This window comes from Oryx dammah, unplaced genomic scaffold, assembly GCF_014754425.2.
Source record: "Oryx dammah isolate SB20612 unplaced genomic scaffold, SCBI_Odam_1.1 HiC_scaffold_1, whole genome shotgun sequence".
NCBI lineage: Eukaryota > Metazoa > Chordata > Mammalia > Artiodactyla > Bovidae > Oryx > Oryx dammah.
In genome coordinates this window covers 101,469,318-101,752,236 of record NW_024070185.1, presented here as the reverse complement: position 1 = coordinate 101,752,236, position 282,919 = coordinate 101,469,318, and the positions used below count along the sequence as shown (strand labels likewise).

Below are 282,919 nucleotides of genomic sequence, written 5' to 3'. Positions count from 1 at the left end.
GAGAAAATTGTGGATGTTGCTGCTGGCATTGAAAACCAATGCTGATGACTGATGACGCTGATGACTATAGAAATTTGGAGGGCAATCCTGAGCTAGGATTCCCTCTTTATGTGCAAGAAAACTAAGCGACAAAAGTTTAATGGATTTTTGTCCCCTGTTCTTAGTAACAGTGGAAAATGTGCTCCTACATGTAATTTGGAAAGTAATTTCCTGAGAAAAATTTAAATAAGCCTCTAATAATAAGCTGGTATAACCCAAACTCCTCTCAAACCTGACCTACAGTTTTACTTTTTTTTCTGCCTTCATAGGAGGTAATAGATCTTCTGAGGTTTTGCTATAGATTTATTCCCAAGAAGCAGGGCTGAAATAGTGTGAAATAAAACCCAAAACAATGAGTTTTGAAACCAGGCCACTATTTGAAAGCTTTTTTTTTTCCTCTCCTAAAATAACAGAAAAATACCTTAATAAAATGAATGTGTTCTTTTAATTGATTAAAAAAAAAGCTTATTGGGGGATTTGCTTGAGTTCATGTGGCATGAAAGTAGCAAAGCCAGAGTGTCTACCCAAGTCTGATGGTCTTTGAAACCTTTAACCATAGGGTTATGCCGCCTGCTGGGTTATAGGGATCATTCAGGTTTTTAAGCCAGGAGGAATAAACAGTAACCCGGTGCCAGGTCTGGGGCCAGTTTAGAAGTTAATGCACGGAGGAGAATGCCAGCCCAGGACCCCAGGAGTGAGCAGGTGGGGATGCAGGTTAGGGAACCGATGGAGGGGGAGGAAGGTGAAACTTCCTAGAGAGAGAGAGAGAGAGAGAGAGAGAGAGAGAGAGAGAGTGTGTGTGTGTGTGTGTGTGTGTGTTAGTTGCTCAGTCATGTCCGTCTCTTTGCAATCCCATTAACTGTAGCTTGCCAAGATTCTTGGTCCATGAAATTCTCCAGGCAAGAATACTGGAGTGGGTTGCCATCGGGGATCTTCCCATCCCAGGGATCAAACCCGGGTCTCCGGTATTGGGGGGACAAAGGCAGAGCTGATGATGAGGGTGGATTTTCAGAGCTGTATGCTGCAGGGAGGAACAGCAGGATGGGGGCTTTGAGCATGCCGGATTTGAAGCCTGACAGCAGCCCAATAGCAGATAGCGTTAGAACCTTGGAGCCTGACTTGTGTTTCCACCCTGCTGTCCTCTTCACTAGCCTCTGTAACCACAAACTATTTCCTTAACCTGTCTGAGTCTCTGCTTTTCTCTGGTCAGATGCAGAGCAAATGATCCCTACTTGGCAGAATGCGGAGGATATTAAATAGGGAAAGCTATGTAAAGGGACAAACAAGGTACTTGGCATGCAATCAGCGTCTGGTCAGAAGTGGCTTGAAATTTGGGGCTTCAGGCTGGTGTCATGTGTTGGCCCCGCCCTGAGCTGCAGCAGAAATGGTCCTGGAGCTAGGATTGGGGGGGACTGGTATCTGACGCTTCATTCATTGGATTAATTTTTATTGAATTCCCACTGTGTGCTGGGCCTTGGAGACCAGGTGTGGAGAAGCTGGCGGGAAAACCCACTCATCGCACAAGGTGGAGCCCGCTGAGCAGCATGTGAGCAGGAGAGGTCTGTCTGTCTTGGCTCCGTGTCCCAGCCCAGAGCCTGGCACACAGACAGTATGCAGGAAGTGTTGGATGGGGTCGTGGAGGTGAAGGGCCTTCTCTGAACACATCAACACTGGAGCAGAGGGGAGACAGAAAGACTGAATTTATAACCACTTTCTATTCTGGAAACTCCCCGGTTGCAGGTAAGGGGTTAAAGAAAAGACAGGAAATTGGGGACCAGGGTTTTGATTCTTAGGCTCATCACCATTATCTTTTCTTCTCTTTTTTTTTTTTTCTCCAAATTAGTGTTTGGCTCACCTTTTCCAAGTTCTGCTTTTAAAAATGCTGGAAAACACCCCTAGGGGTGACCATGTGCCATCAGCAGACTGGGATGCAGGGAAGAAGAAAGAGGGGCCAGAAATAATTGGTGTTATAGGGCTGCCCTTCAAGACCACGGTGGGCTGTGACCCTGGGTAGCCCTCTCCGATCACCCATCAATTAATGTAAAAAAAGTACCAAACCCTCTGAGTTTGAAAGTGCCCCAGCTGACCCTGCAACAGCTTCCTGGACAACCCCTTCTGGTCTTGTCACATAGTTATGTTTATTGGAAGGCTAGTTTTTTCTTCTTCTATTTTTTCATCCTTTCATTAAAAAATATGTTCTTCCATTACCAAATAAAATCACCTTCTTGTCCTAAAAATCCAAGCAATATATTATTCCTTTATCAGTAGGCTAGTTTTCTCATTTACTGATTTCTCTTAAGTAAATTAAAATGATGTTTACACTAAGGCAATGTAAGAATGCACGCTTAAGGTAACAAACTTAATGGTGTAGAAGTATAAAAGGAAAATTATGGGAACAGTACCTTCACATCTCATCTTCCCCCCAATTCCACCTGCATCCAGGCCTCTGAAATGGCTTTTGTTTTCTAGATAAGGAGACCCTCGGGAACTCCACCCCTCAAAGCCCTTGTTCGGTTGAGGGAGGTGGCCCTTTCTAGTGACAGGGTCATGGGCTGAGGATCCAGATTGGATGGTTGGTTCTGCCATTGATTTGCTGTATGACCCTCAGGCATTCACATAACCTCTTTGAGTCTCTTGCTGTGTGACCCTCAAGCACCCACATAGCCTGTCTGAGCCTTGGTGACCTCCTTCCTAGGCTACCCAGGAGGAAAATTGTGATCTGGACTCTGAAACCCCTGGCATGAGTCAGTGTCCTGCAGACAGCCCAGGTGACTGTGTTGTGTTGTGGGCTTGGCAGGTTGGGGACCAGATTCTGGAGGTGAATGGGCGGAGCTTTCTCAACATCCTACACGATGAGGCGGTCAGGCTGCTCAAGTCATCCCACCATCTCATCCTGACCGTGAAGGACGTCGGGAGGCTGCCCCACGCCCGCACCACCGTGGACGAGACCAAGTGGATTGCCAGTTCCCGGATCGGGGACGCTGCCGCCAACTGTGCGGGGTGTGGCCATGCTGCGCTCTCACTCTGAGCCCCAGGACCCCAGGGCCGTCCCTGAAAGCCAGTAACAGCCCCTTGTACCCCTGCACCATGCGCTGTGCCCGATCTGTGAGGACTGCCCCGGTTCCCTGAGCCTGAAGTCCCACCCCAGGGTCCCTCCTGTTTGTGGGGCCTGACCGTGGGCGCATCCCCTTTGCTCTTCTGGCCTCAGTTTTCCTTGGAAAGCTGGACCGCAGCAGCCAGTTCTCTCGCTCTTTACTTGCCGTTTAGCAAATCTCATATCGTCCTTTTTGGCCCTTACTTGCTTTGTCTGAAAAGTGGGAATCCTAACTGCAGTCCCCATTCCAGATGCGTGGATGGGGATCCCATGAGTGACTTGCGTGAAAGGGTCTTGGGAGTCATAACGTGGGAGACAGTTGCCAGGTGGCTGCAGAGCTGCTGGTAATGTAAAGTGTCACCTTTGGATTTCCATTTGAAATCTCAGACTGACTGGTGGCCCCAAGCCGAACACACCCAGGGCATCTCTTTCTCCCTTTCTTCATCCCCTCCTTCCTCTCTTCCTTTCACCTTCCCAGTACAGTAATTTTTAAAAATTAGTTACCAACATTTAAAAAGACATCGGGTTTCCCATGGGTGGGGGTGGGGTGGACACCTGGATTTCTGGCTGCTTCTTGAAAATCAGGGATTCTGGAAGCCTGAGAGCACATTATTTTCCATGGAAACAGCCTGGAAGGGAGCTGCACCTGCAAGCTGTTTCTTAACATCTCCAGGTGCCCCGTCCTCACCCTCCCTGGGCTGGCCTGACCCCGAGACCACGTGGCACTTACTATTTAGTCTCTCCTCTGTGTGTCACCTGACTTGGCCCTATAGGGCGTGAAACAACTCAGCAGACCACCTTGCCTGGTTTTAGAAGTGCCATCCACGTGGTTGGTCAGGAGTTCAGAAACTGCCCATCTGTCCAGGGCCTGATACTCCCTTGAGAGGCCCCAGTGAGCGCAGCCCATGGTTCTCCCAGTTTCATTCCTCTCGCTGCAAAGCAGCCATCCCCTGGCCCGTGCCTGTTTGAACTGCTCAGACGCGTGCTTGTCTTTCTTCACAGGTTTCCCGGGGATCTCACAGCAGAAGGGACCAGCAAGGTAGGCTGCTCTCTGTCTGCGGGTATCTTTGGCTTCTTCACTGGTGCCGAGTGGGGAGCTCTGGGCCCAGCAGGGTGGGCAGCCTGCCGACTGCCTGTGTAGCCTCCTTCCCACACGTGTGGGAAGATTCCAGGCCACCATGTTCCAGGCAGCACCCTGGACCCCGGAGTTAGCGGCACGAACAGCACAAATCACGTCCCCTCCCCGGTGGGGGTTGCGCCCAGTGAAGGAGAGGCACATCAAAGCAAAGCAAGCCTGTATGCGCATCTCATCATCAAAGGTGTTCAGTGCCTTCCAAGAGAGGTGCCGGGCCTTAGGAGAGAGAACGGCAGATGTTTAGGTGTGGGGAGGGCAGAGGGAGAGGGCGAAGGCTCTCCAAGTGGCAACACAGTGTCTGGGCTGTAAGCTGAACATGAAGTGGAGGTTGGTGAGATCAGAGTCTGGGCAGGAGCCGGAGGGGAGGATGCAGTCAGAGGGCACAGCACATGCCAGGGCCCGGGGGCAGCGTCATGCACGACTTGTTGGTGGGATCATCAGATCCCATAGGACTTAGTGGGCCGGGGAAGAGGTTTGGCTGCTAAGCCGAAATGATGGGGTGCCACTGAAAGTCTTCACCAGGGGGGCAACATGAGATCTATGTTTTCATGAGGTCACCTCAGCAGCTCTGTATAGGCGACAGGGAGAGGCAGAGGGGACGAGCAGGGAGACCGGGTGGCCTCTTAGACATGGCTGATGGTGGTGGAGGCCATGCTGGGAGGCGTGGTGTGCGTGCAGGTCTGAGCCACATTTCAGAAATCACATTACTATTATCCCCAGTGTACCCAGAGAGACAGCAACCTAAACAGTAAAATGGGAACCATAATAATACTGCCTGACCCTGAATGGTCATGGGGCTCTGATGAGACAACACGTGTAAAAGTGCCACGTGAGCCAGAAAAGCACTTTGCAGCTACACGCAACCGAGACCCAGTGCCCTGAGAATGTCCGGGAACACCTGCGGCTTTACCCGTGGGCGGAGACCTCAGAGGGGCCCACCCCACCCGTCTGTAGGGTGGTAGCTGGCTCGGCTTCCAGAGCAGACCCGCTCCCCCGGGGCCTCTGCCTTGCTGTCTTTCAGCTGGGGTTTTACAAAGGGCCAGCCGGCTCCCAGGTGACCCTGAGCAGCCTGGGGAACCAGACACGGGTGCTGCTGGAGGAGCAGGCGCGGCACCTGCTGACCGAGCAGGAGCGTGCCACCATGGCCTACTACCTGGAGGAGTACCGCGGCGGCAGCGTGTCAGTGGAGGCCCTAGTCATGGCCCTGTTCGAGCTGCTCAACACCCACGCCAAGGTGACCTGCGCCTCCTCGGGCAAGGCGGGGCTGGAGGGGCCTGGCTTCAGCTCCCCAGCGGTTCTACATCCTTCCCTGCCTCCCTCTGAACCCCACTCTTTTACTGAGAACCCACAGAGAGTCAGACCCAGCCTGAAGCCTGGGCAGAGACTGGTGACCAAGACAGATCCCACCCCCAGCCCCCACCCCCGAACCCCTCAGACTCTCAAGAGAACAGTCCACATGCCTTGTGTTTGGGGTCCCACTGTAGCAGCTTTTTATGCTGGGTGTGGATTTAGAATCGTCTGGATTGCTCTTAAAAAGCAATGCCCAGGCCACACCCCAGGCTGGATAACTCCGCATGTTTCACAAGCCCCCAAGTAACCAAACCATGCTACCCTCTTTGAGAACACTGCTCTAGTGGAGAAGCCTGTTTGAGATTCAAAAGCTGCACCAAGGAGAAGTGATTAAATCCACTGGGAGTGGTTACCTTTGGGAAGACTTAACAGAGGGAAGTCAGTTTGAAAAGAAGGAAGGGGAAGGGACAGGCAAGGGCTTTCCTGTTCAGGGACTTGGAGCTGGACATGAAGGGTGAGATGTTAGGGAAGAAGAAGTGAGCAAGGAGCAGGGGTTGATGACGCTGGGCCCGGCATCTAGGGGTTTGGAATTTGTCCTAGGACAGTGGTGAGCCACGGAGGGTTAAGGAGGGGTGGGCAGTGGCCAAGTTTGCACGAAGGTTGTTTGGGGTAGCAGGGGTTTCCCAGGTGGTGCTAGTGGTAAAGAACCCACCTGCCCATGCAGGAGACCCAAGAGATGTGGGTTCGATCCCTGGGTTGAGAAGATCCCCTGGAGGAGGGCAGGGCAACCCACTCCAGTGTTCACGCCTGGAGAATCCCATGGACAGAGGAGCCTGGTGGGCCACAGTCCATTGAGTCGGACACGACTAAAGCGACTTAACATGCACACCTGCATTTGGGGTGGCAGAGGGCTGTCGTGCCTGCTGGTGGAGCTCCCTGCTGAGTGCCCGGCTTGTCCTGGCCTCCAGTTCTCGCTCCTCTCTGAGGTGAGAGGCACCATCTCCCCCCAAGACCTGGACCGCTTCGACCATCTGGTGCTGAGATGGGAGATTGAGTCCATGAAGGCGCGGCAGCCCCCGGGTCCTGCAGCTGGGGACACCTACTCCACGGTCTCCTACAGTGACACGGGCTCGTCCACAGGCAGCCACGGCACCTCCACCACCGTCAGCTCGGCCAGGGTGAGCAGCCCCTGCCCCATGCCTCACCTTACAGCCAGCAAGGGAGCTAAGGCCCATCTGGGTTCGAATCCAGCCCTGAGAGTCTCTGCTGGGACAGGACTCCTGGCCAGCTCTGGGCCTTCCCTTTCAGAGCCTCCGTGCCTTCACCTGTGAAAACCTCCTGATTGCTGGGTGCCTCCTGTGTGCCAGGCATGGGCTCTCAGACACAGTGGAACAAGGTGGATTGACCCTGCCTCAGGGGCTCACAGGCTGTGAGATGGGATGCAGGCGGGTGGGCTGGGGAAGAAAGGTGGAAAATGCAGGTAATGAGATAAATGGGCATCCTTGGTAGCTCAGACGGTAAAGAATCTCCCTTCAATGTGTAAAACCCAGGTTCAATCCCCTGGAGAAGGGAATAGCAACCCACTCCAATATTCTTGCCTGGAGAATTCCATGGACAGAGTAGCCTGCTGGGCTGTAGTCCACGGGGTCAAAAAGAGTCGGACATGACTGAGCAACTAACATTTTTCTTAACGAGACAAACAGAACCAGTAGTGAGAGGATCCCATGAGACATCACGCTGGTGGTCTCATTCACGGTAATGGTCGTGGTGACCGGGATCTTCCCTGAGACACCCACTCCTGACTCTCTCGGGCCCCGGAACCCAACCTGACTTTCTCCCAGACTCGCCAGCCCCCAGAAAGGCATCTGGGCCACCTCAGGGTGTGGCTGTGCCCCCAGGATGCTCAGAGGCAGATGAACCCTGGGAGGCCTTGGGGAGGAAAGGGCAGGGGAAGTGCCTTATTATCCATTGCAGGACCCGGCCAGTTACCGAGACGGGTGCCGTGGGAAAAGTCGGAGCTGGAGGTCAGGAGAGCCGGCTCGGCTCTGTCCTCTGCTTCCCTGCCAATCGGTCATTCAGCACCTCTCTCCTGTGGAAGGGGAAGAGGAAGTCTAGCTCTCTAACCACTGTTACTTCCGACACTGAACTGGGAGCTCTCACGGGTGGAATCTCTATTAGACAGTGTTGGTTGTCCTGTCGGAGGAGGAGGAGGAGGTCGGAGGATGGTGATGATGTCCACCTGCAGATACAGGTGGTCAGTGGGCACAGGTGCGCTCACAGCCACCAGGAGACAGCCCCGCAGCATGCCCGCTTTGTGGGCTTCAGCTCCCAATGTAGCTTTTTTTTTTCCCTTAAAGCTCTGGGGATCTGAGCTTCTGGGGAAACTTCTATTCCTCTACCTCCTGTCCCTACCATCCGGAGTCACCTTCATCCCCCGAGTCCTCATCCTTCCTGGGGTGGCTAGGAAGCTGCTGCCCATTCCTCCAGGCTCTGGACATGGCTGCAGACCATTTCTGGGGCAGGGAGGAGGCTGTCCCACACCTGGGGCTGAGTGTTTGGCTCTGATGTGGCACACAGGCACACACGGGTGACGAGCTGGCTTCAGGCTGCGGAGCCCTGGCCCGAGGGTTCATTTCTCTCTGCGTCCAGCTCCACTGAGATTGGCTTAAGTATGTCCATGTGGGGCTTCAGGAGCCACAAATCACTGCTCTAAAACTTAGGGGGTTGCATACTGTAATTCTGGGATGATCCCTTTAGAAGCAAGGATGAGAGATCCAGTGGGTGGGATGAGTTGTGTTCTAGCCTGGGAGGTATGGGGCTTAGGTTTAAGCCCAGCTTCTGTGGGCCTTGGTTTCCCTGTGGTAGAATGACCTGAGGTCCTTGGTGACTCTGGCCACAGCAGCCCGAGGCCCCAAGGGCAGGCCAGGGTGCAGGATTTGGAGGTGTATCCCCAGGAAGGGCTCAGGGAAGGGGTTCCAGCCCCAGCTCAGTGCCTCGGTCTCTCCTGTACCTGGAAGGCATCGTCCCTGACCTTCTGAGGCCCCGCTGTGGCAGTTGACCCTGCCTTGTCAAAGACACCTTCCCTCCAGATTGGAACACCCTGGGAAAGGCATAGCTCTTAAAAGCTACAGGATGATTTTGAGCAGGAAGTTTGTAGGACAGATGGAAAGGGTCTCCCAGCTTCTGAAATGTGAGTAACTATGAGTCTGAGTAAACTCCGGGAGTTGGTGATGGACAGGGAGGCCTGGCGTGCTGCAGTCCATGGGGTCACGAAGAGTCAGACACAGTTGAGCGGCTGAACTGAACTGATGAGTCTGAGACCTCCTGGAGAGCACAGGTGTGTCAGATCAGGACTGACCAAGGTCAGGACGAGCTCTGGGAGGTGGGTGCTAAGAGAGCCATGTGCAGGCAGGAGAGGCGGTGTGGAAAGGCACCGCCCTCCGCAGCGCCTGGCTCTCCCTCCTTGCTCTGCGGCAGCAGTGCTCCTTTCCCCAGCTTGTTGGGAGAGTAAAGGACAAGCAACCTCCCAGACATGCTGCCCACACTCGGAGGGCAGAGGAAGCGTCTGTTCTTCCCTGCTTCCCAGCCTGGCTGGGGTAACCACCCTGTATCCAGGGCCTTGCAGACACTTGAGGTCTTCTGGAAAGCACAGGGGTGAGGTTCTGCCATTCCCCTTCCAAACGTCATCCCGCGCTGGGCATCTTCCACACGCACAGCCCTGGGCTCCTGTTCACAGGCACTGAGGTTCTCTGCCAACATGGAGCCTGGGCTTCCCTGGAATCCGGGTCTTCTCTGATGGAGGCTTCCTAACAAGATACTCCTTCAGGTTCTGCCTTTCAGCCATAGATGTGACCTTGGACAAGCCACTTCCCTTTGCTTAGCCTCAGTTTTCCCGTCTGCCCAGTGGGAATAATGATCCTAGCTTCACCTGCTAGAGACTCCCAGGGTTGCCTCCAGGGGGCATGGCCATCTCCTGACGGCCCTTCTCAAGGACAGTGTTCTTTCTTGGTTTCCTTCTAGGAAGCAGTTAGAATGAAGCCATGCTGACTGTCCCTGTGGGGTCTTCCTCATCCCTCCTTTATTCCTGCCCAAAGCAGTCCACGTGAAGAGAAAAGGAGTTTGGGGAATTCGCTTGTTTTGCCGCGCGTGTGTGTGTGTGTGTGTGTGTGTGTGAGAGAGAGAGAGTGTGAGTGTGTGTGTGCGTGTGTGTGTGAGTGGGAAGGGGGTTTGCTGTGCCCGCTCCATCCCTTATGTTTATTTGATGTATTTTTCTTTTTGCCTTTTGCCCACCCTTCCTCCCCAGGAGCGGCTGCTGTGGCTTATAGACCTGATGGAGGTACCGTCCTTCTTGCCGAGTGGGGTTCTGGGAATCCTTTAGCTGGGGTGGAGGCAGGAGGCTGTGGCCCTTCCCTCACTCCTTTGTACCAACACCCAGCCCAGCGGGGAGACCAGGTTCTTCTTGGTGTTCTCTGTCTCTCCAATTTGCCTGTCCATCAGGGCTTTCAGGCTCTGCAGTGGTTCAGATCCCAGCTCTGCCAGTTCCTTGCTGTGTGACCTCAGGAAATGATTTCACTTCCCTGAGCTCAGTTTTATAAACGAGGATGACAGCTCTGTGCTCTGGAGCTGTCAAGAGACCTCTCGGCCTTTGCCTGTGCCACACAGTCTGTCTGTCTGGAATGTTCTTCCCACTTCATATGGCATGGCTGTCTCTTGTGTGTGCTTCAGCCCTTAGCTCGCATGCCTCTTCTTCCAAGCAGACTTTCCTGATCCTCTCAAGGGGGGTGACTTTGAGTCTCTGGATCCTTCAGCCGCCGGGGCTTCCTGCTGTTATGGCTCCTGTGTCATTATATTTTAATATTTACCAGCCTGGTCAGTTACCCACCTTGACCATGGGCTGCTTGAGGGCGCAACTGTGTCTGAAGTCACCACTGACTCCCTAGTGCTCTGCATAGAGCCTGGTCCACATTAATAATTTGGGCCTTTCTTAATAATAATAGTAGCTGGCATATGTCAGGAGTCTCCATAGCACGGTGATAATGCTTTCCAAGTATATCTTCTTTGATCCTCTTGGTAACTAGATGTGGCAAGTACTGCCATGATTTCCATTTTACAGAGAAGAAGACTGAGGCTCAAGGAGAAGTGACTTGCTCAAGGTTGCTCAGCTAGCGAACGGTAGAGTGTGGATTCCAACCCGGGCCTGCTTACCTCTGAGCTGGTGCTATTAACACTGCACTCTGGTTGGGATTCTTCCCTGAAGGAGCTCAACCGGATCCTTGTTAAGCATCATCTGCCTATCAATCTATCGATCCATCTCTGTTTCTACTCTCTTCCTCCTTATCTCCCTTTTGTTCTGTTAGCAAATTTCGATTGAGTGATTGCTCCAGGGACTGTACAGTTGCAGTGCTGGGAATACAGTGGTGAGCAACAAAGAAATCCTTTCCACTGTGGGATTTAGAGTGGAGCAGGAGTGACAGACTAAACCAGATAAAGAACTGAAATGCGCAGTATGCTAAGTGGTGAAAAGTGCTGAGGAGAGAATATGAAACAGGAAAGGTACGTGGTCAGGAAGGGACACCTGAGTAGGACCTGAAAGAGGTAAGGAAGATGGTCCTGCCCACAGCTGGGGGAAGAGCACTTCTAGTAGAGGGAACAGCAAGTGCAAAGGCTTTGAGGTGGTACCCGGAGTGTCTGAGCAAAGTCCACGAAGCCAAACACTGGAGCAGTAAGTGAGGGGAAGGGCAGTGGCAGATTAGTGCTGCGGACTTGGAGTTTGTGTCTGAGTGTGATGGGAGCTGTTGGCAAGTTGGAACAGGGGCCGACATGGTCTGACTGGTCTGCCTTAGTTGTACCTGGCTGCCGCTGCTGGTTGAGAGTGGACAAGTGTGGGTTTGAACCAAAAACAGGTTCATTCCCAGGCAGGTGCTGGGGAGCTTGTGCAGCCCGAGCTGCTAAGAGATGTGATAACAGGCTCTACAGGGGCCAGCTCTTCCTGCTGCCTGGTCAACCGTGGCCTCAGTGTCTCTTGGGAACCCCCTCCCTCCAAACACACACAGCAGGTCTCAGGCTAGATGCCCCACGCTGCCTGCATGTGAAGCCACAGGACAGACACCTCCTCCTGGAAGCCCCTCTGTGTGGGAATGCAGGGCACCAGACCCATCCTGGAGGTAGGAGCCCACACCCTTCCTCTGCCCTGTCCCCACCATGCAGTGGCGCCCTCAGGAAAGCCCCTCACCCACCACCAGCCTGTCTTCCCATCTGTACAACCCAGGTAGGCTCCCAAAGCTCCTCCAACCCTGAGAGTCCTCTCTGTTGAGAGAGTCTAGAAAATATTCCAGGGGAGGCACTACAAGGAATGGATGCCCTGTGTTCCCACTGCTTTCCTGTTTTTGAACAAGGGTTGCATCATTCCTCCTAAGGAACCTCTTCCTAAGGGGTCAAAATGACATTCACTTATTCCCTGCTACGTGCCCAGCAGTAGCCCACAAAACCACCATGTATGAGTGAGCTTTTGCTGCAGAGATGCTGAGTAACAACCCCCACGATCCAGATGGACATCAACTCAAAACATTTCTTGCTCATGTACAAAAATTATTTTGCCTGGGAAACACACGCATTTTTCATGTCTCTGTTAAAATGCCCGCCCCATTGCTTTAACCTCTTGCTGAGTGTTTTCTTCGGCACACAAGGAGAGCTGGTGGGGTCCACCGGCAGGGACCTCAGCTTTCTCCTGTCTGTGTCCCCAGTGCCAGCCCAGGGCCTGGGATAGGGTGGAGGCCAAGGAAATGTGAAGCAGGAACTGGAATGAAACCTCATTCCCTGGTCACTCAGGATCACCGTCTCCCTTTCCAGCCTCCTAAACAGTTACTCCTCTGTCATAGGAAACTGTCCTCTGCTCTGGCGCTCAGACGGCAGGGTGGCAGGCTGCTGGCTCTTGTGACCCAGATGCCCCAGACGGATGCCCCAGTTGGAGCCAGTTCCCATTTAGCCCAGAGTCCCTGGGTCGTGCTGCACGGGTTATCCATCCCAGGTTCAACACAGCTCATTCTGCAGCCGTTTCCCTCAAACCAGACATAATCGATCAGAGGAAATCAGATGCAGCCTCCCGCTTCAACAAATTGTGTTTAGTTTCCATTTGTCTAATAGATAGTCAGCCCTGGGAGTTTTCTGCCGCCTCCAGACAGTATCATCACCCTGCCATAAAGATGTCGGCCAGGAGAGCTTTGTAAAAGAAGAAAGGGCTGCCTGACATTTCTTGAATTCCTCATCTGGTGCAAGGAGGCCTGAGGCAGGGGGGCTCAGATGAACAGGCTCTGGAATCTCACACACCAGGGTTGGCTCTCCCAACTGGTAGCCACGTCACCTTGGGCAGGTGACTTAAGCTTTTGAAGCCTCAGCTCCTCCATCTGTACAATTGGCTGATAAGATCAGCCATCTGTGGGTTGCTGTGGAGATCAAATGAGATCCAGGGTGTGGAATACTCAGAAGTTGGTTCTGTTGATAGTCTAAAGGCCAGCAGGGACTTCCCTGGTGGTCCAGGGGCTAAGACGCCAGGTTTCCAATGCAGCAGACCTGGGTTTGACTCCTGGTCCAGGAACTAGATCCCACATTGCTGCAACTAAGAGTCTGCATGCTGCAAGTCAAGATCCCACATGCCTCAACTAAGACCCAGCTCAGCAAAAGGAAGGAAGGAAGGAAGGAAGGAAATTAGGGCTGGCAAAGGGCACTGCAGAGGACTGCAAAGGAAAAGGGGTTGAGAGGCCAAGGCCAACCTTGTGCCCACCAGGTAGGTGTCACTGAGGTCGGGGCGCAGGGGAACTTGCCCTGCTGAGGGCCTTAACCAGAGCCTTCCTCCTCCTGGATTTGCCCTCCAAGCCCCTCATGTGTCCAGAAAGGGGATCCCCATCTTGTCAAAGGATGCTTGGGCTGGGGTCACTGCCTCTAAATGCCATTGCTGTTTCCCCTGCAATAAGGCGAGAAGGGGGTGCAGGCGTGGCTGTCAGCACTTGGTAGTGCCAGCTTCTTCCCCTTGGGCTCCATGCCTTCCTGCTCAGCCGGGGCCAGAGGAGGATGGAGAAGCTCCAGCCTGTTTTGGATGTCTCCTGCTGCAGAGACCCCTGACTGTTAAAGCACCCCTTCCCAGAAAGAGGGAGCAAGTGATGCGAGGTTGACATCCCACCTAGTGCAATCGGCCTCTGGTCCAACCTGGTTAGGTTAGGTCCTCTGCTAGGCAGACCCCTCCCTAGTGGGGGAGCAGGAAGGAGCCCATCTATGGAGCCCAGTCACTCTGTTGCTCCTTATTTATACGATATCAACTTTAAAAATATTCACAGCCTAGAAGTTGAAAGTTGTGTTTTATTTGGTGGAGAGAACTGAGGACCTAACATCTCAGAAAACTCAAGAGACTGCTCCGAAGAGGCAAGGGCCAGAGGAGCCAGGATATATAGGAGTTTTTGCGACAAAAGTCAGGTAGTCAGACGCTCAAGAGATTACTGTTCGTTAAAGAAAACCAGGTATCTCAAGGTATTTGATGCTTTTCTGTATATGGGAAGATGCAAAAGTCTGGGCTCACTGAAACCATTCCTTGGCTATGCACCTCAGCTCTCTGGGGCCAGTATCCCGTATTTTCTCACCCTGAGTTCCCTCGGGGCCCACAGCTCTAACGTGGTGGCTTGGTGGCCGCTGCATCCTTTGTTTCCTGCTACGGCAGCAATGTTTTCATTCACACAGACATGCTGTCTTAGCCCCTCTCCAAGGAAGCTGCCCCGTGCATAGACGGAGACACAGTGAAGCTGGAATTAGTCTCTTCCCTTGAGTAGAACATCCCATTCCCTTCTCAGAGGCCTCAGCAATGCCCCTTACCTCCCCAGAACTGTAGATTCACCAGAGGATGTTAGTAACCCCTGGGTGGGTGCAGCTTTGCCTGGGCCGGCATGTGAAACAAGGACCCTTCCTCCAAGCCGGTGCATTGAGGGGCGTCCTCCCCTCTGTGTGGGGACTGGGGGTGCTGGGAACTGCTTCCAGAAAACAAAACCAAGTCCACGGAGGTCAGAGCCTGCTGGAACATGGCCAGCCCCTGCTCCCCTCGGAGCCTGCATTTTTCCAGCTGCCACCTAGGAGAGCTAGACTAAACACTGCTTTAGGACTGGTGGAGAGGGGTTCACCTTTTCTGTGCCATGGACCCCTCTGGCAGGCTGGCAAAGCCCTGGGGACCTTTCTCAGAGTAACAGTTTTAAATGTTTAAAAAGAAAACAATGTAGAATGACAAAGGAAACATCATAAAATGCTGTTTTCAAAGATGGGAAGAAATATTGAAAGATGTGGTTTTTTCTTAGCATGCCCCGTAACAAGGTCTGATGGCACGTCGGTAACAGCTGCAATTATGAGGCCGTGATGAGCATAAATGGGACTTTGCGGTATCTGCAGTGTGATACGAAAGAGCTGTGACAGTGTCCCAGGCGCTGCTGATTCCACAAGGCTGTGTTGCCTCCAATTATAGTGGAAGGAGATGCTACATTTCAGTTAGAGGTTAATGAAAATAAAGGATCCAGGGTTTTCCCCCAGGCAAGTTCAGACTCCTTCTGAAGCCCTGCTTTCCAATGCCTGTCCTGAGGGCTTTTCTGGGCCTGACCTGGAGATTCTGCTTCATGCCCTCTGTCCGCTGAATGACATCCTTTTCTTAAGAGCGTTGGGAGGGAGATGCAAAGGGGTAGAAGGAAGCCTGGGCTGTGCTGGGACGAGGGACACCCTCGTCTCGGGAGGACTTTGTGCACTGGCTTCCCTGGGCCCTTTCTGCTTCTGTGCTTCGGTGGCCGAACATGGTGGCAGCAGTGGGCCAGCTGCTCAAAGACCCCGTGCTGGTTCCCATGGCCTCAGCCTGGTCGGTGAGCGCGGGCTTCCAGCCCTGTGTGAGTGCGGGGATCGTTCCTCTCCCTGCCATGTCTTCTGCCCTTCCCTCCAGCATCCAGGCTTCCACCCAAGCCGGTGCTCAGAGAGGCTGGGGGCTGCTCGATCGATGGGTCTCCACCAGCACAGCCAGCGCCCGGGGCCCGCCCCTTGATCCTTTTGGATCCCCAGACCTGTCCCCTTCACTCTGGGCAGCCCCTTCCTCTGCCCCCCAAGAATGCCAGGACTCTCTGGCTCCGCCGGCTGCGGCCACCCCTGCCCCCACTGCCCACACCGTGGCTGGGCTGACAAGCTTCTCTTCTCCAGTTCCGCAGGGCCACCGCCTCTGGCTTTTCCTCCTCTTCTTTCCTTTGGCCTCCTCTTCTTGGTCTTTTCTCCCCGGTCTCCTCCCTTCTTTATCCTCTCTGATGCTCCCTCCCCTTCTGTAGTTTGTCTCTCTCCAATGGCCCTCTTCTGCTCAGCAGCACCCCGCTGCGACCTTCCAGAAGCCTCTGGGACTCCCTGCCTCAGTTTTCCAGAGACAGAGAGAGGAGGGCACTCCCAGCCTTGGGCCTCTGGTGCATTTGACAGGGGTGGGGGGCAGAGGTGTTGGGGAGCCTGTTGTCCAGACTTCAGAGTAAAGAAGCCAGAAGAACAAAGAGCTGAAAATAGCACCTTTATGTAAGAGCCCTCCCCTTGTAATGAGAGGGCTGGGTAGCGGAGCCCAGGAAAGGGGCTGAGTCGGGAGGGGAGAGAGAAGGGAGGGGAGGGCAGGGAGCAGAGAGCCTCCTTCTGCTGGGGGTGGTACCTGGGCCACCCAAGGCCTTTTGGGCCTCCGTTTCCAGAACCATGAGTCCATCTGGCAGAGGCCAGCTCGGGTGGTGGCCCCTCGTGATTTCATTTCATTTTTGCCCCACAGTGCCCCCAAACCAGACCCTGGAATATTTAGAACCCTGACTGGGCCAACTCAGACAAAAAAATAAAAATAACGAGTTCTCTCTGAAAGGGAGGAGATTTCCTGAACCGCCACAGATTTGAGGAGGAAGGGGATGAGAGAGCCACCGCCGCAGGTCCTGAGGGCATCCCGGCTCTTGTGGGACGTTCTCTGGATGACAGACTCAGACCTTGAATACGGTTCAGCTTTCTGCTCTGTCCTTGCTGTGTGACCTTGGGCAAGTGGCCTTCCGTCTCTGGGCCTCAGTCACCTCAGCTGTAGAACTGATGAAAAAGGGTCTCACCGGGCAGGATTAACTGAGCTGCCAGATCTAAACCCTCAGCTCATCTCTGGCCTCCGTGGGTGCAGAAGGAGCCCCCCACCCCCACCCCCACCCACTGAGCAGCTGGGGCTGAGAGGGGGATGGGAAGAAGGCCAAGATGCTCTGGCCGGCTCCTTCGTGAGCTCTGACCTTGATCCTCTTCTCGAAGCCTGTCCCGGAAGCGTTTCTGCTGACACATCCCCCGGGTTCTTAGCCTGCTGTCTGCAGCTATTTCAGATGCACAAGGAACATGGCTCGGGGACTCGGGGCTCCTGAGCGTCTGGATTCGGCAGATGGAGTCTGGCAGGGCTAGGCTCCAACCCGTCTGCCGTTTGCTCCACTTCAGGCCTTCCTCCCAGGGCTGGACGCCTGTCCACACTCCACCCTCACCCTCCCGCCCGTCCATCCCTGCCTTCCATCTTGGCTCCAGGATGCCACTAATAACAGGGAGCGGCTGAGGTCAGGGGCCAGTGATGGCCATGTTCTCTCTTGTTTCAGAGAGGGTCCTCCTCCTGGAGTCCCTTGGTTCCTACAGCATCTAATTCTGGGGTCCCGCTAAGGTTGCATGGGCTTTGGGGTCACCCTGATGTGGGTTAGAAACCTAATCTGCTGTAGAATAGTCCTGTTGCCTTGGACAAATCACTGCTCTCTCTGAGCTTAAGTGTAAAAATTGTGAGCCGGGACAATCAGAATGCCTACCTTACAGGGTCATAAGGAGGATCAGTGAGACCATGTAAATAAAACGCCCAGCAGGGGTCTAGCATGCAGCAAGGCCTGCCACAGTTTGGAGTTCTCCCATGCCCTTTCTAAGAGAAAGTCACACCCGCCCTGTAGTGCTGGGCGAAGACGTGCTTGTGTTATCAGACTCTGGGTCCTTTCCTTGCTCCCTCCCTTTGGCCCTATCACAACGCCAGCTTCCATCAGTGATTCCGAACAAGAGTTTGTGTGCAGCTCCTGTGTGCATGGCCCTCTGGTGGGTGTTGGGAACACGGGGACCTGCTCATTTTTTATCCCCATGAGCTTTCCTCATAAATCAAGGCTGCCTGTTAAATGCTTGTTGATCAACTAAATGAATGTTCAAAGCTCCTGATACCAGAACAGGACAGAATCCCATATCTTTGGTCCAACCATGGACTGTCATCTAAGCCCCCAGCGTGTCTGCAGGCTGAGTTTTGGGGGCAGGCGGCAGTAGCTAGCTACATTTCAGGTGATGGAGGCCCCTCTCGTCCTTGCTAAAGACACCTCCCAGGTCTCTGACCTCCTCGGGGCCTCCTGCTGAGGCCAAGGCAATGGCTGCCCAGTCTTGGGAAGTCATTGCATGTAACTTGCCTTGCCATTCACCTTCACTCTAGATGGCTTGTTTGACCAGGTGGACTGATTCCTGGGAGCACTGGACACATTACGGTTTGGGGGGAGGGGGTGTATCGGAGGACCACTGCTTACTTCCATCGAAGTGTTCACCTAGGCCAAGGCATGTGCAGCCATTCGGTTCCTGGGGCAGATTTATAAGATCCCAGGGTTCTAGGGTGACAGTCACTTCCCTTCAGATAGTGTGCCAGGCTCTGTTTGAGCACTTTTCAAGTGTTAATACATCAACTCCGTGAGGGAGGGACTGCTGTTTCCCCGCCTTACAGATGAGGACACTGAGGCACAGAGCAGTCCAGTGGGTTGTCCACCGTCACTCAGCTGTGAGTGGCAGAGCTGGGAGTGATCTCAGAGAAGCCAGAACTGGTGCCTCTGATCAAAGTGGGAAGGAGCAGCTCTCCCCTCCTCAAGGGTGCCCCCCTGTCCTTGTATCACCGAGGCCATCAAGAACATCTTCCTGTGAAGTGGTATGTGAGAGATCAGAGTGGGGTGGGCAGGAGATGTCAGGATGTTTGCACAAGCTCAGCTTTGCTGGTAAAAGGCAGTTGACCTGGACTGACACTGCCCCAGAGGCGTCACAAGACCAGATGAGGCGTCCTGGGTGAGGAAGGCTCATGCTTGGGAGGACAGAGCGTCTTGTTGGCCGGTGGATTCCCATGGTGCCTGCCCAGAATACTCAAGGCTTCAGGAGGCTTCTTTGAGACGAGGATCAGTATGGAGTGACCTGGCAGCCTCTGCTCTGGGGGTATGGAGTCAGGGGGCTCCTCCCATCCCCCCACACCTTCACTCTCGTTATACCTTCACTTTCATTCAAACCATCATCGCTGCTCTCCATGACCTACTGTAGCAGCTTGGCTCAATTCTATGTCTACTCAGCCTCCCCCCCATAACAGCCAGAGTTATTGATTAATTCATTCACCCATCAATTCATTCATGGATTAATTAATTTGCTCAGTAAATATTTATCAAACAATCACTATCCTGAATACTGAGGATACAGTAGGGACCAGGTGGTCACAAGTCCTGCCTCTGAGGAGTTAACCTAGTAGGAAGACATACAATGAGCAAATCAATAGTACCCCATCGGGTGGTGCTAAATCTTACACTGAAAAATGAAGCAGGTTCAAGGGTTAGACAGAGTTGTGGGGGTAGAGGGGTTGCTGTTTGAAACAGGGCTGGTCAAAGAAAGCCTCACCAAGGTCTAAAGTGAGGGAGTGAACCAGGAGTGCTATGCAGGCAGAGCGGTGGGTGCAAAGGCCCTGAGGCAGGAACCATCCCATCCTGCTGCAAGAGTAGCAAGAAAGGGCCCAGAATTCATTGCACCCAGTGAATGCAGTTTGGAATTTCCTCCACTTAAGATGGAAAGAGCCTGGAGGGTTATGAGCTGGCATGAGACATCATCTGACTTGTGTTTCAAGATTACATCCTGGCTGCTGGGTAAGAACAGTGTAATCAGTGCAAAGGAGAAAAATAAAGCAGGGCAGGGGTGAAGGCTGTGATTTTAGGTGGGACAGGGAGGCCTGGCATGCTGCGATTCATGGGGTCGCAAAGAGTCGGACATGACTGAGCGACTGAACTGAACTGTCAGAGTAGATCTTTTTGTGGAGGTGATATCTGAGTAAGGTCTTGAAGGAGGTGAACAAACAGAGCTCGCTTTGTGGATAGTTCTGGGGAAGAATGTTCCAGACAGACGGAAGAGCCAGCATAAAAACCCTGACATGCCTGCACAGCTCTAGTGTGACTCGGAAGGAAGTGAGCAAAGGAGATCTTCAAAGGCAGACCTGACTACATCTCCATGGCAACCCACTGTCCTCAGGCTTAGGTCTAAGCAGCTCTTGACTGCTGCAGAACCCCTGAAGATTCTCAAGCATCCTCTGTCCTCCCAGCTTTATGCACATCCTTCCCTCTGAAACACCCACCATTCTTTCCTTTGCCCAGCGTTAACCTGTGCTCCTTCCTCCAGGAAGACTTCCTGGATGACTCTTCCTCAGCTGCATTATATAACTGTGTTTCCTCACCCTGTGCAGCCTTCTCCTGGCTTATTTGTGTCGACCCTGCTGTCTCTAGGGCTTCTCAGGTGGGGCAATGGTAAAGAATCTGCCTGCCAGTGCAGGAGATACAAGAGACTCAAGTGTGATCCCTGAATTGGGAAGATCCTCTGGAGTAGGACACAGCAACCCTCTCCAGTATTCTTGCCTGGAAAATCCTATGGACAGAGGAAACTGGCGAGTTACAATCCCTGGGGTCACAAAGAGTCGTGCGCGACTGAGCAGCTGAGCACACACACCATCTCTAAGCTACTGAAGGCAGGGGAGGTGTCTCACTTCCTCTAAGTCCCCAGGCCCTCAGTCAGGAGCACTGAGACTACTCTATTAATCCCTAAACTTGAGACTTGAGCTGGGTGATGGTCAGGGAAGTTTGTTGCCATCCTGGGTCCTGTGGTATGGAGAGAAGTGACTGCAGAGCCCTCAGGAGCCCCCTCAGGAGTTTAAAGAAGAGCTCTGCTCAACTGCCTGGTGTGGGGTGTCTAGCCATGGCCTTACGGCAGCTCAGTGTCACTTGAGGAAGCATTAGGCATCTGGTAAGTTAGGCAAAGAAGGAATAAATGAGCATCTTTGCAAAATAAGCGCCACTGAATCCATAACGCTTCCCCCCTCCCCCAGGATACACCATTAAAACCCTTAAAATTAAGACAGAGAGAGAACTTCCCTGGTGGTCCAGTGGTTAAGAATCCGTCTTCCAGTGTAGGGGACACAGGTTCAATCCCTGTTCGGGGAACTAAAATGTCACATGCCTGCCAGGGAGCAACTAAAGCCCGCCAGCCACAACTAGAAGGAAGCCTGGGCACAACAATGAAAGATCCCGCATGCGACAACTAAGACCCAATGCAGCCAAAATAAATGAGTAACTGATTAATTAAAAAGAGTTAGATACCTTCCCCATCCACCCCGCACTTGCTGTTTTCACACCTCCCTGGGGTTCTGTCAGGAATCGTGGAGAGAGAACCCTCGGGTTGAGGAGTTGAGCCTGTTGAGCGTGGGCCGAGCTTCAGGGATTGCCACTCAAGGCCAAAGCCACCCCGCAACGTTTCTACGTAGTTCCGGGGAGGCCTGGAAAGTCTCCAAGAAATTGAACTCCTTGAAATTGATTTCAAAGTGAAAGGCAGGAAAATCATCATTCGTTTTACCATATAAGTTCCCATGGAGTGGGGCTTGTCAGGAAACACGGAAGCCCCATGAAGGTGTTTTAGGGCCTGCAGAGTTCTGTGTCCTAGAGAGCAAAGTGGTTTTACCCTCTCAGTGTGTATTTGCTCACGGGGCTTGCTTCTCTCTTCTAGAACACTTTGGACCTGGAGGAGACCGGGGAGGCTGTCCAGGGCAATGTGAACACCCTCTCAGACGTTTCCCTGGTGAGACCTCGCTCTGGGAAGACCCTTTCACTGTATTTTCCCCCTCCTGGGTCTGCCTGAGGCCCCTGGGGGCTGGCTCCCTGGTGAGACCACAGGGAGGGGACTGAGGCCCTCAGCGAAGAGCTCTCAGCGAGTTCCAGGGCAGGGCTGTCAGGCTGTTTGACTGTTTGCTGAGTTGGTGTTACTTTTGATACGTTATCTGAATGTTATCATAGCAAGGACTGAAGCATGAAGTGTGTGACGAGAGCTCTCCTCAAGGAGGCCCTGTGACTGCGCTGGGAAAGGGGATGAAACTTGACCTCACGCCCATGCGCACTCAACAGCAGTCTGGAGAGTCTGCTTTGTGATCTGACTCACGTGGCTTTCGAATGGCCTGGGCTCTGAAGCCAGACTGCAGGTCCAAATCCCACCCTGTGCCGCTGACTGTGTGACTTTGGGCAACTTTCTCAACTTCTCTGTGCCTCAGCTTCCCCATCTGTAAAATGGGGTGTAATAATAGTGTGTACCACCCCTAAGCCCGCAACAAGGGGCAAATCAGTTTTTCTAAGTAAAACATTAGGAACATAGCCATGCCAGTGCTGGATGCTGGCACAGGGAGGGGCACAGTGACGACAGAGTCTGCCTCTCACCAAGCACCTGCTGGATCTCAGGCCCCTTGCTAGGGCAGCACATGCGCTACTGCTCACCTCCGCACGACTCTGCTGAGCAGGTCGTTTCCTCCATGGCCCTGAGGTGCACTCAGAGAAGTGCTGTGCCCTGCCCAGGGCCACACAGCAGCCTGGCCCACCTCTGTCCACCTTCTACCCATCCTCTCCCATCAGTCCTGTCACATCTCCAGGCTCCAGGAGCCACGATAATCCCCTAAAGAGAAAAGCCAAAGAGAGGCCTCTTCCGTTTTCATCTTTGCATCCCACCCGAATTAAGTCCCGTTCCCTGTGACAAGCCCTGGCCGATGCCAAGAACTTCAGTTCCCGAAGGTAACGATGCCATCCTCAGAGACAAGATCCCGACGCTTATCAGCTGCTCAGATGCTGGGAGAAGTTTTCCACTCGGGTGTTGCATTATGCAGAGCAGCGAGGCCAGGAGCTGACAGAGCCAGGACAGAATTGCAGCTGGGCCCGGCGCGCCGGGGCACTCGGGTCTCCCCTCTAGCGGCTGCAATGGGCTCTGACTCCCTTTATCCCTGCTGGGTCTTGTGGCAGGACGACGTCAAGTCCACCTCCAAGGGGCTGCTTAGCTACAAGCCGCCGCCTCCCCCGCCCCCTCTGACCCAAGGCCACGACCACCTCCTCATCCAGCCGAGGAAGCACGGCAGAGAGGACCTCCAGCCGCCTTCCTCCGCGTCTTCCCACTCGGGCATCGTTTTCTCGGCTCCACGGAACAGCAGCCCGCCCGCGGGTACCGCTCCTGTGCCGGAGGCCCCCACAGCACAGGACTCGCCCTCCTCCCCCATCTACGCCTCCATCTCCCCGGCCAACCCCGGCTCCAAGAGGCCGCTGGACACCCACCTGGCCCTGGTCAACCAGCACCCCATCGGCCCCTTCCCACGGGTCCAGTCACCCCCGCACCTGAAAAGCCCCCCCACAGAGGCCACGTTGGCTGGCGGTGGCCTTTCCCCACCCTCCCCCTCCGGCTGCCCAGACCAGGCGGGCACGAACCAGCATTTTGTCCTGGTGGAGGTGCACCGCCCGGACAGCGAGCCGGACGTGAATGAAGTGAGGGCACTACCCCAGACACGCAGTGAGTACCGCAGGCTCCGGTGGGCTGGGCTCGGGGCCGCTGCGTCACCTTAGGGGTGCCCCACTGGGGGATTGATCTGCTCATTGACACAGCTCAGGTGGGGCCAGGTGCTCTCCCAGTGGGAGGCCTTCGAACCCAGTCCTCCCCCATTAAAGGTCAGGGGAGCTGGGGAACAGGGCCCCGAGCCCGCCCGGAGGGGCTTTGGAGGCAGAGGCTGGAATGTGAGTTCCAGCTCTGCTGTCACTGGCTGTCGACTGTGGGCGGGCTGCTGGGCCGTCCCATGGGGGCTGGAACAGTTCTGTAACTGTTGCTTCTGCCAGCTGACTGTGAGGGTGGGATTTCTCCTCTAGGACCCCCAGACGTGGTCCCCCTGTACCCACCTACCGGTCTCCCCAAGAAGACGGAGCCTGTTCAGAGCAGGAGTGGCTTTGTGATCTCTGTCCCCTAGAGCTGGTGCCGAGGGACAGATGGACATTGAAATTGTCACCTCTGGACCCCTGGAGGTCTCCTGGCTCGGGGCTGCAGGATCAGAGTGCAGGGTCCACCTTCCAGACACCTGGGAGGCCAGCCCCCCGGGCTGTAGCCCTGGGGTTTTCAGAGGATGTCCAACTGGGGAGGTGGTGGGAAGGGAGAGCTGGTTTCCACCCTGTAAGCCTGAGCCCACCACAAGGCCTGCATCCCCTCCCTCCCGGTCGTGAGTTGTGTCCGTTTTGTTGGATTCTGCTGCCATCTCGTGGCTAAGGTGACACGTAGGACCGCCGTGGCCAAGGAGGGTGGGTGGCCAGCCAGGTCAGGGGACATTTGCTGAGCGCCTGTGGTATGCAAGTAAGGGATGGACTAGGATGCGGCAGGCGGGGTGCCTGCATTCAGTAGCTCATTGAGGGAAGGCTGCTAAGGCAGGAGGCGGTGGGGGAAACCCGAGCTGTCATGTCAAATGGATGGCCCTGGAGCTGGCACTGAGCCGCACACACGATGATAGAGCTGACAGGTGTGCAGCACTCTCCGTGAGCCAAGGACACCATTCTTGGGAACATGCCTGCGTTAGTAACTCACCCAGTTCTCTCAACAGCTCTGTGAGGCTGGTACTGTTATCACCCCCATTTTACAGACGAAAGAGACGGAGACGCAGTGATTGTGGACCCAGGCAGGCTAGCATAAGCCTGTTCACCCCATATGTCCTGTCTGTTCGTGTTTATGATAATCCATGGGATAGGCATCATTGCCCCTGGGTTGGAACCAGAACATTGGGGTTCAGAGAGGCTGTGTAACTCACCCAGGATTGCACAGCTGGTCAGAGGGGATTCAGACCCCACCTGCCAGACCCCAGAGTGTCTCAAACTCAGGGGCCAAGCCATTACATACCTAGTGGAATGGATTGGGTTTAACTATTGCACCAGAGGGCATGTGCCCACCCCTTAGCTCAGGCCAGGTGGGGTCAGCAAGGGCACAGACCAGGCATGGCAGACCTGCCTTTTTTTTTTTTTCCAGACCTTCCTTTTTTCCCCCAAGAAGCTTAGAATTCCATTTTTATGTGAAATCTCCTAATTTGAATGTGTTGGTCCATCATTAAATACTGACAACACTAAGAGTTAAAACAAACAAACAAAAACCCATATCTGTGGGCTGGATTTGCCTCCTGACTTTTTTTTTTTTTTAACCATTTTGCCAGAGGCTGTCAAGGCAGACATCCTGGAAGCGGCAGCCTTGGGGTCAGACCCCATTGGAAGGGCAGGTCTCAATAGGTGGAGGGTGGCAGGGAGTCTCTGCCCAGGGAATCCCCCGCCCAGCCTTCTGGCTTGCCCCTCAGCTCCTCCAGGAAGCCCCTACTGACCCCAGCTCTACACACCCCTCTCCTCCTGTCCCCACCCCAGCCGCCTCCACGCTCTCCCAGCTCTCAGATAGCGGGCAGACCCTGAGCGAGGACAGTGGCGTGGACGCCGGGGAGGCCGAGGCCAGCGCCCCCGGCCGAGGCAGACAGACGGCGCCCGCCAGGATCAGGAGTGGCAAGGAGATGCCTCGGAACGAGAGACCCGCCGAGGGGGCCACGAAACCTGTAAGTGAGACGGCGGGTGTGCAGAAGGCAGGCGGGGGGAAGTCTGGTTGGGGGTGAACAACAGGAAGTCCCGACCAGGGTTCAGCTTGGCAAGTGACCGCAAGGGAGGTGCTGAGCACCCCCGTCACTGGGCGGATGTGGGTGTCCGGAGAGACCTCTGTGTTCAGAGTCTGAAGGCCGCCGCTCTGCCACTGATGCAGACAGGCCAGGTGCTGATGGTTGTTCTCACGGATCGTTACGCTTCCTTCCAGCGTAGGGTGGAGGTGAGGCAATCAGGCCAGATTCAAGTCCTGAGGCCACCTCTAGCAGCCTTGGGGCAGCTGCTTACCTTCCCGAGCCTCAGAATTAGACAGCTGGGTATACCAAGCGCTGTGCTCAGTGCTAGCACACAGCACACTCCCAGCAAAGGGCTGGAGTCTGCGTCCTGCTGACCTAGGGGCCTGTCATGGCCAGGCCAGCCCCCAGGCCAGGCCCACCCCACAAGAAGGCCTGCCACTACTTTCCTTCCTCATACCTGCAGCCCGGGCTCTTGGAGCCCACGTCCACCCTCATCCGCGTGAAGAAAAGTGCAGCCACCCTGGGCATTGCCATCGAGGGTGGTGCCAACACCCGCCAGCCCCTGCCTAGGATCGTCACAATTCAGGTACGTCCCCAGGGACCTGCTTGACCATCTCTCCCTACCCCCGAGCGTCCCTCTCTCAGCCTCCCTAGGGGTTTGCCATGCCCAGAGGCAACCCAGCACCCACAGGCAGCCCCAGGCTCATAGCACTTGGCTCTCGCTGAGCCTGTTTTCCTCATAAGGGCTGTGGACACACAGACTGTGGCTCCTTGGTTGGCAGTGGGGGGCAGTCCAGGCCAGCCCTGGAGTGTCCCAGGTTACATGCCCTGTGTCTCACTCCTGCAGCGAGGCGGCTCAGCCCACAACTGCGGGCAGCTCAAGGTGGGGCACGTGATCCTGGAAGTGAATGGGGTGACCCTTCGGGGCAAGGAGCACCGGGAGGCCGCGCGCATCATCGCGGAGGCCTTCAAGACCAAGGAGCGCGACTACATCGACTTTCTGGTCACCGAGTTCAACGTGCTGCTCTAAGGGCCGAGGCCGGAGGGCCTCCCATCGCTGCCCAGCCCCCGGCCCTCCTCCCTCCTCCCTCCTGGCACTATTGAGCTCCTTCGGGGGCTGGAGCTGCATGGCCAGGGTAGCAGGAAGACATCCCTCCCCCCATTCCATACTGGCCCTTTGGACCAGAACCGGGAGAAGAGAGCTGGGCGAGGCAAACAGAAGGTCAAGTCAGGGTCTAATGCAATGCCTGGTATACAGTAGGCGCTCAATACAAGCGTGAAACCTCAGGAAGGGGAGAAAGAAAAGGGAAGGGCGGAGCACCTGTGTCTTCACCTGAAGCCTCCCAGGGCCTGTAACTCTGGGTTGAGTGCTCCCTGGCCAGCTAGGATGTGGCCTATCCCCCGATGCCGGAGTCTTTGTCTAGAATGAAGTCACAGAAGAATTCGTGGACACGGCCCCCAACTCAGGGGGCCTCTTGCGGGACCTTCAGTGCCACAAATAAGCATCGAGCACCCCCATTCACACCCCTGTTCCTCCTAGCTCCTCATCCTCCATGGTATTTATTATTTATTTCCATCCCACACCCCTGGGGATCGCAAGACCCCAGCTTCCCACTGCACCCCCAGCCTATCCCAGAGGCCTTGCAGGTGACCAGTGATGTCAGTGTATTTATATACAGAGCTTATGACTTTAATTTTTCAATAAAGAGATCTGAACAAGTTTAGGATCCAGCGTGCTATGTGGCCTGCCTGTGTGGCTGGGCTTGATGTGAAGAGAGGGTTGGGTGGGACAGATGGAGGCACCCAGGACATCATATCTTCCCTGGCCTCCCATGGCTCAACCTGGATCACACAAAGCGTGTTGCAAGGGCACTGGAGCCACACTCACGTCTTGGAACACCTTCCTTGAAGGTTATAGATAACATCTTTAGATCAAAATGCACAGGTATATATAGGTTTTAATAATGCTGTACCCCTGAAACTTATATAAGAATATTTAAAATACGCAGGTATGTTATGAGACAGAATGCACAATGTGCATGAATGTTTCAAAACACAGAGAGGGGGCTTCCCTGGTGGTTCAGTGGTAAAGAATCTGCCCGCCAGTGCAGGAAGCAAGGGTTCGATCCCTGGTCTAGGAAGTTGACACATGACTCAGAGCAACTGAGCCTGTGAGCCACAACTATTGAGGCTGAGCTCTAGAGCCCAGGAGCCACAACTACGGAGCCCTTGCAGTCTATAGCCCGTGCTCCACAATAAGAGAAACCACCACAGTGAGAAGCCTGCGCACGGCTGGAAGTGTAGCCACCGCTGGCCGAAACTAGAGAAAAGCCTGCGCAGGGATGAAGACCCGGTGGGACCAAAACTAAATAAGTAAATAAAATTATAAACGCGCGCGCGCACAGAGGTGGCCTATCTTAGGGCGGATCCCAGAAACTGGCTCTGAGACGAGGATGTGTGTGCAGGTGATTCATTGAAGCAGTGTGCAGGGAGGCTGGTAAAGCAGCGGGTGAATCAGAAGCGAAGGTGAGGAACGCAAGCAGGATGTGATTTCAGGCGGAGTCCTAGGAGGACAGCTGCAGCCTGATCCCACGGGGGACACTGGAGTGTAAGTTCCACTTAGAGTTGTCTCCGCTCAGGGCAAGCGGACAGGGCCTTCAAGTTGTCACTCTTTAGACAAGGTCTGGGGACAGGGAAGAGGCAGTGACTTCACAGTCGCTTCCTACCTGTGCACGCGAGGCTGGTGCAGGAGCCAAGGGCAGTGGGTATTAGAAGCAAAAACACATGAAGAGGGCAGAGAGGAGAGGGCCCCACTACCAGCCCCAGTGCCCACTTCCTCCATCCCCAGGCTTTCTCTGCAGAAAGAAGAGTTTGAAAAGTCCCGCTTTGTCCAGCCATGTCCAAGGATCTTCTAGAAATGGGTTGGGAGCTGTTGATTCTACAGACTTTTACTGGATCTTGCTCTTAGCTGCTTGTGTCCCCTCCCCAGCTTAAGGAGTCCAGAGGCCAGAGCCCTGGCTTCCACTTGACCTCTGAAGCAGCCAGTATCCCCCAAAACCCCAGCCCTTCCCATGGGACTCTGTATGCCCCTCTCCAATCCTGGTACCCCTGCAAGGAATAACCCTCGCCTGGCTGCAGGAGGGCTTTGTCAGGCCCCAGATCTCCTGGCATCAAATTCCACATCCTGTGTGGTCACAAGCAGGTGATTTCACCTTTCTGAAGCCAAGTTCCCAGTCTATGGGTGTGGTAGGTTGAGTAACGGCTCCCAGAGGTACCCGGATTCCTGTTATGTGTGAATGTTACTTTCTGTGGCAAAGAGAGATGTGCTTATTTAGGGCATTTAAATGGAGAGGTTATCCTCGATCATCTAGGTGGGCCCCATGTAATCGCAAGGGTCCGTGTAAGAGGGAGGCAGAGGGAGATTTGACATAGGAGAGGAAAAGGTGTTGTGTGATGAAGCAGAGGTTGTAGTGATGCAGTTCAAAGATGGAGGAGAGGACCATGAGCCCAGGAACACAGGTGGCCATTTAGAAACCGAAAAAAAGGCAAGGAAATGGATTCTCCCTGAGAGCCTCCCCAAGAAATCTGCCCTGCCGACACTCTGACTTTAGCAAGATGAGAATGATTTTGGACTTTTGACCTCTCTTTGGAAGAACAAGTTAGTGTCATTTTAGTTGTTTTTTTTTTTTTTTTTTTTTTTTGGGCCAAGCAGCATTGCATTCAGAATCTCACTTCACTGATCAAACCCACACCCCTTGCAGTGGAAGCATGGAATCTCAACCACTGGATCTCCAGGGAAGACCTAGTGTTGTCTTAAACCATGAACTGGTGCTAATTTGTTACAACAGCCACAGGAAATAAATACAACGGGGATACTGCTACTCACTTCTGATGGAGGCTGGGATGTAGTGTGTGGGCTCAGAGTACCAGGCTCAGAGTCTGCCCCAGGGAGAAGACTGCAGTCAGAATGATGGTGAAGAAGGAGCCCTCTGACCTTATAAAGCACATCTTTTCTAGACCCAAGTCCTTGTGGATCTGTTCTGAATCCAGAGGTTTTTGTCTGTTACCTACTTGCGGTATGAATTTCAGGCCAGTCAGTCCTGGGTGTTCATTGGAAGGACTGATGCTAAAGCTGAAACTCCAGTACTTTGGCCACCTCATGCAAAGAGTTGACTCATTGGAAAAGACTCTGATGCTGGGAGGGATCGGGGACAGGAGGAGAAGGGGACAACAGAGGATGAGATGCCTGGATGGCATCACCAACTCGATGTACATGAGTTTGAATAAACTCCGGGAGTTGGTGATGGACAGGGAGGCCTGGCGTGCTGTGATTCATGGGGTCGCAAAGAGTTGGAAATGACTGAGTGACTGAACTGAACTGAACTGATTGGCCTGCTCTACAAACTCCAGGACAGGTTGTGACTTCTTGTGTCTTGAACTAGGCATCTCCCCACTCAGTCCAACCCCAGGGGTCTGGGAACTCCTGGCAACTGCTGCCTGCAGTCCCAAATTTGTTCTCTGAAAAAGAACAAGAAAGAGTTTCTGGAACTGTTGGTTCTGAAATTCCTGGGTCTGACTCTGGGACTGTAGGCCATTGGCTGTGAGGGTTCCCCTCCCAGTGGAATTTTAAGCTTAAAAACATACCTTTGTAAGTGGGCTTAGAAAGGCCAAGTCACTTGCTCAAATTTGCATAGCTAGTGAGTGGTAGAGGAAAAATTTGGACCCACGGCTACCTGAGGTTCACCATGTGAAGCTCCAAGATAATACGAGATGTCCTGTTGCCTTTGAAGGGACCCGAAACAGTGGGCTAAGGCAGCTTGGGTATTGGCAGAGTGAGGGGCCAGAGGTCCATCTGGCTGCATATATGTCTATGGGCCTAAAGTCTTTACTCATAGTGTCAGAGCTGAGGGAAGTGGGTAGGTACAGCTAGACAACTTCAGGATCTGCTGCTAGATGAAGGAGAAGGCAGCAAGAGGGCAAGTTTCTGGTCTGAAACTGGGCCTGCCCAAGCAAGTGCCAAGCTGGCCTTCAAACTACTTGGAGCCCTCTCTGCTTGGGAGAAAGCAGGATGAGGGCTGGAGTAGCCCTCTGTGAGGATCCTAAGGACAGAGGACAAGGCACACCTCAGGCAGTCCAGAGCTCAGAGCCTGACATTTGCACTCAGATTCTATTTCCACCACTTCCTGGCTGTGTGAGCTTGGGCAAATCACTTAACTTCTCTGAGCCTCATATTTCTTCTTTTTTTTTTTTCCATCACCATATTTGTTAATTTTTTAAATTGAATGTTGTGTTAGTTTCAGGTATACAGCAAAGTGCTTCAGTTATGTAAATACACACACACACACACACACACACCATACATATATATATATCCTTTTTCAGATTCTTTCCACTATAGGTTATTACAAGATTTTGAATATAGTTTAGCAGGTCCTTGTTGTTTATCTATTTTATATACGGTAGTGTGAATCTGTTGTGCTTTCCAGGTTCCACCTGCCAATGCAGGAGACATAAGAGACACAGGTTGGATCCCTGGGTTGGGAAGATCGCCTGGAGGAGGGTACAGCAACCCACTCCAGTATTCTTGCCTAGAAAATGCCATGGATAGAGGAACCTGGCAGGCTATAGTCCATGGGGTCTCAAAGAGTCGGACACAACTGAAGCGATTCAGCACTCACGCAGTGTGTATCTGTTAACCCCAAACTCCTAATTTATCCCTCTCCTGCTTTCCCCTTTGGTAACCTTTGTTTTCAGTGTCCATGAATCTATTTCTATTTTGTAAATAAGTTCTTTCTTTTATATTACACATATAATTGGTATTGCAATTTTCTCATCTTTAAATTGGGAGTATTTAAAGTCTAAAATAGCTCACAGTTTAAATATTTTAAACTGTGAGCTATTGTAAGTCAATAAGTCAAGTCGCTCAGTCGTGTCCAATTCTTTGGGACCCCATGGACTGTAGCCCACCAGGCTCCTCCATCCATGGAATTTTCTAGGCAAGAATACTGGAGTGGGTTGCTATTTCCTTCTCCAGGAAACTTCCCAACCTAGGGATCGAACCCGGGTCTCCCGCATTGTGGGCAGATGCTTTACCGTCTGAACCACCAGGTAATAACTTGTGAGCTATTGTAAGGAGTAGCTAGAATGTCTGTTCCTGGGACAGAGTAAACCTTCAGTGCATAGAAGCTGTTACTACGATTACCATTAGATATGTGTGTAGGGGGTCACCGAACCTGGGCGACTGGGAGGAGCTTTCCACCAAAAGGAAAGAGAACTGTGCTGTAACACAGCTGGATACCAGACCTTAGGCAGATCACTTCCTGTCTCGGGGCCTATTACACGCCCTTGCCCCTGTGAAATGTGATTGGTCGAGGGGCCCTTTAAAAATTATTGTCACTGATTTATTTCTTATAGGCCTGGTGCGATGTTTATTCATTTACTCCCTCAGCAACTCTGTGAGGTGAAAATTAAGAATCCCGTTTACCTGAAGTTCAGTGGCAGCGAGCGGCGGAACTGGGGCGAGAACCTAGGCCAGTTTGACACCTTACACTGTCATCCTTCCCGGTGCACTCTCACTGAACAATGGATTATTTCTGTCTCGTTCTCACTGCAGGACCTTAGGCAAGTTCCCATCTCTGCCCAGGCCTGCGTTTGCCTGCTTGTCTAAAAGATGGTTTCAAGTAGAATACACTTGAGGGGTAGTGATAATACCTACTTACTTTATAGGCAAGGATCAGACACTGAAGTGTTTACAACCGTGCCTGACACATAAGGGCTCTAGAAAAGTTTATTATCGTTACTGTCGTGTTTATTTTTCGCTTCCGCCATCAGAGTTTATGGATACTTCCTCACTGTGGTTCTGTGAAACCCTTCACAAACGTCTTAACTCCAGACGCCTCAGTCTCCCATCTGCGGCTGGGCGGGTTTCAGAAGAACACGCAATCTCCCAGATTTGAGATTTTCAGTCCTGGAGCCTGGAGCCTACGTCCGAACCTCTTGGGGCGGGACATAGACTGCCACCTCCCAGCAATTGGTGGAACATCCAGAGACTCCGCCTCCCGGGGCCGTGACCAGGTCGTCATAGGCCGGTCTCGAGATTATGCAAAACATCGCCGCTCCGCCCCGCGCCCGGATTGGAGGCCTTTGTTTGCCGCTCAACTCCAGGAAACCACCCGCGCGCCGCGGCAGCCGGCAGGTGAGACCCGGGGAGGGGCTCGCGGTGGGTCTAGGGCGGGTCCTGGACCCTTGCCGGGTCTCAGTTTCTCCATCCGGGGAATGGGGAGGAACAGTGGACAGCGTCGGTGGGCTTCGATCTACAGGGACCGCGCAGCTTTCGGCCTCTCCCACGTGGAAACCCCTGGGCTCGGGAAGGAGACCGATCGCCGCTCCGGGAATGGGAGGGAGCTCTGGATGGGCTATGGGGTTCGAGTCCAAACTCCGCCGGCCTCGGTTCCACCCTCTGACCTCAGTTTTCACCTCCGCGCCGTGGGGGTGTTGGCTTTTTCTCTCCCTCTCTCTTCAACTGAGGCTGGTCACAGGGAGGGGAGGGGTCCCGAGGGAATCTGGGGGTGGACCTTGGCTGGGATTATGGCTGTGTTTGGGTTGGAGGTGTGGCCCGTGTAGTTGTGGTTACCCGGGAGGTGGGACTTCTCTGTCTGTCCTGGGATTTGTGTGATATTCGTTCACCCGGCAACAACCTGCGCAGCCTGACAACCTCGAGCCGCGCGCCCTCCCCGGACAACTAACGCAAGTTTCTTTTCCTCTTTTTGGCAGCGGTAGGGAGGTAGAGCAAGGCCCAGCATGAGGGTGGACCACTGTGACAGTGGTGGGATCTGGAGCGGACTGCAGGCATAAGGCCAGCCTCTCTTGTTACGAAGGTGGGGACACTGAGGCCCAAAGAGGAGCTGAGACTTGCCCAAGGGCGCGCAGCGGGGCGGACGCAGAGCTAGCTTCTCCCCTGTGTGATGGGTCTGGCACAAGCAGAGCCGGAGCCTTCTTACTGCGCCACCTTGGACAAGACTCTTTCCTGCTCCTTTCCCTGGCTTTCTTGAAAGAAATGACATTTTGGCACGGATCATTACCTACATTTGGAAAATGTCTGCTTCAAAGTTAAGAAAGTTGGAAAGGAACATCGCTGATAATAAGACTGGGCTATTTTGGAGCTGAGAAAAGAAGCTGAGATAGGTTGCAGTGATAAGAGACATTGTTCCTGTCCTCTAGAAGACAAGGAGAAGAAATGACTGAAAGTGAAGCATGAAGGACTGGGGTTAGACACACAGAGGGACTTCCAAAGAGACATTTCCAGGCACCTCCTTTGGAGTTGGTGGATTTTATTTTTTTTGGCTGTTGGTTTTGTTTTGTCAAGAAACAGAATTGCTACCTATCCATTTGAGGGGCCCTAAGTCTGGCTTACTTACCAATACGGGATGAACCCTGTGGTCTTTGGAGGATTATTTATTCTCAGGGGTGATCTCTGTTCTTCAGAAAGAGGGAGAAGATGCCCATGTGAGGCCTTTAGGCAAAGGCCCAAAGTCGAGAGGTTTGCATTTGAAACATGTGATTTGAGTTGTTTCTTGCAAGGGGGTTTCATCAGCTCCCATCAGTCCACAGAGTCCACCAGAAGTGCCAGGGTTTCCAGAGAGACTGGGAATGGTCCCGGCAATGTGGCTGGCATGCTGAGAGGGTATTTTGGAAAGTGGTGCACACCAAAGACATTTCAGTGTACCCCCATGAAGTAGGAAAGAAAGAGGGTTTTTTTGTTTTTTTTTTTTTCAGCATCCGGCTGAGTCACCAGCTGAATTCTAGGCCTTTTTGTGTTTCCTCAGTCTGGGAGGGAGGTGGGACAGATCTAAAGACTGGGAGTTAGAAGACCTTGGATCGAATCCTCAGCCTGGCTTCAGTTCTGAGTGCCTTAGTTTCCCCCTCTGCAAAATGGGAATGGTGATGACATTTTAAGGCTCAAGTGAGGTGGCATCATAGAAAGTTTTGTTCAGGCTACATTCTAAATTTGGCAATGGGGACACTGAGGTCCACAGAAAGGAAGGCATAACAACAATAAGACCGTTACTAATACAGAATGCTATCTTCCAGCTGCTGTGCCAGTGGTTTTACTGCATCAAGTAAAGTCTGGGAAGGCAGGAGTTTTTTGCATCTTGCTCCCAGTCACCCTCTCCATGCCTGGTACAGAGCTCTACCGCATGGTAGGTACCCTGTATACTGTTGTTGATCAACTAGTGTTCACATTCTTACCATAAGATGAGTGCCATTGTTTTACATTTTACAAATGAGGAGTTCCAGATTCAGACAGGTTAAGTCACTCACCTGAGCTCACACAGCTCTTCTTTGGGGTTAGTCTGCTGTTATTTTGGGATGTTGCAGGGGTGTGTCATCTGGTGAGAGCTGATGGTATGTATCTCTTCCCAGTGCTGTGTTCAGTGATATTGTGTTGGTAGCATGAGATTGACCATAGTAAGGGCATTTATGGACTTCCCTGGTGGCTCAGAGGTTAAAGCGTCTGCCTCCAATGTGATGGACGTGACTCTGAGTAAACTCTGGGAGTTGGTGATGGACAGGGAGGCCTGGCGTGCTGCGATTCACGGGGTCGCAAAGAGTCGGATACGACTGAGCGACTGAACTGAACTGAACTGAAGGGCATTTATACTATGGAAATTAGTAAAGGCCACAGTTCAGGGCTTTTTCTTTTCCTTTCTTTCTTTCTTTCCTCCTTTCTTTCTTGACTGAGCCATGGGGCATGTAGGATCTCAGTTCCCTGACCAGGAATCAAACTCAGGCCCCCTGAGGTGGCAGCATGGAGTCCTGGTCACTGGACTGCCAGGGAATTCCCAGCACCCCCCACCCCTCCTGCCCCGCTGTTTTTAAATAAGAGAGCTGCATGTGAAGCGTATTGGGTAATGAAAGACTGGCCTTTGCATGACAGCCAAAGTTGGCCAAGGCCTGCTCCCCACTGCTCTTCCCCTGAAGTGTAGAATTTTGGAATGTAACTTTTATGAGATGAGGCTGCTAGTCTGTGATGTGAATGGTGCGATGCAACAGCCCTCTGACTTGGGGACAGGTTGTTACAAGCCTGAATTCCAAGCCAAAATGTCTAGCCTTTAACCTGAAAAGTGACAGCGGCCACCAATGGCCTTTAAGCAGGGAAAGGCTTGGTCAGAATGATGCTCTAAGAAGATTTATCCAGCAGCATGTGCTGAAGAGATTGGAGGGTGAGCTGGGGGCAGGGCATCTGGGAAGAAGCTCTGGTTGATCAGGGGAGCCAGGAGAAAGCTAACAGGGTCCCTGGTTTTCTTTTTTTTTAATTATATTTGTTTATTTTTACTTGATTGATGATTATTTTACAATATTGGTTTGATTTCTGCTATACACAACATGAATTAGCCATAGGTATACATATGTCCCCTCCTTCCTGAACCTTCCTCCCACCTCCCACCCTTTCCCGCCCCTCTAGGTTGTTACAGTTTGAGTTTCCTGAGTCATACGGGCAGATTTCCATTAGCTATTTATTTTACATATTATGTGCTTCCATGCTACTCTCTCCATTCATCTCACCCTTTTAACAGGGCCCCTGGTTTTCTGAGCGCATGTGCTAAGCCTGGCAAACACTATCCTGTAACTCCACTTCCCAAGCCATGCTTCCTTATAAGAAAGGCCCTGAGGACAGTGTTACCCTCCATCTGTAGATGAGGCTGTAGAATATATGTTTGGAAACATATCTAGGGTCAGAACGACCAGATTTGGACCAGGCCTCTCAGCCCCCACACTCTCACATTTTTAATATCTTGGTCCCTCCTCTATTCCAGCCTGCAGTCCCATCTCAGTCTGATCTTCTTTGCCGAGTGTCGGCCAAACTCCAGCTAGACCGTAGGGAGAGACTGCCCGCCCCCAGAGGTGATCCTGGACCACCTCCCTACATCCTCACCAGCATTCCTCACATCCTTCACTCCAAGCTGAGCCTCTTGTGGGCATCCAAAGCCAGACTTGGATGCCTAGCTGTGAATCTTCTTAGAGTCTTGGGACCACAGCCAAGGACCAAGGACCAAGGAGGGACCTCAGGGGTCAGGAGGCTACTTTCAGCCCCTCTGCCCTCAAATCAGGGATTCATTTGGAGGGTAACACTTTACTTGTGGGTGCAGATCCAACTCTGCTCCTATTGTGCTATGTGACTTTGGGCAAATTGTATAACCTCTCTGGGTCTTTCCTTGTCTGTCACGTTATGCCTGATTATGAAGTTCCAATGAGACGACACATGCCGTGTCTCGAGAGGTTTAGACTAAGGCTGAGGCTGGGATTGCTTCCTTTCCTTTTTGTGATCTTCACATAATCCTACATGTTGCATAATGGCTATGTATTATTTATTCATGAGTAAGCCATGTGAAAAAGCACAAGGTCAGAGTCTAAAAAGAGGAAGAGAGGAGGTGTGGGATGGGGGTACCGAAGAATGTCAGAGCTGTGAAGGCCCTGGAAGAGCCCAGCCTTCCCAGCTTTCACAGGCAGGGAAACTGAGCAGGGTCAGGACCAAGGTCACATCAGAATGAAGACCTGCACAGCTGTGCAGCAGGGGCTTGTGTTTGTTTTGCTTTGTTTTTTTTACCAAATAGTGAAAGTTCATTTTACTCTTACTTTTAAAATAGCTGTTATTTTTAGAAAATACACATAAGGAGAAAGAGTAAATTTGCCTTAAGTTTTCTACCTAGTAATAGTTATTGTACACATTTTGGAGGAATTCTCTTTTTCTTTTCCTGTTTCCCTCCTTCCCTCCACTTCCTCCATATTTTACTGTGTTTTTCTTTAATGGACTCAAATTAGATATTTATTATTTTCTAATTGGCTTGTTCACTTAACATATGACAGTTTTTTGCATTACATTATATTCTTCTATAATATGACTGTTCCTCACTGCATAATAGCCCTTTGAGTGGAAATGCCATCATTTATCTTTTTTTTTTTCATCATTTATCTTTTTAATGATCCCTTGTTATTGGACATCGAGGTTGTTTCCCAGCTTTCAACCTACTGTAAGATTCAGCTGCAAAGTGATTAAGATCGTAGTGTCTGGTTTCAGACAACTTGATTCAAACCCAGCTTTCCTCTCCTGGGACATGGGAATAATAATTCCTGCCTCCTTGGATTGGTATGAGGATTAAATAATGAGTTTCTAATCCATGGAAGGGCCTTTATGTAATAGGTGCACAATAAAATTTTCCTGTTAGCAATGTGTTCCCAGCACATGCACATTTTTTTGTTGTTGAACTCTTTCCATGGAAGATAAATTTGAGTGTGTGTGTGTGAGCATGAGTGTGTTTTCCTCAATATGAGCACGCTCTCCTACATAACCTGTGTTTTCGTTGGCTGAGGAAGACCTTTCTTCTCCTCCTTAATGATTCAGGGTGAGGACACAGTTTCTAGCTGGGTCAGTGATCCCCAGACCAGGTTTGGGGGCCACAAGGAGAAGAATCCCTGGGAGGTAGCAGCATTTCTCTCCACTTTGTCAGAAGGGCTGGCTGCTGCCTTTTGTGAAAAGGACTCAGAGCTTGATCTGTGGCTAATATTAGGAGAGCCAGGCAAGTTAAACTTGGTCCTGCAGGGAGCAGGCCATAAAGCCATTTCATAGATATGTCCAAAGTCATTTATTCATGAGCTCTGTGCCACCTAGGCATTGGCCATGGCTTTAGGTTATGTAGTCTCATTGACCTGTAAAGCCCCATTTTATAGATAAGGAATCTGGAGTTCAGAGAAGTTAAGTGACTTGTCTAAGGCCACACAACTTCCAAGAGAGACCCTGGAGGCCTCTGATTATTCACAAAACCCATGTGCCCTGAACCCCTGCTCCTCACAGCCTCCCATCAGCTTAGTGTTTCTGCCTGTGTGGGCAAGTGGAATCAAAGAGCCCAGGAGATTTCATGATAGAAGGCCACTCTGATAACCTCAGAGAGAATCCCATTAAGCCTCAAAGATCCAGAGCCATGAGAGGGAAAAGCTTTTGTCCAGCATCACTCAGGCTGAAACTCGGTCTCCGCTTCCCAAGCCATGCTTCCATCAGTTCTGGGTCCACTCCTGAAAGTCTCTCCTGCTTCCTCACCCCTGTGGATTTTAACGATAGAAGCAAATTCAGCAACCTGGGCAGGAAGGAGTGGGTGACCTCAGGGTGGGTTTTCATTTCTTCCCCAGGGAAGGAGAGAGCTCAAGGAGGGACTGAGGATGAAATAACAGACACAGTTTCCTTCAGGATGGCTGAGAAGCCTGCAGGTTCCAGGTACCCCATGGGCCTCGGGACATCATGTAAAGGAGAGACTGTCCAGGGCTCATCACATCAGCCAGCAACGCCCGTCTGGATCCTCGGCCATGTCCTGCGCTGTGTCCTGGGAGGCATCGGAAGGCTTGAAGAAAGAGAGTCACTTTCCAGCCTGATTATCGTGTCAGGCATTTAGGTGGGGCTTAAGAATGATTGTGGAGGCGGGGAGTAGGGAGTGTGGGTGAGAAATAGCCATCAGGACGTTACAGCGTTGTGACCCAGGGGCTGAGGGAACAAATGGCCAGGCCTCGCTGAGCTCCTGGGTTGAGAACTGGCTCATGCAGACACAGCCCTCCAGGCGTGCTTCTGATGAAGGTGTTCAAGCCCTGGCTGCTGCTGCTGCTACGTCGCTGGCAGTAGGGGCCAAAGGTTTGTGTTTGCTCCTTTGCTTCAGACCCATCTCTGGGCCTCTGTTTTCCTGATGCATATGATGAAATCATATCCTTGTCCTGCCCATTTCCCAAGGTGTTTCTCAAGCATCTAATGCAAAGAAGGATGAGAAAGCACTTTAGAAAACCGAAAGGCTTTGTGAGGAACCAGAGCCTCCTTATAAAGTCAGAACATTCGATGGTTATAAGCTCCCCTCCTGATTTTCTGGTGCCTGGATTATTAACGATCTCCACACTATATACAGTGTGAGCACCAAGCATGGTTAAGACTTGGGTCTTTGCGTGTCTGAATCTCCAGCGGCACTCACCAGCTTTGTGACTGTGGGCAAGTTGTTGTAGCTCTTGGGGCCTCTGTTCACCTGTAAACTGGGGATGTCACGTCAGCCTCACTGGGTGGCTGTGAGGGCCACAAACAAAGCTGGGACGACAGGCTAGATTCAGAAGATCAGCCGGCAGGCGTCTGCCGCGCTTCTCCTGCGGGTCAGGGTCTGTGCTGGGCGCTTGGATGCAGTGGTGCGCTTCACAGAGCTCCTAGCTGTCAGGCAGACCGCGCTCAGTCACGCCCGACTCTTCGCGACTCTATGGACTGTAGCCTGCCAGGCTCCTCTGTCCGTGGGATTTTCCAGGAAAGAATACTGGAATGGGCTGCCACTTCCTCCTCCAGAGGCTCTTCCTGACCCGGCGTCTCTTATGTCTCCTGCATTGGCAGGCAGATTCTTTACCACCATAGCCACCTGGGAAACAGACCCAACGTCTAATTCCAATTGGCAAGTCTGCAAAAAGGGCACGTGGTTCTGGGATCTGCAGGGTGACTGCAAGTCACCAGGGAGAAGAAGTGAGGTTGAGTGAAGAGGGGGAGCACTGTACGTTTGTCCCAGGGACACCAAGGAGCCCCCTGTGTTCTCCAAGCATGCTGAGGACAGAGAGGCTGGAGTGCAGCCTAGCTGTGGAGTTTCATCTTCTTTCTAAGAATAGTGGGCAGCTTAGCACAATGTTTTAAGCAGAGAAGGGCTGTGTTTGGACATGTCCGTTTTGCGAAGAGCTCTTGGTACAGTGTTCGGAAGGGCCTGGAGAGATCCTTGGGCTTTCCGGGAGATGCTGTTGCAAGAGGCCATGTAGGGATGCAGAGACGGAATGGATTCCAGTGAGATTTAGGAAATAAAATCACTAGGAGTTGATGATGGATTGGTTATGGGGTGTAAGGGAGAAGGAAGTATCCAGCATGATGGTCAGTTCTGGCCTGCGCACTTGAGTCAAAGATGGGGGCCAAGCTGCGAACAGAAGGGTGGTTTCCAAAAGTGAGTGTTCGTTGCCGTTCCCTTCTCCTGGGGATCTTCTTGACCCAGGGATCAAACCCAGGTCTCCCATATTGCAGGCAGATTCTCTACCATCTGAGTCACCAAGGAAGCCCAGGGCAGGTGCCAGGGTAACCATATAATGAATGAGCTCGGTTTGGTTAAGTAGGATTCGGCCTGTAGTTGGAGATGATGTACTGGCAGAGGGCACCACTCAAGCAAAGGCAGGGAGAAGGGCTGGTAAGCCCGGGGTGTCAAGGAGATGGAACAGGGCACACGGGGGCTGTCTCCTTGGGGTTCGGCACCTGCTTCTAAGTTAGAGGTGGGGGGTTATTCAGGGGCCACAGGGCGTGCCTGGAAGCAGCAGCCACCTGGCGTTTTGATGGCAGTGCTGCCTGAATTAATGGCCAGGGAGGGAGAGTGAGTGAGTGACAGGGTGTCAGGGGAGCCCGCCCCTCACACAATGGCCCACATGGTCACCAGAACTGTCAGGGAGGAGCCTTATTAGGATTTGGCTCTGTTCCACCTTTGGCTGAGGCTGCGGGAAGACCCCGCCCCCCAGATGTGAGAAAAAGGCAGGGGAGGGGATGGGGTGATTACTGGGATGAGGGCACCCGGTTCTAGCTTTGCCGGATACAAACTGACCTTGGGAGAATTCATTCATTCCTTCTCGCGTGCTTGTTCCAAGCCCCGGGGCTCTGCACTTTGCAAATGTTACCTCACTGTATCTTGGCAGCAGTCCTGCAGAACGGCTATTCTTCTTATCCCTGTTTTATAAATGAAGAAACTGAGGCTTGGACAGGTGAAGGCTCAAAGGTCACAGAGTTCTCAAGAAAGAGGTGGGACTGGGACTTGAAGCCAGGTCCGTACTGTCTGTAGAATGCATTTTTCTGTCCTACCTGGGTAGTTTCCAAACCTGGCTGCTCACCAGCACTAATCGGAGGGCTTTTTGGACAATACAGAGGCCACAGTGTCTTTTTCTTTCTGTTTCCTGAATCAGAATCCCTGGATCCTGGGCAGGGCCAGGGCTGGGAGCCACAGACTGCAGGGGACAGACACTGAGGCCACCCCTCTCCCCCGTGGCTCACTCTGCTCTGCACACACACTTGCTGTTCCTAGGGAAAGCCCCGCTGGTTCCCACCTTGCCCTCTGCACTCGCCCTTCCAGAATACTCTACCTTCAGCCCTTCTTGTGGCTTACTCCTGCCCAGCTTTTCCTTCTGGTCCCCTGTTTGAATGTCACCTTCTCACAAAGACCCTCCTGGCCATCCCCAAACTCTTTGCCCTAAGACATGACCCTCTGACCCACAGATTGGCTACCAGGACCACACATTCCAGTCACCTGGGACACTTTAAAATCACTGATGCGCAGAGACTGATGCTGTTACTCTGGGTGAACCTAGGCATCAGTGTTACTGAAAGCAGCCTGGGATATGGATCTTCATCTCATGTCACCCTCTCTGTCTCTCTCCTTGTTTGTTTACTGTCTGTGCCTCATGGAGCCAGGGCTTGGCCTGTCTTGTGCCCTGCCAGTGAAATTCAGTTTGATCAGCAATCAGCCAGTTCTCTACCTCCATAATGCCTGGAAAATACCCCTCTTAATTACAGGCCCAGCTTGGGATGAGGACGGTAGGTGGGATGGCAGGAATCATTGCAGCCTCCCTGAGGTGTTGGATCACATATTGGCAGACAGGCCAGAGTATCCTAGCTGGATCCCAACCTGATCTCTGATTCTGATCTCAGTGAACTTGGGCAAACGCTCGTGCCTGGGGTGTCCTTATCGGCACATGATGAGTTCATCCCACAGGCTGCAAAGGACTGGAAGGGCGCCAAGCAAGCATCTGGCTCCCATTCCCATCCAATCCCAGCCTAGGCTCCCATTGTACAGATGGGCACTGTGCCCTAGTGAGAGGGCTTCGAGCAAGGTCATGATCTGGAGAGTAGGGGCTGTGGAGAAAGCTCTTAGAGGGTTGAGGCTGCTGGAGGCCTCCCTTCAGGCTCAGCGTGCTGTGTGACCTTGGCCAACTCTCTGACCTTCTCTGGGCTTTTTTCTCCCCAGTGTGTACTCTGGTGGAGATGGTCCCAAGCTCTGACATTGGAAGTTTCTTCAAGTCCTTTCCTGAGCAGTGCCAACCCGAAGAGGGCCTGCAAGGGGTTAAGCTCCCTCTGTTCCCTCTTACTCTGCGCACAGACAAACCCCCTCCTTCTGAGAAACACTTGTAGGAAATCAGGCTGGGCGCTTCCTGCCGAGGCAAGGCGGCCTCAGCCACAGCAGGGGCGGGGAGAGGTGGGGAGCGATGCTTGTCTGTGAGCAGCGGCTGGGGCTGGCAGAGCGGCCTGGAGGCGGGCCAGGGTGCCGTGGAGACAGGGGGCTCCCCAGGTTTGGAACAAAGACCTCACATGCAGGTCCCCTGAGCCTGGGCCAGCAGGATGGTGGTGGAGCCTGAGAGAGGTGAGGGAGCGGAGGAGGGCGGGGGGGTCAGAGGAGCCGCCTTCCCCTGGATGGGCCAGTCACAGGCTTTCTGGGACAGTCCAGGCATCTGGACCAGCCCAGCCAGGAAGTGGCAGCTGTGGCAGCCGTACTGCTTCTCTGCGGCTTTCGGGAGCCCAGCCCCCAGGGGCAGGGGTGGATTTGGGGGGCATTTCCTCAAGCCTCGGAACCCTGGATCCCAGCCTGAGCTCTGGTTCTGATCTTGGTGAACTGGGGCAAGTGCTGGTCCCTCTCTGTGCTTGGGGAGTTCTTTCTTGTCTGCACATGGCGAGTTCGTCCCACGGGCTGCTAAGAGGCTTCAGACATGATGCACAGGTGGGGAGCAGCCAAGAGGCAGTGGAGGGGTGGGGTCCCCTCCAAAGAGTGGCCCTTCTGCTGCACAAGGACAAGGAGAGAAGCCAGGGAGGGAGGGGCCCCCGGACCCAGCCCAGCCCTTCAGACTGGTGGAGCCAGAGTCCTCAGCAGCGAGGGGCATCCCTCCTCTTTCTCCTCGCCCTCTACTGCCGCCGGCGGGCAGGGGGCACATGCAGCTTGGAGAGGGGCTGGGGAACTCAGGGAACTAGTTTCTACACAGCTGGCAGGACCGCCCCTTGATAACAGCAGGTCTGTGCCCTGCCAGCTAGCCACGGAGGGCAGCTGAGTACGGGGCTGTGAGCTCTAAAGCCCTGCCTTTTCAGAGAGGCCCAGCCACTTGGTAAAGGGCGGAGGGGGCTCCTTCCCGTTCCTCTCACTGCCCCACCGAGTCTGACAGACTTGGTTTCAGAGTCCCAAGCCCTGGGTTTCGATCGCTGGCCACACTTCCGGGCTGCAAGGTCTTGTGAAAGCTGGCCACCTCCCTCCGGCTCAGTTTCTACATCTGGGAGATGTCAGGGACTGGGTTGGGGTGGTGGGGGGCTTTGGAGGGCAGGGTTGGTGGGGGATCAGAGGTGGGCTGTGCGGCTGAAGTTAACAGAGGGGAACCTGGGGATGGAGCCGTGAAGGGAAGGGTCTTCAGTTTTGGACTGAGGGGACAGAGAAGCCCCATGGGGTGGCTGAGGCCTTCAGGAAGTGGATAGACACCACAAGGGGCTCACAGACTCTCAGGAGAACCAGGCAAGAGGTGGCGTGGCGGTACGGAATGGTAGGAAAGGAAAGTGAAGTCGCTCAGTCATGCCCGACTTTGCAACCCCATGGACTCTAGCCTAGCAGGCTCCTCCATCCACGGGATTTTCCAGGCAAGAGTACTGGAGTGGGTTGCCATTGCCTTCTCCGGGGGATCTTCCCAACCCAGGGATCGAACCCGGGTCTCCCGCGTTGTAGACAGACGCTTTACCGTCTGAGCGGCAGAGAGGAGGCGCACCAAAGACGCCGGGAGTGGTTGGCGCTGCCTCCTGGGGCTAGCTCCCCCAAGGCTGGCAGGGCCCCCCAAAGACAGCCCAGCTCCTGAGGAGACTCGGTGCTCCTGGGGCTCTCTCGATCTCAGCCTCCCAACCCCACCGCCCCTCGGAAGCCGCCGTGTGCCCTCAGAAGGCCGACTAGAACCAGCCTGCCTTTGGCCCTCAGTCAGGGGCCCCTGCCGTAGCCCTCGGTCAACTTCTGTTCACCCTTTCAGACCTCTGTACCTCTGCCTGCACCGTTCCCTCTGCCTGTAACGCCCTTCCTCATTCTTCTTCCTCCAAATCTTTTGTCTCTCAGGCCCAGCTTCAGGCTTCCTGCAACAATAGCCCTTCTGTGCCCCTCATCTGAAATTTTGGAACACTTTTACTCACGTCTGTATTCCTCGGGTATGGTGTAGCGCTTGGCACTCAGTAGATCACAGGGTTGGGTTTTTTTGTTTTTTTTTTTGACTTTTGATGTGGACCATTTTTTAAAGTCTATTGAATTTGTTACAATATTGCTTCTGTTTTATATTCTGGTTTTTTGGCCTCGAGCCACATGGGATCTTAACTCCCCAATCAGGGTTCCAACCCGCACCCTAGAAGGTGAAATAAATCCCAGCCACTGGACAGCCAGGGAAGTCCCAGGGTTTGTTTTTTTTTTTTTTTTCCAAGTTAATTTGCACCCACTGGGCACTCAATATATATTAATATATTTGTTACTCTGAAGTAGGATCTCAGGGAGGAGGAGGGGGTTGAGAGTTGTGAGTCTGTGGTCTTCAGAAGCCAACAAGTCAACCAGGAAACTCAAAGTTCTCCTATCACAGCCCCTGCCTCTCAGACCACCCTCATAGGGTGCCGCCTCCTGTGGTTGAAAGGCAGTTGGCATTTTCTCCATCTTGGTGAGAAAACCGAAGCCCAGCTGTTCAAGGTGGAGCAGCTGCACCAAGCCCAGAAGCTTGTCTCTGGACCCCTGCCTGCTTCTCTTTCTCGGTTGCCTAGTGAACGACTGTCCTGGCCCAGTGTGAAGTCCGCATGTGATTACCACTCGTGTGTGTTTGTTGACTGACTGGCTGACCGACTGGTCCTGGAGCCTGTGGCTTGCGCAAAAGGCAGGGGTGTTGCTCACGAAAGGCTCACAGGTTTGGGGGCCTGGGGAACATATGCAAAAGTCCAGCCAGTGACCGCAGCTGCCTCTGACAGGCGGTTACCCCTGGTCACAGTGAGATTTCTGCCATGACTGAGTCATCCCAGGAGACAGGATGTTCCTCTTTGTGCACTCAGGGCCCCTGTGATTGGGCGGGCTGCTCTGTGGCACGGCTAGAAAAAAGCCCTTTAAAGCATCAGAAAACCCCACGTGCCTCCCCCACCCCCCTTCTTGGCAGAAGTTTCAAAAAGAGAAAAGCAACGGCTTTTCGCACCTCCTACACCTGCCGTAGCAGCAGGGTCCGGAAGGCCTGCTGCTGCTGCTGCTGCTGCTGCTGCTGCTGCTGCGTCGCTTCAGTCGTGTCCCACTCTGTGTGACCCCGTAGATGGCAGCCCACCAGGCTCCTCTGTCCCTGGGATTCTCCAGGCAAGAATACTAGTCAAGGGCAAAGAATGGGCCTTGCCTGAAGAGCTGTTTAAAATGCAGATTCCTGGGCCCTGTCCCAGGCCCTGGAATCCAGCTCTCTTTGGGTCAACCTAAGGCTCTGCATTCTTAGAGGATTTTTTTTTTCCCCTTGAGTTTTTATTACTATTAGGCAAAACAAGTGAATTGTTCTTTTCTTTCTGTCTTTTATTTTTAATTGGAGTATGATGGCTCCACATTGTTATGTTAGTTTCTGCTGTACAGCAAAGTGAATCTGCCTCTTGTATGAGCGCTCAGTTCAGTTCAGTTAGTTATCAGGAATTTCCAAGAGGGTTACCGGTCCCCCCAAGAGAGTATAAGGAGCAAGGATTAGAACTTCCTTTTCAAATATTTGTTTTCTATTGGATCTTTAAAAAATTCAGTTATATATATATATATTTTTTTAATGTGTTCGTGTGAGAAGTCATGTGGATAATGTTATAAGAAATACATATGTATTAGATATATGAGCAAATATATTTTTAGTGGTGAGTGTGTGATTTTTTTTTAAAAATTGGCCCCTCACTGGGCCAAAGTCGACTGTTACAAATTCTTTAAAAAAAAAAAACCTTTAATTGGAGGATAACTGCTTTACAATGCTGTGTTGGCTTCTGCCACACAACAACGTGAATCGGCCGTAAGCAGACACAGGTCCCGTCCTTCCTGAACCTCCCTCTGCCGCCCAGCTCCGTCCTACCCCTCAAGGTTGTCCTGGAGCGCCAGGCTGAGCTCCCTGTGCTACACAGCAGCTTCCCACCGGTGGCCTCGTTTTTCTACAGCAATACACATGTGTCAGCGCTGCTTTCTCAGTCCAGCCACCCTCTCCTTCCCCTACTGTGTCCACAAGTGACAGTTGCAATCTTGCTGTCACTAACCAGCCCGGTGGTCTCAGCCACGTCACTATTCCATGCTGAGGTCTAGTTTTCTCATTTGAAAACTAGGTTTCTTTTGACCTCCTTACCTGTTTGGGGTGAGAACAGATTGAGAACAGGCAGTAAAGCATCTTGTCTGGGCTGGCACAGAGAGGGTCCAGCCTGTGTGCTGGGGATCATGCAGAGGCTTACAGGGTGATCTGGGGGACACTCGAGGAGGAGGGAAGACAGTTGGGCCAGGGGAAGAGGGTGAGGACCCTGAGACCAGAGAGGGAACAGTGGTATTCCCCGTTCCTACGCCAGCCCTTGGGTAGGCGGCAGCCTTTCTTGAGCTGTGCTGATCCCTGGGGGACTCTGTCTAGAAATTGTTGTTTGCTGGCTTTTCTCAAAGGTAAAAACCAAGGCTCTGACCAGGACCCGATCGCTCACGAGGTTGCAGGGACAAACACAGCTACATTTGTCCTGAGAGGCCTGGAGTTATTCTCATCGTCCCTAGGGTATGGAGGGAAGAGCCAGGACCCGAACTGCAAGGTGACGTCTCCTGACAGCCTTGTCCTGACCTGTGCCTGGCTTCAGGCAAGGCCCCTTCATGCTCTGGGCCTCAGTTTCCCGATCTGCAGAGTGGGTCCTTTGCAGGAGTTCTTTGGGTGGAACCATGCCACTGCTCTGCCAGCTCTGTGTTTCCAGGACTCAGAGGGACTGTTTCGGGGGCGGGTGTTGGCCATAGCAGGAGGGGAGAGGTGATGGGCGGGAAGAAGAGAAGAGGGAAAAGAAGAGAGGAGAGAAGGCAGGCGGTGAGGAGCCCTTCTCCAGCCATCCTTCCCTTGCCACGGCTCCCTCAGTAGCCAGGCTCTCCTTTCTGGTTCATTCTCCCCAAGCAACAGGAGTGAAACTTGTAACCACATCTCTGGGTGCTCTCCCAAGTCAGGGATCTGCTGCAAATTCCTGAACAGGACCCAAGAGGCCCCCCGGGTCTGGTCATCACGTCTCATGCCCACACTGTCTGTTCTCAGAGCCCCAGCCCCTGCCCGCAAATAGCACAGCCATCAGGAAGCCATGTCCATGTGTCTGCTCCTGCCTCCAGGCCTTTGTACTTGATGGTCCTCTGCCTGGAGTGCTCTTTTTTTTTTTTTTTTCCCCAACTGAGGTGAAATTCACAACATGAATCTAACCACTTTCCAGTGAACAATTCAGCAGCATTTAGTATATTTATAAAGTTGTGCAACGACTGCTATCTAGTTCCAAAGCATTTTCATCACCCCAAAAAGACACCTATGTCTGCTCAGCAGTCACTCCCCTCTGCCCTCGGCCCCAGCTAAGAGCACTAGTCTCCTTTCTCTGTGGATTCACCTATTGTGGATATTCCCTATAGACAGAATCATACAGCCTGTGGCCTTTTGTGTTGGGCTTCTTTCACTTAGCATCCTGTTTTGGAGGTTCACCCCTGTAGCATGTGTGAGCACTTCATTCCTTTTTGTGGCTGGACGATATGCCTCTGTGTGGATGGACCACAACTCGTCCATGGATGGACGTCTGGGTTCTTTCTACCTTTTGGCAACTGCAAGCAGTGCTGCTAGGAAAGTGTGTGTACATGTATTCATTTGAGTACCTGTTTTCAATTATCTAGGGTACCAGAATGCTATTTTCACCATTCCCTCACTCCCAGTCTTGATTCTTACCCGAGGGGGCTCAGGAAGTTTCCCAGAGGACACACTCTCTACATGGTACCTATATCTTGACCTCCCGGGCCAGCTCTGGGCTTCTGGGATCCCTCCCTGGGCTTCCCCGTCACTCTCACTTGGATTTGTAATTGCTGGGTGTTTGTCTGCTACCTCTGGTCCCTCAGTTCTCACATGAGCAAGGCCTGTGCCCCAGCGCCCACGTGGGGACCCTGGCACACGGTCACAGCACACAGGGAACCCTGCCGTTTGCTGACCTCTGGGCTCCTTATCCTGTATCTCATGTCATTTTACAAAACTCTTTAGGAAAGGAAGAATTATTACCCCAGTTTTACCCATGAAGGAATCCAAGGTGGAATAATCGGGCCAAGGTCATGTAACTTCAAAGGGCTGGAGCCAGGACTGAACCAGGGCTTCTGATTGCAAAGTTCCTGCTGCTGATTCCTGCTCCTGAAGACAGGAGTGGGCTTGAGGACTCATGGTCTCCCTTTGATTGTGTCCCCAACAGGCCACAAGCAGGATGGCTGGTGCTGAGACGGGCCAGTGGGGACTCTGGTGCCCATAGGGGCAGCTCCACCTCCTGAAGATGAAGGGGCCCAGGTGAAACTCAGGCCAGGCCCAATGGCCAGCTCTGGAACAGAGGTCCACTGGGTCGAGCCGGGCCTGGGGAAGGGGCCCCAGCGGCGGCGCTGGGCCTGGGCTGAAAAGGGAAAGGATGCTGATGAGAGTGGCACACGCAGCTCAGAAAAGGAGGGATCCTTCCCCATCGCGAGCAGCCCCGAGCTCCTGGAGGACTTCCGCCGGGCCCAGCTGCACCTGCAGCCACTGAAGTGGGGCCCAGACTCACAGCCTGCTGGGTGCCAGGTTCCTGAATCTGGAGAGTCTGCAGAAGCGGGTGAGGCTGACTCCCTTACAATGCCACAGTGGTACCCCGAACATCCCCCCTTCTAGTGGGAGAGAGGTGGGAAGTGAGTGTGGAGTTTCAGAAATGTTTTAAATTAAAATCTATGAAGTCTATGCTTAATTTTTTTTAACTTTTAATTTTATACTGAACTACAGCTGATTAAAAATATTGTGATGTCTTCAGGTAGACAGCAAAGAGACTTAGTCATTCATATACATGTATACTTTGGCCCCCAGACTTCCCTCCTGTCCAGCCACCACATAACATTGAGCAGAGTTTCCTGTGCTATATAGTAAGACATTGTTGATTATCCACTTTATGAAGCCTATAATTTAAAATTTTTTAAAGATTTAAATTATATAAACAATATTGTCCATTGCAGAAAAATCAGAAAATACAAACCAAAATAGAAAAAGACTGAAAATTACTCATTATCCAGATAGCTGCTCTTTTTCATATGTGTGAAAAAATATATATATGTGATAGGAATATAGAACATTCTACAAGCTGAATTGTAGCTTGCTTTTTTGTAACTTAATAGACATGAGCACTTTCCCAGCTTATCAAATATTCTTCCACAAATCATTTCTAATGTCTGCTTAGGAATTCCATGGTGTGGGTATTCTGTCATTTGCTGAGCCAATCCTTTTACTGCTGAGCATTGGGTAATTTCTAGTTTTTTGCTATTACATATAATGCAGAGATATGGCATTAGACTATCTTTGCACACCTGATTTGATAATAACCTTGATAATTTTAATTGCCTGGTTCAAGGGTTATGCCCATTTCTACAATTTTTTAAAATCCCAGTTAGCAACAAGAATGTTGGCTTCCCTTGTTTTCTAAACTAACCGTTCTCTTTGCATCAAAAACAACTGAGACTAAATTCCTAGCTTGGCTCAGCAAGTCCTTTCTCCTCTCTGAAGCTTGATTTTCCCCATCTGTGAAATGGGAGTAATAATACCATTGAGCTTGATTACGTTGTGCCTACTGCGTTTGAATATGAATGAAACACCCCCATCTTAGGATTCTGCAATCAGGCAGACCCTCATGGATGTCAGAGAAGCCATCAGGCCAATAGCAGATGGTGCAGTGACCCCAGGTTCCTCAGGCCAGGTCTGTGTAAAGTGGGGTTTGCCCACAGCTACCCACTCGGGAGCCATTTCTGAGCTCTCCTCATGGAATGGCAAATGGGATCTCTCCCTGAGGTCACACGGTTGCCCCCTGCTGTGATGTACCAACTGCTGCCACATCCTGTGTCCTTTCTCTGTCCCAGGCGCAGGGCTGGGCAGGCTGCAAACCGGGCCTCCTTGTTTACTTACCGCCCTCTGCCAGTAGGAGAAACTAGCCTCCAGATAAAGATCGCCACAGCGGTCAACTTCTTATTCATGACACCCTGTGAGGGATCAGAAAAGCCAGGAATGAACCCACAGCTCCCTGGTTCCAAAGTCTGACCTCTTCATTCTACCGCACGTTCCCCATCAGCAGAGATTAACTTGCCTTCATAGCTGGGACCTTGCTTCTAAGTCCAGAACTGCTCTGAGCCACTGCATGAGCAAGTTACTTAACTTGCTGTAAACAAGAGAGGCTTGCTAAAGGGGATTTTAAGGAGTGGAAAGATATAGAAGTGCCAAGGCTAGAGGAAAGAGCAGGGGGGGCAAAGAGTGACATGAGGATTATGGCAAAGGTGCATCTGCCAGAGCAGAGAGTCTGTGCTTGGTGGTACCCAGACTGTATCTCCTGAAACTCTGGATCTGTGCCAGAGGCTGACATGGGGTCTAGGATAGAGTGAGTAAGTGCTCAATAAGCATTGACTTCATGGATGATGGATAGATGGATGGGTTGATGGATGTATGTATGGATGGGTGGGTGGATAGGCAGATAGGTGGATAAATAGATGGATGAGTGGATGATTGGGTGAGTGGTTGATGGGTGAGTGGGTAGTGGATATGTGAATGGATGGATGGATAGGTAGATGAGTGGGTAAATGGATGGGTAATGAATGGATAGGTAGGTGAGTGGATGATGGATGGGTGAGTGTGTGGGTAGGTGGATGGATGGATCATTGGAAGGATAGATGGTTGGATCAATGGATGCTGCTACTGCTAAGTCGCTTCAGTTGTGTCTGACTCTGTGCGACCCCATAGACGGCAGCCCACTAGGCTACCCCATCCCTGGGATTCTCCAGGCAAGAACACTGGAGTGGGTTGCCATTTCCTTTTCCAGATCAATGGACGAGTGGGTGACAAATGGATGAGTCGGAGGGTGGGTGAGTAGGATGGATGAGTGAATATTTCTTGAGCACCTACTGTATAATAATTCCAACAACTCTCCATTTTGGGGGAATTTTACATGCATTATTGTCTTTTATCCCTCCCTTCCTTCTTTCTTCTTTCTATTCTGTCAACCAATATTGAGCAGTTCCTCTGCAAATACAATAGTAAATAAAAGCAGAGGGTATCTTCGTCCTCATGGAGCTTACAGTATAGTGAGGGAAGAAAATATTAATGAAACAATCATATAAATAAATAGAAAGCTGCCACTATAATAAGTATTTCAAAATAGAGGTGTTCAGTCATGTGAAAGCCTATAAAAGGGAGATTTTGACCTAAGTTAGGAAGGTTAGAGAAGACTGCCTTGCTGAGGTCAAGGTTGAGCTGATGAGTGAAGGACAAATAGGAGTTAACTAGGCAAACAGAGGGTGAGAGGACCCTACCAGAGGGGTCAGCATGTGTAGAGGCCCTGTGGCAGGAGAGGGTGTGACATGGCTAGACCAGGGAAGACCAGGGGACCGTGGAAAGAGCTGGAACAGGAGAGCTGTTGGGGGATGGAGACAGGGACCTTCAGCTCATGTTAAAGGCTCAGCTCTGTCCTGGGAACAACAGGAAGATACTGGTGAATTTTCAGATGGAGGATGAGATGATTAAGTGGCTGCTACAGTGGTCCAGGCAAGAGAGGATGTCGGGCAAAGCTGGTGGTTCTAGACTTTAGGGCAGTAGGTGAGTTTGAGAGCACCCTAGGAGGTAACCAGGACAGGAGCAGGTGACAGGTTGGATTGTGGGGTTTAGGGGAAGGGAAATAGCAAAGACACCCTGCAGGTTTCTGCCTTGTGCAGTTGGATGGGGTGATGTTTCCATTTGCTGAGACAGGAAACACTAGAGGGACAACCAGATTTAAGGACTGAGGTTGGAGGACCTTTGAGACCACCAGAGGAGGTAGTAGGTAAGTATTTGGCCATATGGGGGAATTTACTGGGCTTCTTGCCATCTCCTCATATTAAGAGAATGAAAGCCCAGGGATTGAGATGACCTAGGTAATGGGACTCGGTGAGCCCAGGTCTAGTGTATATGAAGCCATGATGTGTCTTTCCAGAGTCTGAAGAAGAGGATGAGGACAGCCCAGAAAGTTCCAGCTTGCCTCTCAGCTGGCTCCCCGAGCAGGATCCTCAACCGGACATGACCAAAGAGGATCCAAGTGAGGTTCTGCAAGGCTCTGAGGTCCAGGAAGCTGGAGAGAGCTCCCCGAGGTTGGGGTATGAGACCTATCTCAGCTCAGGGGGCCGTGGGAGCACCAGCCCCACCGCTCTGGACTGGGGTCAGCCCGCAGGCTGCGTGGCTTCTAGCAAACAAGCCAGTGGAGACAAACTTCCAGAACATTCTGAGGTCAACCCAACTGTTGACTTCAGCTCGCCCAGGTCCTGGAGCAGTGGGACTGTGAATCTCAACCACCCCAGTGGCAACCTGGATTCTACCTGGGAAGGAGAGACTGATGTCCCCCAGCCCACTGCCCTGGCAGAAACTTCACCCCAGAGTCCCAGCCACCACCTCCTCAACCCAAATGACAGAACTGGAGGAAGTGTTGCTCTGGCAACGCCCACGGAATTCCAGGGATCCTCAGCACCACCCGCCCAGAGCCTCCCGTGTCCTGCAGATAGATGGAGGAGAGAAACCAGCAGCCTCTCCTGCCCTCAGCCTGGGGACCAGTCCTGGAAGCAGACACGGATATCACCTAAGTCACTCCCTTCCCGATTCACAGGCTCCATCAGCCCTCCCAACCCCTCCCCTCGGCCAGCTCGGCAGGACAGGCCACCCCCCGGGCCGGGAGCCACTCTGGCTGGCCACTCATCTTCTGATCCCTCCAAGTATGGCCGGGGGCGGCTGAACTACCCGCTCCCTGATTTCTCCAAGGTGGGACCCCGGGTGAAGTTCCCCAAAGATGAGAGCTACCGCCCCCCCAAGGCCAGGAGCCACAGCAGGCTGCCCGAGGGCCCTGCCAAGCCACTGATCTTCAAATCTCCTGCCGAGATTGTCCAGGAGGTGCTGCTGAGCAGTGGAGACGTCTCTCCTGGAAAGAACCCACCTCCTACCCACCCCATCACCAGGGTGCCCCAAGAATTTCAGACTCCCGAGCAAGCCACCAAGCTTGTCCATCAGCTCCAGGTAAGCCTGACTCACTTCCACCCCAAGGCACCTGCTGGTGGGGGTTGGAGGCTGGATACAATGGGGGGTTCTGGGGGATCTGGGGGGCCCATCCAGAAGCCCCTTGCTTGTGATGGGAGTGTTGCACCCCCAGCGATGAAGATACTCCCAAGCCTGTTGTTCAAAAAAAAAGCAGTTTTTGCACTCATGCTATAAGGATAGGCTGTGTTTGTTTTCAAGTCCTGCTAAGAAAAATTCAAAACATACAAGAGATAAAATAGCAGTGATGAACCCCCATAGCCCGATCACACAGCCATATCTACCTTTTTCATCAATGGCCTCACCTCTTCTTCCTCACCCGCCACTGCTGGGGTATTTTGAAGCAAATTTCAGGCATCAGATCATTTAACCCTCAAATATTTTAGTGTGTATGTCTAACAATAAGGAATCTCTCCTAAAGATAATCATCGGCCTACCTAAAACCTAATGCCCGTTCCTTAATATTAACCAATGTCCAATCAGTATTCAGATCTCCTGCTTTGTCTTATAAATGGCTTGTTTATTTCAGTTTGTTTGAATCAGCATCCAAACACGGCTCAGATAGGTATTGGGTGTTGTGCCTTCAAGTCTCTCACCATCACTTTCTGCCTTTTTGCCTTTTTTTTTTTTTTTTTTTTTTTTACCGTGGATGGACCATTTTTAAAGTCTTTATTGGGTTTTTTTTTTTTTTTTTGGCCGAGAGGTATGTGGGATCTTAACTTCCTAGCCAGTGATCAAACCCAAATCCCCTGCATTTGAAGACAAAAAGTCTTAACCACTGGGCTGCCAGGGAAGTCCCTTCTTTGCATTTTCTGCCAAATCTCTTTCTTCTGTGTAATTTATCTGTTAAAGGAACCAGTTCTGCCCTGTGGAGTCTCCCACATTCTGGGGTTTTATGACACACCCTCTGATATCTTTTCATATGTCTCCTTGTCCTCTCTTTGTCCTGTGTTTTGCCCAGTTAGAACTAGAGGTGTTTCCAAGGTTGTAGTCATTTGCTTATTTCCCCCCGATCGTAGTTCCATGTGGGTAGGGATTTTTGGCAAGAGCCCATCATAGGTGGTGCCTTCAGGAGGCGTAAACTGCCTGCTGGTCTCATTCGTGATGTTAATGACTATTGATGGTCATTACCTTGATCCAGGCTTTCACTGAGGCTGACAGAGTGGTAGTACCCTACTTTTTTTTTTTTCTTTTATTGCTGGAAATCTTCTATAAAATAAAACTTTCCTTCATCAACTATTTGGTTACCAAGGGCTCATTCACATGGGAAAGACAGGAGAAATGCTGGATTCTGTCCTTCTAATGACCAGTTTTCAGAACAATGCGTCGGTTCCCTGGCCTCCTTCGGTGACCAGTGACATTTGTTTTTGCTTTTCCTCTGTAATGACTAGTTTTAAGAAGCACTTCAGTTTTGTTTACAGCAAGTTGTAACTCTGAGTAAATGCAGCTGTGATTTTCAAGTCTTCTATTTTCCTACCAGTGGACCCTTAGATGGTTCATTCAATCAGCCATTCAAAAATATTTACTAAGCACGTATTACTTAACTCCTGGGAGTAGAGCCATGGGGAAGACACACACAGGCAGAAAGTTCAGATAGGCAAGTAGCTGAGATTCTCTGTGACCAGGTTATGCTTCACAGTGAGCCAGTCCTGAGGCCATCACCCCTGTCAGGGCTATAGACAGGTTGGTGGATGAGTGGTCCTGCAGCCTCTGACCCTCCAGAATTTGGCCATGGGGTCTGTATTGCTTGGGTCTGCTGAACTGCCACTACTGAGCCCTTTCCCTCCGAGGCACCCAGAGGCCCCCTTTGGGAAGTGGGTTCCCAGGGTGGGGGGAATCTCACAGTCAGAGGCCTGGTGCATGACCTCATTGCCCCGCTCCCTGCAGGAGGACTACCACAAGCTCCTCACCAAGTACGCCGAGGCCGAGAACACCATCGACCAGCTGCGCCTCGGGGCCAAGGTACTGGGCCGGGTAGGGTGGAGGGGTGGAGGGGTGCAGGGGTGCAGGGGTGCAGGGGTGGGCCCAGCCCCCCAAGATGACGCTTTTCCCTAGCCACTGCCTCCTGCCTCCAGAGACCCTGGGGCTAGGGAACGCGGTCCTTCCTTGTTATACCCTAGGGTCACTCTGTGACCCTGGGGCAGCAACCGGCCCTCTCCAGGCTGTTGATGAGCTCTGAGTCCTTGAATCCTAGAATCTGGGGTGCCCAGGAATTTCACCAGAAGCTCTCCTTCTAGATAAACTCTGGAGTAAGACCAGCTGGGTGCGACTCCTCTCTCCATTACTGACTAGCTCTGTGACCTTAAGGAAGTTACTTGGACTCTCTGAGCCCAAAGGCAGTAGTGCAGAATTTCTGCTCAAACACTGGGGCTGATACTCCCCTTTGCCTTTCTCCTCCCCTGTCTTCTCACCCACAGCCTCTCCCCTCATTCTGAATGTCTAGTGCAGGAGAGGGGAGTGTGGGGGGGGAAATCTGCCCCCCACATCCTGCCCAGTCCTCACTTGTCTAGGGGAGGCTGTGAATGCTGCACTCGGGACCTTCCCCTTTTCTGGGGTGAGGCAGGAAGTGGGGCTTGTCGCAGTCCCTCCTGGCTTCCTGCTTCTGCCTACGGGCCTCTTGCCTCATCAAGCAGCAGTGGAGGAGGGGTGGGAGCTGGGGTGCAGAGATGCAGACCCTCCCTCTCACTTGCCTCCTCTCTCAGGGCCCCCACCCAGGCTGCCCCCACCCTGCTCCGAGACCCTCTCCCTGCCAGGGAGCTGCTTTCCACCATCTAGCAACTCTTCTTTCATGACGTGTTGCCAAGGCCGCCACGTTGAGAAAGTGGAGGGGCCCTGTTCCAGGAGCAAGACTTCCCCGTGTCCCCATATCCTCCTGACACAGGCAGATCCTTTCTATCCTGGCCTCCTTGGGCACAACTGTAAAAGGGGGTTAAACACACTTGCTCCTCGGAAGGAAAGCTACGACCAACCTAGACAGCATATTCAATAGCAGAGATATCATTTTGCCCACAAAGGTCCATATAGTCTAAGCTATGGTTTTTCCAGTAGTCATATGTGGATCTGAGAGTTGGACTATAAAGAAAGCTGAGTGCTGAAGAATTGATGCTTTTGAACTGTCGTGTTGGAAAAGACACTTGAGAGTCCCTTGGACTGCTCGGAGATCAAACTGGTCAATCCTAAAGGAAATCAACCCTGAATATTCATTGGAAGGACTGATGCTGAAGCTAAAGTTCCAATATTTTGGCCACCTGAGGCAAAGAGCCAGCTCATTAGAAAAGACCCTGATGCTGAGAAAGATTGAAGGCAAAAGGAGAAGGGGGCAACAGAGGATGAAATGGTTAGATAGCATCACTGACTCAATGGACATGAATTTGAGCAAACTTCGGAAGATAGAGGACAGGGGAGCCTGGAGTGCTGCAGTCCATGGGGTTGTAAAGAGTTGGACACAACTTAGGAACTGAACAACAGCAGGCTTCCTGGGAGCCGCTGGGCTGACCCCTCCCAACCCCCATGTCTTAAGGCTTCTTTCAGCTCTCTGAGTCAGATTCAGGGGCAGAAGAGAGAGCTGGAGGACTGTTGACGGGGCTTGATGAGACATCCCTTCTGAGGAAACCACACTGTCATAGGCTCCTGGAAGGTCCAAGGAGAAAGGATCTGGTCATCAGGTCCCCTGTCTCACAGACTGGAGAATCAGGACCCCAAAAGGGCAGAGGTTGCCAAAGGTCAAGGTCAAGAACAGAGGCTGGGAATATCTTCTCCCTCCCTCTTTTCCTACCTTCCTCCTTTACTCTTTAAAGGGAATGAGTCTGGGTTTTGGAAGTACTTATCTAAGAATTAGAGAATATTAATAGTATTAAAATGAAGGTGTTCATTGGGTGCCCTTTGTGTGCCAGGCACAGAGCAGGCATGAGCAGGGGGACTCAATGGGATCACAGCCACGTGTATCTCCTGGACATTTCCTCCGACCCAGTAGGGACTCACCATGTGGGGACGCCAGCCTGGCTGGTATCCCAGACCCAAGTGTGTGAAAAGGGAAGGTAGAAGAGGCCACGAGTGGTGCAGCATCAGCTCACCTGCTTTTGCTTTCTAGAAAAAGTGATTCTTTGGCTTGAGAATTCTCCTCAAGAGAAAGGTGAGTACAGGTCAGCTCGACTCTCCTGGAAGCGGAACAATCCTCTTCCCTGCCTTGGGGAACAGTACAGGCAGGACTCACGTCCCACCATGCTGAGAAAGATGTGGAGCCTGAGTGGGGAGGGGCCTCACTAGGTCTGCAGAGCTTGGGGAGCTGAGTTTCCAGCCGGGCCTCTCACTGTGTCCAGAGCTCTGTCCAGGCTCGGGAAACCCCAGGATGGCTTCCTGCTCAGAGCCTTCGCCAAGGAGGCCAGCTCTCAGAGAAAAAAGTGTTACTGCCCCTGCAGGCTGAGCTGCTGCTAAGCTGCAGGCTGAGCTGCTGAGAGTCCCTTGGACTGCAAGGAGATCCAACCAGTCCATCCTAAAGAAAATCAGTCCTGAATATTCATTGGAAGAACTGATGCTGAAGCTGAAACTCCAATACTTTGGCCACCTGATGCAAAGAACTGACTCATTTGAAAAGACCCTGATGCTGGGAAAGATTGAAGGCAAGAGGAGAAGGGGACGACAGAGGACGAGATGGTTGAATGGCATCACCAACTCAACGGATATGAGTTTGGGTAAACTCTGGAAGCTGGCGATGGACAGGGAGGCTTGGTGTGCTGCAGTCCATGGGGTTGCAAAGAATCAGACACGACTGAGTGACTGAACTGAACTGAACTGAACTGAGGCTGAGCTGGCTGGAATGACCTTCCCAGCAGCCAGCTGAGCCAATCACTCTGCTCAGAGCCCCCAGGGGGAGGTCTGGCCCCCAGGCCAGGGATGTGACCCTGGAGACCCAGGCCAGGCACAGCAGTAGAGGAGCAGCGACCGATGGGGATCAGGGGAAGGAGACTGGCATTTGCTGAGCAGTAAAAAGCTGCCAGGCCCCAGGCTAAGCATACTGCCAGGGTCAACTCATTTGATCCTCTTCACAAGAGGAAACTGAGGCTCGGCCAGTTGGAGTGCTTTGTGCAACCTTTCCACAGCTGGCAAGAGATTAAAAGTGGGGGATTAAACTCTGCCTGATTCCAGAGTAGGCACTGTTTTTCGCCATGCCTGGGTGAGCTCCACTCAGGCCCTGGCAAGGTATGTGGCAGAGGCATAGGGACAAGGCAGAATGAGGATGTTGCAGTGTAATAACAATAGCAATAAGCGATGCTTACTGACCACTGTCCTAAGTCATCTACCACTGAGGAAACTGAGGCTCAGAGGTTAAGGGATTCACCCAAGATCACTCACCAAGCAGGTGCCAAAGCTGGGGTTTGAGCCCAGTGTTCTGGCTGCAAAGCCCACTGCAAGTCGACTGTCTTTTTAGGCTTCCGAGTTTATGTATTTATTTTTTAGGTTTAACACAGCCAAACTAGATGGTCCTGGTTTCTGCTGCTGAGGTGGCTGACCAGGGAGTCCCAGGGCCCGGCCTGGGGGCACCGCTGGATCTGGTCTCGGGTGGAGGCAGGGACATAGGGCTGATCAGGAGTCACTGCCCGGGGACCAGCTTAAGGTCAGAATTTATAGGCGTGCCCTGGCTCAGCCAGTAAAGAATCCACCTGCAGTGCGGGAGACCTGGGTGCTATCTCTGGGTTGGGAAGATCCCCTGGAGAAGGAAAAGGCTACCCACTCCAATATTCTGGCCTGGAGAATCCCATGGACTGTATAGTCCGTGGGGTCGCAAAGGGTCGGACACGGACACGACTGAGCTTCACTCCACTTCACTTCCTGCATTTGCTGCCCTGTGGCTACCTCCCTCCAGCTGCCGTCCCCCATCTCAGCTGTAGGAGGGTCTGGAGGGGTTGAGACCGGAAGTTACCCCGGAGAGAATCAGGGGGCATGACACAGAAGCGTCTTTCCCAAAGTGTGTGTCCTGCAAGCCAGGTGGGGATGCAAGGATGGGGGAGGGGCTGGGGAAGAGGGAGCGGTGGAGCGGGGAGAGGGGCTGGGGAGGTTTGTGTGTTCTGAGGGATTGAGGAAATGTTCCCTATTCTCCCCACTCCCCGCCCCTTTCATAAAGCCCATTAGCATTGTAAAGGCGGTGTGAAACCCAGCTGTGCTGAGAATAGTTGGTTATTTAACCCGCTGCTTCCCACCCTTGCTGGTCCCCCCTTCTCTGCTTAACACCCTTGAGGGACCCAGTCTAGCCTCAGGGAGCACCATGGGATGCCTGGGTTTAAACAGGGGCGGGGTGGCCTGGGTTAGGTCCTGCCCATGTCATGAGACAGGTTGGGAGGGGCAGGCCTGAAGCAGCTCAGTGATTGCCCACACTCACCCCCAGCTCCCCGCTTCCCTGGGCCTCCACACAGGCTGCTGGTCCCTCTGTGGATACAGAGGTGCTGAGAACTGCTTGTTCCTGTTGCTCCCCCAGGTTGGGTCTTTGTGGGGCAGCCAGGCCTGAGGCTAGGGGATGGACAGGGTAGGGCAAGGGGGAGCATGCACCAGGGCCAGGCCTTCCCCAGATTTGGGTCACCTTGGGAGGAGAGGGGTGCTGGGAGACAAGTCCCCCCAGGCGGGCCTGAGCAGATGGCCAAGGGGATTATTAAAATCCAGCTTTGTTCTCATCAGAGGCTGGGCCTGAAAGAGGAGGGAGGCAGCAGGGGCCAAGCCATGGCTGGGCCATTGTCTCTCACTTTGGAGGAGATTTCTCTGCCACGGCCAGGACGTGAAGAGCAGCTTAAGCAGGGAGAGGCTGCCTGTCTGTAGGTCTGGGAGCCCACCCTGAACTGTCCACTCCTGACCTTAGGGGAGTGGAGGGTAGTAAGATCAGGGGCCTGATGTCGAGGACCGGGAGGGTACTGAGGCACCACAGGAAAGGAGCTTTTTTAGGGACCTGCCTCCATGAGGGCCACATAAATAACCATGGCAACGATGACGGTGGTGGTGGTGGTGATGATGGTGATGGTAACAGTTATGCCACTGATGATGACAGATAGGAGGGTGATGGCTGCTGTTCATGGAGCACTCTGGGTACAGCAGCTCTGGCTCAAAGCAGACAGGTTAGTCCAGTTAGCTGTTCTAGGACTCGAAGCCGGTAGTAGAGCCTCGACGTGAACCCAGGCACTACAGAGCTCATCCACTAAGCCAGGGACCAGCGGACTTCCTGTTTAGAGAGCCAGATAGTGATTATTTTCAGCTCTGTGGGCCGTACATTCTCTGTGGTAACGATTCATTTCTGCCATTGTAGCATGAAAGCAACCACAGGCAATACATAAGCAAGCACGTGTGGCTGTGCTCACTAAAACCATGTTCGTTAAAACAAACCATAGCCTGCCAGGCTCTGCTTTAAACCACTATATGGCACTCAGGTCTTTAACCTCAGATGGTCTTCCGTGGCCATCTGCCTGACTCTCTACCTCTCTCCCGCATGCTGGACTGTTACCGTATGAAATCCATCCTCAGATGATGGAGATCTGCTACAACTGAGCAACAATTCCTTCACTTGTTGCTTTATGCATTCATTGAAACAGCTAAAAATCAATGTAATGGTAATTCTTAGAAATGTTTTTATTAATAAAAATAATAATGATCATATCATTGTAAAATGATTATACTTTACATCTGTTAAATGCTATATTGATTATAATATGATTAGATTAGATTATAAATCATAACAAAATTAATAAGAGTATTAATATGGAAAACCATAGACTCTGGAGTCAAAGCAGGGTTATAATCCCAGCCCAAGGATTTTTCAGTTGGAGATTTTGAGTAAGTAACTCAGCCTCTCTGAGTCTCAGTTCCCCCTTCTGTAAAATAGGCCTGTGGTCCCTCCCTCTTAGGACTGCCATAAAGACAGAAGGAAAGGATGCATAAGCCCTTGGCCTAGTGTTTGGCCCCCACCCATAGGTTCCGCTGAAAGGCAGTAGTTATTATCCATTTTTATTTATTTATATCTATTTATTTACACCTGTTGTCCATCTTTATTGAGCACCTGAGTGATGGCATGAATGAAGGGGATGCCTTCTGGGTGGTTTGCCCCACCCCTGACTGGGCTCTGCCATGCCTCCTCTCCCCGACAGGTGAACCTGTACTCGGACCCGCCCCGGCCCAGCCACAGCATCCACGCGGGGACGATGCCCCAGGGGACCAAGGTCTTGTCCTTCACCATCCCCCAGCCCCACTCTGTGAAGTGGTATGTGGGCCCCGCCGAGGGCCCGCAGGCTTCTGAGGCTTCAGGTGAGTCTGGGAGATGTGTCTGGAGGCTCCTCTGTGGTGACTGCTCCGGGGACACTTGGTCCACCCCAGGGTGGCCCCAGCTTCAGGCTGGGGAAGAGAGGGAGGGAGGTGAGGCCCTTCTCTGGGCCCTGTGACTTGAAGAGGTCAGATGGAGTTGTGGAAGTGTCTGCTTTGAGCCAGAGCTGCATGGGTGAAGCCCTAGCTCTCTCTACTTAGCTGCTGGATGGTCTTGGACAATTTGTATGACAAAGCGTGTCATCACAGTAGAGCCCACATCAGGCTAGACCCTGCGCCAAGCCTTGCCGTGCACGGCCTCAGTTAATCACATCAGCCTGCTGAGGGCCCCACTGGTGCTACCGCACTGACAGTTCAGGCGACCAAGGCTTGGCGAGGTGACGACAGGAGGAAGGTCACACTGCTCCAGAGGAGGGTCGGGAATTGAACCTCCATCCTTCTGAGTTGAAGCCCACACTATTGACTGGGAACCCAGAGGTCTGGCTTGGCCTCCAGCTGTGTGATCCAGGGCAAATTTGCACCTTGTCCTTGCCTATAAATGGGGACAACACTGCCCAGGTCACTTCCTGGGGCCAGCAGAAAGGCGGGGAGACCGTGAGAAGGCTGAGCTGTTACTGGAGGATGCAGGTGGTGGCTTTGAAGTTGAGCACCAGTCTCTCAGCCCCAGGAAGGACTGTTCTTGGCCCCAACATGTAGTGACTGTGTATTCCAGGGTCACCATCAGCTGGAGGAGACCTGAGCCCCTCCTCACCCCCCAGCATGCCCACCCTAGGGTGGCTTCAGGAGGACGCAGGGGGCATTGCCCAGGACCAGCCCTCAGCGGAGCGGGCCCGGGAGCTGGCTTCTCAGGCCAGCCGGTTCCTGACTAAGGTGAGTGGAACCCCAGCTTTGCCCACAGGAGACAGACTTCCCTCGGAGAAAGCTGAGCCTCTACCCGCTTGGGGGAGGGGCTGTCTGTGTGCCAGGCACACTCATCACTCCCCTGCAGGAGTTAACTTGGGACTTTCCTGCTGGTTTTAGAGGCCACAAAGCTCCAGCCTCCTCCTTGTCACCCAGTGCTAGGTTTAACTCCCTTTTTGGCTCTGCGTCTCATCAAACTCTGTCTAACTGCTTGGAAGTATCTCCTGGTTCACTCCTGGGGGAGACTTTCAGCTTTTTCAGGATTCTGGAAGGGTTATGGAACCTTTACTTTCCCTTTTCCTCTTTGGATCACCCCACTTCTCTAGTTCTTTTCATTATGGAATCAAGTCTCAGTTACTTCTCAAGAGGCCTTTTCATTTTCATCGAAATAACTATGAATTTGTTATTGTTTATAACTATACGCTTGGCCTTTTTCCAAAAGTACTTCAAAGCGGCTTAGAAAATACCCACATTATAACCACATTCTGAAAACAGAACCGAGGAAACAGGGGTAAAGGGGAAGTATGTGTAGGAAAAAAAATAAAATGAACTTAGGGAGAAGTGAATAAACAAAGATCCTGAGCACTTTATCAACTTCACGTTTGGCTTTGAACTTCCTAGTAGTCAATGCAAAAAGGGAAACGCAATAGTTGTATCACCATGTCCATAAAACAAATTCTTTCAAAGAAACACTACCATTCTCTTTTCTTTCTTTCTTGGTAACGACTTTACTGAAATATAATTCACATGACATGCAGTTCAGTCATTTAAAGTTAATGCTTCCTGGCTTTCAGTATTTCATAGTTGTGCTGCCATCAACACAATCGATTCTAGAACATCTTCATCATCCACTAAGGAACTCCATATCCATTAAGCAGTCACTTCCTATTCCCCTTCCCCTAGCCCCAGCCAGCTGCTCATCTGCCTTCTGTCTCTTTGTATGCATGCTCAGTCGCTTCAGTCGTGTCTGACTCTTTTCTAGCTTGCCAGGCTCTTCTCTCCATGGGATTCTTCAGGCAAGAACACTGGAGTGGGTTGCCATGCCCTTCTCCAGGGGATCGTCTCCTCTCAGGAATCAAACTCTTGTCTCCAGCATCCCCTGCATTGACAGACAGGTTCTTTACCAGGAACACCATCTGGGCTTCCCTTCTGTCTCTTTGAGTTTACCTGTTTTGGACATTTCATATAAGTGAATTTGTCCTTTTGTGTCTGGCTTCTTTCACTTAGCAGTCTTTTCAAGGCTCACCCATGTTGTAGCAACATGAACTTTATTCGTCTTTATCGCTGCCATTCTGGGTCCTGTAACTGGAGAGACATTTCTCCTTGTCCTGTGTACTGTAAAGCATCTCAATACTTTTTTTACATTTGATTACATGTCAAAATAATATTTTAGGTTTATAAAATATCTTATTAAAATTAATTCACCTATGTCTTTTCACATTTTTAGTATGGTTACTGGAACATTTTAAATTACATATGTAGCTTGCACTATGCTTCAGTTTTATATGTTATATAAGTTATATAATGTAATTATATTAGGAAAAGTTGTATATTTTGGCACTGATCTAGAGCTCTCCTAGAAATCTACAAATTGTCTTTGCCTTTTTTCGCTTAATTAAATTTTTTGTAACTGTAATAGATACTCATGGTAAAGACCATCACACAGGGCAAAGAATACATTCAGTGAAATTTTCTTTCCTACTCTTGCCCTTCTGCTTTGTACCAAATGTTTAATGAATGCACATGTGTTTATAGAAATGGTCACATAAGTATATACACTATGTTGTACCTGGATTTTTTTTAATATCCCAAATTTGTATATTTCTAATAAATTCACTTTGTTCAAAGTTCAGAGAATACATATAATAGAAAACCTTCCTCCTCTCCCTGTACCCTGACACCATCCAGTTCTCTTCCCCAGAAGCAGTTAATATTTTAGTTTCTTTCATCCTTCTAGAGGTAGTTTATAATATATAAGCAATTGTACTTGCATTTTTCCTTTTTTATTCTCTCTATATTTTATAGCAGATGGTAGCATACCATACACACTGTCCTGTACCTTGATCTGATGCTGAAAGTAGTTCATGGCGGCGTTTATGCATGAGAACACACACACGCACGTGCTGCCTCCTCTGGACGGCTGCATACTATTCCACGGATAGGCATCTGGATTGTTTCCTGCCGCCTCACCCCCACCAGGATGCAGCTAATATCCTGCCTCACAGTTTTCATGCACATGAGTGAAATAAAATCAAATCCTGGAAGCTCCGCTTAGATTTTCCCCAAGGCTGCCATGGCCAGAGCCGGTGCTGGAGCCTGTTTCTGGCACCTGCCTCTCTGTGCTTGTCAGAAAACCCACGTCCCGAGGCGGGACCCAGCTCCCTATGCCAAAATGTGACTGTGGCTAAGTGTGGGAGTTGGCAGAACTCACCTGAGCCTGGATTAATGGAGCGTGTTTCTTTCCCCTCCAATGCCCAGGTGGAGTCCTTTATAGAGCTGATGCACACAGGACGGCTGACACCCCGGGACCAACTCAAGGTACTGTCCACTTCCGAGGATGCCGCGGAGCTGCTAGATGACTGCTCTGTGTCCCAAAGCACAGCCTCCAAAGCCGTGTTTGCTGCAAGACAGACCGGGGAATCCCAGACACCGTGTCTCCCTTTTGAACAGACAGCCCCTGCTCAGCTTTCCATGACAATGGTCGCTGGAGCACAATAGTCACCACTTATTATGCAGCGGTGGTGGCGCGCCAGGCTCTGTGGCAAGCCCTTGATGTACGTTAATTCATTTTATCATCATAAAAACCTGACGAAGCAGTTACAGTCATCACCCCACATAACGGGAATGAACTGAAACCCAGAGAGGTGACTTAAAGACCACACAGCCAGTAGGCGGTACAGCCCAGACGGAGATCTGTCTAATTCCCAAGTCCAGGATCGTAACCACTGCCCTGCCCAGCTCCCCAATGATTATCCTAGCTGTCGACAACCAGGAAAAGCCATTTTCTTTTTAAATTTTATTATAAAAGTGATTGCTCAAGCTTGAAAACTGGGGATGGGGAGGCGAAGAGACCCCCTAATCTAACCATTATTGGCTTATTTCCTTCTGGACTCCAGTATTTCTAGGTAACTATGGTCACTCATGGAGAAGGCAATGGCACCCCACTCCAGTACTCTTGCCTGGAAAACCCCATGGAAACAGGTGCCTGGTAGGCTGCAGTCCATGGGGTCGCTAAGAGTCGGACAAGACTGAGCAACTTCACTTTCACTTTTCACTTTCCTGCATTGGAGAAGGAAATGGCAACCCACTCCAGTGTTCTTGCCTGGAGAATCCCAGGGACGGGAGAGCCTAGTGGGCTGCCGTCTCTGGAGTCGCACAGAGTTGGACACAACTGAAGCGACTTAGCAGCAGCAGCAACATGATCACTCATAAAATTTAGATTTCTGCTGCATCAGACAGGGTCCCAGGAAGGAGCAGTTGAAGCTCTCAAAGCTGTGGGTGTAGGGATCAGTGAAGGAGCTGTTAGCAGGGTTAGCAGGGATGTGGGCGGCAGCCTCAGGGGGCCCGACAAGGGACAGGGAAGCCCAGGGACTCACACCTGCCTGAAGCTGCTCTCTCCCAGGTCTCTCCCCTCCCACCCTCTGACCTCTAATAGATGCCTCCCCTAGAAAGACCCCAGGGGAAGCCAGCAGGTTGGGAGCCCAGCTGATGCTCAAGGCATAGAGCAGGGTAAGGAGAGGAGCTGAGGGGGAGGCCTGGAAGGGGCAGATGCAACATCCTTGGTTTCACAGTTTTCACTGTTATGATGTTAGCAGTTACTGTGTTGTTATATGGGCTTCCCAGGTGGCACTAGTGGTAAAGAACCCACCTGGCCATGCAGGAGACGTAAGAGATGTGGGTCCATCCCTGGGTGGAGAAGATCCCCTGGAGGAGGGCAGAGCAGCCAGTCCCACGGACAGAGGAGACTGGCCTGTTACAGTCCACAGGGTTGCGAAGAGCTGGACACGGCTGGAGTGACTCCACAGGCATGCATGTTGCTATACAGACATTGTGCACATGCTCCCGTTACAAGATCTGTTACATGGATGGTATTATCCCATTGAGTAGATAGTCAAGGACCTTGAAAATCAAAATTATTCTTTTTCTTCCCCCCTCTTCTAATTCCTCCATATCTAGGGAAGTTGAGAGCTGTTGGAAGATCAAGCTAGATTGGGGATGAGCATTAGCATAGAATGACCGAGATGAGGATGATAAGAAGTCAGGGATAATGGTCCTACCTCCCATGGTTCTAGCCAAGACTTAACTAGCATCACGTTTACTGTGGGAGCCTCGTGCAATGGTTGGGACTATGAGCTCTGGAGCTCGAGGGCCTGGGTTCAAATTCTAACTCTACAACTTGCTCACTCACTGTGTGACCTTCACCAACTTAAGTAACCTCTCTGTGCCTCAGTTTCCTCCCATTTAGATAAAGATGATAAATTACCCCTCTCGTTAGGGTTATGCTGAAGATTAAATGAATAATGCAGCGTCCTTTAGACAAAGCCTCAGTGCTCCGTAAATGTCAGTTATCGTTATCAATAGTATGACGGTGATGATAATACATCTGTTGGGTGTATTATCCAACAGGATGTGTTGGATTCAGGAGAAGAGTGACTAATATTCCCAAGCCCACAGTTTTGAGAATCAAGTATGAGGAACTAAGGCCTCTCAAGAGGTAGGTCTTTATGGCGATACAGCGATAGTATATTCGACACTGTGACCATCACAGAACATCAGAGTTCTTACAGGTCTGTCCAGGGAAGACTGGCACTCTCTGGGACTCATGCCAAAGCTCTAAGCCATGCCTCTGTCCTACCAGTCTAAGGGCAGGGAGATCAACCAGGGCAAACAGGTTCCAGAGGCTACCAACCCCAGCCTTCCAGACACTCGGGAGCCCAGAGGTCTCCGCAGTCCAGGGTGAGTCCCACAGCATCCCACGCACCCACGAGCAGCTCATCCACTGTGTCTGCAAGGACGGAGCCCACAGGCCCTGGGCACTTGAGTCTTACTGGCCTGTCTCGTTTCAGGTCTTCCAGCAGCTAAAGGCTGCCCACGCGGCCCTGGAGGAGGACTACCTGAAGGCCTGCAGGGAGCGGCACCTGTCCCAGCAGCTTGCCGGCTCCAAGGGGACACCCAGGAGATTTGATCCTGACAGGTACTTGCTGGGGAAGGAGGCCTGGGAGGACAGATGGGCCAGGCCCCAGATCCCCACCCGGAGGGGCACGCTTCATCCTTAATTCACACACTTGGGGAGCGGGGAGAAATCCCATCCCAATTAGCAGCGTGTCCAGATGGGGGATACTCGAAGGCTGAGATCTGTGTACTTTTAGACTTCCTGCCATGAGAAGTGCCCTTGGAGATAAGAGTGGAATCCCCTCACTGGAGAATGGGGAAACTGAGGCCAGAGGGGAAGGGATTTACTCAAGGTCTTACACCCAGCTGGTGGCAGAAGGGAACTTGGGCTGAGCCTCCTTACTCCCAGTGGAGTCTACTTTTATCTTGTTTATTTATAATCTGAATGATGAGGTCAGATGGGCCCTCCATGGGCATTTCTGGGGTCTCTGCTCTAAAACACAGCCTTCGAGACCCGCTAACATTTCCTTGTTCCAGGGAGCTGGAGGCAGAGATATTCCAGCTGGGAATTCGCCTGGATGAGCTGAAGGACCTCATGGACCACAAGGAGCAGGAGCCTGGGCAAGTCGGGTCAGACTTGGCTTTGGACGGCCCCCCAGCCACGCCCTCCCCCCACCAGCCAACAGACCCGCCCTCTCCTTTGGAACAAACCCACACATCGGCCATCCAGGCCCTCGGCCCTGAGGTACCTCTTTACCCAACTGTAGTAGACTGTTCCTTCGTTCACTGGTTTCTCCATTAGTAGCTTAATGACATCTGAGAAGTTTGTACCATATGCCGACACTCAAGACACATGGTGGGAATTCAGTAGAAAACAACCAAAATAACAGGTGACCTCTACCCTCGTGGGCTCCCCCTGGTGGCTCAGATGGAAATGAGTCTGCCTGCAACTCAGGAGACCAGGGTTCAGTCCCTGGCTTGGGAGGATCCCCTGGAGCAAGGAACGGCTGCCCACCCCAGTATTCTTGCCTAGAGAATTCCACGGACAGAGGAGCCTGGCAGGCTACAGTCCATGGGATAGCAAAGAGTCAGACACAAAGAGTCGGACTGAGCAACTAACACTTTCACCCTCATGGAATTTTCTGTAGAGTTAAACTTGTTACGTTAATTTTGATTGGTGCTCTGAAGGAGAATTATGGAGTTCTACACCAAGTAGATAACAAGCTAACATATCTGAGTTCATTAAGGAGCCAGAAAAACTTTCCTTGAGGAAGTCAGGTTTAAATGAAATCTGAAAAGGAGTAGGAATTACTAGGTGCAGAAGAGAAAAAAAAAATCTGGCAGAAAAAACAGTCTATGCAAAGGCCCTGTGGTTAGAGTATAGACAGTGAGGGATCCATTGTCTAAGAAATATGGCTGGAGAGGCAGGTAGGGGCTCTAGGAATTAGGTATGTGGTCACATCAGGGGGCTGGTTTTAAACTCTGCTGTTTATTCAGCAGGCGATGATATAAGAGGATTTGCAGGTTGGGCTTCCCTGGTGGCTCAAATGGTAAAGAATCTGCCTGCAACGCAGGAGACTGTCTGCTCTGCGGGAGATACAAGTTTGATCCCTGGGTCAGTAAGATCGTCTGGAGAAGGGAATGGCTACCCATTCCAGTATTCTTGCCTGGAGAACCCCATGCACAGAGAAGCCTGGCAGGCTACAGTCCATGGGATCACAGAGTTGGACACAACTGAGAGACTAACGCTTTCACCTTCAGAGCTGGGGAGGTGGTGGGGCAGATGCAGAGACATGCATGGACTTGAGAGAGGTTTAGAAGGTGCACTGGACTGGAGTTGGAGTGATGGTGAGAGGAAAGGAGCGAATGATTACCTCCAGGCTTCTAGCTTGTAGACCCAGGAGGATCTGGAGACTGTTCACAGAGATGGCTATACTAGACAAGAACCACACACGGAAGGGACTTTGTAGAATTGTCTCTAGCCCACGTCACAGCCCTATGGCAGGTGGCCATCTCTAGGGCATTATCCTGGGGGACTCCCCTGCTCCCACAGTGAAGGGGTTTTGAGTGGCTGCGTGTTCACACTGGAATGAAAATCTGGGTTCAAATCCTGGTACTGCCCCTTGCTGCTGTATGGCTTTAGGCAAATCGTTTAAGCCTTGAGCACCTGTCTGTAAAATGGGCTGTAATAGCCTGTATACTGGTGGGATTGTTGCCAAGTGATATGTGTACAGTGCCTGGCACACAGCGCACTCATGGCAGCTGGTTTCGGAGCTCAGTGACCCAGTCCCTACTTTCGCACACAGGAAAAGAGTAACAGGCCAGTGAATCTAACCTCTTTCTTGCTCTTCAGCACCCAGAGTGAGCCTGGCGTAAGGTAGGTCCTTAAAGAGTGGTCTTAGGTATCTGCTGAATCTCTGCCCCTCCTCCTTTCTGGCCCCAGCCGGACGCCACCAGCATTGGCCCCCACCTATTGCACATGAACTCGGATCTGAGCGCTCCCACCAATGAGGCAGAGGACGGGCCACTGGGCCTCCCGGCTCCGCTCAGGCACAAGGAGCTGCGGGTGGAGCAGGATTTCCACGGCCTCCTGGAGCGGTGAGTGCCCACCAGGCCCGAGGCATCTGGCCCTGTGGTGGGATCTTGCTGGCCTTGTGGGTTGAAGTCACACTCCTCTGTGTTTTTCTGCAGGTACCTCAGTGTGAAGTCCCTTCCAGAAGCCCTGAGGATGGAGGAGGAGGAGGAGGAGGGCCAGGGCTGCAGCCTGGGCTTTGACAGGCCAGCTCCAGCTCCAGGAAAAGCAGTGGCCCTGAGACTTCCCACCAGGCAGCCCCCGGCACAGGCTGAGAGAAGTCATGGGGTTCCCCTCGAGTAGGTCACTGAGCTTTCCCTGCTGGTCCCACACCAGCTCAGAAACCACAGGGGTAGTAACTGTCCTAGGAGCTAAACAGCCCTTTACAGTTTAGAAACGGCTTTCCTGACCTGTAGCTCAGTGTCTCTACAAACCATGAAATGTATACCATAGATAGCACTTGAAATGATTTAGGGAGGTGTGGGATGAGATCTCTGGCAGGAAAGATGCAGCATTAAATAACATCAGTCTTATTCTCAGTCTCAGAGATTCCATGTACAACAAGGAGAAAGTCTCAGGGCTATAAAGTCTTCAGGGCCTCTCTTGATCTTCCTTTAAAAAGAGAGAAAGAGAAAGAAAGCCAGCAGGCCTCAGGCCAAGAACCTTTACTAGGCAACAGGATTTATCTAGACTATGATAATACTGTTTTCATGTTCCTTGTATTTATTTGCAAAGTTCACTTCAGTCTGTAACACAAAATACTGGTCTTCTGTTTGCAATAGTGACGTGGTCTTTTTGAGTAGATGGAAGTTGATGGAAATGGCTGGAATAGGAAAGAGGGAAGGCAAATTCCAGAAGCCTGGGAAAGGGGACTCTGGCACCTCTATTTCTGCACAGTTTCTGCCCCAGTGTAAGGGGTGGGTTTTGTCAGCATCCTCATTTTACAGTTGAGATAAGTGTGGTTCAGAGAGGGGCGGTACCTTGCCCAGGGTCACACAGCAAGAGGGCGGCAGCACATGGTGAGGATGCAGGGGTGCCTGACTCCAGAGCGTGTGTCCTGGATTGCACGGCTCCCAGGACAGAGCTGCCCAGCCCATGCCAGGGCTCAGGGGCACCATGCCTCTCCTTCCCTGCCAGGGAGACCGTGGAGCAGATGGTGTCTGTGAAACCAGCAGATGTCTGTGCATCCGTGACCAGAGACAGGCACCTGCAGGGTTTGGGCAAAGCGGAGGAGGCCCCTCCCGGCCCCAGCAGGCCCCCCCATCCTCAGGGCCCCAAGTCTGCAACGTCCCACCAGAGCAGTCTGGCCAGCCTCGAGGGAAGTGGCATCTCTGAGCGCCTCCCACCAAAGTCTCTGCACCAGGCCGGCGGGCCCCCGCTGGAGGTACGCATGGGTGTAGGGCCTCTCCCTGCATCTCCTGGAGCCTCCTGCCTCCAGGCCTTTGCTCAGAATGCCTACTGCTCCCACCTCTGCCGTGGCTCCCTGCACCTCCACCCCTCTACCTGGACCTCCTCTTTCTCCCCTGAGACCTGTAGCTCAGTGCCTGTATCTTTCTGAGCCTGCTTAGCACAGCTGAAGGTGGGGGTGGTGTCTTTGACTCCGAGTAGTTTGTGCCATGAGAATGGCACTTTTTAAACTACGACAGGAGTCACAAATCACTGTGGAAATATGACTTATGAGATGGGTCCTCCCCTAAAAAAACACATATGGGGATTTCCCAGGGGTTAAGACTTCGCCCTCCAATGCAGGGGGCGCAAGTTCGATCCCTGCTAGGGGAGCTAAGATCCTACATGCTTTGTAGTAAAAAAAATAAATAAATAATAAAAGAGAAGCAATATTGTAACAAATTAAATAAAGACCATATGGTCCACATCCAAAAATTAAAATAAAATAAACACATATATTTGCATGTGTACACACACACACACACACACACACACACACACCCCTATAGTCCTAATGAGCCCATGGTAAGGAATATACACTCGACCATGAACTCATTGAGGGCAGACACCCGTGTCTCTCTGTTGGTGTCCTTTGCCCCTGCATTAGATAGATGTAGTGTGTTGGAGGTGTATGTGGTTGATCAGTTTGTTTTTCCTAATTCATGCTGCTGCTGCTAAGTTGCTTCAGTCGTGTCCCGACTCTGTGCGACCCCATAGACGGCAGCCCACCAGGCTTCCCCGTTCCTGGGATTCTCCAGGCAAGAACACTGGAGTGGGTTGCCATTTCCTTCTCCAATGCATGAAAGTGAAAAGTGAAAGTGAAGTTGCTCAGTTGTGTCTGACTCTTAGCAACCCCATGGACTGCAGCCTATCAGGCTCCTCCATCCATGGGATTTTCCAGGCAAGAGTACTGGAGTGGGGTGCCATTGCCTTCTTCGATCCCAATTCATGGAACCCGGGCATTTCTGCAATCAGGTAGAACACGGCATTCCAGGCCCACCCTGGAAGACGTGTGGATTCAAGAATCCCATTCTCACAGTGGGACTGCTTTCTCCTTCTCCCCTTTCTATTTCTCCATTCAGGAAGTCTGTCACAGTCTCCCACCCAAGGGCCCTGGCTCCCACCCCTCAGGGACACGGGGCGTGCTCAGGGTCCTCTCGGGGCATGGAGTCCCTGCTGTTGGCCCGGGGCTCATGCCAGGCCCTGAGCACCTCAGGACCCCACACGCCCAGGGCCTGGCTGTTGGGAGCTGGGCCAGCCTCCCTGTCTGTGAGCCTCTGGAATGTGAGGCCCAGGCCAGCACGGGGGAAGGGTTTCCCAGTGTTCTCCGGGCACATTCCTTAGATTTAAAGGAACACTGTCTCTTTCAGGAGCCCTGGATGGCATCCCCGGAAACAGACAGTGGCTTCGTGGGCTCAGAAACCAGCAGAGTGTCGCCCCTCACTCAGACCCCAGAGCACCGGCTCTCCCAGATCAGGTAATGGGGCCCCCGTCACTTGGGGTTGGCTAAGAAACAAAGTGCCTGTGAGCTCAGAACAGGGTCTGGGCATTCTCAGAGCCCCACACTTCATCCCCACCAAGGATGGGTTATTGCCTTCATGCTATGGATGGAGGGAAAGTGACTTGCCCAGGGTCACTCCGCCACGTATTGACAGACTGGGAATTTATTGAACAAATGGGTGATGAAACGGTGAATGAATAAGATGTGCCGGGAGGGTGTTGTGACAGCCGCCAGGTTGAGTGACAGCCTCCAAAGCCAGAGGAAGGTCCCTGGGGCTACCCAGGGCTGCGTGGGAAGGGAAGATTACAAACGTCATTGCTGTGTATATTATCTAAAAACTAAGTTGAGCTTTATGACTTTGTGTATATGAGTAGGCAAGTGTACAGCTCTGCAGTCTATAAAGAAAATGTGTGGATAATGGAGATGCATCCTCAGAAGTACTATACTGCCAGGGCTGCCAAGTCCCAAAGGGCAGGATGGTTTAATACGTGGAGGGGCTCGGAGGTTGTGGCCTCATTCTGTGTGACCTCAACGTGTCTCTCTCTCCATGGGCCCCCAGCACCCCAGGGACGTTAGTCCAGTCCTTCACTCTGCCTGTACCCCGAGATGCAGCCCCCCACCACCAGACCAGGGATCTTCCCATCCCCAGAAGAAACTCTGAGCCCAGCAGACCCAGAAGCCGAGCCCAGAGGCCCCCATCTGGCCAGGACAGTCCTCTCCAGCAGAGGGCGCCCAGCTTCTGCCTGGAGCCGGCACTGGCCTCTGAGATGGGTGAGTGGATGTATCTGGGTTGGCCAGAACCTGGGGGTGGCTGGATCGCATGGGGTAAAAAAGATCAAACCAATAAGAAAATCTGCATTACCCTTTAGGATGCAAAATATCATACAGGTTCATTATAGGAAAATTTGAAAAGGGAACAAAAAACAATAATTAGCTAAAAACCGTCATTGATGACATTTTAGTCTAGAACCTTTGAGCTGTTTTCTATGCCATTGTGTGTGTGTTTATTGAAGTGGGATATTATACATGAATGTTTTATAATCTTTTTTTTCTATAAAACGCTGTGTTATGAACACTTTCTGTGTCTATAAAGTCTGATTTCTTTGTTTACTTTTTTTAAAAATGCATGTGACCTTTTTATTGAAATGAAACAAGTATACAGGAAGGAACAGAAACTGATGAATTTTCCCAAGGTGACCACAGACAGAAAAACTCCACATGATCAGAACCCCAGCCCCCTCCAAGCCCCTCCTGACGCTCCCACCCTTCTCAAAGGTAACCACTGTTCTCAGATTAGCTTTGCTTCTTTTTGAGGTTCCCATTTAATTTTTTAAAATTAAACTTTAGTTAAAAGTTTAATTAAGTCACGTGCAGTTGTAAGAAATAATAATCAAAAAAAAAAAAAAAGAAATAATAATCAGATCCTTCCCCTAGTTTTCCCCAACAATATCTTGCAAAACCATAGAGCAATGTCACAACCAGACTCTAACATGGACTTGGTCAAGACACAGAACATTTCCGCCATCTCAGGGTCCCTCCTGTTGTCCTTTTATAAACACATCCAACCCCACCTTAACTCCTGGTAACCTCTAATCTCTTCTCCATCTCTGTAATTTTGTCATTTCAGAATGTCACAGAAATGGAATCGTATAATATATAACCTTTCAGGATCGGCTTACTTTTCACTCAGCATGCTTTTCTGGAGATTCACATAGATTATTCCATAAATCAATAGTCTATTCCTTTTTATATTGCTGAGTAGTCTTCCCAGGGCACACTGTTTTTAATGCACATGCTGGATGAGTGGTTTGTAACTCTGGTCACCCACCCCCGTTGAGAGCCTGAAGTTTTGAATGCTCCGAGAAACATGTGAGCAGGCAAAGCTGTGACTAATTTCAGAGGGAGGTGGAGGCTCCGAGGCTGGTCGTAGGGCAGCCTGGAGATGCGCAGAGTCAGGGTCTATGTGGAGGAGAAGGGAGCTCTTTGCAGGAGGAGAGCCTTGGAGACTCGGATCTGCTGCAAAAGTGGTGGATGGTAGGGGGAATCTAGTCATAAGGGCCCCCGCAGCTTTGCACCCCAAGCTCCCAGCAAAAAACCACATCTTCTTCCTGTTTTGAGGGTCACTGGCCTCCACAGGAGCTTCATCTGTGACCTCAGCCGGGCCCCATCTCTTCACGCCCACCATGCTTCCACCCACACAAGTTCATACTTCAAGGGTCCTCTCTGTGTAAACTCACTTTGGTCTCCTTCTGCCTCCCTAGAGGTCCCTGGCTCAGAGTTTAAGGGGCGGAAGCGGATTCCTGAACCGATCCTCCCTAGCACGACAATCAGCCCACCTCCCTCCCCTGCCCCTGTGGCTGCCACTCCACCCCGTGGACCCGCAGAGATCACCTCCACCTTCTTCCTCACCAGGACGGGGCGCGAGTAAGTTGGTTGCTTGGGCACTGAGGATTCAAGTGCATCAGAGAGACGGGAGGGTGATGCCCGAGGGAGGCAGGGGCTCTCTGGGGTCTCATCCAGTGGTGGCTGTTCTGGGACCCAGGCATCCTGCCTCCCAGTTGATCCTGTGGGTCCTCCTTGGTGTAGATGCCGAGGACACTTCTCTAGCCCGTAGGAAATGATCTAGAATTTCACCTTGCTGCTGCTAGGACCCCTCTCCCTGCCTCCCCGCATTTCCCTTCCAAAATGGGCCTACACTTCCCGGGGTGTGTTTTCTGCAGTTTATGTGTTTATTATATGAACCAAAAAGAGAATGTTTTTTCAATTTTTTCTTTTTAATCCAAGTGCAGTTTTTCTACTAAGAAAGATTTTTCCTTGCTTCGCTAGACAGGACAGGGAAAGGGGGCTAGTCCTCTTCCTGCTGTCCTGAGTGGCTTTGGCCCAGGCGTCAGTCACAGGCCTTTGTCGGGTTGGGGGGTTGGTTTCCAGGCCTGCGCTTAGCAAGTGCACTCCTGCCACCCCCTGTGACATCAGCAGAGGAACGAGAGGCTTGTTGTTGTTATTGTTCCGTCACTAAGTCATGTCCAAATCTTTGTGACCCCAAGGACTGCAGCCCGCCAGGCTTCCCTGTCCTCCACAGTCTCCCAGAGTTTGCTCAAACTCACGTCCACTGAGTCAGTGAGAGGCTTATTTACCTACAGTATGCCAGCCCCTGGGAATACAGTAGTGGCCAAGACAGGCCTTGACCTCGTGAAGCTCACCATCCTGTAAGATGGATCAAGAAACAAGGGCGCACCCCCAGTGTGATAAGTGCAGTGACAGCACAGGCCCGAGGGACCGTGGGAGCACAGAGAAGGGGCATGTGGCCCAGTCAGAGGCTTCAGGGAGGGCTTCCTGGAGGAAGTGGTATCTCAACCGAGACCAGAAGGCAGAGAGCTGAAAGAGTATCCCAGCAGAGGGAAGAGCATGTGCAAAGGCCTAGAGGTGCCTAATGTTTATTGTAGCCAGATCCTCAAGTATAAGGTGGGCCATTAAACAATAAAAGCAGAGAGGAAGACGGGGAGACCTGGGGGAGAGCTTAGAGAACCTTTGACACAGCTGGTGAGAAGTTTGGATGATGTCTTTGCTCAGAGGAGGTGCTCATTGAATATTTATGAATGTGGAAAGTCTCATCTAAGGATAATGAGGGAGGCTTTAAGTAAGGAAGCTGCAGGGTTGGATTTACTCTGTAGCAAGAATTCTCTGGCCACCGTGATGGTGGGTGTGGAGGCCAGGGACTGCTGAGAAGGCTACCACACCCCGGAGAGAGGTGTTGGGGCCGTCACTGAGGGCAGAGAGTGTATTTGAAAGGGGGTAATTAGGCGTTGGGCCAACAGGATTTGGGAGTTGGTTAACTTTCAGGGTGCTCGGGGGAAAAGGAGGGTTTAGAATGACTCAGATTTCTGGCTTGTCAACCAGTTGGAGACCAATGCAGAGATGGGGAACTTACAGGAGGGAGTGAAACTGCAAGGAAAGATGACTTTTAGGTGATAGCTGGCACTCAGTCACTGAAAGATTAGGTCAGGAAGGCCGAGATTGTGATGGAAACAAGCTGGAGAGGACAAGTGACACCCAAGGGCATGGTCCAAATTCCAGGCCCTCGCTCAGTGGCCTCTGACCTGGACAGGGAGCCAGAGCCGCCCTGGTCTTGCACCATTGCAGGACCACGGTCCTGCCTTTCAAGGGTTAACGGGTGGCCAGAGTTCTCACTCTCCTGCAGCCGCCACCCTCATGGTTTGCCTTGGAAACCCCAACAAGCGTTTCCCTGGGAATTGCCAAGGGAACCTACTGCCCTTGGACGCCCAGAGTGCAAGGGCATAGGCAGAGAGACATCTCCACTCCCTCTGGGCACACCCATCTGAGAGCCGATGTCTGCTGCAGGTGGCCCCGGGAGCCACTCCACCCTGAGTCCAGGGACCACCAGGCAAGAACTAACCCTGAGGGGAGCCCTCACCCCGGGAGCTGGTCCAAACAGTAGCCAGAGAACCTGTATCAGCGTGGAGGAACGCCATGCCCAACCTGGACTCTAAAGCCCCAGATGCAGGGGGTTTGTGTGCAGAGGTGTCTGGGTGGGATTGGCTGCCTCAATGCCAGTGATGCCCTCAGAACAAGACCCTAGAGATTCAGGGACCGATCAAGGAGAAACACAAATAAGATTTACTCCTGAGATGCTGGGGGCTCATGAGTTTCCTTACCAATCACAGGTTGGGCTGTGTTTGGGGGCTTCCCTGAGATGACAGTCTGCTCACATCCAGTTGGTGATGGGTAACACCATATGTCTCCTTGTCCCCTCTCCACACACACATCTTTCCTCTGCTCCCTCTTGGAGTCTGGAGGCCAGATCAGTGACAGTCCCTGAGCATCTATGAGGTGTGAGGCTCTAAGGCGTTGTGAGATGGGGAGGTCTGCTTGGCCGCCAGGCACTCACCATCTGCGTCGGGAGACAGACAGACAAGCATTTTCTGCCTGGAGCAGAATGCTGGGCTTGAGCAATTTAGGAAAGGTTTAGGGGAACCCTGTAGGGGATGAGCTAAGCAAGGGCGGGAAGGAAGCAGGCCTGGAGAGAAAGTCAGGGTCTCTAGAGACAGACGTAGAGGAAGGTGAGGGCAGTTCAGGGCCTGAGGCAGATCCAAACTGAAAGTTTTGTTTTGCTCAGGCCGCACTGTGTGGCCTGTGGGATCTTAGGTCCCTGCCCTGGGGCTGAACCTCTGCCCCCTGCATTGGGAGTGTGGAATCTTAACCACTGGATTGCCAGGGAAGTCCCAGAATTGAAATTTTAAAGTGCAGCTTTAGCCAATGCCCTCTTTACTCCTCAGAGGATGAGATGGTTGGATGGCATCACTGACTCAATGGATAGGAGTTTGAGCAAGCTCCGAGATGGTAAAGGACAGGGAAGCCTGGCGTGCTGCAGTCCAACGGGTTGCAAAGAGCCGGACACAACTGAGTGACTCTCTCTACTCTGCATCCTCATCTCAATCTTGAAAATTTGTCACTGGCATTTCAGAATAGCTACTCAGAGGCCCTGCATGCTAGGTTAGATAAACCTCAAAGAAAGTTTCAGCTTTGCTCACCAAATGTGCAGGGACGTGAACTCAGAGAGGTGTTTAGATATGCAGAGAGGAAAGCGGACACTCAAGGGAGTTCAAGATCCACTGACAGCAGAGTTAGACTGTGTTTGCTGGAAAGGGACAGAGACCCGGCGCCCAGGGAGCGGCTGCTGCCTGTTCACTGTGCACCTGTCCTTTGTTCCCGTCTCCACCCCCACCCCAGCCAGGCCATCCGGGACCTGCAGGATGAGGTCTCCCGGCTCCGTCTGAGGCTGGAGGACAGCCTCCACCAGCACCCCCAGCGCTGCCCCACGCGCTCAGCGTCCGGCTGCGCCCACCCCACCCGGGCCCGGGAGCGGTCAGGAGATTCCTCAGCTGCTTGGAGCTCCCATTACGGCAGGTAGGTCACCCCCACGTTCCTGCTCCTGTGCCTTGGTGGGAGCTGCAGAAGGCAGAGTTAGCTGGTCTCTGGCTGTCCCCTGATGTGGACTTGGGCACAGTCATCCCCCTCTCTCACTTACTCATTCATTCACGCTTAGATTTTTTTTTTACCATGTCATATTTGATGCATAAAATAGACTGAACACATGTTTTACTAATAAAGCATGATACAGTGAATGTCCCCGAACTCATACCCAAGTGAAGAGCTAGAACGTTTGCAGGACACTCACCCTCTCACCCACTCACTCCGCAGTTGTTCACCTATGATGACTTATAAAATCATCTCTAACTTCTGAGTGTTCCTAGGTTAAGGTTTTCAAAGGACACTCTCTCATCACTTCTTTCAACTACACTTTGAAGTAATTGCACCTATATCCCCATTTGACAGATGAGGAAGCTGAGGGTCAGAGAGGCTCAGAGCCATCTTCTGTGGGTCTGACTCCAGAGTCTTTGCTTTTGACTTTCATGTTCTCCTCTTTCCTTATGTTATAAGCATTTCTCTGGGTTGGCCTTCTCACTGATCATCTTTAAAGGCTGCATAAAACCGCATCCAGTGACATCATCGCTCTCTCTTTTGCTAGCAAATCCACGGAGAGGTCGTCTGGTGAGCCCGGGGGTGCAGAGCAAGCTGTTCCCACGGGAAGACGGCGAGCCAGGTCCTCCTCGGTGCCTCGGGAGGCGCCTCGACTGTCCCTGAGTAAGTGACCACCTGCTAGGACTGATTTTTGGAGTCCACAGTCTGGGCATGTTGGCTCAGGAGTCAGGGGCCACAGCAGCCGCCCTGGAGGAAACCCAGAGAAGGTTTCGGGGCGTCTTTGTCAGGCAGTCATAGTGGTCCGAAATGCCACGCGCTTCTGGTGGCAGCCACGGCGTGCCACGCACTGGCTCTGTGCTGCCGTTTCTCCAAGGGCTTGGAGCGTATGTGTCATCTTGCTTCGTCTTCACTGCCGGGTGGGTCGAATCATCCACCTTCTGCAGATCAGGGCGCCAAGGCCCGAAAGCACAGGGGACTTGCCTGGAGGAGCAAGGCTCTAAAGTCAGCAGCCCCATCACGCCCTCCCAGCTGTGTGGCCTTGCCAGCCTGTGCGCCTGCCCTGCGCAGCTCAGGGGCCAGCTAACAGCGCAGGGATCACAGTGTCCACTCCTGGGGCTGCTGCAGGGGTGCGTGACAGGGAGCATGCCAAGTCCAGGGGTCCAGGTGTGTCGGCTGTGATTACTAAGGGGCTGGGGGAAGGGGGGGCTGTAGGCTTAAAATCCCAGAGCCTGGACTCGTGATCTGCCCAATCCCTTAGCTACGTGTCCCCCATCCCCTCCCCCTCTGATGGCCCTCTTTCCACCCCAGGTTCCGAATCTGAGCCAGCCTCCCCCAGGTTGTTCTCTGAGAGGGGCAGGACCACGGAGAACAGTCCGCAGATCGCTCGGGATGGAACAAAAGGAGAGAGCACCACCGGACGACCCGACAGGGTCACCTTCCGAGGCCAATACACAGGTGAGCCAGGAGGGGGCGCTGGAGGTGCGCAGTCCCCAGGTGGTCGCTTCCATTTAGCCAGTGGGCCACTGAAATCTTGTCATTTTCTATGAGTTCTGTGATAGAAAAACATCAGGGAGCATTGTCTCTGTGAATCTGGGTGTGTTTGTCCATTGATTCACTCAGCAAACAGTTTCTGAGACCTCCGCTTTGTCGGGGCCTGTGCTGGGTTCGGAGAAAGTCCACTCAGCTGGTCGGTCATGAAGCGGGTTAGGAAGAGCTTGCTGCTTGCAGGCCCTGGACAGAATCCCTTCCTCCTGGCCTTCCATTAAGGTTGTGATTCCCCAGGGTGCACCCAGCAGATAGCTTGTGGTGACACATAGTAGGATTCAAAGTGCATTACATTAGATATAACCTAGCTTCCCAGGTGGCTCAGTGGTCAAGAATCTGCCTGCCAATTCAGGAGACATGGGAGATGTGGGTTTGATCCCTGGGTTGGGAAGATCCCCTGGAGTTCAGTTCAGTCACTCAGTCGTGTCCGACTCTGTGACCCCATGGACTGCAGCACACCAGGCTTCCCTGTCCATCACCAACTTCCAGAGCTTACTCAAACTCATGTCCATGGAGTCTGTGATGCCATCCAACCATCTCATCCTCTGTTGTCCCCTTCTCCTGCCTTCAATCTTTCCCAGCATCAGGATCTTTTCAAATGAGTCAGTTCTTCACATCAGACGGCCAAAGTGTTGGAGTTTCAGCTTCAGCATCAGTCCTTCCAATGAATATTCAGGACTGATTTCCTTTAGGATGGACTGGTTGGATCTCCTTGCTGTCCAAGGGACTCTCAAGAGTCTTCCAACACAACAGTTCAAAAGCATCAATTCTTCAGCGCTTAGCTTTCTTTATAAACTCTTACATCCATACATGACCAGTGGAAAAACCACAGCTTTGACTAAATGGATCTTTTTTAGCAAAGTAATGTCTCTGCTTTTTAATATGCTGTCTAAGTTGGTCATAACTTTCCTTCCAAGGAGCAAGCATCTTTTAATTTCATATCTGCAGTGATTTTGGAGCCCCCCCAAAATAGTCTGTCACTGTTTCCCCATCTATTTGCCATGAAGTGATGGGACCTATTCCCCTGGAGTAGGAAATAGCAATCCATTCCAGTGTTCTTGCCTGAAAAATCCTATGGACAGAGGAGGCTGAGGGGCTACAGTCCCTAGGGTCACAAAGAGTCGGACATGACAGAGCATGCCCACAGGTCAAATATTAAATACGGATACGGTTCCTACTTTCATGAATCTGAGCACAGCAGAGAAGAGAGTAACAAATAAGCAATTATAGTAAGCATGCAAATTACAGTAAGCAAATTACAGACTTGGCTCTCACCCATATATCACTGGGAAGGAGGGCAGTTAACCTCAGATCCAGAAGGCTAAGCAGTGCACACAAGGCAGGAAATGAGATACACATCTCCCAACGGAGCAAACAGACACTGAGGCTTAGAAGTGAAAACAACAGCGTGTCCAGGCGCCCCAGTGCAACACACACGGAGTACAAAGTGGAGACCCTGCATGGCAGAGGACAGAGAAAAAAACAATCAATCAGGCATCATCCCAAAGGTCTTAGTGAGACTCAGGGATGGATAAGGCAGGGAACAGTGGAGCTGAGTGCAGACCCAAGAATCTGTTCCAGTTTTTGATAACCTTAAGGACCTGACATGTGCTGAGTGCCGGGCAGAATACACGGAGTCAGCCTCACTCAGTCCTCCCAACAAGCCTGTGAAACCCACAGTATGACTCTCCCCATTTCCCAGCCACTTGGAGCACAGAGAAAACACCACTGACTCCGTGCCCAGGCCATTCTAATCCTAGCCAGCAAGTTGGGGTCTGGGGAGAACCATCATGCTCTGTCATTGCTTATCCTGTCTTTCTGCCTGCTTTCCAGTCCTGACTGAGCCTGGGTTTGTTGATTTTTTTCCATATGTCAAGAACTAGGCAGTTGGTTCCAATAGGATCTGCAGTGAAACAGGAGTCTGGAAAGAGCTTACAATAAACGGACAGATAAATGTGTTTTATCTATATGTGTACACATACATGCACACTTATGTATCTACATATTTATGCACACGTTGTGTGCACATGAGAAGAAGACTGAGAGGGAGACTAGTAAACCATCTGGAGGGAGAGGAGAGAGATTTGTATTCTAAATCATCTCCAGTTCTGCATCCATGCATAGCTGATACTGTTCTGCTTTCTTCCCCAGGCCAGGAGTACTATGTTCTGACCCCCAAGACTGTCCCAAGAAGCAGTGTCCCGGTCTCCTGTCCCCACTGCCGACCCCCTAGGACAGAGGATCCAGGTAGGGGGTGGCACCTGGAGAAGCGGCCAGGGCCGTAAGGCTGCAGCTTCTTGCCCTTGGCTGGGAGGCAGGGGTGCAGTTGGGCCGGACATAGACTGCCCTGAGCCCAGTGGTGGGTCAAGGTGCAGATGGGAGCAGGACTTTTCTGGACTTCTCAGCTTTCCCAGAGTGCCCTGCCCCCACACCTATCTCTCCAGGTGCTTTGCCTAAAGCCACTCTCCTTCACCTTGACGTGGAGAAACCATGAACATGATTCCAGAAGTTCCTGATACGGGGAGGGGTGTGAGCAGCAGGCAGGCTGGCAGCGATGATTATCTTGTCTCCCCTCTGTCTACCTTCTGCCCTCCCCACCCTCTCCCCCAAACCCAAGAGGGGAAGAGCAGTGGCCTGAGAGCATGGACACCAGGTTCTAGTCCCGGTTCTGCCCCTGACATGCTGTGTGACATCAGACAAGTTCCTTAACTTCTCTGAGCCTTGGGCTCCACATCTATAATGAAAGGTCTGGAGATGGTCTCTGAGGCTCTTTCAAGCAATGATGATGATAATTATAGCACTGTCATTTATTAAGCCCTTACTTAGCAACAAGATAAGGCTTTTACAAGCATTATCCTCACAACCCTATGAAGTAGGTTTTGTCCATTTTACTACCATTCCCCTGAGTGCAGAAACTGAGGCTCAGAGAGGACAAGTGACTTGCCGAAGCACACACAGCTCACAAGTGGTGGAGCCAGCTAGTTCAGTGGCTTGTTGGATTCAATCAGTTAATAAATGAAGATGCTGAGCAGAGGGCCTGGTTCATGAGATGCCTCTCACTGTCATGCTTGCCAACAACATTGTTGTTTAAACCCAGGTCTTTGTGACTCTAAAGCCCTGGCTCTTCACCACTATATTTCTGTGCCTTTGCTAGAGTCCCAGCAGGCCTACTCACTCATTCATTCTTCAGCATCTTCTTATACTGGGCTCTGGGCCTTGCCCCTGACAAACTCAGCTAAGCAGACAGAACTGAAGAGTCAGAATGGGGATGGGAGAGCACAGGTGGGGCTGGAGAGCCCATAACTCAGCCCAGGGGGTGGGAGGGCTTCCCAGAGGGAGTGATGCTGAGCTGAGGCCTGAGGAGAGATAGGTGGACCCTGGAATTCCCCCAGACGTGGTGCTGAGGATTTGCACTGGAAGACAGCCAGAGTGCCCACACTCCTGCTCACTTAGACTTCCACTGACCCGCCTGGTGCCCGGGGGGCCTTTGTGGCCCAGTCCCTCCTAGAGAATGGGCCTGTGTCACTGTGGAGAATGGCCATAGATACAGGGGCTGCAGACAGGAGAGCCAGGCTTGAGATCAGACAGAGGACCGCTGCTTCCTAGCTCTGAGACAGCAAATTATTCAACCTATTGGAGCCTCAGTTTCTCCATCTGTAAAATGGGAAAGTGATAATAATAGCTAGTCCAGTGGCTCGTTGGATTCGATCAGTTAGTGCATGAAGACCCTGAGCAGAGGGCCTGGCTCATGAGATGCCTCTCACTGTCATGGTAACCATCAGTATTGTCGCCCAATGGAGGCAGCTTGTCTCCTCTGCAGTGGTCCCTGAGAGGAGCTCAGTGCTGCAGGAGGCCTGTGGGGGGGCCTGGTGACTCAGACATCACCCTCTCCTGACCTCCCTGCCTCCTCTTCCAGGTGATGCTGTCACCAGGGACCCCCTGGGACCGTCTCGCAGTGAGACCTTGCGATGTCCCATGTGTAGTCAAGTTGGGTCCCCCTCTGAGGGGGATGGCCCAGACTCAGCCACCTCTGGTAGGATTGATGCTCCATCTCTTCCCCACCTGCTCCCCTGGATTTGGGTTTGGGGCCCTGGGAGGGGGTTTACCCAGGGTGGCAGCTCGCCCAATCTGGGGTGGAGCAAACTGCATGAGAGCTGGCTTCCCAAAGCGGGGCACTCCCTGCGTGGCCGGCCCCCTGTCTAGCTCCAGCGGGGTTGGCGGGGCTGGGGAGCCCTCTGTTCTCTGCCAGATCTTCTCGGGTTGTGAGACTGTGTCTCTGCTGTCCCTCCCTGACAGCTCCAGAAAAGGCCGCCACCAGAAGAAATGCACCTTCAACGTCCAGCCCCAAGCAGAGGAGCAAGCGAGCAGGGTCGCCGCCCCGGCCGCCTCCTGGACTGTGGTATCTGGCTGCCGCGCCCTCGGCACCAGCCCCTCCTGCCTTTGCCTACATCTCCTCGGTTCCCGTCCTGCCTTATCCATTAGCCACTGTGTAAGAACCTTCCCTTCCAGCCCTCCTTGCCTGTTTGAATCGCTTAATAGCATCCAGCCCTGAGCTGGGTAGCTGAGAACTCAGCACTGAGTACTCCTGGGTTTCTCCCCAACACTTGTATAGTCACTCAACAAACCTTGAATGCTCCCTGGGTACCAGGGAGACTGCTTGACCCTGGGGATCCAACAGTGAAGGAGCCTGGCAGAGGGCCTTGCCCTCATGGGGACTTAGAACTGTAATCATCTCCCATTTCCTTGTGGGTCTTCTTAGCAAGCAACTAATGCCCTCACTTAAAAAAAAAATAGACTTTATTTTTAGAACAGTTTTAGATTTATAGAGAAAAGGAACAGATAAGATGGAGAGTTCCCATATACACCGCAAACGCCGTTTCCTCTAATACTAACATCTTACCTTGATATGGTAGCCTTCCCAGGTAGCCCAGTGGTAAAGAATCTGCTGCCAGTGCAAGATATGCAAGACACTTGGGTCAATGCCCGGGTCAGAAACATCCCCTGGAGAAGGAAATGGCAACCCTCTCCGGTATTCTTGCCTGGAAAATTCCATGGACAGAGGAGCCTGGTGGGCTACAGTCCATGGGGTTGCAAAGAGTCGGATACAACTTGGCAACTAACACACACACACCTTGATACAGTCCATGTGCAGTTCAGTTCAGTCGCTCAGTCGTGTCCGACTCTCTGCTACCCCATGAATCGCAGCACGCCAAGCCTCCCTGTCCATCACCGACTCCTGGAGTTCACTCAGACTCACATCCATCGAGTCAGTGATGCCCTCCAACCATCTCATCCTCTGTTGTCCCCTTCTCCTCCTGCCCCCAATCCCTCCCAGCATCAGAGTCTTTTCCAGTGAGTCAACTCTTCGCATGAGGTGGCCAAAGTACTGGAGTTTCAGCTTTAGCATCATTCCTTCCAAAGAAATCCCAGGGCTGATCTCCTTCAGAATGGACTGGTTGGATCTCCTTGCAGTCAAGGGACTCTTAAGAGTCTTCTCCAACACCACAGTTCAAACACATCAATTCTTTGGCACTCAGCTTTCTTCACAGTCCAACTCTCACATCCATACATGACCACTGGAAAAACCATAGCCTTGACTAGACAGACCTTTGTTAGCAAAGTAATGTCTCTGCTTTTCAATATTCTATCTAGGTTGGTCATAACTTTCCTTCCAGGGAGTAAGTGTCTTTTAATTTCATGGCTGCAGTCACCATATGCAGTTGGTGAACCATTATTAATACATGGTTATTAAATATAATCCACAGTTTATTTAGGCTTCTTTAGTTTTTTCCTGAAGTCGTTTTTCTGTTCCAGGATCCCCCGCCCCAAGGTACCACATACATTTAGTTGTCACATCTCCCAGACTCCTCCTGGCTGAGACAGTTTCTCAGACTTTCCTTGTTCCCAGTGGTCTTGACAGTTCAGAGGCACACCATTCTGGTCCATGGTAGGATGAGCAATTCCTGTTTGCATGTTACATTTGGATGTAACATCAGTTAAGACAAAAGACACAGGAGTCGAGGTGAAAAAGGCTTAGGTTTTAGAATCAGAGCTGCCCTGGAATCCTGTCTGCCATTTATTATTGCTGTGGCCTTGGTAAAGCTACTTCCTCTCTGAGCCTCAGTTTCCCTCTCTGTTAAACGGGATCAGAGTCTCAGTCACATACAGTTTGTATGAGGATTAGATGAGGCAGGTGGCAAGAGATGTTTGTGGGGTTTGTAGTGCATGTTGGCACATGCTCTTTGCTGAATAAATGGCAGCTGTGTCATCGCCGTGGATACTGCTACTGTTCAATGTTGTTGCCAGTAAGAAGAACAATGAGGGAAGGTGCTTTCAACAAGACAGGATTGTGCAGAGGATAAAAGCCCCGACCCTGGAATTAGGAGGTTTGTCGTCTTCTGCAGACTGTTGTCAGCTAGTTCTATACCAGTTTCCTTCACTGTAAAATAAGTGGGTCAGGGCGGCCAGTAACCATAGTGCTGCTAATACTCCTGAAATTGGGACTGATGACGCTACATTTCTCCACCGGCCAGTCAAGCAGGACTGAATATGCTCGGTGGTTGCAGCCGGGAAAGCCTTAGAAAGCTGAGTGGGCCTGTGCTGCCACCTGCTGGCCAGCCACCTTATAGCCTCTGAACCAGAGGCTTTCTAGTCCGGCTTTCTAGTTTCTAGCAAATTTTTCAGTTTAGTGGGGTTTTCTGGTTATTGTTTGTTATGTTCTGTAGCATCTGCCCTATGGGGAATTCGGGGTAACTTTCAGGTCAGTCTGGTCATCAAATTATCAGAAGGCAGGGGTGTGTGGGAATCCTGTAGTTACACCAGCTCGTCTGTCCCTAAAGGAGAGACCTGGGGTTCAAGAAGCTCATTCATTCATTCAGTTCAGATGATATGTATCAAGATCTACCGGGAGCTAATTAGCTGTGGGTTTAAATCGAGTACTGCCCCAGCCCCCTGATTCTGGGAGAATCCTCAGTAGCTGTTATTTATAGGGCACCAGACATAACAGAGCTTTTTACCTGAGTTTTCCTATTGGCTCTACCCTGGGAGGTAGCTAAGTGTGGCTTTTTCTGGGGGAAATGGAGCCCTTGAAAGTGAAGTAGCTTGTTCATGGTTATGCGGGTGGCCAAGAGGAATGACCAGGATTTGGGGCAGCCTTCTGCATCCCTTAGCTTCTCTGAGCGTCACTTCACTCATCTGTAAAATAAGCATAAAAGTACCTACGAAATAAATGAGATAGTGCTAGTAAAGCACTTATCTCAGAGCCTGGCCTGTGGGTACCAAGGATGAAGATTCCAGCCCAGGGCTAGGCACTGTGTTTAACTGTTTGAGCAACAGTCAAACTGCCTTCCAAACTAGCGGCACCGTTTCACGTTCCCACCAGCAGTGTATGAGGGCTCCAGTCTCTCACATCCTCTCACAAAACTCACTGCTATCTGTCTTTGTTTTTAGCCAACCCAGTGGGTGGGGAGTGTGTGAAGTAGCATCTCATAGTTTTGATTTGCATTTCCCTGATGGCTAATGATACTGAGCATCTTTTCACGTGCTTGTTGGCCATCTGTTTATCTTGTTTGGAGAGACATCTGTTCAGATCCTAGCATAGCCCTTTTGTCACACTGTGCAATAATGCAAATTAGAAAGCGAAGGATCAGGAGTAAGACTGGAGTTTCCCGCATGCCAAGCAACACACCAGCGAATGTCTCCAGCCAAGTCTTCCTAAACCCATTCCTGCTCCATGTAGGCTCCATCTTTCACTTTGTCCCCCTCTACACACTGTATTCCACGTCACAGGTGCCAGCGTTTCTTGCCCAGCACTAGTTTCCTTGAACCCTAAACTTGGGCATCTTTGGATGAATGCAGGAGTCACTTCTTGGGGAAATCTGTGCTTCATCTCACAGCTCCTCTGCCCATTTCCCCCAGGACTTTTAAACAACACCCCACGTTCCCACAGGACTGGGCTGGGAAGGATGCACTTCCACCTCCTGCTCTGGGTGAGAGGAGCCAGACCATCACACTCCTGCAGAATCCTAAGTATTATTGTCACGCTTCTCTGTCACTCCACACCCGACAAATAGGACTCCACGCATTACCTCTCTGGTGAAGGAGGCTTGCTCCAGAACCTGCGGTGGTCCTGGTCTCCCCGAGACCAGGCTTCCAGACTAGAAGCTCCCTGAAGGCAGCAGGCAGGGTTGTTCATTCACCGTGGTAACCGCAGGCCGCAGCACTTAGTACTTAGTATAAGGTCAGTACGTGTTTGTTCAATGAATGGGTAGGTGGCACTGGCCGCTTTCGAGCACTGTTCTGACTTCATCCCTCCAACACATCCCTTGGCAGGGGATATTTTTCCCATTTTGGAGGTGAAGAAGCCGAGACTCAGAATGTAGGGGCCAAGGACCAAGCCGGGCCTGAGGCGCCCCAAGGCGTCCCCGCGGTCAGGGAACTCACCCATCTCTCCCCGCAGGTACTACGCGCCACCAGCACCTACCTCAGCCCCCCAAGTCCGAGCAGCCGCCGAGTGGCCCCCAGCAGCCTGCTCCCGGCCGGCCCGGGGACCCCGGCACTCCATCCAGCTGGACCTGAAGGACCTGGAGGAGCTCAACAAGGCCCTGAGCCGGGCGGTCGAGGCTGCCGAGAGCGTCCGCTCCACCACCCAGCACCTGAGCCGCTCGCTGTCGGCCGAGCTGCGCCAGGCCCGCGGCCTGCGGGGCTCGTGCCTCTTCTGACTGCTCGAGGCTCAGGCACGGTCGCCCCGCCCCGGGCCAGAGGGCGCTGAGCCACTCCCAGAGGCCCCGCAGACCCTCTCAAAGAAGGCTCCCTCGGCCCCGGGCCCTGCCTTTCAGCCTCCGTGCTTCCAGAACGGAAGGAGTGGCAGTGGGTGACTCAGAGAAGTCACTTCCTAGCCCTGACGAGGTTGAGGCTGGGACTGAGGGCACCCTCTGCCCAGACGCCATCTCTGGGAGGCCCCTGGCCTGCACGCGTCCATCTCCAGCTAATAATATGTATTTTATGTATGATGGACAGGTTTTTTTTTGTTGTTGTTTTTCTCTTTAACTGAGGCATTTTTCTGGCCTTGAATCCTTCTTAGGCGGCCAGATAAGAGGGGATGGAGCCAGGGTCTCTGGTGAAAATTTGTCCCCCACCTGTGACCAGTCACTCCAGAGTAGGCATCTCTGAGAAGGATGTGGCCAGGGACCTTCCTCCTGGTGACTGGTGGTAAGTCCATGGGGTACTTTGAGGCCATTGGAATATCTTCGAAGCACCCAGCCAGCCTCCCCGTGGTCAAGAGGCCTTTCCCATGGGCTTGCTGCAATGGAGACACCCCACAGGGGGCCCCGGAAAGCTGTCTACCACGGTCCCCCCTCAGTACCTCATGCCAAGACCCCTGGCTCTCCCCTGTGGAAATGGGACCCCTGTGGAACTGGGCCAATGGCCAGCTTCCTGCCAGCTCCTGGTGTGTGCCCCTGAGGCCAGGCCATCTGCTCTCTGACCCTGTAGCAGCTCAGACCTCAGCTTTTCTGGAATGTGTGTGCATCACTGATATTTGTATATTTGGGGCATTAAAAAAAATCTATTTTCGTTATGAGAGCAAATAAAGAGTGACTATTGACCTTTCAAACTGTTTTATTTGCATTTTTTGGCCATGCCGCATGGCACATGAGATTTTAGTTCCCTGACCGGGGACTGAACCCACACTCCCTGTAGTGGCAGCGCGGGGTCCTAACACTGGCTCACCGTGGAAGTCCCTAGATAGTAATCTTAAGAAGTGGAGGCCAGAGAACAACCCAAACACTCCCAAACCCACTCACATCTGTGGTGTATGTCATCCTTGTGGTTTCTAAGGTCACGTTAGGGGGCAAAAGACTCGGCGCTGGGTGGAGCCCTCCCCCGGAGGACAGGTTGGGCGCACATTTCCAGACTCGACCTGCCTGCCTCTTGGCGCCATCTGTTTCTCCAACTTTACCCGCTCAGAACCATGAAGCTTTCTGCTGGAGGGGGCTGCGAGGAGAGGCCGTCTGGCCAAGCCTCTCTTGGGAGACATTGTGAGCAAATTGGTGTCTGAGTGAGCACGAGCCTGGGCTCTCTTTCCAGTGCTCCTTTTGACACCAAACAACAGCTGCTATTGACTGAACGTCTCCTAGATGCCAATCCTTGAGCTAAGTGTGCCCTCATTTTATTGATGAGGAGACTGAGGTTCCATCTAGCGGAACTTGTGATGGTCTGACTCCAAAGTCCATGTTCTTTGTAACTGTTTCATTCTCCCTAAACCTCCATGACATTTTCTCCCCGACTCCTGCTTCCTCTTCCCTTGGCCTTTTCTCCAGTCTTCCCCACCTCTCATCTCACTTGCTTCTCTAGAACCCATTTTGATTTCATTTTTCAGCTGATCCTTCTCAGGAGAGTTGACAATGGCATCTTGCTGAGATGAAGGATTTCTTATAGGTTCTGAGCCTCCAGGCCCACACTCTCGTGGGACGTGGATGGGAAGGCAGACCCCAAGGTAGGGACCCAGGGCAGAGTCTCCAGCCTCAGTGCCCCAGGCACAGCATGGCTGCAGCGTTGGACAAAGGATGCTTGAGTCTTGGGGGTGTGGCTCTTTGGAGGATGCAGGTATGTGAGCCTCAGGACTGGATTTCAGGAGCGAGGGTTATGGTCCCCTCACTCCAGATGGCTTAGGACCTGTGTACACAGAATACTTGAATTATTAAGTCCAACTTCTCTGCCACCTGCATCATGCTGCTTCTCTCACACGCCCATATATTGCAGAGCCCTTGGGTCTGGAAGGAGAACGGCCTTCTTTTTTTTTTTTTTTTTAATGCTTCTCTGTTTATTTATTTGGTTGCGCCGGGGCCTTAGTTGCTACACGTGAGATCTTTGTTGCTGCACGTGGGATCAGTTTCCTGACCAGGGATTGAGCCCAGGCCCCCTGCATTGGGAGCATGGAGTCTTGCCGCTGGACCACCAGGGAAGTTCCAGACACCAGCCTTCCCTGCTCAACTCCTGGCTTCAGACCCTCAGTGCTCTTTACACCTCGAAGTGGGTCTGCCTTGGACATGTCTCCACGGCGAGAGCTGCAATCACATATGTAAGTTGTCTGGGTTTGAGAGACCCTCCTTACCCCTGGGTGTCCTTTCTTCCTCCTGGGTGACAGGCGGGCACTGTGGGGACACCTCAAGGAGACACACAGCCCTTCTGGCATGGCCCCGAGTCCTCGGAGCCTCCTCTATCCGGCTCCTGCCCTGGCCCAGGCACCTGCCTCTTCCAGGATGCTCACGGAAGACTCCAAGCTGGTCTCCCTGCCTCCTGCCTTGCCCCTCCCAACTCACCTCCCCAGATGGCCAGGGTGACATCTATTAATAAAGTAAGGACCCTGGTGCTTGGCACCACACTCCTGAGTCTTCACCACCTTCTGTCTACCTGACCTCCTGCTCACAGTCCTCTGCCTCAATATTCCTTAAACAGATCTTTAGCTTCAGTGGGAACAGCAGGTGCTATCAAGCGCTAATCTTTCTAGAGTGGTTCAGGTGCTCCTTCCAGGCAGCCTTCCCAGACTTCCCCACTAGAAGTAAACTTCCCTGTGCTGGGCTCCCAAGGCGCTCAGTGCATATAGCTGTGCATTCTGGCACATGTGCTGGGGACTATAGCAAGGGCTCTTCCAACCAGGGATTGACTCAGGGCAGTTGATCAGCCAGGGCTGACCTCAGTTGACTCAGGCGGGCACATGAGTGAATGAATGAACGCGCAAAGGACAACCTGACTACCCCAAAACAAACTTTACTCATGCAGCCGAGGGAACTGAGTCACACAGGGCGAGCAGGGGCTGTGGGTGGGCCCTCGTAGCCCCCACAATCCTGGCCCGGTACTAGGACGCTTCCGTCTCCTTCTTGCTTTCCTCCTCGTGCTGCTTCTCCAGCGGCCCACACGCATCCTAGTGGGAGAAGACAGCGCTTGGCCAGGGGAGGGTGGCCTGGGCTGGGCAGAAGGCAGGCCCGACTGAGCTCAGGAGACCAACGGGCCAGGCCTGGCAGCGGGCACGGAGCGGGGGTGAGGGGAGGGGTCAGCCAGAAAGAGACTCTGGGTCTTCGGAGGGGAATGAGCTCTGGACTGTGGCACCAGCCCACGCAGGGCTCCAGCTGGGTGACCTTGGGTAGGTTATTTCCTCTCCCCACATCTCAGTTTATTCACCACTGAAACAGGGGCTCAAATCCTCAACAACTGGCATGTCTGAGCCCTCATGTCCTGTCTGCCCTTCTGTTGATCTCCTGGATGCCTCGCCCCGTTTTGAAGATGATGAGAGGGAGGTTCAGGGTGGCCTGGGGCCTGTCACCCCAGCCAGCAGATGGGGGAGGTAGGCTGCTGGCCGCAAGACCAAATCCAGTGCCTGTATTCATAAGCTCTTTTCTGAGGTTCCCAAAAATGGGGGGTGGTGATTTGTGCTACTGGTGGTCATGGGAAATGACCTTCAGTGGCAGGCAGATGGAGGTGTTTTCATTTTAATAATCGTGAAAGTATTTCACGTATATCAAAAAAGGGTAGCCAGCTCATCAGCTCTGTGACTTCAGATATTGCACTGGACAAGACCAAGTAAAGCCTTTCATTTAACACAGATTTAAAGGAAAGCATTAAGAGGATACAGAAAATTCTCAGTTAGAGCAAAAATCAGGGCAGCGGTCCTAGACTTGCGGTTGGGGTGACTCCAAAACCATAAGACCTATTGCCCATCAAGCAGGCATTAGAGGCCTGGGGTGTGGCAGGCAGCGGCTGTAAATGGTCATCCCCTGAATGTGTCTCTTTTCCGTTTGCTGCAACTTGGCTCTGCTCTTCCCCTCCTGTTAGGTTTTCCAGTCCCCCCCGCCCAATGTACTCCAGGCATCCTCTCTGATTTCCCAGTGACCTTTCCCTCCTGGACACTCATCCATCCCCCGGGGGTCCTGCAGAGAAGCCGGTGCTTGATCAGGATGTCCTGTCTCGCTGTGCAGCCTTGACTGACAGCTTCCCTCTCTAGGCCTTTGAGGCTGCCCAAGGTGGGACCACCCTCAGGGTGAGCGCTACCCCTCTCCTTGCACTCACCTTCTTCTCGTCGGTGTATATGATTTCTGATTCCTGGATGCCTATGCACTTGATGACATCTAGGAACTCTTTCTCCTGCTCCTGGGTCACCTCCGGCTTGTCAGCTGCAAGAGGGAGCAAGGGGCCAGGTGGGGATGCGGGAGGCCTGAGTGGGAGGCCAGGGAGGGCTGGGGCTCTGGGGATCTAGCCTGGGGAGTGGTGGTCCTGGGGTGAGGCTTGGGTGGAGTGGGGGTTTGGGACATCTACCATAGAAGGACACCCCCACGTTCTTTGTGCCATTCCAGGAGGCAGCAAGCATGAAGGTCCTGAAGTGCTTGCTGAGCAGCAGGTTAGCAAAGTGTTCTCTGTCTGTCTCTGAAAAAGAGAAGACTCTGGTGAGACCATGGGAAACCACAATGGTTCCCATCTCATGGGCTAGGAACAGGGATGTGCCCAAGGCCACACAGCCAGTCCATGAAGGCCAGGGGTTCCCTGGGGCCGCTGGTCCCTCTCTCCTGCTGTGTGACAGGCTCCGCACCGAGTGCCCTCCATGTGTACAATCTCAGGAGCCTCACGTGGACCGTGGTTGTCAAGGCCTTTATCTCCCCATTTTACAGATGAGGAAACCAGACTCAGACAGGAGCCTCGGGGCTGCAAAGTGACATCTGTTCAATTCCCCCGGCTCCTACTGGGCGCCCTCTTTGCAGTGTTAATGGGATGTGGGTGAAGCCACTGCCTGCCCCATACAGGCTCCCACCTTTAGCTCGCAGAAGATATGAAGTAATTACCTGAGATATATGACGGAGCCAGCCTGGGGTTTAAATCCTAGTTCTAATTATAAGCTGTGTGACCTCAGGGAAACTCCTTGACATTTCTGTTTCTCTGTTTCCCCATCTGATCACTATGATGTCCTCCTAGGGCTGTTAGTGAGTATGAAGGGGATTAAATGCGAAACATTTTGAACAGTGCCTGGCACACAGCAAGAACTTGAAAATGCTGGCAGTTATTACTGATTATTTGCTGTGTGCAGGTGCTAGGACCACAGAGATATAAAAAGTCCTCCAGGCTCCCTCCTTGAGGCTGGACAACCCACCATCTCCCCTCTCCACACAGCAGCCCTCCACCTGAAGGCTGGCTCTCACCAAATTTAGACAAGGTCCCATTCTGACGATAGACGTTTATGTAGCTGCAGTTGTAGACACACTTGTCCGCACTACAGCAGGATAGAAGCAGGGAGAAAAACAGTAAGACGGTCAAAGAGAAGTGCTCGACCACCCATTGCAGTCAACAAGTCAAATGACAATTAGAGTCAGTGTCCCCTCCCCTTCCCCCCACAATTCCATCGATGGGAAGGCTGAGGCTGAGGCCAGGAGGAAAGCTGGACTCGCTCAAGGATTTTCTGCAGCTGGGAGGGAAAGCCAGAAGCCGGGGCTGGCGGTGTGGGCTCTCACAGGGTCTGGTAGTCTCTGATGATCAGCTTGTCCTCCGCGTGCCTGGGCTCAAAGTAAAAGAAGGCTGCCTGGATTGCTCTAGCCGACTCATTGTACTCGGGGTTTCGGAAAGCGGAGCTGATATAAAACCACTTGCCAGAGAGCTGGGGAGAAGCCAGGAATTGGTGATGGAGCCAAATCCTTGATAGTCAGCAGGGATGAGACTTAGCAGATCTCTGCCCCGTTTTTGCAAACAAGGAAACTGGGGCCCCGGATGAGGAGCGATCATACAAGAGCTCACTCAGGGAACCAGGTATCTCCTCAAATGCCCCCCACCCCCTGGGCAGTCCCTCCCCACCTAGGACAGAGCTGTTCCCTGCTGAGGAACCTTGCAAGGAGACGTCTGAGTTTAGAGGCAGAGAAATGTCTCTGGAGGCTGGTCAGAATTTCAGCCCAGGCTCCAGGAGAGAAAACGGGGGTATCAGGAGGGCAAAGGAAAGCCCAGGGAGGGAAGCAGCTGCCCACGGTGTGCAGGGAGTCGGGCACTTACCCAGTCCATGGTGGCGTTGGTAATGGGCGCTGCTGTCGTCAGGTTGGTGCACTCGGGGCTCTGGGCATCCAGCAGGGGAAGGAGGCTCAGGACAGCGAGGGCCCAAAGCAGTGCCATGCTGAGACCAGGAGACACCTGCAGCCAAGCAAACTGGTGGCTGGAAGACGTCAGTGACTTTTAAAGGAGCTGTGGGCGGGTCCCTAGGACCCAGCTGTGACACAGTTCAGCAAACTCTTGTGAAATGTCTTGCATAAATCCTTCCATCCTTCCTGCAAAGCCAGCTGTAGGTAAAGCTTGCAAGCCTGGGTCTAATTTGGATCCCTAACCTGGAGGAGTTAATGTGTTTAGATAATGATTGAGGGGCCTGTAAACAAAGTCTCCTGTTTCCATTCAATTCCTGTTCTATTAAGCGCCAAGACTCAAAGGCCAGTCAGTCAGTTCAGTCACTCAGTCATGTCTGACTCTGTGACCCTATGGACTGCAGCACGCCAGGCCTCCCTGTCCATCACCAACTCCCGGAGTTTACTCAAACTCATGTGCATTGAGTCGGTGATGCCATCCAACCATCTTATCCTCTGTCGTCCCCTTTTTCTGCCTTCAATCTTTCCCAGCATCAGGGTCTTTTCAAATGAGTCTTCGCATCTGGTGACCAAAGTATTGGAGTTTCAGCTTCAGCATCAGTCTCTCCAATGAATATTCAGGACTGATCTCCTTTCGCATGGACTGGTTGGAGCTCCTTGCAGTCCAAGGGACTCTCAAGAGTCTTCTCCAGCACCACGGTTCAAAAACATCAATTCTTCGGCACGCAACTTTCTTTATAGTCCAACTCTCTTAAAGGACCCAGCTGTAAATCAAGTGCTGAAGGCAACTTACAGAGTTCCCAGGAGAGTGTGGTGTATATGGGAATGAGTGGGGGAGGGATTTAGGGGTAGGAGGTGTGGACAAACCTGGGATCAATCCCAAGTGAGTGTGGGGACAACTGTGAAACAACAAAGACCCAGAGAGGCCCCAACTCAATCCTGGAGGCAGGGACATTTCCAAAAGTAAGGGACCTCTAAGTTGAATATCTATTTCCAGTACTGAGTGAGTAAGTGAAAGTTGCTCAGTCGTACCCGACTTTTTTCAACTCCGTGGACTATACAGTCCATGGAATTCTCCAGGCCAGAATACTGGAGTTGGGTAACCATTCCCTCCTCCTGGGGATCTTCCCAACCCCCGGATCGAACCCACGTCTCCTACACTGCAGGCAGATTCTTTACCATCTGAGCCATCAGGGAAGCAAATGTATTGGGTTGGCCAAAAAGTTCACTCGAGTCTTTCCATAAGATGTTACAAGAGATGAATGAATATTTTGGCCTATCCGATACTACTTAAACCGCCTCTCAGCATCTAAAACAGGAAATGGTCCCTGTGTTTTCTCCACCCCCTGCTGGGTGAGCAGGGAGCTTGCCTTTCTTTTTACCCATATGTTCCCAGTCCTGGAACAGTGCCCAGCAAGGAGCAGACACTCAGTATAAACCATGGAATAAATAATTCCACTGTTCATTTGCATTTCTGTGTGATGAAGTCAAATCTTTATTTGTATAAATAGATTCCAAAAATATTATTATGATAGGCTTACAATTTTGTATTCTTATTCATTTCATACATTTGAATAATTATTCCTGTGTCAGTGTAGTCAGCAGTTGTAATTTGAATGGATGAATAACCTTTCATTCACTTTCTGGATTCGAACTTCCCTAAACATGTCCTCTCTTTATACCTAGAGCATTTTATTTATTTATTTTTCCCAGCTTTACTGAGATGCAATTGCCTATAATGTTTTAGATTGTAATTTTTCCTCTAAGATATGTCAGAGACCATCCGAATTTCTTTCAAGAGAAAAACAGCATATGTCTTTAAAAATACAAGACTTTAGTGATATTTAAAAGCTTCCCCCAATAAATAAAAATAAATAACCCCAAGACAAACAACTCAGGTATCTGTCAAAAGGAAAATGGAAAAACAAACTTATTTTTATACAATGGAATAATACTTAGCAACAAAAACAGAATGAACTACAGATATATACAACAACGTAAATGAATTTCAAAAACATGCTGAACGAAAGAAACCAGACTCAGGCTTCCCTGATGGTCCAGTGGTTGGGAGTCCACCTGCCAATTCAGGGAACATAGGTTCAGTCCCTGGTCCAGGAAGATCCCACATGCAGTGGGACAAGTGAGCTCGCGTGCCGCAACTACCGAGCTCACGCTCTAGAGTTTGCGCTCTGCAACAGTGAGAAGCCCATGCACCACAGGGAAGAGTAGCCCCTGCTCACTGCAACTAGAGAAAGCCCGTGAATAGCAACGAAGACCCAGTGCAGCCCCCCCCCCAAAAAAAGAAAGGAGCTAGACTGAACAGCTCAGAGACTCGACTTCTCGGGTGGTCCAGTTGCTAAGACTCCATGCTCCTGACGAGGGGCCCGGGTTCCATCCCTGGTCAGGGAACTAGATCCTACATGCCTCAATTACGAGCTCACAGGCCACACAAAATCCCACATGCTGTAATTAAGATCCCAGCTGCTGCAACTAACACTCGGTGCAGTCAAATAAATAAACATAAAAAAAACCCAGCACACAGACTGTGTGAGTCCACTTATATGAAGTTCTAGAACAGTCAAAACTAATTATAATGGTAGAAATCATATCAGTGGTTGCCTTGGCAATTTACCCAAGGATGTGAGAGAACTTTTTGAAGTAGATGACCATGTTCTATATTTTCATTCTGGTGGTGGTTACACACATGTTGATATGTACATTTGTGAAACTCTTTGAGCTGGAAATTGAAAACGTGTGAATTTTATCGTATGCTGTGCAAGCTAAGTCGCTTCAGTCGTGTCCGATTCTTTGCGACCCCATGGACATAGCCCACCGCGTTCCTCTGTCTATGCGATTCTCCAGGCAAGAATGCTGGAGTGGGTTGCCATGCCCTCCTCCAGGGGATCTTCCTCACTCAGGGATCGAACCCGCGTCTCCAGTGACTCCTGCATTGCAGGGGGTTTCTTTTACCACAGAGCCACTGCGGAAGCCCTTATTGTATGCCTAGTATACCTCAATTAAGTTGATTTAAATTAAAAAAAAAAAAGTCCCCCCAAAAAGAGAGAAAGCAAAACCACGACAAATCAAAAAGCACTAACAGCCTTTAATGCTGCGCCGATACGGCAGTGCAGAAACGAGTCTCTCCCCCGACGCCCTTGTCGGAACTAGAGTTTCCCTTCTTTCTCTATTTTATCAGCTCCGTTAGTGTCTTGACCTTGCACTGCTCTAACTGGATTCTTGCAAACACGATTAGAGCGCTTCAGGAGGGAACAGCACAGGTAAGGGAGAGGCTGATGCAAGAAGGATCGAGACAGTCTGTGTGACTGGAGCCTGTGATGGGGTCAGAGGCATGGAGGCTGATGCTGGGAGTGGCGCTCTTGGTGGGAACCCAAGCTGCAGAGCATGGAAACCAGGCCAAGGAGTTTGCAGTGTCCTCTGAGGGCACTGGGGAGAAACGGAAAGATTTTAAGTGAGGTGTGTGCAGAGGGGTAATATCAGATTTGCCCTTTAGAGAGAGCCCACCGTCTGCAGTGAGAACAGGGGACGACGGGGAGGACAAGCACAGGAGAATGGACTTGGCATAGCAGCTGGGCAGTTGCAGTGGTCCAGGTGAGAGATGACGGAAGTGGGCAGTTTCAAGACACTATGTAAGGACATGCTGAACGCCATGTGGGCACACTGCTACCATCAGACGGGGCTAGTGAGGTTCTCACCTGGAGCCCAGATCTTTCCAGGTCCCCACATATCACACACACATGGACACACACACGCAAGTTCACGCAACAACACACAAGCACCTCTGTCACTTGGGGTCTGCCGCCTGGTACTGGCGCAGGGTGACCCATAACCCTAAGTGCCTTTTGTCACAGCCAACCATGTTCAGAGCCCAGGGGAACAAGTCTTCCCATCTTGTACTCTCTCCTTGAAACACCACGTGCTCGTCCCAAACATCCTGAGGTTTTGAAGGTGATGCTACTGCTGACGCGGGAGATAGCAGTAGGATTAGGACGGTCTGTGTGGCTGGAGCATGTGATGGGTTCAGAGTGATGGAGGCTGCTGATGCACTTCCGAGTCCAGGGAAGATCTGAGTCGACTTAGAGGTAGTGAAACCTAGCAGGACCCTGCAAGGCCCTCCCAGGGAGAATAAAACCCACTCCATTTCTTGTTGATAGAAAGAAAAAAGGGGGGTGTGGTAGGAAGGCTTATGTCTCCTAGACCTTCTCTGAGTTCCAAAGAGCAGGCTCAAGCAGTTAATGATTAGGACAACAAGGACACAGGACTCCTAGTCCTCCGGAAGGGATGTAGATAACAATTTGATGTTTTTATCTTTGAGTTGCTTTGCAGAAACTAAGACCTGTACCCAGGTGGAGGATGGGGACGACATCCTGACCATGAGCACGCAGACACCAGACTAGTTGGAAGCAGAAAGCTGATGATGGAGATTTCTGAAACAACCGCCTGTTACCTCCCCACCAACCAATCAGAAGAAGAGTCACAAGCTGATCATGCATCCTACACCTCTCTCCTTTTCACCTTTCCTGCCTCTAAAAACCCTGTGCCCCGGCCAGCTAACCAGATGGACTTGAGACAGGTCTAAGTCTCCATTTTCCGTGTTGGCACCTCCTCGATTAGCTTTCTCTGCTCCAGACTCTGATGTCTCCATTTGACCTCCCTGTGTGTGGGGTGTATGAGCTTGGATCTGACTACAGAAAAAGACAGATTAATTAACTTTCTCATTCTTCCCTCTCTACATAAAGGCCATACTTTCTTACCACATTAGCCCTTGCCTCCCAATAATAATGAGAAATCCTTTTTTTTTTTTGCAACCTGTGGCTGGGGAGGCCCTCCTAAATTAGAACTAGGCAATATTTGCAACAGTTGCATGTAGTAGCCAAGAAATATTTTGTAATGTGAAATCATTCATGTTCCTCTTAAATTCATGTATAGGTAGATGTAACACAGGACTGATGCTAAAGCTGAAACTCCAGTACTTTGGCCACCTCATGTGAAGTGTTAACTCACTGGAAAAGACTCTGATGCTGGGAGGGATTGGGGGCAGGAGGAAAAGGGGATGACAGAGGATGAGATGGCTGGATGGCATCACCGACTCAATGGATGTGAGTTTGAGTGAACTCCGGGAGTTGGTGATGGACAGGGAGGCCTGGTGTGCTGCGGTTCATGGGGTCGCAAAGAGTCGGACATGACTGAGCGACTGATCTGATCTGAACACATGTTAGGCATGGATCTGATTCTTGGCATCAGCAGCTCGAGGTTGAATGCTAGCATGGTGAATGATTTATAGCTTTATAAACTTTTGAACAAACCTTAATCCATTGATTAAATTTCCCAAATGTTAATTTTAAAGAGTCAGCTTTATTTGAAAGCTTTTGATGTATAATGTTTAGTTATTTAGAACAGTGGTCTGTGGGCCTTCATTTGTTCGTGCACAGAAATGCTAGGGTCGCTCCCTGTGTGGGCGAAGGGTGAACAGGGAGGGACAGTAAACAGCAGGACGCGGTCTTTCTTTTGCCCAGAGCAATTCAGCTCTAGCCTAACCTGCATGCCTCCTGAAGCAGAACCATAGACAGTGAGTGTGATATACAGTAAGTGCCCTGCATACGAACCTGCAAGTTGTGAACGTGTGTTCCATCAGCATCAGGCGTGAAATTGCAGCTTGCCCTCCATCTCCTAAGATTCTTCAGCTCTGCCATCTCCCACCTCTTCTCACCCCTCCAGTCAGTAACTCTTGGCTGTTCACTCGACGCCAGCCCCTGTATGCCAGCTGCTGTACTGTATTACTGTACTTTTCAAGATACTGTGCTGTAAGATTAAAAACGTTTCCTTTATTTTTTGTGTTTGTTTTTTTATGTATTATTTGTGTGAAAAGTAATGTAAACCTACTACAGTACAGTACTATACAGCCAATTGTGTTAGCTGAGTACCTAGGCTCACTTTGTTGGACTTACGAATATACCAGAGTTACAAAGGCACACTCTGAACAGACCTCATTTGTATGTAGGGGACTGACTGTAATAAGAAACATATGCTTGATCTCTACCTCCATTTCTGGTAACACAGGTCATAACAACTCCTGGGATGTCCAAAGTGATACTTGTCTTTTTGTAGACTAATGAGATGTCCCTGGGCTGGGGGCTCCTGGATACCCTCAGAATGGGGACCGACTTTGTGATTAGAGGGTTGAAAATTTCAGCTCCACCCCCTCATCTCTGGGAAGGGAACTGGGTGCTAGAGATGGACTTGGTCACTAATGACGAACAATGATTTAATCAGCCATGCCCAGGTAAGGGTGCTTTCAGTGAAGTCGGAGTTGGGACACGTGGAGGTGCTGGGTAGGTGGCCAATCCAAAGAAGGCATGGAAGTCCTGTGCTCTTTCCCACATATCTTGCCCTGGGCATCACTGCTATCTGACTATTCCTGAATTGTATCCTTTTCTACTAAACTGGTAATCTGGTAAGTAAATGATCTTCTGAATTCTGTGAGCTGTTCTAATAAATGTTCAAACCCCAAGAAGGGGTTATGGGAGTCTGTGATTTAGAGCTGGTGAGTTGGACGCACAGGGGACAACCTGGACTTGTGATTGCCATTGCAATGGGGACAGTCTTGTGGGCCTGAGCCCTTAACCTGCAGGATTTGATGCTCAGCCTGATTAGTGTTGAAACCAAGTCCCCCTAAATCCAAGTGTCCTTACTGAGTTTATGATGAATCTATCTATCCAAACTTTTATTTCCTTTCTTGTTCAACCCCTGTTTCCCTCACAATAGAGGGGTATCAAAGAAAAGGGGAGATTGAAACTGAGCAGGACCCTGCAAGTTCTTTGCACCTTTCTAAGCCTTTCCTTGAGTTCCAAAGAGCAGGCTTAAGCAGTCAATAAGTAGGACAATATAGACACAGGACTCCTAGTCCCTCCGGAAGGGATTTAAATAGCAATCTGATGGTTATCTTTGAGTTGTTCTGCAGAAACTAAGACCTGTACCCTGGTGGAGGGTGGGGACGACATGCTGACCACAAGCATGTAGACCCTAGACTAGTTGAAACCAGAAGTTGATGAGCAAGATTTCTGAAATATCCCCCTGTTAGCCCACCACCACCAAGTCAGAAGAAGGTCCACGAACTGATCTCGCATCCTAGGACCCTCTCCCCTAACACTTTCTTTTAAAACCCTTGCTGAACGGCGTTGGGAAGTTCTAGTCTTTTGAGCGTGAGTTGCCCGTTCCTCCCGCTTGGTGCCTGCAATAAATGCTGGACTTTGCTTCACCACAACCCAGCGTCAGTAGACTGGCTTTGCTGTGTATATGGCAAGTAGACCCAAGTTTGGTTCCATAACAGTATCAGAATGGAACTGAATTGTAGGATACCCAGTTGGTGTCTTGGGCTTCCCAAGTGTACAGTGGTAAAGAACCCACCTGCCAGTGCAGGAAACTCAGGGGACACGGGTTCAATCCCTGGGTCAGGAAGATCTCCTGGAGAAGGACATGGCCACCCACTCCAGTATCCTTGCCTGGAGAATCCCATGGACAGAGGAGTCTGGTGGGCTACAGCCCATGGGGTTGCCAAGAGTCGGACACGACTGAGTGACTAAGTATGCACAGTTGGTGTCTGGAAAGTCAGAGAATTGCTTGGTGTGGGAGAAAGTCCACACACTTTGTGGCCAGAAGTATGTGAACAGAGGAGAGAAAAATGAAAGTTTCCCTTCCAGGGAGTAAGTGGAGTGCATCCCCTGGGAAGGGGTGAGTGGTCCTCACCCTTCTCACCCCGAGGCTGCCCCTTGTGGCAGGCGGGGGTGTGTCTCACTCTCCTCCCAAGAGGCCATCCAAGTAGTTTCTCCAAGCACACCCAGCACTCACCCTCACACAGTACAATTTTCTCCACCTTTTTATTAATACATTTCAAGGATGGTTTGGAATCTCCATGAACTGAGGTCTTCAGCAGCCCTCCTCAGCCTGCCCTTCCATCTGTCCCTGGCACAATGTCAAGAGAAGTTTGGCAGGAAAGAGAGAGCAAAGCAATCAGAGCAGGGTAGGGTGCTGGTAAAGGAGTTGTCCTGGTTTTGTTGTTCAATTGCTAAGTCATGTCTGTCTGACTCTTTGTGACCCCATGGACTGTAGCCTACCAGGCTTTCCCAGCCCTCATTATCTCCCGGCGTTTGCCCAAGTTCATGTCCACTGAATCAGTGATGTCATACAGCCATCTCATCCTCTGTCGCCCACTTCTCCTTCTGTCTTCAATGTTTCCCAGCTTCAGGGTCTTTTCCAGTGAGTTAGTTGTTTGCATCAGGTGGCCAAACTACTGGAGCTTCAGCTTCAGCATCAGTCCTTCCAAAGAGTATTCGGGGTTGATCCTTTAAGATTGACTGGTTTCATCTTGCTGTCCAAGGGATTCTCAAGAATCTTCTCCAGCACACAGTTTGAAAGCATCATTTCTTTGGCGCTCAGCCTTCTTTACTGTCCAGCTCTCACATTCATACCTGACTACTGAGAAGACCACAGCCTTGACCTTTGTTGGCAAAGTGATGTCTTTGCTTTTAACACACTGTCTAGGTTTGTCATAGCTTTCCTGAGAAGAAGCAACCATCTTCTAATTTCATGGCAGCAGTCACCAACCACAGTGATTTCAGAGCCCAGGAAGAGGAAATCTGTCACTGCTTCCAAATTTTCCCCTTCTATTTGCCATGAAGTTATGGGACCAGATGTCCTAGTTTTACCACTTGCTTACTGCCTGACCTTAGGCAAGTTATCTAACTTCTCTTATCTCAATTTCCCTAGCTGTAAAGTGGGAATAATAGTAATAAATTCTACTCATTGGATTGTTATGTGCATTCAATCTGTTCACATTTAGATGAACTAAATATTAGATGAAACAAACTTGCTTCTAAGGGTTCTCCTATTATAGTGATCATCACCATCTGTTTAATGAGAAGTGGGGTGGTGAGGAAGGAAAGACAGACTCCTGCATTATATAAATATTTCAGCTGATAGCAAGTTACATGCCCCTTCTCAAGATACCAACATGCAAAAATATGTCTCTATCAGATTCACAAAATAGCTTCTCACCCCGCATTAGATACATGAGAAAAACGAGTGACCTGGGTCAGGAAGATGCCCTGGAGAAGAAACTGGCAATTCACGTCAGTATTCTTGCCTGGAAAATCCCATGGACAGAGGAGCCTGGAGGCTACAGTCCATGGGGTCGCAAAGAGCCGAACACAACTTAGTGACTAACATACACACAGAGGGTTAAGATGACATGGTGAAAAGGTGAGGTTTCAATAACCAGGGAAAGGCACCACTCTGAAATGATTCACTTCCTAAGAAAACCACCTTATATGTATTTCTGGCCATTTTATACAAGCCACGGCTGAGCTCTGTGTCTGACAGCGAATACATGATCTTCTGCACAAGCCACCACAAGAATACACCAGCAAAGCAAACAGTCTGAATTAAGAACTTTGTATCTGGACTAACGAAATACCCCCAAAATATTTGCCTAAGTCCAGATCCTGTTTTGTTATCTTGTGCAACTTATGTAACCTCTTTGGACTTTAGTTCCCTCATTGGAAGAGCCAGGGCAATAACGCGTGTCTCTGAGACAGTGCGTGAGGTGAACACGGGTCACGTTCCACATGGCTCCTGGTTCACAGAAAGTGTGCAAGAAAGTGTAACCACTGTTATTTTGAAAGGTGTTATTAGGGGTTGAACCATATGAAAATTGTGGACTTTGGAGATAAAAAAAAAAGTTGAATATCATTTCATTTCACCTGGTTTATCCAACTATTGTATTAATAGAACAATCAGCTGGTCTGTGGTTTGCAAGTAGGGAAAGACATGTCACCCCCTGTTTGCTGGGGAAAAACGGAGGCCCAGAGAGAATGACTTGCCCAGGGCCACGTGACAGTCAGGAAGCTGAGACTGCAATCCACCTGCCAGCCTCCCCCACTTCTCTCCCATCCCTCTCTCACCCAGCACCAGGCTGCTGGTCATTGTGAGATATGGCAGTCCTTGATTCGCTGGGGACAGAGTGAACGCAGGCCTGGGCTTTCCCCTGGGGCTGTCCTCCTTAGCTGTGTCAGGAAGAGCTGTCTTCTGTCCCTGACACTTTCTACCTGCCCTTGCTGGGAACAAGCTGGCCCTGTTTCACTGGCTTCCCCAGTCAGGTCACAGAGGCCTCCTGGGAGAGAGCCTGTGCCGAGGGTGCTGAGCAGCGTAGCTTTAGCATAACTCCTCTTTTCCCTCTGGCCCTTCTTCCTGCCTCTCTCACCTTTTGAGTCTTCACGGCTGATGACTCTCTGGAACACAGACTAGGTTGCACCCCTCTGACCTGTCCTCTCAGTTCGGTCAGTTGCCCCTGGACAGCTCCGCTTGAGTGCCCCATCACAGCACAGACTCCATCTGGACAACGCAAACCCTGCTCTCCTGTACAAACCTGCGGCTTGTCCTATTCCCAACCCAATACCCCAGGCTTCCCCTGACCCTCTGGTACCACTTTGAATTACTTGCATGCAAGCGTGCTAAGTCGCTTCAGTCGTGTCTGACTCTCTGCGACCCTATGGACTGTAGCCCTCCAGACTCCTCTGTTCATGGGATTCTCCAGGCAAGAATACTGGAGTGGGTTGCCAAGCACTCCTCCAGGGGATCTTCCCGACCCTGGGATCGAACCTGTGTCTTTTATGTCTTCTGCATGGGCAAGCAGGTTCTTTACCACTAGTGCCACCTGGGACCCCTTGCTACTGCCCGGATACGCAGTGCTTCTTTACTTCCAGGCCTCAACTGTTCCCTCTCCTCCCAATGCCTTTCCCTGTCTGGCTAACCTCTATTCATTCTCTCTGAGCCTTAGCCTGTGATGATTCATTTTATGTCAATTTAACTGAATCATGGGGTACCTCTTTGTCAAACAGGAGAGTGTATCTAGGATGTGAAGATCTCCAAGCCCTTCCAGACCACAAATCCTGGGCTCCGTGGATGGAAGTCTTAGAGTTACCGCAGGACAGTGACTCCAGGGGCTCACAGTCTGGGATAGATGCCAGGATGGGGAGGGTAGGGAAGACCCAGCTGTGGACTGATGACCTAGAACCTTACAGCTAGTCTTTAAAACATAAAATCCTGGATATGAGCTCAACTTCTCGTGATTTGTTCTGTCTTGTAAATGAGAAGGGCAGAAATGTTCTGATTTCTCCAACATCCCAGGAAAGGAGGAACAAGCTAAAGAAGAAAGTACTCTGAACTGAGTCAGGAGACACGGGTTTCAGCTCTGGCAGGTATAAGTATGTCCCAAATACTGAATGGGACGTGTGTGTGTGTGCATGTGCGTCTGTGTGCTCAGTCACTTAGTCGTGTCTGACTCTTTGGGACCCCATGGACTGTAACCCGTTAGGCTCCTCTGTTTATGGAATTTTCCAGGCAAGAGTACTGGAACAGGTTGCCATTTCCAACTCCAAGGGACCTTCCTGAGCCAGGGATTGAACTCTCATCTCTTGTGCCTCCTGCATTGACAGGAGGATTCTTCACCACTAGAACCACCTGGGAAGTCCTGACTGGGACATACTTATGCTAAAAACATACTTACTGTTTATCTGGAATTCAAATTTATCTGTGTGTCCTGTATATTTATTCACTGACTTTGGCTAACTCTATCTGCCAGGTTCTTACTCGCTTCTTCCAAAGCAGGTGCTGCGAGGGCTTCTCTCAAGAATCTCACAGGTAAGAATGTTCACATTGAAGCACTACTAGCAATCACCAAAAGGTGGAAACAACCCACAGGTTATCAACGGATGAATGAATAAACAGAATTTGGTCTATCCACACAAGGAAATACTCTGCAGCTGTGAAAAAGAATGAAGTCTCGATCCATGCTGTAAGGATGAAACTTGAAAACATTATGTTGCATGAAAGCATTCATTCACAAAAGGTCAGATACCACTAAGATTCCATTTACACAAAATATCCATAGAGGTTTTCCAGGGGCATGCTTCAACAGTACGTGAGTCGTGAACTTCCAGATGTTCAAGCTGGATTTAGAAAAGGCAGAGGAACCAGAGAGCAAATTGCCAACATCCGCTGGATCATCAAAAAAGCAAGAGAGTTCCAGAAAAGCATCTACTTCTGCTTTATTGACTATGCCAAAGCCTTTGACTGTGTGGATCACAATAAACTATGGAAAATTCTGAAAGAGATGGGAATACCAGACCACCTGACCTGCCTCTTGAGAAATCTGTATGCAGGTCAAGATGCAACAGTTAGAACTGGATATGGAACAACAGATTGGTTCCAAATTAGGAAAGGAGTACAGCAAAGCTGTATATTGTCATCCTGCTTGTTTAACTTATATGCAGAGTACATCATGAGAAATGCTGGGCTGGATGAAGCACAGGATGGAATCAAGACTGCCAGGAGAAATATCAGTAACCTCAGACATGCAGATGACACCACCCTTAGGGCAGAAAGCAACAAAGAACTAAAAAGCCTCTTGATGAAAGTGAAAGAGGAGAGTAAAAAAGTTGGCTTAAAACTCAACATTTAGAAAACTAAGATCATAGCATCCGGTCCCATCACTTCATGGAAAATGGATGGGGAAACAGTGGAAATAGTGAGAGACTTTATTCTGGGGGGCTCCAAAATCACTGCAGATGGTGACTGCAGCCATGAAATTAAAAAACGCTTGCTCCTTGGAAGAAAAGCTATGACCAACCTAGACAGCATATTTTTTTCCAGTAGTCATGTATGGAGGTAAGAGTTGGACTATAAAGAAAGCTGAGCGCCAAAGAATTGATGTTTTTGAACTGCAGTGTTGGAGAAGACTCTTGAGAGTCCCTTGGACTGCAAGGAGATTCAATCTGTCCATACTAAAGGAAATCAGTCCTGAATATTCATTGGAAAGACTGATGCTAAAACTGAAACTCCAATACTTTGGCCACCTGGTGCGAAGAACTGACTCATTTGCAAAGACCCTGATGCTGGGAAACATTGAAGGCAGGAGAAGAAGGGGATGACAGAGGATGAGATGGTTGGATGGCATCACTGACTCAACGGACTTGAGTTTGGGTAAACTCCGGGAGTTGGTGATGGACAGGGAGGTCTGGCATGCTGTAGTCCATGGGGTCGCAAAGAGTCAGACACGACTGTGCGACTGAACTGAACTTTCTTCATTCTGTTCTTGAGTTCCTTCTGCTGTTTCCTTGAGGTCTTTTTCTTCTCATACAGGCCATGTCTCTCAATGCTTTGTTTGGACTCGTTCTTCTTCACATAATCCAAGGAATCGTAAATCATGCCAAAGCCAAGAGAGACTCAAGAGCCTTCTCCAACACCATCATCTGGCCACCACCAAAATGGGTTCTGAATTCAAACACAAAGATGACATCTGGTGTGGTCTTGTATGTTTTGGCCAGTTTCCCACATTTTCTGGTTTAGGTACTGTTGTCTTTTCAGGGTGAAGCATGTTGATGACCATGCCTTTCCCCTGAAGCAGCCAGTTGCTCATGAACTTCCTGGTTCGGATAGTTACAGTGTTGTTCATGACGGCGGCTGAACCTCAAGCCCCTTTCTGCTCTTCTAAGGCACCAGGGTTGTGGTACTGTTACAGCAGCCCGAAGACACCAGTGGGACCCTGCAGGACCCGACTCCCTCATTTTTAGGCCCTCTCACTCTAAGGCACCATATCTCTCCCTGTCCCCTCTCCTTTTGGAGAAGCTGCATAAACAGGGCACCCCACCACCCCTCCACACCTCCTCCAACCCTCAGCCATGCCAGAAACTTCCCTCCAGTCTCTTCAAGAAGCACACAGCCACAGGAGCGTCATTCCATTGCCTCAGTTTTAAATATTTATTTAAAATCCAGAAGGGAGAAACAGAACCCACTTGGGTTTTAACACATTGACATGTGGACAGAGACGTGAACGAGGACAGCAGAGAAACCCAAGGACAAGACAGACGCCGGGACAGAGCCCAGGTGAAGACTGGCGGCCTGGAAACCGAGCGCTGAGATGAGGCCCGAGCTGCTACAAAAACGCACTTCCGGGAGCAAGGGGGCGGTGGGCGGGGCAGGGAGACAGGAAGTGGGGGTAGGGGAGGGTGGGCCAGAGTGAGGTATTAAATAAGGAAAATCAAATCCAATTCCCAAAGAGACACAACTTTAGAAAGAAAAAAAGAGAGAGACACACAAACAGACTTTCACATAAAATTTCCCCTTCTATAAAAATAATTCCATAGTTAAAATGACCTCAAAAATCCAACCTGGATGCTGACTGGTTCACTGATACAGGACAATTCAGATTACCCTGGTGAGCCCTGCCATGCTGAACTCTGAGATTCCCACAACAAGCCTTTCTCCTGCGCCCACATTTACACTTGGAGTTAGCAACACTGGGTTTCTACAGAACTGAATGACAGTGAAAAAGCAAGAGTGATGACTGTTATCTTGGAAGGATAAACTCAGAATGGAAGACCTTAGGAGATGGTCTGTGCCTTCATGAGATAGGTCCATATTTACATTCCACCTCCAAGGCCAGTCCTGACCCGGCGCCATTCTCCTCACTGGTTTCTGCAAGGTCAAAACTCAAGGTCAGGACTCCCAAGTCTAGATCACGCCATCCAAGATAAGCTAACTTCCCTCCAAGACCAAGAAAGGCCAAAATAAGATCCTTCATGCTCAGGCCTCCCCCTGCCTTCAGAGGACAAGCATTTTAAAGTCCATAAGTTAAAAGGTAAATCTTTCCTACTTCTGTTTCTGGTTGTTTTTTGTTTTTTTTTGCTTTGCTTTTTTTTTTTTTTTTTTTAAACTTTTACCTTCTTTCCCCACCTCCTTAACAGATTACCTGATGAGCACAAGGGTGACACTAGGAAAATTTTAAAAATTCCCCGAACTTTGTCATCTGGAGGAGAGAGAAAAACGTGGATGATACCCCACATCTAAATGTTTCTTCAAAGTCTGTGGCAAAATGGTAGCACCTTCAGAATCTTAAATAGAGTTGTTTTGTTTTTTCCTTAAAAAAATCACATACACCTCAAGACAATTGTGAGCACCAGCGATTTCACAGTGGGAGGTAGCAGATGTGGACACCCCCAGCCCCAAGGACCTCACCTCTCCCTCTCTGCCTCCATCGCTTCCCACCCCCCGGCTGCTCTCTCCCCTTCTCACCTCTTTCTCAGATGAAAAAAAAAAAAAAAAAAAGTAACGCACCTTCTTTGTGTTTGTTTAAATAATATATATATACTTCTTTCTTTCCTTTTCTCCTTTTTTCATGTCTCCTCTCTAATATTGCACATCAAAGCTCCCTGGCAGGGACCAGCTGACAAGATGCCCCCTTCTCTCAAGCTGGCTGGAAGGTGGGGCTCTTTGGGCAGGAAGCTGGGCAGGGAAGGGGTTGGCCGCAGAGCTGGGAGACAGGCCGTGGGGCTCAGGCGGGTTGCAGGCCCAGCTTGCTCTGGCCGGCTCTTTGGTTGGTGCTTGGGGCTGAGTGGGGATCAGCTGTTCCCAAGGACACCTCGTGTGTCCTGCTACCCTTCAGCCTCTTCCACTGGGCAGACAACAGCTGGGGTCTGCTCAAGGATCCTTCGGCAGGTGAGCTGCCTTTCCTGGGCCCACCTACCCCTAGGTACCCTCCTTTTGCCTCTTTCTCCTCTTCCCTCCTCCTCGAGGCCTAGAGGAGCCAGGAGGTCAGAGGTCAGAGGAAGCACGCAGGTCCAACTTCGAGGCGGTACTGCTTCCCTGATGAGGCAGGAGGGAGGTTGTCCACGCCGACAATGGGCAGCTGCTGGGGGTCCTGGGTCCGGAAGGTAAAGAGCGTCTGATGCCAGCGGCCATCCTGGATCTGAGGGTGGAGGGAAAGGGGTACACACACATCCACCATGGTCCTCATTATGTATCACGTGCCTTTCCCCATCATCTTTCTTCTTCTTTTTAAAATATTTATTTATTTTTTTTGGCTGCACTGGGTTTTTTTTTTTTTTTTTTTGCTGTGCGAGGGCTTTCTCTAGTTGCAATGAGCAGGGGCTCCTCTCTAGTTACACTGCACAGGCTTCTCATTGCCACGGCTTCTCCTGTTGCAGAGCATAGGCTCTAGGGTGCCCAGGCCTCAGTACTTGTGGTACACGGGCTCAGTTGCTCTGAGACATGTGGGACCTTCCCAGACCAGGAATCGAACCTGTGTCCCCTGCATTGGCAGGTGGATTCTTAACCATTGGACCACCAGGAACGTTCTCCCTTTCATCATCTTTCTTCACAATTTTTAATGTCCACATGGCATTTCACTGACACAATGACCTGTTTGTATCCATTTAGATTGCTTCCACTATTTTGATTCCTATACATAAAGCTGTCATGAATATCACTGTAGCTAAACTTGTGCATATTGTGACCTTAGAACAAATTCCAGAAGTATCAATAGATTTGCTGGATCAAAGCACAGGTACATTTGTCAGGCTCTGGATATATATTGGAGATATATATGTAGCTGCTGCCCTGAAAACCTCTACCAATTTATTTTTAATTTTTCCAAATAGCTTTGTGTGAGAGTGTTGGGTTTCCCCGCATCCTCAGTAACACTGCACATTACTGGTTTTGTTTAATATTGTGAGACTGGTTTTTTGGATGACTTTCTGTCTCCCTCTTCAATTACAACCCAGCCTGTTTTAAGCCTTGGAAAATAAGCAGGTTAAGAGGGGGGGCAGGGGGCAGAGAGAAGAGTAGAAATATATCCTTCTATAAGTAGCCTTGCAAATAAGTACCAATCTACCAGCCCAGACCTTCCCTTGAAAGTTTCCCAGGGAGGAAAGAGGATGAAAGCAATTTTATAAAACTGCTATAAAAAATTATTACACAAAGATAAAAAATATATGCACACATATATATAGTATAGTATAGTATAAAATTATACTAATATATATTATGGTATAGTATAAATTATAGTGTAGTATATGTTATACTAATATAGTATAGTATAAAATTGTTATATATAAGAACATGTTTTTACATTTGTCTGTGCATGAGGGGCCTATGAAGGGCCCCAAGAGTTACCTTGCAGCCATCCACGGACACTTCTGGACTGAACTGACCCCCGGCCTCAAAGATCTGCCCGTTCCAGGCCCGGAAGCGCACAGCCTGCTTAGCTGGGGTCTGCCTGGTGCCCTCCTGCCACACGGTCATGTTAAGGCAGTGGATGGTGATCTGCTGTGTCACCTCAGAGCTTAGCAGGTGCAGAAAATTCATCTGGACCCGGCTGATGGCAAACTCCACCTGTGGAGGAGACACAGCGGTCAGGCAGGGTTGGACTTGGCTGCCCACCGTTCTCCGAATTCCTCACTTTCCTCTGGAAGGTCCAGGCACAAGCCCTTTCCTGGGAAGCAATTCCCAGCCACGGTCCCAGAGGTGTTGCTCACTCGAAAGACAGAAATACTGAGGTGGGTGTGAGTTAGTCCCACAGCCAAGGAGTAAGGAAGGGAAAGAACCAGGTCTGCCTGACTCCAGCCAGAGCCGCGAGGGTCCTGATGTACTGTCTCCGAGGCTGAGCTGGGATACAGAGGCTCAGAGAGGGAGAGGATCTTGCCCAGGATCGAGAGGCTCTTAGAGGGCAAAGGAAATGAGAAGTGGCTTCACCACATTTCTAAGTCACAAGCTCCAGGTAGGGTGGGGTGGGTGCTGCTGGAAAAGACAGGCCTGACAGCAAACGAAAGGGCAGGATTTGGGGCTTAAATGAACTGTAAGTCCTGACAGTTGGGTTTTCTTTTTTTTGTGATGCGAGTGTCTGACTTAAGCTTTGATTGCTAAGACATCCACTTCAAAGAGGTATCCACTTCAAAGGCAGACTACTTCCTATAAATACCCTGCCAGTCACAGGACTAGATAAAGAGCCAGGCCACCTCCAGTACTGAGGCCCCTTTGTTTTTGAGCTCTGGATTGATTTCAATAACCGACCACTTGGGCTACTTCTTTCTTCTCTCTCCATGCTTTAAATTCTGGCCCTTATATTTTAAATTCACCAATGAAGACTGAGCTTACGAAACCTTAGTGCAACCCCACCCCAATAAAAGCAGAACCCCAGGCCCATGCACCATCTCTCTCTCTCTACCCATGACCCCAGTGTGTGGCTCTAGGTAGGCAGTGTAAATTCCAGGTCCTGTAAGTAATAAACCTTTACTTTTTTCAAAGTTTCCTGATAGTTATTGCTGAAGGTCATCTTGAAATCATAATAAGAACCATGAAGCCTGGTCCGACCATGACATGGTTATTGATAGACTGAGAGGTACATAACAATTGGCGTAGTAGGCAGGACTGCACAATCTCCCTTGCTGTCCATGGCGAGGAGGCCCTTGACCTGCAGCTTGCTTACTAACCACCTAATTCAGCTGGGTGTTAGCATCTGGGAAAGGACTCTGTCTCACTGCGGTGTGCTTTCACACATTGCTGTGATTGTTGTTGCTTAGTCACCAATCTGTGTCCGACTCTTCTGCAACCCCATGGACTATATATAGCCCACCAGGCTCCTCTGGCCATGGGATTTTCCAGGGAAGAATACTGGAATGGATTGCCATTTCCTTCTTCAGTGGCTCTTTCCGACCCAGGACTTGAACCCGCAGCTCCGGCTGCATCTTCCGATTGCAGGCAGACTCTTTACTGCCAAGCCACTGGGGAAGATCCAACCCCAAAGGTCACGCCTGCCTTGATAACCCAACAGTCTTCCCAGAGCAGTGTGATCAAGGCCATAGGCTCTTACTAGCCACTGAGACCACTGATTATAAAGGCCTTGTTGTTTACTTGCTCAGTGGTGTCTGACTCTTTGCGACCCCATGGACTGAAGCACACTAGGCTTTCCTGTCCTTCACCATCTCCTGAAGCCTGCTCAAACACATGTCCACTGAGTCAGTGATGCCATCCAACCATTTCATCCTCTGTCATCCCCTTCTACTCCTGCCTTCAATCTTTTCCAGAATCAGGGTCTTTTCTAATGAGTCAGCTCTTCGCATCAAATAGTCAAAGTATTAGAGCTTCAGCTTCAGCATCAGTCCTTCCAATAAATATTCAGGGTTGATTTCCTTTAGGACTGACTGGTTTGATCTCGCAGTCCAAGGCACTCTCAAGAGTCTTCTCCAGCACCACAAGACAAAAGCATCAATTCTTCAACACTCAGCTTTCTTTATGGTCCATTAAGGCTTTAATTGACAATTAATGTGTATAAAGGTCCTCTGGGTGGGTTAGATCCCTGGCTTAGAAAGATCGCCTGGAGAAGGAAATGGAAACCCACCCCTGTATTCTTGCCTGGGAAATCCCATGGACAGAGGAACCTGGCAGGCTACAGTCCACGGGGTGGAAAAAGAGTCGGACACAAGTTAGCAACTAAACAACAACAAAAGGTCCTCCATGCCTCGAGGGCAGAGTTGAGGACAGTGAATTGGATCACAAGGCTATGTCACTGCCCAAGGAGAGGTTCCGGGATAAAGGCATGAGAGAAATATTTCTGTACATGGGAAGGATAGGAGACCTCCACCTACGATCGTGGAGTTGGTGGTTGTGCCAGAAAAGTGAAACAGCCTTGCAGCTGGAAGCCCGTGGACCACCAGACGGAAGACGCAACAGAGATCTGCGGTCTCCACGGTCCAAGCTTCACTCATCGCTGTCATCCTTCATCCCTGACCCAATGGGGTATTGTGGCTCCTATCCCTGGTGCGATGTTACTAAAAGAATTAATGGACAAATATAAATGTCCTAAACATCTGATGTCAGCATCTCCTAAGAACCCTGAGGGGGTTTCTTGATAAATGCAAAACCCCATGGAAACATCCTGGGGGGCACACCAACATGTCAAGTCTCTGATATCACACTCCAGGGGCCTGAGGGCTTTTCCCAAAGACCCTGCACACATCATGTGAGTGGACGCAGACCTCAATCCCGAAGAGGTCTCTTGGAACACCCTGGGAAGGAAAGTGGCCAGCTGTGAAGACGGTTCACAGTGGTGCCATCCAAACTTTTCCTGTAACCCACTTTGGATTAAGATAATAGGAGAAAATCAAGAAGTAGAAACTGAGATGAAAAACTATACCTTAAATGAAATTCAAATTTTTCTTAAATATTTTATGCAGCAGGAAGGAAAGAAAGGAGCTAATTGGCTATTTGAGAAGGTTGATTTGTTTGTTATAGGCCCTCAATTGTTGTTATTCAAGGCTGCCAAAATGTATCAACTGGCCAATATCTCTAAAGACCCTAAAATCCATACTTTTTCTTAAAGATCCATCTGGGCTATACCCTCATTTCCTCCAAGATTTTCAGCTCCCTGGGCTTTCCCTTGAACAAGGCAGAACTAACAAACACATCCTATAATGCATCCCTTAAGGGAAAAGCTGAAAAGGGTTATCTAGCCATTTTGGATAAGAAAGAGGGAGCTGGGAAGACAAAAGGACCCTAGATACTCCCCCAGGGCCCCTTCTCTCCTGGATGTTTATTCTTGGCATGGTTGCATCCTGCCATCACAGTGATCACTGCTAAGGCTCACAGTGAATGTAAAACACTAAGATGAGGCCCATCTCCTGCTGCACAAAATTGGCCTGATCTAGTGGGTTTACCATTTCCACAGCTGTGGTTATCCAGATGACCCCCTCTTCATTTTCAACTCCAAAGAGGCCCCATTTGACCCAGGGAATTATTTTAATAAAGCACTACCCTAATTACAGGGCAGTACTACAACATTTTACTGGAACTGCAAAAACCATACAAAAGGGACTAAAACTCCTAGAAGAAAATTTACATTCTTTCTCTGTCCCTTGAAGATCAAATCTTTGAAATGGAAACACCCCAGGAGGTAACTGAAACTCTGCCTACAATTGCCTGAGGATGAAGAAAAAAAAAAAAAAAACAACAAAGAAAGAGACCTTTAAAAATACAAACTGCTATAAAAGCTCTCTTACTCAAAATCTAGTGCTCAGCCTCCTTAAGATTACTTGTCAGGAACAAATACAGATCTTAAGTCATCTCCACAAATATTGGTAGAAAGCATTAGGTGCTGAAGCACGTAACTTTAACTTGTTCTGTCTGCCAGACACAATTTGGAGCTAAATGTTATTTATAAAAAAGTGAGTTTTATATAGTACCCGATTCATGGCTAAAGTTTTGGAAAGGAAGCTATAGGGTCTCAGGGTCTGTGTGTTTTTGTAATCTCTGGATGAATATGTGATTTTTTTTCTGTCTCTGAATGGTATAGCCAAAGTTAATGTGTGAAAGAGCTCTGTTTAAGTGGCTTAAAAATAAGCCCTTATGAATTAGTTACTCCAAACATTGAGAAATACAGAAACTAATCCAAATGTTTTTCAAGTTCATGTGATCTGAGATAACCTTTGGTAAATAAAAGCTAGCCTAAATTTGTTTTAATTAAAATAGGTATGTCTTCAGAGTTAACAGCATTAAATATACTGTAGATAGACAACTTTTCCAGTGTTCACTAGCCAAATAAATCCATGTTATTTTTATTACAAAAAAAATTAGCTTGGGATGATGGCTGACTTTGTCTACTGTCTAATGAAGATTTTATAGATAGTTTAATCATATTGTTAGAAGAGAGAAAAAGAATTTTTTTGTGTGGTCAAGTTGGCTAAAATTGGATTGTTATTATAAGAGGCTTTTAAAAAAATAAACTAATATCAGTAATGTTCTTATGTAATTTTCTTTCATTTGCTAAAAGGATACATTTTCTTGGAGTATTGATCTGCTCCTGTTAAAAGTATGAAAAGTTATTCTTTACTTTTTAAGTAATCTGGTTAGATAGCAAAGATTTTGTGTTTTATCAGAATAATCTCCTGAGCTTCATGTTGTCTTAATTGGATCTTTAATTACCTAGAAAACAGTCTTCTCAATAACAAAACAGCTAACTTTTACTCACAACTATGGTGACTGCAGCCATGAAATTAAAAGATGCTTACTCCTTGGAAGAAAAGTTAGATAGCATATTCAAAAGCATATTCAAAAGCAGAGACATTACTTTGCTGACTAAGGTCCATCTAGTCAAGGCTATGGTTTTTCCTGTGGTCATGTATGGATGTGAGAGTTGGACTGTGAAGAAGGCTGAGCACCGAAGAATTGATGCTTTTGAACTGTGGTGTTGGAGAAGACTCTTGAGGGTCCTTTGGACTGCAAGGAGATCCAACCAGTCCATTCTGAAGATCAGCCCTGGGATTTCTTTGGAAGGAATGATGCTGAAGCTGAAACTCCAGTACTTTGGCCACCTCATGTGAAGAGTTGACTCATTGGAAAAGACTCTGATGCTGGGAGGGATTGGGGGCAGGAGGAGAAGGGGACGACAGAGGATGAGATGGCTGGATGGGATCACTGACTCGATGGACGTGAGTCTGAGTGAACTCCGGGAGTTGGTGATGGACAGGGAGGCCTGGCGTGCCGTGATTCATGGGGTCACAAAGAGTCGGACACGACTGAGCAACTGAACTGAACTGAACTGATGGAACCTTCTGTATTTGCTTTTAAAATCCTTTGTCACTTCAGCTAAGTAGATAATTAAGCATTTTTAAAAATACTGATCTGTGGTTCTTTATAATCAAGTGTTGAAAATCTTTGATATTTTTGACAAACTTCTCCAAGTCAAATTCTAAATGAAGTCTTTTTGATCTGGAAGTAACTTTGGGGTTTTCCAGAGGATCCTTGGAACATCTCAAAATATCCTTCTCTTTCCTAATAAAAAGAAAGACACTAAACTAAGTAGGCTTATTGGATATGTTAAATCACATGGGAAATATTGTCAAGTAGGAAATAATGCTACGTCTTCTTTATGGATATCCTCAAATGGATATATTTTGTTAATACAATATTCAAGAAATCATATGAAATTCCTGAGATTCTGATATATAATGTTATCCATCATAACTCCAGTTATCTTAAAATGTTGTGTGTCACAGAAATAACAAAATTTTCCTTGTCAACTTCATCATAGTGAACTCTCATCAGATCTTCAACCGTGGGCATAAAAAATGTCATTTCTTTTGTTATTTATACTTATTGCTTTACTCTGATGTCTTTGCGAAAGTGCTCCATCTTCAGATGCATGGACAGGAGTCTGATAAGTACAGATTTGTGATAACTTTTCAATCATACCACTGAAATGGGCAAGGATTTACAGAACTCTAAGGAAAAACTGGGTTTATGAAATTGCTAACAAAAGATCAAGATCAGTGATCAACTGCATAGGACTGAAGGAACTGATGAGGGTGATTATAATTTTTTATGACTTTTGTTTGGCAGTTATTAATCTTTGTTTCCACGTTTAAGGAAAATTGTTCTCTAGAGCTAACAGTGACTTACAGCAATTTGAGGAAGTACACCTTTGTGAACAAAGATGAAATAATTGCTGTTTCTCCCTACCTGATCTTTCTAGAATTCGCTTTATGAGTATTCTTATTCTCATGGCAGTATAGTTACTGGCATAAGCTCAGTAAGACTCTGTTCTTGTAACAGAACATGATTGGAAATACTGGTTATCAATGAGGCTTTGACTGGATTGTCACATTTGAGATATATATAGATAGATAGATAGATAGACTCTGATATGACCAGATCGCTTAAGGAACTAAGGCTGACTTCATGGAGCCAATAAAGACCCTTGGAAAAATTGGTCTGTTACCTTGACTACAGGGTTCCCAGCAGTCTTATCAGGTGAGTAAGGAAGGCTCGGAGAAGGCAATGGCACCCCACTCCAGTACTCTTGCCTGGAAAATCCCATGGGCAGAGGAGCCTGGTAGGCTGCAGTCCATGGGGTCGTGAAGAGTCAGACACGACTGAGTGACTTCACTTTCACTTTTCACTTTCATGCATTGGAGAAGGAAATGGCAACCCACTCCAGTGTTCTTGCCTGGAGAATCCCAGGGACGGGGAGCCTGGTAGGCTGCCATCTATGGGGTCGCACAGAGTCGGACACGACTGAAGTGACTTAGCAGCAGCAGCAGCAGCAAAGAAGGCTACTTCCTGGCAGGTACAGGAATCAGAAGATATTTTGGGCACTTTTTGAGAAGAGAGAAATTTACCCAAATTTACAGGTGTTCTAGGCAAAGTCTGATGGTTAGATCTTGGTTTCTTGCCCTGAAGAAGCTTCTAAAATTCAATCTGAGACACCGTATGAGCAGCAGAGAGCTCATGTTTTCAATCACTTTTCTAGCTGCACTTGTGTAAATAACCACATTTGTTGAAACTAGACTTAATTTGCAAACAAATTAGTCTTTCTATGGCTCTCTTGAATAGAAATGGGGATGACTGTACAGAGAAAAATTCTTTCAATAGAAACTATGACACACGGTTGTGGACATTGGATTCTACTTCTGTTAATCCTCTGAGACCTTGTTTTCTACCTGTAAATTGAACAGGATACTGAATTCTTCTTGGCTCCTCCAATATCTAGCTACAACTCTCCAAACTAATGTTTCCAGTTTTTCTCCCACCCTTCTGATTTGATTTTCTATTGAAAATGAAGATTGCACTCTTCCCAAAGCCATGCAAGCTACACTGGGCTAACACGATATAACCTGCAGAGAGCTCATCACAACTGTTCTTGTATGGACAATCTTCATGCCCGTTGCCATGTGGGCCACTCAGAAAGATCACCAGGCACATTCAAACTGCAACCCAAGGAAACCTATCAGACTGCCTCTGTCTGCCCTCACTCCATCTGAAGATGTTTGGAACCCAACATCTAGAAATCTTCTTGACTAGCACCTTTAGAACTCAAAAACTGGGATTATAATCTTCTCCAATCATTGACTTTTCTTTTTTTTTGTTTTGGCCACATCATGCCTCTTGTGGGATCTTAGTGTCTCAACCAGGGATTGAACCCAGGATCATGGCATTGAAAACGCCAGGTCCTAACCACTGGACTGCCAGGGAGTTCTTGACTTTTTTTTGTTTCCATACAGATAACTCTTATTAAATACCCGATTACCTATACTGTACCTTGTTTGGGTATCACTACCTCCTGAAATGAAATACTACTCTTTTACTGAACTGACCTATTCTCAGGACCAAGAGACTGGTTAGATGAGATATGAAACAATCTCCCTACTCAGGACGGATTCAGACTGACCTACTTACACACGATGCCCAAGATGTATAAATGGTTCACAATATTACACAAATCTTGGAACAGATTCTGGGGCCCCTCAGATCACTGACTTAATTTCATTATGGGATCCTTCAAGTTTGGGACAATGGCTCCCGACTGAATTTCAGACTATTGCCTCTATAATAATTACAGGATTTTCTACTGTGATCCTGTTCAGATGTGTATTTTCTGGGTTTCAAGTGCCTTACCCCTGACTTTTAACATATGAGCTACCCAGGAGGCTAATGTCCTCACCATTGACTCTGATGCCTCACGTCACAGAGCATCACAGGGCAGATGGTAGTATAAGCCCTGACAGTTGTGTTGTCTCCTTTTTTGGGTGATGCAAGTGCCTGAGTTAAGCTCTGATCGCTGAGGCATACACTTCAAAGGTTATCTCCAATAAACACATTGCCAGCCCCACAGACTAACCCTGGAAGGGCTGGGCCACCTCCCAACATTGCAGCTCCTTTGCGTTAGAGCTCTGGTTGATTTCAACAACTATTTGGACCACTTAGTTTTTCTCTTCTCCTGCTTTAAATTCCCACCCTTAGGTTTTAAATTCACCAGCACAGAGTGAGCCTGTGACATCCTAGCCGCCTCCTCCTCCAATACAAGGAGATGCACTGTCCCTTTCTCTCTCTACCAGAGACCTCACTGTGTGGCCCCAGGTATGCTGTAATTTCCAGGTCCTGTAAGTAATAACCTTTCTACATTTTTTTTTCCTGTTTCCAGGTGGTTATTGCTGGAGGGCATTTGGCGACCTTAATAAAAATCAGAGAGGCTGGTCCAGCCACAGCACTGGTTATCATTAGGCTGAGACCAGCCTAGGACAGTGGTTCATTGTTCCTGATGGGGATAGCGACTCAGATGGGCACTTGCATTGCCAACCCAGTGCCAGCCTCACCCATCTGCTAGGTGGGTTTGCCACAAAGCCGCTGACCCTCCGTGTCAGAGGGGAAAGGGCCTGTTGGACTGTGAGCTCTGCTTGTGGAGGCTGCCACATTTCCTGTTAAACCCAGCACCTGGCTCAGTGCCTGGCCCATGGTGGGGACCCAGCCAAGACTTAGTTACCCAGCTGGCTGGGTTACGGATGTTCAGACTCTGGGTCTGCCATGGTCAGGACAAGGTACTTTCCAGAGCCCCCCAGGGGAAGCTCCGGAGTCCCACCTTTCCTGCAGCCAGAGAAGCCCTTTTCTCTGCAGCATGAATTGTTTTGGAGGTCCTCCACTGTCATATGGAGGACTTGCTGCAACTACACACCCACCGTCTAGCGAGGGGCTCCCTAGCCAGGGGCGTGGTTCTGTCCCACCCGCTGCTGCACACTGTGGTTTGTTGGAGTTGCCCTGGGCCACCTAAAATTCTCAGCCCAGAGACCATCGCAGGTACGTGGGCACCAAACATGAGCTACATATTTGCATATACAACCCTGGGAACACGTGCGCCAGGGGACCATCTCACTGACTTGTTTTGTGCTTATGGTCATAGTTGTCCAAGCCAAGCCAGCTTGGCTAACTGCTGCGTCTTAGACGTTAAGCAGAAAGTTCTATCTGAACCATCAGCATCACCCAACACAAAAGGATTTGGAAACCAAAGGCAGGATGAGGAACTGGGGTTCAGAAAGAGGAGATAACTTTCCTGAGGTCATGTAGCAAGATAGTTAAGGCTCAGTCACAAGCCTGGATGGACTGTGCTCCAGGGCAGGGGGCAAGGCGTGTAGAGAGGGCAAGCCAGTGAGCGCTGGGGAGCAGATGGGTACCTTGGAGGCCGTGATGGGCTTGACACACGTCTGTCCACCACGTGTGAAGTTGCAGGAGACTTCGATGGTGTCAGACGAGCAGCCAAGGTTCGGGTCCACCCAGTAGGTACCTGCAGGCAACATGGCAGGGGGGCAGTGTATGTATGTGGGGAGGAACCCCAGGCTTGGTTCTATAGGTGAATCTGACACCTGGTCACCCACTGAGTCCCAGCTGGACATGAAGTCAAGGAGGTGGAGCAGAAAAGGGATTCTGTGAGCCGTAGTGATGAAAGGAAACTCTCTGGCCAGAGCTCAGAGCTGGCAGAGTCTCCAGAAGGGCCACATGGGAAGTAACCCCCTGCTGCCACTGATAAGTATCATCTTCCAGAAAGGACGACAGGTTGAGAGAGGCTGAGCCACTTGCCCGAGGGATTTAGGGATTGTTTAATTGAAAGGTTTTGCTGCCAAGGCTCTGATCCTCCCAGAACTTGGTGGGAGTCACGGCTCCTATCCCATCAACCAGGCAGCTCTGCTGGCACCTGGCTTCTCCTTTTGGGTTTCCAAGGAGCCAAAGGCCCCAGAGCTGAGAGAGGAGGACAGCCTTCTCATGCAGCAGAGAGAAGGGTGGCTCACCCAGCTCACAGAGCAGGTCAGGGGCAAGACGAACATTCGAACTCATGTCTGTCTGCCTCTAAAACTGTGGTCCTCCCAGGCACCACACAGCTCACAGAGAGAGAGGAGAGTTGGATGAGGTGCGGAGGACAGAAACTGGGAATCCTGGCTCTCCAGGGGAGCTATGATGGGGGCCCTCCTGGCCCTGGGGCCTTTTTCTGCCAAAGCTCTTGGCCCATGCAGTGAAATGGTCATTCCCAGCTTGTGGATCTGGCTTGTGGGTTCAACTCTGGAAGGGTGGGACTCGTCCTCTGTGTTTCCCACCATATCCCCATGCCCCAGGAGGCTCAATGCCTGGCACACTGTGGGGCTCTGTGACTGCTGAGTGAATAAATGACTGCCTCCCCAAGGACAGACATTCGGCCCAGTTGAGCGGAGAACTTAATGTCTAATTGCTCTGTCTTAGAGCTGTTAGGCTGCAGTCCATGGAGTCGCTAAGAGTCGGACACGACTGAGCAACTTCACTTTCACTTTTCACTTTCCAGCATTGGAGAAGGAAATAGCAACCCACTCCAGTGTTCTTGCCTGGAGAATCCCAGGGACAGGGGAGCCTGGTGGGCTGCCGTCTATGGGGTCGCACAGTCGTACACGACTGAAGCGACTTAGCAGCAGCAGCAACAGAGCTATTAACCATCTCTTTCAGCTCCTCCTGGAATTAACCATCTCTTTCAGCTCATCCCTGCCCCGCCCTGTCCCACACCTGGGGCCGGGAAGCCCTCTCTTGAGACAGACCCCACTGGCCCTCATACCATCCACCATCTTCTGCTCACAGTCCATGAGGTCCCGGCAGACCCGGGCGGGGTTCTCTTTGGTACCCAGGGGCGTCTTAATGCTCTGGATGAGGTTGCTGAGGTAGTGTAAGGTTTTAAAGATCTCCCCTCCCTGGTCCAGCACCAGCCGGTCCGGATGGCTGTAACCCTGTTGTGAGAAAAGAGGGTGCCCGTCAGGCCCTTGAGGTCCTTGTCCGGCTGGAGCTCTGAGCCTCCAGTGCCCCAGGTTCTTGCCACTGAGGAGACATCTGAGCTCCCTGCAGGGGCTATGCTTGGGTCTCCCTCCACTTAACAAATAAAGAAACTGGGGGCCAGCAGTGGCCAGTGGCAGATCTACCCAGAGGGCCTGGGGGCTTGAGAGATGTGGACAGTCAGCCTGGCTTCTGCTGCAGAACAGGAGGGTCCTGTGAGCAAGGAGTCAAGGAAGGGGTCCCAAATCCCTCAGGAAGGAGTTGGTGAAGGACTTACTTTCCACTGACTACCCCGTCCCCCACTCCCCAGAATGGAAGGAAAATAACAAGCTTTTCCACCTGCCCTTCCCCTGGCTTGTGAGCTTGGAGAGAGCGCTCAGGGCACAAATGGAAAAGTCTGATGATCTGAGCTGGGAGGTAGTGAGTTCCCCATTGTGGGGGGAAAGCAACTCAGCAAAGGACACTCTTGACAGGGCTTAACCAGAGGACACCCAGAGCCCTGTTCAGCCTGGTATCCTGTTGCTGAGGTGACCACTGGCCAGGGTCTTAGCAGAGCCCGTGGACAAGTTTTGCCCGTGGACAAGTTTCCTGCCTCTGGTGGATTCTGGGACTGAATCAAGAAGCTGCTTCTGACATCTCTACCTGACTCAGGAGGAGAGCAAAAGGGCTCGGCCCTGCTCTGGGTCACTTGCTGGCTGTGAATTGCCCAGTGTGGGTCACGTGGAGGCCACTGACCACATGTGGGTCATCATTTCTGCACCCCTCGATGGAAGGGACCCCACGTGGAGAGGGCCCTGGGTGGTACCTCTGCTCTCAGTGCCCCACTTGTGTCCATCCACGTCTGGAAAGCTGCCCCAAGGTCATCTTGTTGCTGTGCAGAGAGAAGACAGGGTGTGCCTCCTGGCGCCCACCGAGCAGGAGCCCCAGGGTCTGAGCAAGGGCCCTCCCACCCCACCTTCCCCAATGGGATCCAGGTCAATTGCATGTCTTCTGGGGAACTCTGTTCTTCCTCCCCTTGCAAACAGATGCTTCCACTGATTTCCTCCAGGCACTTCCATAGCGCTCGGTCGCCCCCAAGATTGAGTCCAAACTCCTGGAAGTGGCCTGCGTGCTGTGTTCTCCAGCCCTGCCTCTCCTGTGTCCCCCACGGGTGCTCCGTGCACCAGACATACTATTGCATTTCTCAGTTCCTAAGTGCCATGCTCTGTTTAGCCACCGCGCCTTTGCTCGCGCTGCTCCCATTTGCCTGTTCCCTTCCTCCATCATTCCATCTACTATTCCAGTGGTTCTCAGCCAGGAGTGATGCTGCCCCCTACAGGGCATCTGGCAATATCGCGAGACTTCAGGGGCTATCCAACTGGAGCAGGCAGCGCTACCGGGATGCAGTGGGTGGAAGCCAGGCTGTGGCTAAACATCCTCTGATGCACAGGACAATCACTCACAGCAAAGAATCGTCTGGTTCCAAATGTCCACAGCTCTGTGGGTGAGAAACCCTGCCCTGCACGTATCCTACAGATACCACCCTACAATGGACTCTCCTGATGCCCCCAGGCTGGGTGTGGACCCCACTTTCTACATTCCCACAGCCCCGGGGTCTCCCCTTTGGTTTGCACTGTGTCTCACTTCCACTTGCACCTCCAATCCTGGCACTGGGCTTCCCAAAAGCATAGCTGCATGAATATAGAGGGGGGAGGATCTGACAGTGAGTAAAGCCCCAGGGGTTGGGGTCTGGAGCTGGGACTCTGGCAGTCCTTCTCAAGTTCAGATCCCAAGCCTTGCAACTCACTAACTGTACAATCTGGGCAAGTTGCTTAAACTCGGTTCTCTCATCCTGATAATAAAACTCAGAACTGTTGAGAGGAATAAATGATTTCAAGGTAAAGAATCCGCCTACAATGCAGGAAGACACAGGAGACTTGGGTTTGATCCCTGGATCGGGAAGATCCCCTGGAGAAGGAAATGGTGACCCACTCCAGTATTCTCACCTGGAGAATCCCATGGACAGAGAAGGCTGGCAAGCTACAGTCCATGGGGTTGCAAAGAGTCATAAGACTTAGTACTAAACAGCAAAATACATGAAAAGCACTTTCTTTTTTTTTTGGCCTCCCCACACAGCCTGAGGGATCCTAATTCCCTGATTAGGGCTCAGGGACTGAGCCCGAGCCCTCAACAGTGAAAGCCTCGGGTCCTAACCACCAGACCACAGGGAATTCCAGAAAAGTGCTACGAATGCTATATGGCATATAACAAGCACTGAATCTATTAGTTGTTATTCAAAAAATAAAAATCCTCTCGTTTTCCTTTTTTTTTTTTTTAAGAAGGAAAAGTCTTTTCCTAGATCTCTTAATTTCCTCCTAGCTTGCCTTCTTCCTGAAGAAGGATGTAGAGGAAGAGGCCAGGGCTGTCATTCTAGTTTCATGGATGAGACAGAGGGATGGACGGCGAGGACAGAGAGCAGGGATTCAAGCTGCTCGTGGCCAGGGGCTCCTTCTCTGTGCAGTCCTTCCCCTTGGCCATTCCCTGAGACGTGGTTGGGGCCTGCTTCTAACAGTCAACTGGGACCATGGTCAAACGTGGACAGACTGCCAGAGGGCTTGTGAGCGGGGGATGGGTTTTCATTCAAGCCAGGGAGGAACACCGGGGCCCAACCTGCAACCTTGCCTGACCCTGTTTGGACTCAGAATCTGACCTGGACGGACTCTGTCATGTGCTGATGCATAGTAAGAAATCTATACTTGGGTCTTCAACCCAGTTCCTGGCATAGAGCTCCGAAAACCCTTGGAATTTTCTGACATACAGTATCTTTTGCTGTGTTCATGAGATGACTTTCGGAAAGCTCCTAAGTAACCCAAGGGAGGGGGCTGGTGGTCTCTGGAACCAACCATGTGATCAGAGGGTTGCAACTTTCAGTTTCCAGTCCCACAGCCTCCAAGGAGAGGAGAGGGGCTGGAGGTTGAGTCAATTGCCATCGCCGATGACTTAATCGTGTCTGTGTAACGAAGCCCCCCTAAAATCCTAAAAGGACTGGGTTCGGAGGGCTCCCCGGCTGGTGAACAGGGGGAGATGCGGAGAGGACATGGAAGCTCACGGCCCGTCCCCACGCCTTGCTTGATGATGCACAGCCGCCATCTGGCTGCCCCTCTGTGCGTGCGCTCAGCCGCATCCGACTCTGGTCTATGGAAGGCAGCCCACCAGGCTCCTCTGTCCATGGGATTCTCCAGGCAGAACACTGGGGTGGGCTGCCATTTCCTCCTCCAGGGCATTTTCCAAACCCAGGGAACAAACCCACATCTCTTGTGTCTCCTGCACTGCAGGTGGATTCTTTAACCGCTGAGCCACCAGGGAAGTCCAAAATGACACGTGTGAGTTACAGCCTTTTATAATAAGCCACTAATCTGGTACATAGAATGTGTCTCTGAGTTCTGTGAGCTGCCCTAGCAAATTAGCAGATGCCAAGGAGGGCCTGGTGGGAGCTTTTGGTGTATAGCTAGTTGGTCAGAAGCACAAATGACACCTGGATTTGCCAGTGGCATCAGAAGAGAGGCAGGGAAGGGGGGTGAGGGATGGAGGTGTGGGATCCTGGGTGGGGAGCCAGCAGCAATCTTGTAGGACTGAGCTGTCAACCCGTGGAATCTGATGCTGCTCCAAGTAGTGTCAGGACTGAATTAAATTCTAGGACACCTAGCTGGTGTCACCCAAATTGCTCACTGGTGTGGGACAGCTCCCTTTCCAAAACTCAGGGGTTGGAATCAGTACCAGAAGCTTAAAGATCTGTCAGTGGAATGGCACAGAGTGGACCAACAGGACTCCAGGACCAGCGGAGGGAGGTCTTCCTGGATCCACTGTCCGGGGTACATTCTGGCTAATACCTGGTTTTCCTGCCCCTAGGTGCAGGGTTCAGGGTTCAGTATGGAGTGATGAAGGATGGGGCGTGGGCAGCCCTGGGCCAGGGAGGGGATCTGTTGTCATCCCTCCCCCACCACACCCCAGGCCTTACTCCAAGTAAACCAAAGAGAAAGTTCTCCAACTTACAAAGTGGATAGGGCTCCCTGGAGGACCCTGCAAAAGAAGAGGCTGGGTCTGTGTCTGATGGGGACTGCGTGCTGCAGTCTCGGGGGCTGTCGGGAGCTGGGAGGGGGTCTCAGGGTACGCGAGAACCCACCACCCTGGTCTCTGCCTAGCACCACCCGGGCTGAGCTGTACTATCCCGGAGGCCTGGCCTGTGAAGTCAGGGCCAGTCCTATGAAAGCCGCCAACACAGCCTGGGGTCCCACCAGCTGCCCTACAGTTCAAGGGGAGCACATACTACCTACCGGTGGGCCGGGCTGCCCTCTGGGACCGGGAGGACCCTGGAGGAAGAGGAGAACAGTGAGGCCCCACTCAAAGTCCTCTCATCCCCCAACCCAGCCCAGGCCTCCTCCTGAGACTCAGGTGCTGTGGCCACCTGCGTAAAGACCGAGGTCCCAGGACATGACTGGTCACGGGCAGGAAAGCCCAGAGTGCCCGCCCCCCTGACTCCACCATCCCCCCAGCCCCCACACCCCAGCCCACTCACCCTCGGACCTTGCAATCCCTGGAGGGGGACAGAAGTGGGGAGACAGAGTTAGAGGAGCAGGCTGAGCTGCGCCGCCACCCCTGCCCCCCGCCCACCACACTGCGCACCAGCCCGTCTACTCACCAAGTCCCCGCGGCTGCCTTTGTCGCCCTTTGGACCCTGCAAGAAAACATGGCCCAGTGAGAGGGGGCTCAGGGGAGGAGCCCCATCGCCCAGATGGGGAAACTGAGGCTCAGACTGGCTCTAGGTCACACAGACAGTCTTGCCCCAGCAGTCTTTCTGGCTAGCCTCCTGCACATACCTGGCGTCCCAAAGGTCCCAGGATTCCTAGGGGCCCGATGATACCTTCCTTTCCCTAAAGGGGAGAGAAAGGCTTGTGTGTCCTTGTCCCAGTGCCTGGGGAACAGAGTCACTGGGACAGGAGGGTAGGGGGCAGCCTGAAGGCCCCCAGGAGATGGAAGGGAGACCTCCCCAGGTGGGGCCAGGCTGCGCGTCTGCTGAGTCCAAGCGATGTGCATAGTGGTTGGCCATTGGTGGGGGACAGGAGCAGATGAAAGCGGGAAAGACGGTTCCCAACTGGCAGGAACATCATAAGCAAAAGTGTGGAAGCAGGGTAGGGGGTGGGAGGGAGGTTCGAGAGGGCGGGGACGTATGTATGCTTATGGCCGATTCACGTCGTACGCAGAAATGAACACAACATTGTAAAGCAATTATCCTCCAATTAAAAAATAAATGTTAAGAAAAGGTGTAGAAACAGGTGGGGAGACAGTGGGCAGAGAAGGCTCAAGACTGAAGGAACATGAAGGATGACGTCACCCAGCTGATGGCTGGCTGGCCCCGGGTGACTGACCGTGCTGGGACAGACCGGGGAGGACTCACCACCGAGCCAGGAGGCCCCCGAGGGCCCTGGATGCCTTTGAAACCGATGTCTCCTGGGGGGCCCTGCGGGAGGCAGAGAAGGGCTGCTGTGCCTGGGCGGCCACTGGATGAGGGCTCCAGCAGCTCCACCACCCCTGGGGTCTGCCCAACCTTTGCCCTCCCAGTCAAGAGATGCCCTCCCAGTCAAGAGATGCCTTCCCTGAGAGGCTCCAGAAAGAGGAACAAATGTCCACAACTAGCAAGCAGCAGGCAGCGTGCTGGCTCGGCGCTAAATGGTGTAGGTCTAATCTTCATTGTAACAACTCTTTGCTGCTACTGTGCCCATTTCATAGATAAGAAAACTGAGGCCTGGAGAGACCAAGTAACTTGCTCAGGCATAGAGCAGATAAACTGCGGAGCTGGGCTTAGAACCAAGGTCTGCTGGAACATGAGGCTGGGAGACAAGGGTGTTCATGCTAGATTCTGGCCGTGTTCCTGCCCCCACTGCAAATGCCCAAGAAATATTTGTTGAATGAATAAGTGAACAAGCAGGTGGATGGACAGGACCCCAAGAGGAATAGAGAACGGTACCTTGGGTCCGAAGAGGCCAGCCGCTCCTGGGAATCCCATCTCGCCAGAATCACCCTATGGGGAGAACAGGATGAGACAGGGCAAGTGAGGCCAAGACAAGGTGCCTGGCCAGTCTGGCAGGACCCCCAGGCCTGCCTCCTTGAAGGGATATCAGCCACCCCACCTAGAGGCGATCAAACAAGTGTGAATGGCTCACAAACATGACGCCCGACAGCAGTGGCGAGAAATGGCAATACAGTGTTGAACAGAAGTGGTGTGAACAGGTATCTGACTTATTTCTGCTCTTTGGGAGAAATAATTTAATCATTCACTAGGAACTAGAATATTAACTATAGATTTTTCATGACTGTCCTTTATCAAGTTGAGGAAGTTTTTTTCTATACCATGTTTGTTGAGAATTTTTATCAGAAATGGTGTTGGATTCTATCAGTTGCTTTTCTTGCATCTACTGAAATGATTAATTGGATCTTCTCTTTTAGTCTGGGGAAGATTGTGGGCAGGAGGAGAAGGGGACAAGAGAGGATGAGATGGTTGGATAGCATCACCGACTCAATGGACATGAGTTTGAGCAAACTCTGAGAGATGGTGATGGACAGGGAAGCCTGGTGTGCTGCAGTCCATGGGGTCGCAAAGAGTTAGACAGGACTGAGTGACTGAACAACAAATTTTAGCTTGTTAATATGGTGAATTATATTGATTTATTTTCAAATGTTATACTATCCTTGCATTCCTGATCGTTCTTTCCTGATTCACTTGATCTTCTTTTTAAAAAAAATACATTTCTCTATTTGACTGTGTTGGTTCTTACCTGCAGCATGTGGGGTTTCATTTTATTTTTAGTTGCAGCATGTAGGATCTGTAGCTGTGGCATGTGAACTCTCGGTGGTGCATATGGAATCTAGTTCTCTGACCAGGGATCGAACCCTGGCCCCCTGCATTGGGAGCATGGTGTCTTAGCCACTGGACTACCAGGGAAGTTTCAAATCTCACTTGATCTTGACATACTATTCTTGTAATGTATTCTTTGACTGATTTTTCTAACACAGTATTGAGAACTTTTGTATCTATACTTCTGAGGTATATTGGTCTGTAGTTTTCTTTTCTTGTAATCTTTGTCTAGCATAGACATCAGGGTAATGCTGACCTCATGGCATGTGTTTGGAAGTATCCCTCCCCTTCAATTTTATGGAAGAGTGTATGCAGAATTGGTATTTTTCTTCCATACACAAAGACTACAATTTACCAGTGAAGTCATCTGAACTTTTGTGGGAAGTTTTCGAACTGTAGATGTAATTTCTCAAATAGATACAAGGCTGTGTGTGTGCTAAGTCGCTTCAGTCGTGTCTGACTCTTTGTGACCCTATGGACTGAAGCCCTCCAGGATCCTCTGTCCACAGGATTCTCTAGGCAACAATACTTGAGTGGGTTGTCATGCCCTCCTCCAGGGGATCTTCCCGACCCAGGGGTTAAACCCATGTTTCTTACAGTCTCTTTGCACGGGCAGGTGGGTTCTTTACCACTAGCGCCACCTGGGAAATCCAGATTCAAGGTTACTTCAGGCTACTTAAGGTTCTGGTTGGGATGGCCTCTCCTCATTCTTAAGGGACCACTCATATCTCATTTCTCAGCTTTTTTCCATCCCCTCATCCCTGACTCAGGGGAGGCAGAGTGGTATCTCATGCCCATGGAGAGTGTTGCTCTGTGCTTTTTGCAGTGCAGGAAGGTGGCTGGTGGGTCTGTGTGCGTGTGTGTGCCTGTGTGTGCACATGTGTGTTCCCTGGGGCTCACTCACCGGCTGGCCTTTGGATCCAGGCTCCCCCTGGTTCCCAGGAAGCCCCATGCCGCCTTCTGTCCCTCGCTTGCCAGGGGGTCCCATCTGCCCAGGTAACCCACTTTCACCCTTAAAGAAACATACCAAGATGACCAGTCAAAGGGAGAAAACGGCTCTAGGAGATGGGGAGGGCAACTGGAGAAGCAGAACAGCGATTCCACCGGGTCAGTTAACATCTCTGGTTGCTGCGGCAACAGGTGTAGGCCTGGGGATGGGGGAGGCTGCTCAAACTTCAGCCTCCTTAAGATGAAAGTCTTTTCTTGTTCTGGCATTCAAGAGCCCGCTTCCTGACAACTCTCTCACACACCTCTCTTCATTGTTTCTTCCCAACAGGCCAGACAGTCCCTACCTCCACTCACGCCTGCCTAGTCACCTCCCCTTCTTGCCTCATTTAAATCTTCCACAGGCCAAGGCCACCTCTCCCCTCTGCCCTCTTTAAAGAGGGTTCCAACCTTTCTCCAGCTAAACTTTGTGCTCAGAGAGCGTGAGAGCCCTTCCTCATTCGTTCATCTCTATCTTCCCTTCAGTGTCTAACCCTAGGCTAAGACAGCTTCATGACTGCCTCCCCACCAATCCAGGAAACTCGCTAAAAAGATGCCTTGGAGGGTCCCAGCAGTTAGCAACAGTCATTGCTCCGCAAAGGCCCACAAGAGGGCGCCCACGGACAACTCAACAAACAGTTGACACCCTCAAAGGCCTGGTAGGGGGCAGTATTATAGCTCCCGGGATTAACTATCCTTTAAGCCCGGAGAAGGAAATGGCACCCCACTCCAGTACTCTTGCCTGGAAAATCCCATGGACGGAGGAGCCTGGTGGGCTGCAGTCCATGGGGTTGCTAAGAGTCAGGCACGACTGAGCGACTTCACTTTCACTTTTCACTTTCATGCACTGGAGAAGGAAATGGCAACCCACTCCAGTGTTCTTGCCTGGAGAATCCCAGGGACAGTGGAGCCTGGTGGGCTGCCATCTATGGGGTCGCACAGAGTCGGACACGACTGAAGCGACTTAGCAGCAGCAGCAGCAGCAAGCCAGGTTCAAGCTTGGGGAGGGACCCCTGAGGAAGTAGACTCCCTTTTTCACACGGTCCCTGGGACAAGGGTGCCCATGTCAGCACCGCAGTCAGGGTCACTGTGGTCAGTACCAAGGCAGAAAGGGTGGAGGGCGGATAAGAGTATTAACCAAGTGTCTGACCTTGAATCCTGGGGGCCCCTGTGCTCCAGGCAAGCCAGCCACACCTGGATCTCCTCTCTTTCCAGCAGGGCCCATGGGCCCAGGGTCCCCGTCATCTCCTTGCTCCCCCTGTGAAGAAAGAGGGCAAAGGAGGACTTTTCATGTTTCAGGAAATAGGCAGCCAAGGAGGCAGGGTGACTTCAAAATCTACCAGCATGGGAGAAGCCTGGTGGGGGTGGAGGGCAGACTCGGGGATGGAGGCCGTGTGTGAGAATGGCTGGACCAGTGGGACAAGAGGACTTGAGGATTCGTGGGTGGGAAGATGAAGGATCTTAAAAACCAGAAGCTCTCTGCCCTGGACAGGGGTTGTCCCTTTGGGTGCTGGCATGGAGGAGAGACAGTGAGACAGGCCATCATCCAGGTTCCACAGAATGAAGCCACTGGCCATGCAGGAAACTTCCAGATATGCTGGTTCTGCCCATCCAAGTTCCCAAACCTGCTCCTCCTGGCCCATGGCCTGTGGCACCCCACATCCCACCACATGCACACCTCATCTCGAATGGAGACACCCTCTGTTAACTCCCAGTCCAGCTTACCTGCTGTCCTGCTTGACCATCGCGGCCAGGAAACCCATCTGGTCCAGCAACACCCTCGGGGCCCTGTCTCCCCACCACGCCCCGAGGCCCTGGGAGCCCCTGCAGGCCCTGGGAGTAAACAAGAAGCCTGTGAGGGCCTTGGGGAGGGCAGGCGGTAGGGTGGGTGAGCGAAAAGCTGCGAGGCACTCACCTGGATCCCCCTCCGTCCTGGCGCCCCAGCCTTGCCCTGCTTTCCCTTTGGTCCCTGAAAAATCAAGGGGCACAAGATGGACGCTTCCAGAGGAGGAGGCGCAGAACCCGAGGGGCTCCGGAAGGGAGATCCCCCTGTGGCTCGGCCCTGCCCCTCTACCTTGGCATCTGCATCTGCCAATGGGCCCCGGCACCCTCACCCGGAAGCCCAGGGTCAAGGCCAGCCTTGGGACCTGCCAGGTATGGTCCCTGACCCTGCTCTGGGCCCTGGCCCCTCATCGGGAACCCTGTGGCAGAGGCTCCAGGCATTGGCAACACCCTGGTGGGAGCTGAGCCCCATGGCTGGCAGGTCCGTGTGATCCTCAGGCCAGTGTGGGTATCCCGGAAGGGTGAGGAGTGTGTGTGCGAGCAGAAGGAAGGAGTGTGTGTGTGCACCCCTGGGAGGAAGTTGAGGGCATTGAGACAGCCCTGGCCCAGCCTCAGTGGAGGCCGATCCAGGAGGCCTTGGTGAAGGCAGAAAATTGCCTCTCCACTGCCTCCGAATTCCTCCGTGAGTGTCACGCCCTGTCTTCCTCCACACGCTCTCACTTCACTTCTCCCAGTTTCCTTTCTGCAGTGCATTCTGGTGGAAAGGGAGGCCGGCTTTGGATCCTGACTGCCCGGGGTTCAAATCCTGCTGGCTGACTGAACAGGTGGTCCCCCTCCCAGAGGCGCTATGATTGGGACTGGTCATCTCCTGTCCCTCAGGCCCGCTGACGGAATCCTGGCCGGACGGCACCCTGCAGTGCCCCGTGGTCCCCTCTCCTTCTCATCGTACCCCAGTGCTGCCTCCCATGTGCTATGTGCTTAGGCCGGTCTTTCCCTTCCCAGGGTCTACCTTCCCCGTGAGCATCCGGGCCTCTTACCTCTTCCCCTTTCGATCCTTTGGGGCCCGGCCGTCCCCGGGGTCCCGGATGCCCCTGCAAACCAAGGTGAGATGACGCAAGGCAGCCCCAGGATTCTCTCCCGGGGAGGGTGGCCAGTCTCCGCCTGGAGGGGGAGGGGTGGGGAGGGGTTTGGGGGTGCAGGCTCTGGGGGTGCCCCCAGGGTCAGGGCAGGAGAAACCAGAATGGGCTGTCCCAGGCCCTCCCGCAGGGCGGGTCTCTTTAAGCTTTAAAGAGACCAGATCTTTAATTCCCCCACTGTTCCTCCACCAGCCCCTGTCTCAGGGCAGGAGGGGGATGGGACAGGAAGCACCACTCACGGGCTGGCCCTGCTGGCCTGGATTTCCACGGAGGCCTTGTACACCCTCCTGTCCCTGGAAGTCAAGCAGAGACAGGTGAAGGGGCTCATCTTGGAGGGAGTGGGGGCCAGGGCAACTTCTAGCCTGGAGGACCCCAAGGAAGCCCTTGTTCTTCCTAGCTATGGGTTACTGTCCCCCTAAGTCTCAGCTTATTCATCTGCAAAATGGGCGGTGGTGCAGTTGGGAAAGAATCCACCAGCCGGTGTGGGAGATAGAAGATGCTTGGGTTCGATCCCTGGGTGGGGAAGATCCCCTGGAGGAGGAGATGGCAACCCACTCCAGTGTTCTCGCCTGGAGAATTCCATGGATAGAGGAGCCTGGAGGGCTACAGTCCGTGGGGATTACAAAGAGTAGGACGCAACTGAGCATGAATAAAAGAAAGGATGAAGAGCCTGGGGGGGGAGGGGGTGGGGGTGGGGGATGGGGCTGGGTGCTCGTTCAGTGGGTTGTCATTGCTTCTGCTGGGACAGATGGATACTGAGGGTCTTGGAGGGGAAGTCTCCCTCCCCCGCCCATCCTCTCCCTCCCTCAGGAAAGATCTCGGACCCTTCCCCTTTTAGTATGAATTGAGCCCTGAGCCCTTGGGGATGGTGGATGAGCCCTTGGGGATGGTGGATGAGCCCTTGGGGATGCTTAAAACCTGGGCACTAGTGGTGGAAGGATGGGCCCATTTCCTGGTGAAGGCTGTTCTAATTCCAGGTTGCATGAAACAGAGGCCAAGGAATGCCTCTTACAATGCTTGCGATGCTTGTAGGAGCTCTGAATACTTACAGGGTATCCAGGGTCCCCTGGTTCGCCACGGTCTCCTCGATCACCCACGGGGCCCTAAATGAAAAGGACAGCAATAGAAGACTGCAGGGGGTGCCAGACCTGGGCCTCCTGGGCCACGCCCTCGGCGGAGCTCGCAGCAGCCTCCCCCCTGCTCCCCACACAGTTGGGGCTTGGGGCTCCACCCTGGCAGTGGTCCAGAGGATGGATGGTGGGGGCCCTTACCCGATCTCCAGGTGGTCCAGGGGGCCCCTCAGCCTTGCCATCCTCGCCCTGCTCCCCCTGTGGAGGCGAAACCAGCATTAAGACAAACTCCCTGCTCCTGGGGAATTCCAGACACTCCACATTGAAGCCAAAAGGGCCTTCATCAGATATGAAGAACTCAGTCTACTTAGGGTTACAGACAGAAAGACTGAGGCCAAGAGAGAAGGGAAGACATGGGGTCCAAGGCAGACCCAGGCATGGAAGCAGGAATTTGGAACACAGGACACTGCTCTTTACCCTCCCCTAGGCTGGACTTCCCTGCGGGCTTCCCTGGTGGTTCAGACGGTAAAGAATCCACCTGCAATGCAGGGAACCCAGGTTCGATCCCTGGCTTGGGAAAATCCCCTGGAAAAGAGAATGGCTACCCACTCCAGTATTCTTGCCTGGAGAATTCCATGGACAGAGGAGACTGGCGGGCTACGGTCCATGCAGTTGCAAAGAGTCAGACACGACTAAGTGACTGTCAGTTTTATTTTCAGGCTGGATACCCTGAGGCCGACACTCTCAGGCTGTCAGCCAAGGTAGACTTGGTTACACCCAGCTTTGTAGGGGACCAGCTGCCCAGGCCTTCAACAGGGCCCTTCCGGTCTCAGAGCTTGTTCTCAGCTGCGAAATGGGGGGTAGTGGGGCAGTGAAGGGGACAATGTTGGTACCCCCGGAAGGGGGTGGGGCTTCCATGAAGTGAGGCAGAAGTCCCTGCACAGCGCTCAGCAGGGAGTGACAACAACTCCAACAGCTGGCAAGCGTGAGCACCGACCGCCACAGCTGCACACAGACACTCAATGAATCCTCCCAGCGTTGTGTGTGTGCCAAATCCCTTTAGTTGTGTAGAACACTTTGAACACTATAAGCTGCAGCCCAACAGCCTCCTCTGTCTGTGGGATTCTCCAGGTAAGAATACGGGAGTGGGTTGCCATGCCTTCCTCCAGGGATCTTCCCAACTCAGGGATCAAATCCACGTTTCTTATGTCTCCTGCATTGGCAGGTGGGTGCTTTACCATTAGGGCCACCTGGGAAGGCTGAATTCTGCCAACAGCCTCACAAAATAGGTGATATTATTCTCCCAGTATCTTGAGAGTCCCTTGGACTGCAAGGAGATCCAAACAGTCCATTCTGAAGGAGATCAACCCTGGGATTTCTTTGGAAGGACTGATGCTAAAGCTGAAACTCCAGTACTTCGGCCACCTCATGCAAAGAGTTGACTCATTGGAAAAGACTCTGATGCTGGGAGGGATTGGGGGCAGGAGGAGAAGGGGACAACAGAGGATGAGATGGCTGGATGGGATCGCTGACTCAATGGACGTGAGTCTGAGTGAACTCCGGGAGATGGTGATGGACAGGGAGGCCTGGCGTGCTGCGATTCATGGGGTCGCAGAGTCGGACACGACTGATCGACTGAACTGAACTGAACTGATTCTCCCAGTTTACAGATGAGGACACTGAGGCACAAAGAAGTGGTGTGAGCTGCTTAGCCATTCAGCCCTCAATGGAAGAGCCCCTTTCTCCGACCCTTGCTGGGAGAAGGTGGGCGGAGAACCTGCTTTAGGATGAACCTCCAACTCTTGATGGGAGCCCCAGGGAAGGCCCTGAGCCTCCCTAGGAGGCACTTGGCAGTCACCCACTTGCGGGTCTCGCTCATAAGACAGTTTCTCATCTGCAAAATGAGATTGTCATGTCTCATAGCGCTGCTCTGATGAGCCAGGAAGCAGAGGTATGGTAACCTCTCAGCACACAGAGGAGAGGCTCTGCAGAAATTGCTGCTGTTGATAATGATAACAGCTGGAAGGATGGGTGGCATGGAGGTGGTCAGAGAGCCTGGGGGAGGAGCACAGTTTAGAGCTGAGGTCCTTGGGCCATGGCAGGTCACCCCGGGCCCTGGTCCACCCGCAGGATGGGTGGCTGGAAGCCACGTGCCAGCTACAAGGAAGGTGTAGGCAGAGCCTGAGGGCTCAGCATGATCTAGCCCCAGACAGCTAGTGTCATTTCCCATGGGGGAACATGCTGGGCAGGCGGCTCAAGCCACGGTACCTCCAAGCCCCCTGGCTGCTGGCAGGGACTGAGGGGAGGTCTGAGAGGCAGGAGAGAGGGGACAGTCCCAGGGGCTGGAGCCTGTCCCAGGCTGGCGGCCGTACGCCTTGGCCTGGGGCCCCTGTGGCTCCTGTGGGCAGAGACGAAAGGCAGGAGAGTAGGCCTGAGGGCTAGAACCAGCTGTAGCCAGTAAGCGGGGCTGGTGGCTGGCCCAAGAAGCAGGGATTCCCTCTCCTCCCTGACCACTCTCTATGGCTCCTTGTCCCAAGGCTCCGTCTTCCTGTGAAGAGAGAGAGCTGGACTGGGGGGCTTTACCTAGTGTTTACCTAGTGGGTTCTGTGTGCCAGGCACCTCGTGAGGCATGTTTCATAGAATCCATATAACACGCCTATGCTGCTGTGACCATTGCTCCCATTTTACAGAGGAAGAAACTGAGACCCAGGGAAGGAAGGGTCTTAGCCAAGGTCACACAAGAATCAAAGCAATGATTGGGCCCAAAACTAGCTATACAGATATCCCCCTCTCCTACCCGCCACACATTGTAGCTGAAGTTTGGGGATGCATTTTTCGCACCCCAAGACGAAGCCTCCTATCCCCCTTTCTCCTTGTTCCCAGAGTCTTATCCCATCTCCCAGTCCCTCGGGCCGCTGCCTTTGAAGACAGACACACGCCCCAGAGGGAAGCCCCAAGCTGAACAACATATTGGTGCGTCCAAGTGTCTTATTTCCGACTGGAAAAGCAAGGCCTGGCATCAGACAGTCTGAATCCTGGTCTTGCCATACTCAACACTGATCCTAAGCTAGCCCTGGAGTCTCACGGAGACTCTGTTTCTCCACCTGTCGAGTGGGACCCGGACACCTCCGTGCCAGCGTCACGGCGATGAGTGTGAAGAAATCCTGGAGTGGGAGGTCTGCTCCGGGGGTCTCCCCCAGGACCCTGCTCTTCCCCCCTCCCCAGTGCCATCCTGCTGTGACTAGTGACTATTCATTCATGTGCTGGTGGCGGTGTTCAGCCACTCACTTGTGTCCAACCCTTTGTGACCCCCTGGACTGCAGCACGCCAGGCTTCCCTGCCCTTCACCATCTCCTGGAGCTTGCGCAAACTCATGTCCACCGAGTCAGTGATGCCATCCAACCACCTCATCTTCTGTCATCCCTTTCTCCTCCTGTCTTCAATCTTTCCTAGCATCAGGTTTTTTTTTTTTTTTCCCAATGAGTCAGCTAGCTCTTTAGGGTATCATTACACAGCCCCCAGCTCAGAGATGAAAACATACTAAATATTAAATCATTATAATAACAATTATAAATCCATAAACACCTGTTGTTAGCAGATGAATGACTGAACTCAAAATAATACCGTATAAGTCACAAAGTGCATCTGGCTGACATATATGTGATGTCCTGCTTAGCTTCATGTGCCCAAGGTACCCACCCACTTCTCAGATGAGGCAGCCAAGGCTTGGGGAATGCTGGGGCCCCTCCCAAGGCCCCAGCAGACTCAGGGCAGATTTGGGTTAGGCTCTAGCTCTCGCAGGCACAGGGACTGCCTCAGGGACTGTGGACTGCCCAGAGTGAAGGCATCCTCTTGTTTCAGGCTTCGTGTTAACCCTTTCTGCACCAGCCCTGGTAGACCGTGAGGGCCGAGGAGGGACTCGGGGTCCTGTGTGAGGCTTGTGTGGCTTCCTGTGGGATGTGTCAGAGCCTGCGGCCCACTCCGATTGCAGAGCTGTTCTCCAAGCAGGAGGAAGGGGCCAGCTGGATGGCAAGCTAGGCCAGAGTGATTCACTCAACAGCGGGATGTAGTTAGTGGGGAGCTGACTCGGCAAAAGAAAGGAGGCTTGGGGAGCCGGCAACAAGGAGACCATGGTGGGTGGTGGGGTGGGGTGGGGGGCGCCTGATAGGAGCCTGTTCCTGCTGAGCCATCAGGGGAAGAGGGAAGAAAGGAAGGAAGGGACTCCGCTACTGGAGGACCCAGAGACTTGGGTCCTGGGCCAGCTTGGTGCTGCCTCGGAATGTGACCCTCAGACCTGTGGGATCCACATCCCCACCTACACAGTGGGGAGGGGTGCGGCCATCAGCGAGGTTCCTTCTACCACTTCCTGTCTTCTGTTGAATCTGGAGCCAAGGGGTGGGGCCTGGACACCCCTTCCCTCTGCCTGGGCGGTTCCTGGCCTTGAAATGCTGGTGCTTCTCACTCTCCATCCCAAGCCCTCCCCCAGCTCTTGCCAGGTGGTCTCCCCCTTCACACAAATGACCGATGGCATCCTTACGTCACTGACGTCCACTTCCCCTGCTCAGCCAGAAGCCCCAGAAAGGCAGCAACTGTGTCCATTTTTGTTCCGGTGCCAGGCACCGAGATGACACCCAAGATACCTGTGCTAAATGTAGGTCTAATGAGTCCTGCCTGAAGGCCACAGCCAGGGTGATGCTGGCCTCTGGGCTGGACAGGGTGTGAACAGGGGTGAGCCTGCCATGAACCCACGCTACCCCAGCCTCAGTGGCCCCAGGACTTGCTCCCAGCGGCCCCAGATATGAGAAAGCAGTTGCCACCCAGGACCAGACACCCACCTTTTCACCCTTTGGTCCAGGAGGTCCGAGGGGTCCCATGATGCCTTTGTGTCCCTGCAAGAGGTAAGATGGCAGGAGGTGAGAGCACGGGGGAGGGAGAAGTCGGGAGGAGCAGAGGATGAAGGACAAGAACTCAAAGATGGAGACACTTTGGGCTAAGCGATCAGGTCCTGGCTCTGTCCCAACTCGCTGTGTGACTCTGAGTAGGCTCAGTGCCTCTCTGAGCAATGGCTACCTGGACATGCCATGTTGGCCCCAGACACTCCTCTGAGGGGTGTTTGCTTGAGTGGCTGAAGCCTGTGGAGCAGACCTCGGTGCAGATCTCAGCAGAGCCCCTAGGTGTGTCCTCCTGGGCAGAGGCAGGAGGCAAATGCTTGCCTCAGCAGGCTTTCCCAGGCCAGGGTGAGGCCTGAAGGTGCAGACCCCCACCTTGGGCTCCCAGCACCCACTCTCCAGCTCCCCTCTCCTTTGCCCTCTGCCTCTCCTCCTCTCCTTGCTGCTTCTCTTTCAGACACTGGATCCCACCATCAAGCTTCAGAAGCTGTTGGGCCTTGCAAACACATTCTTTTGGCTCCCCGAGCCTCAGTTTCCCTTTCTGAGCAAGCCACATGCCTCTCTGAGGCCTCAACTCCCAGATGTCTAACATGTGTTTGGCTTGGCCGCCTCTAAAGGGTGGGGGGGGTTGCCAAATTAGGATGCAAAAATGGGCTCTGACCCACCACTGCCATAGAGAGCAGTTGCAAAGTTCAGACACGAGGTGTGTGTGGCACCCACCACAGGAAAGAAGGACTGAGCGAGGCCAGGGATTCAGGGGGGGTCTCTGTCTGTTCACCCCAGCCCTGTCTGGCCCACTGGTGGTGTGTGGACCCAGGTGTTCCTGGAGGCGAGGGAGACCATGAATCTGTGTGGCCCTCAGCTGGGAGGAGGTGGGGGCAGAGGCCAAGGCAACCTGAGTCCAGGCCTGCAGGGCAGAGTTCCAGAAAGTGGGGAGGTGAGAGCTCCTTACGTCGTAACCAGCCAGTCCCGGCTCTCCTTGGGCCCCCATCCGTCCTGGAGCACCCTGTGAGGGGAGAAGACCCCCGTTGGTACCCAGTGTGACTGTCACAGCAGGAACGCAGACACTGTCTCTCCCACAGGCTCCTGCCCAGTTCAGCCCAGCAGCCTGGCACGTCCACTCTGCTCAGAACCCGGTCCGGAGACCGAGGTGGAAAGCAAGTGGCGCTCCGGAGCACTCCTCCTCCCCCAGCCCTTCCCTCTTCCAGCTCCAGTGGTTTAGAGAGCCAGTTGCTAAATTTTCCCCAATTTTGTGAGCCAATTATTAAACAAAAACATGATGAAAAGTTAAATTATATGAACTTACAGATAAATCAATTATATTAAAAACACAGATGATAAATATCCCAAACTCATCCCTTCCTAATTATTTTACTACATTTTGTTGTTATCTATGCTCATGAGGATATTTCTGTTGATTGAATCTGTGTGGCAGAAACACTGTTATCCCTGGGTAGCCAGTATTGGCAGGGGAACAGTTCCAGGACCCCCCGTGGATGTGAAACCCTGGGGATACAGACCGACTCTACCAGCTAATGGAGCTTTCTCACACATCGCCTCCAAGTCTGCATTTGGTGACATCATGCTGGTAGCTGGAAATCGGCTACCGTGGGAGCATTTACACCACGGAATCTTGCAAATGCCATGAACCAGCACAGCTGTTTATCAGCACACATCGGCAGCTCAGAGATGCTGCGTCAGCCTTGTCTGCCCCCTTCCCTCGCTTCCTCTTGGGGTCTTCCTCCTGCTGCAGCGATCAAACCCTTAAGGGGCCCTTCCTTCAGGGCAGGCCAGCGATGGGCTGGACCACCCTCAGGGCCACCTGGGAATCTGCAGTAGCTTCATCCTACCCACCCCACCATGAATCTGTTTCCAATGGGAAAAGTCCCTGTGTAATAAAAATACCCCCAAGGGTCTGGTCCCGTCCCTACACCCTGACAGCTGGACTTGATATTCAGGGGTTATAAAGGGCTTTCAGAAGATCCAGACTCCCTTCAAATGGCAAGAAATTCTGTGCTGTATGTACTTCACAGGGGGAGGGGCGCGAGCTTCTGTAGGTCCCCAAAGGGATCCACGATTCCAAAGATCTGTCTGGAGGGCAGACACAAAGTGGGGCGGGCAATGCTTCCCTCCCTGCCCTCGGCTCCGTGACCCTCAGCCCAGCCACCCAGAGAGTGCTCACCGTTGGTCCCAGGCTGCCCCGGGACCCTTTAGGGCCTGGGGTGCCAGGGGGTCCGGGGTCTCCAGGGACGCCCATCTCACCCAGCTGTCCTTGGTAGCCCTTGGCACCCTGCAGTGGAGGAGAGACAGGGCATCACCAGGTATCCACAGAGGGGAGGGGAGGGCGGGAGCTAGGGGCGGGGCATGGCTGATTCAGGTGGGAGGAGGAGGGGCCCTACCTTGGCTCCCATCCGGCCCTTCTCGCCTTGCTTCCCTGGTTTTCCTTCAGGACCCTGAAAGGAAAAGAGGGGAAGAGAGAAAAAGATGAGCAGTGAGAGAAAACTGAGGCAGATCCACAGATTTGCAGAGCACTCACTCTCGAGGCAGACTGCCTGGGCTCAAACTGATTCTGCACTCCATGCCCGTATGACCGTGAGCGTTGGCACACTTCCTGCGACCTGCATCTTTGCCAAGTAGGGGCAGAGGTGGTACTGGCCTCGCAGAGCTGACAGCCCTGGGCCTGACAATCTCAAGGCCCTTTGCTCCTCCAGTAATTAAATACAGCAGGGCCTCAGTCATGGGCCAGGTACTGTATCTGAACCCTGTATCATGTTTTGTGCAATTCTGGCCACAGGGCTGGGAGAAAGGGATTGTTTATCCCACGTTAGAGCTAAAGAAACAGTCTCGGGGAGACGGAGACCCCGCGGACACAGATCACCCAGCTAGGTAGAGTGAAATGCGGATTCTTCCTTTCTGGGACACCCCTTTTCCTAAGCCGGTCCTGTCTGGGCAATTGTGAGTCATGATTACAGGAGCTGGTGGCATCTGCCAGTGGGCTGAGGTGACTGCAATGGCTGATTCCTCAGCAGGAGGAGTGAGTCAGGGACAAAGAATGCAGTCCAGGGCCAGGGAGACGGGAGTCCCCCCGGACAGGGCAGCCTGCTGGCCCCCTGTTCCGACAGGCCCAGCTCCAGCTGGGAGCACCCCAGTGGTGTGGGAAACCCTGAGTAAGGGCGAGAGCATCCAGTGGGCTGAGACTGCGGGGTCAGAATGAAGACATTTGCTGGGCCCCCATCCATATAGATATATTTCTGGAAAGGCCCTGATGGCTCATAAAATTCTATTTTTAAATCCTCCACTGTTTCCAGGCCACAGAGTGGGAGATTTCTGTTCTGTGGCCTCAATGCCAAAGACACTCAAATACAGGCCTCTCATCACCTCTGCCACCCAACACACACACAGCCTGGCCCGGCAAACGTCCTTCCAGTCCCAGCGTATGAGAGCTGGCAGTGACCGCAAAATATGGACAGAAACACTGCAACACCACCACCGACACGATCCCCAGAGCCACGTCACACCCCTGCCTCGGCCACCAGCATCACCAACGCATCAGTCCCAGCACCTCATCAGCCCTGCCATCCTCAGCACCACCATCATTATCACGACCACAGCTGCCATTATCAACCGCCCGTCACCATGACCATGACCCCCATCCTCTTCACTAACATCAATACCATCCCCTCCACCATCACACACTAACACCATCGTCACCACTATCACCAGCATCACCATCGTCACCACCCCCATAACCACCACCACACTAACACCATCCTCATCACTGCATCACCACCACCATCAGCACCATCAGCATCAGCACCATCACCACCATCCCCATCGTCATCACCATCGCCATGACCACCATCATCCTCACTATTGCCATCACCACTATCTTCATCACTATCATCACCATCCCCACCATCATGACATCATCACCCCGACCAGCTTCAGTCACGTCCGCCTCCATACTCATAGAGACAATTTGCTACATTTCTAGTTCATTTTATAAAGTGCTTTCCTATCCAAAGTTTCATCAGTTCTTTAGATGAAAAATCCACAGCTCAGAGAGAGGCAGTTTGATGCGCCTAAAGTCACAGTGATAGTGGGTGCTCGAGCCAGAACTCCACCTTTGCGCTCCGGGTCGGGGCTATTTCTGCCACATGTTTCTGCCCTTTCCACAGTCACGATGCTCAAAAGTTCACTAAGAAAGAGCTCCTGGAACACTGGAACTCAAAAATGATTTCAGCACACGTTCTTCCAAAGCCTTCATTGTACCAGAGGGGTGACCCAGAGAGGGCAAGAACAAGTGAAAGGTCACGCAGCAAGTTGCTGATGGAGAACTGGACCAATGCCTGTCCTGCTAATTTCAGTGTGGCTGAATGTGGGGGTTGAGCAGGATGAGGTCAGCAGGGTCCAGGTTGTATAGGGCACAGCAGACAGACCAAGGAGAGTGACGTTATTCCTGGGGGCACTAGGACGGTATGGGAGGGACACAGTCAGGCTTGTGCTCTGCAAAGTGCCCCAGTGAAGGAGGGACAGAAGCACAGGACCCTTTGGTGGCTGCTGTCCAATGGCCTCCCACCCAGGGAGTGTATTCTTCTGACCCAGGAGCCACAAATGCTGGCACACAACTGTGCACACTCACCCGGACACCGGTGATGCCAGGGAGGCCGGGGGGCCCGTCCTCGCCCTTCAGTCCCTCTTGGCCCTTCTCGCCACGTTCACCGTCAGGCCCGGGGTCACCCCTGTCCCCCTGGGGTGGAAAGACATGAGGAAGGAAGACAGAGAGAGAATAAATTAGTCACCAAGTCCATCAGAGGCGCCAAACCTCAGGGCTCCGTTGGGATGTCCAGAGCTGACCAGACCCTGGATTCCCCTGATGGCTCAGCCAAAAGGGTCAGCCTGGCACAGACAGCACGCAGTACATGACATCGTCCAGTGGCCCTGCCTAGGCCAAGAAGCGGGCCAATCAGAGGAAAGAGAGGACCTCGACCACGCCCACCCCCTGGAGTTTACAGGAGAGGGACAGGCTGGAAGGATGAGACGCTTTCTCTCCAGCCCTGTAGACACATTGGGAGAACAAGAGCCTTAAAAAGCTTAAGGAAATTTTTATAAAGGAAAAAATTCAGCCGATTCAGCCTCTCGGAACAAACTCTTTCCATGTTTCTGAGTTGCGTTTTCAACCCTTGTTTACACAAAACCATTTACAATAAGTAAAAAGTAATAGTTTCAGTGGCTACATACCAGGTTCAGAGCGCTAAAACAACTGTTCCAAAGCAATGAAATTAGTTAGTAAATTTAGCTTTAAAGGCTTAATCCAATTGGACTGCATGTTTCCATCTATTGTATTTTTTAATGTCTTATTCCATTTACTGAGAGTAGGCGCTCCCTTTGCTGTCTGCTCCGCACAGCTCTCCTTCTCACTGGCTGCAGTACATTTCCTCTGTCGGGTGGGTGGCAGTGAATGCTTACACAGCACTTGTCATTTCAGGCCGTGTTCTAGCAGGCTGGGCTGTGCCAGGATGGGGCTGTTGCCCTCGGCCCCTGTGAGCAGAGCAGGTGCAAGGGCTGCAGTACAGGCAGATGCAGGGAGGAGCAGGGCAGCAGGGGCCTGTGGCTGGTCTGCAGGTGGCTGAGCTGCGACTGGAGAGAGAAGTCCCCCGGAATGGGTATGAAGCCACGGTGGGGAGGAAGGGGTGGGCGGAGGAGCAGGATTGGAGAGGCAGAGAGCATCTGTGCCAGTTTTGTCTTCTGGCGCCACACTTTACGAGGGACACTGATAGACTGGTGTGGGTCCAGCAGAAAGAGCAGGGTGCACCAGGGCAAGCAGCCGGAGCCTGGGAACCAGAACGCAGAGAGCAGTCTGCAGGCTGGCTGCTCCAGGGCCCCGGGCTCTGGGTGTAGGCAGCTGGGTCCCAGGATGGCTGGGGCAGCTTCTAGCTCTGGTCCGAGAGGATGCCCCGATGAGTGGGGGTAGGGAGCGATCCAAAGATGACACAGCTGAGGGAGGCAAGAGCCAAGCTGGGGTGTGGGCCAGTGCGGAACAGATCTGGGCACCAGGAGAGGGTCGAGCAGCTGGGTCTCTGAGGTCCCTTCCCACTGAGATGCTCAGGTTCCTAGCCCAGCCTGGCATGGAGACAAGGCTGGCCCGGACGATCCTCCTGTGGATGCTCTTGGCTCCAGGATTCCCCTTCTGGCCTGTTATCCTGGCCACCTGCTCTCCTCTCCCTTGGAGGCGGGCAGCCTGTTCCAGGGGCTGGGCTGGCTTTCTGCGAGGGGCTCTAGCCTGGGCCCTGTAGGCGAACTGGCTCCAAGACCTACCCAGACCCCCAGAGCCTGGGTTCCCACGCACCCAGGGGTGGATCCCACGCAGAAAGGGTTCCAGGGGTAAAGAACTAGGGTCCCAGCATCCAGGACATCTGTCAGTGCTCAGAAGAACCTTTACAAGTTGCCCAGCTCAACCCTAGATATTTACAGATGGGGAAACTGAGGCCTAGAGAGAGGTAGAGACTTCCTAATGCCACACGTGAGCTCACGGCAGAGCACAGATAAGACCCTGGGTTCTGGTTCTTCTCACTCCAAGGTTCTCTGCTCAGGAGACAATACCTCCTCCCCTGCTACTGGATTCAGATCTCAACAGCTGTTGACTTGGGCAAGTTTCCTCATTTGCAAAACAAGCACCAAAGGGTTACTGTGGGCAGTGAAGGAGATAATCCATGTAAATAACTTAGCATAGCATCTAGTGCTCAAGTGCTGGATAAATGTAAGCTATTAGCAGGAATCCCTGTCATGGTTGCCACCATCAGCTGGTCATCAGCAAACTCAAAAGAGATAATCAGCATAAACGATAAAGTGCTGTGCATGTCTGAGAGGCTGTTTTCACCATGAAGGTGATGCTTGGACAAACGCCGTAAAAGAAACAGATTCTCTCCTGGATTCATGCAAGGCTCAGGAAGACACTGTACATGTGTGCTAAGTTGCTTCGGTTGTGTCTGACTCTTTGCAACCCCATGGACTGTAGCCGGTCAGGCTCCTCTGTCCATGGGATTCTCCAAGCAAGAATACTGGAGTGTGTAGCCATTCCCTTCTCCAGGGGATCTTCTCGACCCAGAAACTGAACAAGGGTCTCCTGCATTGCAGGCAGACTCTTTCCCACCTGAACCACCAGGGAAGCCCAGACACCACACATCTGCACAGCTGCTCCAGCCCAGGCAGAACTGGCTTTGGAGGCAGTGGAAGAGGAAGCAGTAGGGCCCCGGAGCCATCACAGGTGAGCAGGAATGACTCGGAGGTGCCCAAGCCTGGAAGATCCCTCCCACCCCACCTCAGCAAAGATTCCAAGGAGATGGAAGGCAGCCACCCAGAGGTGAAGGATGCCCCCACACACCATTCCTTGCTTTCCTCATCTGTCACATGTAGGCGGTAATGAATCCAGCTTGGAGGGTTGCTGGGAGAATTAAATGGGTTAATTCACCTAAAGCTCTGAAGGCAGGTGACGCAAGCGTATTGAGTGTACAAAGCATTTTAGCTAGAATGTTCATCAGCATCATCATGATTCATGCAAGCATTTGTCAAAGAGTGTGGGGAGGTCATCAGTTGCTCTGGGTCTCTGGAGCCAGACCCTAGGATGGAGCAGGGCTGGTGGTGAGAGAAGGCAGACGGATGGCAGACAGGGGGCGCTCTCAACCTTGTGAGCAAAAGGCAGGCAGATGGGGAGCCAGCCAGGGGCCTGTCACCTAGGCATCCTGGGGTCAGGGCAATGCAGGCCCAGAGAAGGGGGTGCTTATCTGAGGTCATAGGAGAATCAGCGGTGACCGAGGAAATCCTGGGATGTGACACTTGGAAGCCTGGGCTGGGACAGGTCAGCCCTGGGAAAACCCACCTAACAACAGTTCAGGGCTAGGTCAGGGGTGGGGGCTGCAAAGTCAGAGAGCGATGCCCACCTGCCCTGGGGTTTGGGGGAGCCCTAGCACCTTTTTAAGGCCCCAGCATCTGTGGCTGACAGATGAATCTCAGCAGCAGGGCTGAGATGGGCCCACATGCTTTGGTGCCAACGAGCCGGGGGTTTGAATTTTGGATTTTCACTCACAGCCATAGACTCTGGGTGCATACACCTCAGCCTGAGCCCCAGTCTCTTCACCTTAGAATGGGGGCATGGTGCAGAGAGGTAGCCGAGTCTCAGGTCTTGCATGTGCCAGTTACTAGCGTGTGTCCTTGGATAAGTTGCTTAACCTGAGTCTCAGTTTCCTCATCCAAAGACAGGAGTTACCCCACAGCACTGATCTAAGTGATACATACAAAGGGCTTAGTGTAGTCCCTGATAGTCTGTGACTAGCCCTCTGGAAATAGTGGCCATGAGTCATGGGTGGTGATTACGCTTCTGATCTTTTAAGATGTCTGGAAGATAACAGATATCTCAGCTGCTGGCCTGGTACCACCTTGAGCCAAGAGAAGCTGCAGTTTTGAGGAGAAAGACGGCAGTGAGGAGTAGAAGGTGGGGTTAGTCCCCAGTCCGTGAGCAGGGTAGGGAGCGGGCGCTGGGCAGGGCTCACCCCTACACAGCCTGCGCTCCCTAGAAGCTGGAGGACTGATCTCGGAGTTTATGAGAACACAGTGTTTCTGGGGGAATACCTGGGTGTTGGATGGGAGAGGGCAGTGGGGCCAGAGGCAGAAGGCAGTTCCAGAATATTCCCTCTCCCCGAGACTGTGCACCAGAAGGACACTTACCTTCAGCCCGTCAGGCCCTGCAGGACCACTGTCACCCTCGAGGCCTGGCTCTCCCTGGAAAGGGTGGTGGGAAAGATGAGGAGACATTACTGGGGAGGGGGTTCCAGGGTGATTTTATTTCCTCCCCCGCACTAGAGCAAGACCCCATCCCCTGATCTCCTCTAGTAGTGCCCTAGAATGCCTGGCACAACAAGTAAGCAGTGGAGCAGACCCCAAGCCACAACCTGTTCTGTGTGCAGGGTGAGGGTGGGGGTGGGGCTACCCAGGATAGAAAGTACTGGTTCTGTGTCCAGGTGGGCTGGTTGGACTGGGGAGGTAGTGAAGCCTACTGGTTGAACAGGCTTTGATGTCAGACCTTGATGCCCCCAGTGGGCTTCCCATTCATGGTGGTCTGGCCATAAGCAACCTCCTTAGCCCCCATGGGTGTCTGTTTCCTCATCTGAAAATGGGCTGATACACTTCCTTTAAGGGTCCCTATGAGAGCCAGTATAAGTATCCCACAGATGGTAGCTGTTAGATATATTCTTCTGGGAATTTGGAGTGAGCCCTCAGAAAACACCTTAGTGGAATCCCATTTTTCAGATGAGGAAAGTGAGGCCATTTCTCAGACTTTCTTGCCAGAAAAGTTTGGGAATGATCCCAAGCCCCTGAATCCCCATCTGACCTTCAGCCAGGTTCCCTGCTTGCCTTTCTAGCTCCAGAGGTGCTTCTGGATGTCTCAGGTCTCTAACAGGCTGTGACACTAAGCTTGTGTCTCCCTCTGCTTGTTCACAGCTGTCAGCATCTAAGCTGAAAGGGGCCTCGGAGTCATCAAATACAGGGATGGCACAGACAGGACGGGGGATAGATTCCATCCTTGTTGTGTCCATGGCAGGCATCACCAGTCAACCTACTAGCCATTCCTGTTGTGTCCATGGCAGACATCACTAATCGATCTACTAGAATGAGACTTCATGAGGACAGGGCCTTCTGTTACTCACTGCTGTGAAGTGCCTGGCACACAGTGGGCATCAAGTGAGTGCACGTCATGCTCTTTCCTAGTGAGCCCAGGTGGAGCCTCAGGATCCTCCTTAACACGGCACTCTAGAAACTATACTGCTCAATTTTCATTTACAGACAAGACTGCCATCTGAAGGCTTCAAGCTCCACACTCATCCTCTAGTGCCCTGAGGCCTTCTCCCCTCATTTTACATCTTAGCTCAGTTTGTGGAGCCTCTTAACTTTAGGCAGGGAGTAATAGGAGGCATTGGAAAAAGGGACAAATGAGAAACTGGATTGGGTGCTTGGTGCCTACATTAACCAAGCCCTCCACACTAACTCTCCCTCACTCCTGGGCCCCACCTTCCCCATCCGTAAGGTGCTAGAGGATGCTTGCTCTCTATCCTTCACAGCACCCCAGAGGCCACATTTAGGCAAGGACCTTATAATTCAAGCTCAAGACATAGACAGGTGGGTGCAGAGATGTCTCAAAGCTTCTCAAAGGAAGCCAAGCTCTGTGGGTTTATTTTGGTAAAAAGGAAAGATAACCTTCCATGTAACTTTCCATGGAACAGGGTGATAACAGGTGTTTGTCAATAAAAACACTTGGAGGTCAAATAAGTTTGGAGATTCTGGATCCCCACAAAAAGAACCCTTAATTTCTTGGTTGCAGGCCTTCTCAGAGCCTTGAAAATGCCCCCACTAACCTGTAAGAGGGAACACCGAGCATGCAAAATCTCAAACATTTTGACCACTGAATGTTTTTCTCTGCAGAGCACCTCTGCATTGCAGAAATGCTGGCCTGCCAAGAGGCAGGCTGGATGAGGCTGCAGAAATTCGTGGTCTGTTTGTACAGCTGAGGAAACTGAGGCTCAGGGAAGCTGAGTAAAGGCCCTCCCTCCACCAAATACCAGGAGGGATGGGGAGGGGGACTTTCCAGGGAGAATCAATTTGCTTTGACTTACCCGCTGCCCAATGAGGCCCTGCTCCCCAGGGATGCCCAGAGGCCCAAGGTCACCCTAGGAGAAGCCAAAAACAAGTCCATGGGTAGGAGGATAGGACCAGCCCCAGCTCTCACCCCACCTTCTTGTTCTCATCACTTCTGATGTGGGGGAAGCACGGGTGGGGCCAAGGAAGTTCTTTCTTCTCCAGGACTAGAGAGAAATTGTGAAATGCCAACCAGAGCCCCTGTCCCCAGTAAGCCCTGGGCATGTTCAGGACCACCACTACCACACAATCACGGCTTAGCTCACACGTACACAGCCCTGTTTCAGTGCTTTTTTATTTCACACAGCTAATTGTCAGAACAGCCCTTCCAGGGAAGGGGTCTGCTTTTACAAATGAGGAGACAGCGACTACTGGTTAAGTAACCAGCCCGAGCTCATGAAGCTACTAAGTGACAGCTTTAGGATCCAAACCCAAGCAGTTAGTTTGGCTCCAGGGAGTATCAGATGCAGAGATGGCAACTCTGAGGCTGATCACCTTTACCCACCCCGAGAGCCCTGGAGAGAAACCCAAGTGAGGAAGAGGCCCTAAATGAACCAGAGCAAATGTCCCTTGTGCATGCATGTGAGCTGAGTCACTCCGTCGTATCTGCCTCTTTACAATCCCATGGACTACAGCCTGCCAGGATCCTCTGTCCGCGGGATTCTCCAGGCAGGAATACTGGAGTGGGTTGCCATTTCCTCCTCCAGGGGATTTTCCCAACCCAGGGATCAAACCCGCGTCTCCTGTGTCTACTGGCAGGCGGATTCTTCACCAGTGACTCACCTGGGAAGCCCTAAATGTCCCCCACCTCCTCCAAAAGACCCTCAGGAGGGTCTTTCTCATCTGGAGGTTTCCAAGCTACACTCTCTCCCTGCTGGTGTCTGCGGGCACAAGGAGGAGGCGGAGCTCTGAGTCCCCAGCCCGGCCCCAACCAGAACCGTCCCATTTCTATCTGTTTTATACATGGGGTAGTTTCTTGCATTATTCCAGCAAAAGATTCTGAAACTAAGTCAAGACTGAAGGTTCCAGGCCTCCTAGTCCTGCACAGGGAGCAGGTACTCTTCCAACAGCAGAGCGGCGACGGGGTCTCCCCAGAGCTCAGGGATCAATCGGCTCCTGTTTCCCCGCAGGTAATGAGGGGCACTGGTGTTGAAATGCAGATGCTATCGCGGGAGGCCAGGAGGCCCGGCCGCCCGGCATGGGGCAGGTGCCAGAGAAAACACTGCCAGACAGGGGGTGGGGCAGCGATGGGGGGCTCAAGGCCGGCTGGGCCAACTGCTGTGGCCATGGCCAGGCCCTACTCCCCAGCCAGGAGCACAGAGAACCCATTATCCTGGGCCCAAGAAAGGCTCGTTTCTCTTCCACGGAGAGGACGTGGCCGCCAGCTGGGAGTTGGTTTCAGCAAGTTATTTTTCTCTTCTTTCATCCCCCTCTTACCTTCATGCCAGCTTCCCCAGGAAGGCCCGGTTCTCCCACTGCACCTGGTGGTCCCTGCAAAAAAAAAAAAAAATGCCATCGGTCCATCCTAGAGCAAGGGCTGGTCCCTGGTTTCCCTGGTTGCCAAGGGAGGAGATAACTGAGGCAGGCTCAGAGAGGGCAAGGTACATGTCCGAGGTCACACACCCTGAGAGACCCAGAGCTGGGAGCAGGCTGCAGCCTTTGGGTGCTTAGAACTGGGACTAGGCAAGGGGGAGGGGATGGTGGTTGGGCCCAGACTGCGGAGCCTTGGGGCTACCCAGAGGCTGCTGGAGACTTCGCCCTCCCCACGAGTGTGGTTGACCACAGTAGGAGCCCTTGGCAAGCGTGGAGAGGAAAATTTCATGATTCACATAACAACAGGGGAGGGAGCCAACAGATGCTACATTCAGGGCTGAGGGATTCCAGCCCTTCCTTCTCTCTGCAGCCAGGCCAGGATGACAAGGGTGGGAGAGATCCCCGAGTTATCATCATTAGCATGGCCACAGCCCCTGCATAAAACCTAGGGCTCAGTTTTCTCCCCTGGAGAAGGCAGGGGTCCCTGAGACCCCTTTCAAGCTCCTTGCTGCAAGGCCTTAGGAGGATTGGTTCAGTAGTCAAACCTCCGTGTCAGGGCGAAGTCCCAGCAGGGTCAGGATGGGGGGTATTGCTGCTCTCCAGGGTGCCGATAAAGAGGCACTGCCAACCCCCCATGAGGGTCCTGGCATGCCTGCGTCCCACCCGCTGCCCCTGGGCTGGGGAGCCCAACCCCACCCCCTCTGGCATCACAGTGGATCTACCCTCTCTGCCAGGCCACCTCCCCACCAGTGCCTGCAGGATACAGGACAGGGAGCCCCGAGAAGAAGGGCCAGGAAGGGCTGCTTCCTCCCCAGCAAGACCACGGGGCGAACAAGGGCCTCCGGCACTCACCTTGGGTCCCATCTCTCCAGGAGGGCCCATTGGCCCCTGGGGTCCCTGAGGGCCCTGGAAGATAGACAGACACACAGACAGTCGGGAGAAGCCAGCCTGGGCCCTCTTTGGGGTCTGGGGCTTGGTAGTGCAGTCTGGAGGGACAGGTGAGGGAGAGGATCATGGAGCCCGGGACTCTGCGGGTCTCACCCCCACCCCTGCTTCACTGAGGACCCTGGTCCCGAGCTCCCTCCTCACCTGCATCCAGCATCACCCCCAGCCTGTCCACCAGCACCCTCTCCTAGGCATCGCCAAAGGGCGGCCTCTCCTGCTCAGAAGCCTCCAGGCTGGCTCCCGAGCCTCACTCACTCTGTGCCCTTGGCCTGGAATGCCGTTTCGCCCACCCATTGTTCCAAAGGGCATCTGCCCGAGCTTCTAGATGTGGGCTGCTCGATCTCCAGTCCTCCCCCGTCCCCCGGATCCTTCCGCCCAAGCCCCAAGACGGTGCTCTCTTCATCACCATGAGTACCGCCACAGCCTCTTCACGGGGCTCCTCAACACAGGGTATACCTCCCCTTCCAGGGAGATCTGCTAAAAGGTCTCCTGTTTCTGTCCCCTCAACAGCTTCCTGTTGCCTCTGGGACAAAGAACTTAACTCCATCCGTGGCTCTGGGTGACTGGCCCCTGTGACCTCGGCCCACCTTCCCCAAGGTCCAGCTCTGGCCACACCAGCCATGCTGGACTCTGCAGGGCCCCAACAGCATGTCGGTTTATCCGCATCCTGCCCTCTCTCCTTCACAGGCCTGAAGGATGCTGTGCCCTCCACTTTGCACTGTGCTAAGCACTCTCTATACACTTCCTTATTTCATCCTCGCCACAGGATGACAAGCGAGGAACCATTATTCCCATCTTACCTGCAAGAAAACTGAGGCTGGAAGGCAAGGGAGGTAGACCCAATCTAGAGCCCTGAACTTCCCCAGCCAGTGTTCTCTCCCTGACCCGAGGCCTATCCATGGGGGTGGTAGAGCCCCGCACCGCCCCTCTCTAACCCGTCTCATGGTCTCATCACAGGACAACACCACCCCCCACCACCTGGCAGGTGAGGACGCAGCTGAGACCAGCCTGCCAGGGGCAAAGATGCAAAGAGCGAGGGAATGGGCACTTACCGGTTCTCCTGGGAGGCCCTTGGCACCTGGGGGACCGGAAGGACCTGGGAGGCCCTGCAGGGACAAAGTAAGCTGACCTCAGTCCCTCCCTGGCCTTCTCCGCCCTGCCTGGCCCCTAGGTCTCAGTCAAGCTGCCGTATTGAATGAGGGTCCTGCCACGTGACACATGGGAGCCTGAGTCCCAGAGGGGAACAGACAGGCTGGGGGGTCTTCAGGGCGGGAGTGGGCAGCTAGAACCTTCGGGATTTCCACAGCAGGATGAGAAAGGTGGCTAACGGGGCTATTTCCTCCCCGCCAAGTCCCACAGAGAGACTTTCACAAACCGGCGGTGCTACTTACAGGAAAGCCTCGTGTGCCCACGTGCCCTCGCTCGCCAGCCACGCCCTGGAAGCACACGTGGGCTGTTAGAAGCACGTATCACAGAACAGGGAGCGGGGAGAGGGGCTAGCAGCTTCGGCCTCACATACCTGCTGCCCGGGCTGGCCCAGTCTGCCCTGTGGTCCTGGAGGGCCCTGCAGGAAGCCAAGCATGAGGGGGGGCAGTGGGTGCTGGGGAGGACTCTTCCCTGAGAAGGGACTCTTGCTTCCATGGGAAATAGAAGGAGCCCCGGGGGGTCACCACATACACCCGCCTCCCCAGCATGCAGGTGGGCAAACTCGGGGGAGTGGATGGCCAGTGGCCAGGAGCTGTGTGTCGAGAACAACGGACCCCTGCGTCCCGATGGGGGCGGAAGCCGTCTCAGCAATCAGGGATCCTGGAAGGGCTTGGGGAGTCAGGGACCAGGCCTGATTCCGCCCCCCTCTCTCATTCTTGTCTCCTCTGTCTCTCTCACTCACGTGCTCTCTGTCTCTCTCAGTCCGATGGCTCATTCTCCCTTCCCTGCCCCCACGCTGGAGGCATGCCATCCCCAGGAAGGGTGGCCAGATGAGCTCTCAGGAGCATGCCCTGCAGCCTCTCAGGGACACCCTGCTGTCCCCAAGGGGCCTGTTACAGAGGAGGCGGCGAGCCTGGATTCCTGACCCAGCATCTTGGGTCAGGAGATGAGAGGAAGAGGGTGGGGGTCAGTACCTTCAGGCCCTTGGACCCCTGCTCCCCAGCTGGTCCGTCCGGTCCTCGGGGTCCCTGGAATAGGAAAAAGGGGCTTGCACAGTGGACAGCAGGGGTCTCCCTTGGGCTGGGAACCAGGAGGGCGGGGCTGCCCGGAGCCTTGAGTTCTTCCCTGCACAAGTGGGGGTTCCCTCCTCCTCCCTGCCTCCCACACACTCCCCACCCGCAGGTGGGTCAGCCAGAGCAATGTGCCTGCTAACACGGCTCTGCAGAGGGCTTGGCGTAGGTGGACGTAGTCAGAGGCCCTACCATTCTGGAGTGGGCCTGGTGGTAAATTTAAATCCTGTTTAAAGAAACCTTGGAGGGGGAGGAGTGGGGGGTGGGGGCAGGGTGGAATCAGCCAGCCAACCCATTTCACAGATTCAGAAACTGAGGGCAGAGCCAAGAGACATGTGGCCACGTCCCGGTGGCCAGGTCTTCAGACCCCGTCCCCTGCTCTTCCCAGAGCACACGTGGGGTTGAAGCAGCTTGTGGACCACAGTCCTCGGGGGAACCTGACAAAGGACACCCTGGGGAGGGTCTCCACATGGTCGGACGTGTGGAGCTGCCCCCTCTCCAGCCAGATGAGCAGCTACTCTAGCCCAGCTCATATGAGGAGGGGCAGGCACAGGGCAGCTGTGGCTGGAGCCTTGGGGTCAAATCTGACCCTTGAGATAGGATGTCTGGTCTTTTGAGAACTGGGAGGCCCCTGGTGGCAGACAGACTCTCTCCTTTCCCCTCACTGCACAGATGGGAACACTGAGGCCCTGCAAGGGAGGGAATTTGTTCACGGTCCCTTAGCATATAAGCAGCTGATATTGCCTGCAGGGTTCTATGGGCCTCCCTTAGGAACACAGATGAGGGTGCCCTGGGGTCCCCCATGGAGAACAGTGTAGTGTTCGTCCTATAGGGGCCAGAAAGGGTGTGTTGGGGGTTGGGAAGACGAGGAGGAGGAGGCTGTGAAGGAGACTGGCCCACCCTAGTCTGGGGGTATGGAGACCAGCCACAAAAGGGGCCAGGGAGGCATCTCAGGGGAGGGGGTATGAGGGATGAGAAAACTGAGAAATCATTTAAATACTGGACAGGGGTATTTTGAATGAATAATGGAACCAGAAAAAGTTATCATTCCTTTTATCAGCTACTTGGGGCTCCCCATGTTTCAACTCCACGTCGCAGCCTTAAATAGTGCTCACAGATGGAATCAACCTGGGCCAGGAGACCACGTGGCTGGGAGTCTTTGCTCCTGGTGCCTCAGGCCTCCGCCCAGAACCACCAGGGGTCCAGCACCAGGCACAGTGCTGCTTAGGAAATGCTGTGTCTAGGGGAAAGTGACAGCTCCTGACTGAGCCTCAGTTGTGCCATCTCTGAAATGGGAATAAGAAATCGCTCCCTCAAGGCAGGAAGTAATACACACAGGCAGCTCAGCACCTGGCATATAGTTAAGTTCTCAGAAGATCTGATTTTGCCAAAGGGGGCTGCAGGCTCCCCAAGGGCAGGGGCGCAGAGCAATGGCTGGCCTGGGCAGTCTGGATTCAGGCCCCTCCTTAGTATAGGCAGCTTATATCAGGCTGAGAATGTTCATGGGTTCAAGACGAGGTTGGATTAGAGGGTGTGAGTGAAAGTTCTGGTGTTGCTGCTGGCTTGCTGTGTGACCCCAGGGAAGCCCCTTTCTTTCTCTGCACCTCAGTCTCAGGTGGATATTGTCAGACCACCTGTTGGACTCAACACCCCTGATTCATAGACAGGACCCGGTAGAGATGGAGATAGATGGAGATGCAGGGCATCCCAGGTCCTGAGACTTGGGACAGAGGCTGAGCTGATGGCAGGCCTCTGGGTCCTCCAGAGATGAGCCCCGACCTCTGTTTCTACCTGAGCATAAACCTTCCTGGAAAGGGACAGCTCTAGGAACAGAGCAGAGGCCCAGAGGTATTGATAGCTTGGCCTGAATCACACAGCACCCTCTTTACTCTGGAAATCAAAGTCTGTCTGTGAGAAAAGTTATGAGATCTATAATAATAATAATAGCATCAACAGCAGCAGCAATCATAGTTAAAGCTATTTTCCTCATTTGACATATACGGAAATAGCCTGTGGCGGCCCTGATAGTAGGTGGAGGAAACAGCATGTGACTCTAAGTCAGCTACATGCCCATTTTTTCCCACCACTACCCGTCTCTATTTATCAGTGGGGGAGTGAGTTCTCCATCACAGGGGGTATGCAAGTCAGGGCCAGGGCATGGTGTCCCAGGAGACAATATCTAAAATCCCTCTTACCTGGGAGGCACTGCTATCCTCTGGGAGCACCTGGGGTTGGCTGGGGGAAATAGGACCAAGCTTTCTTGTCTGGGGAGAGGGGCCCCAGCCACCCGCCTCCCCAGTTCCCCTGTGCAGGGAGAGGCGAACCTAACCCTGCTCGGCCTCTCTGCAGCTCATCCTATGTCCTGCGGGTGCCCCAAACCTGCCCCTTCCTTCCCCAGGGCAGCACTGAACACGGGAGGCGGGTCCAGGTTTCAGAGCCACAGATCGGTTCCTGTGTAGCCACTCCCCAGGAACAGGTTCGCAGTCACAGCTGGGGCTGCCTCCCAGCCAGGCTAGGCTTCTAGCTTGGCGGGTCGGAGCCCCAGGGGACAGAAAATCCGGCCAATCACAGTTCTTGTGAATAAGGGATGAAAAGGGAGTGAACATGTGCCCAGCACTCGCTACGCACCGCTGCCCCTCCAGGTGCTTACCATGGGCAGTGTTGGCAGAGGAAGTATATCCCCACAGCCATCCAAAGAGGTCGGTTCTGCCGCTGACCCCTTTTACGGAGGAAAAGCTGGGGTTTCAGGGAGGGTAAGTCAGCTGCCCAAGGTCAGAGGGGAGGAGGAGCCGGGATTCAAAGCCAGATCTGTTGAGTTCTCAACCCCGCTCACACGAGCAGAGCTCAGTGCAGGCTCTTGGGTCGCAGAACCCTCATGACTCTGTCAAAGTGGTTTTGGAGAGAGATAGCAGAGTCTCCCAAGTAAGAGGACTTTTAGACATTGTCTTCTGCAATATCCTGCCCCAGGCTCTCACCTGATACTCCCTGAGACAGGGAGTTCATCCCCACACTGATAAACAGTGACCGGTTAGCAGTGGGAAAAAATTGGGCATTTGGCTGACTTGAGTTCAAATTCTGACTCCTTACAACTTCCACCTAATGTCAGCCACTGAGCCTTACAGAGAAACTGGCGTGAGGGACTTCCCTGGTAGTCCAGTGGCTAAGACCCCGAGGTGCCAATGCAGGGGGCCAGGGTTTGATTCCTGGTTGGAGAACTAGATCCTACATGCCACAGCTAAAGATAATGCATGCCTCAAAAAAAGATCTGCATCTGGCAAAGAATGCTACACTAAGACCCGGTGCAGCCAGATAAACGGGGGGTGGGGGAAGAAGCTGGCGTGAGGTCCCCGAGCTGGTCACTGGAAAGCCTGAGATGTGCCCCTATGTGACCCATGGACCCAGACCCTGATCAGCAGCTCTACCAAGAAGAGCTGAGGGTCTGAGGCCCCATCCTGGCCATGAACTTGACCTCTTAGTGCTCATTCTTCTGCAGGCAGGGGGGTAGGGGAGTCAAGGGGTAGGGGAGACAGGCAGTGGGTAGCGGGGCCCATCCTGCACGCGGGCAGAGAATAGGCAGGGCTTTGCAGGTGTCCAAGCTCATTCCCCAGAGTGCATTTGGGAAAACTGAGGCCCAGAGGGCAGCAAGGGCTTGCCAGGGTCACAGGGCAAGCCAGGAGCTACACAGGGAGCTGACCCAGATTCGAGCTCTTTAACTGGCTCAGCGGGCATGTCTCCAGTCCCCGCCCGCCCTCAGGGACCACATTATCTATGAAGTGGCCAAACGTGGCCTGTCAGGCAGGGGACCCAGGGCATGTGGTCCCACAGGTTTTGCATTTCCACCAAGCCCAGCCAGGGGAGGGGGCTTGTGCTCCTGAAGTTCCCCTTCCAGCCCTGGAGATTCTGTGGTCGGGAACCTGGGTTTTCTCAAGGAGGAGATACCTTCTTCAAGCCACCACTGGGAAAGTTGGTCAGACGGCTGTGGGGAGCTCTGTGAGTTGACAGGGGCCTGAGCCTGTGCATCCGGCAGGTTGTGTGGGGCAGGGCAGCTCCCCCTCCCGCTAACCTGGCATCCTGGGGCAGGAGAGGATGTGCAGAGGGCCAAGGTGGAACCCGGCTGCCAACGGGCCTCAGCCACTGGCAGAGACCAGGACATGGCACAGGGAGAGGCCCTGTCGGGTCCAAGGAATGCCTCTAAATCTCACCTCTCGCAGGCCGACTGCTCAGACCATCTGGTTCAGGGGAAATTGTTCAACTACTTGAAATTCAGCCAGGAAGAGAAGAGCCGTCTCAGATTCCCTGAATAAGCCTGAATACAGGCCGGGCCGCCTGCTCTGCCCGTGCCATCCTGTTTCCTTTCACAAAGCTGCTTTCCTGGCACCTGAACATCCACTGGGGGGAGGAAACCACCCCATCAGCCCTCCCTGCCTCCAAAAGAGTCAGATTCCCTGGGTTCAAAACACAGTCCTGCCACTTTCTAGCTGTGCCACCTAAGGCAAGTCACTCAACCTCTCTGAGCCTTACTTTCCTTTTCTGTACGATGAGAATTAAGACTGGCACCTATTCTTAATTATAGGGTCGTGTTGATGATTAACTGGGTCAAGGCATGTGATAGATAGTGTTCAGCACAGAGTAAGTATTAGTGATCACCTCTGGCTACCATGTTCAGGCCAGCCCTGTGTAAAACCTTCTGTGGCTCCCCACTACCCTTGAAGCATTGCCCATAGGTCTAGCTGTGGTGTTTGAGGCCCACTTGGTTCGATACCTTCTAATTCTTGGTTTCATTCCTCTCCCTGGCTCCTCTATTGAATGGGGATTCCTAAACATGCCACTCCAGCTCACCCTAGGGCTTCCTTTCTTTCTGGAACCTGGCATCCGTTCAAGCATCTGCCTCTGCTTGAAGTGTTCCCAGGTGAGATGCCTCCTCCAGGCTCCCAGGCTGCTATCAATGTGTTAATGACCCTTTACTGTCTGTTTGGCCTTGATGGAGCCACAAAGCCAAGCAGGGGTCCTGCGGGTGCTATTCTCATGATATCTACAGAACCTCTAACAATGGCTGGCCCCTAGGAGGTACCTAATTGCAGGCAAATGAATGCACGAACAAATACAAGAACAGACAAAGCATTGGTGCCACAGAGCCCCGATGTGCCTACTGGATGGCAAGGCCTGGTACTCAGAAATGGGCTGCGAAAGATGAGTGGGGTTCCCACACTGAGAGTGCACAGTGAGAGTCACACCCAGCAGGAGCCCGGAACCCTGGCTGGTACTCTGAAAGTCACAGATCTCAGGTCTGGAGTTGTGGGGCTGGGGGTGGGGGGTGGCGGGAAGGATCAGGAGGGATCTCTCCAAGCAGGTGGCCCCTGCCAGCGTCTGCCCCAGGGGGCTGGCCCCCCACTTACCCGGCGTCCCTTTGCTCCCCTCATGCCCGGTGGGCCTCGAGATCCTGGAGGACCCTGTGGGAGGAGAAAGAATCTGGAGAAGCCCCCTTTTCGGAAGCAAGTACAACACGGAAGAATCTGCCTGCAATGCAGGAGACTTGGGTTCAATCCCTGGGTCGGGAAGATTCCCCTGGAGAAGGGAATGGCAACCTACTCTAGTGTTCTTGCCTGGAGAATCCCATGAACAGAGGAGCCTGGTGGGCTACAGTCCATGGGGTCACAAAGAGTTGGACACAACTGAGAAATTAACACTGGGGGATAACACGGAAGGCCAGGCTTGCAACCTCAGACAGGCACTGCTTGGGAGCGGCCCCTCCTGAGCCCAGCAATTCCAGAAAGAAACACTAAGCACTTAGCCCAGTGGGAAGGAAGGTCTGTAGTGCCCATTGCCACCCCCGCCCCCACCCAGAGAATCAGTCAAGGAGCTGCCACCTTGAGCAGGAGTCAGTGCCTGGGAATCCAGTAGCTGGGAGAAGGCATCCTGGATGGATGAGCCACTTCCTTCTTTATCTCAAAATCAACAACCAGAAGCTAGGAAGACATTCTTGACCAAAGCCTCCTCCAACACCCACTTCACTCTTTCTCTCTCCATCAGTCAGAAGAATATGGGGGTCCCAAGTCCTGTTTCCTACCCTGACCTGGAATACTACCTGAAAGCATCCAGAAGCCTCTGAAGAGGGCAGAAAGAGCCAGAGGGCAAGGGGCAGAGACAGACCAGGGCCCTGTGGTGAGGAAGGGTGAAGGGGAAGCAGGCATGGAGCGGGGAGGGGCGGAGGGGAGAGGCTGAGCAGAGGAGAGGGGGGTGGGGGAGGCATAAAGGAGGGAGCAGGGTCTGGCCCAGGGAGGAGGCCCAGGTTATCTCGTCTTGATGAAGGGATGACAAGAAGAGACAGGGAGGGAGGAAAAGAAAACACAGAGCTGGCCTTGTTCCTGGAATTCCCAGCACCTGGCCCAGAGCAGGCCGATGACAAGGATTTCAGGAAGGATTGGAGAAGACAGGATAGGAAGGGAGGGATGGAAGGTGAAAAGAGGAAGTAGGCTACCTCACTGCCTGGTTCCTCCCCGCCCCCAGCCCCTCTGAGGTTCCAGGCCCAGCTACACACGTCAGGCTGTCAGGCTGCCTCTTCACCCCACGCAGGCCAAGGACCCCTCCAACAGCTGCAAGAGCCTCCCAGCTCAAGCGGCGATTCTTAGACTGGGCGTGCTCCCTTTCCAAGAAGAGGTGGCCTCATCCCCCACGCTGAATACCAGGGAGAGGCCCAGCTCAGTTTGGGGCCTCAGGAAAAACTCTTCTTTCTGCTCTCTTTTCCAGGCCTTGAGAGGTGCAGACCCAACTGCTAAAGAGCCAAGGTGAGGGGCTGGATGCCAGCCTGACCCCTTGTCAGCAGAGCAAGCAGGGTGTGGACCCAGGCTTGGCCCCATAAAAAGAGAGATCAGACTTCCGGATGATGAAGAACATGAAGACTGGGTGAGAACCACGGACCATTTTATAGAGGGATCCCAGACTGCAGAAGGCATGCAATTGCGTCACTGGGAAATTTCAGGAGCCAAGTCTTAACTCAGAGGCAGTAGGGTGCTTAAAAGAGCAGACTGTTCCACCAGACTAGGTTCAAATCCTGACTCTGCCACTTACTAATTTTGTGACCTTTTGCAAGTGGTTTACACACTCTGGGCCTCAGTTTCATCATCTATAAAATGGGTATAAGAGAGTTTTTGCCTCCTGTAGTTGCTAGGAAGATGAAATGACTCGGAGGTCCTCAGTAAAAGGTTGCTGTCAGCTCTCTCAAAGGGGGAAGAGGTCAGAAACTGAGGGACCCAGGGCCTGACTACTCCCCCTCCAAATAATGGAGGTAGTAACCCTGGCTGACCTCAGTGGACTGTAGAACATGGATGTTACAGAGATTGGAAAAGAAAAATGCCAATCAGCTATGAACAGTATTATCAGAAATGTCAGTTTCATAGTAATAATCCGACTAATAATAGTAGAAAGTATCATATCTAACAAACAGGGATAGTGACTACTGTTGTTCCCACTCATTAAGCACTTGCTATATGCAGGTAGTTGGCGAAACATTACGTCATGCGCAGTGACATTTATGTCTCACAACAGTCTCATCATGAAGGTGGTATTATGCCGACTCACAGATGCGGAAACTGAGGCTCAGAGATGCTATCGATGTTGCCAACAATCACACAGCTAACAAAGAGGGAGCCGGGATTTGACTTAAAGTGTCTAATTCTAAAGCTTTCTGGACTCCCATGCCATCATACTTCCCCAGGGGCACTGGGGGCAGCTGGGTGTCCAGAGACCCAAGTGTCCAGCCCCACACTGTAACAGAGGAAGATCAGTGGCAACCTTGGTATCTGAAGGCAGCAACTCACTGTCTGACCTCATTAAGTCAGAACCAACCCACTGAACAGATGGAAGCACTGAAGAAATGGGATGGGGAGGGGCCAGAGAGCCATGGAGGCGGGGAATGCAGAGGAGGCCTACTGCTTCCTTCTATGCACTGGCCTGAAGGCCCTGCTGTTTTCTCATCTCCTTCTGGCCTTCCTTTTTGTCCCATCAATTCTTTTCAGACTTTCCTCCTCCCACTGGACAGATGCACAGACTGAGGCTCAGGGAGGTCCAGACCCAGGGACACAGCTGGGATTTGATGATAGAGCCCCAGCATCCTTGTTCTCTGACTTCTGCCTTGCCCTGAGCACCTCCCACACTCCCGAACTCCAAGCACACCATCTCCAGGACCATCTGCTGGGCCCTGGTCCTTGGGTCCTCTGAGCACTGGGAAGGAAGGTGGGCCAGCAGCCTTTCGGCTGGTTGGGCTAGGACCCTCAGATGGATGCCTCAGTCTGCTAACCAGTCTCTCCAGCCCCAGGCCAGATGTAACTTTTTTCTTCCTTCTCACAAACAGGGGGAAACCATGCCATCAAGAGCCCAGAGCGCTGGCTTTTGATCCTAGTCTGCACTATGAGCTTTCCCCCTCATCAAAAGGATTGTGGAGACTTTCCTGGTGGTCCAGTGGCTGCCAGTGCAGGGGGCCTAGGTTCAATCCCTGGTCAGGACACTGGATCCCACATGCCGCAACCAAGAGTGTGCATGTTGCAACTAAAGATCCCACAGGCTACAACTAAGACTTGGCAGGGCCAAATTAAAAAAAAAAAAAAAAAGCTATAGAGGACTGGCAGGGCCGCCTGCTGCCCAGAACCTCAATCTCTGGATGACGCTGAGTACCAGGCTTTCTGCCCCTGGGCTAGCGCTCTGTATTCCTCCTCAGCACCCAGCACTGCCTCTGCCACCCCTCCCTGCCTTGGAATCCTCAACAACATCCCTGATACTTCAGTCCTCACGAGAAGCCCAGAACCCCTGCATCCTTGGACCCTCCGCCCATCTGTCCCAGCATTTCCCATCTTCTCCCTTGCTCTCTCCAAAGCAATGGTCACTTATCTACCGCCTTCTCTTTCCCCACGCCAGAAGACGAGCTCCTAAAGGGCAAGGACAGCTTTCTGCCCTGTTGATGGCACCCCCTGGAATGGACGTGTGACATGGTATTTCCTGAGTGAATGAAGAGAGCAACAGCAGTGCTTATGGCCCTGACATTCCCTGCAATGACTGTCCCTACGTAATGGACATCAGCTGCCTGGTTTCATCTCACCTGTGTGCTCGCTCTATCATGACCAAGATTATTTTCTCTGTTTTTTTCAGATAAGCACAGTTCAGGCACACAAAAGTGCCACGATCTGCTCTGGCAATGTAGTGGGAAGCTGGGATCTGACCCAGGTCTGCCTGGCGTTGAGACCTAGACTCCACCGTGACCCAACAGTGAAGTCTGAGCTCAGCGAACACGAAGGCTTTGCTTACCAGAGGTCCAGGCTCTCCTGGGTTTCCCACCACACCTGGGGTTCCAGGATGGCCCTACCAAGAAAGAGATGAACAAGGAGGAATCAGTTCTGGAAGGTTCCTCTTCCATCTGTAGTCCTGCCTCGGCCAGCTCCGACCCAGCCCAGGGCTACGCGGGCAGCAGCCAGGACCCCGAGAGGAAGGATCTGGTCATTGTGAAGGCCTGGGGTTCCCAGAGGCAGGCAGACGACAGCAGAGCTGTCACCGTGGCTGGGACAGGAGAGGGCAAGGGGATGCAGACTGCTCCTTACCATCGACCCCTTGGGTCCGGGCGCGCCTGGGGGTCCCATCATGCCCCGGTCACCCTGTGATGGAGACAGCAATGCAGGGAGGTCACGGCTGTGGGCGGCTCTGTGGGGACAGGCGCAGAGTGCCCTCCGGGGACTAGAGAGGGACAAAGACTTGTCCAGGATCTATGACCACACCACCCAGAGTCACCAGAAGCCAAGACGCCCAGCAAGGTGTGGCCACGGGCACTTAACGTGGTTCGAATCCCAGCTCTGCCACTTCCCATCTGGGTGACCTTGAGCAAGTCACCTCCCCCACTGGAGCCTTGGTTATCTGGTCTGTAAAACACACCTGCTGGCATTCATAAGGCAACTTAAAGAACTGGGATGCTTTTTTAAAAGGTAAATCTGCCTCCCCCTTACAGCCGTGAGCAGCGCAGACCACAGGGATAACTCTCACAGACATCTGGCTGCACTTGCGGGTACTGGCCGGAGGGCAGGGTAGTGCTGGGACAAGTGACAGTGGTTCTTTGAGGGTCTGGAAGGCCAACGAAAGACAGGAGGAAAGGCCAGGGAGAGAGGTCTGAAATCCCCAGGGCAACTGGCCCCTTCACCTTTTTAACATTTCGAAACACAAGCTCTATTTGCTTAGATATTCCCTCCAATGTGACTTACCTTTTCTCCCATGATTCCTGGCTCCCCGACCAGACCAATGAATCCCAGAAGTCCCTAGAAGAAACATGTACAAAAGCAAGAGAAAGAAGGAAGCAACATGAATTCAGGGATGCGCTGAGTTTCAAAGACAACTGGCCCAAATCTCTCTTGCACTGGAACTGTCTCCTCGTGTCTCCTGCCCCGTGCCCGGTGATCCAGCTGGCGTGGGGCTGCCACCAAGGAGAGAGCTGTCTCTGTGGGCACCGTCCTGACTTCCTTCACTCCACCAGATGGTTCTGACTTCAGAGCCAAGCTGTGGGGCCGCTGCCAGCATCCCTGGGAGCACCACGCATTCTTTCCTCACCAGAAGCTGGGAGGCAGCCACGTTTGGGGAGGGAATGGGATGGAAGAGTCGGCGAGGGAGCAGGGGCAAGGTCCTTAAGCGGTGCTGGGAAGAGTGGTGCTTGTGAGAAATCTGTCCCCATCTTTCGGGGTTCTGGGGTTGTTTCAAATAGAGAAACAAGCCTGCTGGCTGGAATAGAAACACCCTAACAGTCTCTGCCAAAAGACCTGATTGAAATCTGGGAAGTGGAGGCCCTTTTACTGTCTTGTGAAAGGCTTCCTCTCATTTCTGAAAGGGCACACACACACTGTAGTTCCTGTTGCTCTTTTTAACTTCACTGGGTGATAACTGGCCCCTGTGTTCCAAGGCTCTTCTAGGTGGCTGTAGGCTTCGCTCGCTGCCCTGAGCAGGCAACTCGCTCATGCTCAGCAAAGATGAAGGGCTTAGTTAGAGGAGGGAGTCAGACAATTGTCAGTCTAGACCCCACTCTCTTCAGGAAAATTCTAGCAGATGGAGGTCTAGTGTAGTACAAGGGTTGCAAAAGTTGTTTTCGAAGATCCCAGGTTTACAGCCAAGAGTTTCTGGGAGAATTAGGGAAATCCAAGGGATGAGTGGATTGGTCCCATAAAATCTGCTCCCTGTCCCCAAACCATATCCAGGAAAAAATGAGACCTTAAAACCTGATCAGAAGCAGATCGGAAGTTGTTCACTAGGGCAGTGAAGCTGGCCAGGCAACTAGAGGGAAGAAAAGGCACCAGATTCCTAAGGGTCAGCTCTGCGGGGCTGAGAGACAGTCTTAAAGTGTCAGCTCAGACCAGGACTGTGTGTGTCCTGCAGCTGCAGCCTAGAATGCAATGCTGGTCTGTGTGGCCCCGAAGCCCATGCACCTGTCAGTCCAACGCATGTGGCCATGAGCAGGGCACAGGTCTCACTGGTGCTTCAACCCCATCACCATCTGGCGGGGGGCCTGGTTCCCTGGGTTCAGAGGCCCTTCAGGGTTGAAGTATGAGATGAGAGGAATGAGGTTCAAGGTATGAGATCACAGCTAATAAGTCAGAGAAAATGACCAAGTATTTGTCTTTTGCAACAACGTACTTTAAAAATTAAATTTATATTAAAAAAATTAGATCATGTTCAAGGTGATAGGGGGTCCCCTAGTGACTCAGACAGTAAAGAATCCACCTGCAATGCAGGAAACATGGGTTAGATCCCTGGGTCAAGATGATGCCCTGGAGAAGGGAATGGCAACCCACTCAGTATTCTTGCCTGGAAAATTCCATGGACAGAGGAGACTGGTGGGCTACAATCCATGGGGCCGCAAAGAGTTGGACACGACTGAGCAACCACCACTTTAACCTACTTTCAAGGTGAAAGCAATAGTAATAACAACAGCTGTCACTGAGGGCCGAGCCCTGTAACTGACACTTTATCTATGTCATCACCATTCAGCCTTTAGGTTTGTGGACCCTGGGGAAAGTGCAGAGCCTCTAAACCTCGTGTGCAGAGTGAGGGAACTTACAAGAAATGGTTTACCCTTCCTCCCGGGGTTGTTCTGAGTATTGGTGATAATGCATGGCACATGTAGGCACTCTATAAATGGTACTTCCCTCCCATCCTATTCTAATTTATTTTAAAAGGCCACGGGGTTAAGACAGAGGCCTGAGCTCCCCACAAGGGAGCAGTCAGACGTTTAGAGGACACTGAGTAAAGGGAATAAAAACTGCTCTGTTGAAAAGCCCCGGCTTGACTGGCCCAGAGAAACAGAAATTTCATAGGTACTTTAAATTTATGAGTTGTTGGGTCCTGAAAGGCAGGCAGGTCATAAACTTCAAATAAAAAGCCCCCCACCCTCCCGCCAAAATCTCAATGAATAAGGGCCCCATTCCCTGCCCCCACCCCAGAACACCCCCCCCTCCCCACCAGGAGCACTGTTCCAGAACATCCTGGCACCTTCTCCCATGGATGGAGCTGAGGCTGGTCCAGGGAAGCCTGCCCCTGAGGCCCAGGGCTTCCACCTGGCGGGGCTGGTGGAGCAGCAGCCCTGACAGCTGTGGGCACAGCTGGCTCCTCTTGGCTGGCATGGGGCAGGGGGCGGTATTGTCACCTACAGCAGACACTGCATGGGTGAGATCCGAGTCCCCTGGGCTGGGGAGCAAGCTGGCCTGTCCTCACACAGTCTACAGATAAAGGCCTGTTGTTGACTATGGGAGTTTTTCTCCCTCCCTCCCTGCTCTCATGACCTTCTGCTGGGTGCTGGGGGATGCAACTGGGAACCAGATAGTCATCGATGCTCTGCTGGACTAGACTTCTCAGGCTTAGGTGTCGAGATGCCTGGCTTCACCCTGGACAGAGCTTCTTAGAGGCAAGGCCCATGATTTGTAAATATCTGTGCACCCAGCACCTAGGACAGGGCCCAGCAGGCTGGCTGCACTCTGTTAAAGAAACTGCAAGGACTCAGAAGGTCAAGCGTTTTTAGTGTCTTCAGGGCAGGTCATGGGAATCCAGCAGGCCTGAGTGTCAACCTGGGCTCTGACAGTGACGGCACTCCCTGGGAGATCACGGTCTAAGTACTTCACTTTTCAGAGCCTTGGCTTCCTCACTTGCAAAATGGGGATAGTAGTACATACTGTCATAGGATTGCTAGGGAACTGCTGGGGATGGTATGGAAAGCGTTTGGCACACAGCCTGGTCCCTAACAGGTGCCTGATAAATGTAGCAGATAAGGAGGTCTTTCTACTCTTACCAGGGATCCTCTGATTCTGCCATGAATGGGAAAGGCCTGCTTCTTCCCACACGGGGAAGGGGTTGAGGGAACAGCAGGCTCAGCTCCAGGCCTGCCTCACAACTCAGAAAGGTCTCTGTCTTCCCTGCTCAGCTGACTGGGCAGCTGGCTGAGGTCTCTACTGAACAAGTGTGCCTGCGGTCGCCCCAGGCCAGGTTCCCACTCCTCCTGCCCATTACTTTGCTTACTTGGTCATCTAAGTTAAACCTCTGCGTGTGTGCGTGTGCGTGTGTGTCCTTGCTTAGTCACTCAGTCATGTCTGACTCTTTGTGACCCTTTGGACTGTAGCCCTCCAGGCTCGTCTGTCCATGGGATTCTCCAAGAATACTGGAGTGGGTTGCCATTTCCTCCTCCAGGGGATCTTTAACACCCAGGGACTGAACCCTCTTCTCCTGTTATCTCCTGTATGGCCGGTGGATTCTTTACCCACTGAGCCATTCCCCTCCCTAAATCCCAGACTTGTTAGTGTGGTTGAGGAGGATCCAGGGGTTCTCAATCTGGGGTCCCTGTAAGGCTCCATGGATGCATTTCAGGGGTCCATGAACTTGAGCAGGAAAAACTACAACTGTCATTTTCGCCAGCCTCTAGTTGAAGCTGAGCACTTCCCTCAAACATGAGCTTAAGGCATGCAGGGAACATATCCACAGCACCGGTAACGGTCACAGATCTTTACACGTCACGTTACAGTCATTGCTGCAGAGAGCTCCAAATGTATCAGTGAGGCCGGTCACCACTTCAAAATTGAGGTCATTATCGGACCTGCCATTAGATCTCATTATTCAAGGCAAGAATAAAGAAGCATATGTTTGAGGAAAGTGAAAGTGAAGTCGCTCAGTCGTGTCCGACTCTTTGCGATCCCATGGACTGTAGTCTACTAGGCTTCTCTGTCCATGGGATTTTCCAGGCAAGAGTACTGGAGTAGATTGCCATTTCCTTCTCCAGGGGATCTTCCTGGCCCAGGGATCGAACCCAGGTCTCCTGCATTGCAGGCAGACGCTTTTACCCTCTGAGCCACGGGGGAAGGGAGATCACAATTTAACATACACATTTGTATTTCAATATAATTCATTTCGTTTGTAGTCTTTTGTTTTGTATTTTGTGCATTTAAAGAAGTTCTCTATTCTGAGATGGTTAGATAGCATCACCGACTCAATGGACATGAATCTGATCAAACCACGGTAGACAGTGAAGGACAGGGGAGCCTGGCGTGCTGCAGTCCAGAGTCGAACACAACTTAGTGACTGAACAACAAATTCTGAGAAGGGGTCTATGATCTTCTCCAGCCTGCCAAAGGGGTCTAAGGAACAAAATAAAAGGTTAGGACTCCAGGATAGAGGGATTTCAAAGGAGGCTTTGTGCTCTGCCATCCTAGGATTCCAAGTATCTATTTCCCAAGGGCCCTACCATGAGCATAACTATGAAATTAAATTTGCTGAACGTATTGCCTTTTTTTTCCAATCAGGAAATACATCCAGGCCACGGCAGCCCTTCCAAACTCCTGGGCTTCCCGCAGAATGCACTCGAATGACACTGGAAAGGTTTCAAAAATCCAGTCCTCCCCTGCTTTAATTCCTTTCTTCCCCCCAACAGATGTTGCAGGCCTGGTGAGGAAGCTCCTCGTGTGCGTGACTCTCAGCAGAGTCAAATTCTCAGCAGAGACAAATTCTTCTGGGTCCCCAGCATCATTCCCCTTCCAGCCTGAGGCAGCCCCTGGCTGGGTTCAGAGGATGGGGTCCTTCTTTAAAGGAGTGGATGAGACTGCTACCTTCTGGCCTGAACTACGAGCCCAGAGCTTATGCTTTCAGGAGGCGCCGGGCTGCAGAGGAGGGACTAAGGCCGGTCATCCACTCATCAGCCTCCAGTGCCAAGGGCCCTGGACCTCAACACTGAAGGTTATGTTTCTCCAACTTCCTTTTCAGTGATCATGTGCAACCTCCTCTCTGCTTCAGACCCTGGCCTGACTTCCAGCATAGCCAGAGCCACTGATGTGAGTTTTGTTTTCTTTATAATTTAGGGATGCCTGGACCGAGAGCCCTGGCACGCGACTCTGCTTCTCTGCTCTTCCGGCCCTCCCGTTATATGGAGCACGGGTGGTGACTGTGAAAGGGCTCTTCCACTTTGCACGTTCTGGGAACAAAGTCACGTAACGTCTTTTGGGCGAATGCCCCCAGAACATCTGCAGAGTCAGGCTGTGGGGAAGAACCGTGGGGACTGAGATTCATGGCTTTCTCATGCAGTGACCTCACCTCCCTGAGAGCCAGAGTTTGTCCATGTCAGTGAAGTGGGGAGATGAGCCGTTTAGGGTTAGATAACCCTAACCTGACCACTCCAGCTGGGGTTGGGGATGAATGAGCTCCATGTATGTGCTTCCCACAGCTAAGCCCTCAGTAAAGGGAGCCAGTAGGGTCTGAGATGGCGGTGACTCACCTGCTCGCCCACAGGCCCCGGCCGTCCAGCATCGCCTGGCTCGCCCTGCAGAGAAACAGAGGAGGGTCACTCGGGAATAGGTGGCAGGAGTCCAGGCCTGCCAGGAGACACCCAGGTTGACCGGCCTTAGTCCCCTCTGGTGGGGATGAACCAAGAAACTCAACTGCAGTCTGGCCTTGGAAACTCCAAACAAATGGTAGGGACAAGGGACGTTGGGACAAAACCTCCTCTGGCCCCAGGGATGACCCCAGTCATCATTCCCTTGGAGTGGCCCTGGGCAGGTTACCTGGCATGGGGTCTATATCTCATCTGGGACCCCCATCAACCCACGGCATTCAGCGGGAGATGCAAACTGAAGCTCACAGAGGTGAAGTGACCTGCTGAGGTCACACAGCGAGCTGGAAGTAGGGCTAGAGCTGGAACTTGGGTCTGACTGATGGAGATCCCGTGCTGCACCAGGGTGAGCCGGGAGCTGGGGAATCAGGGCCCTGGATTCTCAGAGCTCTGCCACCAGCTCACAAGTGACACAGAACGGTCTCGTCTCTGCTCTGGGCTCAGCGTCCCCACTCATAAATAAGGAAAACCGGACTCATTTGCCTGCGAGCTCTCACGTGCACTGTGACCCCCTGGACTGTAGCCCACCAGGCTCCTCTGTCCATGGGACTCTCCAGGCAAGAATACTGAAGTGGGGTGCCATTTCCTCCTCCAGGGGATCTTCCCAAGAATCAAACCCTCGTCTCTTACGACTCCTGCACTGACAGGCGGGTTCTTTCCCACTAGCGCCACCTGGGAAGTCCCCAAGCCCTCACACTGGTGGCCTTTCGAGACCTCGCCTGTCAGCTTCACCCCATGCTGGGGTGACTCCCACTCCTGCAGCCACGGCCGCCCTGGCAAGCAGAGCCGTGGGATAAATCTGCCCGGGGCCTCGTCACCGCTCCCACCACAGAAACCCAGCTGGTATCCGAGAGAGAAAGGCCCAGGCCTCAGAGGGCAGGACGTGGGCTCGGACCGGCCAGGAGTTGGGCTCACAAATGGATGGGGTTCACAGTGATCCCGGCTCAAACCTCAGGCTTGAGACCCCCAGAGGAGCCAGACAGACACAGACTCAGGGGCCATTTCTCCTGAGAGGAGGGTACTGGACGGCCTGGCCCCTCTAGTTCCACCCTAACCCTCTGTGTGTTTGCCCAGCTGTCAACTCGGCCCAGCGATCCCTGCCCAGGATGGCCAGGGAAATCCAGCCTTCAAAGGGAGTCCCTGCAAAGGCATTAAGCTGCCCATGTGTTGAGGAACATAATCTCCTACGGGGGCCAGTTCTTTTTCATTTTGATAACTTCCAAAAAACTGTTAATAAGTGAAATGCATATTTATGGGAGATGATGGGGAAAATACAGAAGCCCAGAGAGGGAAATGGAAATCTCTGATAATCCCACTACCCAGAGCTGACCCCCGTCCACATTCCAGCCTTTGCTCTGAGCCTTCGGGAACGCGGCTCGGCCAGCCCTGGCCACGGGCTCCCGCTGCGCTGTTCCACCGTGTGACCTGCTTCCCACGCGGCCACCATCACCCTGCACCACGCGGGCAACCTCCCACCTTGTCAGTCCTCCCAGCACGCCATCTTCGGTGGCTGCGCTGTGCCCCATGACTTGAACACTGGCCCCCTGATGGACACTGAGATTCTGTCCACGTTTTCCTGTCACCCATACACACTTTGTGATAAATGGAGACCATCTCCTCCGCTTTGCACAACAGGTCAGGGACTCAGGGGTCATCCTCGAGCCTCATCGGTTGGCTCCCCGTCTCTCTTCTCCTCCCCAGGTGTCCCCTTCTCCCCCTTCCCGCCACATCACTTCCAGGTCCCCTCACCTTCAAGCCATCCGGGCCAGGTCTTCCAGGAAACCCCTTCCTGCCAGGCTGACCCTGTAACAGGGAGAAGTGAGTGAGAGAAGCCAGGAGGGGTGGGGACACAGAGCCCCGAGGTCACCAGGCTGCCAGCTTCCTTGGGGAGTCAGGGAGAGTGGTCAGCTGTGTGACCTTGGGAAGCCTCCCCTCCCAGGCTGGCTTGTTTATTAACGGGAATGATGAAAACTGCTTTCAAGGAGTGAGGAAAAGGAAGGGACTGGAACAGAAGATAAAGGACACAGGGGCATGGAGAGTTTATGCCAGGAGTTCTCAAACTGTTGTGCCGGGGTCCTCTGGGGGACCCTGAGACCCTTTCACAGGAAATTCACAGGGTCAAAACTATTTTCATAAGAATATTAAGATGTCATCTGCCCATGTCACTCATTTTCATGAATGCAAGTGGAGTTTTCCAGAGACTACATGGCACGTGGTTTTATCCACAGATGGAACGCAGAGGCAGACTGGAGAATCCAGCTGACTCCTATTAGGCCAGACACTAAAGAGATTTGCAAAAAATGGTAAAACAATGCCACTCTTTTCATTAGATGATTTTTGTTTTGGAAAAAAATAGCTTTGGGAGGAGGGGTAAAACTATTATTTTTGTTAACATGAAAAGAGTTGGTTGTTAATCTTGAATGAATTGTTAAAAGCATTTAAAATTTCTTGGTTTTACGTACTCATGTCAATAGATGTAACCCATGTAAAGAAAAGCATTCAAGGTCCTCAATCATTTCCAAGGATGTCAAAAGGTCCCAAGACCAAAAATATCTACAAACTGCCAATTTATGCGATTGAGACTGCAGGTGGCTAGGCATACACCTTCTTTCTGGAAGACCACTTGAAGCAGTAGAGAGAAGTCAGATTCAGATTCCAAGGAGGGTATCCTGGCTTCCTGGCTGTGAGATTCTGGGATAAGCTTTTTACCTTTTTTTTATTTTATGGCTGTGACAGGTCTTAGTTGTGGCGTGCGGGCTTAGGTGCCCCTTGGCATCTTGGATTTCAGTTCCCTGACCAGGGATGGAACCCGTATCCCCTCCATAAGAAGGAGGATTCTTAACCACCGGATCACCAGGGAAGTTGCCTGGGCTATGCTCTTTGAGCCTGACGGCCTTGAATGATACTAAGAAAGGCAGTGCCTCTCTCAAGGGAGAATCAAATGAATGAAAATGGACGCAATGCACCTGCACACAGTAGGTGCACAGCAGCTTCTTGCTTCTTGTCTCTCTCCTCTGGGGTCTGTCCTCACCCCCACCTTGGCAGGCCCAGGGCTCTCATAGATGACTTCTCTCCAGAGCACCACTCAGATAATGCCCGCCTGCACACAGCTGGCTCAGTACCAACAAATCCCACACCCCCAGGCCAGCAACACTCACCTCCAAGCCAGGGACCCCTGGTGGCCCCATGGGTCCCTCATCTCCCTAGGGTCAGGAGACACGAGAGAGGAGAAAAAGGAGAAAGTTAATTCAGTGGGAGTCTTGGAGAACTTGACCTGTCAGGAGGGCAAGAGGTGGGCACAGGAGAGCCCTCCCTGGCTGAGAAATGGTACACCTGGGCCCCCTGCCTGGCCCCACCCAGGGCAGAGGCCTAGAGGCCAGACCACACGTGGGCTTCTGGGTGAATGGGGCTCCCCCGTCACGTGAATGTGGTCAGTCTGGGTTGGCAGTAGTGTTGGACAGGAAAGCCAAACCCTATCATATGCTGTTTGAGCAGAGCCCCAGACTGCAGCTCAAAGATACGGGCTCTGTTCCAAGCTCTGCCGTTTACTCGGTGGCAGACATTAGCCACACCATGCCTCAGTTTCCCCATCTGTAAAATGGTGCGGGACAGAGAGTATCATCTTAAACACTGATAAGTACCACTATGCTTGACCCTCCAAATTGTATGTCATTATTTTATAGTTAGGTTAATCATGTTCCCATGAGTTAAAGTTACTTGCTCAGTCGTGTCCAACTCTTGGCGAGCCCATGGACTATAGCTCGCCAGGCTCCTCTCTCCATGGGATTTCCCCAGCAAGAAAACTTGAATGGGTTGCCATTTCCTTCTCCAGGGGATCTTCCCAACCCAGGGATCGAACCCAAGTCTCCTGCATTGCAGGCAGACTCATAACTGTCTGAGCTACCAGGGAAGCCCCATTGCAAATGGGGACTTGCAAATGTAATTATCTTTTATTTTTTGTCTGGCTGTTGATTGTGAGAACTGATAAACATCTTTACTATTGTGATTATGTTTAAACAAACAAACAAAAAACCCACTGAGGAGTAACCTGCGTTCCTGGAGGACAGCCATGATCTCTCTTTTTTTTTTTTTTTGCCATGATCTCTTATTCTTTTTTGACACCACGACCCCCAGCATCACTCAGGATGGGTGTGCCCAGGGTCTAGTGGGTGTGTGGTTTGGGAAGGCAGGGAGGAGGGCCTGAGAGAGGGTAACAAATGGAGGCGTGAATGAATGGCCGAGTAGAGAGATGAACCAACGGAGATGTGAGCAAGTGGTGAGCATATTGAGAGTCTGCTTCAGTGATAATGTTGTAATGTGAGCGACAACGGGAGCACAGGCTGGTGCCATCTTTCCCTCCCACCCTCCTGCCCACTTCCCACCCATGGAGATGCCTCAGGCCCTCCCGCAGGCTCAGGGAGCTTCCAGACTAGCCCCTCTGGCATGCCAGGCCTAACCAAGAGGCCCCCTCCAGAGCCCACTGCCCCCCGCCCCAGCTTCCAGGAAAGCAGCCCCACGTGGCAGCTCACAGAGCCAGTGCTGGGACCCCGCCAGACCCAGAACCAGCCCGAGAAGGGATCCATGTCAGCCAGATGCCTGCCTGTGGTCGCGGTGAGTCGGGGCCTCCTGCACCCTCCCCCAGGGCTGCGTCATGGGAGCTCTGGGGCCTGAGCCAAGGTGTGCAGGGGAGGGCCTTGCACATGGGAAAAACCTGGGGCCAGCCCATGGGGTGGCCAACAGCCCTCCAGCTGGTGCTCCAACAGGCCCGAGGAAATCATCAATCCCCTTCACCATGGAAGAATCAGTAAGCAAATCTTCAGTCTGTCACTTACTAGCTGCATAAGTCATGTCATTCTCCCAGGAGGCCCCAGGCAGCCCCCAGGAGCCCAGAAGTTAAACAGCACGGGGTCCATGCCAGGAGCTTCGGGCTCAGTGGACTTGGGTTCGAATCCTGATGCTGCCTGCCACTAACCACAGGGAGCTGACATAGTCTACCCCCTTGAGAGTCAGGACCTCCCCTGAGCTGAGATGCCCTCCCTCCTATAGCAGCACCCGCAATAAACTGTGCTACTGTGAGAAGAAGCAGTGACGGTGGCTCTTAGAGAGGAAACCCCAGGGCAATGGCGTGGCCATGACGGGAGTGACCTGCCAGCCGGGCCAGGACAGATGAGAACCCTGGAAGGGTCACAGGGCAGAGCTAAAAGGATGAGCTGGAGGGCAAGCCTGAGGTGGCCCTGGGCTCTGTGTCTCCTGACCGAGGGCCCCTGAAACTTGGCTAAGGTCTCTAGGACCCAGGGGAGAGCAAGCTAGGGGCTGGGGTGGGGGGCGGGGATGGGTAGGAGGCAGGGTCAGATGGTCTCACCTCGGGCCCCAGCTGCCCACGGGGTCCTGGCAGGCCTCGAGCTCCAGGCTTACCCTGATGAGAGGGAACAGAGAGCGGGCTCAGAGGCGGCACCTCTGTCTCCACCACAGGCTGGCGAAACTCCCGCTGGCTTGGAATCAGGCCTGTGGTTTGCATAGAGCGGTCAGCCTCATCAGCTGGAGCTCTCCTGGGCAGGGACTCACCTTCACACCTTCTGGGCCATTGTCCCCGGGGGGGCCAATGTCTCCAGGGAATCCCTGAAAGGAAGCAGAGAGCTGGGGTCACCCAGAGGGACTACGTAGGGAAATGTGAAAACCATTGGTTTTGGAGGGGGACCGACCTGGGTCTCCATCTCATCCTGCAGGGGAGATGACCCTGGGCAGTTCAGTTATCATGGTTCTAAAACAAAGAATCAGCCCCTACACTTCAGAGAGGTGCTGAGAAAATGAGGCAGGACAGTGCAGGGAGAGCCTGGCATAGGAACTAGCACATGCAAGGCCATCTAATCCAGACCTTCCCAAGTCTTAGGCCTGGGGCAGCCAGGGCTTCACAGCTAGCCGTCTTCTGCTCCGAGGAGTGCCATCCTTTATTGCGGGGATCCTGTATATTCTGGGTTTGCTGTGACTTTGAAAGGCTAGAAAAGCACAGATCTATACGTATGAGCAACTATCGGAAGTAGAAATCCCCACTGTAACCTTGGACTCTGCCCCACACCACCATTAAAAGTTCACTGTTCCCAGGCCATTCCGACGGATGACTGCAGTGGAAGCTTCTTTGGGACATGGAGCAGAATCTCTTTCCTTCCCCAGCAGAAAGGACCAGACTTCTCTGTCCCTTCAACTGCCCCTAGTCAGGGGCCCCGGGGCCCTCAGTCTGGCTGCCTCCAACCACTTAGCTTCCATTGTTGGTGATCATTAGGATATCCGTGAACTGACCAGCAGAGTCGGTGTAAGAACACCCCCTCCCTTGTTTCAGGTATAATATCTCTGTTAATTCAGCCTAGAACCCCATTTGCTTTCAGGGCAGACCCACTACTCCCTCAGTTGCCTGCCAACCAGAAACCAAAGCCTTTGAATATGAGTCCCTAAAGCCAGGATGCTTCCCGACTTCACCTTAGTAAGTGGCTTTATTTTCTTCCTCTTTTGAGGTTTTGGTAACTCTCGTTAGATTCCAGCTCCACCATCCTCTCACCCTTCTCACTAGCGAAGGCAAGTCTGGTCTTCAATTTGGAGTTAACACAGGAAGCCAAAGACCCATGTCTCTTTCTTCAAATCGAGAGGCTCAAAGTCCCATTCTGCCACCAACTCACTGTGTGACCCCAGGCAGGTTTCTAAGCCTGTCTGGGCCCTGGCTTCTGCATCTCCAAAATGCTAACTATAAAAATCACCAAACAAGGCTGTTCTGAGGCTTGAAGAGAATAAGGTGAGTGCACCGCTGAATTTGGTATTTGGCATCTGGTAAGCACTCAATAAAAAATCTACAAGCCAAAGGGTTTTGGGTCCTGGGAAAACAAAGCTGCTTGGGGTGGGCCTGTCTCCAGGGAGAATTTGAAGGAGGCCAGGACGCTGATCAAATTCTGGTGTCACACAGATCAGACCCACTAATGAATGAAAGCGCTGATTCACTCCAGGGCTGGGGAATAGAAGCTGCACCCACGGTCTCAGAAAGGTGACAAAGACCCCGGAACGTGCTGACAGGCTCATCGGCTTCTGTCTTCAGCTAAGCAGAACCATCTTCTGGATGCTGAGTCCGCCAGTTCAAACAGAACCCAAAGATGGGGGAGGCAGACCCCAGAGCTGTCCAGGGACCCAAGAGGGAGCCAAAGGGCAAAATGAAGAACTTCTTTGCTACAAGTAGCAGGGCGACCCTGAGGAGGCCACCCCCACCCTGCTCAGTCACTCAGCCCCCTCCTCTGCAAAGGGTGGTTGTGACAGTGTCTCCCTCGCTGGCCGTGATGGCCGTTCAGCCATCTCCCATCCCGAAGATACAACGCAGCCTCCTGGCACGAGGCAGGGCTTAATAAAATGAGGGAGCCGGCTTTCCACCCGCACTGGCCAGACTGCTGGGAAACCCGGCCTCTCAGAGAAGTCTTTTTCCATAGTGACCAGGGGAAGGAATCAGGGCCATGGAAGAGAGGCCAAGTCCATTTGTCTAAAGATAGGACTGTGTCAAGGCCAAAGTCAACAGAGTGGAAAGCAGAACTTGTGGCTTTTAGGAAACACTCCTTCACCCATCCGGGCAATACCAGGAGTGATCTTTGGAAGGATGGACCAGACTTCTGTCTCCGAGACCTCAGGGATGTGCAAGACGCCAGGCCAGGGAGGTGTGACATAGGGGTGGGGTGGGGACTAGGGCTGACCTAGACCCCCTAAGATAGACGGCAGTCCCCAGCACTGCTCACCCTGTTCTCCAGAGCTGGTCCCTGTACTGGGGGCGAGGCATGGGGCGGGGGAGCGGGAAGAGGAGTTCAATCAGCTGCCCAGCTGCCTCGCTTTTTTGTACAGAAATGCCAGTGATGGACATTTAACATACCTGTGCTCATTATCACGTGTCAGAAACTCTCGGGTTCTACTGATTCAGCTGTAGTTACCATGTTAATTGCTTAATCTATCTGTCGTGACATCTCCATTCAAACACCAGAATCTTACTCTTGTTTCTTGCTCCCTGTACCTGTGAGCTCTGAGCCTTGCACCTCTCCAGGATGGCTATATGTAGCTGGAAAAGTTCCAGGGCTCAGAGTGGTAGAGAATGCGGGGAGCTCCCGTGAAGGGTCCAGGCAGCATAGCTTAGAGGGTTTTCCGGATGCTTCTTTCTGGGAACTGTAAAGGCAGCCATGGAGCTGGGGAGGGAGTCTGAAGCCAGCTGCTGCCCCACTGCCTTTGCAAGCCCCCAGTGAAGCCAGGAAACCAAGGAAGAAAAGGAAAGATTGATGCTCTAGGAATTTCTAATCCCATCTTTCAATTGCTATGTGACTTCAGGCAAGTCTCTCCCTGTCTCTGAGCTTTGGTTTCCCAAGGACGACACGCAGTAACAGTCAGACACAGAGAAATAGGGCATTAAATACCTCAGGTCCCGGGGGCCCAGGAAACCCAATGGATCCTTTGTCTCCAACTTTGCCCTGTGGAAGAGAAGAGATTGTAGGGGAGGCAGGGGTAAACGAGGGTCCACCTTTCCTGGATCCCTTGTATTAGGCCCCAGCCTGAGGATGGTTGGAAAATTCAGGAGAATACGAGTGAAATCTGCCCAGACAACTACAAGGAGTTACTGTTCAAGCCCCAACTCCTACTCTTCCTGGGCACCGGTTCCTGGGCAAGTCACTTCACCTTTGAACTTTACTTTCCCCATCTGTGAAATGGGAACAACAATTCTCTAACTCCTGGGGTTGTGGACAGTCTTTTGCACAGGAAGGATCTGATGCATATGCGATGGCGTGCTAAGTTGCTTCAGTCACATCCAACTTTTTGCGACCCTATGGACTGTAGCCCACCAGGCTCCTCTGTCCATGGGATTATCCAGGCAAGAATACTGGAGTGGGTTGCCATACCCTCCTCCAGGGGATCTTCTCGACCCAGGGATCGAACCCATGTCTCTTTAAATCTCCTGCACTGGCAGGCGGGTTCTTTACCACTAGCATCAATGGGAACATTCAATACATAAATGACATCCACTGCTATTGTTGATAACATTACTATTATTTACAAGACACTGGGAGCCCTGATTCTCACCAGAGCTCTGCCAATGCCTGATGCCTGGGTATGCTGCTGCCCTTCTGGGCCTCAGTGTCCTCATCTGTAAAAGGGGCAGATCTCCATTTCTACTCTGCTTTACGCGCCTCCCAGTGCTGCTGTGGGGGGAAATGAGGTCCTGGATGTGAAGGCATCTCTGGCCACATTCCATGACCATTTGGACACCATGAGCCTGAGGCTCTAGAAGCAGAAGGTACTCACCACAGGCCCTGGCTTCCCCCGTGCGCCGGGGAACCCTGGCAGGCCCTGGCTCCCCTGAAAAAGATGCAGCGCGAGCTGGGGTTAGCGACGCCCAGAAATGGCCAGATGGACAGCTGCTTGGTCACCCCGCTGGCCCAAGGCCTGGACAACACCCGCTTTTAGGGGGAGGATGAGCCCTCTGCTTGCAAGCTCCAGCTTGGCAGCCCTGTAGGCTGGGACCCGGGGACGCAAGGGTGAAACGGCAGCTCCTGTCCTCACAAGGTCATCCGGGACCCCGGGACCCCAGGGCCACTGAGCAGGCACTGCTGCTGCGCCTGTGATGCCTGGGCAAGTCTGGAGACTGGGGTCCAGCTGCAGAGGCAGCCAGGCCTGCGTGGCTCGCAACCCGGAGACATCGAGGCTGGGTCAGGACAGGCCAGCCAGGAGGGAGGGGAGAGGAAGAGGGAGAGCTGGCCAACATCTGGGCCTCGTTGACTGGCTGGGAGAACTCCAGATGTGGCCACATGGTGCCGGACACAGGCGAAGAGGAGCCGGCCTGGCAGGCAGCCTGGGATCCTCCGTCATCCTGGCCAGCCACTCACTCAGACGTATCTTTTTAAGTGTTCACCGTCCTGCGCAGGACCCTGACCTGAGCCCCTCCGGGCCAGCCGAGGGCCCTATTCTGGGGAACCTGCTGTCTGGCCATGGGCGGAGCACCAGTCCCCACGAGCCAGGGAAGAGATGTGCTGCTGCAGGTGAGAGGCACTCAGAGAGGGGCACAGCAATTTCCTGAGCAGGTAGAGAACACGGCATCCACGCAGAGCTCTGGGGTGGGGCTGGGCCGTGTCCAGATGGGGCAGAGGGTGTGCCCAGCGAGGTGGCTGCATGTGCCCACTTGGTGCAGTTAGGAGGTCAGTGGGGCTGGGGCTCAGGGCTGGAAGGGTGAGGGGCAGGAATGTCAGAGGGGCTTGCACGCTGGCGGCCCAAGTGCAGGGGCCAGGAGCTGGGACTCCACTCTGGGGCAGTGAGGAGCCGTGGATGAGCATGGAGCAGAGCTGGGCCCTCGGCACACTTTTGTGCCGGTGAGGAAGACAGGCTGGGAGGGACGTGGCTGGTTCTGGGAATACATCAGGAGGCCGCTGTGAAGTCCAGAGAAGAGACAACAACAAGAGGGTGGGTGGAAGATGGAGGAGACAGGATGGTGGGAAAGGATGCCACCTTCCAGGTGGGTCCCGGCCCATGTCGGCCCCTGGGAAAGAAGCCAGCACCACAGAAGAGCAGGGCGGGGGCGGGCAGGAGGTGCATGTGCAGGGGTTACCTTGTCTCCTTGGAATCCGGCATCTCCGGACACACCTGGAACCCCTTGTTCACCCTAAATACACACCAGCAGAGAAGGTTACGATGGAAACCATGGCGAGTTCCGGAAGCCTCCCCCCCACATCCAGACCCAGTGGCAAGGTACAGCTCTGCCGAGGCCGTTCCCTATGTGGATCCACCCAGCAGCAGCCTAGTGAGAGAAAAGGGCAGCCCCCAGCCCCAGAGGCGCCTGGGTGGGGAAGATGGGCCCCCTCGGGGGACAGAGCCAGCTTAGCTGCAGGTCTGCCTGGGGTTGCTCAGGTGGCTGAACACTCCACTAACAGAAGCGAAGCTGCCGCATGTTGCCTGGCCTTGGCGGGAGATCAGACACTCGTGGGTCAAAGGAACCGTGTCTCGATCCTTCAACCTCTTCATCATCAACTGACGTCACACGGAAGAGCGTGCAGCTTGGACAGCGTCCCCGTGCCGCCGTGGGTTCAGAGCGCTTGCACTTGTTGCTTGATATTTTTCACTGTCAGGTTGCGAGTTCTCACATCTTCCTTCTGTGGGAGTTTCTATGCCAGCAATCGGCTTCAGTCTACGTCTAATTAACTGCTTTGAATCAGCTATAGCATGAGAAACCAGAGAGCTTAGCTCATTAAGACTACGTGTCAACAGCAAGTAAACTGGTCTCGAGTTAAGTCTGGGTGTTTCCCTTTTAAGATGACACATTGCATGGACTTGGTCACACTGATTCTGGCTGTCAGAGGTCTCTTCTGCCCCCTCCCTGTACTCAACCACATCCTGGTAAATGAGCTGTCACAGAACCAGATTGGGAGGTTTCTCCTTGGAGCTGGAACCGTCTCACACAGCCCTCATCCTTTCCAGCTTTCCATGTTGGTACATTGGCCCCAGGACTCAGAAAACATTCACAGCCCTGGCAGCAGTTGGATGGATGGGGAGAAAAACCCAAGAAGAATGGAGAATCTTAGAGAACTCATGTCGTGCAGCTAAGGCCATGATCCAACAGAACTTCCTCGGGAGAACAAAAGCCAGAATTTTTTTTTTATAAGAAAAAAAAGTGCGTGTTTTTTTTTTTTTTTTAACTTACTTTGGTTTTTCAAATTTGGAAAATCTTATACAATATCCCAGAGTTTTAGGAACTTAGGAACTTTTTTTTTTTTAATATCCAAAGAAGGAGTAAGATGGTTTTTTAAAAAATGGTTCAAAGGCCCCTAAAAAATCAGGACAAGGGATCTGGAGAAAGCTGAGCCTGGAGCAGAAGCCTGGGTTCCAGAATGTACCTCCATGGGAGGAGAGGGAGCCAGGTGGTGGCAAACGGGACTGAGGCCAGGCTGGTTCATGACAATCTGGGATTCTAGGCAGGATGACCATGGAACATGAAGGGGTGGCTCTGTCATCCCAGGGTGGGGCCAGAAGGTGGTGTGGAGTGAGGAGGGGCTGATAAGAACACTGCTCCCCCCAATATTATGACCCTATTCTAGCCAAAGAAGCAGAAAAGAGATTTCTTTTTCTTTTCTTTTTTTTTTTTTAACTCTAAAGACTTATTTGATTTTGCTGAGATCTGTGAGCAGGAAAATAATTTCCGGCTTTTACATCTCTTGATGTCCCAGGCAGCACCAGTCAGCAAGCCAGCCGAATTCTATGTAACACGTTTATTTCCATGTTCCTGAAGAAACAGTGAGCTGGAGGCCAGCTCTGCAAAGGGCCTATAAAAAGCTCCCTGCCTACACTCCTATTTCCAACCCCCCCACTTCCTTTCACCTTGTCCATGACTTCAACATTTCCAGAGTGCTGATGACTCAAACCACGGGGTAAACAGGTAGCTGTGGGGAAGCCCCCACCTCCAACAGAAAGCCCCTACATCTCCAGAGGGCATGCCATGGAAGAGGGGGCTTAGCAACCAGCAGGGCAGAGCCAGAGGGCAAAGCTGAGTGGGGAGGGGTGGGAGGGTGGGGGGAGGGGCAGCTGGAGGCTTGGGTGCGAGGGAGGAGACGGGAGAGGTGGAGACAGACACAGGACTGGGGTGAGCACCGCCCGGCTGGGCACCAGGGGTGGGGGTGGGCAGGGCAACTGGGGATGCTCATTTCAGCCCAGCAGCTCTAGTTTTGCTAAGAGCCCAGGCTCTGGGCTGGCTCCTACAGATCACTGAGTTTCCTTTGAAGAACCTCTTCTCTTTGGGTCTGTTTCTCCAGTTGTGATATGTAGGCACTGGAGGAGGTGACCTCTAAGGACCTCATCAACTCTGCCCTTCTGACCTCAGTCCTGCTTCAGGGTGGAGGTCTCTGCTGGCAGGTGCCGATGTTTGAATCCTGATGCTACGTACCAGCTGTGCGTGCTCAGCAAGCTTCCCATCTCGTAGAGGGGTGGAGGATGGGCGAGCTAAGCCCTGGAGAACACCTAGAGGGGGACCAGTGTTGGTCCCTGCTCCTGTTTCTCAAACTTTGGAGGAGCAGAGTCATCTGAAGACAGGAGCAGGGAGCACGGCCCCAGAGCAGGTGAGCGGCTCTTATCTGCTCAGGCTTATGGAAACTTGGATGCTGCCCCAAAGCTCTCCCATGCTCCCTCTGTGGGGCCTGGCTTGTCAAGAGGCTGCAGGGGAGGGCAGGAAGAAGGCCACAGAGCCGAGCACAAGAACGTGCCTCTACCCACTGAGTCTCTTCAGATGCTTCGGATGCTGCAGGGCCTAGGCCAGGTGCTGCCCCTCTCTGGGCCCTGGGGTCCCACCTACCCAACTCCAGCTCTGGTTTGGCCCAGGGCTGGCTCGGCAGTGGAACTGTGGAAGACACATGGCAAGGGTGCCACCCCGCGCCCACCCCCGGCACAGCTGGGAGGAACGCCGGTCAGGGGCATCTGTTGCATTTTCAGACCCTGGGATTGGGCTCCCAATTCCAATCTTGACAGTGGATGTGGATTTGTTTCCTCCTATGCCATCACCCCTGCCCTGGGGCCCATCATCTCAGCTCCACTTCTCCTATCTCTCCATCCCCACCCTCTGTATCCTGTGGCTTTGACCTCAAAGCCTGGATGCTAGCCTCAGCTTTGTTCCCCAGATTCGGAGACCTGCCTTAACTCACCCCTAACCCAAGTTTCAACAGCCTCAGCCCCCTACTCTGTCTGCCAAGATCTGCATGCTTCCAGAACCATCTGCCTGAATCCCACCCAGAGTTACAGGGAAGAAGTTGGGGAGCACAGATTTAGGGAGGGCCAGAGGGGAGGCAGAAGTGCAGGGGAGTGGACCTGGCGAGAAATCAGCAGCAGCGCCGAGGCGGAGGGGATTCGCATGCAGATGGAACACAGTGCAATAAGGGAGCATTCAGATCACCTTATCACCTTTCAGTCCGGGCTCCCCCACGTTTCCCATCAGTCCCTGCAAGACAGAGGCCGGGGCTCAGCTGTGAGGGTGAAAGCCCCAGCAGTCAGGATCCCTGGCGTAAACCCATTGGCTTGCTGCAAGACCCTGTGCTGAATGCTCCAGCCCAGGGCTCAGTTTTCTCATCTGTAAAAGGGGGCAATGAGCCCCGGCCCAAAGGGCGATGGTGTGGCATGTAGGACCATAAGAAGGGGCAGCTGACTTGTGAATCACAGAGCTCTGGACACATCCAGGGGAGAAGGGTGCTAACGGGGGAGACGGCCTTCATGAGCTGTGTCACACGCTTGTTAGCCAAGTGGAATCGTCCCTGGAACGTGGCCCTGGCAGCGTAAGCCCACCTTTCGCCTGCACACCCATGCCACTCAGGAATGTCCTGAGCTCACTGGCTTGCCATTATAGTTTCTGTCCCCCTGGTGATGTTCTGCACTGGACTTTCAGTGCCCTGAGGTCCAGAACCACGTCTGACTCATGCTCAGCTGGGGGACTGCTGTCCAATAAAGATGTCTGGCATAAATGACATGCACACGATGTTTGGCTCTCAGGACTGAGAAGCACTGAGCCCCTGATCTGCCACGTTCTACCCCAGCACCCCTCTGAGTACACTCCCCCACCATTGTGTCAGGGTACCCTTCCTTCTAAGCTGAAATGAGTCAGGGGGCGCCTGGCTGGGATGAGACTCAGAGTAAAGAAAGGTTTCTGTTTACCTTCATGCCCTTGGGTCCTGGGTAGCCAATCGGACCCAATGTTCCCATGTCGCCCTGGGAAGAGAAAGAGAAGAAGGCAGCAATGAGAAAGGCTCACAGGAGGCTGGCCTGGGAAGAATTCCAAGGATGCAAACCCCCTCCCTATCCCTGGGTTGATCTTGTAATTAGGCGTGTTCACCTCCACCGAAATACTGGAGTTAATTTCACAGAGGTCCTCTCCCAAGCTCATGCCTTGATTGGTGCCCCTCCCTCTACCTCTTTTCACCTCACACTGGATTCTTCATATCCCCTACTAGCTAAGGCAGGGGTTCCCAAGCTCCAGGATTTAATGCCTGATGATCCGAGGTGGAGCTGATACAATAATAATAGGGATAAAGTGCACAATAAATGTAATGCGCTTGAATCATCGCAAAACCATCCTGCCTCCCTGGTCCGTGGAAAAATTCTTCCAGGAAGCCCAGGCCCTGGTGCCGGAGAGGTTGGGGACTGCTGAGCTAAGGGATTCAGGGCATTTCATTGGGCTCCTGCGGTCCTCAGCCTCCTGATCTATAAAATGCAGATGATGAATCCTCCCCTCCGAGAGCTGCTGAAAAGGCAAACTAAGCACACACAGAGGCTTCAACTCCTCTAGCTTAGTGAGGGGCAAGAATTTCTGCTTCCAGAGGCTGCTCTCCTTGGGACAGCAGCAAGAAAGGAGTGGGGCTGTCAGTCACAGACACCAGAGTGGCAAACGGACCCCGTAGGACACTAAGATCAGTGGGTAAATCCTGGACCACAGGTTGGAGACCCAGCATCACATCAGATCAGCCTGTTCAAGGTGGGAGCAGGGCATGGAGTTCATTCACCCCGGAGAGTCACATTCACTGAGGGCTGGGGAAAGGCTGGGAGGCGGTCAGCGCATATCAAGGCCAGACCACTCGGTCCCATCTCTCCTCCGAGGCTCACTCACTCATGTGAGATTTCAGAACTGAACCTCTCCATGCCTCAGGTTCCTCATCTCCAATAGGGACTAATACTCTGTACCTCCTGGAGTTTGGAGAAGCAATTGACTTACATGGATAAAGTACTTGGCACAGTCTGGAGGCATTTTTGGCAGTTACAACTGAAGAGGTACTACTGGCAAACCCCCTCCCCACAACAAAGGGTTATCTGGCTTGGGGGACGTCCCTGGTGGTCCAGTGGCTAAGACTGAGTGCTCCCAATAGAGGGGGCCCAGGTTTGATCCCTGGTCAGGGAAGTAGATCTCACACACCGCAACTAAGAGTTCACAGGCTGCAACTAAGCCCCAGCACAGCCAAGTCGATAAATGAATATTAAAAAACAACAGAGTCATGACCAACCTAGATAGCATATTAAAAAGCAGAGACATTACTTTGCCAACAAAGGTCCGTCTAGTCAAGGCTATGGTTTTTCCAGTAGTCATGTATGGATGTGAGAGTTGGACTATAAAGAAAGCTGAGTGCTGAAGAAGGGATGCTTTTGAACTGTGGTGTTGGAGAAGACTCTTGAGAGTCCCTTGGACTGCAAGGAGATCCAACCAGTCCATTCTAAAGGAGATCAATCCTGGGTGTGTTCATTGGAAGGACTGATGCTGAAGTTGAAACTCCAATACTTTGGCCACGTAATTCAAATACTGACTCATTTGAAAAGACCCTGATGCTGGGAAAGATTGAAGGCAGGAGGAGAAGGAGACGACAGAGGATGAGATGGTTGGATGGCATCACTGACTCAATGGACATGAGTTTGGGTGAACTCTAGGAGTTGGTGATGGACAGGGAGGCCTGGCATGCTTCAGGCCATGGGGTCACAAAGAGTTGGACATAACCGAGCGACTGAACTGAACTGAACTGAAAAACCAGTAATTATCTGGCTCAAATGTCAACCAGAGGCGAGAAACCCTGGTCTAGAGTGAGGGGGTGCACCCTCTTTCCCTGCAGGATCCTCACTTCCTGCCCTGCCCTACCACTACGGCCCTCAGCCACAGCCATCAAATTAAGCCTTCGCCCAGAGAGAGGGAGCCCCTGAAGTGCTCTCTTCGCTCCCTTTTCCACCCTCTGTGACTGATGTGCATGTCTGGCTGCTGTGTGAGCTCCACCAGTGTGCTTGACCTCTCTGGGCCTCGGTTTCCCATCTCCCAAGTCAGGCTCCATGGAAGCCCCTGGCAAGCGCTCTGCAGCACTGAAGGAATGCAGCCTGCCCCAGGTGGCCAGGCTCAAGAACCGGCTCCTGTGGGAGCTGCCTGGAGCTGGCTCGGTGGGAGGCTGGCAGAGAATGGGACGTCACGTTCCTGCCGACTCCTGTGGAAGGAAGGGCAGCGATGGAGGGAAACACGCAGAGCTCAGAGACCGCAGCTGGCCTGGCTGAGGCAACGCTGATTCTCACCACGCCCCCCATCACCCACCACCCTTCTGAACCCACCTGACTGGGTGAAACCAAACCTTCTCGCTGAGCCTTTGCCAAGGAGTTCTGCTTACAGTTCCCATCAAGTAGTCTTATTAAGAAAGGGAACGCTCAGTTTAATGGGTGATCACAGCAACACAGATGACACTCGGGAAGGCTCCACGCTGCGCACTTCACACTCTTCAGCTCCGTTACTGCTCCCGACCGCCCTTCACGATCTGCCTGATCTCCCTGTTTTACAGATGAGGAAACTGAGGCTCCAAGAGGTGAGGGCTTGAGCAAGTCACAGAGCTCAGCAGAGCTGGGATTCACATTGGGTAGTCTGTCCCCAGAGTTTCTAAGCAATTCTGAAGTAATCTTGGGAGAGAAGAAGCCAGGATTGCAGGCCAGACAGAGGCTGGAGGGAAGGACAGCCAGCTCCTCAGTTAGGTTCAGTTCAGTCGCTCAGTCGTGTCCAACTCTTTGCGACCCCATGAACCGCAGCACGCCAGGCCTCCCTGTCCATCACCAACTCCTAGAGTTCACCCAAACTCATGTCCATTGAGTCAGTGATGTCATCCAATCATCTCATCCTCTGTCGTCCCCTTCTCCCCCTGCCTTCAATCTTTCCCAGCATCAGGGTCTTTTCCAATGAGTCAGTCCTTCACATCAGGTGGCCAAAGCTCAGAGAAGAGTATTTCAGCTCTTTGGACGCTTTGTCTGGTCCCTCCCCTGCTGCACCACCCCCACCCTGCTTTTCCTGGAGGAAGGGAACAAAGGGTGGCCACCCAGAGTTCCCCGCAGTGGTGCACACACAGACAAGGTCCTGCTGATGCAGAGGCTCTGATGGGGGCTGGGGTCTTGAACAGAGAGGACCAGCCAGCAGCTCTGGGAACATACGCTCCCTCTTCCCAATCCAGACCCGATGGCAGCTTGTTGCATGGAGGCTGCATTCAGTACAAGCCTGACCAATGCACCCACATGCATGCACCACCCCTCTCCAAAGGGGTCTGTGTCTGGTTGGGGGCCAGGGCCAGGGCCAGTGCGGGCTTCCCCTCCAAGAACCCATGGAAAAGGGGCTCTGGCTGCAGGGCACATGGGAAGCAGTTGGCTGCTTGCTGAGGACAGGTCTTCTTCATGTGGGCAGGACCCCATGTTGGACTAGAAAAGCATTTGGGGGAGAAGAGAGAAAATCTCAGGCCCGCATTCCGCTCCCCCCCTACTCCGGTATAGCCCACAGATACCAGCCTGCTTTGTGCTCAGCACTCGTGGGCAGCTTGGCCAGTGACACACAAAGTCAGGTCCCACAAGAAAGCACAGTGAGTCACACCCACAATCTGGAACCTGTTTCCCCGTCTGCCAGACCTCCCAGATCCTGCTCAATACACTGCACCCCTCACTTCACAGACTCCCACCAAGAATGCAACCAATCAGCCACATCCGCGCCCACTGAAAGAACTCCTGAGTGCCAGACGCCACACCAGACAACTTCCAGCCTCATCAAATCTGTTCAGATGCTCCCCGACTACTCACAGTTGTCTCATGAGGTCAGCACCATTGTTAGTGCCATGTCACAGATGAGAAAACTGAGGCTCAGAGTGAGGTGAAGCAAGTTCCCCAAGACCAAGCAACAGGTAGGGGACACAGGCAGGACCAGAACAGGTCTGTGTGTCGGTCGGGTCCCGCAGTCCATGCTCACAGGCCTGGGACTGACTCGGCTTATTCCAATGAAGGACCCAACGATGCCTTTCCTTATTGCTCTCATTCATGAGTGACAAGGCGTGAGGGCAGGCTTGAGATTCAAAAGCAGATGAGAGTCCTACTCCCCTGCCCAACAGGTCAGCAGGCGTCCAGGCTGGGGCTTGCCAGGAACCCCTGAAAGAACACCTGGGGGGCTCCCAGTGCCCACTCTCACGGGTGCTCGCAGAGCCTCCCTCGCTGTTGTTGCTCTGCTGCTGGACATTCCCTGGCCACTGCTTCCTACACCGAGTGCTCCGCCCTGAGCTCACACTGTTCATTGTCCTCAGCACGAGCTTCACTTCCCTGACCCCACAGGCCATCATGTCCGAGCCTGACGAGACTTTAACTCATGGCCTTTTCTACACCGATGACAACTGACATGAGTGCCTATGTGGCACAGCCTGCCCGGTGCCCTAGAGGAAGTGCTCACTAAAGGGGCTAAATCAGTGGGTGAAAAAGAAGCCCACTCACTCCTTTCCAAACCCTCCAGGGAAAAACCTTCCCTGGAACTGCCTTTTGAAGGCAACAAGGCATCCTTGAAACTCCACTAGGAGGTCAGGTGCTTGGGGATGGGGACCCAGGTGACCAGCCCTGGCTCCTGTATGGTCTTCATAAGCGCCGTCTCTCACCCAGAAGAGCCCCTGGCACAGTCCAGTTCACATTCTCATACATCTGCTGTCTCCATTCACCCCTGAAGTCATGAGGAGCTGGAGGGGTGGTGCAGTGGCGAAGGGGCTGAACTCTGAAACAGACAGCTTCAAGGCTGTGTGACCTCGGGCAGGTGCGTCAGCCTCTCTGAGCCTCAGTTTCCTTAACTGTACAATGGTAATCCCACTTTTCGCTCAGAGGGTTTCTGTGATAATTAAGTACCTAGCACAGGGCCTGGCACATGAAGGTTTGGTAGATGTTAACTAGTAGGGTTCCTGACCTTGTTTCATAGACAAAGAAATAAAGTCAGGGGGTCATTTGGTGACAGGACAGGGTGGGCTTGTCCACTATATCCCACACGCTGGGATTCGGCCAGATCACATTTTTGGGTCTCATTAAACGGAAACGGCGAGATTCCCTTTGTGTCACTCTGAATACAAAAGACAGAAATCTTCTTTGTTGAGCAGACTCTGGAATCAGGCACACTTTGCTTGAGGGCCAGCCAAAGGGTTTCAATTACTCAAAGGCGGCTGCTTCAAGACTGACTCACCTCCGAGACTGCAGGGGGCCACCCAGTGGCTTTTGGGATCAGGGTGGCACAGGTCTGAGTGGCAAGCCCCTCGCTGGTGACCTCGGGCCCCAGACTTCCCACCGGGGTGACCAGGCTGCTGTCTGCCTGCCTCATGCATCTCGAGGCCCCCAGCCTAACGTGTCAAGCACACACAGAAGCTCTGCAAATGTTCGTCTGTCCTCTCTCACCCTTCCTCCCCTGCAAGGACTCAGGGCACAGGGGATATTTCAGTTTCGGTCTGCATGCAAATTGCTGCAGCTGACTAGACTGAAGGCACTGAATAAATGTGGATCTCCACGAACATGATTGTCAGGACATGGAATTCCCATTTGCTCAGCTAGAAACCCACATCCTCTGGAAACTGTAGGTGACTCACAATCCCTCTTCCCTCTAGCTCCTGGTCAGAAAATTCCTTTTCCTCTCCAACTCTTTGGGGAGGCAATTTTTTTTCCCCAGACACAGAAGCTGCTGTCCCCAAAAATCCAGGTCAGGAGTGGGTGCCTTGGGTGGGACAGGGTACTGGCTTGGAGGCTGATGGTGACTTGGTGGGTGCAGGTCTAGAACCACCCTCCCTGCCAGGCACAAGGGGAAAGGAATGTCCCCTTGGCACCAGAGGGAGTTTAAAACCAGGAGAAGCAGGACTGAAAGTGGCCAAAGAAAGACATGAGGCCAGGTGGGGAGGACAGAGGGTTGGGTGGACTCAGTTCTTTGGAAAGGAGCAACATGAAGATCGCAGGGCCTAAGAAATGCAGGGACACCCAGGGCTCAGCCCCAGCTCAGGCCCCTCAGGAAAGGGTGGGAAGAGAAGTGCCCTGAGCTAAGAGGCACAGCCTCTGATCATCCCTCCATCTTCTCTTGCCTTGGGTGTGAACTTGACTTAGGGCCTCACTTTTCCCATCTGTCCAGTGGGATTTTCCTAAGCCATACTGAGCACAAGGTTGCCAGATTAAGTAAATAAAAATACAGGATGCCTGGTTAAAATGTGCATGTCAGATAAACAATCAAACAAAGGACTGACATTATAGTGTAAATGTGTTTTAAATAATGTATCTGAAATTCAAATTTCTCTGGGCCTCTTCTATTTTATCTGGCAGCCCTGACTGTGGAGAGCAAAGGGGAGTATCGGTGGGAAGAGCTTTTAAAGAGTCAGGAAGGCCAAGGGCTGTAATGGCATAGTCTTTAGAATCTGCGTGCGTTCGGCCAAGCAATACTCTCGCCCCTCTCAGGATCCAACCCTTGGACGCCAACAATGACAAATAGGACCGTGTGCCAAGAATGACAGCCAAGATATGTAAACATCCCTGCAGAAAAGCTTTGGGGACGAGGATCATATAGCCTGAAGAAGCAGCCTTAGGAAGAACAGATGCAACCATCTTTATATCTTGAACAGCCTCTCCCAGAGACAGGGAGATGAGGTGGGCTCAAAACACAGGAAAACCCTGCACAATGAGAGCTCTGTGAAAGTGGATGGACTTTCAAGGGAGGGAGCTTCCAACACCAGGGTGTTCAAGTTGGAGTTTAATGACCAAAATCCTCCAGAAGGGAGTCCTGCTGAGCTTTGAGAAGGTTGGCCCAGAAGACTTCTGAGATCCTCATAAAGTCAGGTTCCCTAATACTCACTGCAGAAATGTCTTTTACCAAAGCATTCAGGTCAGTGCCTTCTGCCAAAGAAGGTGCTCCACAAAGGACATCAGGGATGACAAATGTATGACTCACGTGTTGACACTTCCTAATCCCGAGCCAAGGCAGGCATCACCAATCAATCACAGCACTATCTCCCGATGACACTTCCTAATCCCGAGCCAAGGCAGGCATCACCAATCAATCACAGCACTATCTGCCGATGATTTCCAATGCGACTTTGAAATCTTTCTCAATGCAGCACTCTAAATGGCTGTTGTTCTGTGCTGTGGTTAGTGGCTCAGTTGTGTCCGACTCTTTGTGACTCTGTGGACTGCAGCCCGCCAGGCTCCTCTGTCCATGGAATTCTCCAGGCAAGAATACTGCAGTGGGTTGCCATTCCCTTCTCAAGGGATCTTCCCAACCCAGGGATTGACTCTGGCTTTCCTGCATTGCAGGCAGATTCTTCACTGGCTGGGCCACCAGGGAGGCCCTAGTGTATATAAAACACTACTACTACTACTGAATCACTACTTATTAACATAACTACTTTACTCTTTATTAACAAGTAGTAGTAATAAAATCATTATCATGATTATCACTAAATTTATTATTATTATTACTAGTGCTTCTTGAGTGCTTGCTATGTACTTCTTGCTGTTGTTCAGTTGCTAAGTTGTGTCTTTGTGAGCCCATGGACAGCAGCACGCCAGGCTACCTTCACCATCTCCAGGACTTTCCTCAAACTCAAGTCCACTGAGTCGGTGATGCCATCCAACCAGCTCATCCTCTGTCATCCCCTTCTCCTCCTGCCTTCAATCTTTCCCAGCATCAGTACTAGGCAATTTATATGTACTAGTTTCCCTGAATCCTCACAGCACTCTCCCAATTAGGTACTGATATAATTCCCATTTTAAAGATGAAGAAATTGAGGCACAGGAGGCTTAGAAAATGTGCTCAGAATTGCAATTAAAAGAGTGATAGAGCTAGGATTTGAACCCACGTAACCTGGTTCTAGACTGGTGTGGGTATATATGTGGTCCTAACAAGAGTGAGCATAAAGATCCCATCTGACAGAATGGATCCCTGAGGAAGTGAGCCTGTAACTGAAGACCACAGAGCCCAGAGGAAGTGAGGCCAGGATCTGTACACAGGTTGATCGGACCTCCACTCCTCACCCTGCCCTGGTTCTGCTCTCACCTACTTGAGCAGGAGCACTTTGCCCATGGGAGCCTCTGGGCCTTCTTCCCAGGACTGGTCTTCCCTGAACAATGGGGGTCCCCAATTCTCCAGGGCCATCACCAGCCTCCTTCTCAATAGAATGTCTCTGTACAGTGGCTGGAGTATCCAAAGCTGGCAGCCCATTTGTCAAGCCAGGCAACAGTCTCCTTGTATGAGCTCCTGAGACTCAAACCCCACAAGATATGTCCCAAAGAACAGAAGAGAGGGCCATCAGACCCTCAGGGAAGCTCCTAGACTTATTTCCTAGACTCAGGCCTGTCACTGGCCCTCAGGCCTGGGCCCAAGGTCAGGGCTTACCCTCTGGAGGTCTATAGGGGAGCCCCGGTTTTGGTTAATAGCATCATTCCACAAAGCTACCCCAACCTGGAGGGAGTCAGAAGTCAGATTGCTTCCCACCTCCCTGGTACAGGCCTCTTTCAGTCCCGGGCACATCAAGAGATAGTAACAAGAAATAACGTTTTAAAATAAAAGCAATATTTTCCACTAACTGCAAATTTACTGAGTGCTAGACCTTGTACAAAAGACAGTACAAGAATGCCTCTTTTAATCCTCATAGCCCTCCCAAAGAGGAGTCTACCATCATACCCATTTTACAGATGAAGAACTAAGGCTCAGGGAGGGTAAGTGACTTGACCCAGGTCACACAGCCTGGCTATGGCAGAACTGGGACTTGACCTCAGGTCATCTGGCTCCAAAGTCAGTGTTCTGAAAAGGATGGAGAAGACTGGCCAGGGTGGTCCAGAGCCTCAGCTCCTCTGCTAGTCACTTCCTTTGTCTGGACCTGAAGCACCTCATTTGTCGATGGGCACGCTACCACCTGCCTAGACCTTGCTGCAGAGCAACAGACAGGCAGCAGGTGTTAAAGTACACAGCCATCTCATGCTCCAAACCCTTCCGCATTTGAGTAATGAAGAAAGGGGCTCAGAGCAGGTTGGTGATCCACCTGAGGCCACACAGCATGGCTTTCCTCCCGTAGTCCCCTGCCCCGACTGCCCTGTCCTGCTCTCGCAGCTCCTCCAGGGGTCTGATGAGAGAGGAGCCTTTTCAGCAGGACTTGAGGCTCATTCCCCACACTCTCCCTTCTGGCCATTCTCCTCCCCAGGCATCTGTGTACTTACAATGAGGCCGGGGACTCCTGGGGGCCCTGGCAGGCCCAGTTCTCCCTGCAAAGAAAGAGAGACCAAGGTGGTTACTTGCTCTGTGTCCCTCCAGGCCACGCCCTCCACCCCCTCCTCCATGTGGGCCCCTGGTAGAATCATTTGGAGCTGAACATTTTTTGTTCCTGACTCTTCTGAGCCTGGCCTGGAGTTTGGATGAGAACTTCTTCCTTCATCATCAGCTTTCCACATCTGTAAAGTGGGGAGATTGGATTTCTAATCCAGTACCTTCCAGTGGCAGGTGTGAGAATGGGCAGAATCCTGACTGTAGCAATAAAGATGGGCAGGATGCCTGGCCCAGAAGATCTCATTTCATCCTCACCTTACAGATGGCAAAACTTAGGCTCCAAGGTCAGGCAACTGTCCCAAGGTCAAGGATGAGGAAATAACAGGGGGGGTGAGGACACCAAGCCGAGACCGACCCGGCCGGCCTCCCTCCATTTCTCACCAGAAGATACTGGGGCTCTTGAGAGGACCCCCCAACCTCCCAGCATAAAGAGGCTCTCAGGTTCCACCTCCCAGGGCCTCCAAGAGGCTGGGGAGCTCTCGCCTGGGTGTCAGGAGATACAGCCATGTATGGGCAAGTTTGTTTTCCAGATTTCTAAAAATGGACGTTCAATTGCCTGCACCAGAAAAGACAGGTAGAGGGGATTGGATCAAATTAAAAATGCAAGAGTGGGAATAAAAATAGGCTCTAGAAATGGTGATTCTGAATCACCAACATCCTCCGGGAGGTTGTCTTCCTTCATCTGTGCAGTCAGATGGGACATCATTACTATAGCCACTGAGAAGAGGAAGAGGAGGTGAGGAGTAGTCTTGGCTTTAACGCGAAGGATCTGAGACTTGGGAAAGGAAGGGACTTGTTCAAGGCTACTGGATTATGCAGCAGAGCAGGGACCAGTCATCAGGTCCTCTTCCTACTCTGGACCATAAGTACAGAGTCATCCCTGCCCCTCTCCAAGGACACTTCCAGGATGACATCACCTATTATATTAATAGTGGTTAATCCGGTGACTGGTACACTGAAGGAAAGACTCTTTCCCACTTCTGACCCCTTGCCAGTGCTCTTTCCTCCACCTGGAATGCCCCCCTACCATCTCTTTCCTCATCCCAATTCCAATGCCATCTTCCCCAGGAGTCATCTCTGCTTCATCCTCCTGCCTCCATAGCACCTGTGACCTCTCTGATCCCATGTCTCACTTCACCTCGTGCAATGGACTAGGGAGACGGCCATGAGCTCCTCCAGGGCAGGAACAGGCCCCATCATTACCCACTCTTTCCAACCCCTCCATCCAGTGAAAACCCAGCACCTCCCTCCCCTCTCTCACTGCATTCTCACAACACCTCTCTGAGACTGGCGGATCTACCATTGGGTCCCTGTCATTTACAGATGAGGAAACTGAGATCCAGACAGGGCAACTGATTTTTCCAAGCTTCCAAGCCTGGCAAGGGGTGCAGAAGGATCCGAACCCAGACCCACCTGGCTCTGAGGCCAGGGCTTCAGGTCCCCGGGGAGCCCGGGAGTCAGCCCCAAGCTGGGTGAGGCTCAAGGAGCATTTGTGGAATTAAAACAAGCACATATCAGGTGCTGACTATGGCTCTAGCAGCCACCTCTGCTGAGGGCACGGCTGGGCACAGCTGCGCAGACGGGAAGCCCCAGGACAGATGGGGGCACACGGCAGATGTGCCAAAGAGCCCTGGACATGATGTGCACTTCCAGGCAGAGAGCATGCTTTCCCACCACTGGAGCTGGAGCCTCGGACGGGAAGGGAGAGGCGGGCTCAGCTCCCCAGGGCAGGCTGACCTAGCTCCCTGACGAGCCTAGATTATTTACAAACTCTATAAACATGCCTATGCTGGAGATTGCTTTAGAACTCAGCTTTTCCCGCCATACAGGGCCTGCAAACCATCTGCTCCCCCAGGCCACTGCCGTCCCATAAACATTTCTGGGACTTTGTAAGATGGGTGGCCCTGGATTCCCCAGCAGGAAGTGACCCACGAACCTTCCTGACTCCTTGAGGATGGGACATAGCCTAGGGCTTCGGGACCTGGGGCTCAGTGGGCTGGAGGGCTCTCCTGGAGTTGGGTGGCATGGTTCAAAGGCCATCCATAGTAGACAGAAGCCAGGAATTCAGGAAAATCATGTAGTTCACCCAGGAGCACCCAGCTCATGGGTGACCCGGCTGGGTGACCTAAAAGCTTAGGGTCCTAAAACCTGCTGTGTGCTTGTCCCTAATCTCTTTCCTATTCCCAAAAAAGATGAGAAATACTTACAGGGTTTCCATCCAGTCCCGGAGGGCCTCTTTCCCCAAAGTCTCCAGGAAACCCCTGAGGGCATGAGAGAGCAAACATCTGCAGATTAGTGTGTATACCTGTGGGTGGCTTGGATCCAAACCCCCAGGGGACACAGGACACGTCCATGCAGTCTCACTCACTGGTTCCAGAATCTGTGCAGGCTCGGGAGTCCTGAGTCACCTTGGGCCCTCAACGAACATCCTCCCCCGCCAGCCGCCAATAAAGAACTTCCCAGGGACTGGCTACTGTACAGAAGCCCATAGCCAGGGAGCCCTCTTTTCATGTTCTCTGAGTGTCAGAAAAGAGTACCCAGCTCCCTGGCACGTAAAGGCCAGCCCCCAAGCTGAGACTTGCCTGGTGGCTCCATCAGTAAAGAATCCACCTATAATGCAGGAGACCCGAGTTTGATATCTGGGTCGGGAAGATCCCCTGGAGAAGGAAATGGTCAGCCGCTCTAGTATTCTTGCCTGGAAATTCCATGGACAGAGGAGCCTGGCGGGCTACAGACCATGGAGTCGCATACGACTTAGCAACTGAACTACCACCAGGCTGAGACCTGGTCCTGATGGAGTAGGGGGGTCAGGAAGGTCTAGGCCTCCACCAGTTACTGACTTGCTGAGAATTTTGAGTCATGCCTTCCCCCGTGAGCTTCAGTTTCCCCACTGGTCCAAGCAGGAGAGGCTTCGGCAGCATTTCCCAGCCCTGACCTTCTGCAATTTCTGTGACATGCTCTTTAAAAGCTACCCTGTGGAATCATGATCTTCATTCTACAGATGAAGAAAGTGAGGCTCTGAAAGGGCAGGTGTCAAGGTCACAGAGTCACACGGATAGGGAATATGGGCACCACAGCCACAGGTGAGTTTCGGCAGCCAAGAAAAACCAGGCTGCCCGGCGCAGGCAGGTCTGGCCCTCTCGCCCCCGCCCTGACCCCTTCTCCATGCTATCTGGGGAGACAGGCAGCTGGAAAAACATCAGCTGTGGAGAAGCTTCTTGGAGCCGAGGAGGAGGGGACAGCTCCATTCTACTTCAAAAGGAAAAGAAAGTCCCTGAGCTTGAATTCAGGGAAACCTGTTCTCCTCTTCTTGAATTCAAATCACTGTTTTTCCAGGGAAATTTAATAAAAAAACAAAGCACATGTTTCTCTGACCAAGAGGAGGCCTGGGCTGTTCAAACAGTCAAGATTCTTCACGGAGAATAATTTATTTCTGGTTTCTGAAGCCACTGGGGGAATCCAGAAAGTAGATTAAACTAAAAAGACCAAAGATAAAAACAAAACCTAAGCCAATTACAAAGTCTAAACTGGCTGAGCAAAGAGCCCTTGAAGCGCGTGTGCATCTAGGCCTTCGTCTTGCCCTGCCCAGAATACTATTCCCCTCAAATCCCTCCTCTGCCAGGAAACCCTAGTGGACCAGAAGGGAAGGCGTTGATATGGACCCTGTAGGAGGCGGGGCTCCATTCTGACACCCAAAGGAGGAAACGGGGACACATTAAAAAGAGACCTGGGCCAAGCCAGTGACTGCATGCAGAACTTGACGTGCCTTTGACATTCGCCCTTGAGAGGAAGATTATTGGTCCCATTTAACAGATGGGGAAATTGAGGCTCAGAGAGAGAAATGTCACCTCACCAAAGACAAGAAGCAAGTCTGTGGCAGAGCTGAGCCCAGGTCCCACCTCTCTCAACTCTGCCAGGTTTGTATGAGCTGAGTATGGGCACATCCTGGCATGCAGAAGCTGCTCGAATGTGTGCCTGACTGATTTTAGAGAGTGGTAAAGGTAGGCGTGTGTGTGTGTGTGTCTGTGTGTGTGTGTGTGTGTGCTTGCGCACATGAGCATGTCCCTCCAGATCGAGTTTTCATGGGGCTACATCTGACCCTATCTAAGATGCTTCTTCCTACATCCTTAGGGTACCCCCTGGCAAATTTCAATCCAGCCCTACTTTGCCATGCTATAAGGCAGAGAGCCCTCTCACCTCCTGGGGCAGGAGATATCAGCTTGGCGAGTAGTGGGCAGCGGAGGCTCCTGAAGGCATTTGAGCCACCACCTCTGACCTTGGAGGATGCGGCTGGGGGCTTGGCAAGACAGAGGACAATCCCTCAGGTGACAAGGTGGGATGCTGTCTAGCTGGACACCTGGATGACTTCACAAGGCAGGGTTTGGGGAGTCCATGCTGTGCTCTCCAGATCCGGGGTCTGGAGACAGCCTGGAGACTTAGCTGGGCTCACCCCCGGGTGGGCTGTGTGACTACAGGCAGACCCTCACTTGACCCACTGTCCTCTCAGGCTGAGGGTGTGCTCTCTGAGAACCCTTCGGCTTGGCCCATCCCTTAGACAAAGCCTGGAAGGGAGGCGCAGGAATGCCCCTGGGACCCCGCCACCAGCCCCATCACCTCAGGAAGACAAGACAGTGAGGCAGCACTCCCGAGGCACCAATCCTGGCTGAGATGCCCAGCACGCTCACACGCAGAAGCCGCCGACAGGTCTAAACCCATGGGTCTGCAGCCAGGGCCACACTAGGCTGGCTCAGGGACTCCTCTCAGACCCAGGGCCCAGGCCAGCTTCCCCTGTGAGGCTTTAGAGCCAAAGCAACCGGATGCCAACCCTCCACCACCCGCGGGCCTCTCTGAGCCTCGGTTTTCTCTGCTGTGCAATCGGGGTCCTGAGAGTTTGAGCCAAGATGCTGGATGGAGGGCGAGTCCCTGCTGGCACGTGGAGGCAGCAGCGATGCAAGGGCACCTCTCTGAGGCTTAAGCCAAGACTAAACCATCAGAATCAATGGTCAAAAACCCAAAGAGAGGCACTTATGCAGACAAAATGCAGCCTGAGGAGAGCCAGGGGCTGATGATGGCGTGGTGACAGCAATAACAGAAGCAGCAGCATGACAGAGGGCCTATTACTGGCCCCATTTTCGAGATGAGGAAACTGAGGTCCAAGGATATTAGGGAACTTGTCTGAAGTCACACAGCTATGGAATAGCAGAACTGGGATCTGAACTCAAGCAGTCTGACTCCAGAGCCCATTCTCTTGGCTGTGAATCAACAGTGAGTGCACAGAACAGGCTAGAGCAAGCCTGTGGCCTCTCAAGGGCGCATGAGAGCCCTGGACTAACATGTAAGAGGGAATGGCATTGCCAAGGCTCAGGACTGGTTCTGGTTATCCGTTGTGCTCAGCAGCCTCAATACCCAGCCCTGTATCCACCTTTTCTTGCTTTCTTCAGAGCCAAGGAGATGACCTAGAAATATAGGGTAATTAAGAACACAATAATCCAAAAAAGGGCTTTCCTGGTGGCTCAGACAGTAAAGAATCTGCCTGCAATGTGGAAGACCTAGGTTTGATCCCTGGGTTGAGAAGATCCCTTGGAGGAGGGCATGGCAACCCACTCCACTATTCTTGCCTGGAGAATCCCATGGACAGAGAAGCCCAGCCTACAGACCATGGGGTCCCAAAGAGTCAGACATGACTGAGTGACTAGGTAGGCAGAAAAAAGATAGGGCTTTAAAAGAGCTGGAACTGGCATCCAGATCTGCGACTGGAATAATCATAGATGGTCTAACATGGAAAGACCCTAGCTGTTCTTAGCTTTCAGGACCTCATTCGTCAGCGGGGAAACTGAGGCCTAGAACCTGCCCAAGGCCCCCTCACCTCACTAGCTTGCCGCACCCCTCCACCGCTGAGCAACACATCCCAGTTCCTACCCTTGCCCAGGGCCCTGATGCTTGATCCAAGGGGTCCCCGAGAGGTAGCAGTGGAGTGGAACACATACCACCACCTCCACCCTGCTTGCTTCTCCCTGTCTGGCCGTGCCCGCCCGTGCACAGCACATACTAACAGCCCGGCCGATGGTGGGACCTTCCTCCGCAGGCCCGAGCTCCCGGCTACAGCAAGCTGGCCCGACGCCCAAGGAATGAGCTCGGCGCCCTGCCGGGCCCCAGCCACGTGGTCTCCCCACTTCCCCAGGTCAGACCCCCCTGGGGAACTGAATGCCTCATACTTTGGGCAGAACAAGGCCCAGGAGGAGACAGAACCATGATCAAGGGCGAGACTCCACATTCTCTCTTGGCTACAGCAATTCAGAGGAACAGATGCCCAAACAGGGACAGTTCTCATAACCACACCTGTGGCAGGATGCCAGGGACTGAGGAGGCCTCCGAGGGCCATGTTTTCCGCCCCCTCCCTCCAGCCAGTGTCTACACTGACGGCCTGCTCCAGAAGCTGAGACGTCGGAGAGAGGATGCCTGCAGTCTCCAGGATCAGAAGTCCTGCTACATCTTGAAGACTCAGCTCTCTGGCCTGTGAGATGGTCAGTCCTGCCCCACCCACCTGACAACTCACCTGCCCAGCTTTCCCTGTGCTAAGGAAGAAGTGAGATATTTGCAATCCAGCCTCTGGTAACATTAGGCCTTAGCCTCCGGTAAATTCTAAAATGCCATCCCACGCTGGTTAGGTGCTAACAATGGAATTCATGATAACCTCAAGGAAAAGCCTGCAGAAGAAACTTGGAGCCCTCTTTACAGGGTTTACATTCGCTAAAGTCTGAGAAGTTCCTGCACAGGTTTGACAACAGCCTGTATTCTTTTCCAAAAGATGCATGCCCTCTGAGTGCTCCAACAGGGAAAGACTCCTTAAGATCCCAGCACCCTTTTCTCACGACGCTGAGCATGTCTTCACCCTACCTTCTGATATCAACCCGGGAATCCACCCACACGGAGTCACCGCGGGGAGGAAGAAGGAGAGAGGCAGGGAGAGTTCTCAGCAGGATTAGAGGGTTGCTAACAGCCCTGGGGACAGTTCCAGTTCCAGTTTTGGAACCTAGGGATCATACCCCCAGCTCACAGCAACACCACTGCTTAGAACCTTCATCTGCTTTGTCCTCAGTTTCTCCATTTGGAAACCACTTTGCTCCCTGCTGCCCTCAGGCTGAGAAAGAGCTTGAAGCCAAAACTGAACTATGTGAGAAGCCCTGTCCTGCCCCAGACAGGCATGTGGCCTTGGATGAGTCCCAACTGTCCCTAAGCCACACACGGAGGGAACTGGAGCCAAGGCTGGACCTTTCCAGCTCTAAGCTTTAGGGTCTGCCTGCCTGACTCGCTACACAAGACCAGCCCTGGCAGGTCTGGCCAGAAGCCACGAGAGAAGCTGTGAGCAGGGGCTGGTCTTGCCAGGCATTCCAGCGGGCTCGACAGTGAAGCCAGAGTGCAGGACAAGAGCATTCACTGTGGCATCTCCCTAGGCCCCATGAGAGACTGCAAGGCATGGCTCCGTCCCCAGCTGTGTCACTGTGTCATGACCCTAACAGCCCAGGAGAAACCGCTTCAACTCCAGCCAAGCTTGTAACATCTCATATCTGGACCCCTCCTCGGGAAACCACAACAGGCGATGTGAGATGAGAGATGTGGAGCAAGTTTTCTTTTGGAGGCTGAAGATGGGAACATAGAGAGGAGAGGGGTGACGGGGAGAGCACCCTGCCTGAGCACGCAAGGGTCCTGGGTTCAAGTCCCAGTTCTGCCACCAATGTGCTGTGTGACCTCGGGTGAGATTACTGGCCTCTCTGAGCTACATCTACTCATGCGTCTGACCAAGAGGTGGGGCCAGGTCATCACTAGGGTTCCTGCAGCTCTGATGTGCTCTGACCTCTGCTGTGTTTCACAGCTCCCATCCGCAGAAGACTCCCACACAGCCTCCTGATGCTGAGCAGGCCGTATGCATGGGCCTGAGGTTTTGCTTGCTGGAGAGAAACGGACCACAGCAAAATCATTGCCAGCCCTGCCAGAAATGAGGCCAGCTGAGATCTGGCATGAAGGGATTCAGCTCATTCTCCTGACATTTCCTCTTGGTAATAAGTGCCTAGAAATCGTCTGGCCCAAAGCTTTTGACCAGAAGAAAACCCATTCACAGAAGGAGCCCCCAACCCCCATCAGACAGATCAGGGGCTTAGGAGCACATAACAGGGGGATGGGCCTAAAGACTAGGCTAGGAGTGTGGGGGCCAAGGGCGCAGCAGACTGGGAGGCCAGGCAAAGGCACACACAAAGCCCAAGGGACTCTGGGATATAAAGTCTGTTCCATACATATTAAATCATTCCGAGGCAGACCCTGCCCACATGCTGGCCAAGACAACTGGACCGGGGTCAAGCAGACGTTCACGGCCCTCTGGGGTACTGCGTGGCCGTAGGGCTCCTTGGTGGAATGGGGGTGGTTCCTCGCACCCATGCCTGACACCCCAGTGTCATTCTGGGGTGCCATTATGGAGGGCAGGGTGGAATCTGAGGGAGTTAAAGGCACAAAAACATGGAGTGACGAGACAGAAATGAGTTGTCTGTTACAGGGGTTGAAGTGTGGCAAGGCCTCAGAGGGTCTCTGGGTGCGTGGCTTTGAAGCCTTGGTTTCCTTGCCTGGAAAATAGATAATCAACCTTACCTCAGTGAGTCAGTATGAGAACCACATGGAGTGGTTCAAATGCCATGCAGGTAGCAGGGCCTCCAGGAGTGTGTGCTCGGTTACGTAGTCATGTCTGACTCTTTGCAACCCCATAGACTGTAGCCCACCAGGCTCCCCTGTCCATGGAATTTTCCAGGCAAGAATACTGGAGTGAACAGCCATTTCCAAGTCCAGGGGCTCTCCTGATCCAGGGATTGAACCCCTGTCTCCTGCATCTCTGCCTTCACAGGTGATTTACAGGGCTGCGCTGAGTCACTTTGCCTGAGCCAACTGCTCCCACTCTGCGACTGAGACTTTTGGAAAACAGACCCAGAGAGCTAAAGCCATTGGCTTAAATTCATACAGCCCAGAGGAATCCTCAGTCACCCACAAAACCACAAACAGAAACAATTACTGCTACTATCTATTGAGTTTTTACTATGTGACAAGCACAATGACCCCATGAGCTAGAAGCTATTATCCTCATTTGTCAGATGAGAAAACTGCAGTTCAGACCCAGTAGTACTCCTGCCCCAGGGCCTTTGCACCTGCTCTTCCCTCAACCTGGAATGCACTTCCCCACAGCTGCTGCTGCTGCTGCTGCTGCTAAATCGCTTCAGTCGTGTCCAACAGCCACAAAATTAAAAGATGTTCGCTCCATGGAAGAAAAGCTATGACAAAGCTAGAGAGCATATTAAAAAGCAGAGACATTACTTTGCTGACAAAGATCCATGTAGTCAAAGCTATGTTTTTTCCAGTAGTCATGTATGGATGTGAGAGTTGGACAATAAAGAAACCTGAGTGCCGAAGAATTGATGCTTTTGAACTGTGGTGTTGGGAAAGACTCTTGAGAGTCCCTTGGACAGCAAAGAGATCCCACCAGTCCATCCTAAAGGAAATCAACCCTGAATATTCACTGGAGGGACTGATGCTGAAGCTGAAGCTTCAATACTTGGCTACATGATGTGAAGAGCCAACTCATTGGAAAAGACCCTGATGCCGGGAAAGACTGAGGGCAGGAGAAGAAGGACAGAGGATGAGATGGTTGGATGGCATCACCGACTCAATGGACATGAGTTTGAGCAAACTCAGGGAGATGGTGAGGGACAGGGAAGCCTGATGTGCTGCAGTCCATGTGGTCGCAAGGAGTTCGACAGGACTGAGTGACTGAAAACAACAATTAGCCCTCAGGCACAAAGGAACTGTCAGCCGCAGACTAGTCTAGGTCTGAGGGTGAGGTACCCCTTCTGTCAGTTCCATGAGGTCAGGACCTGGATGTCTCCCTTCTCTGAAACCCACCCCCCAACTTGGCCCCCAGAGGGCCCAGATACCTATACTACAACAGGTAAGGTGTCATGAACATGCATGTCAACCACAGAATCACAGTCACCCCCCTTTCTGACCACCCTGGAGTGTTCCTGGCTCCCTCGCAGCTGCCTCTCACCTTCTAACTACCCTACTATCCCTTCTCCATCAACCACAAAGGGAGGCCCAGACCCAGAGATGAAGATGGTTCCAAGCCCAGGAGTTAACCTGTGGGGCAGCAGCAGAGAGCCTTAAGCCACCAGCAGGGGCCAAGCCTCAAAGAAAGATGCTTCAGTTACAATCCTGGGTTTCCTTTGACCTGACAATGGGACCCTGGACGTATTACCCCGACTCTCAGAGCCTCAGTTTCCCCTTGTGAAAAATGAGATCGTTGGAATGAATGACTTTCCCCCAAGCAAAGATTCTAGGAATCTACTTCCGCAGCATTATTGCCAAATAGTGAACTTGAGCCAACACTGAGATCAGAGGCCCTGGACAAGGACCGAGTTAGTATCCTGGCTCTGTTGTGAAACTCGGGGGAAGTTACTTGAGCTTTCTGGGCCTTGGCTTTTTCTTCCTGCCCCACAAATGCCCAAACAAAGGGAGAAATAATTTCCTTCTACAATGGACAATCAGGGTCAGAGCTGGTGAACTGGGGTTCCTACTGAGCCCGTCTTGTGGTCACGTCTCCGGTGGGCCTGCCCGACACCCCAGGGCCCTCTGGCCTTGCGTGTGTAGCAGTAAAACAGGTGACACCAGGACAACACAGAGGCTGAGTGTTCTCAGACACAGGAGCACAGACACCCGGTCTAGACAAGGCCCCCAGCATGGACACTCACGACCCAGACAACAGAAGCCCCCCGACACAGAACCGCCTTGCAGGACAACTGCTGGACGCACTGAGAAGCGCCATCCCAGAAGGGCCCAGAGTCCTCAGGAGCCCCCAGCTCCAGCTGCGAGGCCCAGACAGCCCTCCATGTCTGCCCACACACTCAAAGCAGAGCAGGGTGGAGCAGAGAGAAGCGAAGAATGCCCAGGCCATGGGTGGACGGGGCCACATGGCCAGTGGGAGGTCAGGTTCACCCATAGAATCTGCGTAATAGACACGGAAAATCTTTACCGGCCTACCCATCTTGCCCCTCTTGCCAGGAACGCCAGGCAGACCCTGTAGAAGGAAACAGGGAAGAGATTCAGGACAGGATTCCAGCAGGAGACTAACAGCGTTGCTCCAAACCAGCCTCGCTTTCACCCACAAGAGGAAGTCACAGTAAGCCTGGCATCCAGTCCACAAATACAACAGGCGCCAGTGATGTGCATGTCAGATGGATGGTCCTTAAATGCAGGTCCTCAGAGTGGGGCCTGCAAGGACCTGAGCTGGGCAGATTCCTAAGGAAAGAATCCAGGACTCTGGTATTCAGCGGATACTCAATAAATGCTCCCGCTGTTTCCCTGTGATTCTCTTTCACCAGCTTATTGATGAGATTACAGTTGAGTCCCCAAATGTGGGCTCAGGTGGAGAGGGGACAGAACCGGTCCAGAGGCAGGTGGGGCACACTACCGCTGTCCTGGAAACTCCAGCAGCCCCGGACACACATACACAAACGAGCGTGGTGTGTTCAGGAAAGCGTCACATAACTCGTGCCCGATGGGAGCTGGTCCATGGGCCATATTGATTGGAAATTTGAAATAAGCCCACTTCTCACTTGCTGAAAGCCCTTCAGGAGCTCCTCATGCTCTCGGAATAGTCCCTCTCCTGACCTCAGTTTCTGGGGGTCGTATAGCTGTGCCCAGGGGCCCCTCCAGTGCGTCTCCCATCCACATTCCTGCCTTGCACTCAGAGCTTTGTGCTGTTAAACTCGCCAAGTAAGCTTCTGTCCCTGACTTTGCACATGCTCTTCTCTGTGTCTGGAAGGCATCTGCCTCGACTTCACCCTTAGTGGATGCCTGTTCAACTCTGAGGCACCTCCTCCAAAAGGGATTCTAGAACTTTTCCAGCCCATGGCAGAGGAAGTGGGTGGGTGAGAGATAAACAGAGAAGGCATACTCACTCGCTCTCCATCGGACCCTGGCAGGCCGAAGAGCCCCGGGAGTCCAATGTAGCCCTAGGAAAAGAGCAGAGGGGAGGTCAGAAGGGCTGGCTGGTGGGGTGTTGCTTGCCTGGCCTGACCTGGCCCGGCCCAGACCCCCCTCGCTGCGCTCTGGCTCCTGGCTCCTCTTCCTTGCTGGCGGCGGCGGCGGCTCCAGTGGTTCCACGATGACATAGGCCTTGAGGCAAGTGTATATGCCCATGGACTGCATGGTGCTGGCTTCCACGATGTAGTCCAAAGGCACATACCCTCACGCCAGGGAAGGGCGCGGGCACTCGCAGGGGAAGGCCCGCCCCATGCCGAGGGCTCCTGGACCTGCTGGAAGGAAGCTCTCTGCCGGGTTAGATGCTGGGGTGGCACCGAGCCCTACCCACCCTCCCAGGGAGGCTGGCAGGCACTCGCGGCTCCTGCAGTGCCTCCTTCTAGGCCTCCAAGGCTGTGAACGTGGGACTCGCATCTCCCTGGACCGCCTGAGGGTGGCCGGCAGTGACAGCCGCTACCACCCCGGCATGCTGGCATCCTGCCAAGCACATGCGCCGCTGAGTTCAGCCCTCCCAAGGACCCTGCAGATGGCCCATCCTCCTCCTCGCCGAAAAAGAGACCCAGGCTCTGGAGAGAAAGCAGCACAGCGAGTCAGGGGTGGAGTCTGGATGGTCTGCCCTCCAGCCTCTCTCCATGCCATGCCCTCCACCAGACATGCCCTTCCCACCCCCACGACTGCAGAACCAATGCTTTCAAGCCCAGCTCGGAGGTTCTCTCCTCTGGCTAGCATCCCTGATGCCTCCAACCAGAAGCAACCTCCTCCCGTCTCCCTGGCCCCCTATTTATACCCCCTGCATGCGTGCTAAGTTGCTTCAGTGTCTGACTCTTTGCGACCCCATGGCCCGTGGCCCACCAGGCTCCTCTGTCCATGGGATTCTCCAGGCAAGAATATTAGAGCGGGTTGTCATTTCCTCCTCCTGGAAATCTTCCCGACCCAGGGACTGAACCTGCATCTCTTGTGACTCCTGCATTGCACGTGGATTCTTAACCACTGAGCCAGCAAGGAAGCCCCTATCTGTACCCCACTTAATAGATTCACCACTTTCTCTTCTGTATCTTCATTCTCTTTCTCCACGTTTCATGGCCTCATTAGCCAGGGAACTTCTCCAGAGCAGGAACCTAGGCCAGGGTTCCTATCATATCTGTACTCCCTGGATGTTTGTGAAATGACTTCACTGACAGCACGGACATGAGTTTGAGCAAACTCAGGGAGATGTTGAAGGACATGGAAGCCTGGCGTGCTATAGTCCCTGGGGTCACAGAGTCGGACACGACTGGGCGACGGAACAACATAAGCTAACATTTACTGAGCACAAAGTGTGTGCCAAACCCACTTCTCCAAGCTCTGCAGGCATTTAAGGCGTCTACTGTGCCCTCTCCACACCCTCAGGAGTGAGTGAAGTCGCTCAGTCGTGTCCGACTCTTTGCGACCCCATGAACTGTAGCCTACAAGGCTCCTCCATCCATGGGATTTTCCAGGCAAGAATACTGGAGTGGGTTGCCATTTCCTTCTCCAAGAAATCTTCCCGACCCAGGGATTGAACCCAGGTCTCCCGTATTGTAGGCAGACGCTTTACCGTCTGAGCCACCAGGGAAGTCCTCAGGAGGTAGGCATTATTAGTCAGCCTCCTATAGAGGTGAGGTCATTTAGGCCCAGAGAGGCTAAGTGACTTGCCCAGGGTCACATGTAGCAGAATGTGGTATTTGAATTGAGGTCATCTGACTCCCAGGGCCAGGGCCCCTCTAACCACTCTGCTACACTGCCTCCCATAAACAAGCAACCAGTGCAGGCTCACAAGCATTTCTCTGTCCCTAGAAGAGGTCATGAGGCCCCTTTCTCAGCATCATCTTAACAAATGATGTTTACTGATCGTTCCTAGCAAGGCTTATATCCCAGATTTGCAGTGATGGGCTCAGAGAGGTCCAGAGATGCGCCCAAGCTCCCATAGCTGGTTAATGGCAAGGTAGGTCTCCAAACCAGCTGCCCTGACCCCAAGTCTGTGCTCTGCCTACTTCATAAACATAAGGCCGGTGATGGCAGGATTGGGCAGGCAGCCTGAGCGGCCCTGGCTCACCCAGGCTGCTCAGGGCCCTGTGACCCTAAAAAGGGGTGTGCCAGGGTCAGACCAGCAACCCCCTGCACGCGTGGCCTCTAGATGCCACAGCAAGGCAAACAGCAAGCTGCCCCAGATGTCATTAGCCTGCCTCGCTCCTCTGGTCCTCCTGGTAGATCAGAGGCCTGGGGCTGAACCACGAAGCCCTTCTCCCTCGGTTCAGGAGGCCCCTCTGGGGCCAGAGCTCGCGGGAACAGTTGGATAAAGGGAAGGAGGGGGGCCCAGCTCCTAGGACAGGAGCCTCCTCAGCCCCCGTCTATCACTGCTCTGCCCCATCACCATCATCATCATCACTGACATCATCAACACGTCCTGGGGAACTTTCCCACCTCCCAGCCGCTCTCCTAACATCCGCCCGTCAGGTCCAGGGATTCAGTCTGAGACTGCAGCCATAAATAGCTTTGGCTCAGGCTCGAAGGACACGTCATACCTGACCTGACCTGGCCTGACCGAGGACTCTGTGACCCACTTGCTGAGCATTCTTTAAGAGGCAGGCAGCCCAGCCCTCCAAATACCTGGGTCCTCAATCCCAGCCACACCTTAGGCAAGCTGTGGGAACTGGGGCCCCATCATGAGCCCAGTTTCCTAGTATACAGAAGACAGGATTCCACTAGATTGCTTCTTAGTCTTCTAAACTCCATTTTAGCCCCATTCAATTCACCCAGAACTTTCTCCATTGCCCCACAACCCACCTGGGAGCCCACCTCAGCAGTATTTACTTCCAAATTCCTAGCATCCCCCTAACCATGCCAGGGGTAGGAATGGACATTCCTCCTATGAGAAAGATGGGCAAACAGCCTGCTGGCTACTCAGGGTTTGTTTCAGGGGCCTTGAAGGAGGGGCAGAGGAGATGCTCCATTAGCCTCCAGGCCTGGACAACATTCATTCATTGGTCGGGACTGCCCTCCCTAAAGGGTGATATCCCAGCCCTCAGCTAGGTGCAGGAGGGAGGCCTCAGAGGACTCCAGGGACAGACAAAGTGGCCCCAGCTTTGGTTCCCTACTGATTGGACTTGCTGGGGGACACAGCAAGCAAATGTGTGATTATAGCAGCTGGACTGCGGCCAAGCCTCCAGCCGACCTGTGCTGCCCAGCTGCCTGGCCGTGGAGACCAAGCTGGCTCCAGGGTTCCCCGCCATGTAGCCATCCTCTGCCCCTCTGCTCTTGGGAGCACTCAGGCAGGAAGACTGAGGCCCCAGCTCCCCCAAAAGACCCTGGGTGGATACTGCAGGCTTTACAGCCCCGATCACCCACCGGGCCTGCGGGAGGGACAGGAAATGCCCACCCAGGCCCCCAGGCAGGCGGCACTTGCCAGGTCACACTTACCCGGCTGCCTTTGGGCCCAGGGTCTCCTACAGGTCCAGGCAGCCCCTGAAACACAAAAGACAGAAGGGCAAGGACATATGGAGACGTCCTAGCTGCTGCCCACAACCCAGGCCAAGTCCTGTCTCCTTTGGCTTTAGCTGACCCTCTGTATGATAGGAGTGGGGTTACACTCCTGGGCTTCAAACGGAGCCCCCAGCTACCCCAGGGCCCCAAGCAGGCGGCTGGGAGAGCTTCTGGAGCCATGCCCTCACTACTACTCTTTCTTCTGTTTCCTCCTGAGCATCCTTGCTCTGCTGCCTTCAGAGAAGGCTCCTCAGCACAGTCCCCTGAACAGCCCTTTCCTTCCGGGCCCACCTGGCAGGTATAGCTCCTGGGCCCCTAGCCCACCACCTCCCTCTGCCTGGGGGCACCCGTGGCCAGCTCCACACCACCACGGCCACAGAGCTTCCAGAAGCCATATACTGCACCTGCCTGCCAGGGTAACCTTTGGCCCCTGGGCTACCCTCGGGTCCTGGCTGCCCCTGCAAAGGAACAAGAGAAATGTAAGGAAAGGGGAGACCCTGCCCAGCTCCAGGTCTGGAGGGCGGTGGGGGACTGGGGTTTACAATGGACAAAGAGAAGGGCAGGAATGTGAGACGAAAGGGGAGGAAGGGGAGGCCATCGGCCTGCTGGGCGCCCCCGCTAACCCACCCTCCTCCCCCAGCCCACCCTTTTGAGAAACCGGTCTGACCAGCTTGGAGGGACAAAACCCCCTGTCCTTGCAGCCCAGTAATAAAGCACTGAGGGGGCCTGGCTGGGCTCTCCCACGCTGGCAGCGGCTGATGTTTGACTTGGGCCGGGGCAGCCAAAATTCCTGCAAACCCCGTGGCAGCGTGTATAATATCCCCTAACATCGCCCGGAACAGGCCAGCTATTCATGGAGTTAACCGGAGTCCAGCGGCTCATGCCAGCACTGGGCCGGCGTGGACTCCAGCCCTTTCAGGCAGATGTGGCTGGGGGAGTGGTGGGGTCTGGTGGGGGCCCCAGAGGGATGGGAAGCAGAGCCTCCTGGCTCTGGAGCTTACTCGTGGAACCGGGCAGGGTGGGGTGGAGGCCAAGGACAGGCAGTGGGACTGGAGCAAGGGAGGGCGAGGAGGGCGGGGCTGAGGCTGCAGCCCTCACCTGTTCTCCGGGGTGCCCCGTTGGTCCAGGATAACCCTTCTGTCCCTGTGGAGGGAAAGAAACCACTTGAGCCTAGGAAGACACGTCTGGGTCCGGGGATCACAGAGGCCCGGCCTTCCCACCTGCCTTTGCAACACTGCAGGCGCTACGGCAGGGACGTATGCTAGTACACGTTTGAGAACTGCTCTCCGAGTGGAGATATCAGGCATCCTGCTGTTTCCTCTCCGTCACCAATGGTTCTTAGACCAGAAGACAGCCGGGATTGATCCCTCCTTGGGCAGGGCTTGTGAGCTGAATTAGGATACAGCAACTGGGATAGACTGATGCTGTTATCACCACCCTTCTTTCCAAACCCAGAGAGAAGGTAAGAAAGTCTGGAGCAGGCCTGGAGGGATATGAGTGATGGGTGGACTGATGAGGACCTTAAAGTCTAGGCTGTGCTCACCCGCCATACAATGCTGGGATTTTTCTGTCGGAACCTTCTCATTAACCTCCTATCAGAAAAGATCTCACACATATTGACCAACTGTGTGACCCCCAAATAGCTACCCCACTTCTTCCCAGTGATTCCAGCCACTATTCCAGGGGGAAAGAGGCCACTAGATTGACTGAGAAAGACTCTGGTGACATTTCAGTACCAACCATGTGCCCTGTCTCCATGGTCTAATTCCCATGGTCCAAGGCAGCCAGGTCTCCAGGTCAACAGAATCAAAATGAGCGTGTGCCTTCAGGTGGCACTGGAGACAGCCACTTGGACCATTTCATGAGTGTAAGGAGCTCTTTGCAGGGAAACCCCAGACTTCAAACTTCCCTAAGCTTTGAGCTGTTATGAAACAAGACGGAGCAGAGGCTTCTGTTTCAGACAGTGTGGTGGAGACGGGGTGATCTCCATTAGACCCCCCCCACCGCTCACAGGAGCCCTGTGCTGGGTCCAGACCATCTCTGACTTATTGTGCAACCCTGGAGGGGTTACGGCCCTTCTCTGGATGGCAAATAAGGGAATTAGAACTCCGAGTACCCTTCAGTTCTGGTGTTCCGGAACTTAGGAGTTCTAGGGCTCCCCTAGCGTGTTAGTCGTCGCTCAGTCATGTCTGAGGAATCTTCCCAAACCAGGGATTGAACCCGGGTCTCCTGCATTGTAGGTAGAAGCCCTAGGGATACCCCAGGCTGGTGATTAACAAGACTCTAGACTACACACACACACAAACACACACACATATACACACACGCGATGCCTGTGAACCCCCTCTACCCACTCTTGTTTATATCATCTCCATCCTGCAGAGGAGAAAACCCAAGTCTTGAAGAATGGAAGTCACTTGTCCAGAACCCATTACTAAGGAACAGCAGCTCAAGCTCACCACTGGGTCCTTCTGACACTGGAGGCCACATGGAGAGCCTTGCAGCGCCCCTGGGGATGTACAGTTCATGCACCTCCACAAACACCCACAGGCACACACGTTTGGCACTCCCACAGACCCCCAGAAAGCGGCACTCTTTAATTATAAACAGCATCGCTCTGATCCAAGAGGTTTGGGGAGTTTACGAGCATTCCTTCTGCACCTAGTCACGCCTTGAGACTGCTCAGTGTTGTGATTGCATCTCAGACCTGGGGCCCATGAGGTTGATGCAACATGGCTGGGTGAGATTCCTCCAGCATGCCATTCTTCCCCAATGGGCAAACTGACGCAGAGGCCACAGTCAGCAGGCAGCGTGCAGAGTGGTTAAGATCTCTTGTTTCAGATTAATCTGGATCCCTATCCTGCTTCCCTACTGGCTGGAGGACCTGGGGCCACCTCTCTGAGCCCTGGTTTCATCTTGCAAAATGAGGTTCTCACGGGTTGGCATTATAGACTGTATGATATAATGTGTGAAGACTTAGCACCACATTGAATTCAAGGGCCCCATAAAGACTAGCTGCTGTTAGTAGCATGATCTTTATATTTCATTCATTCATTCAACAAACATTTGCTGCACTTTCATGCTCCGGCCCCATTCTAGGCATTGGGTGAGCAAGACAAGATCCTTTGCCTTAACGGAATTTACAGTCTAATTAAACAGATATAAAAACAAATAAATATAAAACGTAATGTCTCAAGGATTTGCTCACATGGGGGCAGAGTCTCAGTCTTACAAGATGACAAGGTTCTGGAGATCGATTGTGCAACAATGTGAACATGCCCGATGCCGCTGGACTGCACACACGAACAAGGCTCAGATGGGAAAATGCACGTGGTGTGTTTTCGCATCATCACCAAAAATGAAATTCTAAAAAAGGGATAATGTGTGGCAGCGACTAGTGCTATGGAGAAAAGTGAGCAGAGTCAGAGGACAGAGCAGGGCCATGTTGGGCAGGGTGGTGACCGTGGCAGGCAGGGGAGCTGGACACAGGCTGGCTCTCTGGGAAAGGCTTTCCAGGCAGAGGGAACAATAGGGGCAGAAACCCCAAGGGAGAATGCTCTCAAGCAAGAATGAAGCCTGTGAGACTGGAGCAGAATGAGTGAGGGGTGAGGGGCAGAGTGACGAGGTGGTCAGAGAGGAAGCAGGAAGCCAGGGCATGCCAGGTGGAAAGATGGCAGGAAAGCACAGGAGGGTTTTAAGCAGCGATGTGTCACAGACAGGATGCATGACCATCATCCTTTCTCCACTTGAAGCTGGCAGATGAGGAAAAACAAGCGGAGCCTTTTCCCATGAAGAGCTGAGTGGAACCTCGAGCTCTATGCTGTGTGACTCAGCCCAGGAATAACAAACTCAGCCTGTGCAATAATGGAGCAAGAATCCCAAGAGAAGTGAGAGAGGGGTCCAGGGAGCCCTGAGCACCACGTGCTCCTTTGGCTTCCTCGCAGCCACAAAGAAGCTAGAAACCAATGCTTTGGCAGACTTGTCAGTGAAATCCCAGAAGTAAATCTTCAAGTAAATCTTCTACTCAGGATGCAGTGAAAAGGAAGTGAATGACCATCAGGGACATGGACGGTGACTCACTCTACGCCTGGCCCCTCACTAAGGCCTAGACGCATCATCTCATCAACAACCTGCTACCATCCCTGAGAGGGAGGGATTACCACACCCACTTGCCCGATGAGGAAACTGATGAAGCTTAGTGAGGTAAAGAGGCCATACAGCAGGCTGCGAAGTCCTAAGTCCTACCTGTTGAGACCCGAGCTCACCTGGAAGAGTCACAGGGTCACCAAGGGAAAGACCCTCTTACAGACTCACCTCCCCAGGTCTGAGCTTGTGGATCACTATAGCATCATGAACCCACTGTCTGAGTTGGAAGGGACCTAAGCCATCAGTTTCACAGCCTCCTTCATTGGATACAATGAGAAACCGAGGCTCAGACATGTAAAGGGACTCGCCAAAGGCTAGTTAGCAAGTTACGGCCAACCCCAGACCATTCCCCACGACGCCAGACCCCCCGGGCTGGGCTTTGTCCAGAAGGCCACAGTTCCTAGGTCTTTTCTAAACCATGGGCCCGGAAGGGCCTTGAACACTGCCACGAACCCATGTTTCTCCTAGCGGACTGGGAGCGGCTGAGATTGAACACAGCCAAGACATGGGGTTGGGATGGGGATGGGGGTTCCCATGGTCCCTGGAAAGCACCGTAACAGTGTTTACCAAGCTGGGGACAGTCAAATAGCTTCAAATGACAGGGCCTCAGGTCTTGAAAGAATCTAAACCATTACCTTCTCCAGGGCCCCAGCAATTACAGGGCGGGCACTGACCGCAAGGTGGACCCACGGGCAGTGATTTCCCCACGGGTGATGGCAGCCTGACTGGGACGAGGGGAGAGCAGAGGCTTCAGGGCAGTTCCAGGGACCACAGAAATCTGCAAGGGGCCTCTGGCTGCTCGGCAGGCGGGTCTCCACAGGACCCGTGTTTATAATAGAACTCGGGCTATATTTTGGTTTGGGAGCCAGATTAATCATTGCTTACAATGCACAAGTAAAAACCAGACATCACCTCACTGTTACTGCAGACAGTCTCCCCGTTGGCTGGGATGCTATTTGGGCTTTGGGCAGAGAGGGGAGGGGGGTCCTGCCCCTGCCTGGGGGTCCTGAGAACCAGCCTAGACCTCTCAGCGTATCCCCTCTCGCATGCTGAGCTTGAAGGCTACACCTCAGCCTGCACGAGGCCCCAGCTTCTCTTGCAGTAGAATAAAGCTCACCAGACCCATTCAGCATTCCATGAGGCTTCCCGCTAAACTTCTCTACCACCCTGGCAGCCCCCAGGCCACACTGGGTGGCCAGCAGGATGGACAGCCCCTCAACAGAAAGGGTCAGGAGGAAGAAACATCTGCCAAGAGGTGGAGTGAGCCACGACATCATGCCCGCCAAGTTCCTGCTCTTCTCTGCACCTCAGTTTCCCTAGCTGACCTCTCAAATCATCCTGTTGGCCCCAAACGATAGGATTCTATGGGATTCTGCAGTGTGATGTGTGGCTTGTCCGAAAGCACAGTCCATCCCAGTACAGTCAGGCATCTGATGCTGAACTCTGCTCAGTGGGTACCTGAGAGAGGTCAGAGCAGGAAGGTAGAGCTTCTGTACAGAGCCTTCATTCCTGGCTACTCCTTCATTCAAAGGTTTGCTGAGCCCCACCAACATGGCAGACTCTATCTTAGCACTAAGAATACACAGGTAAACAAAGCAAACTTGCTCTCTACCTTCTAGAACAGGATATGGGCATTAAACACATACGAAGCGGAACAAAATAGCGCTGACTGCTAGTAGAGTACAGACACCCAAGCAGAGGAGGTGGTTTTGTAAGCCGAGGCTTGAAAGAGGAGCCTTGTTGGAGAGTAGAGGGTCAGTGGAGTTCAGAAACGGAGCTGGAGGGACTTCCCTGGTGGTCTAGTGGCTAAGATTCTGTGCCCCCAAAGCAGGGGCCGGGATTCAATCCTGGGTTGGGGAACTAGATCCCACATGCCGCAACTAAAGACCCCACAGGCCGCAACGATGTGACCAGTAGAGCCATTTAAAATAAATAAATCTTTTAAATAAATCAACGTTCTTTAAAGAAAAAAAAACAAAAAACAGAGTGGGTATGGGTCCCAGAAGATCAGAACAGCTCAGCAACAGGGGGAATCCAAGGAGGTTCTCAGTAGGGGCGCTGCATGGAACTGGGGGTGCTGCTTGGAACTGGAGGTGCTACATGGAACTGGGGGTGCTAAGTCCAGATAGAACTGGCAGTTCTGCAGAAAGGCAGAAGATTGCTTTAAGGTTTGTCAATCACACACACCCAAAAAAACATCCCCAGATGACCCCCTCTGCCTGCCCATTTTACTACAGACTCTCAGACAGTGGCCAAAGCAGAAGGCATAGGGAGGGCTTATGGGCAGGGTGAGGGTGGCAGGAGGGAGCCAAGAGGAAGTTTCAAGTTAGGTACCAACTTTATTCCATCAGTGATTTCTACCTGGGGCAATGTGTTAAGAAAGAGTCTGAATTAGGCTTGGCAAGAAAGAGCAACTAGTTATGTCTGCCATGGGCAGAGGAGGCAGGGAGGTGTGGGGTGAAAGAGCAGATGTCTGTGTCCAGCACTGTGCTGAGCCCCACATGAGGAACAAAGAAGAAGAAGTCCTCCTCTGTGAACTTGGTCTAGTCTGACAACTATGCCAAGAATATCAGTGAGTTGCCTGCTAGCCAGAAAATGCAGAGTCCCAAAGAGGCTGAGAAAATGCGCTGGTGTGAGAGAAGGGAGATACGAATTCTGCCTGGAGGTGCTGGGCAGATACTCTTGGACAAGATGACGTGTGAGGGTAAAACTGAGAGACTGATACATGAAGACGAGTAGGGAGGAGACAGGCTGCCAGGGGAGAGCCCAGCATAAGCAAACACAGGGAGGCAGGAAGGCCCAGGGCACATGGGCTGGATGCTACGAGGGTTTCTACCCAGCAGAATTCCTTGGTCTTGGCACCACTGACACCGCAGGCTGGGTCAGCCTTTGCTGTGGGTGGGGTGTGTGTGCCGTGCCTCACAAGATCTGTAACAGCATCTCTGGCGTCTACTCATTCAAAGCTAGAAGCGCCCCCTCCCAGGGGGTAATGACCAAAAATGCCTCCACTGTGAATTGTTCCCTGGGGGCAGTTGAGAAGCGCTGCTCTATAGGAGAGAAGGCAAGGGGATTTGACTACGGACAGCACTGGATTCTGCCCTCCCAAGGAGCAAACAGGGCTCTCGAAGCCTTCTGGGCTAGAGGAGGGTGTGTGTGTGTGTGTGTGTGTGTGTGTGTGTGTGTGTGCGTGTGCGTGTGCGTGTGCGTGTGCGTGTGTGTGTGTCCCTAGTCATGTCTGACTCTTTGTGACCCCATGGACTGTAACCCGCCAGGCTCCTCTGTCCATGGGATTCCCCAGGCAAGAATACTGGAGTGAGTAGCCATTTCCTTCTCCAAGGAATCTTCCCAAACCAGGAGTCAAACCCAGGTCTCCTACATTGCAAGCAGATTCTTTACCATCTGAGCCACAAGGGAGGGCAGTTAACTGGTAACTAAGCAAGATGACTGATGGGACCAAGTGGGCAAGACCTTCTTCAGTGCTGCTTCTTCACAATCATTCGTTCAGTCATGCTGGGTGCTGAGGACATAGCATCTTATTTAACCCTCCGAACCACTGCACAAAGCAACTGAGGCCATTTGCCCAAGCTCACAGAGCAGGAGGGGGACAGAGCTGGGATTCCATCCAGGCGTGTCTGACCTGCCCTTGGGAATCAGTTCAGCAGAGTCCCTCGGCTAGCATCGCAAACAGATGTGGAGAAGGGAGCCTTATTGAAGGTGGGGAGGCTCTTATGTAAGAAACTATTTCCATCAGCATTGTAGAGAGGGAAAGGGCCTGCAGGTTATAAGACCTGAGTTCAAACCCCAGCTCTGCCATTTAGTGACCCTGGCAGCTGTGTCCACTAACCCAGTGGCTCTCGGCCTTGGCTGCACGTGACGATCTAGTGCTCTAGTCCACTCAGACCAGCTGAACTGGAACCCCCGTGGAGGTGGAGGACAAACTTCCCCAATGGTTCTCACACACAGAGGGGCTGGGAATCAGGGCTGTAGACTTCACTCTCCAAAAGCCCCCAGTGATCTCACTGGCATTTAACACCCGTGTCAGCAAAGGGCCAGGTACATAGGTACATCTTTGTGCAATGAGTGGAAGAGTGAATGAATGAATGAGACCTATTTGGGCCTTAGTTTTCTCAGCTGTAAAATGGGCATAATACTGCTTAACTGCTGGAGGCTATTATGAGGAAGCGATGTGATGAGGAACAGCAAGCCTTTCTGTCACACTAGTCAATATGAGAAGCTCCCAACTCAAGGTCCCTTTCTCCTGCCCACTTTTCTCCATGGCCTTTTTCATCTTCTAACACAGCTCGTATTTTTACCATTTTTATTGCTTCCTTCCTCCCACAAGACTGCAAACTCTGAGGATCAGGGATTTTTGTCTCTTTTTTCAGCTCAGAGGCCTGCACACCTCCTGACACACAATAGACAACCAATCTGTTCTGTTGAAGAAATGAATGAATGGGGCTACTGGTGCCACTATGAAGTGACACCAAAATTCAATGTGCTGATGAGCAAAGGGCACGCTGACCTCGCCTCTCAGCCACTGACGTTCTTTCTCGCTCAAGGCTCCCCACATGAGACGATGCAGGAAACCATCCAGCAGGACCAGTGCAATATGGCTACCGTTGTTACCAAAAGATGCCTGCGGGAGGAGAGACTACAGACAAACAGGGGTGGTTCCAGGTGAGCTTGCCCACCCCACTGGTCTGCCTTCCTGACCCCCACCACCGGTCAGGGGTCCCTGCCTTGAGACTCGAGCACCCCCATGATCTGCCCACCACCCACTGTGATTAGGTGACACTGGCCGGCCAGACCAGACTCCTCTGTGTTTGCCTCGACTGGAGCCAGAGGGGCTCGGTGGAAACGGCTTTGCCAAATCGTTTTCCTACCACACAGAGACTCTTCCTTAATTTAGAAAAGATGTCTTTCCCAGCTCAGGTGAGCTGGTTCCCCTGGGCTGGGGACTCTGGGCCTCCCTGGACATCTGCTAAGAGCAGGAAGGCTAGAACCCCCGGCAAGAGCCAGTCCAGTCTGGTTTTCCATCTCCCGCCTCCTCTGCTAGATTCCTACTCCCACGCCAAGCGAGACCACCACTGGCTGCTTTATGAGCCAGGACTGGAAGAAGACTTTTCCACTCACACCTCATCCATCAGAAAGTGCTGGAGCCCAGAGAGGAAGTGAGCGGGGAGAGGGAGTCCCTCTGTGTTCTCTGAGCCAGAAAAGACCACGTTTCCCCAGCTTACAGACAGCCACGCACTCCTGCTGGGTCTGGCTTCTTCAGATCTGCAGGAGGACCTGTTCTGGCCGAGGAGGCTGGAGGAGAAGGGGTCCAGGGGGCAGTGATGTTCCACATCCACCTGTGCCAGGGGACCCTCAGAGCATGGACAGAATGGAGCTAGGAGATGCCACGACTGCCCAAATGAGAACCAGATGGCCAAGGCAGAGGGCAGCTGTGGCTACAGCTGGGAGCCAGCATGGATGCTCAAGCTGCGGCCCTCGACTGATCTATGAACTGAAAACTCATCAGCAATGGGGGGTTTTCCTGCAAAAACAGCAACTGACTCTGACCCTGCACTGTCCTCCCTGTTTCCTGAACACCTACAACACACAGGCCCTGAGCGAGGCTCTGTAGGAAGAGCGACAAACCATTTTTGCATGTCCTGGTTGGTGAGGCTGGTCTGGGGGCTGAAAAGAATGCAGTTTAGATGGACTGTGGGTCTTTAAGCAGAGTAGAGGCTCTAGACCCAAAAGCTGGAGTTCTAGAAGTGCTTCCTGGAGGAGGCACAAGTAGAGTTGAGTCTGAAGGATGGGACACCCTAGCTGCGAAGCTGGAGAGGAATTCAGGGGCACAGCCAGCCAGAGACCCACCACCTAGGAAAATGGCAGCTCTTCCCCGAAAGAGGTAACACCCTCTGCCTGACTGATGCAGTGATAGGGTGGGGGCGGATGAGAACAGCTCAGAATGCACAGAGAACTCTGCCTCTATAGAGATTTCCCTGCAGTATATGGGAATGATGATATTAGACCCAGAGAGGTTACTGACTTGCCCCAGGTCACATAGCGAGCAAATGGTGGAGCAGGGAGTAGAGTCCAGACGCAACTGGCCCCAGAGCCCACTCTCTCAACTTCCAGGCTCCAGACCTTGCTGGTGGTTTACAGCCCCCGGGAGATCAGGGACAGGGGATGGGGTAGGTCATGGTCACTCCAGGTAGAAGAAGGCTGAGGCTCAGGGAGCGGATGTGCAGGTCCCAGGCCACTCAGCTCATGGAAGGTGGAGCTGAACCTATGGGGGTTTCTGACTCTGACAATATTCCTTCCACCTCCAAGAGCACCCTCAGGACCTCCCTGGAGCAGCTGGGCTGCAAAAGGAAGGACAGCAAACCAGGGTCACTTCTTGTCACATCTCACTAACCATGGTCGGGGGGACCTGCTCCAAGCCAAGGTGCTCCACGCCCCCAGGTAAGCACAGACCCTCAGAAACCTCTCTCCTCTCTGGCCACCAGCCCATTGCTAAGGATCTGGGCCAGGGCTGGGGAGAGGCAGTACCCAGCACTCCTGCCTGAAGACCCCGCTTGCTAGGAAACCCGCTGGACAAAGCAAAGCGTCAGCACCAAGGTGTACCTTTCGTCCAAGGGGTCCTGGATTCCCAGTGAGCCCGGGCAAGCCCATGTTGCCCTGAAAAAACACAGAAAACGGGGTGAGATGGGGGAACAGGAGCAGACACTCATTGAAAGTTCGGCCTCCCATGGCCAGTGGTTTGCGAATAGGATTCACGGAGGCCTAAAGGCCTCAGAGGAGACTCAGGTCCTCGGTGCAGGGTGAGGGCAGCAAGCGGGCAGGGGACCCAGCCCCTCCCCACTTAATTCAGTCGCTCCACTTGATCTGTTTTCTATGTTGGACTTCGGCAGAAGGAGCCATCTGGGGAATGGGTTACACCGCCAAAAGTATGTTTGCAAACCACTGCCCTGGAGAACACGCCACCTGTTTCAATTGGCAATCCCTCTCCTGCATTCCTGACCCCCTCCCTCCTGCCCGTGCTGGGCATGGTGGCCACCCAGTAGGGGGCATTTCTGCCACCACCATGAGACCCAGGAGCAGACAACGTAGGAGCAGGAGAAAAGCCTGGGCCCCTGGAGGTCATCCAGCCTGGGTACAAAGTCTAGTCTGCACCTGACCAGTTGCGGGGCCTCCAGCCGCCCACCTCTGGGGCCTCTGTTTCCTCCCAAGCAAGCTAGGCCCAGCTGCCTGGGCTATAAGCTTACGAGGATCCAATGGGGTGCACGTGGATGTATATAAACAGTGAGAAAACTTCTGAAGATGTGAAGGAATGAGCCACCTGTGTCTCGGAGAAATCAACAGAAGCCACCACCTCTATGTCTCCATGCACCAGAGGCTGGGCTGAGAAGCAGGGTTCTTCCAGTCAGGAGGGCTTTGGGGTTGTGTCCAGAAGGAAACCAGACTCAAGGACTCCTTCCAGAGAATGGATGTCCGGGACATTGGGTGATCTTGGAGTTCTGGGTTCCCCTGCTCTGGCCTGACCTGCACTCCCTCCAGGCCCCCTGCTTAACTTACAAGGTGGATGCTTCAGGGGCAATGAAGTCCTTGGGCCTGACTCTTCTCTCTTGCATGGGAGAAGTTCTGTTCTCAGCCCTTCAGAGTCAGGCAGCCCTGCCTCTCCAGCCCATTCCCTTCCACATCCTGAAAATTCACAGACCTGTGTGTCGAACTAACCACCTCGGAGGGGTCTTCGAATGTCTGCTGGAAGCTTCCTGGGCGTGTGCTACCAAGAAGCTTCTGGATGCCGAGGGCCACCTGGCAGGCCCTGCAGAAAACCCACTCAGAGCATCAGGCCAAAGGACATTCACCAAAGGAATGTCCACAGGTCACATTTTTTTGTCAGTTCTATTGGCTGCACATGGGAAGAAGGCAGCAGGGATGGCTTTGGGTTTGGTGCAGGGAGAGCTCAAGGGCTTCAGAGAGAACAGACCATGTCCTTTTCTACATCCTGCCTCCGGCCTTTAGTTACACAGAGGCCTCTGTCAGGAGGTTCGTGCCAGAGCATGGCGGTTTCCCTACCATCCACTCCTCCACTTCCCTGAGCGCTGGGGTCCCTGGAAACCTACCTTTGCCCCATCGTGGGCCTTTCCTGGTGAGAGCCCGGGGTCCCCTTTCTGTCCCTGAAACAGAAACAATTCCACTTTGGCCGCCACGTCTTCTAAAGAGGGTATCTCCCCACCAACTCTGCTCATATCCCTGTCTTCTGCTTAAATGCCCTCTCCTTGCACCCCACTCACATTCCTCCACGGGGTCCTCTTCAATCCCATCACTCCCCTGTTCCAGGGACCCTCCATAGCTGCCCACCACCCTACTGACAAAGTCTGAACTCCCCCTTGGGTGTCCCAAGTCTTCCATCATCTGGTCCCACCCACCCTATTCAGAACTCGCTCTCCTCCTACCAGCCCAGCCCAATGACGGGGACCCTCTGCCCCATCCCCAGACCACGGTTCTCCTTCCCCCGGGACTTGTACATTCCTGCTGCTGGGTCCTTGTGCAGGTAGTCACCCCCAAGTAGAAAACCACTCCCCTCCAATCATCATTAGCCAAACCAGAAACATTCCCAAGATGCAGCTTGACTGCATCCTCCCCCACCAACCTGTAGATCCCTGGGCGGGTGATGTGCTCCCCGAGGGCTCTCAGAGACCTTCTAAGAGACACATCCCGAAGTTAAGCTTGATTCTTTCTGCTTTCCTAGCCCCTGATGCTCACCTCACCGTCTCAAATCACCTAGAGCCAGTGCACTAACAGCCACTTAATCTATGTATAGCCCTTCACAGTTTGCAACATCCCTCAACCCACCAGGTTCCCAGAATAGCCAGATGAAGCGGACAAAGGAAGTGTTATTACCCCATAACACATTCAGGGAAACTGAGGCCTGGAGAAGGAAAAGGACAGCCCAGGAACCCAAGCTGAGGCACTGGCAGAGCTAAGACTGCTGCTGCTGCTAAGTCACTTCAGTCGTGTCCGACTCTGTGCGACCCTATAGACGGTAGCCCACCGGGCTCCCCCATCCCTGGGATTCTCCAGGCAAGGATACTGGAGTGGGTTGCCATTTCCTTCTCCAATGCATGAAAGTGAAAAGTGAAAGTGAAATCACTCAGTAGTGTCCGACTCTTAGCCACCCCATGGACTGCAGCCTACCAGGCTCCTCTGTCCATGGGATTTTCCAGGCAAGAGTACTGGAGTGGGGTGCCTAGGACCCTGAATTTGTGATTCCCAGAACAGAGACCTGGGACCCAACAAGTTAGAATAGGCAGGGAATAGCAGAGAAACTGACAAGTAGTATGTCCCCAGTCAGACCGGCATTCCTAGTCCCAAGCACAAGGGAGCATTCCCCATCACAAGGATCCTGGCTTCTAAGAGCACGTGCTCAGGGAAGGACCTACCAGCTGTGTCTCTTACAGCTAAAGAGGGCTCTGGGCTGTGGCCCGACCTGATTAAATTACTCAGGAGACAGTCCTTTGAGAAGTCAGTCTCCTGATCTCTGTCCCTTAGCCTCACTCCCCAGCTCCCTCCCCAATCTGGGTCCTGAGTCAGAAGTCCTGGGTTAAGCCACAGACTCACAGTAGGGTCTCAAGCAAGTGACTTCACTTCTCTGAGCTTGTTTCCTCACCTTTAAAATGCGGGCTGCACAGCACACACACACACACATACACACACTGAGGCATGTGCACAAAGACACATGGGTGCATGTTCACACACACACACACACATGTGTACAGGCACACATGGCCGCTTGGCATCCAGGTTTCTTGGCAAGGAGCCAGCGAGATGATGGATGTGACATGTGGGGAGGGTGGTTTGGCCAACTTTAATTAGTTCCCATTTGATTCTTTTCTGTGTCAGGACCCAGATCTTCCAAATCCTGACTCAGTCACTCTGCATAAGAAATCACTGCATTCCAAACCAGAATAAGCCTTAAGAGAGTGAGGGTGCCCTTTCACTGCCCACCTCCCATCTGCCCAACACTGTGCCAGGCCCACTCAATGCAGCACCTCACCAGCCCTCTTACACCCACACGTGGCAACACAGGACCGAGCTCCAGATCCAGAGGGACTGAGCCGTAGTCCAGGGAGGCATGCAGGTAAGAGGCCACGTCTCACTAGGTCTCACTAGGTCCTGGGTCTATCTGACTCCAGAGCCCTCACTTACAAATGGGAAGCCTAGATGCCTCTCCCACATGCCCTCCGGCTGCCCCAGGCTGCAGGCCAGTCCCTCCTTGCTAGAACCCCAACTCTCTGTCCACCTAGGCCCATCCAGGTCACTGCTGCAGGCCTCACCTCTAGGATCAACAGCCTCATGCTGCAACAGCCCCTTGTTGACACTCTCCCAGCCTCGGCATCCACAAGCCCAGCTCCAATGCCTTTTATGTCCATGTGCAAGGCCAGGCCCAGGGCCACCCAGGATTCCAATGGCCAAAAAAGGATAGCAGCTTCTACCCACCCCGCCCTTGCCCACCTCCCTCTGCAGCCTATAGAGGAGCTGGGCTTAAAATGCTCTCATGGGTGGGCCTTTGTACATCCTGTTCTGTCATCTTACAAAGGGGGAAACTGAGACCCGAAGGGATGCCAGACTGGTCCCTTTGCCCAGAGGCCATACCCAGGGGCATTTTAGTTTCTATGGACTGCTCTCTGTACTCTCAGCAGCCAGCACCGTGTTTGGGACCTAATCCCTGCCTGAGTACAACAAAAGAACACTGACATTTACTGAACATCTACACACCCTACAGTGTATACTGGGAATACCATGGTGGGGATCAAGACACAAGTCGTGCCTGTGGGGACTTCTCAAGGGAGAAACCAGAGACTGGTAATGCTGGTCTGCTCTAGCATTTTCCAGTGCTCTTCTAAGTCTTCAACGCGTAAATCTAAAGGGAACCATGATCACTATCCCCATTTCACAGATGAGGAAACTGAGGCACAGAGAGGGTAAATAATTTGTCCAAGATCCTATAATTCATAAATGGGATTTTGATTCAGGAAGTCTGCTTCCAGAGCCCAAGGTCTTTACATTTCAATGCACGACAGATAACAACTATGATCAGTGATACGTGGAGTACAGGAGGAAGCCGGGAGAACTTGACCCAGACTGAGAGTCAATCAGCCAAGCTAAGGCTGGAGGAAGACAAGAAGGGAGGCAGATGCAGTGTGGGCTCCAGGGATGCTCAAGGCACCCTTGCTCAGCTGAAGGTGTGACTTCTGGGATGCAGAAAGTCATCCATCTTCCCAGCCAGACTCCTGAAAGGTCTCCAGTAAGAGATATAAGGAATAATAAAGTCTAATTAATTGTTCATACCTCGGTGAGGTTGAGAACCTGGGTGCCAGACCCAACTCTCCAGCCAATGAGCCTGTGTGATCTTGGACAAGTCCCTTTCCCTCTGTATGGAACAGCAGACTCTAGTTAACAGAGCCTTGAGGAGCTAGAAGATGGTTAGGAAGGTATATACTAAACCAGAAATGCTACTAACAGAGCGGGAATGGAAACCATGAGCTTCTTTCTTGCAGGTGAAGTTGGGAAGTGGAAAGAACAGAAGGCTTTGGTTACATGCGGCCTCACGAGGGGCTGAGACAAAGAAGGAGCAAACCATGAAGGACCGGAAAATTCTGGGCCAGAAATCCCCTGTGCAAGTCATCTTTTGCAAGATACATGACCCCAAGTACGTAGTATAGGGCCCGGCCCAGAGGAGGCATCAGAAAAATATTTCCCAAGTGAGAAAATAAATCAGTGGAGTCTCAAGAGACAACTCTAGGGCTAGGATTGGGTCACATCTGGCCCCAGCTCTGGAAGGTCCTCTGAAGATTCACTAGGTCTCTCACCATCATTGCTACTATTTCACGTGTTTATAAGTTCTGGCCACGGCAATAAGGCAGGAAAAACAAATAAGACTACTAACCTTTGAGGAAAAGGCGGCAAAAATATGTCCTTTTTTGCAAACAATATGAATGCTTGTCTAGAAATTCAGGAGAACTAAGTGAAATACTGTTAGAACTAATAAAATAATTCAGCAAAGGGCATGGTTGTAAAATAAACACCCAAAGTACAAATATACAAAGTCAATAGTTCTTTTTCAATAGCTGAAAGCCAGCTAGAAAATATAATGGGGAAAATATTCCATTCATAACAGCAACAAAAATATAAAATTTCTAAGAACAAACTCAGTAAGAAATGTGCCAGGTTTATGCAATAAAAACTATAGAGGTTTATTATGAGACATTTTAAAAACTCAACCAAATGGGAAGATACGCCATGGTTTTAGATGGAAAAAGTTAATATTTTAAAGATGGTAATTCTTCACAAATAAACACATTTAATACAATTCCAAGAAAAAGCCCAAGAGAGGTTTTTTTTAAGGAAATTATTAAGATGGGCATAAAGTTCATCTGACAGATTAAATAGCCAGAACATTATAAGTGAAGGAGGGAGACACACAGTATAAAGATAATAACTGTCATAAAATAGTATTTTACTAGCCTAAAATATACAAACATAGCAATGAAACATATTTGAATGGCCTAAAATAGACCCTGGTCTATCGTATAATAGTGGAGGAAAAGTCATTTAATAAATGATCAACTACTGCAGGGAAAATAAAGCTATACCCATACCTACTTCCATGAAGATTAATTCCAGATGGCTTAAAATTTTGAGTACAAATGATATTATAAAATGGAATATTAGTGAATACTTCTCTGGTCTTAGTATGGGAAAGAAATGTCTAAGTACAAAAGTAAAGAATCATACATTTTACATATGGTAGTATTAGTCGCTCAGTTGGGTCTGACTCTTTGTGACCCTATGGACTGTAGCCCACCAGGCTCCTCTGTCCATGGAATTCTCTAGGCAAGAATAGTGGAGTAGGTTGCTATTCCCTTCTCCAAAGGATCTTCCCGACCCAAGGATCAAACCCCAGTCCACCTCAGTTCAGGCAGATTCTTTACCTGAGCCACTAGGGAAACCTCTACTTATGGCAGAGCTCTCTCCAAATTAGGGCTTTCCTGAAGGCTCAGGTCCTGACATATTGTCACTTCCTAATAAATGTCAGTTATTGTTGGTTCAAAAAAAAATAGGTAACACTCTCATTTGTGAAAATCATCATGAATACTCTCAATAGGCAAACAATAAACTCAAAAATAATTTGTAAGATAGATGAAGCCTTAATAAGCCTTCATATATAAACACAAATGATGTTCACAAATCAATAACAAAAGACAACACCCCAACCCCTAAAATAAACAAAATCATAAATGGTGAAATGCAATAGAAAGCAAATGTAAGAAAATAATTCATAGATGATCAGTGCAGTGTATTATAAGCAATAATGAATTATCTTTTTCGAATATCCTCTTCTAATGCTAGCAGTGGCATAGATTGGTTCAGTCTTTCTGCAAGGCAATTGTTAATAAAGTAACAGCTAAACACTATATGGCACTTATGTACAGGCATATTTTAAATTATTCATATATATGTAGTATGCATATATATGTATATACATGTGTGTATATATATTATATATATGTAACATATATATTATATATATATACACATATATAGCTTAATCTACAGAGCTAAAGGGCTATGGAGCTAATGGATTTACAGCTAAAACTATGTGCTTTGGAGTCAGACAGCAGAAGATTCAAATCTTGTCCCTGATACTTATCAGAGATGGGCTAGTTACTTAGATATTTTAGACCTTAGTTTTCCCATCTGCAAAACGTGGGTAATAATATCCACCCTGCAAAATATGTTGGGTCCTTGGCCAGTTCTTGACGCACAGGATGTTTAAAATGCAGTCAGTGCCTATCAATGGACAGGGCCACAGCAGGAGGCCTGCTTTCTTCTTGATACTTTCTAGACTTTTCCACCGGAGAAGACAATGGCAACCCACTCCAATACTCTTACCTGGGGAATCCCATGGACGGAGGAGCCTGGTAGGCTACAGTCCATGGGGTCGCTAAGAGTCGGACACGACTGAGCGACTTCACTTTCAGTTTTCACTTTCATGCATTGGAGAAGGAAATGGCAACCCACTCCAGTGTTCTTGCCTGGAGAATCCCGGGGACGGGGGAGCCTGGTGGGCTGCTGTCTATGGGGTCACACAGAGTCGGACACAACTGACGCGACTTAGCAGCAGCAGCAGCAGCAGACTTTTCCACACTTTCCTTAAAGAGTATGTCCTACTTCAGTCACTGGAGAAAGGGAAAGGGGAGGCTGGGGTCTGATGCCTCGGATCACTAAGCATGGCCCCTCTTGCCCGCCTGTCCTCCCCAGATGCCCAAGGGCTCACAGTAATCCTGAGTAATTCACTGCAAACCAAGCAGGCCAGAGGAGGGAAGGGGCAGCCAGCTGCCAGGGAGAAAGGGGCCAGGTGCCTCATCACCCGGCACAGGCACAGCTGGAGCCTTGTCCACCTCAGACCCAGAGCTTCTCACCTGACCTGGGCCCTGCATCCCGTCTGATTTCACCTGGCACAGATCAGCATCCACAGGGGCAGCTCCAGGCCTCCCCACTGGCCACCCGTCCACTTGACGGCCACAGACCTGGCTTCCGCAACTGCCTGAGTGGCCTTTGCAAAATGATACACCTGACTGTGTCCCATCTGCTGAAAACCTCACACCTTCCCACTGCTCTCTGCATGAAGTCTAAAAGTCTTAGCACACCCATCAGGCCTACTGCCCTCCCCAACCTCCTCTCACCCCCTTGGCCTGGTAGCCTGGTGCCCTTCAGACTTGATTCAGCCTTCCCACCCTCCAGGAAGGCAGGCCTTACCTCCCAGACCAGATCACTTGCCATTCTGTGGGGACTGGGCACCCAGTGCCTCTCATTTGGAGCCCTTTGCATGGTATGGTCAGCTGGCTTCCACAAGAGCAGGGACTGTCCCTGTCCGTGCCCCTTGTAGGCTGGGCACCTTGCACCCGCTGACAGCTGGCCACCTGCCACAGGCCAGCACCGCTCTTAACTCAGTTATACCTCATGACAACCAGGGATGCCAGGAGGACAGCTACTATTGTTATCCCATTTTCCTGATGAGCAAACTAAGGCATGCGAAATTCAGATAATTTGCTCAGAGTCACAGAACTAGAAGTTATTACTAACAGACCTGGAATGTAAACTTCCACCATCTGGCTCCAGAGTCTGTGCTCTTAACCACTGCGCTTTCCTGCACGACAACTGTGGTTGCTGGACACATAACTCAACACTTGGCCTCCAAGGTCAGCTAATACCATCCACCCAGGGTTCTGGCTTCTCTGCTTCAGTCTCAAAGTCCTTGATCTTGACTCTGCGGGAATGACAAACCCTCTTTTGATGGGTTTGAATGTGGAATGTATGGGTACATGGTACATAGGGAAAGCCCTGGCTCTGGAGGGGGCAGAAGGGACTGAAGCGTGGCTCTGGCCTGAACCATCTGTAGAGCCCTGTTAAGTGTCTTCCAGCCGGCAAACCCAAGGACCTGAAATTCAGCCCTGCCACTGCTGGTCACTGCAAGTGACCCCATCAAGTCATGGGCCCTTTGGGTCTCTGCTTCCCTGACCTCAAGAGGGATGAAGTTCCTCACCTTTGCTCTGTCTCCCCTTCTTGATTCCTCAATCCACCAGTCTCTCCCATCCTTAGTCTGGGAGGGGGATCTTTAACCCACAATGCCATAAGCTCCCAAGAGCTCAATAAATACGGTACAGGAGTGACCCCACTGTGACCCATCCAGATGATGGGCGGGCTCCCTGCCACTAGGCAGGCCCTGCCTGTTGGGCTGATTTTTTCATCGCATAGTAAGTGCTCGATAAATGTTTGTCCATAGAAGGGAAATGAACGGATGGGTGGCCCCAGAGGCAGCTCTAGAAGTCAACACTTCGGAAGAGGAAGAGCCAGCACCGGGCCTGGAGGGAGCCAGCCCTAGAGTCCCACCAGGTCAACACCCAGGCCCAGAAAGGATCTGGTAAACAGCAAGGACCCTCTCCCCAGAATCACACCCATTCCTGCAGATCCACAACATTCTCTTCCAATCTCAGGAATTCTGTCCCAGAAGAGCCTTTCTTTAACCCCATCCTGGCCAAACCACAGATGAACAGCAGCCCAGGGCCAAAGTCCAGCAGCCTGGGGCCTTCAGTCCAACTGAACTGCCCGGGATCCACTTGGGCTCACCTCATAGACTCCCAGTCAAGTGTCCAGGAAAAGGGCGTGACTTTTCCCCAGGGCATTTTAATGCAAATTCTACTGGGAGAAAACTCCTATTCCAGTATATTTTCTGGAACCCGCTCCCTTATTTGTTTATACAGAAGCAAGCTGGAAACCTGTCCATGAGGCCCTGAGTCACAGGTTCCGGCTCTGTATAGCCGCAGGAGGGCTCATCTGCCAGGTCTGAGCCTCCCTCACCACACTCAGAACAGCTCCTCAAAATGGCAGGAAAAGCGGCTGCTAGGTTCTCCTGTTTCCCTCCATCTGCTGGCAGGATGAGAGGTGGGCTGCAGGCCAGACTGGGGCCGGTGTGGACAGGGGAGAAGCTGATGCAGCAGCTGCTACCGTGGGAGCAGGGGGTCAAGTCTGGGAGTGGTGGAGGAGGCGGGGAAGGACCAGACAGTCCCAGAGCAGGCCAAGAAAGGCGTGTTCTTGAGCAAGCCTGGCAATCAAAACAGTGCCTAATCCTTAGCATCTTGATCTACCCAGGCCTGGGAGACCAGAAGCCTCTGCAAAGCATAAGTTTCCCAAGGAGAATTCAGACCCTCTGCCTGACTCATGGGGGCAGGTCGCACTGCCCTTTCCTAGGCAGGGTCTTAATCATCTGCCTGAGTCTCAGTTTCCCCATCTGCAAATGGGTACAGTAACCCCACCATCTCATTAGGTCTTTGTGGAGATCAAATGAGGCTACGTGAAGCGCATGCAGTGTCTAGCACAGAGGAAGGGTTCAATATACAGTGCTTGGCATGATCGGTGTTTGCCTTGTTAAAACCCAGAGTACCTCCAGGCAGCTGCTGGCCCAAGGCCTCTGGGCTCACTTTCTAAGAAAGGACCCCAGCTCAGTCCTGGCTGAAGTCACATACCCACAGGGGCGGAGGCGAGCTCTCCCGCAGCTCTGTGCGAGGGCTCTGCACCAGCACTCTGGTACCATACTGTCACACATCCAGGGCTACCTGTGTACATTTTTCCCCAAAAGAGCTCCAGAAGTCAGAACTAGCTTATGGAGGATGCTCAGCTGACAATCACAGCATGAGCTGGGGCCAGTCGGCTAATTGTTTTCCACAAGCTGCAGGACCTTTGTAACGGGTTAGCAAAGGACCCTGAGCCTGGGCCAACCAAAGCCCAGGGATGCTCTTCACCTGGTTACCCTACAGCTGACAGCCAGACAGACCCTCTGCCTTTCCCAGCTTGCCCCGTGCTCTTCTCAACACAATTGCTGTGCTCTTGGCTGCCCTGACCCCTCCTCCTATTTCTCCAGCCATCACTTGAGGCTACTCCTTATAAACTTAATATTCCTGGCCCGTACTCATCCTGGGGCTTCTGACTCCACGCGCCCCTTGGACAGCTCTGTTCTCTCCTGGCACCCCAGAGCTGGAGCCCCCCAGTCATCAGAGCCCCAGTCACCTGGGTTTCTGGTCTCATCTGCAGTCCAGAGGTGGCATCTCTGTGCTGGCCACCCGCCAGGGCTCCATCTCCAGCTCAGAGCTCCCCTGAGTTTCAGGATGTCCACGAATCATCTCTGCCTGGCTGGGCTACAGATTCCCAAATGTAACTTTCCTTCCTCTGGTTCCCTGGTTTGGCCACTGAGGCTGAAGAGAGAATCCCTGTCTCTCTCCTCTTGTCCATCACCGAGTCCTCTCTATCTCACCTCCACATTGCCGAGGCACCCATTCCCTTCCTCCCACACCCCACACTGGTCTGTATCACCTTAGGTCTCCCTGCCTCTACTCTGGTCCCCAGGCCCCCAGCCTGCCTTCCACACGGCATCCAGGGATTTTTCTCAAATGTGATCTTTCCACATCCCTCCCCAGCTCAAAACTCGACCTGCCTCCCCAGGGTGTGTCCTATGACCCAGTAACATGCTGAGGCTGGATCTCCAAGGCCCTCCCCTGTTTAGCAGCAGATGACCTTTCTTCCCACCCGCTTTGAGGACCCTAGGTTCCAGATGATCCTTCTCCCCCCAGCCCCTCCCCACCAGTTGCTAAACTCTGAACTCCTCGCTGCGTCTCCAGCCCAGTACGGGGCCTGGCACCTGGGAGGCCTTCAGGGAGTGCTGGTCGCCTAGACATGGATTCTCCATGGAGACTCTGAGGCCTTCCTGCCAGGAGCCTCTAAAAAAGGAAGCTTCCCCCAGTACAAGGCCCAAACCCCAGCTTCCACCCCATGGCTCTATCTCCAGACCCCATGGCATATACTCACTTTGGCTCCAGGGGGGCCAGGGAGGCCTGGATTTCCATAAGGCCCAGGAGGACCCTGAAAGGGAAAAGAGAAAAAGAGATGAGGGGAAAAGAGGAGCATCCCACTTCCTAAAGCAAGGCCTGGCACTTCTGCCCACCCGCTGGGTCTTCTTCACTAGCAGAGTCTCAGCAGTCTGGCCACAGCAGCTGCTTGCAGAAAGGCTCTCTTGATGCCTGGCCCTGTGCTCAGCTCTTTCTGTGCATCACCTCATTTTATCTTTTTAACCCACAAGATAGGTGCTACTATGATTCCCATTTTCAAGATGAGGAAGCTGCCATCCATAGAGTTTTACAACTTTCCCAGGTCACCTGGCTGCTAAGGGACAAACCTCAGATATGCAGCTTCCAAGCACAAGCCCTTGAATTGGATCACCTCTCCATACTCTGCACCTGGCCCCACCAGTCCCTCCCATGCTTGCTTCCTTCGACTCAGAGCACACTCAGCTATTGGCTGCCCTGCCCCACGCCTGGTACTTCCTCCTCACATCGCCTATGCCATGCTGTTCCATCATCTGGAATGCCTTTCCCATCCATCTCCTCCAGATAAAAACCAAACCATCCTTCAAGACCTGGCTTTAATGCCACTTTTTCCAGGGAACCTTCTGGGACTCCTCCTGCTTAAGGGAAACTCTCCACCCTTCAGACTCCAACTGGACTCTGCACGAGCCTCTGGAGCTGCACGCACAGTCACGGGAGCACTCGGCCTCCTCCGAACAAGGGCGCGTCTCTTCTACGGCCACCACGGTAGTCAGAGCTCTCTCCCTTAGATTTCTACATGTTCTGAGCTTACAGAGTCCCTTGGGGACCATGAAACAGCTGGGAAGACTAAACCCAGAGAGTCAAAGGGTCTTCGCCAAGGTCACACAGCAGAGTGGTGGCCAAACAAGGGCTGGAACCCAGTTTGTTGGCTTCAAGTCCAAGGCTTATTCGTGGCACTAGATTTTCCCAGGCCATATTTGAACGTCCCTTATAACAGCTGGGGCCTTATGTCCACTTTCTCTGCAAAGGCCCTGGGCTAGCATCCTGCAGCCCAGTAATATAAACAGAGTCCTAAAAGTTGACTACTTTCTGAGAGTCTTTGTCCAATGGGAATAATCTGAGGCACTAAGGGGGGAGACAGGCATCTCAAGGGGTGGCCCCTACCACAACAGCCTCCAGACACACTGCCCTCATCCGTGGCCCCTCCTGACTTATCTGGCTGTGTATGAATTTGCTTCCTTCCTCTCACTTCAAGGCCAACTTCCCAGCTGCAGCCCATCACACTCTGCCCGAGGCACCTCCCTCTTCCTTCATGCCTGAGCTGGGACCCTCCCCTTCCCCGTCCATGTCAAGGAGGAGCTGAGTTCAGAAGCTCACTCAGCCTAGGAGATTTATAACGGTGTCACGGGTAACCTCCAAAATAATCAGCCCTGCAGCCCCTTCCCGATATTTCACCAAATGCTGTATCCTGGCAACTAGATGCAACCTGGTCCCAGCTCTGAGTCTCCCCTCTCCCCAGGCTCGGTCTCCCCATCAATTTCGTGAATGATGGGAAACTCATGGTCTCTAAGGGATCTGGAAGACCTCAGAGCTTCACCCCAGTCTGGGCTCCTGGGATCTAAGCTCAGAGCTCAACCTGAATTTGGAAAAGGTCAGTCGAAGGATGTTTGAGGAGGGGACCCTCACATCCAGTACCCTAGAACCAGATGAGGGATGTGGTAGACAAGGTCAGGAATGACTACTTCTCCCCAGCCATGCCCCCAGCTGTCCAAAGATGGAGGGCTAGAGCACCCGGCTACCCCTCAGAGAGGTGGGGGCTTCCTGCTTTTCTGCCCCCACCTTCATCCCCCTCTCCAGCCATTGCCTTGCAGAGAAACGAACCACATAGTTGACTGGGAGCCAAGCAGACCACTTCTACAAACGCTGCAGCCCAGAAAGCTGAGTGGAGGGAGGCTGAGGGATTCCCCTGGCTGGGCTGAGGGAATACGCAGAGGTGGAGAGGGCCAAGCCACGGAGCCTTTGGCAACCTCAGGTAAGGCCCTGCCCCCTCCCCGAGCCCCAGAGCCACCACCATCTGTGCAGAGGAACTGGGATGCTTAGTCCCAGCATTGTATTATCTTTGGAATTTTACGATCTATGGAATTTCCCGTCTAGAAACAGGGTGATGGGCTCCAGGGAGCAGGGGGAGTCCTCCAAGAGCCTGAGAGGGATATCAGGAGAGTCATTCCCTCGCTTGTAGAACTTCAGAGCTGGAAGGAATCTTGGCTGGAAATGCCTTACCAGGATCCCATGTTTTATAAATGCAGAAACTGGGCCCCACAGTAGGGAAAGCACTTGCCTAAGGTCACACAGCTTCTTGGGGGGAAATACTCTTTTTTTCTTTTGTATTGGGGTATAGCCAATTAACAAACAATGTTGTGACAGTTACCAGTGAACAGTAAAGGAACTCAACCATACATGTACATCCATCCATTCTCTCATGGGAAATGTTCTTGACTCCTAGACTAGAACTAAACATCAGTAACAATTTGCCCAGCATATTCTGATGCAGGAGACTTTGCTAGGCATCAGGTAAGAAAAAACAGTCAATAGGACTTGTCTCTGGCCCAGAGGGGCTCAGCTAAGTAGAAGGGAAAACCACCACAACAGGTAGTTTAAGGTCATGGGCTCTGCAGTCAGACTGTCCAGGTTCAATCTGCACTCTGGCGTTTACTCCACGCTTGTCCTTAGTCAAAGTAACTGCATCTTTCTGCGCCTCACTTTCCTCACCTGTAAAATGGGGATAATGCTGGAACTTATTTATCAGGAAGCCTAGAAAGCTGGGAGGGGATCCTGCATATGCCACTCAGGTGACAGGGTTCCGTGGTCAATGTGAGCTTTCTCCCGAGGAATCCGTGCAGTTAACTGCCACAGGAGCTCCAAGAAGAAGGCGATCATCAGAAAAGGAGGGAGCATTTGATCTGAGGCACGGATGGAGGAGGAGTTTGCAAAGGAGGACATGCCGGGTCAGGAGGATAATCCTGCAGAGGCTGGGGGCTCAGGAGGAGTTTAGAGACCCAGGCAGATTGCCAGCACCTGGGATGTCCCGGTCCCAGGCAACAAGGTCCCTTGGCCAGCAGTGTGCATGATATCTCTGTGGTCCCCAGCTCTGGGCAAGTACTCCATGGAGACTCCAAAGCCAGGAGGAAATGCCTCTTCAGACAGCAGATTCCTGGGTCCTGGGCCCAGGGAGCGCAGGGCCAGGTCTGGAGGGAACTAGGGCTCGAGTAATTGCATAACCAGAGCCATCCGCTGGGCTCAGAGCTAAAAATATGCCCCAGGCAGCTATCTCTGCCAGAGCCTCGCCAGGCACCCAGCGTGGGAAAGGCTGATTCAGCCTGGGCACAGATGCCAGGCGCCGTGGGTCTGAGCCCCCTTGGGAAAAGGAGAGATTTCTCTCCAAGAGGACCCTCAAGAGTCCCCATATTATATGGTTAGGAGCTGGGTTCCAGTCCTGGCTCTTCCATTTCTTAGTTATTCGGTTTTCTCATCTCTAAATGAGAGTGATCATACTGGCCCATGCGGGCCCTAGAAGGAGAGGGGATCAAATAAGGCAGCGATAAGTGACATGCCAGGCACAACAGACCAGAGCTATTAATATTTTCCACTCCGAGGTTCGGGCTAGCTCCTATCAGCCACCAAAGCCCTGCCAAGCCATCCTCCAGACTCTGACTGAACCTCTCAGCATGGGGAGCTCACCCGATCCCTGGCATGGCCCATCTGGTTGCCTCTGTCAGCATCCCTACCCCAGGTTGGCCCAGCAGAGATGGGAAGATGGCTGCAAGGGTCATGCTCTTCCAAGTCAGCTTTTTTCCCAGCCGAACACCAAAGCCCATCAGCTAAGGGGATGTGATCTGCAGAAACCCCCACTCTACTCCAGGCTGTCCAGCGTGATACCCACAATGGACAGCTGAGACCCTGAAAGAGGTTCTCAATTTCCCGTCCCTCATCTGGACACCCGGTGACCCCTAAAAGCCCCACATCCACTCCAATAGACAAAGTGGAAAAGGGATGCCAGACAGCATGAGGACACTCAGCAAAGCTGGGACTCCAGGGACAATGAGATACAGGACACAGAGCCAACCAGAACTCAAGCACAGCATGTGATCACTTACCCGAGGACCCCGGGTGCCAGGGGGTCCAGGAAGCCCAGGCAGTCCAGGGGGACCCTGAATAAAAAGCAAGAAGATAGCATCAGTACCACATGGCAGAATAGAATGGGATCAGGTAGTCATTCAACAAACTTGTGCAGAGCTCTGGGCATGAAGACCCCATAGCTGAGAAGAGAGGTCCCTTGAGGTCCTAGCCGGAGGAATTCTGCTCTTTGGGGCTTTCTGGTCTTTGCAGCTGTTGTTTCTTGGTCTCTGAAGCTCTCATCTTTCATTACATAGCTAATTCAGGGTATCACCTCCTCCAGGAAGCCTTCTTTGATCCCTCCCCCAAGTTGGGCCAAGTCCCCTCTTTCCCTCTGCTTTAAAGGCCACTGTATTTTATTTGGGGAACTGTCTGCTTAGAAGCCCGCTCTCCCACTAGACCATGGTCTCCTCAAAGGAATTAATGGGATATGAGTCATCTCTCTCTCCCCAAGCCTCAGCCAAATGTTTGAGAAACTAAAACAGCAAAAGACCTCAGAGTTCAGCCAAGTGCTCTGCAGAGCCTGAGCAGAGAAGGGACCTGTCCAAGGTCACACCAGCATCTCTGAGTCACACACAGAGTCAGTGTCACTAAAAGGTATACGCAAAGGCTTTCAAGTTCAAATCGCAGCGCTACCACCTACCAGCTGGGTTTGGGCAGGTTCCTTAACCAGCCTGTGCCTATAAAATTGGGCAATAACGCCCTTCTCGTCGGATTATTGTGAATGAAATGAAATGGCAAACATATAACACAGCGCCTAGTATATAACTGTCACTCAAAGGTCCCACCTAGTCCAGGGGACACAGCTGGGTTCAGCCTTCATCATCACCCTCCGAGAACTTGCATCACCTCCTTCACTTGTCTCCCCACCTCCACCCTCTGCCCTCTCCAGTCTTCCTCCACATCGCCAGTTTCACCTTCCCAAGGCATCTCCTGGCTCAACAACACTTGGTGGCCCCCCACTTCCCCCATAAGACAGGCCTAATCTTGCCACGTGACATTCAGGGAGCACCTGCATGTTCTCAGTTCTCTTCCCTCCCATAGGAAGTGAGGCACCCAAGCAGACTTGCTGAGCCGCAGGCTGACCTTTATTCAAATCCTTGTCTCGCTATTTACTAGCTGGAGACTTGGCACAGGGCCTTCGGCCTGAGTCTCCGCGGCTGTCCTGCCCCACAGCTACTGTCCTGCCTACATCAGAGGAGTAAAGGAGGATTAACTAAGTGCCTGATGTAAAGAATTGAACACAGAGCTTTCAAAGGAAGCCAGGCTTTCGAGGATGTGTGAGGCCTGGGGAATTCATTTGTTTCAAATAACCATCAATGAGATTCCAGGTCTCCTGCCCAGAGTTAGAATCGGTGTTGAAAACCCAGTACGATTTGGCTGGTAATTAATCCAGATCTCACACTGGGCAGCCTCGGCTCACAGTTACGGTCTGTGAACACCACGTGCTTGCTCGTCCGTGAAAAAAAAAATCAGAAGAGAGAGCCAGACAGGCAGATATGGGGACCAAGGCCCCTGGGTCACTGGAAAGAGACCGAGCTGGAGCGAGGAGGGGCTGCTGCGTGACCTCAGGCAAGTCCTGGGCACCTCAAGCCTCCAAGTACCTCTGGCCAAACTGGCATCCGACAGCGTTCCTTCCATCCAGAGCCTAGGGGTTGGGTAGACAGTTTCTAATCTTCTATCTACCACTGCAGGTCTGAGAATCAAGGCCAGCCTACTCTCTGTTTCTCCCTGAGGAGCAGTAGAATGCAGTTTAAGACAGGGCCCTGGGTCCACACTGGGCACCCCCACCTACTAGCTGTGTGGCTTTGGCCGAATTCTTTCCAGCTTCCAAGGCTTCACTCCTTCACTGTAAAATGAGGCTGCAAGAGCACCTCGCTGACAGATAATCTATAAAATGTGCTAATCCTGGTGCCTGGCACAGTTCATGCCCAGAAAGTTAGTGCTGTTTCTGTTAAGCAAGCTGCTGGAAATTCCCCAGCTCAAAATGTCAAGCCACCTTCCTCAGCATCTGTTTTGGGGGAGAGCAAAAGATTTCCCTTCCTAGAAGGCCCTTCTTCGGCCCTCCTCTTCCAAATGACCCAGAATCAAAGGAAAATGCCGGGGCTAAGGCCAAGCATTCCCGTAGGTATCATTCTAATGACCAAGCCCTTTTCACAGGTGAGAAACCAGAGAGAAGCTCAGAGAGGCAGAGTGATTTACTCTAGGCCACACAGCTCATAGAAGCTGGGTTTGACTTATTCTCCTCTCCTGGGGAGCATCCACACAATCTTGGCCAGGTGCGTTGTGACTAGGTGTGCAAACCTGGGCAAGTCCCCTCTCCTCTGTAGGCATCTGTGAAATGAACATCCCAGAACCTCCCCAACACTGGGCATCTCCTGAATTTCTGGGTGGTGATGATTGCCTCTTCTAGGTTATTCAGCGGGAGAGAAAAGGTGAGATCACACTCAGCTCCCAGAGAAGGTGGCCAAGGCCCAGCGGGGTGAAGGCTGGGGTAGGGCTCCACTGAGGAACAGTCTCTGTGGGGTGTAGCTCCCTGGTGGACCCTGGGAGGGCCACTACTGCAGAGGCCTGGACACACCCTCTTGGCATGTTTCCTGCCCCAGAAACGGGGGCATCCAGCCTGGAGTCTGACCTCATCCCCAACATCTGCGGAGCAGACTCTAAGTGCCAGTCAGGACCCATGGCCCAGCCTGGTGACATCAGTTACAGCCGCACTCCTTGACACGGCAGCCCAGCTGCCCAGCCGCGTTCCCAGGTCCAAACCCCCCACACTCAGTGAGGCTGGATGCCCCCTGCCCCTCTCGCTTGATCCGAGACCCTGCCTGCTCCCCATGCAGTGGAAAAATGCTGCCATTTCTTTCCAAGGCCTGAAGCCTGAGTGAGTGACTCTGGGATGATTCACGAGGCCGGGGTGGGATTTTTCCACTCCACGCTGCAAACAACGGGGCCTCTGAGAGGGCCTGGAGCTGAGGAGGAGGTGCGGGGGCTGCAGGCCTGTCTGGGGGAGGTGGGTGAGGCCTGGACTCGGGGCTCGCGCAAACAGAGCCATGGACACAACTAAGCAGCCGCTCCGGGCTTTCCCCAAGGGTCCTGGCCCCCAGCAGCCAGGCCTCGGGGAACCCCATCCTACGGAACAAGTCCACCCTTGTGTCCAGCTACAATAGCCCGCCTGCCAAGCCTTGCAGAAGGAAGGAAATCCTGGCTGGCCTGGCCCCTGGCAGCAAGCAAGAAGAGGTTTCGCAGGCCTGGGACCTGGGAGACCCAAGTCCAGTCCTGACTGTGCTGCTAACATCTGGGTGACCCTGAGCAATGACCTTTCATTCTCAGGCTCTGCTCGGTGCCTATAGCCAGGTGGGGGGAGTTAGGGGATCTCAAAAGGCTCCTCCATCGCTAACTATCTGAGCTCAAGATTATTCCCAAGGTTAGCCCACAGGGCACTGAGCTCTCCCCAGTCTCTGTCCTAGGGAAGGGCCTACTGGAACAGGGCTTTTCAGTGAGGCCTTGAGCAAATTGCTTCATCTCCCTGTGCCTCCTGGCCTCAGTTTGCCCTGCTGTAAAATGGGAATACAATAGCTATTTTTGTTGTTGTTGTTGTTGTTGTTTTTTCCCCAAGATAACGTGTATGTGTGCCGGGTATTCTCCATTTGCCCTCCAAATCCATTCTGTGTCCTGGGAAGCCCCCATCCACAGGCCTCACCCCCAGGCTTCTGGCTAAGTCTTGTCAATGGGAGGGCCCAGCAGGAAACTGCAGAGTAGAAAGAGAGGGTGGGTGGGGTATTTCTCTCCCTTCTCCCTCCTTGCTGTGTTTGGTTCCAGCTCCTGTCGGAGACCCCAGTTCGTGTTTTAACTCACTGGCTTGTGGCAATACCTTCCCCTCCTCTTGCACCTTCAGGTGGACCCCATGTGCTTCTCCAGCCCCTGTTGATTCCCTTGACGGTGCCCACACCTCTGTAAACAGTCGCTTCCTTAAATTCCCCTCAGTTACACTGTTCCCTGCCTGGGCCACAGGATACAGCATGCAAACTGCTCCACACAGAGCCTGGCACGCAGCAGGAGCTCAAAAAGGACATGCCAAAGACAAAGCAAACACTTCTCTATTCTCCCGTATTCTAGACGATGCCAGTATAAGCGGTAAACGACTCAAGATCTAGTTCGGATTCCTAACCGCCAGCAGCATAAACGCCCTCCTATGCCAGAAGCTCTTGGTTCTCTCAGGGTGACCATGCCCCTGCCTCAGCCATCAGCACATCCATAATCAGCCACAACTATCCAGATTCTAATGTTGGAGGCAGACAACCCACACAGCCCTGGAAAAGTAGGTGGTACCATACCATCTTTTTACAGAGGTAAAAACTAAGATTCAGAGAGGTCAAGTGACTTGCCAAAGGTCACACAGCACCTAGCGCCCAGAAGGCACTCATTCAACATCTGTTGAAAGAAGGGAAAGATGGCTGGATAAGGAAATGGTTCAAACTCAGGTCATCCCAAATTCTGTGCGCTTCTGCACTCCTTGCGCCTTCTTACCCACCGGCAGCAGAGATCTGTGTAACTTCAAAGAGCCTGGCCTGCGTGTCAGGACACCCTGTTTTTCGTAAGGATCAAATTCCTTCATTCATCTCCTAGATAGTCATGGAGTATCTGCTGCAGGCCAGGCGCTCAGCTGGGTCTCCCTGAGGTGACGCTTGGAAAAAGTGCAAGGGCGTGCAAATGCCAGTGGCCTGAGTGTGAATAAATAAGGCCTTGACTCGCCTCCTCCTGGGCGTGGGGCTTCTGTGCAGCTTCTGTGCAGCCACTGTGAACCGCAGCCTCCCCGCCCCTACTGACCTGGGGCCAAGCTCAGCTTTTCCATGCTCCCCCCACCCCGTTCCCGGGGCTCCCACAGAGCTCCCTCCCGAAGTGGCTACGACTCCTGGCCAGCCTGGGCCCAGAGCTGTCTCAGCCTCTGCCAGTCTGTCCCATGCCCCTTGAGATCCATGCAGAACAGGCCAGATACAGCCTTGAAAACCCTCTCAGGGGCTTCCCTAGTGGCTCAGTGGTAAAGAATCCTGCCTGCCGATGAAGGAGACACAGGTTCGATCCCTGGTCCAGGAAGATCCCACATGCGGTGGAGCAACTAAGTCCGTGTCCCACAACTGCTGAGACTGTGCTCTAGAGCCTGAGAGCCGCAACCACTGAGCCCACAAGCCACGACTACTAAAGCCCGTGTACCCTAGAGCCCATGCTCCGCAACAAGAGAAGCCACGGCAATAAGCCTGTGTAGCTGAAGACCCAGCGCAGCCAAAAATAAATGCATAGAAATTATGTTTTCAAAAAAGGAAACAAAATCTTCTCAGGCTCTGAAAGGACCTGCAGTGGATTATAAGAAGGGAATTCTCCCGAAGCCGGTCACAGAGGACAGACAGCCTCAGGGAGAGGAAAGATGTTATCACCCAACAAATCTAGAACTCCCAGGTGGCCCTGGAGATCCCTCAACTTGCTTCCTCACAGGAGGTGGGGGCTATTATCCTCTTACATTCTGCAGAAACTGAAGCTTAGTGTGAGTCAGGGCTGCAGAGCTAGTAAGGAGTGGAGTCAGGACTTAAACCCAGATTGGTGTGTGCCCAGACTGAAGGGACTTCCCTGGTGGCTCAGACGGTAAAGCGTCTGTCTACAATGCGGGAGACTGGAGACAATTAAATCTCATGCCTGGGCACTGCAGCTTCCACTCTGCTGGGGTTACATCCCAAACGTATACGAGGGTTCTGGGTGGGCACAAGGGAGAAGAGAAGGAGCACTTGTCAGAATCAGTTTTTGTCGCTGTTGCTCAAAGACACCACTTCGATTAATCATTTCTGCTATCTGGTGAAATATAAATGACCAGCTTGCCACAGCAGACTGGACAAAGCTTCTAGAAGCCTCTTGGTTCCTACTGGAGTAAGATTAGGTTCCGAGCTGGGGGGCCGGCGGGATGAGGGGATTGCACAGGACGTCAGGCAGGATGGCACCCAGACAGACTGATGTCTTCCCTCTTGCCCTCATCTGTTCTGGGCCGGAGGAGCAGGAAGAGCCTTGGTCCCCACAGAAATTGCATCCCAACTCCTCCTGCAAGATCATTCTGGGTGCCCTTGGCCAAGTCTTTTGTCTCCCCAGCCCTGTTCCTCTCCTTCGTAGAGCAGGGATCAGGGCACACATCCTACCCTCTGGACCAGTTTCTACAAGGTCCTAAAGGAAGATGCTACATGTGTGGAAATAACTCATGAATGTGCTAGGTATAGAAACAGAAGATGTTCTAGACACTGAACACTTCACTTCAGATCAAGGACAGGGCCTCCCTCTCTCAGGCCCCCGGCCTCTAAGCCCTGAGTCCTAGCATATCAGAGTGGACACTTAAGGGGTAGATTGGAACGCGCTGATCTTGGGGTCTGGAGCCGGGGTGTAAACTTCAGCTTGGCCTCCACCGTGCTGTGTGGCTTCTGAGTGAATCCTGACCCTTTCTGGACCCAGTCTCTAGGCTCCCCACCTGCACAATGGCAAGGGTGAACGGAATGATACCTAAGCACCCATCCACTGAACAGGTCAACTCCAGCACCTTCTTTGATCAGGGTGGGAGGAGTTCCAGACCAGTTCTGGCAAGAGGCCTCACCTCCTGCTGACCTGCATCACTGAACTCCGGGAGAAGAGTCCACAGCTCAGGCAGCTGGAAAGGCCCGAGGGAACCTGCTCCTGCTCCAGCTCTGCAGGCTCGCCCATGGCCTCTCTCACTCTACTTCACACACAGCCCTGGGGGACAGGGTTGGCCCCCTCCACTCGGCAGGGTGGAGAGCCTCACTTCACCCTCCTCTGTCAGAGGGGGACAATCACCCCCTTTCAACCTCACAGCCAGCGAGGCTGGCAGCCCCACAGCTGGGGAGGCTGAGCCGTCACAGGCCAAAGGTGCCTGGCGTCTGAGTAGGACTGGGTAGCCTGGAGCGGGAAGAAGCCTGCTTCCCTCAGCTCCCTGCTCCCTACCCTGCCAATTTCAGAATGCGGGACCTGAACAGAATGTTGACATAATTGCAAAGCAATGCATACAGTTTCCATAAGTTCTACAATATGGTTATAATAAAAACGGGCTCTCAGTCCCCTTGGAGACAGACTGAATAAATATTATTTCTCATGATTATTAAAACTCATTAAGTGTGTTTGCAAGGCCTGGGAATTCCCAGCATCTACCAGTGCCTCCACATTGCGGGGAGCCTAACCCCAAGCCCAGGGCCTGGCGGGGAGACTCAGCCCCAGGAAGGAGGAACCCACGCGGTGGTCATCTCCAAGGCAGGAGAACAGAGCGGAGGCCCGAGCTTTCTGGAAACTCCGTCTCATCAGTCCCCCCCACCGGAGGAATTGGCCTCCAGCTGCAGAAAGGTCGTTGCCCCTGGAGACAGTCCCAGGCACGCTGGAGGCATCAACCCCAAGACGCTCTCCTGCACGCGGAATGTTCTTTCTCTCTTCCTTGATTGTTCGCGCTCACCCTGACCCTTCTTACCCCAAACTCCTCTACCAGGGCCCACAAATCAAATGTCTTACGGGAGCCGAGCAGGTAAGAGAAACGAGATGAAAGGACTGGGTTGGAAGACCAATCAAGAGATGTGTGGATGAGTACAGACAAGAGCGGGCTTGTCCTGTCCAAGGAAGCAGCCGCAACCCAGCCACAGCCCGTGGGCCACTGCTTCTCTCCCTTCTTCCAAGAAAAGCTGGTCACCCTTTTATAAGAAATCTCTCACATTCAAAAAATATTAATCACATATTAAGTATTTTTAAACAATGTTGCATGTGCCAAACAAAACATATTCAGGACTACCCATGGATAACCTTCGCCTGAAACTTGCGGACAAGCCAGGGGGCTAGAGGAGCTCTGGTCCAGGAGTCAGAGAGCTGGCCTTTGGGGACTGCGGGACCAGGGGCCAGTCAGTTCGTGGTTTTCCTTCACCCACTCAACCTTTACGGTTATGTTAGTGAACAGTCACCTGGGGCTTGGGCTAACCAAAGCCTAGAGCTGCTCTTACCTGGAGGGGCCACCAGACCCAAGATCAGCCCAGGGGACCACAGATCTGAGGCAGGATGTACAATTCATGAACATGGGAGAGATGGAGGCATGGGGGGGCCCGGGTTCAAGTCGAGGCTCTGCCCATAATCAGCTCTTCGGTCTAGCTTCTCTTCCTCTGCCCTGATCAAGAGCAACCGCCCAACCGCCCCTATCAGCCACTCAAGCTTCAAGCAGAACACACACCCACCAACTCTTACCGGCAAACCACAGTCTCCCTTGGGTCCCGGAGGTCCCATCAGCAGCAGGAAAGGTGTGGGTCCCACCAGGTGGAAGAACGAATAGCCAGTACTGATGGGCTGGGGGCTGGAGGAGAGGAATCGCGCCGGGGCCAGCGCTGGGGCCAGGGTGGTCTGCTGCCTGGCCCGGGGCTGTCTGGGGTTGGACCCCCTTGTCAGATCGTTCAGCGGGACATCCCGGGCTGCCTTCCCGGATCTGAGCGGGACGGGCTTGCGGGGTCTGGCTTTCTTTGTGGCTTCTGATCCAGTGGGTTTCTTGCTTCCAGTGGAGGCTGAACCAGGAGCGAGGGTGGGAGGCATCGCTGTGGCCCTTGGCCGAGCGGTCCTGGGAGGGCTAGGACTGGGGACAGGTGACGGGGGCAGGACTGTGGGTGGGGGAGCTCTGTGTGTGCTGGTGCGGGCAGGAGCCGGCGCACTGGCATGACTACTCATTTTGGCCTCAGCCTGGACCACTGGGGGCAGAGGCTTTTTAGAGGAGGCAGCAGCTGGAGGTAGGGGCCGGGCACTGGGTGGCGGGAGTCTGGGCATGCCAGGGTTCCTCTGGATCGGCTTCACTGTGGGACGGGAGACTTTGGCAGGAATGGGCTGGGAAGTAGGTAGCACCGGCTTCTTGGTGGGTGGGGCTGGCTTTGTGAAGGCAGGCGGAGCTGTCTTCTGGGTGGGGCGGGGGCATCTGACCGGGGCAATTGAAGGAGAAAGGGCTGAAGGTGTGGCGGGGTGCCTTTTGGAGGTCTTGGTGGCTGTGTTCTTCTGCAGTGGCTGGACAGGTCTGGGGGAGCTGGCGGGAGAGACCGGGGACACAGGAGGAGGCCCTTCACTGGCTGATAGCTTGGCTGGGGGCAGGGGCGTCCAGGCTGGATGGGATGTGATGGGCTGGGGCGGGCGTGTGGTGCCAGTCCTCATGGGCCTGATGGGCACGGCAGGCCCCACAGTCACCCCAGGCCCCCTGCCTGCCGGCCGTGACTCCAGGGCTGGCGTGGCAGTGGTCAGATTCTCCAGGCCCAACCGGGCGAGGTCGGTCTGGAAGGTGAGGGGTGTGTCAGAGTCTCGGGGGAAGAAGGGTCCCAGCTGGGGCCGGTAGGTGTCAGCCTGTCCACACTGCTTTCTCAGGTGGGTACAATAATTGTGAGCGACCTGCGCCACGGGGTAGATACTGAACTGGCACAGGGCCCCCTCGAACTGGACCGCATGCGGGCTCATCTTCCCAAAGAGGAACAAGCCGTCAGGGTCAAGCACTGGGTCCCTGTGGAAAGGCAGTGAGACGGGTACCCGGCGCTGCCCACAGGCTGTCACCAGGGTGACCGTGCGGCCGCGGAGCTCCAGGGCCAGGTGGTGCCAGCGCCCATCGTGGACATCGAGGTCGAAGGCCACAGAGCGCCGGGGCCCCAGGTGGACCACAGTCTTGCCGGGGAGGAACTGCAGGCCCAGCTGCAGCTTGCGCTTCTGGCTGCGGACGGCGAAGAGGAAGGCATGGTTCACCCGGTGGGAGCAGAGGCTGAGCACCAGCGCCAGCTCCGTGCCCAGGGCGGCGGGGACGACGGCGGCCGTGGGAGCCTGGAGCCGGGCCTGCTGAGTGAAGATGAAGCCTGTCTGGAAGGGGATGACCCCTGGGGGTGGGGGGCTCCGGCCACCCGCAGCCTTTGTCCAGCTGAGGCCCAGCCGCTGGAGGACGTCCACATCTGGAGAGGGAGGGCAGGAGGGGAGAGAGGGCACAGTCAGGGCCTGCTTCCGGCCACAGCGACAGTGAGGACAGCCCACCCACTGCTGCCTGCCACCCTGCGGCTGTGACTGACAGAGTAGAGCTGGAACCCGCCCCTTGCTGGGCTGTGTGATCCTGTGTATATACAGACCGTCCTTCACTTTCAATGCAGTTACAGCCCCATTCAACAAATGTCACACCTTAAGTCAAAAATGCACTTAATATACCTAACCTAATGAGCATCACAGTTTAGCCTGCTACTGCTACTGCTGCTAAGTCACTTCAGTCGTGTCCAACTCTATGTGACCCCATAGACGGCAGCCTACCAGGCTCCCTCGTCCCTGGGATTCTCCAGGCAAGAACACTGGAGTGGGTTGCCATTTCCTTCTCCAATGCAGGAAAGTGAAAAGTGAAAGTGAAGTCGCTCAGTCGTGTCCGACCCTTAGCGACCCCATGGACTGCAGCCCACCAGGCTCCTCCGTCCATGGGATTTTCCAGGCAACAGTACTGGAGTGGGGTGCCATTGCCTTCTCCACAGGTTAGCCTAGCCTACCTTAAACTCAGAACACTTACCGTTAGGCTAAATCATCTCACACAAAGCCTGAAAGTGAAAGTTGCCTAGTCATGTCCAACTCTTTGTGACCCCATGGACTATACAGTCTATGGAATTCTCCAGGCCAGAATACTGGAGTGGGTAGCCTTTCCCTTCTCCAGAGGATATTCCCAACCCAGGGATGGAGCCCAGGTCTCCCACATTGGGTGAATTCTCTACCAGCTGAGCCACAAGGGAAGCGCAAGAATACTGGAGTGGGTAGCCTATGCCTTCTCCAGCAGATCTTCCCGACCCAGGAATCGAACCTGGGTGAATTGCAGGTGAATTCTTTACCAAATGAGCTATCAGGGAAGCCCCCATACAAAGCCTATTTTACAACAAAGTGCTGAATATCTCATATAATATATTGAGGCTATACTAAAAACAGGCCTTCTCTGGTGGCTCAGATGGTAAAGAATCCGCCTGCAGTGCAGAAGACCCAGGTTTGACCCCTGGGTCAGGAAGATCCCCTGGAGAAGGGAATGGCAACCTACTCCAGTATTCCTGCCTGGAGAATCCCATGGACAGAAGAGCCTGGTGGGCTATAGTCCATGTGGTCGCAAAGAGTCGGACGTGACTGAGCAACTATCTCACACACACATACTAAAACCGAGACACAGAATGATTGTGCTGGTTCAGAACAGTTTAAGTGTATGGGTTGTTTCCCTCTGTGATCCTATGGTCAACTGGGAGCTGTGGTGGCTGCTGCCCGGTGTACAGGAGACAATCATACTGCATATCGCTAGCCCAGAAGACCAAAAAGATCAAAATCAGACACCCCAAGTACCGTTTCACTTTTGCACCATCATTAAGTCAAAAAATCATAAGTTAAGGACCATCTGTGAGTGGCTAAAAACACAGACGCTGAAGCCAAACTTCCTGAGTTCAAATCCTAGCTCCACCACTTACTAGGGTTGTGACTTCAGTGCCTCAGTTTTCCCACTTTTAGATGGGATAATAGTAGTACCAAAACTCAGAAGGACGTGGTGAAGATTAAATGAGCTAACGCACTTGCGGGGAGAAAGAGGCCTGGCACAAAATAAGCATGTTTGAAGGATAGCTATTAATATGAAAAATAATGATAATCACCAAATGCTAGAGCTAACAGTATTAGAGACTGCCCAGTGTGGCGTGTTGGATGGAGGAGCCTGGTAGGCTGCAGTCCATGGGGTCGCGAACAGTCGGACACGACTGAAGCGACTTAGTAGCAGCAGCAGCAATGTGGCGTGTTTCCCCCTTTCTCTGCCTCAAAAGCCATCTCCTCCAGGAAGCAGTCCCATAAGTGAGGGACCAACAGGAATGTTCATGTCACCAGAGCTCGGTAAGGATGTCCAGGGGACCGGACTAGTTTCACCGTCTTCAGGAACCCTAGTCTGCTAGAGCAGACCGGGGGAGTCGCTGTCTATACAGAAGGCAGAGGACATTTCCAGTGACCCACCTCTTCCCCGTGTGGCTTTGGAGACAGCAAAGGAAGTAATCAAGGCATTCTTGTAACCTCTGTCCTCTGGCAAAGGGTTTGGACAACTGACCGTGGTCTGGCCAGGTCACATCCGCCTGGTAATTACACTGGCAAGAGCTTGCCAGAGCAAAAAGAGGGTTTCCAGGGTGTTTATGGAAAGGTTTCCTGACCTTGCCTCTCGTCGGGTCATTCAACCTCCTTCAGTCAGCTGAGCTGCCAGCACCTGCAGACGCCTGCTCGGGAGCCCCATCTCAGCAGGAAAGGATAGGCTCCATATGGAACTGGGCTCTGGGAAAGGTCCATAGACCCCCTCCCCTGAGCTGAGTACCCTGACCCCTAAATGTGGAATGCTCTCTCCCTCATCACCTAGAGTAAAGGGTGTGCGCTGGGCTGAATGCAGCCAGCTCTTCATAGACCCTAGGCTGACTGCTGTGAGATGGATGGACAGAGAGATAAATGGGCTGGGAGAAACTCAGAACCTGGGTGCTGGCAGCATGGCAGCATAATGGCTCCATAGCAGGCTTTGCAAACAGAAGGCTGGACTTAGAGCCGGACAAGACCACCTGTAGGTCTGGACTCTGAGCCTCCATTCCCTCTGCTGTAAGATGAGGCTACGAAGAGTGCTGACGTCATTAGGGCCCTGGGAGATGATAAGGTGGTCTTCCTCTTGATCCTCACCCACCCCTGTACTCTGTGCTTCTGATTAAGTTTCTTCCTGCACTGCCCTCCCTGCCCCCCGCCCCCCCCCCACACCCCGCCCATCTCCCATCTCCAAGCCAGTTTCCCTGCCTGTAAGACAAGGGGAACCAGACCTGGAGGTGGCCACAGAGTCCTAAGAATGTTCCAAACACTGTAGCTGCAGGCTGCTGTTTCAGGCTTGAAGGCTCTTATTCCTCTCTAGGACCCAAGGGCCTTCACTTCCCTTCAAATTCCTCCTTTCTCCCACCTCTGTCTGTCCCCAGGTCCTAAACTAAAACAAGCCACCATTTAAGGATTCTCTGAGTAGCAGCGTCTTTTATACTCTTAATCACAGAAAGCCGCTTACTATCATAAAACACTTCTCACTATAAACAGCTTAGAAGGGAGGAGCTCCTCAGAACAGCAGAAAGCCACCTCTCCTCTCTCCACGCCCCACCTCCCCTGGGACCAAAAGGCTCCCAGCCCTGCAGACCTCTCTCTCTGCACCCTACCACTTACAGCCCCTTGCGCTCGCCCTGGGAAGATGACAACTGGCCAGGCCTGGGGGCACTAAGGAGGCTCCCCTTATCACCCTCTCCAGGTGGGCTCTAAAGCTGCCACCAGGCAGTCCCCAGGCCTCCCACACACACTCGCTGCAGTTCAGGGGCCAAGTCCTCCCGACTCAGCCACCTGGAGCTGGCAGAGGTGGTCACCGCTGAGCCTCCAGGAGCCTCTGATCACTGGGGGCTCCATGGAGACACAGAAGGACCACTCTTGCCCCAACTTTACAGGTAAATATATAATCAACAATAAGAGGAAGAACTAATGTTTATTGAACATTTACTATGTACCAAGTGCTTTACAAGCATTAACTCTTGACTCTCTCCGTCATCTATGAAGCAAGTACTGTCTGTCATCCCCACTCTTTTGGAGAAGAGGATGAGAAAGCTGAGCCACATATAGTGTTGGGTTGGCCAAAGTTTTGTTTGGGCCCCATAATGAACGAACTTTTTGGCCAACCCAATAACTTGCCCAGGGTCACACAGCTTATTATAATCAGAGGCACAGCTGGGCTTGAAACCCAGGCTGCTTGGCCCCAGGCCCTTCCTTCATCACTGTGCCTTCCTGCACTGGAGCCCTTTGATTGCTTGAAGGCAGGCTAGAGACGCGAGCAGGAAGGATCCCATCAGAGGAGAGGAGCTGGGGGACCAGGGAATGAATTCAGCCCAACGCCGAGATGGAGGGGCCTGGCCAGCTGGCCACAGCAAGATCCCTTTATTACATAAACCTGGCTTCACTGCCCCAGCCTCTCTGCCCCCCATCCCCCTTCCCAGTGCCTGACTCAGGACTCTGGACAGCTGTTCACCTACTTTGTGGGGGAAACAGCAAGCTCGGAAAATATGACATTTGCACAAAATGTTGCTGGGCGGCAGAAGTCTCTTCCGGGCACATCCCTCCCCTCCCAGGGGCCCAATCCCTGCCCAGCAGCCAGGTCAGGCCACAGGGGCTCTGGGAGTGCCCGGGTGCCTGTCCCGGTACACGGGGCGGGCGTGGAGGAGGGGGAGGGGCTGCTATTTTAAGAGGCATTGTGGTTGCTTGACAAACAGATGTGGGAGAGGTTTCAGTTTCCATGGGCAGCTATGTAGCCAGTCCCCCCGACCCCCTGCCGCCTGGGGCCCCCTGGACAGATCCTCAGGGACAGCAGGGAAAAGCAGCATTTCACGGGAAGGGGAGTGCAGATCACAGGAGTAGGCAAGGACGCTGGAGTCCTTCATGCCTCTTGTCAGCCCTTCTTGGGGTACCCATAAGACAAAGGGGGACAACTGAGGCTTAGTGACCTAGTGTAACTCACATTCTGCCCTGGAGAGGAAGAAAAGTGCTTCCTACCCTCACAAAACATCAAACGGGATGCTTTCAAGGCCGGAGAGAATTCGTTAATGATCGGCTCCACTCTACTAATGAGAAAATCGAGGTACTGAGTTCCCCATTAGGGGCACCGATGTCTCCTACCCCTGCGTTCCCAGATCCCTTCCGTCCTGATTTGTCTCCCCCTGGACAAAGAGAAGAGACAGTTACCTTCAGGAGCTCCTTGGGTGGAGGCCAGGTGACAGGCGAGCGAGACTAAGATCCAGGTGAAGAGAAACCCCCTAGAGACCAGGAGACACAAGCAGATACGGCATCAGCTTCCACCCCTCACATCCAGATCCGGCCGGGGAGTTGGGAGGGAATCCTCCAGCCCCAGTGCCACCCCGGTCCTGCCCAGGGGAGGTGGGAGGTGAGGTGCAGACTCTAGGACTCCATTGGACCAGCCCATACTCCTGGGGTCCAGGCACAGCCTTCTGAAAAAGGAACTACTTACATAGTACAAATACAATCTCACTTTTTACAGATCAGTAAATCAAGGTCACAGGCAGGAAGCCCTGCCCTGGAGACTCAGGGTCCAGATCAAAATCTGCCACTGATGCCCTGGGCAACAAAAGACCAGCCCCTGCCCCTCCCTGTCTCTGGACCTCAGTCTCCCCATCTGCATTACGGCCTCAGGATCTTGAGACCCAGTAGGCGGCAGAGCCAGGGAGGAAAGGTCAGCAGGAAGACCAGAGGGGTCTGCTTAGATGACAGGTATCTTCAAAGGGCAGGAAAGAGAAGAACTCAGTCTCCAGACTCAGGGCCAGGGGTGGGAAACGACCGCTTAGCCAGGACCACTGCACGTTAAGGAAGCTGCCTACTAGCTTCATGCTCACAGAAAATGGAAGAGGGAGGAGAGAAGAGGAGATGATGGGTAGTCAGGCCCCCCCACACACACCCAGGTGCAAACCTGGCCCCATTGCATACCAGCTGTATGACCCTGGATGAGTCCCTCAGCCTCCCTGAGCCTGTCTCCTTCTCTGCTATTCAGCTGATGTTCCCTATCTTGTAAGCCAGGCGTGAGGATTAAATGAGCTCATGCATGTCAAGGGTTCGGACTGCTGCCAGCCACAGAAGTGCTTCTTAGATCAACCCTGCTGCCCTTGCAAGCTGGGTCCCAGAAGGGTTAATGCTCTGCTCAGGGGCTCCTGCCAAGATGGGCAGAGGCAGTGATCCGATTTCACCTTCCTGTGGGAGCAGCCACTGGTGACACCCGAAGCCACTGGGGCCTCTGATCCCTAGGCAGGCAAAGGGGAGGGCGGCACGTGGCCAGAGCCGGCCAGCCAGGAGGCAGGCAGAAAGAACCCCGCCAGGCGGGTGGTGAGGGCAAAGGCTGGGACACGCTGGCCCAGGATCCATTTCCAAGAGGAAGGCTAGGATGGTGTGCTTCTGGGGAATTGTGTAATCCAGGAAACCCATCTGCCAGAGTAGATGTCAGGAGCCCCAGGTTCTTCCTAGCTCCCTGGAGGCCTTGGAAAACAAGCTCACACTCTGTGATTTAATAGCAAATCCTCCAACTTAATTGTAATTAGCATCAATGGTAATCCTGACCTAGACAATGTGGAAGGCACTGGTGGTTACCTACCCATAGCCTCCCCCCTCTTCTTGCTTGTTCAGGGAGGCATGAACTTCAAAGGAAATTGGATGACTCTGGATAGATCTAAGTCCATCTTGGGAATTTGCCATGCCAGTGACTGGTTTAGGCCTGCATCTATGACGCAAATGTGGCCAATGAGATGTCAGGAATGTCTGTCAGGACCTCGAAGAAAGCATTTCAAACGAACACAGTAAGGGCTTTCTTCTAGCCTTTGAATGTTGTTGAATGAAGACTTGCTGCTGCAGCCGTTTTGTGAACATGAGGTAACAAGCCACGTGAACATGTGAGAATGCCAAAAAGGAAAAACGGTGGGTGTTTGATGACACTTGAGATGCTAAATTGGCCAATCCCATTATGGCTTCTCCTTTGGACCTCTTGACGTAGGAGGTAATGAGTCCCTTACTGCTTAAGCCATGTTCAGTTGGGAATTACAGGCAGCATGAGGCAAGCTAGCTGAAACAGCACTCAGACGCTGATGGCGGTGCCTTGAAAGCCTTCAGCTTCTGGGCCTCAGCACACGCTAGTCTCAAGGGCTCTGGACTCCACTCTTTTGCCTGGTCAGCTCCCACTCGTGTGTTGGAGTCTAGCCAGGATGTCATTTCCCACAGTCTGCCGCACGTACCTCCCCAGGTATCCCATGCGTGTCTGTCTCATTTTCCAACTCAAGTCCCTGAAGGGCAGGGCGCACGTCTGTCTTGGATTCCCAGCACCTGGCAGGCATGTAGTAAGTGTTGCGTATTTTTACAGAAGAAATGAATGTCATCTGGAACTACAGGACTCTGGACTTTAAAAAGTATCTTCCCAAAGACTTAATGCCACTAGGCCCACCCCACCTCTGACTTTTCCCAAGGATGCTCCTGGATAACCCTTCCTCCCTTCCTTCTCTTCTCCAATCTGCTGCCACTGCTGTGAGAATCCTTTTTACGTGGGACCTGTCTCCCCTGTCTCCAGCTTACCATCAGCAATAACAAAAGGTCAGTGCCTAGCTGTCCTGAGTTGGGGAGATGGGTAGAGGCTGACCCTCCTGGCATGACCTGCCTACTTGGAGCAAATGGTAGCCCCATCAGCTATGACAAGCAATAAGAGGTAGCTCTTTTTGATTTGACAAAAACTTAGCCTTAGGGAAGGCAGGTACTTTCTCAGGGTCACCGTGGGCAGACTCTGGGGACTAGGTACTTTTTCCCATACCCACTGGGTAGCTACTCCAGGAAACTGGCCAGATCTACTGAGGAAGAGCCATCTCCTACATCCTAGTCTTGGTAGTTCCAAAGCATAACCACATATCAAAGGCTCTGAGAAGTTCTGCAATAAAGAAATCAACGGCCCTTTCTGTTGATCAGCAGTCCCTGAAACTAGAGGACCAGGGAACTCATTTCTCCTGAGAAGACCTCCTCAGAAGACAGTGCTCCTGGCTCTGCAGGGTTCCTGCAACCTCACTAGTTTCTCTTTCATTTCCTTTCTGTCTCTTCTCCCAGCCTTTTCCAGGCACCAGCCCTCACTCCTTGAGTCTCTCCTTGTGTCGTCACATCCACCCTTCTTAGGATGCTCCCCAAGCTGATAAAGACAGGTCAGGTGGAGAGGAAAGGGTACAAGAACCACACACATCCTTCTCGGTCAATTTCTCCTGCTGGAGTTATGCCAAGGTGACTACCCTGTAGAGAATAAAAGGATAAATTCAGAGGCAATAGTTGTAATCCCAGGAGAAAGACTCCCAGGAGAGATGGGATCAGACTAGCCCCTTCAATTAAGCTTCCTAACAACATGGTTTCTAACTCGAGAATTTCAGCCCTGAAAGAGCTATTTAAAAAAAATATTTGTCTCCCTTTCATTCACCTCAACAAATGCAACTGACCCTCTCAGACCTGGATTCCTTGTGCGCTTGACCCAGAAACTGCCAAAGAATAGCAGCGGAATGTAGAGTGCAAGTGGAGTGGGCTTTCCTGTTGGCTCAGCTGGTAGAGAATCCGCCTGCAATGTGGGAGACCTGGGTTCGAACCCTGGGTTGGGAAGATCCCCTAGAGAAGCTACCCATTCCAGGATTCTGGCCTGGAGAGTTCCATGGACTATATAGTCCGTGGGGTTTCGATGAGTCGGACACGACTGTGTGACTTTCACTTCACTTCATAGAGTGGGAGAAGGTCCTCTGAGATCATTTCGAGGCCAGATTCTAGTCTCATCCCCTTTGTAGAGATGGGCCACTGGAGCCCAGAGAGGGGAAGCAACTTGCCCAAAGCCACACAGCATGCCAGTGACCCACATCATTTGACTCCACTACTTAGCAGACCATTTTCGCTTGACTCATCCCAAGAAGAAATCAAAGACTTACAGGGACTTCCTACTTGCCAGAGACCAGAGTCCCAGCCTTCACCAACCGGAACAGAGATGCAGCCTAGGGAGCCAACAGCCATCTAAGTAAGCTCCAGGCCTGGAAAGTTGGCTCCCAGAGGGAGGCCCTGCCGATTCTTTTGCTCCCGTTCCAATCCCGTTTAGGCTACTGCTAATAACGTTTAGTGCCTGGGCTGGCTCAGAGCTTTGTTCTTCCAGACTTCTGTTTTCACCGCTGACTCGTGGGCCTTGGCTCAGCGAAGCCAGGGCTCCAGAATGTCGGGAAGACCAGAGCACAGGGGCCAGAGACGGCAGAATGCGGCCGGAACGGAAGCCATAAGTTCGGGAGCCTGACCTTGGAGACACAGCCTGGCCACCAAGCCCTCCAAAAAGGGAACCCAGGTGTTCCCCTCTCCTGCAAAAAGCTCTCTGCCAGTATACCCAAAGCAGTTACTCCTGGACCACGAGGCTGCCAGAACCTGCAGCTGGCTTGCATGGTTTCTTCCCCCATCCTTGTTACCTGAGAACACAGGGGCGCTTCAGGGACTGATGCCAGTCTGAACATCCACTGAGCGCTCAAGCTAAGACCCGGGGCGTAGAAACATGAGGCCAAGTGGACCCATGGTCTCTGGGCTTGGCTCTGTGCCCATGGAGTGAGCTGGGGAGGATGCTGGCCAGAGGACCACAGAAAAGAGAAGAGGGGTGGACCTGTCCCACCTGCCTCCATAGGCTGGCCAGGCCCCATGTGCCCAGGCCTTCTTCACACCTTACACCTCTTCTACGGGAACACAGACAGGTCATCTGTCTGGACAGGATGCAGCCCAGAATTTTCCAGCTGACTCACACATCCATTCAAGATGAAGTGAATAATGATACAAATAGCAGCTGCCGTTTATTGAGCACTTACTATATGCCAGGCCCTGTTCTAAAAGCCTTTTACAAGCACAGCCCCATTAATCCTCACCAAACCCTGCTTGCTGGCAATGAAGATGCCTGTTTGGGGACAAGAAAAAGGAGAAGCAGAAAGGCAAGGCGCCCGCCCCAGCTTGCAGAACAGAGGCAGGGATTCACATGGCCTGACTGCCATGCTCTCCCGGCTCATGGGTGTGAGTTTATGTTTTGCTTCCGTTTCCACCATCAGCTGAAATGGCATTTCGTGGGTCGGACAGGTTGTGGGGTATCAAGAGGGTCCCTGAAACACAGAGAGGGAGGAAGAGAATATGCCAATAAAGTAACAGGTAGAGTGTGCTCAGAGAGGGACAGACAGGGGGTTACATGTGGAGGGCAGGGCCCCCACCAATGCAACACCAGGGTTGCTGATGGCTACCGGACTGAGCCTGGGGGCTGGGGGGTGGGGTACAGTAGGCTTATGGAAGCATAAGGAAGGGAGGGAGTGCTCTGAGGACAGGGGGGATGGAGAAGCAAAGAGAAGCCAGGGATGCTCCATAACAGTGTCCTGGAACCTGATCTGGGAGGTGCAGAAGAGCAAAGCTGGGGGACCGGAGGGTATAGCGTCTGGGGTACTGCACCAGCAAGGGAGGCAGAGGCTGGGCCTCCAAGCCGCGCGACTGCCCACTTGCCTAAAGCTCGGGCCCCACGGTGGGGTGCTCTCCTGGCACCGCTTTTCTACCCAACCGCTGGCATCTGCCCTGGCACAGGGTCTTCTGGAGAAAATGAGTCAGCAGTGCGCTTACTGGTGGTGGTGGTGGTGGTGGTAATGGGGGGGGGGGGTGTGTCTATGTGTGTGTGCATGCATTGCGGTGGGAGGGGGGTGTGGGGGAATCTCAGCCAGCCAGCTTTTTCCAAGACATGGGAAAGGGGGCGGCATCACCCCCCTGATCCCAGCGCAGAGGGGGCAGGGCGGAGCTACAACCCAGACCAGCCTCTTGGGAACAGTCCCTGCTCCTGGGGGCAGGATGAGCAGGCAGCAAGTTCTCTGCTTCCAGGCAGGCGGTGAGCATGAACCACAGTCCGTGGGGCCCTGAGGGGCTGCTCCCCGCCTACTCACTCCCACACACACCCACACCAGTGACTCCTCCTGCACACGCTCACTCTTTACAACTCCTACTCCACAGGCTGGGAACCAGAGATTCCCTGGCCCTCAGGGGCCCGCGGGGGCTCACATCTGTACCAAGAGGGGTTCGAATTAGTCATCTCCCCGGGCCCTTTCTGCCCTGACATGCTGGTTCTCACTTTTTCTAACACACATGAGGGGAAAGCGACAGGAACTCAGGACCACCCCCACTCCCACCCCCCCCGACCCCTCCCCAAGCAAGGAAGCGCCGAGACACACAGACCCAAACAGACTGACACACACGCGGCGATTTCCAGAAACAGGGGACGTGCAAAGACACACAGACACCAAGACAGAAGCAGGAGCCTTGGAAATCTGCAGACGGTTTCCCAAGAACAGACAGAAACCGAGACTTACAGGCTGGGGACCTGTGGACACCCAACTGGAACACGGAGACCCCTCCTCCCCCAAGCATCCAAAGAGCCCCCTCCTCTCCCCCGCCCACCGCTCCAGGCGCCACCCCCCAGCCCTCAATCTCGACCCCGGGGCGGGCTCTGCAGCGACCCTCCCCAGCTCGGCCCCCGCCCCTACGCGATCCGGCCGCCGCGCCAGGCGGGGCAGGGCGGGCAGCGCTCGGCTCGCCAACCCTCTCCGGGCCGGGGGCGCTGCCCGCGTTAACCCTTGGCGGCCCGCCCTGCAGGGGCGCAGGAAGGGGCAGGAAGCAGACGTTCCGCTGGAAGCGTCCCGCGCGGCGGGGAACCCCAGCCTGCCCTGGGGCTGGAGCCGCCAGAAGCTGGGGAGGGGGCGTCCCCGAGCCCGTACTCACCCCCCTTGCGCCGCCGCCGCCGCCGCCGCCGCCGCTGTGCCTCGGGTCCCCCGTGCCGATCCCGCTCCCATGGCGGGCCCCTACTTCATGCTCCCGAGCCCGGGGGGCAAGTGTGGGCGCGCCCCATGGGGCCGCCAGCCCCCCGCCCCGCCGCGCCAGGCCGGCTCAGAGCGCGCGGCCCCCGCGCCCCCAGCGCAGTCCGGCTCCCAGGGGCGCCCGAGCAAGCAGGCAGCGCGGCCGGAGCTCCGCGGGCGCCCGCGCCAGGCCCATGGTCCCAGGAGTCCCGGCGCCGCGCTCGCCCCTGCCTCGCTCTTTTCTGCTTCCACCGAAAAGGAAGAAGAAGCAGAAGAAGAAGAAAAAAAAGATGATCAAACTTTTGGAGGCGGGCTGCTGGCGGTCCCCGGAGACAGAGCAAGGCCGGGCGAGGGCGCGCGGAGGGCGGTAGAAGCTGCCTCCCCGCCGGCCTGGGGGAGGAGAGGAAAAGGAAGGATTTGGGGGAAATGAAGGCGATTTAAAGTCTCGGCCCGCGGTGGCTCTCCACCTTCTCTCCTCCCCGCGCCGGGCCGCCCTCTGCTGCCCCCTGCTGCCCCCTGCCGGCCACAGCCGGGGACACAGCCTCCGTGCGCCCACGACTGTCCCGCGGGGACACCCCACCCCCAGCCTGCTTGTAAAGATGGGGAAACTGAGATTCACAGAGAGGAGAGAGTCGGCCAAGGATGTACAGCAGGATGTTCGCAGTTCGGAGATTCGGGACCTCTTTGTGAGACTGGGAGTCCCTGAGTTGGGGGCAGATAGAGGAGGTAAGGGAACACACTACTGCTGAAAGGAACCCGAAGTTCCAAGGAGTTCCAGGGATAAACCTGGGACCAGGGCTCGGTGTCCTGACTCCCGTAAAAACAGCAGCCAGTGTCCCACCACACACACACACACACGCACGCACACGCACACACACATACACACACGCACACACACACACACACCTATTTTCGTCTCAGATTCACAGCATCCTGGAGAACGGACTTTCCTGGGCACGTAGTGGGTGGGTTTGTTAAATGCTGGTCACCTCTCTCTCCCCAATTTTCCCTGGTGGCTCAGACCATAAAGTGTCTGCCTGCAAAGCGGGAGATCTCTCTCTCCTCTGTAAGAAACGCGAGTTTAACCTACCTCCCCACCTCAGCGTAGACCAAAGTCTCACTCAGACCACCCCGCCGCCGGAGCGCAGAAATGCAGGCCTTGAAGACGCCACAAACACCTGGCGAATTCGCACACTCCCAGGTCCAGTCCGAACCCTGGCATTAGAAGCCCCTCCGCCTCCACCTCCAACGGCTTGTTCACATTCCCACACCTTTCTACGCTTGCTCCAAGTTCAGACACACACTCACTCACATGCAAGCGCAGCCACGCACTCCTGGGCTCACACGAACCCACCCTGGGGTGTCTGGAATCGAGCGCACACCCAGACTCTACACACGCAGATGCATGCACGTTAGTGCTTACATGCGCGTAAATGCACACTAGCCTAGTCAGACCCTCCCAACGTACACAGCCGCGTGCATACTTCTCATACATACCTTCACGTGCGCACACACCCAACGTTGCCCAAGTGCACACAAACTCGCGCCCTACCCCCAGCTGCACAGAGCTTTCCGCTAGTGCCCATTGCACTCGGAGGGCACACACTCACTCCTCGCACGTGCACCCCCTCCCCACTCGCGCGTATCTTTACGCACACACACACACCCTTATCCCTAGCAATCCAGGAACCCCGGGGCACTTACTGGATCCCTAGGTGCGAGGCTGGACGGTCGGTCCTTCCTCGGGCGCCTAACGGCATTTGTATTCATGGGTCCCCGCAGCCCCGGGCGCGGGCGCGGGGGCGGGGGTGCGGGGTCCCCTTCCCTAAACTGGGCGCGGGCGCTCGGAGCGCAGCGGCACCGGGAGGGGCATGGGCGCTCTGGGCTGCGCCACCCGCCGGGTCCGCCTGCGCTCGAAGTTCAGCCGCTCTGCGTCCTCGGACTCCAGCACGGGCTCCGGGTGAGGGGGGCGGTTCATAGGTGCAGGGGCCGCGGCGCCCGCCGGGCCTTTTGAAGTCTCCGCTGGGGGCGGGGAGGGGGCACTGAAGGCAGCCTTTTAAACCGTGGCTGCACGCGGGCTCGGTCGAGCAAGGTGTCTGGTTTCAGCAACTTTAGGAAAAGTCCCAAGCCGAAGGAGGGGAGGGTGGTGGGGGGAGGAGGGAGCGGAAGGCGAGCCAAGCAAGTTAGAAAAAGCAGCAGCAAGGCTGTGTGAGGCTTCCTGCAGGGGGCAGAGCACCCGAGGCTGCCAGGAGGGAGGCTCAGCTTGGTACTGCGGTACCCGCAGGCGGCTGGATGGCACGTGGACCCACCCTCGCATGGCCACGTTGAACTTGAGTTCTTAACCTCCACCTGGCCGAGCCCCAGGCGTGCAGGAACACCCCCCAAATCTGCACAAACTGTACCTGTTTGTGCGTTCTTCTGGGGGAAAGGGGCCACCGGTTCTCCGGTTTTCAGAAGTCCAGGACTCCTGAAGACTGAGAACTCCTAGACCAATCATCCTTGATGTGTTTGGAGCTGCCTCCTTTAAGCTAGCCTTTATTTACACTTTGTGCTATTTTGTTCATCGTGGATTTTTTGACGTGCATGTATGACATTTTTTAAATATTGCATTAAAATGTTATGTATCCTGGGTTGGTTTTTGGTTGTTTTTTTTTAGCCACTAAGTCATGTCCGATTCTTGCTACCCTTTAGGCACCCCTTCCCCTTAGATATAAAATTTCATTACTAAGGGTTTGGGGCATCCCTTAGTATTTTCTTTTCTTATTAATTTTTATTGGAGTATAGTTGCTTTACATGTTGTGTTAGCTTCTGTGGTACAGCAGTGCATCAGCTATATGTATGCAAATACCCCTCCTTTGGGGACTTTCTTTCCACTAGTATCTTGCAGCTCACATGCCTCCTCTGAGCCTGGTGCAGCACTGTTCTAAATGCCACCACGTATGGAAGGCTTGTTATCTCTGTTTTTCAGATGAGAAAATGAAGATTCTGAATAACTTTCAGAAGGTTAAATAACTTTCCTGAGATCACTAAGCTGTTCAGTGATGGAGGTGGGATTGGAACCTGGGTTGTCTGATTCCTGTCTTCGCAGCTGAGCATGATCATTCAAATGTTAGCCTCTAAAGGATTCTGAGCAGATCTTTGCCAACCTCTCCAGCTTCATATTCTGCCTGGTGAGCACCCTCTTTCTGGTGCCTGGACCCAGGCTCTGGACAAGCTGGCCCCTTTCAAAGTCTTGTCCATGCTGTCTCTTCCCAGGTTCTTCTCTCCCCCAAACCCTCTTTCTGCATGTTCACACACTCTCTGTCCTTTAATGTGACGTTCAAAGCTCTGCCCTGCACCCATATTTTAAAAAATCATTTTATGTGTTTATTTTTGGCTGTGCTCGGTCTTCTTTGCTGCACAGGCTTTTTCTCTAGTTGTGGCAAGCGGGGCTACTCTCTAACTGCAGCGCGCAGGCTTTCCGGTGAGATGGAGTCTCTTGTTGCTGAGCACGAGCTCTAGGGCCGTGGGCTTCGGAGCTGCGGCTCTAGAGCACAGGGTCAATAGTTGTGGCACCCGGACTCAGTCACCCTGTGGCACGTGGGATCTTCCTGGATCAGGGATCGAACCCGTGTCTCCTGCACTGGCAGTCGGATTCTTTACCAGTGAGCCACCAGGGAAGCCGCCCCCTGCAGCCCATATTGCAGCACACATCCCGTGGTATTGTCATGATTAGATCTAACCCCATACCCAGCATAAAGCCTAGAATAAAATAGATGCTCAAACCATGAATAATTTACACGAATTTCTCTAACTCCTACAGCTCCTCCAATGTGCTAACCCCTGTTCAAAGTTGGGGGAAGAGGGTCTGCCACTGTGGAGTGAAGGCAAAGAAACGTGTACCTGGTCCTGCTTCCCGGGCACACACACATTTGTATTGTGGTCAGCACCTTGGGGCTGGGAAAGGAGCCTGTATGGGAGACATCAGATGCTGCCATGTCATAGGGAACCGCCTGCAATCACATAAATATAACACAAGAAGAATGTGGTAGATACCATCAGAGAGATACAGATGAATTGAATTGTCAAGCCGACTGAGGGATAGAGAGAAACCAAGGAAGACTCCCAGGAGGAGGTAGGCTTTGGCTCCCAAATGTCTGTTGGATAAACCTACAGCCATGGGGGATGACAACTCAAGTGGAAGAGTCACAAAAGGGCCAAGGGGGTGGGAGCAGATTTCAGGCAGATTTTTGTGGAAGGACTGAGGGGAGCCCAAGCGGAGAAACCATCCAGTTTTCCCCATGGCACCATGTGGGTGATGATGTGGAACTTATCGGCCACGAGGACATTTCCAGGCAAGAGCATGTATTTCCTCCAAGGTCAGACAGCAGGTCAGTGGCTGAGTTCCAAGGTCTTTCCAAATTTTATTCCCAAATCTGAGTGTGATGTGGTGAGCCCTCGGGAGCCTTGCTTTCCTTGAGGGAAGCCCCAAAGACCCATGGGAAACCTCCCCCGAAGCGCATAAAGATTGATGGCATCCCCTTTGAGCCTCACTAGCCTCATCTGTAAAGTGGGTACATTGAACGTGATCCTCATCGTGACCCCTTGAGCTTGAGAGAGGGAGATCATTGCTCACCAATCAGTCCAGTGCAGTAAATACTTATTGAGGGCCCCCTGTGTTCTCCGGGGCTGGAAGGTAAGTGAGGCTCATGGCCTTCCATGAGCTCACGGCCAGTTGCAAGGAGGAGGCACGGACACCGATTAGACCTCTACAGAGAGGACCTCGTTTCCTGCCTCAGCTGCTTCTTCATACCTGGTCTCTCTGCCAAGTAGGCTCCTGGCACAACACCAGGGACTGGGCACAAACAGTCTTGAGGAAAGTTGGGTCCGTAGACACTGAGCCATCACCCACCCTATGAAAGGGATGAAGCAATCACAGGCCAGCCAAAAGGGGGCCGTCTCTGTGGGGCAGAAGGCGATCAGCCTGGGAACTGAGCGGACGCTCCCTGCAGGCCCAAGGAGATGACGGACGAGGCAGAAGGCTAGGAATTCCCAGCCTGGTGAGAACACTTTGAGGCACATGTTTTACTTCCCGCTCAAGCAGAGCAGCCATGGCCCCATTGCTCTGAGAGAAACTGTTGATCTTGAGAGAAACTGTTGATCTCAGTAGCTCAATGATGGACACTTAGTCGGGGCTCAATAAGTGTTTGGCTAAATCACTATATGAAGTCTGCAGAAAGAGGGTTGCACACCACCCTGCTATCAACCTCCACCGATTCATCCACCAGGCCTTTCCAGAGGATCCACCATGTACCAGGGGTGCTTCCTGCTCTCCAGGGTTTGCTGGAGGAGGTGAGCAAGGAGACAGACAGACAGACAGCACAGGTCAGAAAGTCCTGCCTCAATTCATACTGATTTCACTGGTGCCACAGAGCTGGGAGAACTTGGATGCCACGTATTAGCCCCCAATCTTCCGATGCCCGGCTCTGCTGGGCATACCGTGATGAGTCTTTCTTTCATATCTGGCTCACTCTGCACATCCCAGAGGACTTGTACAGACAGTGCATGTCTCATGATAGAGTCATTCATCCCCTAGTCGCTCAGCCAATCGGGAGACACTGCCGTGCATCAGGTCCTGAGCTGGGCGTGGGTCGTAGTGAATACAAGCTGTGGTCCCTGCCATGAGCAGCTGCCATGCTGAGTTTATAACACTAGCATGAAGCACGGTGCCTGGCACATGCAAAGTACTCCATAGATGTTGAGTGAAATGATTGAGGGAAGAAAAGGAGGGAGGGAGGAAAGGAGGAAGGGAGGGAGGAAAGGAAAAAAGAAAGGATGGGAGGGGAAAAGGGAAGAAGAGGGAGGGAAGGAAGGAGGGAAGGAGGGAGAAGGAAGGGAGGGAGGCAGGAAAGATGAGAGGGAGAGAGGAGGATGCTTCCTCCAAGTGCATCAGGTCCTGAGCTGGGCACTGGTCACAGGTGACTACTAGCTGAGGTCCCTGCTGTGAGCAGCTGCCACAGGAGGAAGGGAAGGAGGAAGGGAGAGAGGGATGGAATGAGAGAGGGGGAAGGAAGGCAGACATGCATACATGACAGTCAAGTCTGCCAGACTAGGCCGAGGCATCTCCTCCCTACCCGCTCCCTCTCCTATAGCAGGATCCTCCCATGTATTCGTTAGGCACCTGCCACGCAGCAGGGCCTGATTTCAGGGGCTGCAGCTACACCAGTCGTCCTCTGTCCTGCTCCCGGCTGTATGCTCAGCACCGAGGACAAAGCATTTCAGTAAAGTAAACTGAACTTGAACTCCAAGCTGGAGAATGAGGCAGTCTCCAAGAGGGTCCCTTCCCTCTGCCCGCTCCAGACAATGCCAGTCTAGTTCTGCTTCCCAGGGGAGGAGGCTGGAGTTAGCACCGGCTCTTATCACTGCCTGCCTGTCTCCCAAGGCTTGGGTTCTGCCTGCCTGGGGGACCACGTCACTCTGGCCCATTGGCTGCCAAGACCCCAGAAACAATCATTCCACCAAGAGGAATGAGCTATGAAGCCAGAGAAGTTCCTGGGCCACTCTCCAGGAGAGAGCATATCCTCTGGGCACGTGATCGCATTGTCTGGGCATCCCAGACCATCTCCCCGGGGCCTTTTCCCCACTCCCCAGTCTGGTTTTATTTCCTCAGGGCTGGGCCAAGTGGCAGACAGTCGGGAGACATCCAAAGATTGTTTTTCAGGGGGTTGATATTGACCCAAATGTGGAGACCTTCCCCCAAAGAAATTCATCCCTGAAAGAGCCTCTAGTCCCTCTGAACCCAATTTCCTCATATTACAGGTGGGGAAACTGAGGCTCAGAGTGTATGATGCTCAAGGTCACACAGAGTCAGTGGTGGGACTGGGGTGAGAAGCCAGGCCTCCTATGTTGATGTCTAACAGTCAAACCTGTCTCCTCATTCTTCAATCCCTTCAGCCAGCAGTGGAAGAATTAGACCCATTTTCCAGATGTGGCAGTTGTGGCAGATTAAGTTCTCCAGACTCTCTCTGGTCATCTGTCTGGAACCATTGGCTGTTCAGCACAGGGAGTCAGGAGTTCTGGGCCACGTCTGCCACCAAGAGTGAAGACCAAGCAGTGGATGAGCTCCGAGACTTCTCAGGCCTTCACCTCCGTCATCACTTCTGCTGGAGTGTCCTTCTTCACGGGATCCGCCCTCAGATTTTCCACTGCTGTACTCCACCCTGCCCCCCTCCCACTCTTTCACATCAGGGTGTATATTTATCTCATGCACCTACTCAACTGGACCTCCTGACGACGTGGCTGTGCCTGTCTTCACAGACTCCTCAGGACCCACGCAGTGGTAGCCCTCAGTTGGACCTTGGGTGAACAAGGAAGGAAGGGAGGGAGAGAAAGTTGAGGGAAGGAGGGAGTAAGGGAGAGAGCAAGGCAGAGCTGGGGGCTGGTGGACCATTATCCTAGGCCGTTCTCAAGATGGGGCAGACTCTGTTGGTTCATCTCTGCTAACAGAATTCCATCTTCGCCCTGCCCTCTTCTAAGAAGACTCGTTCTTCAGTGGAGACTGTGTCCCTCTCAAGCCATAAGGTTGACTTCTGCTTAGACTAAGACCACCATGGTGGTCCACTTCTCTTGGCAAGTGAGTGGCCTAGGTGTAGACATAAGCCACAAACCAGCCACTGAGATGTGAGAGGAGTTCTGAGAAATGTCCCTCGCTTTTATAAATAGACATGGACCAGCGACATACCCCTTTCTTCACTTTGAACATTGTTGAGTGAGGATATGTTACTTGGAGAGGTTGCAGCCATCTTGCCACAATGAGGTGATAAGTCCTAGGTCTGTGGCCCACAGCCTGAGGATGGCAGAGAGGAAAGGCAGAAAGGAACCAAGTCCTTCAGGACATGACTGAGATGATGAATCAGGCACACACGACTGGACTGCCCTTTCTCAAAGCAGTAGCGCCCTCATTTCAAAACCGCTTTAGGGAGGGTTTTCTCTTGCTACCAGCTGAAAGCATTCTAGCTGATGTAGCAGGAGAATAAGAGCTTTGGTCCATACCACACAGATCAGGGGATTGCAATGATGGCAACGACAATAATAGTCCCTCTCCCAGATAGCCAAGAATAACTTCATTGCCAGTATCTCAAGTTTCCACATAACAATCCCCATAAAACAGCACAGATGGCTGCATCTCTGATTTAGAGATGAAGAACCAAATCCCAAAAGGGCAGGGTCTTGCCCAAGTTCACCAGCAGTGAGGTACAGAAATGGGGCTAGAGCTGAGGTCCCAAAGGTTCACTATAACACCAGGATCTGTGTGTGTGTTGGGGTTTGGGGGCAGTATCTTCCTAGCCCAAAGAGTGATCAGTCAGAGCCTGGGGAGGGGACACCCAGGTGAGTTTCAAAAAGTTGAAAATGCATCCAGTCCACAGTTCCACAACTTTTTAGCAAACTCCTAAGTGGCAGACCTGCTGTCAAAGACACTGAAGAGACAGCTGTGTTAGGGAGTAGTCACCCCTCCTCCACCAGCCTAAATCCGTACTCCAGGATCTTGGCCGCCTCATCGCCCCTTGCCATGGGATGTGATACATTCCTGCTTGTGGGTAGTTCCAGGAAAAGTTGGCCAGTGCAAGTGCCTTTGGATGTTTCTCCTTGTCATAAAGTCAAGACAGAGGAAGCACACTCACACACACACACACACACACACACACACACACTCACACACACACACACACCTCACTCTGCTTTTCCACCCAAGAACCAGCAAAGAGCTCTTCAGATGCATCTCCAAGTATGATCAGGCCAGAGTCCCTTTACAATGACCATTGAGAACAGCAGCTCCAAAATCAGCTAAAGCCTGACTCAACCCCTGAAATCACTCTGAAAGGAACAACCCCGCCCCCACCCCCAAACCAAGGCATCCTTTTCTCAGGCCCAGCAGTCTCACTTCCTCTAACCACTACTTATCTGGAAGCCTTGTCCTATCTTCCAACATCATCTCTTCCTACTGTTGCCGAGTGAGCACAGCAAAGCTCAAAGGTCCGGGTGGCATCTGCCTAGCACAGCGTTGAGCAGGACTATCACCTCCCCTGATATATATTCTGTGCTTCTGTTAATATGACCCAAATGCTTGTTAGCTTTTTTGTAACCATACCACAACCTTCACACTAAACTGATGACTACTGATAACTCCTAAATTTTTCTCATGCACCTCCTCTGGGGTATTAAAGTTTTGTTCTCCTGAGTGGAACCCTTTTTAAGCATGGCCCATCCTTTCAGCTTATCTGAATGGTTTGTTAAATATGTACCTCTAGTCTTTGTTTAATGACCTGTGATTGTAGGACGCTGACCACTGGTCATACTGTTGACCAGACTGATTAGTAGCATTGCTTTGGCCCCATGAGTCAGAGGCATCTCACAGTTCAGTGTTGCTGATTGATGATTTGTACCTGGTCTTGGTGAGACACTCAAAGGCTCTGCCACTGGGGCTGGTTTGTTGGCAAAAACATGCCTACATGACAAGCTAGGGATAAGAAGCCCTAATTGAAACTCCATCTTGGGGTCCTCTGGATTGGAGGTGTTCCATGCACAAGTTAGTTGTCACTGATCCTAGAGAGGAAGTGCACCCTGGTCTGGCCCTTCAGAGGGAGGACAGCTGGGGGCTCAAGCCTGGCCTCACCAGAGCCATTGTTGTGAGAGAGTCTTTGGCTGTGAAGAATATTCTCACCTTCGGTTAGTCGCTTGATTGCACTGTTTTCCTACAAAGAACTATAGGCGTGTAAACAGTGTCACTTTGACCCCTCCTCTGAGCCTTTATCAGCCCTTGAACCCAATACTTTGGCCACCTGATGGGAAGAACTGACTCATTGGAAAAGACCCTGATGCTGGGAAAGATTGATGGCAGGAGGAGATGGGGACGACAGAGGGTGAGATGGTTGGATGGCATCACTGACTCGATGGACATGAGTTTGAGTAAGCTCTGGAAGTTGGTGATGGACAGGTGTGCTGCAGTCCATGGGGTTTCGAAGAGTTGGACACGACTGATGGACTGAACTGAACTGAACCATGTCTAACTGCTGTCATTAGTACAGGAACCTATGCACAAATACCTGTGCACAGGTTGAGAGGGTGAGAAAGGACCTGCTGATAATCAGGGATGGGTGATTACCATTCATCTCCCTTGGGGATGGGTGATTTACTCATTGAGGGGTATTTCCCCCATATTAACTGCAGTTTTCCAACCAGATTCTTCTTTGGGATCTCACCTATCTCGACATCTGGGAATGGCTGTAATTTTATATGAACCCCATGCCTGCCCAGCGCCTGAGGCTGGCTGTTGGGTGTGGCCAAGTTGGACTCCCTTGGGCTTATATCACAGCTCCACTCTGTGCCAGCGCCGTGGGATCTCAGAAGCTCTCTTTACCCCTCTGAGCCTGTTTCCTCATCTGTGAACTTGGAGTGATTAACACATGTCGCCACGGTGACCCTTCCTTTCTTCCAACTTCATCAGTCACTGTGAGGTGAGCGATCTGGTCGTATTCTGTTGGTCTCGGCTGGATGTTGCTCCCAAACTAATGGGGTCTTTGACAGTTGTGCTGAGTTGCAAAACATGCTCCTTTTCCCTCACTGCCCTTGATGGACATGTCAGTAATGGTTAATAGCATATCTCAGTTCAAATCCCTGGCTGTGTGGTCTCAGACACACCGTTTAACCTCCTGGTAACCTCTTTTGTACATTTCTCCATCTTTTGAATTGGGATATTAATAACAATATTCGCCTCATCTTTTATTGAAGCATAGTTGATTTACAATGTTGTGTTAGTTTCCCGTGTATAGCAAAGTGCTTCAGCCCAAATAAAGTGTTGGCTTCTTGGCAAAAAAAAAAGAATATATGCATCTCCATAATATGTATATATATTCTTTTTCAGACTTTTTCTTTATAGGTTATTAAAACATACTGAACATATTTCCCTGTGCTGTAGAGTATGACCTTGTTATTTATTTTATATATAGTAGTGTGTATCTGTTAATCCCAAACTCCTTATTTATTTACCTATGTATTTATTTTTATTGAACATCCTCATCTTTTAAATTTGTATAATAATATTACCAACCTAGTGCCTATAATGAGGACTCAATGAGTTAATATATAGAGAACACTTAGAACACTGTCTGGCACATGGTAAAAAAGATAGCAAATATAAGTCATATTTATTACTATTATTATTTTTGCAACATACTCAGATTGTTGCCAATGCTTCAGAATAAAACAGTAATTCTTGAAGTGATGAAGACATAAGGCATTGGGGCCCCAGGCTGTTCTTTCTCCTCTCCTAAGAATCTCGATTGCTTTTGACTTTCTGGTGACCCAGGGACTGCTGCTTCATCCCTGGAAACCACCCAGAGGCATGCATCCATGTCCCTGCACACAGAAAGCCAGGGCAAACAGCACATTACGATCAAGCTGATCCAGTCTCTCAAGTGGGGAGAAGGAAGCCCAGGGAGTCAGGAATCACTGACTCCCTCCCCCACAAACACGCAGTGATTAAGGACCAACATCTCTTCTCCCAGTGGTGTGCTGGAGCTGGCTCATGCCTACTCTGACTGGCTCTCCAGAAGAGATGTTTTAACTTACAGGAAGTTTGTGAGCTGCTATTATTGTGAGCTCTTATTAAGAACTAAATTCAGGTCAGTTCAGTGGCTCAGTCATGTCCAACTCTTTGCGACCCTGTGAACTGCAGCACGCCAGGCCTCCCTGTCCATCACCAACTCCCAGAGTCCATCCAAACCCATGTCCATTGAGTCAGTGATGCCATCCAGCCATCTCATCCTCTGTTGGCCCCTTCTCCTCCTGCCCTCAATCTTTCCCAGCATCAGGGTCTTTTCAAATGAGTCACCTCTTCACATCAGATGGCCAAAGTATTGGAGTTTCAGCTTCAACATCAGTCCTTCCAATGAACACCCAGGACTGATCTCCTTTAGGATGGACTGGTTGGATCTCCTTGCAGCCCAAGGGACTCTCAAGAGTCTTCTCCAACACCACAGTTCAAAAGCATCAATTTTTCAGCACTCAGCTTTCTTTATAGTCAACTCTTACATCCATACATGACCTAATTGCATAAACTTAAAATTTTGAAAGCAAATTATATTAAAAACAAAGTAATAAATGCTCAAAACTCATCTCTTTCTAGTTATCTTAGTGCATTTTACTCTTACCTATGTTCTCAGTGTTATTTACATCTGCTGTAAATGGAAAGTGGATGTACTCGGTAATGATGAGCATCTCTGCTTAACTCCGCATTCAGTGACATCACAAAGGCAGCTTGAAATGAGCCAGGGTGGGAGTAATTCCACCTCTGAAACTGGTCAGTGCTATATACCAGGGCTTTTCCCCCCAGAGACCCTGTTGTGAAACATTTACTAGCTCAGCACTGAGGTCTCCTGCTTGGGCTGGTAATCTGGACGCTGCAGAAGCAGCGAGCATCCTCCTCTTCCCCTATGTCTTCCGTCTTCTCCTCCAGCACAGTCCTGGATCTTGCTCAGTCTTGGGCATCACTTTGTGCTGTAACTCTCTCTGCCTCCTTGAAACTTCCTTCTTCTGCAGCATCACCCACGCCAACTACACTCGACTACTTGCAGTTTTCTAGAAACAATACGCTTTTGAGAGTGCCCTGGGCATTCTGTGGTTGAGGGTCCGTGCTTCCGCTGCAGGGATGCAGGTTTGATTCCTGCTCTGGGAACTAGGTTCCCACATGCCACACAGTGCCGCCAAAAAAATAAATGAATAAAAATAAAATTGACACCTACCAGAAAATATACTCTCCCCACCACCACCCCACCGGTTCTCTGGTGCTTTGCACATGGACTTTCTTCTTTAGAGAGATGTTCTTTATTTCCCTTTCTAGATTCTTATCCTGTGAAATTTGGAAGGTGTCTCCTTTTCCAGGAAAATTTTCTTAAAGGCCCTCCCCCACCCCAGTGCAGGCTGGATATAGCGGTGTACTGGCAAATGCTTAACAACCTGCTCGCTAGAGAGGGAGGGGAAAGCCCTGCATTTTAGCATCTGCCAGTTTCTGGGCACAAAGTTGAGATGAGATGTGCAGAGCAATATGAATTCACCCCAGCACATCACCAGCTGGTTTCTGTCCCCTGCTTTTTTCTGTCCCCTTATATCCCCCATAATACAATGCTGCTGCTGCTGCTAAGTCGCTTCAGTCGTGTCCAACTCTGTACGACCCCATAGACGGCAGCCCACCAGGCTCCCCCGTCTCTGGGATTCTCCAGGCAAGAACACCGGAGTGGGTTGCCATTCCCTTCTCCAATGCATGAAAGTGAAAAGTGAAAGTGAAGTCGCTCAGTCGCGTCCCACTCTTCGAAATCCCGTGGACTGCAGCCTACCAGGCTCCTCCGTCCATGGGATTTTCCAGGCAAGAGTACTGGAGTGGGGTGCCATTGCCTCCTCCGAGAATACAGTGCTAAGCCAAGCTGAAATGCAGTTTGAGGCGAAAGAAATAATCAGTCATTCTGATCCAGTCTTCATTTAAAAGCTTTATCTTTTGTCCATAACTTTTTGCATTCATTTTTATTTTTTTTTTAATATTACAGTATTTTTGAGTTTTTTATTGAATTCTTTTGGTACTGCATTAAATTTTGTTCCTCAGATAAGTGCCTTGCTCGCCTCATCCTGTTCTCAGCCGTAACATTAGAGCCTACATCACACCATTATAATCACCATTGTATAGCTGTCTCCCTACCAGGTTATAAACCAGGGGACAAGAATTTATTTCTGTGTTCCTTGGCACACAGTAGGAGCTCAATAACTATTTTCCAGCAAGGGAGTAGATGAACAGATGGGTGAAACAACCCCTTAGTTCCTTTGCCCACAAAATAAGACGTGCTGATGAAAAACATCCTCTCTTCTTCTTCTTCTTTTTTTTTTTTTTTTCTTCATCCTCTCTTCTTAACTGGGAGCAGGTTTGGAGCTTTTGAGTTTCAGCTCCTCCAACTCATCAAGGATTAACCCTGTCCTTGACCTGAGTAAGCCAGCCCATGAGCTGGGTTTTTTCACCAGGACCCATCAGCAGACGCCTCCCGCCTGGGGCAGCAACAGAAGGAAGTTGGATTTGGAAAGTGGAGACTGTCCTAAAACCAAGAGCAGGAAATCACAGAAAGACAGGTGTCCCTTGGATCCCAGGAAAGACTTTCTATCCGTCTGTATCACCCACCTCAAGCAGAAGCCAAGTTCTGGCCTCTGGATGGGTCCCCAAAACTGCCATTTGGCAGGGTCAGCAGAAATGCCAGGTGCTCCAGGATGGCTGCCAGCTCAGTGTGATGGATGATCTGCCATCTGAGGGCACCAGGACTTGTTCTTACGCCTAGGTCCCTTACTCACCTTGAGGACCACCCAAAAAGAGGTCTTTTGGAAGTGCCCCACCATTGGCTTCTCAGGCATCTCAATGGACTCCAGTTGGGATGGGAGTTAGGGTTTTCTTTCTATAAGATTGGCTGTGGCTTCTACTACTTAAGCACTTGTTACGTGCTGGGCCCAATGCAAACAGCTTTGCATACATTAGCTCAGTGATGGCTCACAAAAGTCTCTGAGGTAGGAATTATTCTACCCATTTTAAAGCTGGGAAACAGAGAGGTTGGTAACTTGCCCAAGGTCACACAGCTGATAACCAATTGAACTGAAATTCAAACCTAGGAACCATGGTGGGAACCACATTTAAGCAAGAAAAGGGATTTCTAAGATAGACTCTTTTTAAGTACTGTGCCTACGAAAGTCAAAAATGGAGGTGGAAATGGGCAGATGCAGCCATTTTTGTCTTCTGCCCTGGCCTCGTCCGCTGCTCTGGACATGCTTCCTGCTCTCCCAGCCCACCCGTCACAGAAGCCCCTTTCCCCCGACCATTCCACTCACCTCTCCATCGGTCTGCAAAGGGGAGTTGTACGTCCCCAAAGCAAGATTCCTCAGCTCGAAGACACTTGTAAATCCATATTTAAAGGGAGCAAGGGAGAAGGGGGCAGTGGACAAGTAGTGAGCACCCTCCATGCCTGGCGCCTCATACATGTATTCAGCCCTTCTCACCTCAGGACTAGGGGGCAGGTGCTCTTCCCATCTCCATCTAAAGGGCTAGCCACATGTGGCTATTTAAGTGTAAATTCCTTAAAGTTAAAAAATAAAATAAAAGTAAAGTTTCTTCATCACGCTAGCCACAATTCAAGGGCTCAACAGCCAAATGCTCCAATCAAAAAAAAACAAAAAGTAGCAGATTAAATTAAAAAAAAAGAATCTACAATATGCTGCCTACAAGAGATTCACTTTAGGGCAAAAGACACACACAGATTGAAAGTGAGGGGATGGGAAAAGATATATGGTGCAAACGGAAACGACAAAAAAGTGGGGGTCACAATACTCCTATCAGACCAAATAGACTTTAAACAAAGTCGGACACAACTTAGAGACTGAACAACAAAGAAGGACACTATATAATGATAAAGGGATCAACACAAGAAGAGAATACTGTACTCGTTATACACGTATGCATACAAGTGCGCCTAAATGTATAAAGGGGCTTCCCACGTGGCTCAGGGGTAAAGAACCCTCCTGCCAATGCAGGAGATGCAGTTTGGATTCCTGGGTCAGGAAGATCCCCTGGAGAAGGCATTAGCAATCTACTCCCTTATTCTTGCCTGGGAAATCCCATGAATAGAGGAGCTACAGTCCATAGGGTTGCAAAAAGAATCAGACATGACTTAGCAACGAAACAGCAACAACAAAATATAACAAATACTAATAGACCTGAAGGAAGGAAAAGTGTTCAAAAGCCATGTGCAGCTGGTGGCTACTGTATGGGACAGTGCAGGCCTAGAATATTTCCACTCTCAGAGCACATTCCATTGGACAGCGCTGTGTGGAGGAAGAATGGGGACTCTGAGAATGACTTGCTTGGAACCACACAGAGAGTTGCAAACAGAACTGGGATGGGACCCATATTTCTCGCTTCCAAAGCCTCTGCTCCCAGAGCCTGGAATATATTTGCCAGTGCCTGGCCCCAGAACAAGGATGATTGTTTGCCTGGGATGGTAGGTCGACTTGGGAAACCAAATAAGAGATCAGAAGACTGCGGGCGAATACCAAAGTGAAGAAAAGGAGCCAGCTGTTCTTAAGGGTTATTTTTATCCTGCCCAGATATCCTGGGGAACTTCCCCCCTCCCTTTAAAGCTATTTTTATCTCAAGAGCTGGAATCAGAATGCTGTCTTCCTTGGATGGATGGAAGGATCCACTGATACATCACAATACCAGCAATGGGAACTCCTTTTCGCTTGACAGTTTCCGAGGCGGGTTTGTAACCATTCTCTGGTGCCATTCTCGCACTAATCCAGGAAGTCAGTACAGTAAATGCAGAGAGTGCAAGCCCCAACTTACAGATGTGGAAACTGAGGCTTGGATGGGTACAGGGAACTGTCTCAACAGCTTGTATATGGTGGAGCTGGGATTATAATGTCAGGCTGAGTTGAGGGTGGATTTCACACCCGAATGGAAAAACAGCCCCAAATTTTTGCCACCCTCTACCTCACCCCTTTCTGGCTGAGTGGGCAAATTGCTCGATATCTTCAAGCTTCTTTTCTCTGGTCCATGATAAAGGGAATTCTAATCTTTTTCTTTCCTCTGCCACAATTTTGCCGGGAATCTGGTCAATGGGAAAGCATTTGGTAAATTGTAAAATACCCAATACTCAGAAACAGTTTATTGTCATCATTATCATTGTTATCATTGTCATCGTAAGCTGTGAAATCTACTGTTGTATGCAGCCCCATCCCTTCCCCCCTCCTGGGGCCTCAGTTTCCCCGCCTGAAACCTGAGCAGTTTGGCCCAGAGGATCTCCAAGGGGCCTTCCTTCCAGCTTTGGCTTGCCATTTCTATGACCCATTCATTCAGTCAACAAGTGTTTATTGAGTTCGAGCAGCCTGACACAGTGGGGAAATGAAGGACCAGAGGCTCTCTGCCCAGGCTGTTTCAGCCACATACGCAAATTTCCTTGTGTTTTCAAAAGGCAAATTATAGGAAACATGTTATTCACCATAACACACTCGCCCCATCTCTCAGGGAAAAAAAAAAAAATCCCTTCAGCCCCACCAAGAACTAAGCTAATAGAAGACAGAAACCCACCCTTGTTCCTCTGGGCAGCTTTCCAGACACTCACATCCCCCTTGAAAAGGGGAAACTGTGCGGCATGTGTCTCGGGGGCTGCTGCAGACCCCATAAACAACCTGTTTGTCTCAGCTCCCTCCATCCTGAGAGGTCAGCCACAACCAAGGGAAAAAACAGCCCTGTTCTGTGCCTGGCCGTCCCCAGAGAGAGGAAAACTGTCCATAAATATTTTTATCTTCACGGTCACCAAGGGAGTTGTGAGGAAGGCTTTGATTCTCCAAACCCCTGGACCACTCCCTTCCTCTGGGGACCCCGTGGTCGAAGCTGACCTGGGCGTCCCATCTCCCACCCCCAAATTACAGGCTGCTGCCCCTGTCGCCTGCCCCCAGGAGGTGGTGGGATTAGAGGCGGGACCACACTGTACACCGTGGCCAGCCTCAGGGCTGCTGGAATCGCCTCTCCCAGCCAGCTGGTTTCCTGCCAGGAGCTGGGTGGTCAATGCAAAGGAAAGGAGGACCCAGAGGTGGTGCTGGGTCGGAGGGAGGGTCCCAGGGCAGGAGCAGAGAGAGAGACTCATCTGGATCTTGAGTTGCCTTGCTCATCAGAACCTGTGTAGAGGAGGTCCTGAGACGTGGTTCTGACCCGAGACATGGTTTACTGTAAAACAGATCTTTGGAAGTCAACGGACCTCTCAGATCCAGAGAGAGAACGGCTAATGATGCAATTTGAGACTCTATGACAGTCACCGATGAGATATTCTAGGTGAGGAATTCCAACCCAGAACACCTAAAACGACCCCACAGGGAAACCTCCTATGTTCTGTCCTGCCTTGCTGTCACTTCCTTGCCTATCTGAAGAAGACAGCTACCTTCTGGAACTTTCTAGAAGGGAACACTGCACTGGAGAGCGTATCAGACATGACACCTCCAAGGGTCATCCAAGTGGAAGGTTCTGCGGTTCCTAGATCACTTGAGCCATAAAATTTCATGCCCAAAGCATTCGACTTCTCATGCCTTTTGGCGCCGGAGCTCTGAGGCTCTAAAATCCTGGAATCCCACCTGGCGCTGCCTTTCGGCTTCTATGATTCCATGCTTCTGAGGCTAAGATTTCTGTGATCCTTCAACCCTGTGACCTACTTCAGGGTAGACAAGGACCTCACACAAGGGAGCATTCATTCCCAGCAGGGATTATGCTCAAAGGCGCCCCATGTGGCTGCCTGACCACTGTGATGGACAACAGTCCTGGCCTGGAGGCTCCCAGAGCTTAATTTACCTTCTGACCTTTTCCTAGCCATCTCCTCACTTGGTCCCTACTTAATCCCACTCAGCCCCACCCAGCCCACGTCAGCAGGTGTGGGTAAGGATGCTGCTGAGGTAGCCAATGCCCTGGTCTCCCCATCAGCATCTAATCCTATCCTACAGGACAGAGAGAAGAGAGGCGGTAACTAGGTTTCCTCAGGCAGTGTGTTTCCCCAGAGACTCACAATGGGAAAAAACAGAGAAGGTGTGTTAGTCCCTGGACCCAGCTGTAGCTTGTTTCATCCATATCTGGGTGGTCAAGAGATTCCTTCAGCCTCAAAATATGGCCTTCCATGGCCTACCCTTGTTGGAAACCCCATCTGTGAGGAATTTAGATGAAGGTCTCTGGATAGACTGACTGTGTTAGCTGGACGGGAGAGAGGGGTCCTTCATTCTTCTTTCATCGTCTTACTCACATATTCAACATGCACGAAGGCTAAATCTCAGTCCACAACACAGGGCACAAGAAATGTGGCTTTTAAAAATTTTCTCCGGATAAAGTAAATTCCAGGGTTGAGTCTGTGTATCACCATGCTGGCAGGAAATTCAGTGTTGGTCATTACTGAGGATCCTTTATGGGCTCCCTAGGTGGCGCTAGTGGTAAAGAACCCACCTGCCCATGTAGGAGACATAAGTGATGTGGGTTCGATCCCGGTTGGGAATATCCCCTGGAGGAGGGCATGGCAACCCTCCTCCAATACTCCTGCCTGGAGAGTCCAATGGACAGAGGAGCCTGGCGGGCTATGGGCTGCTGAATAGAGTCAGACACGGCTGAAACAACTTGGCAAGCACGTATGCACAAGGCTCCTTTACATCCCCCATCCTGGTTCTGGTTGTGCAAAGGTCCTGGGGTCTTAGGCAGAACATCTGGGGGAGATTTCTTTGTCTGTCTGCTTCCATCTGTGGTCACTGAGGTTCTCACTGTCTGTGTCAGAGGTCCCTTTACATCCAGTGACCTGGTGGCATGCTCTGGTCACAGGAAGGTAGGATTCCAATGTGTCATGTCCAGCCTTCCCAGGGACTTCATGGCACATCTGCTCTGAGGTTTTATCTGTTTCTCAAACCTGAGGTCCCACCAACATGAACTTTCCCCTCCTCCTTGTCTCTTCCCTTCCCCTCTGGGACCCTTATCTCCTCTCTGAACTCACAGGAGAGACTTAACATCAAGCAACCCCAGCTCTCAGCTCTTCCAAAACTCCAGCCCCAAGAACATCTCAAGGGCTGACCAGCTGCCTGAACTGGGGATGAAGGAAAAAGTACACCGATGGTAGCACCAAGTAGCACCTCACAAGCTCATCGTCCCACACACATTTATACGCACATGACCTTGGAGATTCACTAGAACAGCTGGCTGGTTCTTTGCTAACAAAGACAAGAGCAGAACACCGGAGGAATTGGGCACAGCTTGGGTACAGTTTGTGGGGCCAGCAAGGAGGTATGTTCTGGGAAATTAAAGCAGGGCGTGGCAATGTTGATAGGGAGGGGCTTTGAAGGGAATGGGATATTTGGGGGAGGCCTGATTGGCTTGTGTTCCCCTGGCCCTGCCGGTAACCCTAGGAAGGGTCTTAGGAGCTGCTAGGGAAAGAGAACAGCCAAACCTTATGAGGAGGCATCTGGCAGCCATGCAAAAAGCACCAGGCTTGGAGTCCTGGAGCCCTGACTTCTGGCCATGGACGACCACAACTTACTATGAGACCTTGATTAAGTCTGTTCACCAAACCCCCAAAGCCCCCATCTGCCTCCTCCAGGCCCTGATTCTCCAGCTGAAAATACAAGCATCGGGCCGGGTCCTGATTTCCTGGTGGTGATGATGATCACAATCTCCAACTGGGGGTCTAGCATCCTCCTTGTCTTTGTCCTCTATTGAACCCTTCCTACCATCTTGAACAGAGGTGGCCAAAGGCTGCTGTTGGAGTGGACTCTGGTCTGGAATCGCAGCTGAAGGATGGCTGGGGGTGGGGTCAGACACAAGCCAATCAGAAGTGGTGACATCTCTACTTATACCATGGAATATTATTCAACAGTTAAAAAAGAAGGAAATCCGTTTGCAGCACATGGGTGAACCTCAAGGGCATTCTGGTGAGTGAAATATGTTAGAGGAGGAGAAATACTGCATGGTCTCACTTTCATGTGGAATCTTAAAAACCCAACTCACAGAAATAAAGAACAGATTGGTGGTTGCCAGAGGCAGGGGATGGGGAGAAGGGAAATGGACGAAGGTGGTCAGAAAGCCCGGACTACTGGTCACCAGATGAATGCTTGGAGATGTGATGGACAGTAGAGAGACTCTAGTCAGATTATACTGAATTATTTGAAAGTTGCAAAGAGAGTAAATCTTCAAAGTTCCCATCTTACACACAAAAAACAATTGTAATTATGTGAAGTGATGGATCCATTAACTAAATTTACCACGGTAATCAGTTTGCAAGATATACGTATATTAAATCATTACATTCTATAACTTAAACTATACAATGTCATATGTCAATTATATGTCAATAAAGGTGAAAAAAGAAGTGGCTGCATCTCCTGGCTCCTTTCTTCCCAGCTGCAGAGGCCAGTCTGGCACTCTCCCACCACACCTGACACACACACAGTGTGTGTGTGTGTGTGTGTGTGTGTGTGGTGTGTGTGTGTGTGTGTGTGTGTGTGTGTGGCATGCTCTGAACATAGGAAGATAGGATTCCAATGTGTCATGTCCAGCCTTCCCAAGGACTCCATGGAACATATGCTTTAAGGCTTTATCTGTTTCCCACCCACCCGAGGTCCCACCAAGGCCAACTTTCTCCTTCTCCTTGTCTCTTTCCTTCCCCTCTGGGACCCTCATCTCCTCTCTGAGCTCACATGAGACTTAACATCAAGCAGCCCCAGCTCTCAGCTCTTCCAAAACCCCAGCCCCCAGAACATCCACAGCCACACACATGCACACACGCTCTGGCCTTCAGGAGGGGAACGAGGGCTGCCTGGCAAGGAGACCATCTCAAGGCGTCTTTGTCTCCCCAAGGCAGCAAGACCCCTGTGGTCCTGCCTGTCACCCTTCTGGCCTTATTGCAATACCCTGCCAGTTCTCCTAACCCCCAGTCCGCAGGATCAGCCCCACCTGTGGACAGAAACGGGAGAGAAACAAGAAAGAGGCAGAGGCACCGAGACACAGAAGAGGGAGAAGACAAAGAGAGAGAATTCAGAGACGGACAGATAGGAAAGCAAAGCCAAAAGAGAAATGGAGAGAGAGAAGACGGTCGTCTACAAGAAGAGAAGATGGTGGGGAAAGGTAGCAAAGAGCAAGACAGGTGGCATGGGGAGAAAGGTAGGTCTTCAAGAGAAGAGAAACGTCACAGGAGGAGAGCAAGAGAAGGGTCAGAGGCTCTGAGTTACAGGCCAAGAGAATGAAGGAGAAATACGGAGGGTCGTGGGACAAGAAGAGAAAGGAGGACACACACAGGCACACACACAGCGACACACACAGGCACACACACAGCTACACACACACAGTCACACACACATACAGTCACACACAGTCATACACACAAATACACAGTCACACACACGCAGTCACGTACAGCCACACACAATCACACATACATATGCACACAGTCACACACATGCACACCCACCATCACACACCAAGGACAGGCAGGAGAGGAGCTGGAAGACACAGCCTGAGCCTCTAGCCAGGAGGGCCTCTCCTGCTCAGACCCCCGATGACCCCCAGAAGCCCCCAGAGCTGCAGCCTGGCGAGCTCAGGTCCCATCACTACAGGCTGCCCCCTCCGCCTGTGGTGTGCCCGGCCCAAAGAACGCGAGGCGGCGGTCTCCTCCAGAGGCCGGCCCGTGGAGGCCAGCACCCGAGACTCAGATACAGAAGTCTGCCAGGGCCCGCCATGCTGCTCTTGCTGCAGAGCCCACGCCCTCACCCCTTCCTCCCCTGCCCTGCCCTCACCCCTTCCTCCCC

General features: G+C 52.3%; 4 protein-coding genes and 1 pseudogene across 8 annotated transcripts in view; 2 read left to right on the top strand and 3 right to left on the bottom strand.

The window, feature by feature from the left end:
* Positions 1-27,047, top strand: part of WHRN (whirlin) — a 90,206-nt gene extending 63,159 nt beyond the window's left edge. The window contains exons 4-12 of the mRNA XM_040237513.1: positions 2,837-3,039; positions 4,136-4,172; positions 5,290-5,502; positions 6,527-6,736; positions 21,399-21,470; positions 22,673-23,210; positions 25,082-25,263; positions 25,784-25,906; positions 26,168-27,047. Of these exons, the coding sequence (XP_040093447.1) occupies positions 2,837-3,039; positions 4,136-4,172; positions 5,290-5,502; positions 6,527-6,736; positions 21,399-21,470; positions 22,673-23,210; positions 25,082-25,263; positions 25,784-25,906; positions 26,168-26,350 (1,761 nt within the window). The 3' untranslated portion in view covers positions 26,351-27,047. The remainder of the gene's footprint in view (positions 1-2,836; positions 3,040-4,135; positions 4,173-5,289; positions 5,503-6,526; positions 6,737-21,398; positions 21,471-22,672; positions 23,211-25,081; positions 25,264-25,783; positions 25,907-26,167) is intronic.
* A 5,425-nt stretch (positions 27,048-32,472) lies between these two features.
* Positions 32,473-90,659, top strand: AKNA (AT-hook transcription factor). 3 transcript variants are annotated; one of them, XM_040241642.1, is made up of 22 exons: positions 32,473-32,515; positions 48,827-49,213; positions 52,595-53,661; positions 55,567-55,641; positions 61,803-61,959; positions 62,687-62,844; positions 65,353-65,412; positions 67,941-68,068; positions 68,524-68,731; positions 70,430-70,584; positions 70,678-70,857; positions 71,696-71,942; positions 73,375-73,481; positions 74,065-74,276; positions 75,767-75,929; positions 79,254-79,430; positions 80,053-80,168; positions 80,814-80,960; positions 83,202-83,297; positions 84,967-85,083; positions 85,347-85,539; positions 89,509-90,659. In XM_040241642.1, exons 2-22 carry the CDS (start codon positions 48,940-48,942, stop codon positions 89,768-89,770), a joined length of 4,299 nt encoding a protein of 1,432 aa, XP_040097576.1. In that variant the 5' UTR covers positions 32,473-32,515; positions 48,827-48,939; the 3' UTR covers positions 89,771-90,659. The 3 variants fall into 3 exon arrangements, with proteins under 3 accessions (XP_040097576.1, XP_040097571.1, XP_040097568.1); XM_040241637.1 differs by lacking the exon at positions 32,473-32,515 and adding an exon at positions 32,557-34,520; XM_040241634.1 differs by lacking the exon at positions 32,473-32,515 and adding an exon at positions 42,607-42,764.
* Positions 90,660-92,803: 2,144 nt separating this feature from the next.
* Positions 92,804-96,241, bottom strand: LOC120867713 (alpha-1-acid glycoprotein). The gene is made up of 6 exons (XM_040246089.1): positions 96,075-96,241; positions 95,546-95,688; positions 95,237-95,307; positions 94,362-94,469; positions 94,116-94,219; positions 92,804-92,973 (listed from the first exon to the last, which is right to left on the bottom strand). Exons 1-6 carry the CDS (start codon positions 96,189-96,191, stop codon positions 92,908-92,910), a joined length of 609 nt encoding a protein of 202 aa, XP_040102023.1. The 5' UTR covers positions 96,192-96,241; the 3' UTR covers positions 92,804-92,907.
* A 13,056-nt stretch (positions 96,242-109,297) lies between these two features.
* Positions 109,298-109,901, bottom strand: LOC120863553 (annotated as a pseudogene).
* A 1,040-nt stretch (positions 109,902-110,941) lies between these two features.
* COL27A1 (collagen type XXVII alpha 1 chain) lies at positions 110,942-260,602 on the bottom strand. 3 transcript variants are annotated; one of them, XR_005721023.1, is made up of 61 exons: positions 260,469-260,602; positions 253,878-253,948; positions 247,335-249,052; positions 239,054-239,107; positions 234,883-234,936; positions 224,580-224,633; positions 223,078-223,131; positions 213,415-213,459; positions 212,721-212,774; positions 212,254-212,298; positions 208,734-208,787; positions 207,806-207,850; positions 198,948-199,001; positions 196,635-196,679; positions 187,317-187,370; positions 186,565-186,609; positions 183,241-183,294; positions 181,944-181,997; positions 181,061-181,114; positions 178,200-178,253; positions 177,997-178,050; positions 175,793-175,837; positions 174,384-174,437; positions 172,521-172,565; positions 166,990-167,043; positions 166,339-166,392; positions 166,049-166,102; positions 162,148-162,201; positions 156,656-156,709; positions 156,055-156,099; positions 155,927-155,971; positions 155,588-155,641; positions 154,443-154,496; positions 153,495-153,548; positions 152,036-152,089; positions 150,093-150,146; positions 146,011-146,118; positions 143,768-143,821; positions 143,551-143,658; positions 142,321-142,374; positions 141,315-141,368; positions 136,681-136,737; positions 136,459-136,512; positions 135,649-135,702; positions 135,311-135,364; positions 134,407-134,460; positions 134,217-134,324; positions 133,642-133,749; positions 132,412-132,519; positions 130,620-130,673; positions 130,050-130,112; positions 129,472-129,525; positions 129,294-129,329; positions 129,179-129,188; positions 128,929-128,964; positions 128,648-128,674; positions 125,421-125,486; positions 124,404-124,572; positions 123,004-123,113; positions 113,180-113,398; positions 110,942-111,974 (listed from the first exon to the last, which is right to left on the bottom strand). XR_005721023.1 is itself a non-coding variant. In XM_040239871.1 (61 exons), exons 1-61 carry the CDS (start codon positions 260,537-260,539, stop codon positions 111,828-111,830), a joined length of 5,535 nt encoding a protein of 1,844 aa, XP_040095805.1. In that variant the 5' UTR covers positions 260,540-260,597; the 3' UTR covers positions 110,942-111,827. The 3 variants fall into 3 exon arrangements, 2 of the variants coding, with proteins under 2 accessions (XP_040095805.1, XP_040095815.1); XM_040239871.1 differs by having other exon boundaries at positions 129,171-129,188; positions 260,469-260,597; XM_040239881.1 differs by lacking the exon at positions 224,580-224,633 and having other exon boundaries at positions 129,171-129,188; positions 260,469-260,597.
* Positions 260,603-282,919: the final 22,317 nt, after the last annotated feature.

Coding starts and splice junctions, on each gene's coding strand:
- COL27A1 (XM_040239871.1), bottom strand. CDS start 260,539: ATGGGAGCGGGATCGGCACGGGGGACCCGAGGCACAGCGGCGGCGGCG. Junction 156,710..162,147: donor GGGGAGCAAAGGGACGCCGG/GTAAGTGGGGGG, acceptor TTCCTATTCCAG/GGACCCCGAGGACCGGACGG. Junction 135,365..135,648: donor CAGGCCAGCAGGGCCAGCCC/GTGAGTGGTGCT, acceptor CTTGGTTTGCAG/GGGCATCCGGGACCCCGGGG.
- LOC120867713 (XM_040246089.1), bottom strand. CDS start 96,191: ATGGCACTGCTTTGGGCCCTCGCTGTCCTGAGCCTCCTTCCCCTGCTG. Junction 95,689..96,074: donor CCAACGCCACCATGGACTGG/GTAAGTGCCCGA, acceptor GCTTCTCCCCAG/CTCTCTGGCAAGTGGTTTTA. Junction 95,308..95,545: donor ATCAGAGACTACCAGACCCT/GTGAGAGCCCAC, acceptor ATCCTGCTGTAG/TGCGGACAAGTGTGTCTACA.
- AKNA (XM_040241642.1), top strand. CDS start 48,940: ATGGCCAGCTCTGGAACAGAGGTCCACTGGGTCGAGCCGGGCCTGGGG. Junction 71,943..73,374: donor CCGGCGGGCCCCCGCTGGAG/GTACGCATGGGT, acceptor TGTCTCTTTCAG/GAGCCCTGGATGGCATCCCC. Junction 73,482..74,064: donor CACCGGCTCTCCCAGATCAG/GTAATGGGGCCC, acceptor ATGGGCCCCCAG/CACCCCAGGGACGTTAGTCC.